Genomic DNA, 288,358 nt, shown 5'->3' with positions numbered 1-288,358 from the left:
CTAGACCTCTCTAGATCTTTCCTAGAGAAGGTAGCACAAATAAAAAGGCTTTACATTATTTGGTGACCATAAAATTCTAAGTTGGGGGGCATCTGATTGGCTTAATCAGTAGAGCACCTAACTCTCAGTTTTGGGGTCATGAGGTCGAGCCCCATGTGACGTAAAAAATGTGTAAGTTGTACATAAATATCTATCGATGGCTAAGTGTCTATGGTAATCTATTCAGTAGCTATGAAAAAGAATGAGGTAGGTATATGTGTACTGATAAATAGTAATCTATTAGATACATTATTAAAGAATAAAATCAAGACAGAATAGTGTGCAATATGCTACCATTTATGTGGAAAAATATATTTATATCTGCACACACACAAATGTTTGTATATGCAAAAAAATACTATAGTTGAAACAGGGTTTTCTGATTTAAAATCACAGGATGCCTAGTTAAATTTTGATTTCAAATAAACGATGGGTATTTTTTATGTCCATGCAACATCTGAGACAAACAATTATTTACTGTTCATCTGAAATTCACACTCAACCGGGCAATCTGAATTTATATTTGCTAAATATGGTAATCCTAATTGAAAGTGACGAAGTATATGCACTTTAATAATCTGCTGTCAAATATTTAACATGATGGGATGAGCACACACAGAAAAGCAAAACAAGAGCCCTTTTCAAACACACATTCCTGCGTGGAATCTAATTTTTACCGCGTCCCCCGGGTCGTGCGATGTAGCACCCTGGGCCCAGCACGGGAAGTGGAATTGCTACAGGCAGTCCTGCTGGTGAAGGCAACTCGTGGCCAGGAAATCACTGGCCCTCGCTATAAAGCAGACTGCATCTGTTCTCCAGGCACCAGTATTGCTGGGGGTGATTCCAGACCTTGTGTGCAGTTCAGACGCTTCAATATTTTTCTCCTGATCTGACTTGAAGAAGAGCCACCCCAAGTAGCCGTAATCATCCAGTGCCTCCCAGTACCACATTCTCCCCCTCCTGCAGCCCAAGTCACCATTGTTTCAGATGCCCACATGAATTAGTGCTTATCTGTTGTTGGCAATTAGATCCAAATACATGACGGTGTTTTCGCTTGAGAGATTTTTAACAATATTAGATTCCTTCTGCAGCCGGTTGTAATTATTTATTTTGTAACTTTTGTTCAGATTCATTCCAACGGTGACTGCTGACTGCTGCTGCGTGGGTGTGAGTAGCAAATTTCTCAGAGGACAAAGACATCATTGAAGCCGGCTCCCCTTCCTCTCCTTCCGGGTGAAAGTAATACTTCCCCTTGGGTACAAAGGCAATGAATGCTCCCTCCATCCCTTTTTCAAAATCTCTGCTTAAACCAAGAGAATTCTTTCCCTGCCAGCAGCTTGACTGCTGAAAGCCTGGCTTTCCAGTATCATTTCTAAGCACCCCCAGAAACACGGCAGTCAGAACAAGGCTCATTTCTGCAGAGGCAGACAATCCCAGCTGAAGGGACCCATGAGACGATCTAACCCCGCCTATCCCTTGTGGTTGAGGATCCTAATGGAGATGCCAGGTGACTTGGCCACGGTCACAAGACTGGTTCTTAGCTAAGCCAGGACTGGCCTGCCTGCCATATGGGACGGGTACCCTGTGTACCTTTCCAGCTTCTTTCTCTTCTTGGTCCACATGACCCACATGCCCCTCCCCCCAGCTCACTTCCTTTTCCTCTTCTAGGCTTTAATAAAATGCCACACCATAAGGATCTAATGTCCTGCATCAGCAGTGGGGAGCAGATGATGCCTCCTGAACTCAGGGAAGCAGCTCCCCATGGAGTGTATCTTGATCTGCTGGAAACAGAAGTAGAAGAGAAGTAGACAGAGAACCTCACCATCCTCTTCCACCTTCTCCCACCAGACTGCTCCGAATACCATCCCCCTTTGCAGACACTCAGAGATGTCCCCCCTCTCTCTTCCTCCCTCTCTTCTCTGAAATCCAGGGGATGACTACTGGATCCTCTACTGTCCTACCTACTCTCCCACCAACACATTCCTCACATCTGCCCCGTCATTTCTGCCTGTGCCTGACGCTCCCCATCATTTCTCACCTAGACCCCTGCAAGAGCACCCTAACAAGGGCCACAAACACCACCATTCTAAGACAGAGGAGATCTAGCCTCATTGCACCAGGAGTCTCTGAGGGCATGGAAGGAAACTAGCGAGTAAGCCCATCCCATGGCCCTCAGACCCTTCCATGCTGTCTCATCTCAGGAACTCCTTCCCTCCTTCCCAACTTACTAGCCTCCCTCACTGGGCTCCTGGCTGTCTCCAAAATGCCCTGCTTGTTCACCACCACTCAGTGGATAATTCCTGAGCTCCGTAATCCCAGGCCCTATTTTCAGGAGCTTCTGGTCTGCACAGTTCACTGTTCTTGTGAGGGAGCAAGTAAAGGAGGAGTATAGGCTACTGTGAGAACTCTGACCTCGTCAGGGCTGCAAGAAGTGAGATGCAACCTCGCAATAGGTGCGATTAGCTAGGGTGAGTGTGTCCACTGCAACACAATCTATGTTTTGGCTTGTAATGAGGCTGTCTTGTGCATTGCGGGATACTTAGCAGCATCCCCAGCCTCTGCTGGCTAGATACCAGTAGGAGCCCCCAGGTCATGATGGCTAAAACATCTCTAGAGACTGCCACACGTCCCTTGGAGGAAAGAGCAAAAATCAGCCCCATTTGAGATCCACTGAGCCAGAAAGGAGGGGTGAGGTGGGCAGAGGGGACACAGAGGGCCTCCCCAGAAGAGGCAACAGCCCTTGTGATCATTTGCTTGACTTTTCCATACTGGGCCCCCTGCCTAAACAGCCTCGCCATGCCTTTTCCACCTGGACAGTCCCTACAGGTCCTTAAAGATCTGAATGTCTCCTCTCATTGGCTTTTCTAGGCTTGCTTCTTCAGGACCCAGGATACTCTGGGTATCAAAGGGAGATATTCTGGGCTCTAGGAGAGAATCTGGTTCTTGCCTCTTTCACCTGCTGGTGGAATCCAGCTTCTACGGGCAGGTCCTTGGTCTGTGGCCATGTTGCTCCAACCCTTCCCCATCTTCACTTTCTCTTGTCTTTTGGGAGCAACAAATCTCCCTCTGCCTCACTCATATAAGGATACGTGTGACTGTATTTAGAGCCCACCTGGATAATCCAGGACAATCTCCCATCTCGAGGGCTTTAATTTCATCACACCTGCAAAGACTGTTCCAAATAAGGTAATGTTCAACTCACGGGTTCTAGGGATTGGGGCAAAGATATCTTAGAGCAATTGGGGAAAGGGGAGAGGGCATTTTTCAGCATATGATGGAAGACTTAAAGTTAAGAGAGGATGTTCAGGGGAGCCCGGGTGATTCCATTGGTTGGTGTATCATTCTTGATTTCAGCTCAGGTCATGATCTCACAGTTCATGAGATCAAGCCCCATATCAGGTTCTGCGCTGACAGCGTGGAGCCTGCTTGGGATCCTCTCTGTGCCCATCCCCTGCTTGTGTTCTCTCTCTCTCTCTCAAAATAAACTTTAAAAAAAGAGTTGGGGGGGGGTGCCCAGGTGACTCCATCAGTTAAGTATCTGACTCAATCTCGGTTCAGGTCATGATCTCAGTTTGTGAGGTTGAGCCCCTCATCAGGCTCTGTGCCCTGCTTGGGATTGTTTCTCTCCTTCTCCCTGCCCCTCCTCTGCTTGTTCTCTCTCTCTCTCTCTCTCTCTCTCTCTCTCTCCCTCTCTAAAAATAAATAAGTAAACTTAAAAAAAATAGTGGGGGAGGTGCACAGCTTCCCCATCAGCTCCCTGAAGCCATTATTTACGTTGCCTGTGTTCTGGTACTTTCTGTAGAGCTACTGGGAGATGGCATCAGGTTACCATATCCCCAGCACATCGGAAGTACTCAACAAAATTGGTTAACTGAAATACTAATGTCACCTGATAAACATAAAAGAAACCTTTGAACCTCACACATCTCTAGATACTTCAAGATGTTCATAATGCAGATTTTTGCTTCTAAAAAAATATTCAGCCTATTTTTCAAGTAGGAACAAATCATCTGTCTGAAATGATTCCCTGTAATAGGACACAATTTACTTGGCCCGACATAGTCATTGTTGTTCATAATTCACAGTGTGTAATGCTTCATGTGCTGGCTCTTTATATTTTTCTAATGGTTTACGGTAATTTGCTTCACAGCTCCTCCTCAGATGGGCCGGCAAATGGTCCCAACCTCAGTGAATGGAGGAGAGCGAGGCCAAGAAGACCCTGTGACTGACTCACAGTCCAGGGTGTGACACAAGATGTGTCGTTAATACAAAGCCAGTGCAAGTAACACAGATGAAGAGTGTGACTTGTTCCAGCCTATGGAGACAGGACGACGTGCTGAATCATAGTTCTATCAAAGCAGAAAGCCTGGCCTGGTGGGGGCAGGAGGCAAGAGCTGTGTACCAGCAACTGGTTTGCAAAGGAGTCTCCCTCAGAGAACACCTGAGTTCCCAGTGCTCCATGAACTTGTCTGCTTTTGTCTTTAGAAGATGTGTGAGCCCTTGGGGTGCCTGGGTGGCTCAGTCAGTTGAGCATCTGACCGGTTCAGGTCATGATCTCACGGTTTGTGAGTTCGAGCCCAGCATGGGGCTCAGTGCTGACAGCTCGGAGCTTGGAGCCTGCTTCGGATCCTGTGTCTCCCTCTCTCTCTGCCCTCCCCTGCCCACACTGTCCCTCTCTCTGTCAACATTAAAAAAAATTAGAAACGCGAGCGCCCCCTACACTTCCTTTCTCCTCCCCAGTCTTCTGATGACATCGGGCCCTGCCATGGCTCCTATGAAACCCTGTCTGGCATCGGGCAAGTGTCTTCCTGACTGGTGCTGATGTTGCTATGCTCACTTCCGCAAACTCTGCCGGTTTTCAGCTCTCCGAACCCTGCCCACCTGCTCTGCTCCTGCTTCCTGTGGCTGCTGCTCTGTCACATGGCCACTTTGCTCGGCCACAATTGGTAGCAATGACCTGCAATGGTCAAAGGGAGGATTTTTGTGCTGTGTGAGTGAGAGGCAACTAAAATATAACATTTAGAAGCTCAAATGTTGGCATTTCAGAAGTGGGGTTTAAAGCTGAACTATTTCAAAAACTCTGGAACATTTGCCTGTTATAAGTCGTGGCAGATGGGAAAGAAATGGGCTTTGTTAAGTGGTACAAGGGATACATATCCCATAGCTTGTTTTCTTCCCTCTGGATGCCATCATCTTGACTCTAATGTTCAGGTAATAGCCAAGTGTTCCCGATGCCTTATATCTAACAATATGTGACCAGTTTCTTTAATTCCATTTGCAGGGAACATTGTCAGTGACCCACAAATAATCACCTAAACTAACAGAAGTGCTGGAAGGGGTGATGGTCATAGATATATGCTCTTGTGACCCCTCCAGCAGCAGGATATACTCTGCTCCAAGCTATGGAAACTATGACCAAGCGCCAGAATGAAGAAACCAGGAGAAGTCAGAGGACATAATGTGAGACAAGGTGGATCCTGGCAGCACAAGGGGTGGACTGTGGTGGGCACTGTCCTCAAGACATGTCTCCTCAGAGCCCCCCTTCACTGGCTTCAGGATTGCCCAAGCCTATGACTCTTCCTTAGAGGACTTCCCCTCACTACTCAAGTTGGAGGTGTTGGGACTTCGCATCCTGCTAGGCGGCTCCTAGCCAATAACTGAAGTCCCAGGGCACATACGCCCGGCTCCCTTGCCCTGCACACATAGCCAAAGCTTTCCTGTGAGACTTGCTGCAATCATACCCCTGCTTGGTTTCCACCACACTTCTGCCCATTTTACCCCTGTCCCAGTGTCTCCTCAGAGCACATCCTCAGTAAATCACACAGCTAGAAATTCTCATCTCAGTGACTGCTTGTGGGAACCCAAACCTGAAACATCGTTAAGTTTAAAATCATTTTTTTAAGACATTGAGCCTTATAATCTCCTCCTCTCAGTCACCAGGAGTCCACATGGGGAGCAAACAGGACATGCAGGGATGGTCATAGGCAAATTTAGGGACAGGCTTCAATTTAAAAAGACCAGGGAAGAAGGAAATGTCTGTCACATGAGTAAAAACAGTGATGCATGTGAACCCCTTTTCCTGCCTAATTTTCTAGGCTGTGCTATTTTAGGACCAGAACACAGACTCTAATGTCCTATTTTTAAACAAGGGGTTAAGGTGAAAGAAATTTAGTTTGTCCCTAAGGTAATTGGCTTATTCTTTTTTCTGAATTAGCTCAATCAACCAGCTGTTAGGTACCATATACATAACCTTGAAATTTACAAAATGAGTCCTATGAAATAAAAGTGGCCAAATTCTCTACTGAATAATCACAGAAATCACCCTCAAAGACAGACGCTTGTTCATGAAGTTATGTCAATGTGTCATTCCAGGATGGTGGTTTTTGAAAATTCGTATTTAATGCCTTTATTAGATATAACTCTATTAGAGAAAGAAATAAGAGAGGGAAATGCCTCTTCTGTTCTTGCCCATTAGGCTAATTTAATCCTCTGGTCAATCATGAAATTTTGTGGCTATTTGAATGAAATGGAAAAATGAAGTTGATCCAGCTGTGTCAATCTAAGTAGAATTGTAATATTATGTTTCAAATGTAACATGTCAAGAAATTATGCACCTGATACCAGAGTAAAGGCTTATTATAACAAAAACAATTAACCATGCTTCGGTGGCTGTTGGAGGCAGCTGGAATGTCTTGGAGGTACTGTTTATTTGCATCAGTTCCTAAATGGAATTAATATCCACTGCCCTTCATATCTTGCTATGGGAGCACCATGCTGTCTAATTTGTAGCTTCTTCATTGAGATCAATTCTCTTCCTTTGCACAGGGCAGGGTAATCTATCTCCAAGAGAGGGCCAAGGTCAAAGGTGGTGCAAACCCACACGAATCACCACACCCTCCCGCTTCCCAACACTATCATACAATTTGCTGACATAAATTAAGATGTCTTTTTCAAAAGAAGAGGACAAATATTTTATATGTTCAGAAAAAACATCTATTTTCCTACTTTTCTGTTTACTTCTCTGGCAGAATTTTGCATTAATATTTGTAACTTATTTCTAGAACTCATTCCATCTGCTTGTAGATCATTATTTGAGCCCTGAAGTCTTTTAAAAGCAATGAATATCTAAAGAATAGTGTTAGAAATATGATGAATATACAGGTCATGATCTCATGGATGGTGATATCGAGCCCTGCTTCTGGCTCTGCTCTCTCAGTGGGAAGATTCTCAGCTGCTTGGGATTCTCTCTTACCCCCTCTCTCTCAGTCTCTCTCCTGTTCGCAATCTCTCTCTGTCTCTGTCTCTCTCTCCCTCTCAAATTAAGTAAATAAACATTAAAAAAAGAAATACAAGCGGCGCGTGGGTGGCTCAGTCGGTTAAGTGTCCCACTTTGGTTTAGGTCATGATCTCTCAGTTTGTGAGTTCAAGCCCTTCATCAGGCTGTGTGCTGACAGCTCAGAGCGTGGAGCCTGCTTCCAATTCCGTGGCTCCCTCTCTCTCTGCCCCTCCTCCACTCTCTCTCTGTTTCTTTCTCTAAAAAATCAATAAACATTAAAATTTTTTGTAAATAAAAACTTTTAAAATATATTGTTAGAAATAAAATTATGAATTATTAGAATCAACTAACTTTTCCCCCTGTTGTTGATTTCTTTCCAAGTTGCACTTAGGATTTAAAAGTTCTATAGATACTTGGGCGCCTGAGTGGCTCAGTCAGTTAAACATCCGACTTCAGCTCAGGTCACAACCTCGTGGTTCATGAGTTGGAGCCCCGCATCGGGCTCTGTGCTGACAGCTCAGAGCCTGGAGCCTGCTTCGGATTCTGTGTCTCCTTCTCCCTCTGCCCCTCCCTCCCTCCCTCTCAAAAATAAATAAACATTTAAAAAAAGTTCTATAGATGTTAAGTTTAATATAAAGGTAAATTTTTGAAGAAATTTTTCGACATATAATGAAAATAAAGTAGCAGTCCATTGGGGATGTATGTAACTGGTTTATGGTCATACTTATCAAATTGGAAGTCCGGCTTAGTGCACAATACAGTGGCTTTAGCTAAAGCTGGGTTCCTGATTCCAGCACTGATTGTAATGGGTGCCCACCCATCTTCAGGCTCATCACTTTCCAAAAGAAACTAAACCTGACTTTATCTTTGTGGAGTATGTCCCTGCCATGTGCCACACAGCCCTCTTGTGGGTATCACCTGAGATAGTTGGAGAAACTCGAAACAGATCCTCCAAATGTTTTTTATTCAATCTGGATTAAAAAGGTAGCTGACCCAAGAGGTCCCAAGTTTTTGTCTGCTTTTTTGTTTTCTCTTTGTTTTAAGCAGGAACCTTAGCTGTAGATACAAGCGATTCTGAGAAGGCAAAGCCCCACGTTACCCATTGTCTCTCATTTTGAAAGACAGAGAAGAGGGTTAGGAAGGATTCACATGCAAGTTACCATAAAGTCTAAATGAAGTCTATATGGATTTTGTATCTTCTCATCACAGAGTTGAGTTTACCTAAAAGAGCAAAGAGCATTCTTGTTTCATTGAAAGATTTGTGAAAGAAAGTTACAAGGTATATTGACATATGACCTTGAGATTATAGGCATTTGTTATAGGAAACTATGTTTGTTGCGAGCTTTTGCTTACATTAAGTCGAGTATGATTAGTACCCTTAGAGCCACCCTGTAGGCGACAGATTTTGTTATGATTAATACAAGCATCAATGATTGTGCACATTGTCTTCAACTCTGGATATATATAATGCGTGGTCCCTCCAATCCCCCAAAAATTATTTTGCAAGTGAAATAAATGATTGGTTGTTTTAACTTTAAAAGGTAATATAGAAATTCAACTTTCCATGCATACTAAACTCTTCATAAAGTTTAGTATAGACTCTTCATAAAGATATAAGTGCAAGCTGTTATCACAACTTAAAAAAAATTTTTTTTAATGTTTATTTATTTTTGAGAGGGACAGACAGAGTGCGAGCAGGGGAGGGCAGAGAGAGAGGGAGAGACAGAATGTGAAGCAGGCTCCAGGCTCTGAGCTGTCATCACAGAGCCCAACTCAGGGCCCAAACGCCGAACCACGAGATCATGACCTGAGCCAAAGTCGGATGCTTAATAAATTGAGCCACCCTGTTATCACAACTTTTTTAAAAAAAGAGCCAGGAGAGAATTTTTAAGTAATAATGGCATATAATACATTCATGAATGCAGAAAGGCAAATCTTTTATTTATTTCATTTTTTAATATTTTTAATTTTTTAATGTTTATCTATTTTTGAAAGAGAGACAGAGCACGAGCAGGGAAAAGGCAGAGGGAGAGGGAGACACAGAATCCAAAGCAGGCTCCAGGTTCCGAGCTGTCAGCACAGAGCCCGACACGGGACCTGAACCCAAGAACTGTGAGGTCATGACCTGAACCGAGGTCAGACACTCGGTTGACTGAGCCACCCAGACACCCCGAAAGGGAGATATTCTAAAGATGATTTTGATGATTTGTACTCATCACCTACACCATATAGGTATTAAAAGGGTTGTTGTTATTTGATGAACATCCTTGTCTTTAAATTCTATTGGTTGATTTTCTTACGTCTACCCAGTACCACCCTTCCTCTCTCCTGACCCTTCCTCATTTCTCTCCCCGCACACCAGGGTCCCCAAACTCCACCTGCCAGGAGGAAATTGAAATGTTCTCGTTCTGAATTGTGCTGGGTAATCGAAGTCTCCCTTAACTCTCCTATCCTCTCCCAAGCAAGACGCACACACGTACGAAGAGCGGCCTGCTGTCAACGGACCCATCTCCCCACGACCAGCACTGCTATGACCTGTCTGGCACAAACGAGAGGGCCCTGAGAAACGTGGGTTTCCTCTAAGCAAACCTTAGTGACTCATGCTAATAAATAAGCTACTATAGCTTCTTATATTTTGGCCACCCAAATAGCCGCACTTTGGGAGCCCTCCCTGATAACGGTGCATAGAGGATCTGGTTGCAAGCAGGTCGCTTCGAACCCCACAGAAGTGGAGGCCGACAAAGTGCAGCCGGGTCTGAGTGCTATTATCAGTTATTGCCACTTAACCGGAGCCCCTTCGAGGAAAGAGACGACCCTCTTAGAGTGCTTCTCGGTATTGGAGTAGCGACCCTAACAACAGGTGTCTCCCTGACAGATCTGACAACAGGTCATCAGAGCAGACACCTGGGAACATGTTAGAATGGCCCCTGATGGAAGGAGTACCAGGGAGGTTACATAAGAAACGCATACACACACGCACACGCGCGCACACACCCATGTGCACACGGGCGCCTACCGCATGCAAGGGCCAGGACTATCTGTAATATTTGATGGACCTTGAGCAGGAATAACAATGTAGACGCATGTGCCATATGGTCTAAATATGCCAGTGTTACAAATAAACCTAACAGCTGGAAAATAAAATATATCCTATCCCCTTACTTTGACAAATATTCCGTCCCAAACACGTGGAAGGCCAGTTTCACATTTAGAGTGCGTTGGCTTCTCAGAACTTTGCCCTGAAACATGGCCACACATGCTCCGTCCTTCCTCTTTCTACCCTCAGCTTCACTCTACACCAAAAGGGGCCTCGTGGATGCCCAGTCTAGAGATGTCAGCCCACACACCCAGCTTCTATCTACCCTTTCCAAACAGCCACCCCTTGGCTACTGTCTAACTCCTGGGTGCATGCAGTTAAGATGCTATTCACTTTGGCCTGGAAAAGAAGCCGGTACAGGCCCCACAAGCAGGCTCAAGGGCTATGTGGGTGGGAAAATCCAGGGTCCCAGGTACTCAGAACAGAGCTGAGGAGAAGGAAGCACGGGCCCCAAGTGGGCACTTGCCTTTGGCCCCACGACTCCACCCCGTGTGGCAGCAGAGGGAGATGGAGGTGATGGCTAGGAGGAGGTGAGGGTGAGACTCTGAAGCTCCAGGGAAGGGAAGGAGCCCTACTGCCTGAAGCTGAGGGCAGTGCTGACAAATGTTGCCAGGACAAAGTTGTAACAAGAGGAGTCGATTATTTACAATACTTTGAGGCACAAGTGGCTTCTGTTTCTTCCAGGTGACAGAGGCCATTTTAATTGGTCAGAATTTTACCCTTAATCCTCCAGAGTGTATATAATGCAAAAGCAATGGAATTTGTCCTCCAGACCGTGTGACCAAGAGTCAAGAAAGTTGGCATTTTGTGCAGGTGGACGCTACAACTAAATACACGCGGGGGCTCTTTCTCTTCTTCTCTTCTTTCTCTCTCTGAACAGTAAAGTCCAAAGCATGTTAGGTTGAACCAAGCAAAGTGGGTGTCTGCCTGAGGTAGGGGGAGTGCCTAAAATGTGTTTCCCTTAGAGCCAGAGTCCCAAGAAGGGCGAACATGTCTCCCACAGAGGCTGACCTGGCTCAGGGTATCAAAGCGGAGTAGAATGAGAAGGCCCTGTGCTTGGGGGGGCCAGCCTGGTGTAGGGTGAGAAGGGTATCTGCATGGGCATGCAGGTGGGAGAGGCAGCAGCAACGCAAAGTTGGGCACAGCTTGGGAAACTGACCAAATAAGCAGCTGTGCTGAGGGTAATGGGAACCAGATTTCTTGCCATCGGAGAAGTGAAAAGGGAGAAGCCCAGCAGGAGCATTGTTTCTTGATTGGAATTAGAGGTTTTCAAGACATAAAGATATGTACCAAAATAAATATAGATGTAAGTGTACATGTGGGTTTGTGCAGGTGCACGTGAACATACATACATACGTGCCTTAGCCCTGTGCACAGACAGGGCTGGGAACATCAAATATCCCAATAACAATGAGCACATTTAGTGCCCACATCTTGGTTTCTGAATACCATTTTCCACTCAAAAGAACCAGGGCACCTTGGAGAAGTGGCTGATTCTAGCACTGCAGCAGGAAAAGTCCAAGATGACCCTGAAATCTTTTCTTGTGCCAGAAAGTATGGCGGTACTCAAAGAATGAAAAGAACTATCAAACGGACACAGATGCCAGCCTCAAGGGGTTTCCACCTACCAGATCTGGTACATTTCTGAGCATACAAATAGATAATAATAATAATAAAATAATAATAATAATAATAATAATAATAATGACAGATTATAAACCATTGAATAAAAGTGGGATCCGCAGGTCCATGTCAATATAAATAACAAAATAAGTAACTTGAAAATTTCATGAGGAATAGGATATTTATATAGAATCAGAGAACTTTCCTCCAAAATACTTGGTATTTACTACGAGAAACAAAGAGTAACTTTAGAGCGGGAAACTGACAAATACCATCTGAGTACGTGATCCAAGTAAACACCACCAGTAATGAGAGAAACTGAAATGAGCCACATGGAAGGATGTAATGAGACAAGAACATCACCTCTATGATATTCCTGCAAAGATGCACAATCTGAGTTTAATCATGAGAGAACATCAGACCAATCCAAATTGAAGGACATTCTACTAAATAACTCACCTATAATCCTCAAGGTCATAAAATCAAGGAAAGACCGAAATTATGCGAGATTGAAGGAAACTGAAGAGATAAAGAACTACATGTAATGCAAGACTTAGATTGGATCCTTTTGTTTTATAGAACATTATTAGGATAACTGGCAAAATGTAAAGAAGGTTTGAGGATTAGATGGTAATGATGCATCACATTAATTTCCTGATTTGAATGGCCATAGTTACATAGGAGATATACTGGTTATAGCAAATACATCTGGGTGAGATGGGCCATCATAGGGGCAAAGTATTCTCAAATGGTTTAGGAAAAAATAGTTCTGTTCTGTACTTACAACTTTCCTCTAAGTTTGAAATTGTTTTAAATTTTTAAAAATATAGAAGAAATATATTAGGAAAAATAAGAATCTGGCCCCCTTTAGAACCACGGGATAAAAAAGTAGTTAAAGTTATCAATGATGGTCAAAAGATAATCTTTCCAGATGCATCATGCATGCATGCTTAGCATGGTTAAAAGGATGTCTCCTTTTGGAAAAAGGGATCAGGACAGTTAATATTTTACATCACTTCAAATGGGGAATTATAATAGTTGGTATCATATTTTTTTATGCTATGGAATAATACAAGGGGAAGTCAAACAATTATACAAAAGAAGTGAAACAAGATGGATAGACAAGGGAAAAGTTAAAAGTCTGTTGCTTTTTATAGGGGTAAAACTATCTAGAAAGACATACGAAGTGGAGTCGATGTTAATGGGCAATATTGATCAGAGGGACAATCTACTGCACAGAGAAAGGAAAAGTCCTCAGCAGTGATGAGCAGAAACAAAAGGGTCGTCTGTATACTCAGGGAAGATTACACAGATCCACCTGAGTTTGGGTTTGGGGGATAAAGTGGTGCGAGCGGGAGCAAAGGCAGGGAGAGTCACCTGGCAGAACTGGGGACTGGTTTGCAGTCTACAGAAGAGAGGTAAACCAAGGGCAGACACAACTGGAGTTTGAGCCAATGAAACACAGTGAGTCAGAGTCTAAACTGAACCTGTTCCATCCCCAGTTGCCTGGCTACGGGACCCTCTCATTATGTTAATGGACTGAAAGGAGACAGAGCCAAAGAAATGGAAGTAAACAATAATTATAGGCAGGCCCACGCGGGGTCTGGTTGCTCCACGAGCAGGGCATGGGGGATGTCTGGGAAAGAGCTCAGTGGTAATTTGTCCCTTAGTCCAAGGAAGAAGGGGGAGGGTTTTGATTTACTGCAACCGTGTGCTTGAGAGGCCACTGGTTCTGCTGATCTGCTTTCTGCAGCCTCTGATGAGTTACAGGGTGTAATGCATATGTCCACCGTGCACCCCCCCCCCCACCCCCAGCCCCGACCCCGTTCTAATCCCTGGCCTCACCATCTCAAGGGAAGCTTAGTTCGGGATAACACCAAAGTGCACACTCCTGGGGCCTAGATGAGGTCGTTCTGGGTCCAGAGCAACACAGGCAACCGTTGCTTACCTTGTTCCCCTCCTTTCCGCCACCCCAAGGGCTGGCCCAACAGAGGGGAGTTGGTCCCATCCCCCTAAACGGTGGAAGCAGCTGCAAGCTATTTCCCTCTTTAAATCATATCCTTTTCCTTTCAGCTATATGTATCGCCCAGTACACACAGCCTCCATTTGTAGCTCTAATTTGACACTGCAGAAATTCTCTGAACTCTGCGTTCTCGGATTATCATGTTTTCAGGCAGGCGTTCCAATTACTTGGAAAGTAGGTAAAACTTCCATTCCCAAGGAGGAAAGTCTTTTCACTGTTTTTCCTAAACTAGAAAACTATTTACACCTCATTTATGGTGTGGCAGGAGATCCCACAAAGCAAAGCAATTTTCTGCTAAACATTATTTACCATTTTCTGTGAAATTACTGACATGTTGGGATAAGCACAATTGAAATTTATTCAGAGATCACGTTTTAACGCTAAGCAAATTGAAAACATCTAAAAAGATCTCTCGAATATTCCGCTCTTCTGTCAACATTTTCAACCTGGAATATCAGCCATTTACACTTGGTTTTGTGTAACTGACAGATTCAAAGCACACTTGGCAATCATGTGATATGCTTTTTCTATGACACCATCATGGAGTGGTCAGGATTCTCTACACATCCGCATTTGTTAGATGTGAGAGCATTCATGCACAGCTTTTTTTTTTTTTATTATTTTTAACGTTTATTTATTTTTGAGACAGAGAGAGAGAGACAGAGCATGAACGGGGGAGGGGCAGAGAGAGAGGGAGACACAGAATCAGAAGCAGGCTCCAGGCTCTGAGCCATCAGCCCAGAGCCCGACGCCGGGCTTGAACTCACTGACCGAGAGATCATGACCTGAGCTGAAGTCGGACGCTCAACCGACTGAGCCACCCAGGCACCCCTTTGCACAGCCTTTTAATAGATAGGGAGAAGATGGTTTTAAAATCATTCAAGAAGTTATATTCTTTACACGCACACATGCACACACACACACACACACACACACACTACACTCTGTTAGAACTATTAAATTCATCAAAGTTGCACGATATGAAATCAACATGCAAAAATCAGTTGTGTCTCTACACACTATGAGCAATCTGAAAAGGAAATTAAAAAACAAGTCCATTTACAACAGAATCAAATAATAATGTACTACTTCGGAATTAATTTAACCAAGGAAGCGAAAGACTTGTACACTGAAAACTACAAAACATTTCTGAAGGAAATTGAATAAGACATAAATAAATGGAAAGACAGCCTGTGCTCATGCGTTGGAAGACTTGATATTGTTAGGATGATGATACTACGCAAAGTGACCTATAGATCCACCACGATCCTATCAAAATCCCAGTGATGTTCTTGGCAGACACAGAAAAATCCATCCTGAAATTCATATGGAATCCCAAAGGATCCCAAATAGCCAAGAACTATCTTTTAAAAAGGGAAGAACAAAGCTGAGGTCCCAGGCTCTCTGATCTCAAAACTTAATACAAAGCTACAGCAATCAAAAGAGTGTGGTACTAGAATAAAGTGGATATGTAGACCAAAGGAATACCACAGAGAGCCCAGAAATAAACTGTCACACATAGGATCAAATGATTTTTGACAAGGATACCAAGACCATTTAATGGGGAAAAGGCAGAATTCTCAACAACAGGGTATCTTGTACACTGTTGATGGGAAAGAAAATCGGTGCAGCCATTATGGGGACAGTACGGAGTTTCCTCAAGTAACTAAAAACAGAACTACCATATGATCTAGCCATTCCACTTCTGGGTATGTATCCAAAGGAAATGAAATCATTATCTCAAAGAGATATCTGTATTCCTGTGTTCACTGAAGCATTATGCACTATAGCCAAAGTATGGAGACAACCGATGTGTCCATCAATGGATGAATGAATATAAAAAAATATAGTATATATACAGTGGAATATTATTCCATTTAAAAAGAAGGAAATTTGGGGGGAGGGGGCGCCTGGGTGGCTCAGTCAGTTAAGCATCTGACTTCAGCTTGTCATGAGCTTATGGTTCCTGAGTTAAAGCCCCACGTCAGGATTCTGCTGTCAGTGTGGAGCCCGCTTTGGATCCTCTGTTTCCTTCTACCCCCCCCCCCACCTCTCCCTTGCTCATGATCTCTCTCTCTCTCTCTGTCTCTCTCTCAAAAGTAAACATTTTTTAAAAAGAAGGAAATTTTTATTTCCCTTAAAAAATGGAGGAAATCCTGTCATTTGTGACAACATGGATGAATCTGGAGGGCATCATGCTGAGTGAAATCAGCCAGAAAGAGAAAGACAAATACTAGGTGATATCCCTTATATGGGACTCTTAAAAAAAAAAAAAGTCAAACTCTAGAAAAAAACTAGAATGGTGGCTTCCAGGAGCTGAGGAGGTGGGGAAATAGGGAGAGGTAGTAAAAGGTACAAACTTTCAGTTGTAAGATGAATCAGTTCTGAGAATCTAGTGCATAACGTGATGACTATACATGATAAAACTGTATTGTATAAGTAAGATTTGCTAATAAAAGAGTAGAACTTAAGAGTTCTCACCTAAAAAAAAAAAAAAAAGTAAATATGAGAGGTGATGGACGTGTCCGCTAACTCAATGACTGGACTCTTTTCGTAATGTCTACATTTATCAAATCATCCCATTGTACACTTGAAAGATCTTACAATTTTATTTGCCAATTATACCTCAATAAAGTTTTAAAAAATTAAAAAGGGAAAGGAAAGTCATTCTGACACAGGCTACCACACGGATGAACCTGAAGTCCATTCTGCTATGTGAAATAAGCGAGTCGCAAAAGGACACTGTATGGTTCCAATGATATGAGGGGCCTAGAGTTGGTCATAGTCATAGAGAAACAAAGTAGAGTGCTGATGCCAGGGGCTGGGGGAGGAGGGAATGGGGAGTTGTTGTTTAATGGGGACAGGGTTTCAGTTTTGCAACATGAAAGAGTTCTGGAGATGGACGGTGGCTGTGGCTGCACAGCAGTGCAAATGTGTTTAATGCCACTGAACTATACAATCAAGTATGGTTGTAGCGTATAGAGTAAATATATGTAGTATATATACTATATTAAGTAGTATATATAGTATAGTAAGTAGTTCAGATAATTTTTATGTTGTGTGCATTTCATCACAATTAAAAATAAAGTCTAAAAAGATATATTCCTTCTAAACTAGCGCTTCTTAATATGATTTTATCTAAGGCCGTGTTAATAATACATCCAATAAACAATAACGCAACACAAAATGTTGTCGTAACCCTTAGATTGAGGATACCAAGGCCAACCAACCGCTATTTCTATATTTCTGCACATTGGAAGCTACAGAAAAGCCGATTTTGACTCAATGAGGTGAGTGATATAAGAGCGGCAACAAAAAGTCAAGATCACATGCTAAAAGATTAATGGTTCAAAGGATAAGATGCACCAAAACAAGGCAAATTAATGCAAGTCACTTTGCAAGTCTTAGAATTGTAAAAGTGCAATGGAGGGGTGCCAGGGGCAGGGGATAAACCGGGTGCAGGGATGTTGCCAATGTTTCCATAGCACCTGGCCTGAGTCTCCAGGAATGAGAGACACCCCGAGGGATTCCTGTCCAGGAGCATGTGTCTTTGTTGCCCTTGATATGAGACCCAGAGCTGCTTCTTCCATCGGACCGGGACGCTAACTGAATAATCATTAAGATAATAGCCACGGACACCATTTCTTGAACTCTGCTGCATTAGGAACATGCTGGACTCTCCCGTGCATCCCTTATCCAGCCCTCATTACAGCTCAGCACCTCACAGTGTGGCTGGCACAGAGCAGCTGCTCAAAAAGTAGTTGTTAAGAACAGTGCTATGAGGTGAATGGTACCATTATCGGCACCAATTAGGGATACAACTCCAGGACTCAGAGAGGTTAAGCTACATGTCAAGGTCATCCGATTGTAGAGCCACCACTGTTCTAGTTCCCAGATCCAGCTCTGCCTTTCTAAGGCTCCCCCAAATCTTCTATTTCCCATACGACAATCAGGGGGATTCCGTAAGGATGTAAATCAGATCGAGTAACTCCCCTGCCCTCAATCTGCCGAGTTTTCCCATCCTGCTGGCCCTAAATCAAATGCAAAGTTCTCTCCCTGGCTAGGAGGCCCTGCATGTGATACACAGGCTCCTGGCTTCCACCCCAGGCCCCCGCCCAAGACCATCCCTATCCCCTGGAATCCACCCTTCAGCCCCGCCCACGGTGCCCTCTTGAGGCCAATGCACCTCAATCTCGGCCTGAGTGCTCCTCCAGAAGTCCCTGCGGGTGGAAACTCCACTCAGGATCCTGTTCAAACTTCACTTCCTCAGAGAGCCCTTTCCTGCCCACCTTATCTAAAGAGGTATCACAAACACTCTCCAGCTCCTCATTCTGCTTTATGCCCCCAAATCATGTTGCATAGTAACTTTTTCATCGACTATGGTCCCTTCCAGAATAGAAGCTCCAAGAGTTCAGATAGTTCTCATATTTTGGTCACTGAATCCCCAGAACCTGGAATTCAGTAAATGTTTGCTGAATGAATGAATGAATGAATGAATGAAAAAAAAGCCCACTCATTCCACTGTTTGATTTTGAGGACGGTACTTGATTCCACGCCAGGTCAACTAACTTCCTGTAGCCATAAACCTTGTACAATTTGTCCTCCGAGCACAGAAAATCATGTCATATCACAGACTTGCTGAGTATGAGGGCCCCTCCTCTGCTCACATATACACCATAACATACTATATACCATACCCCATATCATGCCATATACCATATCACACCATATACGATATGCCATATTTGTCTCATCTTGTATACACAGCCCAGATTCCCAGACTTTCCACCCTTGGCGAGGTGCTAGCTGAATCACTGCAGACCAGCTAACCGAGACATCCCAAGGAAAGATGCTTTCACAGTTTGGGAACCAAGCAGATGTTCTCGGGGCAGAGGACAAGGAAGAGGTAGGTCAAAGGAATGTGGGCCTCCCTCCTTCACTTTACATTTTCTGTGGACTCAGGATTACTCTAAAAATAAAATAAGTTCCTCATTTTCACCATTGTTGCTTTTAGCTAAACATAAGAGAGGGCATGTCACTAATCAGAGCTCTCTAAATGTAATGGGCTACAATAGAGCTGGGGATCTCTGCCACGGGGAGCCAGCAGGCAGAACAGGACCAGCTGGGCCTGGTGGCAGAGACAGGTTGGAGTAGATAGCTCTAGGGGCACTAACATTGCTAAAGTTCTCCAGTGTTTTCTCCCTTTAACTGACTATCCCTGCTATTTCTGACTATTACAGGCTACTAGCTGGTAAGCACATCTATGCACCAGGCAGACATCACCGTCTCAAAACATCCTTACGAAGTGCTGAACCTTCTTGTTCTTGCCTGTCTCAGTTAGCTTCTGCTGCATAACAAATCATTCCAAAACTTAGTAGCTTAAAACCACCATCATTAATTTGTTCACAATTCTGAGGCTTAACATTTTGAGGTAAGCTCAGCTGGGACAGCTGGTCCCCGCTCCATGCAATGGGGGCTGTGCCTACAAACATGTTTGCAAAATTATGCAGTAAACTGGTTTTAACATAAATGGGAAGAATTTGGGGCAATGTTTACAACCTGCCATGCTTCCTGTTTCAGCACAATGTTACATCTATGAGAAACGTGAGTCCCACTTCCAAAGAGGAAAATGAAATTGCACAACACCCAGCAGCAACATGTTCTAGAATTCCTTACCCATCCAAAGATCCCAAGTCCCAAACTTCAAGGCAAACTTCAGAACCTTGTTTCTATCTTACAGCCAGAATTCCGGCCCATGCTGACACTTCAATTCTCTGTGTCTCTGCCCCACCTCCCACTTTCCATCGACTTCCAGATCGTATGTGTATCTTTTCTCTTCTGCCCTGTTGATAGTTGCCCTCCACTGACGAGCCTAGTCAGCACCATAAATAACCATGGCAGAGAAGTGCAAACACAAAATCCCTAAGAGGAGTCAGGAAGGATGAACATACATATGGTTTGTCACATACAGATGGGGACACTAAATCCTAGCAAGACCATCCAATGGGTAGTGGGGCATCTGGTATCAACTTTGCCAAAGAAAAGTATGCAACCCCTGAAGCTGTCACATCATTTTTAAGACTGTGATCCCTTTGGTAGAACTTAATGAGTTCTCCTGGAAAAAGCTTAACATAATGATTTCCGGTTAAAAAAATTTTTTTGTTGTTGTTGTTTCTCTAGCACAAAAAAAGATTAAAACAAAAACAAAACCAAAAAAGTTGCATTCCCCATAGCAAAAGCAGGTGTGAACCGTGGGATTCCTGAGAAGACTGGGGGAAAAATAGTGCTAAAGTTAATGACAAATGTTATGCCCTTGAGTTGCCTGGCTGTTGAAAAAAAGGAATGAGGTATTTAAAAATTTTTCTTTGGGGCACCTGGGTGGCTCAGTTGGTTAAGCGGCCGACCTCAGCTCAGGTCATGATCTCCCGGTCCGTGAGTTCGAGCCCCGCGTCGGGCTGTGTGCTGACCACTCAGAGCCTGGAGCCTGTTTCAGATTCTGTGTCTCCCTCTCTCTGACCCTCCCCGTTCATGCTCTGTCTCTCTCTGTCTCAAAAATAAATAAACGTTAAAAATAAAAAAAAATAAATAAAAATTTTTCTTCATGAACTGATAATACCGACGAGGCCAGGTGTGTGATTTCAAGCAATTTACTCAGGTGATACAACTCAGCAATATAGACTGAAGCTTAAACAGTCTGAACTTTCCACTTTAGAGCTGGATCGTACAATTTCTAATGTGGAGGGTAAAAAAGAAGGTTAAGATTAAAGTTTAGTATCTTTATATACTTGGTCAGAGACGATGTCGATATGCTGATATATAACATTGTTCTTTGATTGCAGGAGAAATAATTGAAGGTTTATGCCTGTGTGGATTTAACAACCCCATCCAGGGGTGCCCGAGTGGCTCAGCCACTTAAGCGTCTAACTTCAGCTCAGGTCATGATCCCATGGTTGGTGAGTTCGAATCCTGCATCAGGCTCTGCACGGACAGCGCAGAGCCTCCTTCAGATTCTCTGTCTCCCTCTCCCACTCACACTCCCTTTCTTTCAAGAAGGAATACATAAACTGTTTTAAAAGTAAAAATAAATAAAATAAAAATTACCCATCGAAATAGTGTCACAGTACATGAAGAAATAGTTCCCAGAATGTCCACTGAATATTAGTAAGATAAATACAAAAAGACTCCCAACCGTGAAGAGTTCGAAGACTTGAGGGCTTGATCAGAGGGCTTAAAGACTTGAGGGCTTGATCAGAGGGCTTCAAGACTTGAGGGCTGATCAAGGAAAAGACAGGACCAATGGAGGCAGGGATACCGAAAACAGTAGGATAATTTAACCAAATTTGGTTATGATTAGTATAATTTAACCCAAGAAGGTATAGGATAATGAGAGAGAAAGGAAAGCAGGGAGAGTGTTTGAACACTAAACCTTGTTTCCATGACTGACAGTTAATAGATCGTGTCTATGGCAGATAAATCCAGAAACACTATTAAATAATCTCTCTCTCTCTCTCTCTCTCTCCCCCTCTCACCTCCCCTTCCCTGCCTCCACTTCTACCTTTCTATTTGTCACTTTGAATATTTTTTCCATTAATGGGGAATAATAAAAAATATATTGTATTTGCTACAATGACCATATGTTACGTTGATTAAAAATAATAAAAGCTACCTAAGTGAGAAAGGAAATGAAGGGAGAAACGGAGAGTGGAAACCATTCACCTGTAGAGCCTGACATACACATGAAGCTTCCTGAGACCTCGAGACCTGGGGGACCAGCTTTGATCCTGAGGCCATTCGTGCAACAAATTTACCTCCCCTCTTCAAAGGCTGGTTCATTTTTCTATTTGTTTGCTCGTTGATGTAGCCTGAAAATGTGCTCCTTAGAGGAAGTGTGTGTCTTTCCCTTTTACCTTTGTGCTTCTGATTTACTGGGCACACTTTGGCCAAAGCCGGGTGCTGGGATCTCTTTGGCTGCTATGTGACCTGCAGGTTCCCAGTCTTCGTGAGATTTCATTCTTTCCAGTCTTGGAGCTGCACCAGCTCTGCGGGTGGTCTGTGTCCACACGTCTTGAAATCACGTGTCCGTAAACGTGTGTAGGTCAGGAGCACAGTTGTCCAGCCAGCCGTGTATTTATGAAGGACCTCCGACCTTCCCACCCAGAAGGGCCTTGCGCTGGCGTTCAAGGTACCATGAGGCTCCCTCCCCCAAAGAGTTAGACCGCCTCAAAGGGCGGGACACTGATAGATTTAAATCAACCAGCACAAACCTCCCGATCTTCTTTTAAATAGAATTGCTCTTAGAATCTGGCATCAATTCTGAAAATATTAGAGATCTCAGCAGTTCATCCTGGCCTATAAATCAATCTAAAAAATAAAACCTTCAGATCACACTGTCAGTAAGCTGCAAAGTTTTCAGGGGCACTGTCCAGGTCAGTAATGGGTTGGTGAAGGGTTGGGGGACGGCTTGGGCTTCAGCCAAAAAGGAGGGGCCATAGTTAATGCCTGAGTTCTGGTTCAGGAGGGAGTTCATAATTGGATTGTAATCATTGTTTTTACTTTCCCAGAGCGCGGCTTCCTCTGGCCTAATTTCCTCTGGGCCTGGAGCCCACTGCCCTCTGGTAATCACGGCTGTATTTGGGCCTTTTGATGTCAGAGGGTTTCAATCTGTCCTGCTATATACCGTTTCGTGTTTTGAAATTCTGTCCACTCAATACAGATTTTTTTTTAATTAAAAAAAAATTATTCTTGAGACAGAGAGAGAGAGCACACAAATAGGAGAGAGGGGCAGAGGGGACAGAGAGAGAATCTTAAGCAGACTCCACACTCAGTGCAGAGCCCAATGCAGGGCTCGATCCAATGACCCTGGGATCGTGACCTGAGCTGAAATCAAGAGACACTTAAGTGAGTGGCTTAAGTGGAGCCAGGTGCCCCCAGTACAAATTTCAATAGATTTTTCTCTATTTCAGAATTGCCATGCATGCTGCCAAAAGTTTCCTTTGTTGGATTTCCAAAATGTTTTTGGGTTGCCAAAACCCATTCACTACAGAAATTGTTGGATGCGAGAATTGTTTGTTCACAATTTATAAGATAAGAATGTATTTATCTTACTTCTAATATAGGACTAAAAACACTTAGGGATTTAGGACAGCTTATGTCTGTGCTTTAAAAATTAAAGACCTTGAAGTTGCAGGGCAAGGGGGAAAGGGAAAGAATTTTCCAAGCAAAGGGATCAGCATGTGTGAAGGCTCGGGAGCAAGAGTACAAAGAAGAAAGATGAACTTGAGCAGTAGGTAGGGACTCAGTGCTAAAGGGCTTGAAAACTAAGGACATTAACCTGTGAAGCCACAGCAGAAATTGAACAAGTCAATATACATGTAGAACAGCCCAGGATGAGGCTGGGGACAGGTCAGATGAACAGATGCATTTCCAATGAGAAGAGTCAGCAGTGTCCTGCCTACTCACATTTCTTCCTGAGACTCCGACTTTCTTCCTCAGAGTCACACTTTTAACAAAGAAGGCGTTCAGAAAAACCCATGTGACTGGACCCAGAAGGTAACTAAGAACGAGATGGACAGTTGTTCACGCTGTGCACTACACAGGATACCACGTTCAAGAAGGAACTGTTCACATGAGAAACATCTTTATTATCGTGGATTGTTTATGTCTGTATTATATCTTGTACACTTCAAAGATGGGCAATTTGTATAATTATTATGACAATTTTCCAGGAGATGGCAGTAATGTGTCTTGTTTTAACAAAATCAGTATATGCCCATCATTTTTGATAGAAGAAAAGTGGCTTGTAGACTTTAGAATATATATGATTCTTCATTAACTTCTACAGAGGAAATGAGTCAATAATCAAAGACCTGATCATCTAGCCCATCTAAACAAACCTGTGCTTTTAAAAAAGGAGCTTTTTTCCAGTCTGATGTGCTAATCCGGGAGGATCTTTCAAAATATTTTAAAATCCTGTATTGGTAATAGTGCCGTGACTAAATTTTGCATTTCATGTTGCAATTTCAATCATCTGGTGATTGTTTACTATTCCAAAATGGTAGGACTGAGTTCTCAATTTAAATCTACAATACTTCTATTAAGATGTATATGTCTAAGGAAAAAATTTTTATTTACCATTAATCATCCACAAATGATCTGTTTTAATATTGCAATTGTGTAATTTGCTAGTACAAAAATTTTGTCAGTAAAAAATTAATTGCTGTTAAAATTGAGACTCTTGTTAAATACATGTTATTCTTAAAAGTTACAACTTCTAAGATAAAATGCTAAACTATTATGTTGTTTCCTTCTGAGATGGCAGGAAAAATTTTTATTCATCATTAGGACCACTAAACAAAAACATAAATCATTAAATTATTTTGATTGTTAAGTAAATCTTTAAGAAAGTAAGTAAAAAATGTTCGGATAAAATAAAGCAACTCCAAAGGAAATTATAACACAGCTGTGTCACTGATAGGCAGGGTGTGGTCAAATACATTAATTCCATATTAACCATTACTGATGCATTTCAAGAAAAACAGCAAGAGGGTTTTTTTTTTGGTTTTTTTTTTTTTAGAAAATGCACTAAACCGAATATATTTTCCATCTATCCAAGTACATGCTCGCAGGATTTGAACTTTACACACCAGAACTTCTTGTTGAAAATTACCCACCTTGGGGCACCTGGGTGGCTCAGTCGGTTAAGCATCCGACTTCAGCTCAGGTCAAGATCTCGCTGTCCGTGAGTCCGTGAGTTCAAGCCCCCGCGTCGGGCTCTGGGCTGATGGCTCGGAGCCTGGAGCCTGCCTCCGATTCTGTGTCTCCCTCTCTCTCTCTGCCCCTCCCCCGTTCATGCTCTGTCTCTCTCTGTCTCAAAAATGAATAAACGTTAAAAAAAGAAAAAAAGAAAAAGGAAAATTGCCCACCTCAAGAGAGTTTACCCAACTAAAGTCAGTGCAAGAAGCAAGATTAGAAACCCATTACATGCAAATTCTTCCCAAATGGAGGAAAGAAATCACTGTATCCTCGTTACTTTTTCTATCTCAAAAATTCAGTATATTGTCTATATTGCTAACTCTTTAGGGATGAAAACAATCAGCTGAAGAATGATAATGGTTGCAAACGTGGTCAGCAATTGTCACGGGTTCTTGCCAAACGTGAAATAAGTGAAATGCACATCTTCAACATCTTCCACAGTAAGTATTTAAAAATAAAAACTCGTTTGGAAAAAAATGTACCTGTGTCCACGCAACGGGATGGAAACTATATGAAAATGGAAAAAATTATGGGCACACTGAATGAATAATATATATGATATGATACGGCTTTTTTATTTTTTTTTTTATTTATTTATTTTTTATTTATTTATTTTTTTTATTTTTGGGATAGAGAGAGAGCATGAACGGAGGAGGGGCAGAGAGAGAGGGAGACACAGAATCAGAAACAGGCTCCAGGTTCTGAGCCATCAGCCCAGAGCCTGACGCGGGGCTCGGACTCACGGACCGCGAGATCGTGACCCGGCTGAAGTCGGACGCTTAACCGACTGCGCCACCCAGGCGCCCCTGATACAGTTTTTTTAATGTTCAAAGGGTGATCTAAGAACATTTATGAATGTGATGGGGGAATTTTCTCCATTTGGCAAAAACCACGACTAAAATTGAAACATTATAACAGAACATTTACGCAGAATACAAGGATCAATGCAAAATATTACACATTATTTAGGGACTAAAACACAGAACCCCATAGAAGTACAATAGGTGTGGTAAGTAAAATCATTTTGAGTAAGGTAAGAAATGCAAAATATTACCCAGTTGTTTTAGATAAAAGCCCATTTGGAGAACAGATAATTATTGATTTCTGGATTTCCAAGATGCAAATATTCTGTGTGCAGAGATTTTGTGGGCTTTTACCCAACAGATGATATGGTTGATGAGGATTTATGCATATTCTAATACCAAATTCAAATTTAGAGAGAAATATTTGCAATCCATAAATATGCCTAGAAAATAGAATGGGAGGCAACAGCAGAGTCATGCACAAAAATTCTAGGGCATTCGATATTCCTTGTTTTGCACATTTTCAAATATGTCAGTGAACGTTGCAGCAAAAACTTTTGACAACACTGAATTCTTGTTAATATCTGAGAACTGTACAACTTCTTTGCTGCTTCAGTAAATATTGGATGTATTAAGAACACATTTGCCAAGCATAAATTTGAAACCATTAAATCTTCAGTGAGAAGGCAGGTGGATGCCATCAGGCTTCAGATTAACCCACTTAGAAATTGTTGAAAACATAAAGAAAGGTACACATTTTAGAATGCAAGCCTGAGTTATGATATTTTAAATGGCTATTTTCAACTGTATTTACCCAGTATTCCTTTGAAATCATAGTTAAAGTGAAATTGGCATTATAAGCAAAGTGATGCAGTAACAAAAATGTAATACACTCATGCCCATGAAAGAATCAGAGGGATTAGGAAATTCTTTGAAGAAAAATGCAGTAATATTTACTCCTTTTAATGTTATTTAGGCGGAACAAATTGCAGTCTTCTGACATGAAATCAACTTCTCAAATATGAAATATTCTAGAAAAAAGAATACTCATTTAGACTACAGACCCCATCATTTAAGACCCCAAACTCAATTTCAAAATTAATTTTTCTTTTTCCCATATTAGATACAACAATAGCCTTAAAAGAAAGTTTTATAATATCGAAAATATATCATAACCTTTTCATTGTTGGGAAGGCATATGTAATTTGAAGAATACAATAAACATGCATTCTTATAACTATGTTCAGTTTACAGTTGAAATTGGCTGAGGAAGATGGTAAGGAATGTTAAATTAATGGGATATTGACATGAGGAGCTAAAGAACTTGGATGGTTTTCTAATATTTAATGTGACCCTCTTGAAGAATTGCAATGTATTTGCAACATCAATTTACCAGACACATTTGAGTATTTCTGAAGCTCCTAACATATATCTAACTTTGCCATTTTCAGTTGCCTGTGGGGAATATAGATTCTCAAAATTAATCTTTAAAAAAAATTACTCAGGATCTACAGTGTCACTAGAAAATCTAATGATCATTTCTGGAAAACAGTATCTTGGAACAATTATGCATTGGAATTTCATACAGGGATTTTCATATCCATGAAAATCTTCATTATAGCCTAATGATTTGATGTTTCTAATTATTGTTATAGATCATTTAAATTTTTTGTGCTTTATGTTCCTTTATTTGACTTGTGTGATTTTGAAATCATTGCCTGTTGTATTTTTTAAATTAAAAAAATTTTATTTGAGAGAGAGAGAGCATGAGTGGGGGAGAGAAGCGCAGAGAAAGAGAGAGAGAGAGAGAGAGAGAGAGAGAGAATCGTAAGCAGGCTCCACGTTCAGCAAGGAGCTATTCACAAGGCTCAGTCCCACAACCCTGGGATCATGACATGAGCTGAATCAAGAGTCAGACACCCAACCAACTGAGCCACCCAGGCACCTTGCTTGTTGTATTTTTATGAGAAGTATGTAAAATAGTAAGATTTTCCTTGAGGAAAAGGTTATCTTTTCCGTGGGCAAGTGGGTTAGCATGGCCTGGACTCAGCTACCTGAACATTGTGTTTATCAGCCTTGTCTTTGATCTGAGAGTTTCGTTAACCAGTGAGAGGCAGGATAGGGCCTGGCCAGCCAAAAGGAGGTAGTTGATGCTTCCTGGAAGAATCACCGAAGCCAAAAGAATCAATGGGCCAGAGTTCTTTGCCATGAATTTCTGCCTCAGAGACCTCAGGAGCCCCAAGGCCCTGTTCTGTGAAGAAGCCCCCGTAAGCCCTTCCACTAACCCAAACACCAGAGAAGAAGGAAAGGATGCAGGGGCTGGGGAGGTCCACTGAGACTGGGCATATTACAAAAAACAGTCAAACATTTCCAAAGTGGACTGGGCCAAACTGAATAAAGTTTTGGCTGCGTCCCCTATGCGGGAAGGCCAGATCAGTACAAATAAACTATATTTTTATTATAAACATCCAAATTATAGTTCAAACAAGTGTGTGACCTCTCTATACTTCCAGAAAAAGAGAAACTTCACTTCCTCTGAATCACTCCAGAGGGAGGGTCCTCCTAAGACTGACCGGAGTCCACCCTGAACACCAGGAGTTGTTTTCCAAACGACAGGTGGAATGGCATTACTTCAGATCTGGCTGATTCTGGTGCGGTTTTTCAGGCACGCAGCTCAAGGCCCTCATTAAAGCTTTCCTTTATGAGAAAGTAAGAAAAGAGTAATGACAGAAAATTTGATTACAAATGGATAAAATCATTTGTTCTTGTGCAGCGCTTTATTCTTCTGTTGACCATGAGCAACTGAGTCAGAGGTACTGTATTTTGATTCTTTCCTAACTTATTTTATTTCTTTAACTTTTTAAAGTTTATTTATTTATTTTGATAGGGGGAGAGGCAGAGAGAGAGAGAGAGAGAGAGAGAGGGAGAGAGCGAATCCCAGGCAGGCTCCATGCTGTCAGTGCAGAGCCCCAAGCAGGCTCCATCCCACGGACCTCGAGATCATGACCTGAACCAAAGTCAAGAGTCAGCCACTTAATCGACTGAGCTACCCAGGCACCCCTTTCCTAACTTATTTTATTTTTTATTTTTATTTAAAAAAAATTTTTTTTAATGTTTATTTATTTTTGAGACAGAGAGAGACAGAGCATGAACGGGGGAGGGGCAGAGAGAGAGGGAGACACAGAATCGGAGACAGGCTCCAGGCTCTGAGCCATCAGCCCAGAGCCCGACGCGGGGCTCGAACTCATGGACTGTGAGATGGTGACCTGAGCTGAAGTCGGACGCTTAACCGACTGAGCCACCCAGGCGCCCCCTAACTTATTTTACAAACAACTGTCTAAAACATTGATTCAGAGATAGGGAATTAATTTATATCCAATTGTAGACATTCTTTTCCTCCCCAAATCCCACTAAAATGACAAGAAAGGTTTAGGTTTTTCTTTGTTGTTGTTGTTTTTTTTTTAAGTAATAATCCCTCAAGGACAAAAAAGACACAACAAAATTTAGTCTCTAGAAGCAGATGAAAGAGTGATAAATTACTCAGTAGACCCAGGGAAATTGGATCTTAAACCAGCAGCAGGGAAAGCTGAGAAGAAACATGATACACTGCGATGATTCCTCCAAAGGACTCAGGAATTAAAGCATAGGTGAGGACAATTGGTTGTATGTTTAATTAAAAAACAAAAGGCCCGGCGTCTTTTGTAATTCTATGCAGTGGAAACCTCCCTCTCCCATCTGACAGAAGACAGATTTATTCTCTGCACAGCTAAAACAGAGGGTCTCTGGAATAGGGTAGTCTCCAGAAAAAGAGAATTTGACAGAGTATTGCGGTACAAGTTCACTTTTGTCCATCTGGTTGCTGGGTGGTTTGAATTTGCATTTCACCAATTGTTAAAAGGATCGAACATCTTTGCACAAGATCATTGACATCTGCAGGGCACCTGGGTGGCTCGGTCGGTTAAGCGTCCGACTTTGGCTCAGGTTATGATCTCGCAGTTTGCGAGTTCAAGCCTCACATCAGGCTCGCTGCTGTCAGTGCAGAACCTGCTTTGGATCCTCTGTCCCGCTCTCTCTGCCCCTGCCCTGCCTGTGCTCATTCTCTCTCAAACATAAATAAATATTAAAAAAAAAAGGGGGGGGGGGTTTAAAGGTCATTGACATTTGCAGTACCTCTTTGTAAAATGTTTAAATATTTTACCCATTTTTTCTGTTGGGCAGTCCATCTTTTTCTTACCTACAATGGTTCTTTACGTACTCCAAATGTGCAGAAATCCTTCCTTTCAAATGCAAAGTATCAATTTTTTTCTGTATGCATAGAGCTCTTTGTGTTTTGCACAAGAAATCTCCCCTCTCTAAGGTCATGCAGATTTGCTCCCAAGTGAACTTATAAAGCCACATATAGTTTTGTCTTACCATTTAAGTCCCTGATCTACCTGGAATTTGTTTTGAAGGATCGTGTGAGGTAGGGTCTAATTTCATTCCGTGGCCATCTGGATGCCCGACTGTCCTAGGTCTGGGGTGCAGACACAGGGTGCACCTGTGTCATAAATCAAATATCCATATGTATGTTTCCAGGATCTTTGTTCTGTCCTCGTTGTTTGTCTATCCCTATACCAGCACTATACTGTTTTCATTACTCTTATTTTATGACAACAAATTGGGTATTTGTATAGATGTTGACTACTTTTAACGAACCCCAGTTTTACTGGCTACTTTGGATTCATCAAGTTTCTCTGGCAGCCCCACCATTTCTCTCTTTGGCCGTTTCAAGCCCAGGACCCTAATCCTTGCCAGTTACTTGTGTGGCAAACTTCCTAAGCTAATGCGGTCACACAGGACCCTCGGCTGCTTGTTAGTAAATGGTGGCAGCCACCAAAATGGTTGAGGCGGGTGAAGGTCACCCACAACATTGCCGCTAGAGTATAATGAAAGCATGTCTCAAAAGAGACATATAAATAAACACATGTAAATATCGAATAAACAAATACTTCTTCGTAAGAAGGCACAAAGCAGGGCGCCTAGATGGCTTGGTCGGTTAAGCGTCCGACTTCAGCTCAGGTCATGATCTCTCGGTCCATGAGTTCGAGCCCCGCGTCGGGCTCTGTGCTGACCGCTCAGAGCCTGGAGCCCGTTTCCGATTCTGTGTCTCCCTCTCTCTCTGCCCCTCCCCCGTTCATGCTCTGTCTCTCTCTGTCCCAAAAATAAATAAAAAACGTTGAAAATAAATAAATAAATAAATAAACGTTAAAAAAAATTAAAAAAAAAAAATAAGAAGGCACAAAGCAGTTTTGAAACCTCTTCTATAAGTTCTATGAAATCCCAAGTCAATTTCCACCCTACAGGAATAAAGTTCACTCAAGGCAGATGCAACAATTTTTCAGCAGTCTGAAACTGTTACCCTGATAGTAGGTTTTAGGCAACCGCTTTTCCTGCTAACGGGAGGTTATGACACAGGACTATTTACGGATCATGCTCTGGGTCTCATGTCTAAGTAGATAGGTCATAGACCTTCTAGTTCTTACACCCTGTTCATGAGAGAACAGCGTCTCTACTGTATTTTAGCCCATCTGTACACCTTGAAGACCTTGCATTTTGCTAGTTCACCTGAAGTTCGAGTCTTACTCCGCCCTGGCCCCCAGTCAACGAGCCCTTTGTCACTGCCTGGAAATCCATGCTTACCCATCCCTCCGACGGCATCTCCACACAAGGGAACAAAGAATGTCACTGGCAGCTCTGCCCCTGGCCGGATTTTCTTTCAGCACTATCCTTAAGGCCACTCGTGAACAGAGCCGTTGTGTAGCGACATGCCCAGTTCCAAAATATCGTAATAACCCATCCATAAGCCACACCTGAATCTTTGCTTCCTCTGCCAGCTAGCGAGGGGAAGCCTTCTTCCTACCCCCACCCCTGTGAAGCCCCAGGTTTCAGTTGGGGCACAGGCATTACCGTCACAAGGCTGTTATTTTGAGATTCCGGGCCACCCGTTTAGGTAACACTTGCGTCTTCTGAGCCCGCCAGGACCGATCTCGAATGTAGCATTGCCTTCTAAGCTTGTGACATGGTGGGTCTGACATACCAGCTCATGATGGTCAGCTCTGGTCACACGGGCACTGGGTATACCTCTGGTTAGCGAGCAAGTCAGTGTCCACGAGAACCCGAGAGCGCCCCAGGAGCTGTTTTCCAAATGGCAGGTGGAATGGCATTGCTTCAGAAGTGGGGGAACTTGCCATCCAGCCTCCTTATCCGCCACGGACACCGCTAATGCCATCAGTTCTGCTGGGTGAAATGGCCTGGGAGAAGGCTGGCCTGGACCTTCTCCAGAACTCTCTCCTGCTCTGAGCCCCCACTTAAAACTGGTAGCCTTGTGGGACGCCTGAGTGGCTCAGTCGTTTAAGCGTCTGACTACGGCTCAGGTCATGATCTCACGGTTTGTGAGTTCGAGCTCCGCGTCCCGCTCCACAGTGCGGAGCCTGCTTGGGATGCTCGCTCTTTCCTCTCTCTCTGCCCCTCCCCACTCTCACTTTCTCTCTCTCAAAATAGATAAGTAAACTTAAAAACCTGGTAGCCTTCTGAGTCATACAATAAACAGGTCAGAGCAGTGTGGCATGTGCTGTATCCAAAATCCAGAAAGTCTCACCGAGGGCCCTGTCTTTCAGGGGGTTTTCTGGTGGTTTTTTTTTAACTGGTAGAGGATGCAAGGGGCAACCACTTCCCCTTTTCCTTAGACGGAACTTCCCTTCTTTCCCCAAACCATGAGATCCCTAAAATCTTTACCAAAGAGGCAGATTCTTGCCCCTTCGTGGCATGCATCTCTAATCAGAGACACCCGTATTTTAAAAAGGCAGCTAGAATTTTTCCCATTTGTACTCACCAGGTGCAGCTGGCATAATATCATCGGTAGAGCGGACCAGCATGGTGGCTTGGGGAAGGTCAAGATAATCGATGTTCCTATAGATTGTATTACGCCAAAGAATAGGAGAGCTCAGCAAAGTTTTGGTAAGCTTCCTGATAAAAAGTAAACTGCTTTTGATCTTTTGAGAAAGGTTCATTTGCCAGATCAATAGCTGCATGTCAAGTGCAAAAAAAAAAAAAAAAAAAAAAAGCGCTAATGTGCTCCAATAAAGGTTTTATTTATTTATTTATTTATTTATTTATTTATTTCAGCCCCTGCATTTGGCTGCCATTTGTTTAATTTGCAGGAACCCACTGGCATCTGCCGTGATACCGCTGGATTGTACGGGAACCAAACGGGGAATTAAACAGCATATGATGGAGCTCAAACCCCTACATCTTTTGCCCTCGGTGGTTGTGCCAACTGCTGCAGCGTCTTCCAAGGTACGGTATTGCCTCTGGACTACTACCTTGGCCAAGCAATGAGGGGAAGAAGCTGCTGTCACCCATTGGTCAAGGGTGTCCCACTGGGGTTAACGCCTGAAGGTACCAGGTGCTCGTGGAGGGACCCACGCTGGCATCCAAGAAGCCTTGCGGTAAGAAGTGAGGGACTGTTGACATGAGCCTGCCAGACCGAAGACACTGTCAGTCGCTCCTGCGCAAAGCTGTCCAGAGCCTGTCCCACGCAGGTGGCTGCAGGGCTAGCTGGGACACCATGTGTTTGGGAGGGATCGAAGCGGCTCCCAAGGCATTCAATACACTGGGTGTTGGGAGTGGTAGGCAGATACAGAGGAGACCCGTGTTTTCTCCTGAACTGTGAATTCTCAAAAGGCGGGGATCCTTTTCTAAACCTCCTTTAATCAGCTAACACAGGAGTGTCCCGTAGACTTACTCAGTAACATTTGTTTGTTGCATAAACTGATACATTCATTAGATGATAAAGCAACATTGCATGGGAAGACCCAGGTCACATTCAAAGGTGCAGCAGCCCTGAAAGGAAAAAATGTTGCCATAATGTCCGGCTGGCTGGATCGTGCCTGGGTGCGGATTCTGGGAGGTCATAGCAATGCGGCATCCGTCCTGACATGAGCTAAAGAATACAGGGGCGCCTGGGTGGCTCAGTCGGTTAAGTGTCCGACTTCAGCTCAGGTCACGATCTCGCGGTGCGTGAATTCGAGCCCCGCGTCAGGCTCTGGGCTGATGGCTCAGAGCCTGGAGCCTGTTTCCGATTCTGTGTCTCCCTCTCTCTCTGCCCCTCCCCCGTTCATGCTCTGTCTCTCTCTGTCTCAAAAATAAAAAAAACGTTTAAAAAAAAAAAAAAAAAAAGAATACAGCGCAGCCCCCTGACCCCTGACTCCAGGACTAAGAGTTTTTATAGGCGCCATATTACTGCTAGAGAAACCCATGTTCTCTCAGTGTATTTCTTAGCTATGTAGTCAGAGATATGAAATTGAAGAAGTCATCAGAAGAAAAAGACCAAGGTTAGCCCACTTCCTCAAAGAGGCCGGGTGGCTTTCTGCGGTGAGGACCACGGCTGGACGTGTGGGTGGGGCTGCAGGGGATTTTCTGTGCCTCCCATCTAGGCACCAGGAGGAAGGACCATAGGAAGAAGAGGCAGACCTTAATTTCTGACCGCTAGTGCTTTTAGGCCCCTCTCTCCCCAGCGGAGGAAAAATAGAGGCTCAGTCACCAAGCAAATGCTAAGATGCACATCTTCAGTTGGACTAAAGTTGGAGTGGGTGGTTTATGCAGAGAACAAAATAGACAGGGGGAAGGAGAGGGAAGAGGGGGAGGAAGAAAGGGAAAAAGAGAAGAAGGTGAGATTTTTTTTTTTTTTAATTCGCACTTTTTTTTTTGAGGCAGAAAGCCACAGCTCCACCATTAAGAAGACATTATTCCAAATAAAATGATTAGTCCCAGTAAGGAGCAGTGACTTCAGACTTTGGAAGTACAATTAAGGTGGCAGTGAAAGAAACATGTATTGTCTGTGAAATGGAGCGGCCTGGCCCCTGACCTCCTCGCAAACACCCTGCACAGGACAGCCTCACTTGGTCTCATGACCACACGTATGAAACACTCCTTGAGAGACAGCGTCGCCCGGAGAGCAACCCTATGACACGCCATTAATACCTTCGAATGTGTTCGGTTATTAAAATACAGCATCATTGAGATTAATCTTCAAATTGGAATGCCTCCTTTCAGGGAAAAACAAGAAAGATCTAGTTTTTTTTTTTTAATAGTATGACCATCAGTGAGTAAATCTGGAAGAATTTCTGAACCACACAAAAAACTGTAATCTCAGGGCACCCGGCTGGCTTAGTCTATGGAGCGTGCAACTCTTCTTTTTTTTTTTTTTTTTTATGTTTATTTATTTTTGAGAGAAGAGAGAGACAGAGTGTGAGTGGGGGAAGGGCAGAGAAAGAGGGAGACACAGACTCCAAAGCAGGCTCCAGGCTCTGAACTGTCAGCACAGAGCCTGATGCAGGGCTCGAACTTGCAAACTGTGAGATCATGACCTGAACCGAAGTCGGGCGTTCAACCGACTGAGCCACCCAGGCGCCCCTAGATTGTGCAACTCTTGATCTTGAGGTTATGAGTTCAAGTCCCATGCTGATTGTAGAAATTGCTTAAAAATAAAATCTCTGTAGGGGCGCCCGGGTGGCTCACTCAACTGAACGTCCGACTCTTGATTTCAGCTCAGGTCTTAATCTCACAGTCATGAAACTGAGCCCCAAGTGGGGCTTTGTGTTGGGCATGGAGCTTGCTCCGGATTCTCTCTCTCTCCCTCTTCCTCTGCCCCTCTCCCCCAGCTCACGCGCTCTTTCTCTCTCTCAAAAAAAAAAAAAAAAAAAGAAAGAAAGAAAGAAAAGAAAAGAAAGGAAAACAAAAACTGTAATTTCGATTGAGGTGCAAATCTTCCAAAGTTTTAAAATCCTTCGTGCACTTTCTTGCTTACTTACAGGCTTGAGGCAGACACAAAGGGACACATTATTCACGGCTCTGTCTTTTTTCTGATGGTTCTTTTATGTCTCCTAATTCTGAGAAGTTGAGTACAGAAACAAGCAATTTGGAAGCACTCTTTTTTTTCCAGCTCTGAAGTGCTACATAAATGAAAGGTATTATCATTTCCAGTGTTAATTCTAAAGCAGAGTACTGCATAACCCCTCAGATGCGTGATGTTTAAGAATGGATGCCGGGTGAGCAAAGCATTGTTGCATTTTAAAATTTTCAAAAAAAAAAAAAAAGGCTTTCAAGGATGAATCGATATTTATTTATTTATTCACCCATTCATTTATCCATCCATTCCCTTAAAATTAAAGAGGAGGGGGCATTCTGTAGTGTATTAGAGGATATAAAAATGCAAGTTTGAGCTGAGACCCTGACATCAGGAAGATCATAGGCCAAACTGAGCTTCCAGATAAAGATGCCTGCTTTTAAGGTAAGTGGTGAGAAACTGTAATCCTGGCCTACACTGAAGATCAGAATGTGGGGAGATTGGGGGGATTTGTCTAGAGGACTTTTAGAGAGAGCTGTTGATGTGCTTTAAGTCCCAGCCCCTGGGGGAGTGGTGGGGGACACCTGACCTCAACTCGATTGCTGAGAAAGGCATTACGGGAGAGCCTAGTTTGTGTCCCATGCAGTGGCACCCAGAAATGGGTGTCTGATTGCCACTTGTAGAAATATAGAAGAATGAGGGATGCTGTGCTCCACCAATGGCCCAGGGGAGGGACAGTGGCTGTTTGGGGGTGGGGGGGGTGCTGCACTCCAAGATGCTGTAGCAAATGGGCATGAACGCCTCCTACCTATGAGAAAGCCATTGCTGGTCAGGTCTTGTCCAAGAGAGCCCCCCGCAGGGGCAAAGAGTGGCAGGTATAGCTCTGGGCAAAACACAAACAATGAACCAGAAGAAAATCATCACCCCCAACTAGGGAACTGCAAACGGGAGGTGCCCCCTTGGGTGGGTGGCTGGAGGAAGACGCCTGAGGTACTCATACGATGGCTCATGAAACGGCATCTGCCAACACCAGAGAGCAAGAAGCCAGCTCATGACAGTATCAGCTTAATACAGACCATTTCTTCTCTTGTCTCCCCATTATCCCCAGGTAACCCCCAATCCTGCAGGTGTCAGAAACCACGGCTAGCAAAGGGACGAGGTTTGGAAAAAAAAAAAAATAGGACAGAACATTGGAGGTCTCTCAGCTGTAGGCTTCCTACCTGGTAAGGGACAGACACCTCAATCGAATCAAGTTTGAGTTACGAAAACTGCCAGCGACTGGAAATCCTCATTTCTGTACTGAGACAATTTGTATTACTTAGGAGTGAACCCAAAGCCATCAGGCTGCCTGCGTTTTTATCCAGGGATGGAGAAAAACTAGTCCCACTGAACAAATTTTAAAGAACAGGGACAGATAAGATAAAATTATTTCATGATGGCACCCCATGAATCAAGTCTGTTCAGTGCACAGGTGATAAAGTGTTCAGAAGACAGAAATAAAACTTCAAAAAATGTGATGTCTCCTGAAATACTTCTCTTATTACTTTTTAAATACAGTGATTTTTGACAAATGATAAAAGTGGACTCACATGAGAACTTAGAAAATACACAAAAATATTAAAAGAAAACCTAGAGGGGCGCCTGGGTGGCTCAGTCGGTTGAGCGTCTGACTTCGGCTCAGGTCATGATCTCACGGTCTGTGAGTTCAGGCCCTGCATCGGGCTCTGTGTTGACAGCTCAGAGCCTGGAGCCTGCTTCAGATTCTGTGTCCCCCTCTCTCTCTGCCCCTCCCCTGCTCATGCTCTGTCTCAAAAATAAATAAACATTAAAAATTAAAAAAAAAAAGAAAACTTAGAAACACCCACACGATCCTACCACTGTTTCTATCTTAAAGTGTGGATAGAAAATGTCCTTTCTCAGTGAAAAGAAGAAAAAAGTATTCAAATGTTCCAACTGTTATCTCTACGTGGTATGATTATAAGTCTTCTCCCCATTTCTGCCTGTTTGTGGAAGCAGACGGCTGTAATTTTGTCTCCCCAGCTCACAGACCACATCATCTCCACCATCCCTCTGCACTTTTCTGGAATTGGCCTCCCCTGCCCATGAATCTGTTTACATCAAGCTGTCCTGTTCTTAGGCGAGGGCCGCCTTCTTTGCTGCTCTTTGCTGGTCTAAAGGTGGAGCACAGACCCAAGCCAGGACCACCAGAGGCTTTCCCTATGACTTTGGAAATCGAAAAAGAGATGAGAGTTTATATGTTTTCTTTCTGGGAGCTGCAGATACCTTTTCCTCTTCTTGGAACTGGGAAGCAGAGACAGATAACAAGAGAGATCCCATGGAACTGACACCCAACGGAGGCATTGGATAAGAGGTGAGAGAAAATCCTGATGGTGCTGGAGTCTGGCTCCCGTTCAGTCCCGGGCTCCACTTGCGTTACTCTGTGGTTTCCATGAGCCGTGCCCAGAGCCTAAAAGTCAATTTCCTTTTCTTGCTAAAGCTTGTCCCTGTTCAATTTCTGGAACCTGAAACCGAATACATCAATTGATATCTTTACATCTTCTAAATTTCCTTTTTTTTTTTTTTGAGAAAAAGCATGTATACTTGCTTAGGTAAAATGTTCCAGGGACATGAGACCATCCTTATTTTAGAGGTAGGATCTTCATCTACCCTTACAAGACACTCACAAAAGCACACTGGATGTTTCCTTTCCATTCTGCCCCCATGTGTGTGCATTTGACTGTGTTTGAAACGCAAGGACAGTATTAAAGCAGAGAAACATCACAAAATGACAGCTGAGGACTGTGTGCGTGTGCGCGTGTATGCGGATGTAGGTGCGTGTGTGTGTGCGTGAACGAGAGAGAGAAGCTCAGTCCTGCTCTTTCCCTGCTCATGATTAAAGTCCTCACAGACTTATATGTCCAATGGCATCCAGGCTTTTTGGAATAAGCTGCTGGAGTCATGTCTTCCCACCATTACGTTCCATTGTCCATATACCAGTTTAGACTAAGAGGATATAAGAAATTTGGGCCAGGGCTGCCTCAGTGGCTCAGTCGGTTGAGCGTCCGACTTCGGCTCAGGTCATGATCTCACAGCTCGTGAGTTTGAGTCCCGTGTTGGACTCTGTGCTGACAGCTCGGAGCCTGGAGCCTGCTTCAGATTCGGTGCCTCCCTCTCTCTCTGCCCCAACCCACTTGCATTCTGTCTCTGTCTCTCTCAAAAATAAATAAACATTAAAAAAAATTTTTTTTTTTAAAGAAGTTTGGGCCACTCCAATGGACCATATTGTGTTGGCTTTGTCTGATGATTCCACTTTCATCTCTAAGATTTGCTTAGAACAACTACAGTAGCTCACTCCTTGGGACACCTGCCTCAGCCCAGCCCCTGTACCTGAGGGTTACTCATTGGGGACATCTCAAGCAGATTGGGATGGCCAGGTTTCCACCCTTCTACCCCAACAGCCATAGCTCTTGTCATACCTGGATGGACATTTGACCCAACGGGGTTAGTCAGGTTCTCTCTTTGGGAGACTGAAAATGGTTTGAGGCTGGAGCTGAGAGTAATCATCTGGAACCAAGGGTGGCAAGACCATCTTTGTTGTATGTGCACTACATCCAAGAAAGACGTCTGTAGATACAGATAAACGGGGCAACAGAACTGAGGTGAGCATATAAGAGAGGTTATGGATACCACAGATGTGGGACTCATAATCTAGTGACCTGTGTGAGTTTGCTAGGGTTGCTGTAGCAAAGTCCCAGGGACTTTGGGGGGTTGGTGCTTAAAGAACAGAAATATATTTCTCACCACTCTGGAGGCTACAAGTTCAAGAGCAAGGTGTCGGTGGGGTTGGTTCCTCCTGAGACCTCTCTCCCTGGCCTATAATGTAGATGGCTGCCTCTTCCCCGTGTCCTTACATGGTCTTACCTCTGTGTGTCTGTGTCCTAACCTCTTCTTATGAGGACAGCAGTCATATTGAACTAGAGCCTACCCATATAACCCTATTTTACCTTAATCACCTCCTTAAAGGCCTCATCTCCAAACACAGTCACAATCTGAGATCCTGGGGGGCAGGACTTCAACCTCTGTATTGGGGGAATCTAGAGAGGGACACAAATCAGCCCATGACACTCTGTTTCTGACTTTCCAATTCCTAAATGTGTCTCATCATGGGGCCTGTTTGTACTTCCCATTTTGGGGTATAAGACAACAAATTCTACTTTTGACTTGTGATAATTTGAGTAGATTTCTACATCAAATAATTCCTGATAAAGGTAATTACTCTTCTAAAGCAAAACTTGCTCTGTGATTTTCCAGATTGTGAGGGCCAGAAATATTTCTACTGCCTTTATGTAGGAATTTTTTAATGTTTATTTATTTATTTTGAGAGAGAGAGAGAACATGAACAGGAAAGGGGCGGAGAGAGAATCCCAAGCATGTTCCACGCTGTCAGCCCGGAGGCCAACGTGGGGCTTGGTCCCATCAACCAGGAAATTGTGACCCGAGCCGAAACCTAGGGTGGAACACCCAACCAACTAAGCCACCCAGATGCCCCTATGCATGAATTTTAAACAAGAAACAATTTCTAGGTAACTGTCCATGTTTTCATCTGAGCTCAGCCTTTTTTCAGTTTCTTCTTCTTCTTCCAGTTGAAATCTACATTCAGGCTTCCACATATTGTGCCAAGATCAAAATGCAGTCATTAGCTTTCCTGCCATCACTAAAGCCATCTACGCAGACATTTGGGAGCCACCCTGTAGTTCCCACTTTCTGAGTTTTGTGATGTTAGGTGTACTGTCCTGATTAGATACTTGACATTCTCAAGAAAAAATAGAGGACCGTTTTTGGATAGAAGTGTAGGGGATTCAAGGAATTTCAGAGGTGATCAAGGAAAAAGACATGACCACCAGATGACAGTAGCACATGCAAGTGTCATCGGGCTTTTGCATTGCATGTGAGGAAGTGTCTGATGGCAGGAGACTGTCCAGAGACCCCAGCTCAGCAAGGGAGCTCCTGGGCAATAAGAGGATCAGAAAGGGGTCTTCCATGGCTAGACAGAGTCTCTGGACAGAGTCCTTGGATCAGAGAGCTCCAAAGAGCAGCTTGGGGTCTTCATAGTCCTGGTTTACCTGATCCATGGCTAGCAGAAATTAGGCACATTTTCTTGGGCTATACAAAGCAAGCAGGATATAAATGGCTAAAAATCCACTCATTGAGGCTATGGTTAAAACAGCTGGATATAGAAAAGTTTATTTGGCACCTTCAGGCTTTTGAGTTAATGGGTCTCTGCTGATGTGAACACATAAACAACCGAGGGACCATAGTACCAAGGCCACCTTCGGCTCATTTACATACGAGGAGGCAGGAGAGGTTGGAAAGAAGAAAGAAAAGAAGGGTCCATCACACGCATCTCATTCTGTCAAAAAGAAAAGCCACTAATTGATGGAAAACAATAGACTGTTGCAGAACTTCTGATTAATAATGGAACGATTCAGGGGTGCCCGGGTGGCTCAGTTGGTTAAGCCTCCGACTTCAGTTCCGGTCATGATCTCGCAGTTTGTGAGTTCGAGCCCCGCGTCGGGCTGTGTACTGACAGCTCAGAGCCTGAAGCCTGCTTCAGATTCTGTGCCTCCCTCTCTCTCTGCCCCTCCTCCACTTATACTCTGTCTCTCTCAAAAATAAATAATAAAAACATTAAAAATATAAGAATTGTGGTAAAATAACAAATTAAAAAACATAAAATAATGGAATGATTCCGATTCAGTAAACTCTCTAGGGAGAATGAGCATATCATCCGTATTTGTTTCCTTTGAAGAAAAAAGCTCACATCTAAAACATCTTGACAGGGCGCCTGGGTGGCTCAGTCGGTTAAGCATCTGCCTCTTCATTTCGGCTCAGGCCATGATCTCAGGGTTTGTGAGATGGAGACTCTCATTGGGCTCTGCACTGACAGTGAGGAGCCTGCTTGGGATTCTCTCTCTCTCCCTCTCTCTCTCTCTCTCTCCCCCCCCCCTTTCTATTCCCCTTCTCTGCACTGTCTCTCAAAATAAATAAATAAGCTTAAAAAATAAAATAAAATAAAATAAAATAAAATAAAATAAAATAAAATAAAACATCTTGATGGGGACCTGGGTGACTCAGTTGGTTAAGTGTTAGACTCTTGAGCTCAGCTCAGATCTTGATCTCATGGTTGCTGGTTCAAGCCCCTACCTGGGCTCCACACTGGGTGTGAAGCCTACTTAAAACAAACAAACAAACAAATAAATAATAAAACATCTTGACCAAAAGGTGGTTGCCTTTAAAAGTACCCACTTGCGTTTTTTGAAGCACCGTGTATATGTGTGTGTATAACTTTCTTTCACAATCCAGAGTGCAAGGTGTTAAGGTAGACTCCATTGTATGTAACTACCAGAATGTTTAGATTCCCCATTTTTGACACCACACCCCCCACACACATATTCTAAGGATCACTTTATTAGGCAGCATAAACTGCAATAGTATGTTATGTTATTAAATAATAAAATGGAGACAAGTGTATTATTCCAGTTGAGCCATTTCAAGCAGGTAAAAATATTCAGGTCAAATGAAAGGCAGTATCTAAAAATTTCAACTGGAAATATTTTCGTGTGGGAAAAACTAACATAGTGATAAAGCAAAATAAAAGGAGCAGATGGCATGTCATTAAGAGAGATGTAGGTGACCCGTAGTAATCCAACAGGGTTGGAACTTGAAGAATAAGAACTCACCCTCGCTCTCTCCCCACTTCTGATCTCCTCCTGTTGCTTCAAATGGGCCAAACCCCACCTGGAAGCCGGAGGGTGAGAGGCCTGTCCTGGCATCCCGACAGGTCACCTCCTGGGCTCAGAACAGACTGGGAAAGGTCGGAGAGTGACCCTGGGAATGTCCATCACAGAGACTGCATCCTCTTGTCCAGGATTATGCCCCCAGGCCCAAGCACTTAAGAGGTGATCGATTTAAGCATGTTGAATAAATGAGTTATTTAATCTTCTCTGATTGTGTGTCTCTTCTTCCAAAATTCCTGACCCCTACTGGTCCCAAAACATGTGGTGAGCATTTGTTATCTCTCTATCTTTGTCTGCGTCCTATTATCCAGCTCAGGCTGTTATTTGCCTTTCCTTACCTTACAAGTAGGGCTGTGTCAGCCAGAAACCTAGGACTGGGAGAGTGGATGCCAGAGCAGAAGGAAGACAGGACAGTCATGCAGGAAGGGCCTTCTTGCTAGGACCGGATGGCTGGGGTGAAGTCACAGACAGGTGGGTTCACAAGCATAGAAGGAGAGTAGCCAATATGCTGCCATGTTTGAGGTTGGCACTGACAGTAGGAACTGTTGGATGCCTACCCAACATCCATTCCCACCTTCTTCCTTGCTAGCCAAGCCCTGATTTCACTCGGGTGTCCAGCCCTCCCCCAGTAATTCATGGAGACTGACAATATACCCAGGACAAGAGGTAACCTTTGATGATGGACCTATTTCCTTTGCTGGCAATTGGTTTCAAAGCATGTGACCTCATTCTGGCCAGACGATCTTCCGAAATTCTAAAAGTTCTTTCTAGAGGAAATGCAGGATTTTGACATGGAAAGGCCATGAATTAGAAGAGGCCACTAGAGGACTTGTCTCTCAGCTGCTTTTGCACAGCACTTGACATAACATTGAGAAAATGTCAAATAACTATTTGTCAAAACTGTACAGAGGTGATAGGCAATAGAGTATGGGGTGGGGTAGACACCGATCCTCACAAGTCACCTTGACCGTGCCTTTAGCTCTATTTTTGGTCACTTTCCCCGGACCTACTATGTCCAGCAGTGAAGGCTTCCTGGTGTTGAGGGCACTTCTATCATCTAGGGGCAACACGGGTTCAGCCAGATTGGTTCTTGGGATTCCAAGGCAGTATCTGGCTTTACCCCAGAACTGAGTCCTAAAGGTAGAACATGGACTAGTGTCTTGGTGACAACAGTCCATCACTGAAAATCTTACGGGATCAGAGAGAAAAGAACTTCAGTTCTGACAAATCCAAGGGCATACCGAGGTTGTACCTAGAGCATCAGGAAATCAGAGGCACCCAAAAAGATGGACAAGGGGCAGAGTTTTAGGGAAGAATTTCATATCTTCTGAAAGAAACAAAACAGGCATTGAAATAATTAATCATGACTAAAAATCAGAATCCCTTGGTCCTTCACATCACAGTTGATCGTTGGACAACATAAGTTTGAACTGAGCAGGTGTGTGTGTGCATGTATATATATGTATATATACACATACGTATACATATACATATATATACATGTATAACATGGGTTTTTTCCAATAAAGACAGTACAGTACTATAAATATATTTTCTCTTCCTTATGATTTTCTTTTAACGTTTTCTTTTCTCCAGCCTATTTTATTGTAAGAATGCCGTAGATATATATAACATGCAAGATGTGTGTTAGTTGGCTGTTCATGTTATCAGTAAGGCTTCCAGTCAATAGTGGGCTATTTGTAGCTAAGATTTGGGCGGGTCAAAAGTCATACACAGATTTTCAACTGTGTGGGAAGGGGGGAGCATCAGCACCTCTAACCCCCACACTGTTCAAGGATCAACTATAGTTTGCTAGGGCACCTGCAGCAAAGGACCCTGGGCTGGGCAGTTTAGAACAACAGAAATTGATTCTCTCCCAGTTCTGGTGGTCAGAAGTGGGAAATCAGGCAGGGCCATGCTGGCTCTGAAACCTGCAGGGGTGAACCCTTCCCCGCCTCTTCCAGCAGGTGTCCTGCCAGCAATCTTTTCTTTCCCTTGACTTACAGCTTTAGCACATCAATCTCCGCCTCTGTCATCACACGACCTTCCCCCCTTCGTGTGTCTGTGCCTCTTCTCTTCTTCACATGAAGTCATGCTGGATCTGAGCCCACCCGACTCCAGTATGACCTCATCTTAATTTAACTGATTACATCTGCAACGACCCTATTTTCAAATGAGGTCACATTCTGAGGTGCAGGGGTTAGAATTTCAACATAACTTTTTGGAACACACATTTCAACCCCTAACACCTTTCTTAAATTTGTATTAAATTTCCTCTGCTTTGTCTTTTGCGTTACATACAGAGAAGGCACTGGAAGACGACATACTCTCCAGAGCTTAGGGCTTCCAAAGGTCTTGATCTGGACTTGGATTTAACCATAGTGATGGTTAAGAGGTCCTGGGCATCCTTGAGATGCTTTTCTTCTCTCTTCCTTGTAAACACGTTTATCATTACCCATTACCCCCCTTCCCTGAGGAAAGGAACAGGGCTCGGTCTCCCATTTCTTCCAGGGTTTGGCTCTATTGATTATTCCTTCAGTAAATTTCAACCTCTTTCTTGTCAATAAACTCTTATACAGAATCCTCAGATATGAAACAGTTTCCTTTTTTAAGTGTAAATATATTTTACACGTTCATATTTGAGACATTTATTCATCTTAATTGAGTGATGACAAGGAAAAGATTATTTCGACTTGGGTTAGTATATAAGTGTGGAGTTGGGATTTATGCAGCTGCAGACTTATCGTTAAGTAGTGAAGCTTAAGCTTCAGGACCCTTCATTTGCAGAGGCCTGGGAAGGATCCCAGCACTGTGTTCTCATAAGCAAGCGTCTATAACGTTTGGAGGAGAATAACTTTACTGTAATTGGTTAAGGCTGTTGCCTCTTCCTATGCCTTCTCTGCTTCCATCACACTTCCCCATGTGTCAGTCATATTGCAATGAGAACATGTCCTACAAGCTGGCACCAAAAATATGTGGACAGGGGTGCCTGGGTAGCTCAGCCATTTCAGTCATGTCATGACCTCATGGGTTTGTGAGTTCAAGCCTCACATTGGGTTCTGAGCTGACAGCACAGAGCTTCAGATCCTCTGTGCCCTCTCTCCTGTGCCTCTGCCCCTCCCCTGCTCACGCTCTCTCAAACATAAATAAAAACATTAAAAAAAAAACCAACATATAAGACAATGGAGGGGAAGTGACAGGTGCAGTCAGAAGCTCACCTGAGGAGCATTCTTCCAATAATCAGAAACACAAAACCATAAGGAGAAAATTCAGTCCTCGTCAGTGCCCGAGCAAAGTGGAATCCTCTCCAGTAAGGGATGCACTTAATAGTGAAGTGTAGACAGTTATAAACACACGATACATTTTGTTTCCTTTTTTAATGAAACTGGCGTCGATTAGGATTCCTGTGTTTGCAGGACATAAGCCTATAGCAGAACCACAAAGAGAATATTTCTGGATATGAAGCCACATGTTTTTTACGCATTCCAGCTACCAATAACAAAAATTTAAAAATTCAAATCAACCATGCCAGAGGAAAGACTGCCTTTCAATTCTCTCTGTAAGCGATATTACAAAAGTATTATAATATTAATCAAATGTATGCAGTCAATAAATGTAAAAAAATTACAGACGTGTTTCAGGCAATTAATGAATGAAAATACCAAGTTTTGAAATTTTGTTCAGAGCACTTGTCAGCTCTTTTAAATTTGTGAACTATCATTTATTTTATCATCCAGAAAAAAACGTTTACTTTTTACCTAATTTTTGTTGGAAGGTCATTTTCCATGGGTCTCTTGTGCTTCTGCAGATCTTGGAAGCAGGGGCACTGACTTTTGTTCCTGACCATCTTTTCAGGGATGTTTGTAGAGCAGATGACCTTGGAAGAATGAGATCCTGGCTCCCTTCAGGACAGAAGGAGAACCTGTCTGCTGACCAGTGTAATCGACACAAGGACTCCCTCCTGGCAGGCTTGCTCGCAGCCCCGTTAACGTCTGGGAGTCCCGCTGCGGTGCAAACCCGATTCGGCACAGCATCCACCTGGACCCAGCCCCACAGCGCCTGTGGGGCTTGGGGACAGAAGAAACTGATGTGAATACGACATTCATGCTGCCCACTGTGCTGGGAATAATAAAGTGATAAGGGAAACTAATAAAATGCGTTCCGCGGTTGGTGGGAATATAAATGGGTTCCGCCACTATGGAAAGCAGTATGGAAGTTCCTCAAAATTGTTTATAATAGCCAAGACATGGAAACAAGCCCCGTGTTTATGGACAGATGAATGGATAAGAAAATGTGCTACATGCACATACACAATGGAATATAATTCGGCCTTTAAAAAGAAGGAAATCCTGACATTTGCAATAACAAACATGGACCTTGAGGGTATCAGGCTAAGTGAAATGAGTCAGAGAAAGATAAATACTGCATGATCTCATTTATATGTGGAATCTAAAAAAACAAAAGTCAAAGACACAAAAAACAGATTGGTGGTTGCCAGAGGTGGGGCTTAAGGTGAAATAGGGGAAGGGGGTCAAAGGGTACAAAGTTCCAACTATAAAACAAGTAAGTCATGGGATGTAATGTACAGCATGGAGACTGTAGTTAACAATACTGTGTTGTACATAAGAGACTCTTAAATCTGGAGAACAAACAGAGGGTTCCTGGAGGGGTTGTGGGAGGGGGGACGGGCTAAATGGGTAAGGGGCCCTAAGGAATCTACTCCTGAAATCATTGTTGCACTATATGCTAACTAATTTGGATATAAATCAAAAAAATAAAATAAAACAATAATGTGTTGTATATTTGAAAGTTGCTAGAAGAGTTAAAAAACTATCACAAGAAAAAATATTATAACCATGTGAGGTGATAGAAGTTAACTCAATTTGTTGTGATCATTTCACAATACATACAAGTAGCCAAGCATTATGTTTCACACCTTGGACTAAAACAAGGTTATATATCAATTATATCTCAACAGAAATGGAGGGGGGAAAAGTGCGTCTTGGCAGGAACAAGACTGAGACCTGCTTGCTTCTCTACGTGTCCATGACTTTGACCCAGGAACCTCCTGTCTTCTGCCAGCATCCATAAAACTTAAAAAGGGACCCTAAAATTGTCAAGCCCCACAAAACCTGGGTCTACTCTCAGTTTTTAGATGAGGCTTGTTTTGTATCAGTCTCCATGTCCAACAGAATGTTACTTTGGCTTCCAATTTGGGGAAATACATTGCATTTGGTAATCTTCTCTAGCTAGTCTCCCCATTGCCTTCCCTTCATAGCTTCCCTCACACAGCCCAATTCTGAACAGCAGGAACATGAAATACTTGTATGTCATGAGCAGTTGCCAGGCACATTACAGGTAATTTGTTACGGATAAAGTACGTTCTTTTAAAAAGATTAGGGCTGATTCAAGCTTACCTCTATAATGTCATATTTGTAAGCGTTCATTCCTATATTTGTTAAGATTCCTTCAGCTCCCAAATATGAAAAAACCTAACTCAAAAGTCTTAAACAACAACGGGATTCATTGCATCGTGGGGTAAGATGTTCCTAGATGGGGTGGGGGCAGGTTGTCTCCGTGGTTGGTTAATTCGGTGCCTTCCCAACCACATCGCTCCACTCGGCCATCTACAACCTGTCAGCCAGCTGTCTTCAAGACAGCAAGATGGCAGAAACTCCTGTAAGGATTATAGCCTTCGCACAAAGGGTCTAAGGCAGAAGAGGAACGATCCCTTCCTTGCGTCTTTTTTTGAAGAGCTACAAACCTTTCACCAGAAGCCCTTTCCTCCCAAAGATTTCTGTGAATTTCTCATTGACCAGCCTTTGGTCATATGCCCTTTCCCGAGCCACTTACTGGCAAGGAGGGTTGAATATGAGTGATTGACTGAGATAAAGCAACATTCTCCCCCTGTTCCTGATGCTTGGGCAAGCTTTACCTGAAGCACATGATTTCACAGACCAGTGTGAGTGTCTGGACAAAACGCAGAGCTCTGCCAGCAGGGAAGAATAACGCAATCTGATTCCCACCCTCTTTATAATGAATGCTTTCTGGTACAGACCGTACTCTTTTTGCAGGCTCTGATAAGCAGAAATTCCAGTTACCACAATTTAGTTAAATGACACCATTTCCCCAACAGTTCAAAATTCCCTTGCCATAGTATATTAACTATGAGTAATCGCATAGAGCACAAAGTTCCCAGTTAGCTCTTGAGCCCACAGATGCCAGCTGTGCATCGGAATCAGTGACCAACAACATGCCTGTCAGGACATACTAAAGAACAGGATGGACTCCCACCAACGTATGGTATGGATGTCAAGACTGACGACACCATGCATTTGCCAAGAGGGATGCACTTGCTTCTCAACACTGCTAAATGGTAAAAGGGGGGGGGGGGTCACTACTCTCATTCCTAAAACAGAGGAGAGAAGTCCACAGTTCAAAGTGGTCACTTGACTGTGAATGATGGAGCTGTGTTTAAAATTATAGAGATGTGGGGTCCTTGGGTGGCTCAGTTGGTTAAGCATCCAGTTTCGGCTCAGGTTATGATCTCATGGTTCATGAGTTTGAGCCCACGTTGGGCTGGTTGCTGTCAGCACTGAGTCTGCTTCAGATCCTCTCTCTCTCTCTCTCTCTCTCTCTCTCTCTCTCTCTCTCAAAAATAAATAGAAAATAGGGGTACTTGGGTAGCTCAGTCAGTTAAGTGTCTGACTTCAGCTCAGGTCATGATCTCCCAGTTTGTGGGTTCGAGCCCCACGTCAGGCTCTGTGCTGACAGCTCAGAGCCTGGAGCCTGCTTCGGATTCTGTCTCCCTCTCTCTGACCCTCCCCCCGCTCATGCTCTGTCTCTCTCCGTCTCTCAAAAGTAAATAAATGTTGAAAAAAAATTTTTTTTAAATAAATAAAGTTTTTAAAGAATAAAAAATAAAATAAAATTATAGATACAATCATATTTTAAGTGTCCTAAGAACTAGTATAAAAAAAAAAGAAAAAATAGTGATTGCTTTTGGAAAGCTAAGGACTCTTGTATAAATGTAAACTTCCAATTAATTTGTGGGCAATGTAAGATTTTTACAAATCAGGTTTGTAGGGTAACATCCACACGTACTATACATTACCAAACCCAGTTCTAAATAAAGCTGAAATTGGGTGGGTTACCTGATCAGTCTCAGCAAATGCGCCAGGTCCTATCATATTTAGAACCCTGTGTTCTGAGGCGCTCAAGTTCACGCTAAGGAATTTACTAAACAAATCCCTGGCAAGGGATCCCTCGCAGCGATTTTCTGGATCCTTAAATCCTTTCAAATAGAAATGGCAAAATACCCTGCCTGAGTCCATAATTCCTGAAGTTTTGTAGTGTCAATCTTGGAGTTTCTGACTACTGTTTGAGGTCTCACTCTCTCCCCCAAAGAAGCATGCCATTTATTTATATCAAAAGTTAAATGGAATAAAAACTTCCGGACTCTGAGTGAGGCAGCAAAGCTGGGCTAAAAATACCTGATTTCGTGTGTTTTTTGTGGAAAAGACACGACATTTCTTCCTATGAAAGACAGACATGACAAGGAAAGACGAAGAAGTTTACCTACCATGGGGAGAAAGGGGGGTTGGCTTGTGATTGGGCCCAGGCCCAGGAGCCTCCAGGTGGCAAGGTGTGACAGACAAGGCCTGGCTGAGGGGACTTGCGAGAGTCCCGGCAACATTTGAGTTTGCAGCAGTAATTTGGGAGACGTTATACTGAGAATGTAACAGGTTTGGGGGAGAGATGGCCAATAAACGGCCATGGTGTTTGGGGACTGGATTTAGTGAAAGAAGAAAAAGGAGGAGTGATAAAGGGAAAGAAGGGAGGACGAAGAAGTAAGAGAAGAAAACAGAGTCGACAGAAAGAAAAGGGGGAGGAGAGCAGTGAAAACAGAACAGCAGGGATACAAGACAGCAAAGACAGGTGCATGCAAGGAGAAACCGGCAACGGCAGACCCGGCTCGCAGGGCGCGCGGTCCTCCCGCCGACAGGAGGCGAGCGAGCGCCGGACCGCCCGCCCCTCGCAGGCCCCACGCCCCGCCCCGCCCCGCCCCGCGCCTGCGCTTCCTGCCCCTCCTCGTCCGGGATGCTGCTGCCGCTGCTGCGGAGTAGCTGCTTCCCTTCCTCCTCTCCCGGCGGCGGCAGCGGCGGCGGCAGCGGCGGCGGCTTGGACGCGGGCGCAGGGGACCGGCCGGAGGCACAGCTGCAGCGCGGAATCCGCGGGCTGCCGGGGCCGCTAGAGCGGGCGGACGTCGAGCCCGGGGTCGACCCCCGGCGCGCGGCGGAGGCCGAGGGGGCGCCGGGGCCCGGGGCGCGCGGCCCGGGAGCGGGCGGCGGCGGGCGGCGGGCCGAGCGGGAGCCGTATGCGTGCATGGATCCGGCCGCCGCGCTGCAGAGGCGGGCCGGGGGCGGCGGCGGCCTGGGCGCGGGCTCCCCGGCGCTGTCGGGCGGCCAGGCTCGCCGGAGGAAGCAGCCCCCCAGGCCGGCCGACTTCAAGCTGCAGGTCATCATCATCGGCTCCCGTGGCGTGGGCAAGACCAGCCTGATGGAGCGCTTCACCGACGACACCTTCTGCGAAGCCTGCAAGTCCACCGTGGGTAAGGGCTCCGGGGCTGGGCCAGACCCCAGCTGGGCCCCTCCGCCGCAGACTCTGCCCTCCCGCGGTCCCCAGGGCTAGTGCCCTGCGCCCTGCCGGCCTCATTTCTCTTCGCGTCCGTGAGCCTTTATCTCTCCAGTTGGGTGGCCTTGCATTTGGAGGATGGGCTTCTCGGTGAAATCTAGGGGGAGGGGCGGTCCCAGTGGAAGCCCCTCCATCCTGTTCCCAAAGCCAGGCCGAGATTTTCGTGTAGTCTCCACGCACACTTGCCCTTGGGGCCTCGAGGCCCTCCATCCTCGCCTGGCACAGACCCCTCACGCCCCTCCCACGTCCCTGATCCGAGCTGGTTATTGAACCAGCGTCCCCTCTCGCACCCCCCAAGAGCCGGTCATGAGACCAGGGTGATACATTGGTCCTGTTCCGCTCTCAGGGACTGTGAGAATCTCTTCACGGAAACTCCTGCCCCTTACATTACTCACCCAAGAAAAAAGGTAATGCGATGTGGGAAGCAGGCAGGCAGTGCAGAAGCTGTGCCCCTGGCCAGATAGCCAAAGTGGGTCATCTATAGCCAATTCTGGTGCCTTAGCAGTGCCTTGTGAGAACCAGGGCTTATTTTCTAATTTTGAACTCCCATTTTCTGATGCGCTGAAATAATGAAGCTTGAAATTCCCTGTGGAGGATCTGGGGAGAATATTAAGACTAAAACTACACTAAATTTCTTGTAGTAACTGTGAATGCGGGACAGAGGGACTTCAGCTGTACTTGTTCATGACCTCACGTAACCCTAGGTCTTGCAGAAATGGGGAGGAGTGTGCCAGGGTCCTCCCGGTGGGTGAAGTACAACGGTGATGTAAATACAGTAACTCTCCAGGTCAGAAAGTATTTTGTCCTCGGGATCTAAAATCGAAACTGCAGGGGAGTTTTTTTTTGTTTGTTTGTTTTTTTAAACGAAGTTGGATTTACAGGAGTTGGCATTGAGGTTGGTCAGGTTGGTGTGGGTAGAAGTTGTTTCTATGGCAAACCCCTTAAAGCTGTCAAAGCTAGGGAACTCCATAGATGAGGTAATTCTTCAAAGTAAAGGGCAGTCATCTTCAGTGATAGGCAATACAGGATTTCCCCAAGAAGGTCCAGAGGTCCAAGAAACATTGACAGGTGTTAAAATGTGAAATACAGAATTGAAAGTATCTTCCCACATACTTATACACATATTTAGCTTTGTAACTAGTGGTAGCCACCACGGTAGAATTTGGGGATGAATTGGTTTTTAAATGTCCTATAACAAGACATTACTACATTTTCAGTGTCTTATTGGACAATTAACCCCCCCAAATTTCATGTTGTCTTTTTTGTTCTGCCTTTGAGAAGTGTTTCCCTTTCTGCTTTTTTGGAATAGATTATTTGAGAAATATTTGTGCTCTCTGTACCGTTTGTTTTTAAAATGACGCCCTTGGGACCAGGATATTAAAATTCAGTAACATAACTATACCTGTTTTAAATATCCAGTCTTGGATCACGTAGAAGAATTGAACAAACGAATGAGGTTTCACATTGTTATTTTAGTATCTGATGTCGATAGAGTTAAAAGCAATTCAGAAGTATCAGTGTTTCATGGCTGCACACTTCAAAATATATAAAAATGAGGGATGATCGGGTTGTACCGTGTGATAAAGAGAAATCAGCACAGGCATTATGGGTGGTTAGATGAGGGCTTGCGTGGGTGGAGGGGGTGTTTAGGAAATGGACAAAGGTGTACTTTAGAGTGGGAAAGAGAAGGGGTGAATAAGGGTTTTCTAAGCAGGGGCCACAGTGGAACCCACTCCCACAGGTTAAGAGATCAGTTGTGCAGAACTGCCCCCTTCTTCACAGCCAGTCACAAGTGCAGGTTTTCACTTGTGTTTCTGACTGACCAGCTGTAGAGCAGAGACTCCGAACAACCACCTTCTTAGGTTTGATTAATTTGCTAGAGCAGCTCACAGAACTCAGAGAAACTTTCTGTGTACTGGATTACCAGTGAGTCATAAAAGTACGTGATTCAGAAAGGGACCCGGTGTTTATGTGGTCTCGGAGCATGACACTCTCCCCAAATATCCACGTGTTCACCAGCCCCAAGCTGGAACCTGCGCTTTTGGGTTTTATGGAGGCTTCATTATGTAGGCATGGTTAAATCATTGGCCAGTGGTGATTGGGCTCAGTCTCCAGCCCCTTTTCCCTCCTTGGGGTGGGGGACAAAAGTTCCAACCTTCTAATCACTTAGTTCTTCTGTTGACCAGCCCCCATCTTTTGGTGAGGAACATTCTGAAAGTCACCTCTGGGAGCATTCTAAAAGTAACCTCATTAACATACCAAAAGATACTTTTATGATTTTCTCCTTAGAAAATCCCAAGGGTTCTAGGAGCTCTGTGACTGGAATGGGGACAAAGACCAAATATATATTTCTTAGTATAAATCATCATCTCACAGACACATTCTGGAAAAGACTCATTAGTGGACCCTGGGAATAATGCTTGAAGATTCCAGACCTTGACTGCCATGCTAAAGAGCATGGGCCTTATCCCATAGCAACTAGAGCTGGAAAGGCCTCTGAATACAGCATTGGCATGGAGACAGCGAAACTAATTTGGCAGGATTACATAGGATATTTATTGGGGAATGATGAAGAAACAGGAGGCAAGGAAACCAGGCAGTTTGGTTCTCTGTCCCCTTAACAAACAAATATACACACTTCACATGTCTCCCACGCTGCTACCACCACAGGGTTCCTTGTGCAGTTGGGTTTTTGTTTCTTCCAAACATAGCCTATAGTACTTGACTCGATAAGTTTTTAATAATTGTGGGAAGTTCACAGAAAGTTGATAACCTGTGGTCTGATCCAGAGTATGAAGACAGCTGAAGAATGCTAACTAGCTGCCCCCTCCCCCTGCAATCCCTGCCTGTGTTTTTTTCCTTCCAGCTATCAGATCATTTACTGAGCTCCTACTGGGTGTGAGGTACTGTGCTACCCAGTGGTAAGCAGGACACGGTCTCTGTCCAGAAGCGGCTCAGAGCCTGTGGGGAGCAAGATGCCCCTGTTAGTAAGAGCAGTGGTGGAAATGTGTATGAAATACTCCAGGAGCACAGTGGAAGCCCCTCCAGTGGGGGAACCTAAGAAGAGGGCTGTGTCTGGGAGGCTTCCTCCTAATCGGAGTGCTTCATTCTGCAAGTTGCCTTAGAAAAATGGTATTTTGGGGTTCCTGGGTGGCTCAGTCCATTAAGCATCTGGCTCTGGAATTTGGTTCAGGTCATGATCTCATAGTTAGTGGGATCGAGCCCCACATCGGGCTCTGCACTGACACAAGGGGCTCTGCCCCCTCCTCCACTAGTGCACTGTCTCTCTCTCTCTCTCTCTCTCTCTCACTCTCACTTTCTCTCTCTCTCTTTCTCTCCCAAAGTAAATAAATAAACTTAAAACAGAAACACACACAAAGAAAAGTGATGTTTAAATGTCGTGTTGGGTGTGGTGTGGAATTGTGGTCACCTGACCTGAAGGCCTACGTCTGAGCGGTGAGCTCATAGCTAATTGTGCTTCTGAGGCCAGTTTTCCAAGTTTCAGTAGTAACATTGGATCCACGTAGAGAAAGAGCCTCTTCCACCGAGGACTTTCCCTTACCCTGTCTGGGCTTGCAGATGTGTGCTCCTCATGACTCCGTACCCCACAGCATGGCAGGGAAGAGTCTCTGAGCATGCGCCAGCCCAGGTGGGTCACTAAAGTGAAGGACTCATGTAATTCAGAATCTACAGGAGTGGCTCCGTGCGTGGCATTTTACAGAGAATCAGGTTCACTTGAACTTTTTATAGAAGATTGTAGTGGAGGGGTGCCTATGTGGCTCAGTTAGTTGAGCATCCAACTCTTGGCTTTCAGCTCATGTCATGATGCTGAAGTCGTGGGATCAAGCCTTGTGTAGGGCTCTGAGCTCAAGGTTCTCTCTCTCCCTCTGCCCCTCTCCTCCCTCTCTCTCTCTCTCTCTCTCTCTCTCTCTCTCTCTCTCTCTCCCCCTCTCTCTCTCTGTCAAATAAAGAAAAAAAATTTAAAGAAATAAATAAGATTGTAGCTGAAATCCCAAGGGAGTTCATAAAATTATAAATGAGCAAATGTTGATTTTTTTGTTCTGGTTTAAAAAACACAAAGTTCACCAGGGTATAAAAAGCTAGAAAGACTATTTACTAATTGACTTACTTAATGCAAATTGTCTAGGATGGAGTATTATTTTCAAGTGGGATTTTGTACTCATGGAATTGAATTAATCTGATATAACTAGCATAATTTGACAGGTCCCTTAAAAAGTGCAGTAGAGTTTTTTTGACGTTTAAGGAAATAGAAACAAGTTAGTTCTGCTATAGAAATTTATAACTATCTGACATATAGGAAACAAATCAATTAAATTTTATATATCTCAGCACTTGTTTTATTTCTGTATAACTGTTGGAAACTGTTAACTTTGAATTGAAATGATTTCACCCACCTTCACCCCCACACCGGCAACAGTGCATTCTAGAGAAGACACTGGCATATGAATGAGGAACCTGGGCTTTTGAGTTAGGCTGTCAGTAACTAGCTTGTGCCTTTGGATAAGTAATTTAGTTGTCTGTGCTTATAAAATGTAAAATTCTATTAGTAGTAGCTACTATTTGTTGAGCACTTACTATGTGCCAGCAAAAGGGACACTGTCTAATCCTCACAGCAATCCTGAAATGTATCCCCATTTTACAGATACGGAGGCAAAGGCCCAGAGAGGTAAGCAACTTACCCACATGTCACAGCTGGTCAGCAAGTGATCAGGGCCAGGGTTGCTACAAGTGAGTTCTTTCTAACTGTTCCTTAGCTTATTTGGAAATTTAAAGTTACTTTGCTTGGTGAAAATTCTGTGACTCCAAATCAAACACCATGAAGTCCTTCACAACTTAATCGAGGCCCCCTGCAGGCCTGTGAAGATAGTGCTGTCATTGATATATGGTATCAATGAAATTGACTTTTCTGAAACTATGCCACTATCATCACTTGTCACTTGCCTTCTGGATTTTAACATATGCTCTAAGAATTGTATTTCTTACCTAAATATTCGATCATTCGAGCATCTTCAGCCTTTTGCATATCTATTAAAATGTTCCAACATTTTATACGTATATATATGTATAAAATATATTCATATATATTCAAATATATTCATACATATGAATATAGGAGGAGAAGTAGGAGTAAGGCAGTCTAGAACAGAATTCTGATTTTCCTGGGCAGTAAAACTTCCCCTAGAGTGCTGGAAGCCAACCTAGGATTGCCAGTTCTTTTACTTTGCCAGGTAAAGACATTTTTTAAATTGCTGTCAGCAACTTTTCAGTAGGAAGAAAGAAAGAAAGAAAGAAAGAAAGAAAGAAAGAAAGAAAGAAAGAAAGAAAGAAAGAAAGAAAGAAAAAGAAAGAAAAAAGGAAAGACAGACTATCAGGATTAAAAAGTTCTTTGAATTTAGTTCCGAGAACCTCACCACTCTTCATTTTTCTCATTGCGCATCAACACATCAGACTTCACAGGCTGGCCCCTGAGAGTGACTGGTCATAGATGATGGTGCTTTACTGGAGCCTGTTTTCCCTCAGCTACTGGCCATGGTCCCTGTGTTCTCTTTGCCAGACTCCTCCCTTTTGTCCAGAGTTAAGATGAAGGTGCACTGAGGATGCTTGTTCCATGGGCAGGGAAGCTCAGTGGTACAGGTAGGTGGCTGCATTTTATCAGGAAACAGGTGGGCATAAGTCCCCTGCAGAAGCGGCTCTTGTGGGTCTGTCCTTGAATGTTAGGGGACGTGATGGGGGAAATGCAGCCCACAGGGGTCTGGTCGGCTTTACCTGGAAGCAGTGGAACCGCTGCTTCCATTGCCTGGAAGCTGCTTGTACTTCATTCTGGAAACAGGTCAGACATCTTTGCTGGAAATCCCAGAATGAGCATCTAATACTGGATTAAAATTCCAAATAGTGTATTTTATTTTGCTCTTGTGTGCTCATATGCAGTCTTCCATGCCATGGCTGATCTGCCTAATTGCTTCACTTAGAAGAGAATTAGGAGAGTTGTCCAGAATTCCCACCCCAAGAGCCCAACACCGAGCCTCTCCAGTGCTGTCTCACTCCTCTGCCAAAATGATGTAACACGATGACTCAGGGAGATGTCAGTGTGAGAGGAACAGATGCGAATGGTTAACATTTCGTTTTTATACCAGCAGATGCTATGCATTGTCATTAGCTTGATTTATTTAATGAACTCAGTGCAAACGGATAGGCTTGTGCAGAGCACCACGTACGTCCCTTTTTGTGGAATAGTTAGCTTTCAAAGAAAATATGGAAATTTAGTTGTTGTCTGCTTGTTCAGGTTGAATAAAAATCTATTTAGAGACCTGGCTTAAGTGCGTTCAGCCTTTCTTTCACTGTTCTGCACTGAAGAAGAAAGGTTTTATTATGCATGATAGAGATCCAGATTCTTAGAGATTGCCTCTCTCCCTCCAGCCGCGTGGAATCTGCCAGGAGCAATCTGTTAGCAGATCTTAGAACTGGCTTCAGAAGGCAGAGTAGGTTCCTTTGAGAACTGCTAAGTCCAAATTATTCTCCAGCCTTGGGTGCCAGATACATTGTTCTAATGAAGCATTTGTTGGAATTTATAAAGAAAATGTAGCTTCGTATAGCCTAGTCACTCAGTAGGTGTTATCCAGGAGGCTGTTTGTTTTTCTGTAAGACACCATTCTGCTAGCTGTTCTAAAGGGCACAAAGCTAACACCTCCTTACCTGCCTTGTCCTTTTTCAGAAGGGCAGGTGAGTCATGGAAAGAGCCACAATAAAACCTCAGAAAAGAGGTAAAGTGCTATATGCTGTTGTACTTCAACAGAGGAAGAAATTGATTATGCTCCTTTTGTCCTTTTATCGCACATCTTTGACATTTGGAAAACCAAACTACGGACCTCAAATAGTGCCCTTAATTGAATGTGATTATGTTTGTCGAAACCCCTTATCCTTTAAAACCAGAAAACACACCGGCTGAATAGAACACTCGATTCCATTGAAAACCTTTTCCCCTCCAAATCTGACAGCCTCCAATGTTTGGTTTGTGGTGCTTATGTAATGCCTTCTTCGTTTTAAAACCAAACAGATTCTATTTCCACCTCAAGCGGGCTTCTGGCGGAAGTAGCTGATGAATCAAATTCTCCTGGTTTGCCCACCTTAATTTAGGATCCAGGACCCTCTAAGCGGAGACCCGGTGATGGAACAGGCCTCTGTAAACCAGGAGCTCTGTCATTCACGTGCTTCCTCTCCCTCTTCAGGCATGCCGCACCAGAGCCCCCCTTCTGGCTGACTGCTAACCCATCACACCTACCATCAAATTTTCACTTTTAATTTTCACTTCTAAAGGAAAGCACTCCACCTTCTCCTTGGCCACTCCTCCTTCTAGACACCGTTCTCTGCCTCCCACCCCAATGGTGTGATTTCAAGAGGTCGATACGGGGTCCCGGATGTGAGTCCTGCCTCTACCACAAGCTGTCTGTGTGTCTTTAGTGAGCTACTGAATCTCCGTCTCCGCACTCATGAAAAGAAATAAGAAGGACTTACACGCTTTTCTCGTCTCACGTGCGGGAATAAATGGAGATGAAATATCTTAGGTACCTGGCTTGGAAGGGACAATTATAAATGTCAGTTATGTTCCCATCTCCTCCTAATCTATACCATAGATGCAAAAAAAAGTGTCTCATAGATGAAACAGTCCCAAGAAAGAATCTTTATCCTTTAGAGATACATACCGAAATGTATACAGGTGAATATGAAAATCAAAATGTAAACACATGACCTGGCTAAAGGGCAAAATGCATCTGACAGTGCCTGCATTTTTATGGACCCAATCTGAATAGTAGTCAAGTTAATGTTTTTTTGCATATGAAGAAAATATTCCTGATCCACTTTTTATCATCTAAGGTTTTGGTTGTTTTTTGTTTGTTTTCAGATTCTCCTCCCCTCCCTCAATATTCTCTTCCTGTCGTGACTCAAGGCACGTTGTCCCCACCTTTTGAGAGAGGGGTATGTGTGTCCGTAACCAGGGAGCACAGGAAGGCTTCCTGGTGCAGGAACAGCAGGTCCAAGGCCACCAGGAGACCTCACTTAGTTTTTAAAAATATTTCCTTAGCAATGCAGAACTTTTTTACCGTGAAAGATAGCTTTATATCTTGCAGCCTTTCCCTCCTTTTCTTATCAGATGAGGCTGCCCCAGTGAGGTAAGAGTGTAGCCTGGAGCCACCCGCCGGGCTCAAATCGGTGCTCTAATACGCATCTGCTCAGTGGCCCTGGGCAGCTCCTAGCCCCTCTGACTGCAGTGTTTTCATCTGTAGAATGGGGACAATAATATCTGCCTCATAAAACTGGCAAGTGCATACACTGCGGTGAATTAATGGACATAAAGCCCTTAGAATAGTACCTGAGGCGTAGGAAGCAGCATAGAAGAGTTCTTCATCTTTTTATCACGAAGGGAACAGACCCTTTCTGTCAAGTGCTTTCCTAAATGTATATACTTCGTGAAAATGCAGCCGCCTGCCGGTTCTGACGGGCTCTGTGGGGCACACGCTCTGTTCCCTCCCGCCTCTCCTTTGAAGCGATCGCCTCGGACTCCTCCCTGTCTCGTGGAGTTCGTGGTGCAGGTGTCCAGCCAAGTGCCATCTCTTCGTGCTGCGTGTGTCAGGGATGGCGAGATGCAGTGTAGTCTTTTCTTTGCGGGAGGAAGAAGCAGATCTTACTCCTAGGATGGATGCTTGATGTCCTCAGGCCTGATAAGCATTTTTTTAATGTCCTACCATCACTTTCCTGTGTTCCTAACAGTACCTACTGCTGAGCCGATCAGAGTGTTTTATAGTCATAGCACTCAGTCTCTATGTTATTGAATCCTTTTCTTTGTGTGGTGCTTTCCCGTGGGGACTTAGGTTGTACTCTTCCCTGGCCGGTGGTGTTTAGGCAGGAGACTGGCCCCACATGCATTCAAGTGACTTGTTTTCCAGCGTTAAATTTACCTCCCTCTGTGTGACTTTGACTCCTTTCTTAATTTACTTTCTCACTCAGCGCCATGAAAACACTGGAAATCCTCCCCCTTAGTAGAAAGACCATGTCCCAAATTGGATGACCCTGTATAGAATCTATGTCCTTGGAAGAAACGCCACTGTATGAACTTAAGATAGTTATTATGAAGTGTCCGTAACATGACAGCCACCGTTTGAATTGAGACTTATTCCAAAGTCTGTGAAATCTTTCAACATCCTAAAAGTGTTAGGTAAAGGAAAATCAGATCTTTGAGGAGGGGGAGGGAAGCAGGGCAGAGAAGAAAAAGAGCAGTCCATTCGGCTGTAATCACAGGTGTGGACCACGGTGTTATTTTTGCTTTTATTTATTTAGCTTTTTTCTGGAAAGGAATGTGAAGAAAGACGCTTCTGTTTATTTTTGCCATTTTCACTTTTGTAACCTCTTGTGGCCCAGCAGGAAGAAATACGGTCCTGTTTTAGAACTGTTTTGCCTTAAGGGGATCTTAGAAGTCATATCAGCAGTACTTATGCCAGCCCTTTATGCTATTTGCTAAGATTTATGGGAAACAAATGCAGAGAAGACCAAGTGTAAAGTTAGGCTTTGTTCTTTAAACATCTCCATCAGTGTGGTTCTGGGTCATTCACAGAACATTTCACACCTTTACTTTTGTTTTCATGCATCTGACTCTCAGCATAACAACTTTTCATTGCGGGCAATGTTACAAATTTGAACCTAAGGTCTGCCACTCGGCTAGCTAGCATGGGATATGACCTTAACAGCCAAATACCGTATCCTGTCTCCACTCTGGTGTCTCCTTCTGTAAAAGGAGGACACTAGTGCTCACTTGACTGGGCTGCTGTAGGATCCCATGTCAGCACAGAGCGTTTGACAGACGTCCACTATCATTGTTATTAAAGGAAAACAAGACTCAAGGGGCGCCTGGGTGGCTCAGCCGGTTGAGCATACGACTTCAGCTCAGGTCATGATCTCGTGGCTCATGAGTTCAAGCCCCGCATGGGGATCTGTGCAGATAGCTCAGAGCCTGGAGCCTGCTTCAGATTCGGTTCCCCTCTTTCCCTCCCTCCCCTACTTGCGTGCGCGCTCTTTCTCTCTCTCTCTCAAAAATAAACGTTAAAAAAAAATTAAAAAAGAAAACAAGATCAAGGAGACGTGGTGACTCAAATAGAGCCATCTGTGCCCATTGTTATAGGAATTATAGCCCCTATAACCTGTGTTCTTTATGATTAAAATACTAAAAAAAATTTTTTTTTTAATGTTTATTTTTGAGAGTGAGAGAGACAGAGCATGAGCAGGGGAAGGGCAGAGAGAGAGAGGGAGACCCAGAATCCGAAGCAGGCTCCCGGCACTGGGCTGTCAGTACAGAGCCCGACACGGGACTTGAACCCATGAACTTCGAGATCATGACCTGAGCCAAAGTCGGATGCTTCACCAACTGAGCCACCCAGGCACCCCTGATTAAAATATTTTTTGAAAGACTCTCATAGCATTAGCAAGCTTCAAGAAAAGTAAGCTGCTTTTGCTAGAGTAATTCACTTAGTGGACCACTTCCTGTCTAAGTGACTGAATCCAGTATTACCATAATAACCCCCTGGTGTATGGAGGGAGAAGTTATAAGCATATTAAGACTGCCCTGGGGCGCCTGGGTGGCTCGGTTGAGCGTCTGACTTCCGCTCAGGTCATGATCTCAGGGTTTGTGAGTTTGAGCCCCGCGTTGGGCTCTGTGCTCACAACTCGGAGCCTGGAGCCTGCTTCCAATTCTCTGTCTCCTCACTCTGCCCCTTCCCCACTCATGCTCTGTCTCTCTCTGTCTCTCAAAAATGAATAAATGTTAAAAAAAAAATTTTTTTTTTAAAAAGACTGCCCCGTCTTTTAAGGATTTACCGTCAACAATAAGAATTGTAGGAGAAATGAAATACTCTGTTTCTGGAATGACCTATGGGTACTGGGCACCAGACACTCAGAACATCTGCCTCTCCTTTCTTCTAAAGTGTTTTGTGTGAGTTTTATTGTTTGTTTTTGCTAAACAGTCATAAATTTCCTTAATTTTTCCCCAAAATAGTCAGCATTTCTTCTTACGTATCTAGTATTTGATGGAGAAGAGAGGGTGGCTTTCATACATCAGATTTACCCAGTTGCTGTTGTGTGCCAGGCAGTGTCCTAGGCTGTAGGGAGTCAGGCATGACTGTGCCCTCAGGGAGACACCAAACAGCAAAGAAGGAATGTTGTGATAAGGGCCAGGAGAAAGTTCAGGTCCAAGAACACCGTACACAGATGGGACTGTGGGGCAGGCAGCCGGGTTCAGATTGGGAATCAACTGGGCTGTCAGAGGTTTCTGGGCAGACAAGGAGGTTCTCTAAGAAGAGAGAACAGCAGAGAAAGGCACTTCTTTGCCAACTGCATGGGGTGTCGATTTAGCCCAGTATGACTAAGCCCTTTGAGGGCAGAGACTGTCCCCATCAACCGATGGTAGGGCTGATTGCTTCCCCTGGTAGTCAAGTTACCTGTAGGAAACTGGGTTTTCAGCAAGGGCCGGAAATGGGCATGCCATTCTTTTTGTCCCTTACCTGTTTATAAACCTCGGTCCCTGGAGCTCCTTCTCAAGGCCAGCTCTGTGCTGACTTTTCCTAAAATGAATCACTGAATATCTGAGGCTACAGATGACCTAATATCTTCTATTAAGGATCATTATAATTTCTGTGGCATGCAAATTTTTAAGATAGACAACCTAAAGAGATTTTTGACTTGATGTAATGTTCTTAGAAATGGTTGTATACTCTGATACAAGTATGTGTTTCCAAGCCATAAGTTAGAGTAAGTTTCCAGTTGTTACAAGCTACTGAGTGGCTGTTAAATGTGGTAAAGGATATTGCATTTAAGAGAGAGGGCTATTTTAATGGGATTTTAGATTTAGACTATTTTTCTGTTGTTAGTGAAGTTGTCATTAAGCAACTCACTAGAACTAGATAGTCTTTTTTTTGTATTTTGTTTTTTACATTATTTTTATTTTTGAGAGACCGAGCATGAGCAAGGGAGGGGCAGAGAGGGAGGGAGACACAGAATCCGAAGCAGGCTCCAGGCTCCGAGCTGTCAGCACAGAGCCTGACACAGGGCTGGCACCCACTAACCATGAGATCATGAGCTGAACTGAAGTTGGACGCTCAACCAGCCAATCCACCCATGTGCCCGAAACTAGATAGATGTCTTCTTGGCTCAACAGACTCTTAATCCTGTTCGCTGTGGGTTCATCTTTGTTTTGTTGTCCTATTAAAATTAGTAACCTGTTTATAATCACGTGATGATAACATTACCACTTATTTCCTGATTTTGAACACTAACAGCCTTAGCTTTTACTCTTATTCATTAGACTTGGTGGTTACAAAAGAGTCCTGGTGTAGGATTGTGAAAGTTGTATAAATCGTTCAAGTAGGTAGAAAGTGTCTGACATGTTCGGGTTCAGAATAATCCTTAAGCAAAAACAGCCTAATCAAAACAAAAATTATTGACTCTGGCTGTTTCAAGGGATTCTTTTAGTTGATGTGAAGCAGAGCTCACAAAAGAAGTTTCATCTGCCAATTCTTTTTAATAAAGTAGCAGCCACTGTGACACGTTTTACTAAAGTTACAGTCCCCTTAGCTGAAACTTAAAAAAACAACAACAACAAAACCTCAAACTGGAAACAAGTAAAGTAGAATACTAGTCATGACAAAAATATGAATTTGACTTGTAGTTTGCCATCACAGAGCAACGTGGGGAGGCCCTAACTTTAGCTAATATCAGGAGGACCAGTGTTTTGTCTTTAAGCTGTGCCTGTTTAAAATCAGAATTTATTAGCAAATATCTCTAGGCTGTTTTTTGTGCCTTGTAGAGTATCACTTTCAGTTACATTCTTCCCTGTGGTTGCGTCATTCAGGAACTCCGAAGATATTGGTAATGCACAAACATGCTTTCTGTTTCTAGGCTGGTTTAGAGTGTCATTTGACTTTGAAGAGCAAATCGGTTCCAGAACTGAAAGTGAAATTGAATTAACCAGTTTTTTCTCTGTGACATTTGAAATTATGTCTGGTATAAGAGATTAAGAATTGAAATGCAGAGTATTTCTCTAGCTTTGTTCTCTTGTGACTGTTTATATTCCTGCAACTTCTCTTTGTTGTACAGACCAAGGGCTGGTGCCCCGCCCCCCTCCCCAGGTTGTAAACATGTCTTTCGTATTGCACTGGTGTCTGCAGTGTGTTGCTAATTATAAAACACAGTCACATGTCTTTCACTTCACCTTGAGAACATCATCTGACTTTGCAGTGTTGCATCAAATCCGTGAGCTGGAGAGCCTGGGAGTAGGGTCCTTACCCCCATGCTGTCCTGTAGCACTCACTGGAGGACATTGGCCCCTGCCCATTAAAGGCCTGACAGCACTGTGATGCCGGATCCTGAGACAGGCAGGAAGTGGTTCCCGTAGGGAGTAATTCTGACTCTCCAATTTAGTGAGCATCCCTTTGATTTGTTTTTTCAGTTACAAAAAGTGTGTAAAAAAAATATTGTTTGGAAATGTACAAGTTTTCTATAACTGAGACCTGTATAAGGTTACATATACAAATGAAAATTTGGTTTAAAAAAATCAGCTGAAGCTTTAAGGGCTGAATTAGGAAAGGATAGTGAGTGATACATGACGGTTTGCTCAGAATTAAAATGAATCGAAATTAAAATTGAGAATGTTAACCTTTATGAGTAAGTTTTTTAAAAATAATTCCTGTTCCATGCTATTCACAATGTGATAAAGAAGTAATGTTTACATATTAACTGACTTCTTTGTGAATGCTACAGAGCTCAATGCAGTGATTTCTAAATCCAGACTAAGGCTATTCGAACTCAAGATTCAGTTTCCAGCACTTCCTGTAAGAATTCTCCCCAATATATCATTCTTTAAAGCCATTCAGTTGTTAACATAATTGCTAATTTCTAAATGGCTTTTATGCTAAACCGTGGTAGCAATAAATCATACTACGATCAGCAAATGCTATGTAGGTACTTCGTTGTAAAACACAAGTTGACTTTGTACACTTGTATGTGGAAATATAGACTGAGCATCATAGACATTGGTGGACTTCTGCTTTTCCTTTTGGGATTTAGTACACCAGGTTTTTTGTCTTACTGATAATGATACAAAATATAAACATAGGATTCTTTTTTATGGCAAACTGTATTTTATTCTTTCTTTCTTTCTTTCTTTCTTTCTTTCTTTCTTTCTTTCTTTCTTTCTTTCTTTCTTTCTTTCTTTCTTTCTTTCTATTTACAGGTGTTGACTTTAAAATCAAAACCGTAGAGCTAAGAGGAAAGAAAATCAGATTACAGATCTGGTAAGTGGGGATGTGCACCCAGTAACACCATGTGTGTTCACAGTCTGTTCGCCTGTCTAATACAATTAACTGTTCAAGCTGGCTTGCCTCTCCTACTTTTCCTCTCCTTTGCTCATCTTTAAATAAAATGAACAATGAGGAAATTTAGAAATGTCTGCCCATTTCATATTTCATTTGCACATGGGGAGCGGTGAAAGAACACTGTTAACTTTAATGATTGGAGCCTCGATGCCTCTTTTCAAAGCATTTGACATAATAGCAAAACTGTCATCGCTTAGATGATTGCTCAAATGCGCGTTTTCACATTTTTCCAGTTACTATTTGATCGCCCGCAAGGAAAGTCCAGCACGCCCCTAACCGGGTGCGCGCAGTTTCAAGGCAGATCCCCCCTAGACGGCTGGGGGGCTGCCCAGGGCAGGCAGAGTGTGAGCACCGCCGTGCGACACGCATGCTCCCACTGGACGCGTGGCTGGTGGCACGTGACGTAAGCCCCACGGGTGCCAGCTGGGTGTGAATCCGCGGCCACTTTCCGGAGAGAAGACCCTTTGTCGCGGCACCACGCCTGGGCGACCGAGCCAGCCGTGTCGCAGCTGTGCGGCGCCGGGAGCTGTCCGCCCCCCCCCACCCCCTCCCCCTTCCCCCGGGAGACCGACCTGCGGGGTGCAGCGCGGATCTGGTGGCGGTTTAAACGGGGCACCGCTGAGGGGTTCGAGACCGCCCTCTTGTGTTTAACATCACAGCTGCTGTGTACTCAGCCTACTAACTCCTCTGCAGGTCCGCTCAGCTCTGAGTGTTTGTCCACCATGTGTGTGTTTGCTTTTCATCCGCGTTACTTGCTGCCTCATCTGTGGCATCATCGGTCACCTAATGCTTGAGTGTTAGTGCCATGCCTTCATCCTTCACCCGTGCCCTGGGTGGGGCCCGGCTGCAGCCGAGCGCACTGCCGCCTCCTGGAGGCTCCCAGGTAATGTCTTCGTTTGGTCTCCTGCGACTCTCCCCCACTTCAAGGCCGGTTTGGGTTTGGGGGTTATTGGCTTGATTTCGACACATGAACAGACTTGTCTAAATACTTGATGACAAAAAACGTGGATATATTTTATTAGCCCTTGATTGGAAAGTCCGCAAACTTTGTACGTTGCTGCCCATTTTTTGAACTCTGGAGCTAACAGGATCTTTCACACGTGCTGTTGTTTCTGATTGTAAGCTCTCTAAGGTAAAGACCATTTTTTTTGTTTTTTGGGGGGTTTTTTTGCAATCCCTATTTTTTTAATACAAAATTTATTGTCAAATTGGTTTCCATACAGCACCCAGTGCTCATCCCAACAGGTGCCCTCCTCAATGCCCATCACCTACCCTCCTCTCCCTCCCACCCCCCATCAACCTCAGTTTATTTTCAGTTTTTAAGAGTCTCTTAGGGTTTGGCTCTCTCCCTCTCTAACTTTTTTTCCTTCCCCTCCCCCATGGTCTTCTGTTAAGTTTCTCAAGGTAAAAGACCGTTATTAAAAGGATCATCTAGGGGCGCCTGGGTGGCGCAGTCGGTTAAGCGTCCGACTTCAGCCAGGTCACGATCTCGCGGTCCGTGAGTTCGAGCCCCGCGTCAGGCTCTGGGCTGATGGCTCGGAGCCTGGAGCCTGTTTCCGATTCTGTGTCTCCCTCTCTCTCTGCCCCTCCCCCGTTCATGCTCTGTCTCTCTCTGTCCCAAAAAAAATAAATTAAAAAAAAAAAAAAAAAAAAAAAAAAAAGGATCATCCAGGGAGCGCCTGGGTGGCTAAGTCGGTTAAGCTCCGAATCTTAACTTCAGTTCAGGTCTTGATCTCAGGGTGGTGAGTTCAAGCCAGTGCTGGGCATGAAGCCTAGTTAAAAAAAAAAAAAAAAAAAAAAAAATCATCCAGAATATGTTTACCTCTGTACCTAGCACGTGTGGGGGAGATACTTTTTGAAGGATACTTTATCCTGAATAAAGGCTTATGTGGCTAATATTAGAATGTCTGAAGCTTGCTTACTGAATGACAGCAGTGTCTAAGGGATGACCTCAGGGCCTATCTAAAAAGACATACCTTAATTACTGTATTAATATTTCAGTTTTCATCTCAGGCAGTAGTAATCTGACCTGTGAAAAGTATGTCCAGATGTCCTGTGCCTCCCTGGAACTCAGCCCACTAAGACTCTGTGCTTGCTGACATTGGGTACTTGTGGAATTTCACCACGGCGCCTTTGAATCTGATCTGAGAGGGCTTCGCCTTACCCCACCCTGCGGGGAAAAGCGAGAGGGTGCGGTTCGGGAAATGTACAGGACACCCAGGAACCACGTTTCTTTTGGATGTGACCACGTTTCCCAGAGCCACTCCTCTGCTTCTCCTTGACTCTTTCGAAGAATATTAACTGAGGGAGAAAAATGAGGTTCAGTGAGTGTATTTAAAGGTTGATTACAGGTTTCACACAGGGAATATCCCAATGAGTCAGTGAGGAAGGAAGGACTTCTCTTTTCCCAAAGGGGTTTTCAACAGGGAATAACGTATCCACAAAACGCCTGCCACTTGTTGGGGCTCCTGGGTGGCTCAGTCGGTTGGGCGTCCGACTTCGGCTCAGGTCATGATCTCACGGTTCGTGAGTTCGAGCCCCGCATCAGGCTCTGTGCTGACAGCTCAGAGCCTGGAGCCCACTTCCGATTCTGTGTCTCCCTCTCTCTCTGACCCTCCCCCGTTCATGCTCTGTCTCTCTCTGTCTCAAAAATAAATAAACATTAAAAAAAAAAATTAAAAAAAAAATGCCTGCCACTTGTTAATCACACAACATTCAAAGTAAGATTGTTGTCTTCTGAAGCTTTTTACGTAAAGGATTAAACATTTTCTTCGTTGTTAGGCAGTAGATAGAGAGGAAGTATTGGAGTCGTGGTTCACGATTTAAAGTAATAACACGAGTTACTTCAGAGTTAGAAGCGGTGCTTGTACTCTTGCTGTCATGTCTGCTTTGTCGCGGGCATGCTGTCACCACTTTACTGTCACAGTTGAGGGCCCGGGAGGAGCCAGTGTAGTTGGAGAGGGCTCTTCAAAGAGCCTCAGTAGCCTGTGCTCTGCTAATAATAGCTGTGCTCTGATTTTCTAGAATGTCAGTCCATGGACATTCCCAGTCGCTTTTCATAGAGGTCTGATTGGAAGAAGTGCATTTTTTCGTGACGATTTCCATCTGAGAAAATATTAACCGTAGGTTCCTAAAAGTGTAAGTTACCAAAATCTACGGATGGCATCGTCACACTTTCATGCCACGTTTTTATGTCATGGCCACATTTTTCAGTTCCTTGATTATCCGTGGTCAGAAAAAGGACCCATTTTCTCATCTCTGCATCTAAAATGTTTCTTCATGTGTGTGTAAAAGACCTTTATGTAAGTGTAGCTAAAATGTGTCGACTAGAATATAGGTTCATGAATTTACATTTGAATGCCGAATGCCATCCTGAAGATCATACACAGGGACTTAGAGTTCTTGTGTCGAAATGGACTTTGGAACTATGACGTTTGTCTCCTACCTTTAGGCAAGCAGAATTAAAATGAATCATCCCTGTCTATCTTGCCAGCATTCTTATGTCAACATCAGGCTCGTTTTTCATCCTCTGCTTGGAAGAGATGGGACATTTCATGCACATTGCAGGACCTTGCCCTGCAAATTCCTAATTACATCTTTAAGTGGATATATTAAATACAATAAGTAAGAATCTTTGAATTTTCAAAGCACAGTTGTATTACGAAACTGGGGAAACAGAATTGCAGGAATCTTTCAGTTTGCACCAAAAGCAGAGAGGGAAATGATCACCTCATATTCCCACTGCAGCAGGTGACAATTTTCCCTGCAATAATACACTGTAAATGTCGAGAAATCAGCTCTTTATCATTGTAATGAAAACTCGGGTTTATGGAGATAAAGAGGGGAAATAGTAGGATTCTGCATCTTCACAGAAAGATAAAAGCATGATCAGTGCATTGGTGTCTTATTAGCATGTGCGGTTTTGAGAAGCAGGAACTTGTGTGGGATTTTTATGGTACTGGTACAGAGTGGGTATGTAATAAATTCTTGTTGAACTGCATTGGCATTTCATTTCCCTATTCTGTGACCATATGTGGTGCAGATAATTTAGCAGGGGAAATAAGCAAAGGAACTTGAGAGGAAAAGAAAACAAATTTGTACAAGCCACATATTTTGGAAATACGGAACAGTCTCTCAAAGGAAGGTGCTTTTCTACCTCAAGCATTCAGAGCCAGGCAAAAGATGGAATTTAAAGAATGACATTAAATGGGAGTGGTGAACTGATGAATGTTTCCTCATTGGGGTTTTTGTAAATGAACTTACTGGTTCGTTTACTTGTGTTGGAATGATTGCCTCAGATTTTGCATTTTGAGGTCTGCCCTCTTTTTTGTGTCTGACTTAAAGCCAGCAGAGACTGCTAATTTCTTAATGTTTTGAACATTGCTAACTGCGTTCAGGCAACAAGTGTTTTTAACTATGAAAAATGCCCTTTAGGGACGGCCAAGTGGCTCGGTTGGTTAAGCGTCCAACTCTTAGTTTCATCTCAGGTCATGATCTCACCACTGTGAGATGGAGCCCCATGTTGGGCCCACACTGGGCTTGGAGCCTGCTTAGGATTCTTGCTTCCGCTCCCTCTCCTTCCGTCCCTCTTCCTCCCTCTCCCCCACATGTGTGCATCTTCTCTCTCTCCCTCGCTCCCTCCCTCCCTGTGTCTCTCTGTCTCTCTCTCTCAAAAGGTGAAAAACAAAAATGCCCTTTACTCTTCCTATTCTTCAACTGTTAGTTTTTTTATTAAAACCTCTAGAAACTTCTGTACAACATTGTGCCTGTAGATAACAATACTATATTTTATACCCAAAACTCTTTAAAAAGAGAGATTTCATGCCAAGTCTTCTTACCACCTTAAATAAAAGTAATTTTTTATTGTTGTCTGTTATCTCTAATTTCACTGGTTTTGAGCCCCCACTGTCTAGACTGTAATTCATTGAATGTCTATAGAAATTAATGTCAGCTGAGTTACACTCAATAGCCAGATTAAAGTTGCTTAGAGTAAAGGCTTATTAAACTACATAATTCCCAAAATGTTCCTTGAAGGTCTTAAATCTAATTGCTAAATTTGTGGTGTAGCTATATTGTTTTAACAATTCTACTTTTCAAAGTAGAAAAATGTGTTTTTTAAAACACAAAAAGGCCTAATTTGATCAAGTCATAACTGTGATAGACTGGGAAAACCATGCCGTGAAAGACTGAACTCTTTGTTGATTCATAAGTATTAATTATACCCCTATATACGTAGGATTCCAGAAAAGAATTGTATTCATTGATTCCTCATGTAAATGAAATGGTATCTGAACCCATTCCTTCTCACTTCCCTTCAAGGTGCAGTGCCTATTAGTGTGGTCTTCAGGGTTTCTTAGGAATCTTGAAGAATTCAGTCCCCATCTATCCTATTCAATTTTCCAGTTTTGTTTGGCATTTCTCGGTCAAAAAATAAAGTTTATTTTGCCTTGAAGTGGCGTCAGCGTCGACACTTTAAATCGGTAACCTTTTGTTCAGCATAGGCTTACTGATGGCCCGCTGTGGACCAGGCATTCTGCCGGACCCTGCTGGACAGAAACAGACCAGCCTTGGCCCTCTTGGGCCTTCCAGTCAGAAGCAGCAGGGGATTCTTATATCCTCTGGAACAAAGCAAACGGCTTTGCTTCATGCGAAGATGAATTTGCCAACAAGCTCTTTTGTTTATTTGGCATGATAACGCCATCGCTAATGGGAACTAATTTGGTGGCAAAGCCAGTCTGAACAAAGCCATAAATTACAACCCCATTGCCAAAGAGTATTTTAGGGATACAGCCCCACAAAGCGCACCTGAAGGGAAGTAGTCTTTGATCAGTTGCATTTGGGAAAATCTGCACGTTCTCACCACCTCTCAAAGTCACGTGGAGGCCTTGAATGGCCCTGCAGTGAAGAACCTTGTTTGTTTGCTGCATTGCCCCCGTCTTAGTACACCATGACCCGCCTGTCTCACGTGACCCCCAGGAGTATGCTGTGAGTTCAGGTTCTTTGGGAAAAGCTAAATTATGGATTGTCTTTAAAGACATTCGTCTCCCCATCAGAAGCCCTGCTGTGTCGGGCTCATTCATAAATACATGATGGTTTTTAGCAGTTTCTTGGCTTATTAGATGGAGAAAATATGTCTCAGCCAGCTGCTATACGCTATTAGTAAGCTTACATCATCCTTTATGTTGAAATGATCGACTTCAGCCTGGAGAATAAATACAACTTTTAGCTTTAGTAGCAGACAATAATGAGCTTTATTGTATTACAAACCTATTTGATGTCTCCTCCCTTCCCCTTTGACCCCTTGTTCTGTTTTAGAAGGATTAAGAAAATAACTACCCTGAGTTTATGATATTTTTCACTAGTGATGGACTCTCGGTCAGCTTCTCTACAAAATCAGATACAACCATTGATGCCGGTTAGAAGAGTTTGCAGGGGCACCTGGTTGGCTCAGTTGGTAAAGCACGCAACTCTTGATCTTAGGGTTGTGAGTTCGAGCCCCACACAGGGCACAGAGATCACTTTTAAAAAGCAAAAGGGTTTGAAGAGGATGTAGCTCTTTCTGTCATTTTACACATTGTTTTTCTTATTTTTAAAACCTCGGTTTGAGAGAAGTTGGGACTTCTGTTTTTGTCTGAATGTAACTAACTCAGAAAAACTTCCTCTCCTCACCACTAATAATGATGCATGTGCATGGATGGGACTAGAAGCAGCCTGCAGAGGGGTGGGGAAGAGCCTCCCTTTTGCTTTGGAAGGTGGAGTTGCTCCCTCTGGTTATTGTTTGGGAGCTGATTTTTGCTGTTTCTTAGGGACACAGCAGGGCAGGAGAGATTCAACAGCATTACCTCAGCTTATTACAGAAGTGCCAAGGGGATCATACTAGTATATGATATCACTAAGAAGGAGACTTTTGACGATTTGCCAAAATGGATGAAGATGATTGATAAGGTAGGTGTTTTGTTTTCCTCTGAGAACCTAGGTGAATCCCATAGACTGAAAGGCAATGACCTCAAGCCTCAGGGCCCCATTAGGTACTCAGTTTGTGAGTCTGCTGGGGTCTTGAGATCTAATGCTCTCCCCTCTTTCATACTTGACTCTTGCTGCGTACCTCTTTATGAGTAAGTGCTGTTGTTTCTTGAGTATTTCCCACGCTCACTCCGCACCAGCCTCGTCAGGTGGGCACTGTTCCCCTACCCATACATCACTGTCTGATAAGGAGATGGAGACCCTGGAGTAACTAGGCCAACGTCACACCATTCAGGTGCCTTTGCTGCAAACCTGTCTCAAGTAATTGTGTAGAATATGCAAAATTAAATGAGTTGTTCAAGAGACTTTAGTCTTTTTTGAAGAGAGGTCCTACCGTACCTATATTTTTTGAAAACTTAGAACTGTAGCTTAACTTTTTTTTTTCCTGATTGTGGGATTAATGATACCTGTCACAATAGGAACTTCGGGGAATCAAACATGAAAGTAAATTTAAAAATGTATAGTTTGGGAGCGCCTAGGTGGCTCAGTCAGTTGAGCATCTGGCTCTTGATTTCGGCTCAGGCCGTGATCCCAGGTCATGAGCCCCACGTTGGGCTCCACACTGAGCATGGAGCCTGCTTAAGTTTCTCTCTCCCCCTCTGCTCCTCTCCCCTGCTTACTCCCTCTCTCTTAAAAAAAAAAAAAGTTTCACCATTCTGAAAAACCAAATTGAATCCATATTCCATGTAGTTTTACAGCCTGCTTATTTCCCTGAATATTCTGTCAGGCCAGCCTTCCTGTCCTATTAATGTTCTTCTAAGGCATGGGTAGTTTTGTTTTGTTTTGTTTTTTTAATGGCTGCATTCTTTTTATGTACCTTGACTTATTTCATTCCCCATCTGTTTTGTCGGACTCTCTTCAGTTGATGACCATCTTAAGCATAGAGCTGTGCCTATTTTGTGAGCCATTTCCTTAGAAGAGATTCTTAGAAATTACTGGTCAAAGGCTCAGAAGGTTGTGGTTCCTAATGCCTGTTACCCCATCGCTTTCTAAAGCCCTGAGCCCTGTGAGGACGTCTTAGACCCCACCTGAACCAGTCCTGCCTGGGACAGGGTAGCTGCTCAGAGATTTGGGGAGGGGATGAACAGATAATGGTGGCAACAGAGCAGGTTGGCTTACGTTTCCTGTCAGTGTATGACTGCCCATCGTTGAAATGGAGCTTCTTTTAAAATTCCACAGTATGCCTCAGAGGATGCAGAACTTCTCCTAGTTGGAAATAAGCTGGACTGTGAAACTGACCGAGAAATCACCAGGCAGCAGGGAGAGAAGGTGAGAGATGTGGGGAGCAGAAGGGACGTCACTGTCCACGCTGCACTTAGCAGTGGATAGACTTTTTGTCTTTAAATAATTTCTTTAAATTATGAAACAACACAGTCACATTCTTCTCAGTTGTTTGGATTAGAAGGAGCAGGAGGCTTTAGAAAGCATTTCGAAGTGGGGAGAGGATTGTCCGCATCAGTATACACTGCATTATTATCTGTTCTGACATTTGCTACAGAGAAACGTTTCCTAAGCCGTAAAATTGCTTTCATGATTTACTCTCATGTATTATATAACCTTCCTTAGGGAATCAGTGACACTCACATTTTGAATGTCAGATGCATCGCAGTTTTAGAAACTTGGGCAAGTAATTCGACTTGAAGGTCCCAGCATCACGTCATCACGTCATCACGTCAGGGATTTTGTTTTGTGTTGTTAACTTATCATGTAGGGGTTTGGGGCACAGTGAACTATGAGCTTAAACGGGGCTTCACAAACCTTCTGGCCCGCCCCTCCCTGAAAGAGGGAGCCCAAAAAGCTGTGATTCCCCCAGTCCCAGGCCACCTGGCCACACGAGACCACACTGCACCCCACACAGGAAAAAATGAATCTGTATTCTTAGTTCGCACAGCAGATAACTGGGATGCGGTTCTGTGAAGCAAGTGCCAAGGACAACTTCAACGTGGACGAAATATTTCTGAAGCTTGTTGATGACATTCTGAAAAAGGTAAAATATCCGGAAAATATTTCATCTGAAATTCTTTGTTCCCTCTGTGATGTTTTAGAGAGGGCAGTTAGGGTAGTTATTCGGGGCTGAAGAACCAGGTGAGGTGGTTAACTCGGCTGGAGGCATCCAGCTGTGGTGACAGCCGTGTCCTGCCCAGGGCCTCTCCGTGTCCAGTGTGGTGCGCAGGTTGGCTGAACCCTAAACGTGGTTTGGTGAAGTGACTGGAGCAGGTGTAACGGTGTTTCGTGTTTATGTGACATTTGCTTTCCTTTTTTTCCCATTTTCCCACAAGAATTGGATAAAGACAGTGGGGACCTCCTGGAGCTTGTGGGTGTCTCGGGGAGGAGAAAGCCCTGGGCCCTGCCTCCCCCTCAGTGCTATGCTCCCCAGCATAATGATTCCATTAATCAGGCCTTCCGTGATGCTCAGTTGCAGAAAAATTGCTAGATAGCTTCATTGAACACCAATTTCTTCAAGCATTTGTAGGCTTACATTCAAAGATTTGTTTAGTAAGAAACTTTCCGTAAGTGTATATGCTATTACTACATATAATCTGCTAGTTCAAGCATAATTCAGAAGCTTCTAATAAAATGATTGTTTAGGGGCACCTAGGTGGCTCAGTTGGTTGAGCGTCTGACTTTGGCTCAGGTCGTGATCTTGCAGTTGACGATTTGGGCTCCGCATCGGGCTCTGTGCTGACAGCTCGGAGCCTGGAGCCTGCTTCGGATTCTGTGTGTGTGTGTCTCTCTCTCTCTGCCCATCCCCCGCTCATGCTCTGTCTCTCTCTGTCTCAAAAATAAATATAACCATTTTAATTAATTAAATAAATAAAATCATTGTTTATGTAATTGCCAAGAGAAGTTTTTTCTTTAGTGAAAGAAACCATAGTCAAATGCAGAACATTTTTTTTTTTCTGTTTTAATGCATTAAGTTTCCATTATTACTAGGTTCTGGGAAAATATGTTTATGAGATCCATCTGGTTTCTTTTACCATAGGGTATGATGTAAGCTGGGGAGTGTTAGTGCCGTGACACGAAGTATCCTGAACCTGGTTTTCACTTTTTGCCTTTATATTTGAACATCTAATTAAACTTGGATGATTGGAGATCTTTATATAAAAATACTTTGTTCTGGGGCGCCTGGATGGCTCAGTCGGTTGAGCATCTGCTTCTTGATTTTGGCTCAGGTCATGATCTCACAGTTCCGGAGATCGAGCCCCACACCAGGCTCTGCCCATTCCCAGCTCATTTGCACGCGCGCGCGCGCTCTCTCTCTCTCTCTCAAAATACATAAATTAAAAAAAAATACAAATAAAAATACTTTGTTTTCTTATATAATTTGCAGAGCACTTACATACACACTGCATGGTTAAATACATTTGTCTTTTTTCTTTATCCTTAAGATGCCTCTGGATATTTTAAGGAACGAGTTGTCCAATAGTATCCTCTCATTACAACCAGAACCCGAGATTCCACCAGAACTGCCTCCACCTCGACCACACGTTCGATGCTGTTGATTTGCTCCTTTGGAGACAAAGTGGAAGTGATTCCTGGAAAGGGGAAAATGTTCTCTTCTGCACTACAATCATCTTGACAATTTCCTTTCGCACTTTGTAATCCAAGTCAGAGCTACACACTAACTTGTAAATATGCAGATATGCAATCCTGGGTAAGTTTTGGTTAATCGATTCCACATTTCCCTCCAAATTATTACATTTCATCCATTATCCCAGCCTCTAGTGTACATATACTGGGAAACGTAGTACTTCTAATATGAAGAATGGGAGAAATGAAAGGTATAATGTTTCTTGAAATAAATAATATAATTGTCCTCGTTAATTATATTAGGAGGACAGAAGATATTCTGATAAGAAGAAAGAAAGTGGTGCTTCGCTTACTGTTTTAAAGAAAATTTGTAAAACTAAAGACTTTTTGGGAAAAAAAAAAAAAAAGCTATCATAAGTGCTTTTTCTTTATGCACAAGACCTTTCCCCCCAGCCGTAGCATCTCTGAAGTATGGGAGTATTTCTGCCGCAGGCAGAGTTGCGTTCCTAGCCGTCATCGAGGGTTATTTATTGATGTTATGTCACGGTAGAGTGTCGCTGGTTAGAGGGTAGGGGTCGACTTGGTCCTGCAGCTGCAGAATCCCTCTCATGGTATCCTAACGGACATACCCTGTGCTTTTAAGAACTACAAAGATTCAATAAAGAAAGAAGTGTTTTTGAAACTATAGAAGAAGATTTTAAAACAACGCTGCTGTCCTAAACAAATCCTGTTTAAAGGAATTTTAAAGAGATACATTTTACTATATCAAAGAACATACATGTATTTACCTGAACATTCTATACCTTTGTAATGGTAAAACTTCTCCCCTTTATGGTGAAGCTTATTCCCATTAAGCCTAGACTGTGTTTCTTTTTTCTTTTTTCCTCTTTTTTTTTTTTTTTTTTTTTTTGGTCTGATAATGGATTTGTGAACTCTACCTTTGGTATATCTTTTATTAAAACTGCACTGTTTTGTTTAGTCAAGGTAAATAAGTAATTATGTATTTGAATAACTTGGCGTGTCTTGAGTGTTGTGATATGAAAAGCATTGTGGTATTTCTACACTAATGAAGTGCAAATAAAATTTTGTATTTATGAATGAGAGGTGAGTTGCCACATTTATTTGTGTTATTACAAATTGTGCATCTGACAGTGTTTTTAAAAAACTCCACATCTTAGTCTTTTGAGGGTTTTAGATAAGAAAAATATGGGACCCTCTGCTGTGGAAAATGGCTAGGCAGCTTCTCAAAAAGTTAAAACATAGATCTACAGTTTGACCCTACCTCTAGGTACATGCCAAAATAACAATTGAAAGCAGGGACCCAAACAGATACTTAAATACCAGTGTTCATAATATTACTCATAGTAGCCAAAGCGGGGGGAACACTGTTCACCAGACGTCCATCAACAGATGAATGGATAAACCTAAGTCGTCTGTATGTAGAACGGAATATTACTCAGTCTTAAAAACTAAGGAAATTCTGACCCCCAATATGGGTGAACCTTGACATTCTGCCAAGTGCAATAAGCCAGGCACAAAAGGACCGGATTCCATCTATATGAGAAACCTAGAGTAGTCCTATTCAGAGAGAAGGTAGAATGGTAGGGCTCCTGGGTGTCTCGGTTGAGCGTCTGACTCTGGATTTTGGCTCAGGTCACGATCCCAGGGTCGTGGGATAGAGCCCCACATTGGGCTCCGTGCTGACCGTGAAGCCTGCTTGAGATTCTTTCTCCCTCTGCCCCTCAATAAAGTAGGATGGTTGTTGCCAGGGGAGGGGGGGGAATGAGGAGTAGTGTTTAATGGGGACGGTTTTAGTTTGGGAAGATGAAAAGTTTCTGCTGATAGTGGTAGTGGTTATATACAATATGAATGTGCTTAATGCCATTGAACTGTACCCTTTAAAACATATATATATATATATATATATATATGTATATATGTGTGTGTATATATATGTATATATACGTATATATATACATATATGTATATACTTATATGTGTATATTATATGTATATATACATATATGTCTATATGTATGTATATGTATATATACGTATATATTATATGTATTATATTACGTATATGTATATACTTATGTATATGTATATTATATACTTCCCCCAAGAAAATACTCTTGTTAACGTTTGTACCTTTTACCATCCAACAGTCAGTCCTGGATTGTGCGGATTAGTTACCTGTTACTGCACCGCCTTCCCTGTGTCTCTGCTCCGTGATGTGGGGCTGGGGCTCTAAAGGACCGTTCGCCAGACCCTCCTCTTCCTCCAGTGTCCCCTCTCCTGTGAGTTCCAGCTGTCCCTTGCGACTAGTGTGTCCCCTGGACGTAATTAGCTCAGATCTCCCCCATTGGGAAAGCTCTCCTGTGTCCCACTGGCTGATGGGAGAGACCTGAGGGGACTGGGGAGGAGAAAAGAGGGATTTGCTTGCCATTTTCCCATCCCGTCAGCCCCCGGCTAGAATAGCCCACGCTGCGCCTTCTGGTTGCCCTCTCCCTGTACCACACGGCAGCTTTCTGGCATCTTGTTTGCGGAGCCCCAGTCCCAACCATCCCAGCACCTGCTCACTCCCTCCTCAGATGTCTGGCCAGCGGGTCCTGCCCCAGTTCTGCATCCGCACCTGCCGGGCAGGCAGCGCCCTCCTCAGAAGCTCAGGCCAGGCTTGTGGGGTCCCTTCCTCTGATCTTCAGAGTTGAAGCGACATCCCCTCTTCCTTCCCGCTGCCCCCATCCCTGGCAGCAGTGGCTGCTTCCTTCAGTTGTGTGTCACGGGGTTACCAGAGAGCTCCTTTGCTGAATTAGCATCTTAACAACCACGTGGCTAGTTCCCTGTATTGAATCCCTCGGTTTAAAAATGCCTGGTTCCCATGTCTTCCTGGCCACTAGAGGAGGACACAGTACTTGGGAGGGGTCTCAGAAACGTGCTCAAAGATGAGTTTAAGAGAAAAAAAATGTGTTTGCCACGGGCATTTGTGGCTTCTTCAGTGATCTGTGGCCTATTATGTTTACAACTAAATCTTAGCTCCCGCATCCGTGCCTGTCCGCTGTTACATATCCACAAAAGTGCCTTTCTTGTTCACTAAGATAGTTTGGAGGTTAAAGGCAGGACTTTGCAAGGTGTCTCAGTGTGGTTGGTAGCTCTTGCCTTTCATTAAATTTTCTCTAGTTTTTCAGTATGCTTTTAAGGCTTTTCTCTAATAAGTAGGATTTTAGACTAGGACTTCTAGAAGTGTCCTATACTATAATGCTCCACAATTTTTTAAGGGTTGGTTATTCAATGTCAATTTTGTGAGCAGATCTCTTAACTAGGGGCCAGTCTTGCCCACATGATGGTCCATCATATGAGAAACTGAAACTCAGTATCTCTCGATGTTTTTTAAACTTTTTTTAATGTTTATTTATTTTTGAGAGAGAGATAGAGCGTGAGTGGGAGAGGGGCAGAGAGGGAGGGAGACACAGAATATGAAGCAGGCTCCAGGCTCCGAGCTGTCAGCACAGAGCCTGACATGGGGCTCGAACCCACGAACCGCGAGATCATGACCTCAGCCGAAGTCAGACGCTTAACCGACTGAGCCACCCAGGCACCCCTTTCGTGATTTTTAAAGGGAACTTTCCTTTTAAAAGACATCTATAAATAATGCATTATGTTTTTATAGCTCATTGTCCTAGGTGAGCGCTCCTTTGAGTCTCAGAACCCGAGATGAATAGAGAGACTGGTGTAAAATGAATTTTCAGTGGTCCATGTAGACGGAAAAGAATAAAGTCACAAAAGGCCAAATAAAAATCACCTACAGCCCAAGATTTGTAGATTTTGGTAAGGCCACGAAATCCTGCTTCTAGTCTGCGGACTAGGTATTAAACAGGGTCAGATTTTGCCTGCTTCGTGGAGAATTGACAGTGAGTGAATTACTTCGAATGCAGCGGGGGAACGACGCGGTTATTCTGTGTGTGAAAATCCTCATCACTTCCTTTTTTCTGCCTCCTCCCTCGTTGTGCTTCTTTCACATTGGCAGGTGGGTTTTGTTTAATGGTTTAAATTTGACTATTAAAATTGAGGGGTAGTATTAGTTGATGACTTAACAAGAGCTAGCCCAGCTTGCCTCTAGCTATAAAACAGAATACCTCACGTTAGTTTGTTTGGGTTTTTTTCCCCCAAGAGTGACTTGCATTATGGGGGAGAGAGAAAGCAAAAGTACTTGAATGGATTATTTACCATCTGAGTGTTGTAACTGGACCCACAAATTGCAGTGCAGGGTGGTCAGGATATGATACGTGGCCTGTTACTTAGTTGCAATGGTGTCACCAGCAGAGTTGAAATGCATTGCGTGGTCGCAACATGTGTGGCCCTGTGCTTGGGTGGTCTGGAGGATGGGACAGTCCTCACCTTTGAGTTCAAGTACAAGAGACAGACGACTAGCTGGAGTTCAGGGCAGAGCCTCCACCGTTAAACAAAGAACAGACTCCTAGGGAAGCAGAGGAAAGAGAAGCCGGGGTCAGTGTGGAGGAAGGTGGGGGAGGTAAGGGCGTATTCCTCCCCGGCCCTCGAGAATGAGCCGATGGTGGCCTGGTGGCCAGGCAGTATATTCAGAAATCCCGGGGAAGCTCTGGAAAAAGACGACATAGCCCTGCTGGCGATTCCAATAGCTCCTTGGCCGCTCCTTGTAAATGTTTCATCAAGCCTGTTCTCATGATAGAAGGTAATTACTGGAAATGTAGTGGAACTGTCTGCACGCATATAAAGCATGTCTCATTCCAATAAGTTTACAGTTGCTACTGACAAGAGTTCTGAAAAGCTGCCTTCGTGTTTTTAGCGAGGGTAAGCTGATGACTCGGATCCATTTGTAGAGCAGCCAGCTCTGTTGCTTTGGCTTAAATCAACCGTTTGACAAACCGAGAGGGTAGACGGCCCCGGTTCATCTGCCATTGGCGAAAACCACTCAACGCCCATGTCCAGGGGGGTGGAAGGTTCCTCACGGTGCATACCGAGCAAAGACAGCAGGTGCTCCCAAAAGCCGTGAGAGCTGCATCCCGCCCCTGACGGAGTGCAGGCCCTGGGTGTTTAAATCTTAGTGGGCAAGAGTTAGCAGCAGAATCCCTAGATTTGACCAGATTTCTTTAAGAAAAAAAAAAGAAAAATCACATCTTTCCGATGCTGGTCCAAATACAGTTCAATAAATGCTTATGACTCAAGTACATTTCATTGTATCAGAGGAGAATGTGGGTTTTGGTTTTGGTTTTGGTTTTTGAAGACCGATAAGGATGCTAGTTCTGAAGCTCCCCTGGGAAGACTGGTCTCCGTGCGTCTCAGCCCTCCAGCCTCCTCAGTTTTCCCCTTCCGGTCAGCTCGTTAAGCCCACCGTTAGGTCAGGGGCCCTCAACCCATTAAGGATCTCTACCCTAAATTGTTGGGATGCCCTTTAACTCCGAGAAACAGCTGTTCATTCCATAATTCAAAGCACAGTTTTAATACACGAAACTTGCTAGTTTGGATTTCCCTCCAAACTAGTGTAGTCTGTCATTCGACAAGTACAACGAACTGGGTATTAGATCTTGCCTTGAACTAAGCTGCGAGCAGGAAGGCACTTGGGTATCTGGAGGGGCGTCGTGAAAGTAAGGCCGGAAAAGGTTTAGAAAGAAAACGAGAGCAGAGACAAACCGGGCCCAGTTGGCACTGGGCTGACTTCAGCCAGGCTGCGACAGAGGTGCCTCTCGGCCACCTCGGGCAGTCCTCCCCCTCGGAGGGCTTCCTCCTTCCACACAGAACCCCAGGCTCTAGGGAGATGTGTTTCCCGGGTGTGCACAGAAGGCGAGTCCCATCCACCACCCAGTGTCCTCTTTTCCTGTGGGTTCCAGCCTTCCCTTGCGGCTAGTGTGTCCCCTGGACCTAAGTCAGTTCAGATCTGCCTGTTGGGACAGCGCTCCCCTGTCCCCAGCCAGAGCCCTCACCTCTCCAGCTCCTCTTGTGGGACCCTGTCACCTTCGCTCTCTCTGCTCTGACGTCTCGGGTTCACCTCACAGGTCACTACCACACGGCTCTCCAGCAAACGTCACCAACAACCCGCTTGTACTAAACCCAGTGGACAGCCCTCAACATGGCGGATGTCTCTACAGCACTGAGCACTGAGAGCCTCTTGGGTTGGGACCCCGTGATGTAACACAGTTCCTAGGTCGCTCTGACAGTGGGACTGCCTCCCGAGCAACAGTGTGGCATGGTGGTGAGGAACATGTCTCCAAAACTGGGTTGGGTGGGTTTGAATTTTGGCCAGACTGCCTGCCAGCTGGCAATCTTTTAGCAGATCGCTTAGCTTCTGTGTGCCTCAGTTTCCTCATCTGAGAAATGGGGATTTATGAGGTACTAGCGACCTCAGAGGGTTGTTATGAGGAGTACGTGAGTGCGTATCCGTAAATTTCCTATAATAATCCTGGCCCTATTACTGTTGTAACTTTTTTTTTTTTTGAGTTTATTTATTTTGAGAGAGGCAGAGACAGTGCTAGTGGGGATAGGACGGAGAGAGAGGGAGACAGAGAATCCCGACACAAGGCTTGAACTCACAAAACTGTGAGATCATGACCTGAGCAAAACCAAGCGTAGGGTACTTAACAAGACTGAGCCACCCAGGCACCCCTGTGACAGCTTTATTTAAAAAAAAAAAAAAAAAAATTTTTTTAAACGTTTTATTTATTTTTGAGAGCAAGAGAGGCCGAGCATGAGCGGGGGAGGGGCAGAGAGAGAGGGAGACACAGAATCCGAACCCCTGTTGTAGCTTTTTAAAACCTTTTATTTGGGGGCCACCTGGGTGACTCAGTGGGTTGAGCGTCAGACTCTTAGTTTTGGCTCAGGTCACGAGCTCACAGTTTCGTGAGTTCGAGCCTGGCATCGAACTCTTGGGATTCTCTGGGAATTCTCTGCTTGGGATTCTCTGTCTCGCTCTCTCTCTGTCCTGCCCCCACTCACACTGTCTCTGCCTATCTCAAAATAAATAAACTTAAAAAAAATTAAAATAAAAATAAAGCCTTTATTTTTTAATAATTTTAGACAGAAAATTGCAAAAATAGCACTGAGTCTTTATGTACCCTTTCCCTGGTTTCCCCTGATGATAGCATCTTCTGTAACTATAGCACAATTATCAAAACCGGGACTTTGACATTAGCACGACACCATTAACTAAACTACACATCGTATTCCAATTTCACCGGTTAATTTTTAATCATTATTATTATCCTGTTACCTTTCCAGAATCTCTTCTTTCTTGGCTTCTGTGGCCCTTAACATCAGTGTCCTCAGAATACTTCTGAGCATATTCCTCGGCTAGAGGTGTTCTACTCCCAGGGAGTGGCAGGTTTGGGGCCTCTATCCAAAAGTCATTTCTTCACTTCTTTCATTTTGTCCAGGCATCAAATGACCACGTGCTACCAGGAGCAGCCATGGGGGTGAATCTTAACTGGTGCACACCCACCGTAACTCCATCCCTTTGCCTAGTGAGTGGGATGGGCATGGGACTAAGGCCAACAAACGAGTTCAAATCCATGAAGTTCAAGTCTAGAAAGGCTTTTATTCTCAAAAAGAGACCCACACACTGATGTTCTGGTGCCTCTGCAATTGGTCGTCCTCAGGGATGCTGGGAACTGGTGGCGGCCATCTTGGACCCGTAACGAAATTCTCCCTAAAGGCCAGTCAAGATATCGGCGAAAGAAGGCAGATGAGACAAATGGAAAGCATCCATGATTTTTTAATTTTTTATTTATATATATATATTTTTTTAACGTTTATTTATTTTTGAGACAGAGAGAGACCGAGCATGAACGGGGGAGGGTCAGAGAGAGAGGGAGACACAGAATCTGAAGCAGGCTCCAGGCTCTGAGCTGTCACCACAGAGCCCGACGCGGGGCTCGAACTCCCAGACCGTGAGATCATGACCTGAGCCGAAGTCGGATGCTTAACCGACTGAGCCACCCAGGCGCCCCGAGAATCCATGTTTTAGAGCCACTGAGTTAACTGTGTCATCTTGCCATGTAAGATGATAGTGCTTTATACCGCTTTGAGTTGGGATTTCACTAACAGCTGAAAGCACCCGCACAAATATCCCAGGGTTCCGTCCTCAGCCCGCTTTTCAGTGTATACGCTCACCTGTGCCAATGGCTCCAACCCCCACGTGGCTTCCAAGTCTGTAGGTCTGGGCTAGACCAGCCGCAGATGCGTGAACCAGGCTACCTACTGACATCTCCACCCTGGTCTGCCACAGACCCCTCGAATTCAACTGACGCTAATTTAAAACTGGTATCACCTTCTATTTGCGAGCCAGCACCTCTAACCTGTCCTCCTGTATTCTGTATCTCAAAGAACCACTGTCTCCCGAATTTCTCGAATCTGAAACTTGAAAGTGACCCTAGACCTCTCCCTTTTCCATCCTCTGTATCCAATTGATATTCAAGTCCCATTGAACTGACTCTTCTCTCCAGCCTGCATTATTTGAAGCCTCATAGTTTCTCATTTGCATTCCTATAACAGTCACTGATTTGTGTGTATATTCTAATTATTCTCGGTCTTAAAAAATGTATTCTCAACTTGACTACGATTATTTATTAAATTCCCTTTCATCATCCAAACACATTCAGAAATCCCATCTGAGTATTTTCCCCAAGTAGAGAGATTTGTTTTTCCCAACTCTACCCAGGATTCAGAGAAAGCTCTGATCACTGGTAGTATTATTTCATCCATTTGAGCATCGAGGAGATGAGGAACTTGTCCAGACCTGCACAACTAACAAGGGGGTAGAGCTGAGACCAAGCCCTAAGTCTTTAGACTCCTTGCTGTCTTCTCTCACAGTCTTTGAAAAGATTTAGTAACCCTTTGGGTTAAATATATAGTAACATGTTCCTTATCTATTTGTATTAACTATTCAATGAGCAATTGACTTCCTTCCAAGGGGAAGATGGCCCAAAAAGTTTGTGTTCTTATAGTCATAGTTTCCTAAAAATCACTAGTGTGATTACATCACAAACACGGCTTTTAAATATCTTTTAATTTTTTATTTTTTAAAAACTTGTTTTAACATTTATTTAGTTTTGAGAAACAGAGAGAGAAGAGAACGAGCAGGGGAGGGGCAGAGAGAGAGGGAGACACAGAATCCGAAGCAGGCTCCAGGCTCTGAGCTGTCAACACAGAGCCCAATGTGGGGCTCAAGCTCATAAACCTTGAGATCATGACCTGAGCCAAAGTTGGACGCTCAACCGACTGAGCCATCCACGCACCCCTAAATATCTTTTATTTATTTATTTTTATTTATTTATTTTTATAACGTTTTTATTTATTTTTGAGACAGAGAGAGACAGAGCATGAACGGGGGAGGGGCGGAGAGAGAGGGAGACACAGAATCGGAAGCAGGCTCCAGGCTCCGAGCCATCAGCCCAGAGCCCGACGTGGGGCTCGAACTCACGGACCGCGAGATCGTGACCTGGCTGAAGTCGGACGCTTAACCGACTGCGCCACCCAGGCACCCCCCTAAAAAAAAAAAATTAAAAAAAATAAATAAATAAAAGCAAACATAGGGGCACCTGTGTGGCTCAATTGGTTCAGCTTCCAACTCTTGATTTTGGCTCAGGTCATGATCTCATGGTTTTTGCGTTTGAGCTCCATGTCTGGCTCTGTGCTGGTGGCTCAGAGTCTGCTTAGGATTCTGTCTCCCTCGCTTTCTGCCCCTCCACCCCAAAATAAATAAATAAAAATTTTAAAAAGCAAACATAAACAGAACACAACTAGCAAGATTGTGAATTTATTCCAACCATATTCATAGTTGCATTAACTACAAACAGTTTAAACCTACACACTAAAAGATAAAAATTGTTATATAAAAAAGCAAGATCTAACTATATGCTGCCTACAGCAAATCCACTTTAAATAATTCAGAAGTCAAGATGGTAAGAAAAAAAAAAAGGTATGTCATGAAAACACTAATCAAAAGAAAGCTGGATTGGTTATATTAATATCAGAAAAAGTAGATTTCAGAACAAGAAATATCACCAGGAAAAAAGAGGAGCGTTATGTAATGATGAAGGAATTAATTCACCAGAAGACAACAACCTTCAATCTGTATGCACCCAACAGCAGAGCTTCAAAATACATGACCCCAAAATTGATCAAACCGAAAGGAGAAAGGGGGGGGGGGAGGAGCCAAGATGGCGGAACAGCATGGAAGTTTTTTGTGGGTCTTGTGTCCATTGCATACAGCCAGACCAACACTAAACCATCCTGCACACCTAGAAAACTGATCTGAGGATTAGCACAACAATCTACACAGCCTGAACCACAGAATTCAGCAGGTACCTGGCGTGGAGAGGTGAACCTGGGGAGAGAGAAGCCATGGAGGGCAGGGAGCCGCTTTTGCGTGTGGGGAGAGGATGGGGGTGGGGGGAGAATACAGGAAAAGCACCCCTCCCCAAAAGCAGCTGGAGAGAAAGTGGAAAATTGGAAACTGAAAGGAGAAAACAAAACAAAACAAAAACAGATCCACAACTGTAGTTGGAGATGTCAATGCTCCTTTCTCTGTAATCAAGAGAACAAGCAGACAGAAAATCAGGGAGGCTACCAAAGACCTCAACAACAACTTGACCTACTTGAACTCCATCCAAGAACAGAATATATATTCTTTTCAAAAACACATCTTTCAAATAAAACAAACTTTAGCAAGTTTAAAAGAAAGGAAATCAGGGATGCCTGGCTGGCTGTCAGAAGAGAATGCAACTCCTGATTTCTTGAGGTCGTGAGTTCAAGCCCCACATTGGGTGTAGAGATTACTTAAATAATCGAATAAATAAACTTAAAAAATGTTTTTTAAAGGAAATCATATACTGGGGTTCCTGGATGTCTCACTCAGTGAAGTGTCCAACTTTGGCTCAGGTCATGGTCTCACGTTTGTGAGTTCGAGCCCCGCGTCGGGCTCTGTGCTGACAGCTCAGAGCCTGGAGCCTGCTTTGGATTCTGTGTCCCTTTCTTGTTCTGTCCCACCCCTGCTCATGTTCTGTCTCCTGTCTCTCTCTCAAGAATAAATTTTTAAAAAAACATTAAAAAAATAAAATAAAGGAAATCATATGCAATATGTTCTCTGACCATAACTGAATTAAACTAGAACAATAACAGAAAATATCTGTAAAATCTCTAGTTAGAACAATACACTTTTAAACAACTCACGTGTCACAAAGGAGTCAAAAGGGAAGTTTAAAAACATTTTAAATTGAACAAAAATGCAAATACAGCATATCAAAATTCGCAGAAGGTAGCTAAGGTAGTACACAGAAGAAAATTTAAATCATTAAGGGCTTATATTAGAAAAGAAAAGGTCTTGGATAGCTGATCTAAGTTTTTAAGAAACTAGGAGTGAGGGGGAAAGCAAATTAAACTCAAGGCAAGAAGAGTAAGCAAATGAAGCATAAATCAATGAAATCACAATCATAAAAATAATAGGAAAAAGGTCAATCAACCAAAAACTGTATCCATACAACTCAACAACAAAAAATAAACAATCCAAGTTAAAAATGGACCAAAAAAAAAGTTATTAGGCAAGTGCAACACAAACCGACAATCAGATATCACTTCCACCCACTAAAATGGCGATCATCAAAAAACCCAAATAACAAATGTTGGCAAGGATGTGGAGAAACCGCCAGTTTTACGCACTGCTACTGGGAATGTAAATTGGTGCAGCCTCTGGGAAGTGGTATGGTGATTCCTCAAAATGTGAAATATGGAATTACCATACGATCCAACAATTCTACTTCTGGATTTATGCCCAAAGAGGCGAAAGCAGATATTTGCACATCCATGTTTCTAGCAGTATTATAGAAAATAGTCAAAAGATAGAAGTAACCCACCCAGTGCCCACTGATGGAAGAAGGAATAATCAAAACTTGGTCTGTAGTATATATGTAAAATGGAATGTTAATTCAACCTTAAAAAGGAAGGAAATTCTGACATGTGTTACAACATAGATGAACTTTGAAAATGTTGTGCCAAGTGAAATAAGCTAGTAACAAGGGACAAATATTATATGATTCCATTTATATGAAGTACCTAGAGTAGTCAAATTCATAGAGACAGAAATTAGAATGACAGCTACCAGGTTCTGGGGTAAGGGGAGAGTTAGTGTTTAATGGGTACAGGGTTTCATTTGGGGAGGGTGAAAATGTTCCGGAATTGGATGGTGGTTATGACTGCCGAGCAATGTGAATGTACTTGAGGCCACTGAACTGTACACTTAAAAGTGGTTAAAAAAGGTAAATTTATATATATTTTATCATGGTAAAACCTTTAAAGAAATGGGAGGGGGGAACCTATCTTTGAAAAGATCAACAAAATTGATAAACCTCCAGCCAAACTCATCAAGAAATACAGAGAGAAGAAACAAGTTATCCATACTGAAAAAGGAGACATCATTACAGACACTAAAGTCATTAAAAGAAGAATAATGAAACACCATAAACTATTCTATGCCTATAAATGTAACAAATAAAATGAACAAATCTCTTGAAAACACAAACTGCCAAATCTCATTCAGAGGAAATAGGGAACTTTCTCAACTTGCTAAAGGTCACGTATAAAAAACCAACAGAGTTTGGTTTTTTTCATCATACTTCACGGTGAAGCATTGACTGCTTTTCCTCTAAAATTAGGGACAAGGCAAGGATGTTTGTTCTTTAATGAGTATCATATTTGAGGTACTAGCCTGCAATAAAGCAAGAAAAAGTAACAAAAGGAAATAAAATTGTCTCTAGTCACAGACGGCATGGTTGTTTACATAAAAATTCAGAGAGAATCTACAACAAAGTTTTTAGAACTAATAATAGACTTTAGCTAGGTCACAAGATACAAGGTCAATATATAAAAATCACCTGTATTTTTATATGCTAGCAATAAACATTTTGAGATTGAATTTTATAATACCACTTACAGAGCACCCCTCCTGAAAAAAAGCCAAGAAATTCTTAGGCACAATTCTAACAAAATATGTACAAGATCTGTAAAGTGAAAACTGCAAAATCTTGACTGAAGAAAAAAGATCTAAATAAATGGGGAGATTACTGTTTTTATGGATTAGAAGTCTCAATACTGTTAAGATGTCCACTCTCCCCAAACTTATCTATAGATTGGACACCAATCTAATTAAAATCCTTACAGGAGTTTTTTCTTCATAGGTAAAATCAAATGAACTGGACTAATCAAAGTGATTTTGGAGAAAAACAAAGTTAGAAAACGCACACTCTGATTTCAAGACTTAACTATACATTTACAGTAATCAAGACATGGCCGAGAAGAAAGGATAGGCATAGAGATGAATGGAACAGAATTAAGTCAAGAAATAGACCCACATATACGGTGAACTGATTCTCAACAAACGTAGAGGCAATTCAATGGAAAGGCTAGGGCGTTTTTAATTAATGGTGCTGGAATAGATATCCACATGCAAAAAATGAACCTCAATCTATTCCTCTCGCCCTATACAAAAATTAACTCAAAATAGATCACAGCCCTAAATGTGACATTTGAAACTACAAATATTCTAGAAGAAAACGTAAGAGGAAAAGTCGCTTCCTTCCCATCTACCCCATGACTGATCCGAAAATACCTTACCACGGCCTATTCAGAAAAGTCAACAGAAGTATTTAGTGATTGCGCATAAATCGAATACCAAGAATGATGTTGGATGGCCATCCATTCAGTCTAGCGTTTTCATTAGGCTTTTGATTTTGCACCAAAAAATGAAGGCAGCCCTACCATCTGTTGGTGCTTTTAAAACATATGGATTGCTCTTAACCAGCTCCACAAATTACCCACACTCCAAGCTGCTGAGATTGAACACAAGCCTCAAATATCTGCTGCTCAACTTTATCAAAAATCTGTGACACATAGTTCTAAAGTCACCCTCTCTATTCCTTTCTTTCGTATTACTCCCCAGGTCAAAACAGCTCATAGGAGAGCTGCGTAAAGAAACCCATTGTCTTGACTCCCAGAACTATCTTCCCTGTGCTTGAGTCATATCTTCGACTAACGTTGGAACAACGTTAGGAAATCTCTTGTGGAATCCATTATTACCTTTAGTGAAGGGATGTTGTTGAATACATTGTAAGCCAGAATTTCTCTTTTTTTGTTTTGACTGTATTAGAGTGTGCAATTAATTAAGCCACCTCAAACCCCTAGGGAAACTACTTGGACTATAAAACAATGAAATATCTTAGGGGTCCTGGATAATCTCTGAAGTGCTTCTGCAATAATGAAAACTGTCCATTAGGAGGAGCCAGAGGACTAATGATAAAAAACAAAACAAAAAAACCACCCTGCTGGTTACCATTTCCAAATAGTACCATTATTTCTAAATTAGAGTCTTTGTTACTTTGATGCTTTCTACCATATATAAAAGGCATAATGTGAATATATGGAATAATTTAGAAAGGGAAAGTATATCTTTAAAATTATGCCCTATATTTTAACAGTAATTTGAACAGACCTAATGAATTCAATTTGAATTCAGGGGAATTTTCCTAAATCCAAAGCTGAACATTTTTATGCATAAAGAGGTGTTAGAGATAGAGTATAATATAGTTTTAAAGATAATTCTTTCGGTAAACTTTCTTGTATTCTTTCTATCTAGGTCATTTAAGGAAGACAAAACAAAAAAACACGATTTTATTCTCCAAACTGACTTGGCGTTTGCTTTGTAAATTGGGGCCCCGGACCACACTCAGACTGTGACTCCTGGCTGTGGGCATATACTGCAGAAGCAGTGGAGGAAAAGGGAGGGTTACAGCAAGGGGGTGATGGGTAAGGAATTCAAGAAGCATGCAAGGGATAGCCAGGGGGCCTGTTGCCACAAGGTGGCATAGCCCCTGCAGACGGGGAAAGGATTTTAAAGAGGACACAACAATGTCAGGTACAGCATGAGTAACGAAGAGGCTGGAAGTATATAAACTTTTCCGAGAAGAAGAAAAAAAAGAGGGAGATTTTGAGTATGTAACCTTGGCAAGAATACCTTGGAGAGATATGCTCTAACTTAGGCCATTTGGAAATACAGCATGATTTCTCTTGCTATGTGATGGCACTAGGTAATAATTAGGTTTAGGATGTGAGGATAGTAACTCTCCTCTGTTTTTTTTCTTGGCAATTGGGGTCAGGCAGGGACAGTGCTTGGCGAGGCCATTGCGAGGTAAACAAGAGAAAGAGGAAACAGGAGGTGAGGAGAGAAAGGTAGTTCTCTCCTGGCCTCTTAGAAGTTGGGGGATTGTCCAGGCGCCTGGATGGCTCAGTCGTTAAGTGTCTGACTCTCGATTTCAGCTCAGGTCATGATCTCACAGTTCATGAGTTTGAGCCCCGTGTCAGGCTTTACGGTGACAGCTCAGAGCCTGCTTGGGATTCTCCGTCTCCCTCCTTCTACCTCTCTCTCTCTCTCTCTCTCTCAAAAATAAATAAATAAATAAATTAAAAAAAAAAAATAAGTGAGCCCAACCTGGTACTAAATAGAGTCTAAGCATTGTTTCACTGTTTTGGAAACAATAACACTTAGGTTCATTCAGATGAATTTATATTTTTTAATATTTTTAAGTTTATTTATTTTGAGAGAGACCACAAGTGAGGAAGGGGCATGGGGTGGGGGGGGGGGCGCGGGGTAAAATCCCAGGCTCCACACCTCCAGCACAGAGCCTAATGTGGGGCTCAAACTTATGAACCTCGAGATCATGACCTGAGCCGAAGTCAGATGCTTAACGGACTGAGACACCCGGCGCCCCAGACAAATTTATAAAGCAAATACTGGCCATTGTTGACCAAGAGTTAGGACTTTTCCAGGTTAGCCTGTTGAGATAGTCAGGAAGACGATCTCAGGGGTGACCCCGATTCAGGCTTTAATCCCATGTCTGCAACTCCTGGCAGGCTGTTCTTTGAGTCCTCTTACTTCAACACTGAGAGCCAACTACTCACCCCCACTGCCCCCCATCCCCTGTCCCGGAATGGTTTAGGTCTCACCCGTGGATAAGAGTGGTCACCGGGAGATCAGATTTGACAAAAGCCATGAGCATCTGCTGGTTTGGCTAACCTAACAATAGAGCGTTCCTGCTCAAAACCATCCTGACACTCTTTTTGCATTTTGTGCCTGGTATAATTTGTGATGACTGCTTGAAACAGCCACTTAAATTAAATCCATTTTCGCATTACAAGGGAGGTCTGATTTCATACGAAGAAATACTTTAAAATTCAAGGCAGTGCAAAATCTCTAGCCATCTGCCGGCGCTGATATAAAACTCTCGGTGTGCTCCCGGCTGAGGGCGGTGGCCGCTATTCGGTCTCTAACACAAGCCGTGCTTTGTCATTGCCAAGGTCGCTCCCAGCCCCTCCCTCACTGCCCCAGGCCGCGGGCTGAGGGAGCTGCCTCAGCCTCTTTCCTGTACTTTCTCCCTTGGTTCAAAAGATGCAGGTTGTTGCTTTTTTTCTTGGCCTATTCTCCTTGGGTAGGATTTTAATCTCCACCCTGATACTGTCTTCTCACTATTCTACGCCTTCGCTTTTAATGCCCAGCAGCTGGCCCCTTACAGGTGTCATGGTGCTTCTCTCCGCCGTTTGTAGGATCTCCTTCGCCACCGTTTTATGATTTTTTCTGTTCATGAGGGGGAAAACATGCCGTCAGTCCCACATACACTTGAAGCTCTTTCTGGAACGGCGGAGCCCAGGGCGCCACCCCCACCCCGCCCTGCGCGAGCTTAGCAGCTGCCGGGCAGAACCCCACCCTGCCGGTCTCCGGGAGGCTGTCGGGTTGCCATGGCAACTAGCAACCTGCCGAGTCAGCTAGTTCGGGGTGTGCTCCGCCGAGGCCGTGCGCGCAGGCCCAGCCAGCAGACCCTCGCTCAGCACTACGGGGAAACAACCCCATTCGGTCCCTACAAGTCCCGGCAGGATCCTGCCCGCTCTCTGTGCTCGCTTGTCCTGGCGGTTACTTGTGAGGGTGAAGCTCCTGCCCGGGTGAGCCCCCCTCCCTCCCCGAACGTTCTTGGCATTTCCCCCGCAGGGAAACCAGCCTTCGCTCTGTCCTCAGAGTAGATACATTCAAAAGTCCGGAACAGAAGCTGAAATGACGGTGTCCACTTGGCCTGGGTGTCTTCTTACGGGATTTGGCAGGCAGGGGGATGGTTGGGGGGCTGCAGGGGGGCAGGGAGAGGAGAAGCACTCTGAGACACTGGAGGGGTGAAATCTGGTCAGATGTTGTCTCATTTGCAGAGACAGTTTTTACTGCGTGTTCAACATCTTGCCGCCCTGACACTGTAGACATAGGGAAGGGTTCCTAGCAGCGTGGAATTTCTCTCTCAAATGCTTCTTTGTAAACTAGCTGGAACACAGCAGGGACGGATCCACAATCATTTATAAACCACTTTGTAACAAAAGATGTCAATATCACCAGGCCCGACAACGCCCAGGGACAGGGAGCTGGGGGAGGAGGCAGCCACACTGGGCTGGTCCTGTGTGGCCTCAGCCGCCAGCAGCCGCCAGTCTGACCTTAAGATAAAAATCCCTATTGATCCGACGGGTTGTCTGGGCACTTACAGATCGCGAAGCAAAAAAGGGCTTATTCTTCGCCTCCTGTGACTGAGCTAGAATGATGCCGATATTAATAACCATGCTTAAACAGAGATGCCGTTTCCTCACAGGCTGTAAACGAAAGAAGTAGCGGCTGGAGACAGGATGGCCGGTGACGTAGCTTGCCTGTCTGGGGACCAAAAAGCCAGCTCAGCTCACAACGTCTACTGACTGTAACTAAGAAAAGGCCTTGCCTGAACTCGAACAGATTTTGATTTTAGCTTTAAGCTTGCCCGCCTGACTAACCATGAATCTGGAAAAGTCAGTGGGCTTCCTGCAGCCTCTATCTCCTCCCATCTGTAAGATTGTGAGGAGGGTAAAGCGTCTGTGTAGAGGTCGTGAGATGAATCCTGGCTGGGACTGTTCACACTTCCCCCATTTGGTGCCACAGGGAAGGGCCGGTGCCCTGAGAGGCAGCCAAGCCTGCAGAACAGGCTGGATCCGTTCTTGCCGTCCAGCTGCCCTCACAAATCCTCCTTGGCTCCCCCTCACCTTCCTCTGCATCTGCCCCCCCCCCCCCACCACCTTGCAGGCCCAGCGGCCTCTCCTCACAGGAGCCCGGGGTAGGTCCTTGGCTTCCAAGGATTTATTATTGGCCATTTGGAGGCTCTTCAAAGATGACTGTAAAGCATCAAAAGAGGAATAACAGTGATTTTGCCGGGGCTGGAACAAGAGCCCCAAGCTGGGCTGTGAATACTCCTAAGCGTCCCTCCTACCCCCTGTGCTGCACAGGCTGGACCAGCTTCTGGAAAGAGGAGCCTTGACAGGGATCTGTGGCACACCCAAGTGGGGCTCTCTGACCTTGGCTCTTGCCTGGCTCAGATTCTACATGGCTTCCTGGAGGATTCTGGTGGGTACCATGCGAACGGTGTACTCGAAGAAAAAGGCGTATGTGAAAATCCGAACGAAATAAAGTTGGTTAATCGGAGTCATTACAAAATGATGGTAATTTCCTTGCTTTGCAAAATGGCTCACTATCAGATTGCTTTAAATAGTAAGCTCCCTCTCTGTATTTTAAAACATGTGATCTCAAATGAATCGAGCGAGCACCTTCACACTTATAGCAAGACCTATGCGGCTGGACCATATTTATGTTTTATTCATTCGTTTATTTGTTCCTTTAGCCTGCTTCAGCTGTCAGCCACACGGGAGCGGAGGGGAGGAAACACCGTGGGGAGCCCCAGCTGGGCTCTGGGTGGAGGTGGGGGCAAGAACAGGAATTGGGAATTGTGATTTTCTTGACTCCACAGGCTGGTGAAAGCTGCTTGACATGGGTCGTAATGACTTCTGGTGCCTGTGTCCCCAGCTGGACTGTTGAGTACTTGAGGGCAGGGCACATCTATTCTTTGCAAAATGCGTGTCTGATGCACAGCAAACATTCATTAATGTTTGCTGATGATAAATATATCTGGCAAGAAAAAGAGAGAGACAGGGAAAGTGGGAGAGAGGAGGAAGAAAGGGAAAGAAGGAAGGAAGGCAGGTAGGAAGGAGGAAAGAAGGAAGGGAGGGAGGAAGGAAGGAAGGAAAGCAGGCAAGCCATATAATTGTATTTGGCTGTGGTATTTCTGTGTAGGTGCACGGATGGATACATAGATGCATTTAAGCCAGAACCTTCCAGGGCTATGGAAGAATCGTTACTTCTTTATAATTCTGAGACAGAGAAAGAGAAGTCTTGACGCTCATACCAGCCTCATCGTCCTATTGTAACTTGGCCGTTTAGCATTAATCACTACACAGAAAGCGAATGTAACTCATTTGTGAAAACACAAATTGCAGTCGTGCTTTTTTTTTTTAACCTATTAATACAAAGCGAATAATAAATCGGTGAACAGCCATCACTGCAATGGATGGTATTGACTGGAAGAAGGACCAGGGGAGGTAGAAAGTGTTAAAATAGGGTCCACAATTCCTAGTGATTGCTGGAGGTCAGGCTTTATTAGTTAAAAGGGTTAATTCCTTGGTCAAGTTCATTTTTACCAATTTTTACTTCCTTCCCCTCCCTGAGAACTTACCCTGGAAAACAGCAGCGCCTGTCACCTAGGAAACTGGCACACACGGGCTGATGGAGACTGAAGACTGCACCCTTTCTCATTACACATTTGCATTTGCAGCTGGGCTCCGGGTGACCTCGCCCCTGGGGACAGAGAGTTAATCCAATGGGGGTGAACGAGGAGATGCTGGGGCCCTGTACCGCCCACCTGACATCCCGAGGACGGAGCCCACGGAGCCCACGGAGCCCACGGGAGCCGACAGATCTGCCCCTGCTGCCTCTGTGGGGAGCCTGGTTAAGCTGTGTAAACACGTGCCCATTTCTTTAAAAAAAAAAAAAGGTAAAGGGTTTTTGTTTTGAAAATGATTTAAAAGTAATAATAATGTGCTCTGAATTGTAACCGTGCGGGGCCGGGTGGTTTCTAACTTCGACCACCTTTCTTTGCACCAAGGTCCCCAAGAGCCTGCAGGTTAGCATTGAGCTCAAGAGGGATTGAGAGGAGGACAAAGGCCTCAGATACCCCATTTATTCATGTTCATTTGAAAGGGGGCGGGGGAGAGTGTGCCTGGACAAAAGGAATCCCTCGGCACTTGACAGCAGGCTAAGTCTTTATTCTGTGGCTTTGGCAACAGCGGCTCCTTTCTCTGCCCTGTTGTGTGCCAGTTGGCTCCGGGGCTTCTGTGGAGAGAGTCTGTGCGCCAGCTGTATGCAAAGTGCGGGGTCCCAGGGTGGGCGCAGCAGAGCAGGGAAGCTGCGCGCATTCTCTCTCTACCCCTAGTTCCCCGCCCAGCCTTCCTCCCGCTTGGCTTTGTGTGATAACAACAGCTAACTAACACCTTTAGCTACTAGGTGCTATGCTAAGCACATCCTGTGTATGAAATGACTTAATTCTTGCAACAGCCTGAGAGATGGGCACTTTTTTTTTTGTATTCTGATTTTAGACATGGGGACCCACAGACACACAGGTCTTGTGGTTTGTTCCGCCCCAGAGCCAGTGGTTACTGGGCAAGGGTGGGGCCTGGCTCCAAGACCCTCAGCGCCCTGCCACCAGACTCCATGCACTTGCCGCCGGTGTGAGAGGTTCTGCCCCAGAACACTGGGGGCATGCGAGGCACAAACTCTGGACGGCAGGTGCTGGATTCCAGGCTTGGTCTGCCAGTCTGGCCCTTACCCAATACCAGTTCCCACTCTGTCCCCTGGAGGAACAACTGCTGCCCCCTTCCACCTCTGAATGTCCCCTCGTGAGCACCGCCTGGTTTCAAGGCCAAGGGCAGCGCGAATGCATAGTGCTCCCTGTGGGACAGTTAGAATCCAAGGGAGAAGATGTTTCATACTGGTCCAAAGGGAGGCTAATATGTATGTCTCATGCCCAGGACAACAACTAACGAGTTAAGGATTGCAAGAGCCCAGTGCCCAGCTGAGCTCCGATGTGGGTGGTGCTCTGTGGAGGCAGCCGGGGGTCCATGCCTCATGGGCTGAGCTTCCGGAAGCGAGAGCAAACCCAAGAGGTACCAAGAAGCATGAGGAAAAGCCAAGGTGGTTGGGCATAGGAAAAACAGTGAGGGCAAAGTGAAGGAGGTGTCTCACTCTTGCTGCTTCAGTGGGTGCCACTATGAGGTCATTGAGATCAACTCTTCCTCAAGGGCCAGGCATTGCTGAGGGGAATAAAGCAAACGTGAGTGATTTGGAGACTACAATATTTGAATCTGCAGTGAATTTATAAAATCATTCTTATCTATGTGATGGATCTTATGCAGTTCTCCCTTTTATACAAAGGGTGTGTGTGTGTGTGTGTGTGTGTGTGTGTTCCTTAATATTTGAACGTGCTTATAATATTACAACACAATAAAGGAGTGGGAAAGAAAGGGGAAAAAGAAAAGGAAAGGATTTGGAGAGAGAAAGAGAGAACTAAAGACGGAAAAATAGAAAATAATTAGTAAATGGAGAGATGAGGGTTTTATTTTGTTTTTCCTATGAACAGCAGTAATTTATTTTTTATTACCTGTCTCAGAGATAATGAGCCCGAGTTCTCGCACTGAAATCTAAGTACAGTGGTCAAAAATCTACAGCATTTTTCATTAAGATTTTTTTTTAAATTTTACTTTTGAGAGAGAGAGAGCGTGAGCAGGGGAGGAGCAGAGAGAGGGGGAGACACAGAATTCCAGGCTCTGAGTTGTCAGCCCAGAGCCTGATGCGGGGCTCAAACTCACAAACCGTGAAATCATGACCCGTGAGTTCATGACCTGAGCCAAAGTCAGATGCTTAACTGACTGAGCCACCCAGGCGCCCGCATTTTTCATTTAGCAATAAATACTCAAGTCCTTGATTTTTGATGGGATATCCAGAATTTTCCGGACCCCCTACCTTACACCAGGCACAAAAATTAACTCAGAATGGATCACAGACCTAAATCTAAGAGCTAAAACCACAAACTCTTAGAATAGGACTTAGGAGTAAAATTTTCATGACCTTTAGTAATGGCTTCAGATATGACACCAAAAGCATAAACAACAAGATAAAAAAAAATAGGTAATTTTAGACATCATCAAAATTTAAGAAATTGTGCTATAAACAATGCCATCAAGGCATTGAGGAGGGTACCTGTTGGGATGAGCACTAGGTGTTGTATGGAAACCAATCTGACAATAAATTGTATTAATATAAAAAAAACAGTGCCATCAGGGAAGTGAAAAAATCCATAAAATGAAGTCTATCTGTATCAAAATATTTGCAAATCATATCTGAAAAAATATTTATATCCAGTATATGTAAAGAACCCTTAGAATTCAACAATGAAAAGACAAATAACCCAATTTATAATGGGCGGAGGGGTTGAATAGACATTTATCCAAAGAAAACATACAAATGACCAACAAACAGATGAAAAAGTGCTCAGCATCATTAGTCATGAAGGAAATGCAAATGAAAACCACAATGAAAAGCCATTTCACACCGATATGGATGGCTGTTATCAAAAAGACACACAATACCCAAGTGTTAACAAGGATGTGGAGAGATTGGAACCCTCACAAAAGGATGGTGGCTGTGAGTTAAATGGTAGTTCAATGGTGCTGTGGCTTGGAAAAAAGTTGGGCAGCTCCTCAAAGGGTTAAACACAGAGTTACCCTTTGACCCAGCGATTCTACTCTCTTGGATATATACCCAAGAGAAATGAAAACACGTCCACATAAAAACTGTACATGGATGTTCACAGCAGTGTTATTCATAACAGCCCCCAACCGGAAACAACCCAAATGTCCATCAACTGAGGAACAGATAAACAAAATATTATCTGCTCTTCCAAAGGAATATTATTCGGCCATAAAAGAAATACAGGCAGTATCCATGGATAAGCCTTGAAAACATTCCACCAAGTGAAAGAAGAAAGAAGCCAGCCACAAAAGACCTATATGCTGTGTGATCCCTTTCATAGGAAACGTCCACAGTAGGCAAATCCGTAGAGACAGAAGGTAGATTAGTGGCTCCCGGAGGCTGGGAGGGAGGGTGGAGACTAGGGAAATAGTGCGGATAGTATGAGGCTCCCTTTGGGGACGATGAAAGTGTTCTCAGTGTAAGGTTGTGGCATTGGGTGCACAACTCTGTAATGTGCTTGAAGACGCTTAAATGATATACTTTAGATGGCTGAATTCTTCGCATGTGGGTTATATTTCTACAAAGCTCTTTTGTTTTTGTTTTTGTTTTTTTTATTTTTATTTTTTAACGTTTATTTATTTTTGAGACAGAGAGAGACAGAGCATGAACGGGGGAGGGTCAGAGAAGGGGAGACACAGAACCCAAAACAGGCTCCAGGCTCTGAGCTGTCAGCACAGAGCCCGACGCGGGGCTCGAACTCACGGACCGCGAGATCATGACCTGAGCCGAAGTCAGCCGCTTAACCGACTGAGCCACCCAGGCGCCCCTATTTTTTGTTTTTAAAAAGAAATGTCCTAGATAAAGGAAGCTTGATTGGAACCCGAGATTCTCCTTGGCCATCAGAGGCCAGCTTCCAGTCTCTGTAAACTTTCCCATTCCCGCAAGTATGCTCATCTCTGATCTCATCTCCTGGAGTCTCCATCACACTGGCTTCCTCACCACTCCTGAAACTTGGGGCCATGCCGCCTCCTGCAATCCTGCCTTCTCTTCCTGTTGCCTTAGATGGAAAACTCCTCCACATCCTTCAAAGCTTCTGCTCAACCAGGAGGCTGGCTTGTCTCCCTCTGCTTTCCCCTAGCAGGGATACTTCTTCTTTCTTTCTTTTTTTTTTTTTAAATCTTTATTTATTTTGAAAGAGAGACAGAGTGTGAGCAAGGGAGGGGCAGAGAGGGATGGAGACACAGGATCCGAAGCAGGCTCTAGGCCCTGAGCTGTCAGCACAGAGCCCGATGCGGGGCTCGAACTCACGAGCCATGAGATCATGACCTGAGCTGAAGTCGGCCGCCCAACCGACTGAGCCACTCAGGCGCCCCTCTAGCAGATACTTCTAAAATGAACAAAAATCCAGAGGAAAGAAATGGATGAGCAGACAGAGGATACTGATGCTCTTGGCTGCATGTGCTACGCTGTGACTTTATTCGTATAATCTTCACAACCCTGTTATTTAATGTGTTAGTATTTGTAAAGTGTCTACAACAGTATCTGGCTTATCCTGCATGCGAAATACTTGCTTGTTAAAGCAAAGAAACACATAAATGGCGAAGAGGTAAGTACCACTGTTATCCTCATTTACTTTGTTAAGTTTATTTATTTAGTTTGAGAGAGAGCAAGCATGCATGGGGTAGGAGCAGAGAAAGAGGGAGAGAGGGAGAATTCCAAGTAGGCTCCGAGCTGTCAGTGCAGAGCCCAAAACAGGGCTCGAACTCACGGACTGTGCGATCGTGATCTGAGCCACGATCAAGAGTCACTTAACTGACTGAGCCACCCGGGTGCCCCGGGTATGATGGCACCGACAGGGTTAGTACATTGTCCAAAGGTACAAGCCAATGAGAAGCAGGTGCCCTACTGCAGCCCAGTCCTATAACTTAAGAAAATGGGGGGAAAGAGAGAAAATAAAAAAGTGAGATACTGAGAAAGTAAGAGAGCAAAAGCTTTTCAGATTCAAATCAACCCCATAGTCTTGTTATCTGTGGTTCCGAACAGAGACTTCATACATGAAGGGAAAGGGTCTCCTCTGTGGCTTCCTAGTAAAGAAAGAATGCTTTGGTGGGTTCGAGCCCCACGTCGGGCTCTGCGCTGACAGCTCGGAGCCTGGAGCCTGCTTCAGGTCTGTGTCTCCCTCTCTCTCTGCGCCTCCCCTGCTTGTGTTCTGTCTCTCTCTGTCTCTCAAACATGAATAAATGTTGAAAAAATTAAAAAAAAATTTGTTTTATTTTATCGTATTGGTTTCTTTTTAATTTTGGGTTTTTTGAGAGAATATTTTTAAATAATGCTAAAAAATAAATGCGAGATTATATATTTTCAAGTTACATTATATAATAGCCAGAAAAGCCACTTACGTTAGAATTTAAGGAAAAAGGCAGAAAGTTCAGTTAATATAGTGTAATAATGACGACGCTTGACCAAAAATGCAGGAATCACATGAACAGAGAAAAAGTCGAAGGGACTACATTTAACAATAGCATTTCTTTCAGCAACTCTTTTAATTTGTTATTATCAATTTATTTAAGTAGGCTTCACTCCAATACGGGGCTTGAATTCAAGACCCCGAGATGAAGACCTAAGCTGAGATCAAGAGTCCGTGGCTCAACTGACTGAGCTGCCCTGGGCAACCCCCTATTTTAAATTATGTGAGTAATGCGTACTCAAAAAGTTGCTCTTTGTTGAGTATGCGTTATTTTAACAACAAAAACGTTAACGCTAAGAATTTAATTTTTGAAAAGACAGAACAATAGGGGTGCCTAAGTGTCCAACTTCAGTTCAGGTCATGATCTCGCAGTTTGTGAGTTCGAGCCCCACATCGGGCTCTGTGCTGACAGCTCAGAGCCTGGAGCCCGCTTTGGACTCTGTGTCTTGCTCTCTCTCTGCCCCGCCCCTGTTGGTGCTCTGTCTGTCTCTCTCTCTCAAAGATAAACATTAAAAAAAATAATAATTAAAAAAAAACAACCCAGTAAGCCAGTGGGAGGGTGAAGACCTCAGTTTTTGTCTCTGTTCTTGGCCAAAGGGGAGCCTGGACAGCATGTGGAAAGCTCATCGCTCCAAGTGCTCCGAATTTAATGGACTGCTGCAGACAAATCTTCTCTAGGTTTCTCAGGAGCATTTTCATTCCCTCATACTTTGCACATCAAAATGGTTCTTCTATACATTTGGGTGAAACATTTCTTATATCGTTTGTCCACAGCCCTTAGCCTCTACAACTGGTTCTCAACCTTCTCTGAACATCAGGATTACCCAAAGAAACCTGGAAGATACACTGATGCCTGGCCTCTGTCCCAAGACCTTGATATAACTTGACTGGGATGGGGCCAGGCATCAGAGTTCCGGGTGGCTCTAATGATCGGGGATGCATGGGGCTTGGCACCACTTGACAGATTGGATCTATTTTCCCCCCGGAAATGTGGAAATTGGGGAAGAATGTTTCCTTCTTGGAGACTGGAGATGAGAAAGAGAGACAGCCAGCAGCAGGGTGTGGAGTCGGACTCGGGCACGGTGGATGTGTGTGAGTTGACGCCACCCGAGGGAGCCACAGGCAGCAGGTTGGTGAAGAGGAGAGAATAATAAAGAGATTGTTGGCAAGAGGCCTTCCCACTCCCCAGGCCAGTGAGCATGCATGAGGCGGTCCCTGGTCTCTTTGAAATGAGGTGTGACGCCTTCAAAGTAGGAAGTTGGAACTTTGCTCCACTGGAAGAAAAGGAGGGAAATGAAAAGGCAGGAAGTAAGAAGCAGAAGATCTCTTGAGAGCAGTTACTCGGCTAATGTCAGTGCTTTATAAGGGAATCCTTGATCTGGAGGTCAGGAACTGAAGGGCTTCTGAGGGTGTGAGTCTCTTCAGAAGTTCAGGTAGAAGTTTCTGGGCATTTGTGCATAAATACATTTTAGAGAGGAGAAGGACTTAAGGTTTATTCTCAAAGGAGTCCACGACCTAATCATTTGAAACAACGACCCTATAGAATGGGACATGTCAATGACATCTATCCTTCCAAACCTAGGAATTTAAATATTTTTAGACGTTTATTTATTTTTGAGAGACAGGGACAGAGCACAAATGGGGGAGAGACAGAACGAGAGCGAGGCTCTCTGAAGCAGGCTCCTGGCTGCGAGCTGTCAGCACAGAGCTGGTTGTGGGGCTCAAACCCATGAACTGAGAGATCATGACCTGAATTGAAGTCAGAAGCTCAATCAACTGAGCCACCCAGGTGCCCCAGAATTTAAGTATTTTAAAACAAATACTGATTACACTGATCCTACAGAGATGGAGACAGAGAGCAGTAAGTTCCATGCGAAGTTTAAATGATGCATGTACTCTATGTGGACCTGTGTGTGATTATTGGAACTTAGGCTGGTTTTGAAGTTGAAACGGAAGAACCGTGCCGTGTGTGGGAGGGACAGAAACACTCATACGCTCTGGTAGCAATATAATCTGGTACAGCCATTGTAGAACCTATTCTGCATTATCTCCTAAAATTACAGCCAACAGAACTGCATGTAACATGTGCATCAAAGAACGTTCACAGCAGTGTTGTTCTGTATAGTCCCAAATGTAAACAATGGAAGTGACCACAAACAGTGGAATAAATAATTAAGTGGTGGCAGTCCTAAAATGGAATTCCATGTAGCAATGAGAGTGAATGAAATAGAACCACATAGAACAGTGTGTTATAGGAAACTTACAAACAATAACATGAACAAAATGAACAAGATACAAAAGGAAACACACTGACTGGCTCCATGTATATAAAGTTCAGAACAGGTCCACCTAACCTGTGGCATTAGGAGTCAGGAGAGGGGCCGCCTGTAGGTTGTGGGGGCTTGAGCAGGCCTCTGAGGCGCTACTAATGGTCTATTTCTTGGACAGTACTTGGACATATTCACTTTGTGATATTTGTCAAGATGTACACTTAAGGGGGTGTTTGGGTGGCTCAGTTGGTTAAGGGTCCAACTCTTGATTTCGGCTCAGGTCATGATCTCACAGTTTGTGGGTTCAAGCCCCACAATGGGCTCTGTGCCAGCAGCAGGGAGCCTGCTTGGGATTCTCTCTCTCTCTCTGAAAATAAATAAACTTAAAAAAAAAAGATGTACACTTATGATCTGTGTCCTTTTGTCTCTAAATACCATACTCTAAAACAATATTTCTGCTTGTGTACCTCCAAACACGACCATATGGCATCACATTTAAATGGCAGAGGTCTTGTATACACAGTGTATAAAGAATTGCTACAAACATAAAATATAGAAAGTTGGCGAAATAAATCAAAAGGGGCTTCACGATGGAGTCATGAGCAGGCATACAGTTCCTAAACAGTGGCACAGAAGGGGTGTGGGGACTTGCCACCCTTCCGTCGTCTTGGCCAAAAAGACGGCACCCATTTCATGGACTTAGTGTATTTCTCCAGACCCAGCATACAGCGGGAGCTTCTTGTTGGAATCGGTTCCCTCACCCCCCAAGTCCCATGAGGGCTACAGGTGGGGATCCGGGATGCAGAACACATAGGGCACCCACATCACAGTTGAAGAACCGCGACCTTAGCTGGACCCCAGTGTCAGTAGCTGTTGGCAAACCGCCATTCTTCCCTCTAGAGAAAGAGATGTTTTCTTTGTTATGCTGAAATGGAAACAAATCTCTGTGGAGAATTGGTGTTCTCCGTTTTTAATTTAAAAACAAATTAAGATTTTTTTTTGTCTAATCAAACTAAATAAAGCCATTTTCCTTACATATTCTTCAACTTTCATTCTGTATGTTTGTAATTCATGGTAGAAAAAGATTACCTCGTTCACACTGTTGTCTCCTATTTCTGGTCTAAATATTCTCTGGTTACTTAATTGTCCTGTGTTTGGATGGTTACAGTTTTTTTTTTTTTTAATGTTTATTTATTTTTGAGAGAGACAGAGACAGAATGCGAGGGGGTTAGGGGCAGAGAGAGAGGCAGACACAGAATCCAAAGCAGGCTCCAGGCTCTGAGCTGTCAGCACAGAGCCCGACGCGGGTCTCGAACTCACAAGCTGTGAGATCATGACCTGAGCCGAAGTCGGACGCTCAACCGACTGAGCCATCCAGGTGCCCCTGGATGGTTACAGTTTTAATCCAGAAGGTGTTAGTGATAAAGTTATCAAGTTTAATAAGTTTGAGAAAACAGGGCTGCATTTTTGCATTTATAAATGAAAATTATGGGTGCTATCAGTTTTTCTAGCTGATATACAAGAGGATGTGAAATGTTGCCTTAAATTAGTAGTTGACTAAACTTCATTTGGTGAAGAAAATATTTCACTTAGGAGATTTTGTTTATCCTTCATTTGTACAATTGCCGTTTTCCCAGTACAAAAGTATTTCAATTACAAGAAGTATTTCAAGTCTGGAAAGCTATAGTTTTCATTATCCCTTGAAATTTGCACCCAGAGTTACATGGCCCTAAATGGCAAAGTCAGTGGGACACAGTAGCTAATTCTTCCCCTTTTCTTCAGGAATTTCTATGTTTGGAAAAGAGGACTCCTTACCTGGAGGCTGAGCTTGTATTTATAAGTAAGTGGGGGGTGGGGGTGCCTAGGTGGCTCATTTGGTTAAGCGTCTGACTCTCGGTTTCAGCTCAGGTCATGATCTCGCAGTTGGTGGGATCGAGACCCACATCAGGCTCTGTGCTGATAGCGTGGAGCCGGCTTGGGTTTCTCTCTCCTCTCTCTCTGTCCCTCTCCCTGCTCGCGCACTCTCTCTGTCTCTCAAAATAAATAAACACTTAAATAAATAAATAAAAAATAAATAAGTGGGAAGTATAAATAAATAGACATTTAAATAAATAAATAAAAATAAATAAGTGGAATATAGCAAGACATGAAAAGTAAATTGCATAGGGATGAGGGGGCTTGTAGAAAGGTTTAGGGGTAATTAAACCTCTCTTTCATCTTTAAAAGGTAGGGAGGTCGGGGTGCCTGAGTGGCTCAGTAGATTGGGCATCCGACTTCGGCTCAGGTCATGATCTTGCGGTCCGTGAGTTCGAACCCCGTGTCGGGCTCTGCGCTGTCAGTTCGAATCTGATGTCTTCATCAGAAGACTCCAATCTGATGTCTTCAATGGGAAATAAGTCTTATATATAAATCCACCTTTCAATAGTCTACAAACACTCTTGTTGAACTGTAGAAAAAAAGTGACAAAGATTTTGAATATAATATTGACTTCCCTAATTTTTATTATTTAAAAAAAATTTTTTTATGTTTATTCATTTTTTTATAGAGAGAGAGACAGAGCATGAGTGGGGGAGGGGCAGAGAGAGAAGGAGACATAGAATCTGAAGCAGGCTCCAGGCTCTGAGCTGTCAGCAGAGAGCCTGACACAGGGCTCGAACTCACGGACTGCAGGATCATGACCTGAGTCCAAGTCGGATACTCTACTGACTGAGCCACCCAGGCGCCCCCAAGCCCTCTGGGTGATTCTGATGCACATTAAGCTTTGAGAACCTCGGCTGTGTAGTTCCAAAGAAAAGATTATTTTCAAATTAAGAAGACGTTTTCAGATCCAGTTCAAAGCAGGAAAACCAAACAAAACACGGAAGGGAAGAATGCTGGATAAAAGCTTTTCTTCCTAAAATATATGAGAAGATAAATGAAGAGATTGCTGCGGGAGCACAGAGGTTCATTATAACTACTGGATAAAATATGATTTTCCATAATTTGGCTGAGCAATCTGAAAAATTATAGCCAACCTGAAGAAGAAAGGGCTACTTTTTATTTTGAACTTTTCATTTGGTGGTTTCTGTGTCTAAGTTCTTTGAGGAATTACTGGTTGTGAATATGGGAAACCCTCTAATAAGGGTAAATACAATGAAATATGCTTTCAATATTTTCTTTCCCACCAACACGAAAATGATCGAAAACGACAGAATTCCCAAAGGAAATAATGTCAATATGTTCTTATGGTGCCTGGTCAGTCAATGGTCGATTTGACATGTGGCAAGAAAGAGTAGTTTGCTCGGAAGTGACAAAATCTGAGAAAAAAGAATTTTTTGTACCTTCAGGAAATGATCCTTGCTAAACTGATATACAGTTTACTGCAATACAGAAAGAAATGCAACTACTTTGAAATTAAAATAGACCTGGGTGACTCTTCCCACAGAGCCTGCCCCCTGCCTTGGTGAACAGACCAGAGGTCCACTGTGAACACAGGAGCTCCCAGGGTGCTGTCCGTGCCCCTGGCCGCTGTCTTACGGCAGTGAGGGCTGCAAGCACCACAGTGGGACAAGGATGTCCCGAGGGACCTTTTACTGTGGCACTGGATTGCCGCCTTGCCTTTTGGTGTTAAGGTCGTGACGGGTCAAAACTCTACCAGGAAAAATACGGCTTCTACCGACAGGAAGTCCTAGAGATACTGGTAAAAGTTAAATTTAAAATAAAACAAAAGGGGAGCCTGGGTGACTCAGTTGACTGTCCGACTCTTGATTTCAGCTCAAGTCATGATCCCAGGGTCATGGGATGGAGCCCCGTGTCAGGTTCCTCATTGAGCATGAAGCCTACTTGGGGTTCTCTCTTTCTCTCTCTCTCTCTCTCTCTGCCCTCTCCCCCCACTTGTGCTCTCTCACTCTTTCTCTCTCTCAAATAATAAATAAATAAATAAATAAATAAATAACAAAAGAAAGAAGGAGCGGAGGGGACTAGAGAAAAGGTAAGAAATCTCCTTGAATTGAACATGCCCAAACAGGGACTTGAATTAAATGTTACATTTTTTATAAACCCTTAATGCTAATATTAAGAGCCATGGTCTCTGTTGGGATTATGAAAGGGTTCCCCCCCCCATAAATTAGCAAAAAATAATATATGCTATTAAATCCACATATTTATTCAAACCTTTGGATAATGGTTAAGCATATGGTTTAGACACTTCAGATTAAGGTACAATCTCACACATTGTTAAGAAAAGAAACAAGAGGTCCAAAATGGAGTCACTTGTGCTGAGCCCCATGCCAGTGAAGCCAGACATAACACCTATCCTAATTACATTTTCAGCCTCTCCCAGGAGTGGAATTTAAACCAATAAGCCTGGAATTACTTGACCAGTACTAGTGAGGTCATCTGCCCGATAGACCTTAAAGGAAGGAGACCTGGCCTGAAACAATCCTTTCCTTTGCTTATGACTTGCTTGTCCCTGCCCCCTCCTACCTCTAAAAGGTTCCATTTTGTTTAACTCCTCAGCTCTCCTTCCTACTTGCGAAGATGGGATGCTGCCGATTCGTGAATCATCGAATAAAGCAAACTATATCCTCACATTTATTCAGTTGAATTTTGTTTTTTAACAACGCCCATAATTTTTCTGTCACCTTTGCTGCGAAAAGAAAGCCTCTGACAAATGGTCACACTTTCCTGAAGTGTGAAGAAAGAGAGGTGTGTGACTATTCCCTGGTGTCCTGAGCTAGCAGACCTGAAGATTTTGCCTCTCCTGTGGAGCCCCGGGACTGAGAACATGACCGAGCCCTGAGATAACACTAGTTGTGTAGCCAGTAAGGGGGTGGGGGGTGGGGGGAGCAAGGGTTCAGAAGACCATCCCCCCTATGCTTTCCTGCTAGACGTGGTACAGCTAACCAGAATCTTCTACCTCATTCCCTGAACTCCTGATGAATTTTCCAGAAGAACAATGAGGTAGAAAAGAAACTACTCTTTACTGAGTGTCTAGCCGGATGCTTTATGCGTGGAGTGCCACGTATGCAAAGCTTCGAGGTAGGATGTATATGGTTCACTTGCACGCACCCATCGTTGCCTCCCTACCCAGACTCCCCTTCCCGTCGAGGACGCTGGGCCATTGGCCCTGGAGCTGGCAGCATTTCCCCAACCCCCACTGGGTCTGGTGAGATCCCTGGCTCAAGCTGGGTTAGTCAGTTCTTTCTCTCAGGGGAGTTCTGGAACACAAGGAGGAGCAAAAGGAGTCGGTTAGCTATGGGAACAGAGCTGCAATGCCATATGTGGTCGTAGTTCAAGCTATGACAGACTAAAGCCAGACGCAGAGAAAACTACAAGTGAGCCAAGACAGATGGCTTGCAGAGAGAAGGGCAGACAAGGAACTCTACTGCTGTGTAGATGGCAGGAACTCTGATTTTCTAGTGCAATGTGGTGTGATGCCATTTCCTTTCTTAGAGACCTGAGGGAGGAGATTGAAATCTCAGTAAAGCTACCTTCTATTTATGTAAGGAGGTTTTGCCTTGTGTTCCTGGTGTAAAAGAATATATGGGCTTAACCCAGTCTGGGAATCTAAGTCTGTATGATATAATTCCCAATCTTCTTCTGGAAAGAAATTAGCATTCTTGATTAAAAAACAAAATTAAGGGCCCCTGGGTGGTTTAGCTGGTTAAGCATCCGACCCTTGATTTAGGCTAAGGTCATGATCTCATGGTCCAGGGGATCAAGCCCTACATCGGCTCTGTGCCGACAGCATGGAGCCTACTTGGGATTCTCTCTCTCCCTCTCTCTCTGTCCCTTCCCTGCTTGTGCACTCTTTCTCTCAAAATAAATAAATAAACATTTAAAAAAATAAAACAATTTCATGATAAACTTTAATGAAGAATGCTTCTGGGAAACCTGTCACCCACCCACTCAGCCGAGTGAGACAAAGGTGATCTTTTTTCTTTAAGTTTAGTTATTTGTTTTGAGAGAGAGAGAGAGGGAGGAGGGGAGAGGCAGACAGAGAAGCCCAAGCAGGCTCTACACTGTCAGAGCAGAGCCTGATTCCGGGCTTGAACTCATGAACCACGAGCTCATGACCAGAACCAAAGACGGTTGCTTAACTGACTGGGCCACCCAGACGCCCCAAGACAAAGGTGATCTTTAATCAAACATCTTTTTCTTTTTTTTTGAATCTTTTAAAATGTTTATTTGTTTTTGGGAATGAGACAGAACGTAAGCAGGGGAAAGGCAGAGAGAGAGGGGGACACAGAATCCAAAGCAGGCTCCAGGCTCTGAGCTGTCAGCACAGAGCCTGATGCGGGGCTCAGACCCACGAACTGTGAGATCATGACCTGAGCCGAAGTCAAATGCTCAACTGACTGAGCCACCCAGGCACCTCAACAGACACCCTTTTCTTATTACATCTGGTCTAATCTTATCTAACCATGCAAGATTGCACTAAATCTTATACTTAAATTGTCTGAAAAGCTTGCTTTAGCAGGAAACAATCAATCATTATTCTGAGGCAGTGGTGGTCAAAATGTGGTCTCACCTGGGAACTTGCTAGAAATTCAAGTTCTCAAGTTCAACCCAGACCTACTGAATAGGAAACTCTTGGGGGTAGGGGCCAGGTGATGCTGACACATGGGAAATTGAAGAACGACTGCCCCGGGGACTCTGAAGCTCATAAAGATGGTTGTTGGATACTTTCAAGAACCACTTCTGGGTTGGGTTGTATGGGAATGGAGAGACTCTAAGCAGAAACCACCTTTCCATATTCTTCTTGGCACACAGTGGCCTCATTCCAATGAATAAATTATCCTAAAGACAAGGGCTTTGAAATTTTACTGGGTGGACCCCGTGAAAAGTCCACCCACTGTTTATACCATAAACTGGGGTGGGGGGGGCTTCGGGAATATGACCCATAGGAACCCCAAGCTGCTGGTGAGCCCTGGCTTCCCCACTCAGGAGGAGGTTGACAAATAGGCCCTGCTGAGTCTCCCCTTCCAGGGAACATGCCCAAACAAGTCAGCAAAACTCTGCTTTGCTTGCAGTTATTAGCCATGCGGCTCTCCCACTGACACATTTAGTTTGGGGACAATGTCATGTCCCCAAACAGGAGGCCTTAGACTTGACAGATGGCAAGAGCTAGCATCTTTCTTTAGAAGGAGGAGCAGAGAAGAAACCTTAATAATTGGGGGAACACAAAGTTGGAAAAGACAAAAATGGTCGCCTCCTCTCTAGACTATTCCTCACCAGCCCCCTCCCACCTTCATCAGTGGGAAGTTGTTTATTCTTTCCTTTGCGCCCCATGGCAGCACCCATCTTCCCTAACATCCTAATACATCATCCTTGCTTGTATATTGGCTCCTTAATGAGACTCTTTGAGGCCCAAAGCAATGATTACTCATTTTTGTGTTCTCTGTGTTTGGCAAAATTTATGTGCTAAATGAATGAGCCTTAACTAGGGCTGACTCAGATGTTTGGGTGGGAAATGGAGTCAACCAGCAGATTCTAAGACTCATTCAGTCAAACCTTCCGACTATACAGATTTCTGTTGGACGCATGCTTGTGTTCTCCATCCTACCCCCCCGCCCCACCCCACACACACATAAACACACATCTTGATGTGATTTCGGGCAGTTAAAATTTCCTCTCAGTTTAAAAATGCTTCAAAAAAATTTAAAAAAAATTTAAAAATTAAAAAAAAATGCTTCAAGTGGCTGTCAGAGCTAATTGCAACAGTCCATCCAAACAGAATTAGCGTCGAGATAACACCTTTAAAGGAAGGTGGGTACTATGCATGTGTAGGGTCATTTCTGTTCCCATCACTCAACCAAAGAAAAAATCTCGAGAATTCATACTGCAGTTTTTTCAACCTTGTCAGTTCCTTGGGGCTGCTCAGAAGTGTACCTTTGAGTTCCCAGAGAACAAAGATTTGCTAAGGAAAGGAGGCGTGTCAATAAGATTAGACACTGTTTTCTTAGCTAAGTGCACTGGCACCATTCAGGGACTTGAGGTGCCATTTACATATAAACAGTATAATTGCAGTGATAGCGGGAGCTGGCACAAATTAGGCGGGTGCCGGATATGCTAATTACAATTCTCTACAATCCAAGGAGGCTGTTTGGAAAGAGAATTTAGAATTGGAGAGAATTGAAACCGGTGAGGTTAAGTGACTTCCCAGAAGGTCACACGGCTAATTAATTGGAACTTGTCTGTGTGTTTGGAATGTACAAAAGGTTTGGCGTACAATATCTCATTTAACCCTCCCAACAGCCCTTGGGGGAGTATTTTATCGCTATGATTGTCCTGCTGTTGGCGGACAATGGAAGCTACATAGAGAGAAGTTCAGTCACAATTTGCCCGGATTCGCTCAGCTAGCAAGATCCCCTGTGGTCTGCTGAGATCTCAGCCGAGGTCAGTCTGGTCCCAAAGCGGGACATTTGCAGGTCATTCTTTGCTTACCAGGGGCAGAGCAAGGTTGGGTGTCCTGATTCTTTCAGTAAAAATAACTGTAAGTTCTCTACAATTTGAATTAGCCTTCGGGGCGCCTGGCTGGCTCAGTCACTGGTACATGTGACTCTTAATCTGAGGGTAGTAAGTTCAAGCCCAGCATTGGGTGTTTAGCCTACTGAATAAATGAATAAATAGATAGATAGATAGATAGATAGATAGATAAAGTCTTCTATTTAGTTCCCAACCAAATTCACTCTTATCAAGATTTTTATATTTCATTCCATTCCCAGGCTGTCTAAATAGCAACAAAGCTTTTATTAATATTGTGAATCAGGAGCAAATATTTTTACGATTTTCTTTTCCATGTTCCCCCCCATGGGAGATTTACAGCGTATCTAGCAGCAATCGATGTGGGATATTCTCCGTCCTTACTTTTCCAAAATCAAAAAAGGAAACATTCACGTTTACATGTTTGGAGAGGAGTACTTATACTTTAGTACAGCAAAAGTATTGGATGAATGAATGAATGAATGAATGAATAGATTCATTCCTCCTTTATTCAAGAAATTTCTTAGTGATTAGCAGGGCATCTCTCAGACTTACCCTGAAATGTGTATACAATCTGGTCCCGGCTGTTTGTGCAGGAAAAATATGGAAATGTTGCAATTCATATGCCACAAGCCCTGGTTCAGCATTCCGCTCCTGTGCTGTGTCCTGAAGCCGGCTGAGCCTGCAATGACAGGAAATGAGGATCGTCATGACCTAGAGGACCTCAGACAGCTTGGACAGTGTGCAGGGTGGAGGTCAGGGCTGAACTAGCGGCACCATGAAGGAGATGGGTGGCGGCTGTGCCTGGCATATTGAACTTGTTCAAGGAGCACATACTCTGAATTGATTGGCTTCTGCTTTGGGGAAGCAGAAAGAGAAGAAGACAAACATTCTGGAGCCCAGAACCAATTTAAAGGATCAGGAAAGCGGCACGGACGAGGGGCTTCTCTTCTTGCAAGCATCTGCTCGCTCCTCTGTCTTCTGAAGGTGCCTTCCAAGCAGAGTTTCAGGGACACGCTCCTGGCCATTCTTTCTCATTCATTTTATTTTCCAGTGAAAATCAATGTCCTCCAAAGCAGACAAACAGGGGGATGGGATTGTGGCAACTGTCTCCCTAGTCATTAATGTGGGAAAAATGCTATGGGAGACAAGGAGCTAAAAACATCCAAATCTGTGACCCAAGAAGCTAAGTCAATTCCACACACGCATGGAAAATCATCGAAAACCTCATGCACCCCGAAGATGTGATTTTCACATCTCGGATGCTATTATTAGTATTAAGGGCTCTCGCAAGGCATTTCGTTAAGTCAGGATTGGATCTGACCACATTGTCTCTGTGCTCAAATAAACGTTTGAGACTGAGATATTTACAGGTTTTGAAGGCATGGACCAAATGCATGCTTCTTATTCATCCTATAGCAAGCACATGCAACCCAAGAGCATTCTTGGTGGACTGGCGCTTGTCCGTTGTTTCTTCCACCGTGTAGCACGACGGGCAACAACTCCAAACCCAGCGGTGTTGTCAAATGGACACTGGAAAATCACAAGTCATTTCCCTCGTGCCTTAATGGGCTCTGTTTGCCCAAGTCTCAAAGAATCTAATTGCTTCTTCCTTTGCTCCTCTCAAATGACATTCTCACGGGGCCACATTTAAGTTTCTGAAGGGACCTAAAGACAGCCAATTTGGGGGTGGGGGGCGCCTCGTTGGCTCAGTCAGTTAAGTGTCTGACCTCGGCTCAGGTCATGATCTTGCGGTTCGTGGGTTCAAGCCCCGCGTTGGGCTCTTTGCTGATAGCTCAGAGTCTGGAGCCTGCAGCCTGCAGCCTGCTTCGGATTCTGTGTCTCCCTCTCTCTCTGCTCCTTCCCCGCTCTCTCTCTCTCTCTCTCTCTCTCTCTCTCTCTCTGTGTCTCGAAAGTAAATCAACATAAAAGAAGAAAAAGAGCCAATTTTTTTCAGGTTCTTAAGGTCAGCCCTTCCTTAGATCACCATACAGGGATAGGCTGTTTCCCCACCTTTTCAATTTCTAACTTCTACAGAATTCATTTGAGCAGAACTCATCTCTCCTGTATGCACTCCACGCGCTCCCAAAGGCCTCTGATTCCTGCTACATATAAAACTCTCCCTCCACCATCATCTCACTCATGAATGGAAATTCCAGAAATGCTCCTGGCTTTCTAAACCCAGAAAGCAGACGCGATATCGTATCATCGGCCTGACGACCCTTAGTTCTTCCCTTCCAGTTGTCTCTCTAGCAGATCTGTCCTCCGTGCATCTTGCGAAGTCAGCTCCCTGTCACCCCTCGGAAAGGTCCACAGCAGCTCCAATGGATGCCTGACACGCCCGGGTCACCCCACCTGCAGGGAAGGCAGCTGTTTATGCCTCGAGGGAGCTCAAGGCGTGGCCGTGACTGTGCACTGACAGAGCACTTCTGAGTGCAAAGCCTGCCTCCGCCCCTAAACAGTGTGGTGGCATTTGCTGAAGTACCCCTTTCCCTGGCTGCTCGGTTTCTCCATCTGTAAAACCAAGAGAACACGCATACCAAGGGCCCATTGATCCATGCCAGAAGCCTCATTTTCTACCTCCACCATCAAGCCTTGCCAGACGTAATTACTTCCCTCTGCATGTTTTTTTTTTCTTGTATATATATATATATATATATATATATATATATATTTTTTTTTTTTTTTTGCAAACTGGAATACCTGTTTATATTTTTCAAGCACATTCTTAGCGGATTTATACAGGAAGCTAAATTACCAACACAAAGCTGGTTGGAGGGCATGCACTCAGAGGTGCTGGTATCTTGAATTCATGATACATTGCTTCAAACCTTCATCCCCCCCCCCCCCCTCCCTCCTAGCAATAGCTGATCTTGATTCAGGTCTTGCGGGGGTGCTGAATAATATGATTCTGTCTGTATGTATTAACAGTATTTAATACTCGCCGTACTACTTGTTTTGTTACTGGTTGTAATCCTCCCAACAGCCCTATGAGTTAGGCACCATTATTACCACCATTTTATAAGAAAACAGGGGCATGGAGAGAACGGGTAACTTACCCAAGGATACAAGTTGGCCACGCTGGGGTCTAGCACCAGAGCCCCAGCTCCCAGCTACTGCATCGTGCCTTCTCATAGAAGTAATGCGGCAAGACCTCGCCGCGGATGTTCACCGCGCTTTGAATCATGTACGCCGCCCCAAATGAACTTGGCTGTTTTGATTTTGCTCCTTGATATTTGCACGTTTTCCCCACGCTCGCTTCCCTCAGCTTAGGAGGAGCAGGGAAGGAACTAGGGATTGCGGATCTCCTCTTCGCCTTTGATGTCACGCGTCAACATTTTCTGCGGAAGTGCCGACACCAGGAAGTAATAAGATAAATAATAGGATAGAGGTCCTTGGCCATCCGTGCTTCTGCGAACACTATACCACGCAAGTCCTGGTCAAAGCAGCTCCTGATTCAAAAGGAAAGCTTCTGGGGATGCCACAGTCCTTGCTTCCTTGGTCATAGATCCACACCTCTCAAATTTTGCAGAAATACTCACCTGCTCCCAGCCGTTTCTGAATTTACAAATTCTTTAAAGGGTGTGAATCTGCTCTGTAATTCACTTTGAAAAGTTCCAGGCATCTAGGAGGTAGTAAATGCTGATGCTTTGATTTTGATTTCTCCATGCTTCATTAACTGAGATTGTAATGAGTTTCTGTTTGAAAAGCTATAAGATAACCATTGTTCTCATCCATTTTCTTGCCCTGGAGGTATATATAGAAGCAGTATAAACGAAAGCTTTGGACTCCATAATTTTCAGTGAATAAGGCCAAAATGAAATCCAGATGGTTCTACTCGATAGAATGTTGTCTAAGATTCTAGAATCTTGCAGAATGAGTAGATGGGAGGGTATCATCCCTGAAGAGGGATTTAAACAGACGACAATGCTATGTTGTTCTAAGTTACAAGTAGCAACTCCCTTGACCTTGATGATGCATCTGTAGAGCCTTTGAAGAGTGGGAGCAAGGAAAGAAAAAGAAAGGCAACATTTATGATTAAATAAAATCATGATCCGTGCAGAATGTTTCTCAGCATGTGGAATATTCAAGATACCAGACAACAACAAAGATGCTATTTTTGTCTTCTTGAAGAATAAAGACCAGAAGGAAAGCCGTAGTAATGATGGGAGCTCCTGCACTTCTCCAGTTCTGTAAGTTCTTAGCTGTCTTCCTTCTTGACACCTACTTGCTCCAGTGGTGAGTTCTATTAGTTAGGTAATAGGCAGAGATACACTACCTGCCCACTGTGTGCGGATTTCTGTATTGCCCTATGGCTCTGTACTTGAGAAGGTTACACTCCGTGGATGACAGCCAAGAATACATCTATAGAGCTGAAAGAGAACCCTTTGCCCAGATCAGAATCTGTTCTGTGGCATTTTTGGATACACGGCCTTCAGCATAGGCAACGCTCTCCCAAAGAACTTGCCGTTGTACTTTTAAAGATAGCCCATTCCATTCTATCTCGCTTATCTTTTTCAGGACAAAGACAATGAAAACCTTCAAATACTGTGTTTCATTCCTTTGAAATACTGACTAGGCAATGAATTTTTATTTTATTTATCTCCTCATTCTATGCTTCTATGATTATTTCATTTTTCATTACTTGGTAAATTTCCAAACTCCTTGATTATACTTGAGAAGCACCCTACAGAGAAAACAGAAATAAGTAAACAAATTAAGCTGCATGGCAGAAAAGAATGGGTTCATGAAATCACTGAATGCTGCATCGTAGATTATGAAATGACATTATGTTGGTGGAAAAATTAAGATACTCATGTCACTGTAGAACAAAAGTAATTTGGGTGCCTGGGTGGCTCAGTTGTTAAGCATCTGACTTTGGCTCAGGTCATGATCTCACAGTTTGTGAATTTGAGTCCCACATCAGGTGAGCTCGAGCCCCGTTTCTGGTAAGCCCTGCTTCTTTCTCTCTCTCTGTCTCTGTCTCTGCCCCTTGCTCACTTGCGTCCTCTCTCTCTTTCAAAAAAAAAAGGTGGGGGGTTCCCTGGGTGGTTCAGTTGGTTAAGCATCCAGCTTCAGCCCAGGTCATGATATCATGGCATGTGGGTTCGAGCCCCGCATCAGGCTCTGTGCTGACAGCTCGAAGCCTGAATCCTGCTTCGGACTCTGTGTCTCCCTCTCTCTCTGCCCCTCCTCTGCTTGCACTCTGTCTCTCTCAAAATAAATACACATTAAAAAAAAAAAAAAGAACAAAAGCAATTTTTGGAGTTAAAGATGGTCTATTCAGCATCATCTCCACCGTAGGTTTTGATCTGGGCAGCTATTAAGGAGGTTGAGGTGCTCAGAGACTTGTCTTTAAATAGATAATGATTTTTCAATATTTATATAGTCCTTTTCAAGGACAAACAAGACACATTAAAGCATGAAGGTTATGTTTCACATAGTCATAGATTTGTGAAACACAGAGTGAATACTATATACCATTTCAGCTTGATTCTTTGCCTTATGCTGGCCATCATAATTATCCGTTCACCAGGGGCAACACCTTGTGGCTGAGTAAGTCCGGTTCATTGCTCATGGCAGTGAGGGAGAAAGGACAACCCAGGAGCCTTCAGTAGGAGGGTGTGAAAGAAAACCCAGATTTGGTCTCGGGTGATTTGGGGGAGGGTGTAGTGAAGTGGGACTTTGCTGTTGATTGGATGATGTCGGGAAGTGGGCTATTTCTGAATGGGTATCTTAATAAATCTTATAGAAGGAGGGACAATGGAGCAAGGCTGAAGCTACAATTGGTAAGAAGCAGCAGTCATTCAAATTAGGGATCAGAGAGGGATATTTGAGCATTTGAGTGGTTTAGAAAGTGGTCGTGTTTTGTCTTTGTTCACACGGGACTACTGGGGGAGTGCTCTTGTTTTGGTCTTGACCCATACGATCCCAGAGTGGCCTTGTCTGATGCTGAGCCTCTGTGACACTGTTTATGTTTAATGGGAGAATACCATGGCCTGGTTTTGAGATCTGGGCCAGATCCCAGGGAACAGGGAGGCCTGGGTGATAGTGGAAGCCAGGTCCAGATGTCAGGGACAGCTTTTCTCTTCTAATAATCTCCATATGAGATTATGAGCCCCATCATGGTAGATGCCATTCTTTTCATCACTGCTATTCCCAATACCTATATATAGCCTGGCATTTTCGAAGGTGTTCAATGAATAATCTTTGAATGGATGTGTGTATAAATGACTGAGTGTATGAGCAGGCTATGGAGATTCTTCAACAGTCTTCTAGCCGATTATATTTAAAAGAGTTAAAGAAAACAAAAAGAGTTCATGTCTTCTTAGCGTAGGTGGACATGAATGAGTCAGTCTGCTCCAATCAGGAGACATTCTTACCTTGAGGAATGTGCATTAGTCATAGAGTGACCTTATGGCCTGAGCTGCCTGTTCAGGTCCAGTGCATGCTTGTTGTCTCATGTAATTATTAACGGTGCCCCTTCATTCTCAAATATTCTATGGTCTGATTACGATCTTCCTAATTACGGACTGGAGGACTGCTTCAGAATAACAACCAGTGGTCCCTGTCCTGGGGGTTCCTAACTAGGGACTAACAAAAGGACAGGATGGCGATGCTCTCCAATGCCTCTTACCTGTTTTTCAAATTCTCAGATCCCGTGAGCAGTATTTAAAGAGGCAAGTGTGAAACGGACTTACTCGAAGCAATACCGAAGGCCACTTAAAAAACATGATTAACTCTCAATAGTCTGCCCCGATAGGGTAATCAAGAATATGCATGACTAACATTTGTCATATTTATTCCATCATATGAACCTTTTTCATTATACTGTTCTCCTATTAAAATTGGTTTATATTGGGTGGTACATTTTGTTTGAGAATGAACAGAGGTGGCCTACAATTTGCTATAGATAATCCCATGTTGATAATTAAAATAGCATGGGCAAATTCACCTCAACCTCCAGATTCATGAAGCTGGGACATTCATTAAAGCTTATTTAAGTTCAACTCTCTAATTTTACAGATAAGGCCTCAAAGGTCCAGGAAGACTGAACTATTTTGTCCAAGGTAAAAGAACAAATCATTGTGATCAGGTACAGAGCTTACATTGTTATATCGCCTCATGGGTAAAATTCTCTTGACAGTAAGTTTACATAGAAATAGTAATCAAAATGTATTCATACGTGTGAACTTTCGTAGTGTTGTATTTCCTGAATTAATCAGGAAACTTCTAAGTACGATGTGCTATGGAGCCCTCTATAAATCCATTGTGCTATTTTTGCTTTCCATGTAAACAACTCTTATTTTATATGGAAAGAAGAGCACTGTGGTTGGGAAAGCCAATCAGTGAGATAAAGTGGTTTCTGGCATCTTCTATTTCACATCCCCATTTCTGTTTTGAAAGGTAGTAACTGTGTAAGTAGAGATGTAAATAATAGTGAATTACTATAAAAGCAAACACACACATGCTGTACATTTCAGAAGCTGCATAGTGAAATCTGGAATGTTCTAAATCAAGGGAGACAAACATAACATATTAATTTCCCTGAGTTTCTCAGAGTATACATGCTGCTAATGAGGAGAGGTAGAGAATTTTGATTAGTTTCCCTTATTTAACAGTGTATTTTCCATGTGTGTGAAGCTTAGAATCTCAAAATAATTTTAAACAATAATTAAAAATATTTTGGGGGGCGCCTGGGTGGCTCAGTCGGTTGAGCATCTGACTTCGGCTCAGGTCATGATCTCACTGCTTGTGAGTTCGAGTCCCGCGTCAGGCTCTGTGTTGACAGCTCAGAGCCTGGAGCCTGCTTCAGATTCTGTGTCTCTGTCTCTCTCTGCCCCACCCCCACTAGCATCTCTCTCTCTCTCTCTCTCTCTCTCTCTCTCAAAAATAAATAAACATTAAAAAAATTTTTAAAAATATTTTAGCAGTTATGTTGCCAGAAGAAGGAAGCACAAATTTCTAATTGTAAGTTTAACAAACATGTCAAAAGCTTTTATAAGGGAACACTGCCTCATTTAATGAAAGGAAGTCTTAGAATTACCAACGTTTCCAGACTCTCATTTTCTCCTTGCTGGGGGAGGGATGCCGTCACAACACCGACCACTAGGGGGCACCCCCCAACACATCTTACCTGTTTCCGTATAGGAACAGTGGATCTCAACTCTGTCAGTGCACAACCCCCCCCCCCCCATGAGAATCATTATATGCGTATCACTCCACTAAACATATTTTAATTTTAAATGTTTATTTGTTTTTGAGAGAGAGAGAGAGAGAGGCAGAGAGAGGGAGACAGAACTCCAAGCAGGCTCCACAAAATAATATGTATTTCAACATATATATAAGTCTTAGGTACAAATACTAGAAAATACATATAATGAGGTAGTTAGATTCTACACGTAGAAGCAATTTGCTAAAACACAAATACAGGTGGGTTATGGTGATGACTCATGTACCTTGAGTGGTGCTGCCATCAATGACAGAATGACTGAAGACGAAGAAGTCATTGTAAATCTAAAAGTTAAGTCAGTCATGACTTCTATTGTAGCTTCATTCCTTTTTTAAAAATCCAGCATAGGGGTGCCTGGGTGGCTCAGTTGGTTGGGCGTCCGACTTTGGCTCAGGTCACGATCTCCCGGTTTGTGAGTTCGAGCCTTGCGTCAGGCTCTGTGCTGAGAGCTTGGAGCCTGGAGCCTGCTTCTCATTCTGTGTCTCCCTCTCTTTCTCTAACCCTCCCCTGCTTGTGCTCTGTCTCTCTCTCAAAAATAAATAATAAACATTTAAAATTTGAAAAAAAAAATCCAGTACATATGGGAACGCTAAAAATTCTGCTTTATATGTGGAAGCATTGCATTTATGTGTAAAACTGTGCTATCGACCAATGTTTGTGTCTCTCTCAGCCCCAAATTCATGTGAAGGTCTCAGGAGGTGGGACATTCAGGAGTGGTTAGCTCAGTTCAGTAGAGGCTTCATGAATGGAATTAGTACTATTACAAAAGAGACCCCAGACGGGTTGGCCTTGTGAGAACACCAGACACGTGACCCCATGTGAGGACACGAGAAGATGGCCGTCTGCAGTCAGGGAGAGCTTGCACCCGAACTTGGCCACACAGGCACCCTGAGCTCAGTCTTCCAGCCTCCAGGACTGTGAGCAATAAATTCCTGTTGTTTACAAGCCACCCAATCAATGGTATTCATGTGTGTCCTTCCTCTAGCTCTCAGAGGAGAGGGAGATTTGCCTCCTTCCCCACAAGACTGGCCCCTGGACAGCACTTTGGTGGGACGTTGTCTCCAGTTCAGATTTAGAGTACATCTCTATCTTGGTCTTTCCACGTCTGTCATCTGGAACTTCACACTCAGCATTGGAAGGAGTTTCAAAAAGGAACAGGAGGAAATGCAAATGATGAGCATATGACACCCAGAGCTGTGCTAGAAATACCAACACAGGGTTTCTAGGATGTGGTCAGACAGTTACCTGCATCAAATGTATTTGTTAAACATACAGATTCCAGGGCTCCACTCCACACCTTTGAAATCACATCTCCGGAGCATGTGGCCATAGAATCTGCATTTTTAAAAATGTCTATTTATTTATTTTGAGAGAGAGAGAGAGCTCACACATGAGTGAGAGAGAGACAGAGAGAGAGAGAGAGAGAGAGGGAGAGAGAGAATCCCAAGCTGTGTCTGTGCTGTCAGAGGCTGACATAGGGCTCGAACTCAAAAAGTGCGAGATCTTGACCTGAGCTGAAATCAAGAGTCGGCTTTTCCACTGTTTTCAAAGAGGATTGTTTCTGATGATTTAAGCAAAGAATGATTTCATATTCTAAATGCACTTTTGTATTAAAATAAGGGGGAAAACACTGGAAAAGGATGTCCCTAGGTTTGGACAAGGTTTTGAGGGTACAGAAATTCTGCATATAATTCTGCCTGTGCATCCAGAGCAGTAAAGGAAGCGTAGTCCCACGTCATTTTATTCCCACTATGAGTCAAACAAGGTTTAAAAATATTCGTATCTCTTTATATAACTGTGGCGATACTAGATTTTCTAAGTTTTGCTCCAAGTTTGGTTTGCTCACATTTTAAAGAGTATTGATTATTCCACTGGTATTAAATGATAATGGTGATGATGAGAGTGATAATAATACCTTCCTTACCCAAGGGCACAGAGAGTGCTAATGCCTTAGGCAGCATCTGGACCCAGATTTCCCTGGTGTGGAAGCCTCAGCTCTTGTCACTATCCCACACTGCTCCTTGACAATGGATACAGTCATACCAAATTACGTACCACACCAACGATGCTGCATGCAGTAGGCCTCTGCAAAAGAATGAGAAAATCAGAACCTTGGTAGAGAGTGCAAGTATCTAGAGAGTGCAAGTATTTATAACACAGGGTTTATAATGCAGGGAACTGATTACAGAAAGGGGGAGGAGTCGAGAGCCCAACCGGGAACAGTGAAGGAACCCAGAGATCTGCAACCACAGGAAACCACCAGCACCCTTGACTGAGAGGCAACAGGCGGTGGCGAAGTTACCAGAAGCCATGGGGCATCCAGTGAAAGCTGAGAGAAACCCAGTCAGCCAGTGCACAAAGGAGACCAGGCCACTCTGAAGAAGCCACTGGAGGCAGAGAGAGAAGGTGATAACCCTGGTTTCTTGCTGTTACACTCCAGTCTCTGCGGGCCACGCCCAGTCGGCAACCCCAGGAACCTGGAAAACCAACCTCATCAGTTTTTCCCTCCCCTGTACAGAGCAGGCAGGGAAGGGCGAGGACTGGGTCTGAGAGCTGACGGATCCAAACAGACATCCCCACGTGGGATTTTGTTGTTGTTTTCCAGAATACAGCACCTTATGGCTTCTTTAAATAGTAACCCCCTAACACCTTTAGACTTACTTGATGGAACAAAAAATTTTTCTTTTTAAATCACATGACTTTAAAAACATCTATTCATGCAAGAGGATATCTTTTTTATACCTGTAACGTACTGAATATTGGCAAAAGAAAGCATTATTGAATGCCTTCTTGCCAAGGGCCAGCAGAAACAATTGCCAGGCTAATAATTCAGGGTATGAATTTTGCTTGACTTCTTATCTGAGGAAAAGGGAAGCTGGTACAAAATAGTACGGTCATCTGGCTAAAACTTTTGGAACACTAACTTACTGGAACATTTTACGGTGGCCTTTTGCGTGATTACATACGGTATGAGGAGCTTGGGCTAGGGGTCCTGGGCACAATTCTTCGGAAATGTAGGGTATTGGAGACTTCTGGGTCTCTGGAGGAAGTTCTAAGTGAAGGTCCTGGCCCCTTAATTACACAGTAGGTTGTGCTCCCGGACCGACAGCCAGTTTCTGATTAAAGGCCAGTCACCCGAAGGGGAGAGTTAGAGCGCCCTCTAGGGGAGAGCTGGCTATCCCTGGGTGCCGGGCCTGGACACCTCCCGCTGCTTTCTGCAGTCCCTTTTTTTCTTCAAATACTCCGTGAAATACGGCTGTGGTCTTAGCAGACATTGCGTCAAAGGAGATTCAGTACAGATTATACTCTGTGTGTGCTGTCACACATTCAGAGGACTTGCCAGGTAAATGGCTCAAAAAACATGAAGAGCAGCAGAGAGGTCAGCATTTCGGTGCCCTCAGAGCTCGGCCACAGAACGTGGCCCAGCATCACTGCCGGCATCTAAGGAGAAGCCGACAGGCTGTCTTCTGGGCGTATGACTCTCCTGACTTACAGTGATTTTTTAAAAAAGCACTTTCTCCTGCCTTTTTTGAAGGAGGCGGCTAAGTAGGGTAATTTGTGGTTAAGACCATAGACTTTGGAGCCTAGTTTTCCTTGTATCCTCCCAAGTCTATCCCCGTTTCTCTACCCCTACCACTACTGTGTTTGTTGCCACAGCCACTGACTGTTCCCGCTCGCGGGCTCTCCGTCTCCTCCCTGCTGCCACCGCTGGGATCTTTCCAGGCAAATAAGATCAGCCATATTCACCATCCTCCAAAGGCTGCCCCAGCCTTTAGGATATTATCCACAGGGTATATGGTCCCACCAGCCCTCCACTGATATCTCACCTACAGCCCCTGCTCTGCAAATCCCCGGCACCCACCCAACGACAGCCCATCCTTGTGGGAAAACTCTAATCTTCCCAGGCAGGGTTGGGGAAGGGGTGGGGGGCAAATGCTCTCCGCAGCAACTTGTAATTCTTGACTATTCCTTTGCCTCCTGGCAAAGCCAAGTCTAGACAAGGGGCTGGGCCTTACTCCTTTGAGTAGCACTCAACACCCAACGCCTGGGACAAAAACTGGACTCAAGGATATTTGAAAAGCACTTTACAGTTTGCACAGCGTTTCTCACATCTGCTGATTTAATCCTCACCACGCTTATGTAGCAGTATTTTCTAATTATACAGGCAAGGGGACTGAGGCTCGAAAAGGTGGGTGGCCCACGTTAGACTCCCAAGGGACAGAACCGGTACTCAACCCGTGGTAGGACTGAGAATTCTACAGACTTTGTGTGAATCCCGACCCGGCCATGGACTGGCTAAAGCACCGACTTCACCTCCCTGCTCCCGTGACCTCATCCTTAAAGAAGACAGTAATTCCAATTCGGGCTTGTTGTGAGGATTAAATAAAACAATGCCTATGGAGTGTCTAACAGCGCCTGGCTCGCGGCCGGAACTATAAATGTGAGTTCCCTTTCTGACCCCAAGCTTGGCGAGCTGCTTCTCCTATTTCTATGGCAGCTCCTCCTTCTCCGAGCTCCGGAGGCCACAGGGGGTGCCAACTGTAGAGCACGGTGCCCGCTTTGACGCGATAGCTGCATAGGGTACCAGCAGTCCTTAGAGGAGTGTGGGGACTACGCGCACAGATGTGAGAAGACAGCGGGGACGGAACTAGGAGAACCTAGGAGGCAAGGGTTGGATGGAGGGGCCCGTGGGGGCCGTTGGTCAACAACAGGGGGGGGCTGGGACCCCACTGCACACACCACCCAGGGGGCCACTCACGTCTCCCGGACATCCAGTCTCCCGCAAGTGGCCAGTGTCCGCCTCTCTGCCACCCCACTTCACCCTTGCTACTTCCTTCCCTCCCCAGCTCTCGGCACTGTCCTCGGAGCCTCAAAAAGCAAGGAGGGTCCCAGGGCGAAGAACGCTGGGGGCCGCGTCGGGCGCGCGAGCCCGCGGAGCTCAGGCCCCGCCCCCCTGCCCTCCAGCCCCCACCCCCGCCGCCGGCTGGCGGGAGGAGGGACATGCGCACGCGGTGGCTGGGCGCAGGGCGCCGGGAGGCGGGGGAGCGCGCGTGCAGTTCCTCCCCACCCGAGCTGGCGGGCGCTGCGGGGAGCTGGGCGGCCGTGGGCGGGGAACCCGACGCGGGAGCGGGGAGCGCGCCGCCAGCGGACTAGTGCCGGTGTGCGGACCCGCGAGCCCGGAGCGCAGCGACTAGGGATGCGAGCGGCGGGGAGCCGCCGCGCCGTTGTGCCGGGTGAACTCGAGCGGCAGTGACCTCAGCGAGGGGAGAGCGGGACGACGGCGGCCGCCAGCCCCGCTGGGATCCTGGGGGCCAGGGGTGCGCGGGGAACGGCGGAGGCGCGAGAGCGCGGGGCGCAGACCGGGCGGGGCTGGGGACAGTGATGAGCGGGCGCGCGGGGAGGCTGCACGCCGCCGCCGCCGCCCGGAGCATTTGCCGCCCGAGCTGCTGCTCGCGGCCCGGGACCCGGCCATGGAGACGCTGAACGGCCTCGCGGGCGGCGGCACCCCGGAGGCGAAGCCGCTGCCGCCCGGCCAGCACCACCGCCACCATCACCTCCACCCGCTGGCCGAGCGTAGGCGGTTGCACCGCGCGCCCTCGCCTGCCAGACCCTTCCTCAAGGATCTGCACGGCCGGACCCCGGCGTCCAGCCCGGCCCTGGCCGCCCCCTCCTCGGGCCGAGCCCAGGCGCCCGCCGCCCCACGCTCGCCCAGCCTCGCGGGCAAAGCGCCGCCCTCGCCAGGAACCCTGGCCGCGCCCGGCCGCCTCTCTCGGCGCAGCGGCGGCGCCCCTGGCGCGAAGGACAAGCCGCCGCCGGGAGCCGGGGCCAGGGCAGCGGGCGGCGCCAAGGCCGCTCTGGGCCCCAGGAGGGTGGCGCGCACGGCGCCCGGGGAGCTGCTGCCCCGGGCAGGGAGGCCGCCGCCGCCGCCCGGGACCGAGCCGCTGTCCGCCGCTGCCAAGGGCCGCAAAGCCAAACGCGGCTCCGGGGCGCCCCCCGCCCGTGCCGCCGGGCCGCCGGTCCCCGCCGCCCCGATCCCCGCCGTGATCCTCGCCGTGACCTCCGCGGCCGGCTCCCCGGCTCCAGGCTCGCGCATCAGCCACACGGACAGCAGCTCCGACCTCTCCGACTGCCCCTCCGAACCCCTGTCCGACGAGCAGCGCCTGCTCCCCGCCGCCAGCAGCGACGCCGAGTCTGGCACGGGCTCCAGCGACCGGGAACCGCTGCGAGGAGCCCCTACGACGAGCCCCGCGGCTCGGGGGGCGCCTCCCGGCAGCCCCGAGCCCCCCGCGCTCCTTGCCGCGCCTCCCGCCGCCGGCGCCTGCCTCGGGGGTCGGAGCAGCCCGGGCGGAGTCCCCGCGGGGTCCCTGGGAACTGCTGTGGCGGAGGATGCCGGGGGACGCGCGCCGTTCGAGCGAACGGTCCCCGGGATCCCCAAGGACCCCGGTCTTGGCGAGCAGACCCGACTGATCCCGGCGGCCGCGGTGGAGGAGGAGCTGCTGCGGGAGATCGAGGAGCTGCGCTCGGAGAACGACTATCTCAAGGTGAGCAGCCGGCTCCGCCGCGGGTGTCCCGGAGGCCACCCCGAAAGGTCTGGGTGCGGGCGGGGACCCGCGAGCCCTGCCTGCCCGGTCCTGACAAGCCCGTTCTCTCTTCTGCCCTTCACTTTCCCGCCCCCGCACACACTGGGCATTGGAAACTTAAGCTAAAACTTCTGGAAGGAGCAGCAAGACCTGTGGGTCCGGGCGGGTTCCCACCCCACTTAGGTTCCCACCCCACTTAGCTTTTCTTGTTTCTTGAAGTCTTGCTTCTTCCTGCTGACGTCTTTGCCTCTGTTGATGTGCCGGGAGAGAGGTGGCCAGAATCACATTTTGGATACACAGCCGACCCTCCGTGGGGCCCAAACATGCACACCCTCACCTGTGGGATCTGGCTACTCCTAGCCAAGGAGCTCTGGTCCCAGCCTAGGGCAGGTGCGTGTAGGTTCTGGAGCCTGCCGTGGGCCAGGCTGCGGATGTGCCAGATGCTTTTCCTGCGTTTACAGAACGTGAGACCCCCTCTATTTTCTCGGAGGGGGATGCTCCCAGTGTTTCGGTGATACACCTTAAGTTCAGGGACCCCATGAAGGTGGCCTGTGTCAAGGGACAAGGAGTTGGCAGGTTTGGCCTGCCTGTCCTTTGTAGGCGTCCACAAGCTGGTGTTTTGTGTCAGGAGAGACTGCTTGATTTCCCCCAGCACTCCAGCACTTTTGAGGGAATTGCCAACCTCTGCCCCCCTACCTCTGAGGATTTTTCCTAAGGGCCTGCTATCTAGCAATGGCCTTTTGGTCTTGTTAGCTTTGGGGCACTCGATCTGACTTCCATCTTTTCTCCCAAGAGGAGGTCAGGTTGGTCCTGCAGAACAGAGGACTTACAGTGTTGGGGGAAGGGGGTTCAAGACAGTTGAAGTGACTTGAGAGAAAATAAGGGGGGTAGTACGGGGGGCAACTGTTTTAATTTACTGTAGTGCTCAAGTTAGTGAATAACTACAGCGGTACCAATCTTTTCACGTTTCTGTTAAGATGATAACATATATCTCCCAAACCAGTGGATGTCCCTCCTTCATCTGGGTGATGTGACTTGTACTTTTTCTCAGCAAACACTGAATGTATCCAGATGAGGCCCAGGCTTTGGCCAGTGGGACCAAGGGCATGCCCTTTTAAGGTGGTTAAGTGTGAAGTTCAGACTGCTGACAGAATAGTATTCTGAACCTAAACTTCTTATCAGGAGCTGCTCTCCCCAAAAGAGCCCAGCCGTTGTTTTGTCTGCAAAGATGTGGCAGTGAGGCAGAGGAGAGGTGAGACCAGATTGGGAGTTGGGAGTAAGATGTTTCAAGTAGTACATTTGCCTGTGTCACCCACTCTTACATAATAGACAACAGAACGATTTTCAAAGGTGCTGAAGAGAAAGGGCAGTGATAGCGTATGTGACTCCATTTTGAAATCGCCGCTTTTGTAAACCTTCAGCAAATGTAAACTCCCTAAGGGCCAGAAAGATTACCTTGTTCGGTTATAGCTCCAGCTCTCAGCATGATCCCAGACCCCCAGTGTTTCTGATTAAATGGTGTTTATCCAAATCACGACCTGCTAAGCGACAGAAAATTGAGGGTTTCGTAAAACATGTTTCTCATCGCATCTTTGATCTTCAGGTAGGCAACAGTCATTTTAGAGTTCATTCTGAGGTGACTGTTTATTTGCTTTATCTTTTCACGTGGGTAGAGCCTCTGTGAATGAAATAGGTGTCTGACCCTGGAGTCTGATGTGGTATATTTGATATTTCAGTGATTCTTCACAACAACATAGGGTATAATTGTTGTTATATTTGTCATAACCCCAGTTTCACAGACAAGGATGCTGAGAACCCGGAAAACTTAAATGACCAGCCCAAGGCCATCCAGCTAGGAGGTACAGCTTCTATTTCCCCCGCCCCCGGAGCCTTTGCTGTTTTCACTGCACCAGGCTGCATCCCTGTTCCCAGCAAGCCTGCTTTTCTCAGCGTATACTGCTTGCTTTTGAGTTGTTTTATTAGCTTGAAATGTTCCCAATGTTTAGCTTTCCTAGGGGGCCTCTTTTCATTTTAGGCGAAAGGGCCATAATGAACCCCTCTCCACTAGCCAGTGTACAGATGGTCATATAAATCCCACTGACAGTGTTTAATTTGTGGGAAATGTTCAGTTGCTGTTTCCTGTGGAGAAAGTGTCACGGCCAACCGTTTACTCTGCCTGAGTGCATCTCCCAGCCTTTCCCCTGTCGGCAGGAGAGGGCAGGAGGTAGAGGAGCTCTGAAAGAGGCTGGGAAACCAGAAGTATGCTCACAAATATACGTGTGAGTTATGTGTTTCGTTATCCAGAAGCTAAGTTACAATTGTTCAATTTGGGAGAAAACACAGCAATCCTGGCAGACTTCTCTAGAGGTCAGTGAGCGTGCCCACTTGTGCACAATGGGGCTGTGAGCACAAGTGACCTCAGGAGGCAGAGGCAGGAGGCTTGCCTTGGCACAGGGCAAGTTTCTAAATTGAAACTTACCTTTGGTTGCTTTGGTTGCTTTTTTTCTCACAGTAGATCAATGTGCATCCTTGATCTGCTTTCTTAGAGAATGTGGTACAGAGCTCTTGTGATTAGACAGAGCATTCTTCTATTCAAATGTTACCTACCAAGAAGAGACTTGGCCCGGGCACTTTACGTTGGTATATCCTGGAGGACTGTGACCATGATAAGTGCCACATTCTTTCCCAAGTCAGTTCTGTCACCATTACTGCACAAGACTGTCACACTTCCTGAGCTAGCATGACCAAAGGGTAATCAAGCAGAATCATCAGGCCTGCGAAACCATAGGCGGATGTCTTACTGATGGAGACCTTCAAGTGGAATTCTCTTGGTTTTTAGCCACTCTGCTGTATCTTTTTAAATAGATGTCAACAGAGAAGTACATACCTTCGGTTGTGCAGTGTGGAGCTGCTTGGGGCGTCCCTGGCCCTGCTATCTCTTCTTCATCAGAGGGCACCAAGTTGACTAAATGAAAAATGCACAACTACTCAATCCAGGTGGCTGGCTTTTTGCGTGAAAACACAGGCAGGAAAGCAGTCTTGTCCCTTTACTCCCGATGAACTTAGATATATTTGGAAGTCTTCAGAAATTCAGGTGAGAGGTTGAATTCGGTTGTCCAAAGGCCTTTGCTCCTTTTTCAGACTGAACCCAGGCATGTTTCTCGGTGCTGAGAGCATCCACAAAACGCGGCTGGTGTGTTCCTGCCTGCCCACCTGCCTGCCACCGCCGTGTTTTGCCCAAGTGCTCTGAGATAATCGGACCAGCCTTAGTGCTCATTGTGAACATACTAATTATGTTCTCTGTTTCCACAGGGTTTTCAGGAGAATTTAATCAGTTGAATTTATTGACCTATTTTGAAAATGTTTTTCTTTTTTTTTAAATTTTTTAAAAGTTTATTTTTGAGAGAGAGAGAGAGACAGACAGACAGACAGACTGCGAGCGGGGGAGGGGCAGAGAGAAAGGGAGACACAGAATCTGAAACAGGCTCTAGGCTCTGAGCTGTCAGCACAGAGCCGGAGGCAGGACTTGAACCCAGGAACCGTGAGATCAGGACCTGAGCCAGAGTTGGACCGTTAACCGACTGAGCCACCCAGGTGCCCCCCAAAACGCTTTTGGAATTACTGGTGATGGGCTCACAATGTCCCTTCCGCATGTGCCCAAATAGTGTTCTCCAAAAGTGCCAGTTCCCTGCAGGATGGATGCAGGTGGGGCTGGGGGGAAGGGTTGCTTATTTTTGCCCTGCTTTCTCTGTTATTCCCTAAGAATTATTTCTGGTTAAAACAGAAGTCACTGCTAGCTACCAGGGCAAGCAACATCCGATCCTTTGAAAGGAGTGATTCCCTAAAGGAGATGATTGGTAAGGTCATTTTTTATTTTATAGGTTGCAGTGTATCACCCCTGATCCAGACTTACCAGCCTGTTTCTTACCGGAAGTAGTCTTTTGAGTTCCAAGCTCTGAAATGGTTTTGTTAAATTGGGCTGCTTGGATTCCAGGTGCTCGGCATGGCCCAGAAGGGAGACACTCACAGGCAAGAATAACACAGTTCTGAACAGCTAAAGTGTTGAGCTCCTCCTCTCCCTTTCTTTTGGAAGGGTTAAAGTGGACAGTGTTCCTATTCTTTCCTGACATTCCCCTTTCCACGCCCATTCTTTATTCAGCCTGCGAAAGAGCGGCTGTAATAATCTTAGGTGGCAAGATAATGTAGACCAGGACAAACAGAGCCCATCAGCTGCTGGGTGAACTGTCACTTGGTAAACAATGGTAGCGGCCCCTGTGCCTTCTTAGCTACAGCTGGGACTGTGCAGAGAACATTTTCATTGTCCAGAGGGAAATGAGGTGGATTATTTGTATATTACAACAGACAATAGTTTCTGTCTGCAACTCCCAGAAGATGGAATTATTTCAACAGTAGCCAGACGACTGCTCCCCCTTGCCAAATTGGGTCTGTTTAAAGAAACGTTATTAAAATATTAATGTAGAACTAGTTATTGATTTCGGGTTGCTTAAAGGAGGTTATTATTTGAATAAAACTATCAGTATGATCAAGAGTTTGCATCCCTTAAGTTCAGATACGGTGCATTCAGTATCCACTGTGTTTTTAGTTTTTATTTGTGGGTAAAACTGTTTTCATTGGTGCATTCAGTATCCACTGTGTTTTTAGTTTTTATTTGTGGGTAAAACTGTTTTCATTGAAATGTGTGTCATTTAATCTTGGTTTACTCTAGTGCACACATGGTGCCTCATTATTTCTCTAATTTGATGTATATAATAAGGCTCGATCTGTTATCTGCAGGCAAAGGGGAGTAGTTGGGGAGCTTTGCTTGACTTCAAGATTCCATTTTATATATGAAATTTGAAAAATAGATTTAATTAAAAGTAAATTAGCTTTTTAGTGAGGTATGCAACAGACCTGATGTTAATTCAATATAAAACTTGATTAAGGGCAAGTTTTTTCTTAGTTTCTGTATATAAAAAAACAACAGCAATTTTCTACTTTTACTTACTCTGTCTAAATTATATTTGCCAGAAACATTATATGTTCTGCTTGATTTGGTTTTCTTAAACATTTAAATGGCAGACATTTTTAAGGTTCTGTAATACAATGTATTCTAAATTAGGGCATGCTGTCAGAAAATTAATGTAATGGTAGCTTGAAAATCACTATCCATCATGACCCTAATCTGAATAATCACAGTTTTTGCTTTTCAAATGTCTGCTGCCAGCTTACATGGTTTATAATTTGCTTTTCTTGTAACTTCTTTTCACTGAACCTGAAAACTGCTTTTTTTTCAAGGCGCTGTGAAAAGAGTTGAAACACTGGCCTTGGTCCCATCTCTGCAATAGACTAGTGTTGAAAAGCCATTTAAATGTTTAGAATCTCAATTTCCTCATTTTTAAAATGGGAGTATTAATATCTTTGCTGCACATTGCAGTGTTTTTTTCTTTCTTTTTTTTTTTTTTGAGGACCAATTGAGATAATGGATATACTCACACATTGACAATTGTTAAGATCTAAAAATGTTAGTTTGCTTTATTATTTCACATCTATGGCAGGTTTTTTAAAGTATGACTTAAAGCGTATTATTGTTCCATTTGTCCCGGTTGTTGCAAATAATTTATAGTATTTACTGGAAAGAGCATGTGGGCTTGCAGTATAGCTTCTATTTGTTAGCTATGAGGCTTTGGACAGATTTACCAGCATGAGTTTGCTCTCCTTGTCTATGAAATGGGGTAATATGTTCCTGGCAGGTTTAGTAATGAAGGGAAAATACTGAAAAAAGGATGTCTTATGTTCTACGAATATTTATTTAGATAACATATGAGTTATAAAAGCAATGATTCAAATACATGCAATTATGGTCTCTCCCTAATTTTCTTTTCAGTGCAACTAATGTTGGTGATTATTTATGCCAAAAAATGTTAGCTGTTTACATCTGGAGTAATGAATGATTTGGAGGTGTGGGTTCATCTAGCCCCTAAATACTGTTTGTTTGTTTGTTTGTTTTAGCTTGTAGTGGTTGTTTACACATCTATGTGACATCCAGCATTTGATATTAGGGTCGATGAGGGTCCTCTCCGGTACAAAATTTGAAGACTAGAGAACATTTTTATCCCTGGAAGTTGTATCTTATGTTTTCTTATGGCTGTATCACACTTTGAACACTTTTGTTTGAGTAACAGGTAATTCCAGGCATTAATGACTTTGGCTTTTATACATAAGCTTTCTAGAAGGAAACATGATCACAGACACTTCCTTCCATGAACAGAATGGCCACAGTTACTGAATATTTGTATGCATGCATGTACATGTTGTGATTATTGCTTATCTTGAACTGTTTTTTTACTAGTTACCCAAAAGGAAAAAACAATTTCCTTTTAACTGTACTCAGACACAAGTGTGGAGAATAGGCTCTTTCTGAAAGTCAGATTTATCATATACATGGTGAAACCTGAGGAAAACTTGACCTTGATTTTGAAGATTCAGGACCAGTCACCTAATCTTTACTAGAAGATTGACATCCATAAGGCCTGTTTTAAAGCTTGCAGTCTGCAGTTGGTCTCCCCTAGCATGGGTCGGGTCAAGGGCAAGGCTCCCACACAGCGGCATCACAGCCTCAGCGTAGGGATTGGGCGTCAGTCTGCCAACTTCTTTGCTAGAGGTTGGCAAGGACCTTCCCTAAAGACCTGTGTTCTCCAGTTCCCCGAGGAGCCCAGCCTGTCCATTCCATTCATATATGTAGATCAACTGACTGGCTTCCATGCTTGGTCCATGAGCTCCTAGTCCCAGCAAATTTTCTGACGAGGAACGAGACTTACGGGAAGAGATCTCCATGAAGGAAAAAAGAACATAAAAAAAAAAAAAAAAACTTGCTTATACTTCACAACATTTTCAATGTTAATATTTACCTTTTTTAAGGCACACTAGAGCATCCTATGTTTTTAGTGGGGTTGTGACTGTTGCTATAGAAATTTTGTAAGAACACTCAGAAGCAGAGAAGAAAAGACATTTTATTCATGTGACCACTGGGAAGTGGCAAAGCTTTCTTCTTTAACATCCGTTCTTCTTGGTAGCCCATTCAGACAAGCTCCATTTGGAGTCATAGTCAGTTGAGTAAGTCATTGTCTTAGTTAGGGTAGTGTGGGCAGATTAGGGAGAATCTACAGACTGAGGTTTGCGGGTATGAGATACCACACCTGTGCTCCTTCCAGTAGACGGCTTCGTATGATCGAGGTTGCCTGGACAGCTGTCTTTACCCCGTCTGTGCCAATTTGTGTTTTTCCATACAGATTCCCAATTTATTTGTTACACTTACACTTAATCTTTTCCAGGATAAATTACTCTTCAGGAGATTCCCTTCTGGTCAATTTCTTGTCTACCTGAGGCTTTGATGTTGGGAAACTCTTGTTCTTTATTATAAGTAAATCTGTGCTTTTAAGAACAAATGCAGGATTAGCGAGGGTAGAGAGAATCCAGAAACAAACTGAATAGTAGGACAAGACCTGACAACTTAAGGTGTCTGTGTCACGGAGAGTTTTTTTCCTTGACCCTCAGTGTTAATTGAACAAAACAAATGGGAAGGACTGAGTGTATCCTAGTCTGGAGGCATTTAAACCATCAGTTACCAAACTAATCAAGAAAATTCCTAGAATGTTTTTCTTAATCTCCCACCCTCCAAATTACTCCTCGTTAAAATCTTTTGTAATATTTCAATAGAATTTCTGTCTCGCATATTGCAGCTACATCTGTGGGTCTGGGAAAAATTTTTCGTGATTCAGTTACAAGACTGGAACGACACAAGGGTGCATTTAAGTTAGATTTTGGTCATCTTTACAATTTGGTCTTTGTAGGTATTGACCGATGTTTATGTGTGTTCTTCCCACAAATACTTATTGAAGGCCTGCTGCGTGGCTCACACTACTCTGGGCGCTGTGAATGCAGAGGAACAGACACACAAGGGGTCTGCCCTCCCAGAGCTTACATTTCAGTATGGGCGACAGACAGGAATAGGAAGAAGCACAAATAACTTTTAGCCAGTGGTGGTAAGAGATGGAGAGAAAATAGGGAAGGCAAGGGATTAGAGACCTGGTGGGGATGGGTGGTCAGGGAAGGCACTGTGTGTGCACCTTCTGGCTTATGTGATGGTGAGCTCTGTAAAAGCTGGGGAGGAACAGAGAGGGCCAGGAGTCCTGGCCCTATGAGACCAGCAGTGTGGCAGGGAAGAAGGAGGCAGCTCAGAGGCCTTGGGGAGGACATTTCTCAGCGCAGCGGGAATCCCCCTGGGGGCTTTGAGGGGTATGGTCTGAGTTCCGTAGTAGAGGAAACTCCGGGTGGAGAATGGGCTAAAGGGGAGGCAGGGAGCCCCGCACAACTTGTCTATGTGTGCAGCTGCTCCCTTGGGAGGGATGAAGGCAGGGACTAGCAGCGGTATGCAGCCATCACAGGTAAGAGAGCGCCCTGCAGGTTTGTGGCTGTGTTGGACTGAGAGCACGGGAATGACTGTGGAATGGGAGGGAAAGAGGAGGGCCAGAAACCACTCCTGGGTTTCTCCTGAACCTTCATGCTGAAGGTCCTGAACGTCCTGGCGTCTTCATGCTGGTGCCAGAATCAAGTGGAGATAGGAAATAAAGCCCAGGTGGATGGAAAAACACCACCCCAGCGTGTATTTGACATCATGCAAAAGGTTGTATCTTTGAAATTGAGTCACATAGTCAGTGCTGAGATTTGTATGGTGGTACAGAGTTTTTAGAGACATTTGCAGGTATGTTATAATTCCAGGGCATTTCCGTTTTACGACCCCACTAAAGTTTATGTCCTTTGAAGGCGGGCTCTGTCCAACTCCTCTTGACACCTAGATTGTGTCTTAAACATACAAGTTTAGGTCAATGTTTGGTGTGAATCTAAAGGTTTAGTTATCTGCAGAGCCGATTTCATTTATGATTCTGATTATGTAAGAAAATATGAGGAGGGGAATAAAGGCTGGCAGGCTGCAGTGAATAATCCATCCTGGTTTTTAGCTTCTGGATCCATGAGATTTGAATAGACATCTGAGGATATTGTCTTGTGTGACCATTTCCAGAGGTCCTGTCACACAGGTGTGGCCATAAGCCGGTGGGTGAGTGTACAGGTGGTTAATATTTAGTATTGCTGAGCAGGGGGACGCAGGAGACACCATCCTTTTTCTGGTGGCTTATGAGTCAACTCCATCTGGCTTGTGTAGGATGAATTGGACGAACTCCGTGCTGAGATGGAAGAGATGAGAGACAGTTACCTAGAGGAAGATGTTTACCAGCTGCAGGAGCTTCGGCGAGAGCTGGACCGTGCTAATAAAAACTGCCGAATCCTGCAGTACCGCCTCAGGAAAGCAGAGCAGAAGAGTCTGAAAGTGGCTGAGACTGGTCAGGTGGATGGCGAGCTCATCCGGAGTCTGGAGCAGGATTTAAAGGTGAGTGAGCTGATCAGGGTTGAAGGGCGGCTTATTCCCAGAAAGGGCTGCAGGGGTAGGGGAGGGGCAGGATCACAGATCTGAGACTGCAGCCCTCGGCCCCACTCACACAGGGTCCTGATGTTCCGGTGGTGTTGCTCTCTCAACAGATTCCAGCATAAACATTCTTCCTTCCCCTTATGGCTTATAGGGTATGTGTAGTCATATGGCTTTGACAGGCCAAGATTTAAACCTGCCATATGGACTGGAATCTCAAAACGTAAGGGAAAGAAGTCATAGTAAGGGATCTACGATTAAAAAAAAAAAATGAAAGAATTGATATCTGCCACTTAGCCTGACAGTTGTGTAGAATTATTCAGAAACGCCTTCTTAAAATTTGGAATATTTAAAAAATCTATTGGTTATCAATTCAGTGATGGTCAAAGGCCACTCATAAAGGTTGACTATAATCACTTAACATTTTTATTGTTACTTAAGTTTCTAGAATGCAGAAACCTGAAATGACCATAACCCAGGTGTAGAGGTTTGATTTCACCGAAGGAGAGAGAGGATCATAACTAATCGTCTAAAGCTAATTGTCTAAGGTGTTTTTGAGAAGCACTGGCAGAAGTGGGAATGAGGTGAAGAAATTCCAGACTTTCTACCATTTGCTCTCTCCATGGGTAGCGTGGCTTCTCCTGTGCCGTGATTATCAAATCATTTATCAAGAGGTGAATAATGCATAATGTCCTCCTCATTATGGGAGCACTTATGAAATCTCATTTCGCCTTTCATTATGATAACAGGAAAAGAATCTTTGTAATTCTATCAAATCTATAAACCCCTAGCAAAATGTCATTCAGTGGGATGTAAGGGTGATTTATATTTCTTTTGCAAAATCTTTCCTTGTTTCCTTTTAGAAGGTTAAAAATGTTTAACTGCTTCTAACATTCAGATATTTTACTACTGTAGACAATTTAAAACTTGACCATATCATTTTACAGGATTATTTTGATTTTTTTTTTTTAAAGCAGGTGGGTTTAGTATTATCTTAGGGAACAGAACTATTGATTGGTTGGTTGGTTGGTTGATTATTGTTATTGTTATTATTGTTTCTAATTTATCATTAAAGCATGTGTGCCTGGGCAGAACTGGCATTCTTGGTGATACTCTGTAAGGAGGTAGGGCTATTCACAGTAGCCTTTTAATCCAGATAAAAAGGTTGTATCCTTGCTCATAATGTGGATTTCATGTTTGAAACTAATACCTCCTCCTTTAAAGAGAGGCTTGTTAATATTGCCAGGGTCTTTGCCCTTTACTGTGATATCATATCACGTAATGATTCTGCCTCAAAAGTTGTTCGAATGTGCCTGTAGCACGCAGAAAGCTTCCCGTTCTGATGACTATCTCTGTTGGTTGATACAGGTAGCCAAAGATGTATCTGTTAGATTGCACCACGAACTTGAAACCGTGGAGGAAAAGCGTGCGAAAGCTGAAGATGAAAACGAAAGTCTCCGACAGCAGATGATTGAAGTGGAAATATCCAAGCAGGCCCTCCAAAATGAGCTGGAGAGACTGAAAGAGGTAATCCCAAAATGTATGGGGATTTCTTTCTTGGGTTTAACTGTTGGGGGTTTTGGGACTCCAGGTGTCCCATTTGGTGAACTATGGTTTATTAGTATGGCCCAGAAACTAAGAATGGTTTTTACATTTTTCATAGCCTTATAAAACAACAACAACCACACAAAAATAAACCCAACAAAGCAGGGAAGACTGTGACAAAGACAATATGTTGTTTGCAAAGCCTGAAATATTTGCTGTCTGGCCCGCTACAGAAAAGACTTGGTGAACCGTGGTCTAAAGCTATTTTTTTTTTTTTATAATTTCCATTCAGATGAGCTGGCCATTAATTCCTCTTATGGGCCCAAATGGAGTATATTATTACTAGAATACAAAATTAAGCAGTAGCTTTTTTCTTGAGTCTTCTTTTCCAATGAGCTGGAAAATATGTTATGGTTCTCTACTAAACCTATGTAAACAGATAATAGGTGTATGCCCCCTATAGCTATTATTCAGCCAATATGATTTAAGTATAGGTTTTTCTTTTCTTTTTATTTTAGGGAGTGAATGTATTCTCGCACAGCGATCTAGAAAATGAGTGTGTGTGTGTGTGTGTGTGTGTGTGTGTGTATTTCCTTTGCATACAGTACTGCAAATCCTGTTTTGTTGTTGGCTTCCATTATAAGGAAGTCCACAAAATCATTCCTCATCCATCCAGGCATGCGTCTGCCCACACTTAATTCAGTCTCTGTACCAGGCCCTGGGGATGCAGCTAGGATTATGGCAGCACAGCCTCTGTTACCGAGATGTTTACGGTTCAACTTGACATGTGGATATTTCTACTTCCCCGCCCCCATCCCCTCACAGCCAGTCAGGTGCCCTGCTGTTCCTTGAGTCTGGGAGTGAGGGATGGTAGCCAACATTCTTTTTCCAGGGATCCATACCCCTGGGACTCAGTCCCTCACCTTGAGGTCTCTGCTGACATCTCACCTCAGCCACCTTCCCCTCCACACTTGCATATTCAAGTTGCCCCTGCCTCCGCCCTGGCCGTCCTGATCCGTCTTCCCATCTGACACATTATGGATTTTGGTCAATTACTTGTATGTTGTCAGCACTTGTCTGAAAATGCCACGGGTTTTATTTCTTTGTTGCCTTCACTAATGTGCCTCCAGAACTTAAGCTGTGTGGGAAGAGGATTTGTCTGGGTAGTTCACTGTGGGGTCCCTGTGCCTAGAACAGTGCCTGGCACTTAGGCGGTGGTGGCATCAGGGAATCACAGGGTGGGGGAGTGAATGAAGGGCAAAAACGTGGAGCTGTGGTGACCACAGCTTGCCTAGGGACACAGTGAGCTTCACAGCGGAGGAGGTAGAGTCTGAGAATGTTCTTTCTTCATGGGTAACCCTTGCTCCTTAACTTTCACATACACTTACCCCTGTGACTGGGGGAATTTCTCCTCTCCTTGTGGGTCTTTTTACCTCTACTAGTAATTTACTTCTTTCTTTCTACTTTTTCTTTTTTTTCAAGTTTATTTATTTTTTTTTTCAACGTTTTTTATTTATTTTTGGGACAGAGAGAGACAGAGCATGAACGGGGGAGGGGCAGAGAGAGAGGGAGACACAGAATCGGAAACAGGCTCCAGGCTCCGAGCCATCAGCCCAGAGCCTGACGCGGGGCTCGAACTCACGGACTGCGAGATCGTGACCTGGCTGAAGTCGGACGCTTAACCAACTGCGCCACCCAGGCGCCCCACAAGTTTATTTATTTTTGAGAGAGAGTGCACATGTGAGCAGCGGAGGGGTAGAAGGGGACAGAGAGAGAGAGAGAGAGAGAGAGAGAGAATCCCAAGCAAACTCCACGCTGTCGGTGCAGAGCCTGATGACGGACTTGATCCCACAAACCATGAGATAATGACCTGAGCTGAAATCGAGAGTCCAAGAGGCAGATGCTCAGCTGACTGAGTCACCCAGGCACCCCCTTTCTTTCTCCTTTGACCTAAGTTTGCCGGAAGGTTTGCCATAATGGTTTCTTTTCCCAAAATTTCCAGTTTGAGCCTTACCTTGAGGGTATAGAAAATATCTTAGGAATATATTTTATAAATTTTACATGTGTGTCTGCTTACCTATAAGTATATAAGTTACATATACCCATAAATGAGGAAATAAATATATTTAAAGCAAACAAAGCTGCTCTTGCACACGTCAGTGGATTTGCCCAGGACTTGGCATCAGGTCACAAATAGCTCCTGAGGGAGAAGAAATGATTGCTGACGTTCAAAGCCAGGCAAGGGTGAGGCAAGGATCTTCAGAGACCGTGATGTTGGCTCAGGCTGGATGTATGCAGAGGAGGTGACAGGGCCAGCCTGTCCCTTCCACTGTGGGTTAAAATTACTCACAGAGATTGCTCGATTGGAATGCCATCGGTATTTTACCTCCAAGGTGCAGTCAGCCTGGTACGACTGCATATTTCCACCAGGCTTCTAAACGAACTGTAAGAACTGACAGGAGTCTGAGGAGGGTAGGTGCGGAAGACTGTACTGGAGGTGGTGAACGATGGGACCAGGCGATCCAAGGTTCAGAGGTGGTAGAGGAGGTATGTACTGCAAAGTGCCAGCTGTGGTCTCCAGGAATGGGTTCTTTTTACCGATGCCAGAAAAGAATACGCCATGAGCTTTGCTCCCCGGCGAGGATACTATTTTACTCATCGGAGGTGAGTAAATCTCACCTCCGAAATTTCATAAATGGATAAATCACATTCTGGAAAAAGCAAGGAGAGTTCGTGCGTTTCACGCATCCCTACGTGACAGAAGTAGTTGCAGAGGACTGTGTCCTCCCCCCGCCCCCGCCTCCCTCAACCTCAGAGAACAATGAAATAGCTCATCTCTGTGCCCCTTCTGCTCTGGGGCTGCTGCTGAGGCTTCTCTCTAAAGCTTCAGACTGCCTTTTCAGCTGCCTGGGGGACTTCCCCATGATGGATTGCTCCTCGCACTTCAAACTCAGAGTATCCAGAAACAGACTTGCCACCCTCATCCCCACGTGAATCTCCTCCATCTTTCCCATTTGTACTAACGGTGCCACCGTCCTGTTAGTCACTCGGGCTTAAGCAATGGCACTTCTCCTTAAACCTCTCTTACTGCGCACATTGAGATCACCTGTTTTGTGCTTCAGGCTCTGCTGTTCTGCTTTTGCTGTCTTAGGGAAATTTTTAGACCCTCTGTTCTATCCATGCTTTGGTCTTCTCTCAAGTGACTGTTTGAGGGCTGACCCTATGCAATCAACACATTAAAGGCAGGTACTTCAGTTTCTCCCTTCTCTGTTTTATCTTCTACATTCCCTTAAATCTGACAGTGTGACTCTTTAGCGTGACACAGAGGACCCTTCCTGCTGGGGACCATCCCTGTCTCTCAGCTGGTTTTCCCACTCCACTGCTGTAAACCCTGGAGTGAAATAAAAGGCAGCAGAGCATGGTGAGAAGAATCTGTGCCCTTTGGTCCCTTTTGAACTAACAGAGTGGGTCCTAGAAAAGTCACTCTCTCCATTGATAGATAAGATGATTAAAGAGGGTTGGCAAAACTGAGAACAAACTGAGGGTTGATGGGGGGTGGGAGGGAGGGTGGGTGATGGGTATTGAGGAGGGCACCTTTTGGGATGAGCACTGGGTGTTGTATGGAAACCAATTTGACAATAAATTTCATATATTGAAAAAAAAAGAGGGTTGGCAATGTGAAACCATGAGGAATTGCCCCTTCTGGTTAGCTAGTTTGCTCTCCTGCTTCCTTGTGCTTATTCACATCATGGTCTGTGCACCCAACACCCATATACTCCTCCACTTGTGCAAGCCCGAAACATTTTTGCCTTTTTGGAGAGTATATTTCTTCTAGTACTCAACTCTATGGTGGAACATCTCAACAGGCTGAAAGTAGTTAATCTTAGCTTGGTTTCAGCTTCTTAAAGATTGCCCAAGTGCTTCCTCTGAACAGTATTTCATTCTACCAAAAATTTTTGAATACTTGTTATATGTTATTATATGTTAGACACAGTAATAACTGGCCAAGTTAGTTGGCACTTGCAAGGGACAGGGACATGTTCTAGATCATTCCAGGCAATGAGGATTTTTTTTTTCTTATTGAGGTATAAGTTTATTGGGTATAAGGTATAAGGTATACCCAAGGTATAAGGTATAAGGTATACCTGAGGTATAAGGTATAGGTTTATTGACCTAAAACATGACATTAGTTTCAGGTATATAACATGATGGTTCAATATTTGTGTATATTACAAAGTGATCACCAAAATAACTGGTGATAACATTCATTACTAAACACATGTATAAAATTTTTTTTCCTGTGATGAGAACTTCCAAGATCTACTCTCTTAGCAATTTTCAAATATGCAGTATTGTTAACTATGGTCATTCTGCAGGACAATACATCCCATAACTTATTTATTTTATAACTGGAAGTTTGTATCTTTGGACTGCCTTTGCCTCTTTTAGTCTTCCACCCTAGGGATTGTTGAATGAAGCCACAGAGAACTAACTAGCAGTCAGATTGCTCTCATGGGACATCTTTCAGTACCATTCAGGATATGATATTGATTCTCTGGGTTTGGTTGCGATTTCTTTTGTGCCTAGTAAACGGTTCAGATTTTGTGAATAGGTCTCGAGTGCTTGAGAGGAAAGGGTAAGCTCCAATTTTGGGGCAAAGACTTTAAATCCATTAGCTTGAAGACTCAAACTTTATAACTCACAGCAAGTAGTACATTTTGTATCATCATCCAAAAACACAAACATAAAGGTTTCACAAAATAATGCTTATCTTTGCCATATGGGATCCATTTTGATACTTTCAATTCTATTCAGTTCTGTTTTTTAAATGGTGGTTACAAGTTTAATTTACAGTCCATTAGTGGATTGCTGCAATTTGGAAAAATTTTATTAGATGGTTTGTTAATTGCGTTGTTCAAAAATTTTATATCCTTTACAGTTTTGTCTGCTAAATATATCTATTTAGGATAAAAAGTATGTTAAAATCACCTGTTATAATTTTGTATTTAAGTTTTCTTCTTGTAATCTGTCAAATTTTGCTTGCATATTTTGAATATAAATGCATAAGTTTAGAACTGTTTTTGATGATGAATTGTTCCCTTTATCATTTGATAATGATCTCTTTATTCTAATGTATTCCTTTATTTTTTTATTATAAAGACTACTTTGCTTTTATCATGTATACCATATTTTTTTTGGTCAGTATTTGCCTAGTACAGCTTTTTGGTGATTTCCATTAGTTTCTATTTTTCTATGGCATTATGATTTAGATGTATTTCTTGTGAATGGTCTATAGCTGTCTTTTTAAAAATGTAATCTGATAATATCTTCTTTAAAAATGTGAATTTAATCCATTTACATTTATTGTGGTCACTGATGTGTTTGAATTTATTTTTATCACTGTATCTTATGCTCTTAAACTCCATGCCTTTTTTTGTTTTTTCTGTTTTTTTAATGTTGATTTTGATTGATTGATTTTTTTTTTAATTCTCATGTCTCTTGCTTAAGAATTTGTACATTGTATTATTTGAATAATTACTCTTACATATTTAACATGCATGTTTGACTTAACATCTAAAACTAATCATTACCTCCATTCTTCTCCTGAATAATGTAGGCATCTTAGAAAAGCTTCAACTCGGGGCACCTGGGTGGCTCAGTCGGTTAAGCGTCCGACTTCCGCTCAGGTCACGATCTCGCGGTCCATGAGTTTGAGCCCCGCATCGGGCTCTGGGCTGATGGCTCAGAGCCTGGAGCCTGCTTCCGATTCTGTGTCTCCCTCTCTCTCTGCCCCTCCTCCATTCATGCTCTGTCTCTCTCTGTCTCAAAAATAAATAAAACGTTAAAAAAAATTTTTTTTTTAAATAAAAGCTTCAACTCAATCAACTCCTATATTTCATACTATTATTATAGTATCATTATAGTTTCATCTTTTTGAAACCATTTCCCCATAAGTTGGCTAATGTAATAGTTAATCCTTATTTAGATTTATTTACACATTTTCCACTGTGTCATCATTGCTTTTTGAGTGTTACTCCTTCCTTCCTTCCTTCCTTCCTTCCTTCCTTCCTTCCTTCCTTCCTTCCTTCCTTCTGAGTTCACTTTTCTTCTTATTGATCTATTAACATATCCTTGAGTAGTTTTCTTTCGGTTAATGGTATCTTCTAAAAATTTTTTTATGTCATCCCCAGCCTTGAAAGATATTTAGTCAGGCATAGGATTTTAACACTTTGAAGATAGTATTTTCATTATCTTCTGGCTCTATTTTGCTATCAAGAGGGGTGCTGTCAGATAATTCTCATTTTTGTAGATGGTCTGTCTTTACTTCCTGGTTACTTTTATGCTTTTCTTTTTATGTTTGGTGTTCTGTAGTTTCAATCAGATGTATCTAGATTTATTTTTATATTTTATGAAATACTCATTATCAGTCTGTTTATGTCTTTAATGAAATCTGGAAAGTTCTGTCTTTGAATAATTTTCAATAGTGTTTCTTCTTTGTTCTCTATATTACTTCCAGAATTCCTGTTAGTCTCATGTGGGAACTTCTGTTGATCATTCTTATTCTATATTCCATCTTGCCTAACTGTCCTTGTTTGTTTTTTTAGATCTTACTTCTCTGTGCTATATTTTGAATAATTTTTTCATTTCTTGTCAAGTTACAAATTATCTTCTTTACAAAATAATTTGTTTTATTAATCCACTAAGTTTTTAAAAAATTTTTTAATGTTTTTTATTCATTTATGAGAGACAGAGACAGAGCACGAGTGGGGAAGGGGCAGAGAGAGAGGGAGACACAGAATCTGAAGCAGGCTCCAGGCTCCAAGCTGTCACCACAGAGCCCAACACTGGGCTGGAACTCACCAACAGTGAAATCATGACTTGAGCCAAAGTCGGATGCTTAACCGACTGAGCCACCTAGGTGACCCATCATCTACTAAGTTTTCATTTCAGTGAGTCTCCTTTTCATTATTAGTATTTTTAAAATTTAGCTTGTTCTGTTTCATAAATTTCTTTTTTCCTCATCTTCTCTTATTTCTTCTTTAAATTTTGAAACATTTTAAAGTCATAGCCTCTTTCAGTTTGTTCCATTGTCTTAAATTCTTGATGTTTGTCAGATCTACTTCTCTCTTTAAAGTGGATTTTTTTTTTAACGTTTTATTTTGTTATTGAGAGACAGAGAGAGAGACAGAGCATGAGCATGGGAGGAGCAGAGAGAGAGGGAGACACAGAATCAGAAGCAGGCTCCAGGCTCTGAGCTGTCAGCACAGAGCCCAACGCAGGGCTCAAACCCACAAACTGTGAGATCATGTCCTGCACTGAAGTCAGAGGCTTAACCAACTAAGCCACCCAGGCACCCCTAAAGTGGATTTTTTTTTTTTTATGAGCTCTACTTAGTGGGAATTCCCTGAAGTTTGTTGACATGCTTTCCAATGAGATTTTGCATCAGTCTTTTCCAGATGCCTCAGTAGTATTATTGGTCCAAATATAATTGTTAATTTGGGACTTGTGGACTTGTGTGCCAAATGCGTTGTGTCAAATGGATATCAGACTTGTATGTGGCAGACATCTAAAGATTTTTATACTTAAAAGGAGATTATTTTTTTCACCACCCAGTGTCCTAAGCAGAATCTTATTGCTCTCACCCTCACTGAGTGATTTTTAGTTTACTTCAGTGGGTTGTCTGGGCGCATTAATTGAAGAATCTTCTTACACCCTTGGCTTTGAGGGCTTATTTCTGGGTGTGATAACTTCCATCAGTCCCTCCTGCCCTCCACCCCCTAATCCCTTATGCATTTCTGACACTAGGGAATTTTCCTTTTGTGTATATGTGAGTCAACTGTCTATAAATTTCTGCTTTTTATGTTTTCTTTAGCATTTCTAGCTGTTTTGGGGGGGAAGGGCTCGTGATAGTTCAGTGTGCTGTGTTGCCAAAACAGGATGTGATCCTTCAGGGTTCAGCGGAAGCTTTCCAGTAGCAGCTCTCAAGTGCCACAAGTAACCCCAGTGGTCTTCCAGTTCATGACTCAATGACTCAGCACTTTTGTCCCCGCCTCTTGGTTCATTTCCTTCCACCTTGCTACTCATCAGTTCCCATTTGCCCTGGTTTTCTTTTTTTTTTTTTTTTTTCTCATGGATTCAGCTACATCATGGCTTCTACTTACTGTATTCTCTGTAGGTATCTGACAGGGACTGAATGTTTTTGTCCCCACCCCCCTGCCAATTTATATGTTAAATCCTAATTCCCAATAAGATGGAATGAGGAGGTGAATCCTTTGGGAGGTGACTGATTTATGAAGGTTGGAGCCCTTGTAGATGAGATCAGTACCCTTATCTAAGATATCCCAGAGTTCCCTTGCCTCTTCTACACATGAGGACACAGTGAGAAGATGGCTGGCTGTGAACCAGGAAGTGGGTTCTCACTAGACCCCAATCTGCCAGCGTTGTAGGATTTTTTACCTCAATACCTAGGGTTCGTTGTCTCACCACTTCGAAGAATGAAGAGGTGGACACAAAATGAGCAGCAGGCAAAAGTTTATTAGAGTAGAAGATTAGAAAGGAAGAATAGTAGGAGAGCTCTCTTTACAGAGAGGGGACATTCGAAAGTGAATGCCAGCAGACTACAGGCAAGGGACTTTGTTTTATAAGATTCTGGTCCCCACCCCGCTTCCCCCTTGTTCCTTCTCAAGTTCCACCCTTTTTGGCTTGATGGCTCCAGGTGCAGGGTTATCCATTCCTGATTGGCTCATTTCCATTGTTAGGAGGGGTGGTCTATGGCCATGCCTGCCTTTCCTTGTGGGTCATACACTTTATGGTCTACTTCTTATTTTTAGTTAGGTCTTTAGTCAAATTACTGAGGGGAACCTGAGGGGAGGGAGGTAGGTGATTTCAGTCTTTTTTTTTTTTTTTTTTCTCCAACGTTTTTTATTTATTTTTGGGACAGAGAGAGACAGAGCATGAACGGGGGAGGGGCAGAGAGAGGGAGACACAGAATCGGAAACAGGCTCCAGGCTCTGAGCCATCAGCCCAGACAGAGCCTGACGCGGGGCTCGAACTCACGGACCGCGAGATCGTGACCTGGCTGAAGTCGGACGCTTAACCGACTGCACCACCCAGGCGCCCCGTGATTACAGTCTTAAGAGTAACCTTACACCCAAGGGACTTTGCTGTGGTCAGAAGTTCCCAGCATTGTTCCAAAATACGTGTTTTTCCCCACCCAGGGACCTCGGATCCTAACCTTTCCCTCTCTATTTTATCCTATCCTTTCCTATCATACCAGCACCATAGTCTTAGGTTACCCAGCCATCAGAATTGGATCAGAGATAAGGATTTGTTCTTTAAGCCACCCAGTCCGTAATATTTGTGTTACAGCAGCCTGAAAAGACTCAGTCAGTCTTTCTGCTTTCTTCTCAACCAGTGGGCGAGGAGTTTTCTCTGTGTGTCATCACATTCAAACTATCAGGCAGCTGAAAAGTCTGGAAACATTGGTGTACAAACATAATAAATGGTTTATTGCTATTACACTATAGTTTAATAAAACATTATCTGTGTTTCCAGACTTTATGGTCCTCCTTATAAGAAAAAGATATGCTTAAGTGAGCCAGTGTAAAGCATCTTTGGGCAGAGTCCCCATGCCAGGGCCTCTCCTTGGACACTGACCAAGTTGTTGGCAGCTGCTGTGCAGTCAGTCAGGGCCTCGCTCCCGGCCCCGTCAGCAGTGGACGGCAGGGCCGGCAGGGCGTGGGATACAGGCAGGCATTCTGTGTGTTAGCTTGGCAGGCTCTCCAAGACACCTCAGAAGGAAAAAAGTAGCATCTGGTTCCATTTGCTGGTTTCATGAGTTAAGGGGGCAGGGTGACTCTAACTGGAGAATAGGAGGCGGGGAGAACTGCAGTGCCCTGAATGATATCCCAGTTAGCTGGCCTGTTAAGTTAATAATGAGGTGAGATGGGATGATGGCGGGAGCGGGAAGAATCAGGGTGTCTGGTTAAGTCTTCTTCCCAAACACTAAAGCATGAGTAGAGTCTGGTGTGTGTGTGTGTGTGTGCATATGCACATGTGCAAATGTATGTACCTGTGTGTGTGCGTGTACTCATACATGCAATGTCTGCACAGGAGTCTGGAGGGAAATGGTCGTTTGCACGTTCTGATGAGACCAGGAGGCAGGGATGGGATTAGGATAGAGCCATGTCAACCAAGGGAGTAAACACCGGGCCGGGAAATCCAGAGTTCAGAGGCTGGGGAGGATTAGGAACAGGGCAGCAGCTGCAGGAAGATTTGGCATAAATAATTGTGAGTGCTTAAGCTGTAAATGGAACAGTTTTGGTGTCTGGGAAGAAAGAGGGTGTGTGTGTTCCGTTCAACAACCACAAATCGTGCTAATGGCTGATTTCGCACACTTGCTGGAAAGGCAGAGGGAGAGCCCGTTACAGTCTCTTCTGGCCACTCATGGTCACTTGGAGCCATTTCTTGTCCACATCAAGAAGGGCTCATCTTAAGATCTTCTAGAAGGACCCACTTGACAGCGGTCCTTACGCTCTCTTCCTTGGGCGTGGTCTCGTTTGGGCCTTGGCAGGCCTCAGGACGTGCACGGGGCAGGCTCGTTTGCTGCCTCTTGCTGGTGCGCTGTGCTGGAGGGGCCGGCAGGGAGGTGGGGCTTGCCCAGGTTTGAGTTTTCGAAATGCTTTCATTTCTTAGGTTAAGTTAGTTTGTTAAGTTTTATGGCAGAGGACTGTGTTACTTCCACGTGGTGTGGCTGTTACGTTGGAGGAAAAGAAAATGGTGGTGAGGACAAAGGAAGGGCGGTGGAAGGAGTGACTGAATTTGACGGCTCTCTTGTGATCAGGTGTGAAGGCACGCGTGGCCAGAGCCAGGCCTGGGGACCTCAGGCCTACTGAATGTCGGAGCCAGAAGAATCCCGGAGATGAGTGGGCCAGCCTTCCTATCACCTACACGAGGAAACCGAGGTCTGGGTGGGTTATGAATGGCGGCTACCCCAGGTCTCCCCGACTCACAGCAACTCTTTCCCGCTCCCTCTTTCCTCAGCTCTAGACCCGCCTCCTCCCTTCTCTACAGCCCCAGAAGGAAGAGGCGGCTCCCCAGGTCGGAGTGGGAGGCGAGCGCTTGTGGGGCCAGCTTGACCGGGGTCTTCAGGGGAAGCTGCTGGAGGAAAGCTGCTCTGGTGGGTTGGTGAAGGAAGGGCACCCGTGTCTTTCTTTGACCCATTAAGGCTTCTGTATAAAATTAATTTCTACTTTTAGAAGTATTTATGAAGCTGCTTCTTTCATCTCTGCTGAGAAAATTATAGGAAGAAGGAGAGCAGAACTTGTCTTTGAAGAGAGTGAGCACAGGCCTCCCAACCTGCCCTACCACTTGCTCCCATGGGAGCCCCCCAGGCCCCTCCCCCTCCCATCCAGCTTGGAGGTGCCTGCCATTCTTCCCCCAGGACTGTGCCAGGATGCCTCTTCTCCCTGTTGAAATGCTGCCCGATCTTTAAGAGTCCCCCAGAAATGCCATCTCCTCCTTGAAGCCTCCTGCAACACTCCTGACCTCTGAACATTCTCATGTGATCAAACCATCACACGGTTGCTAGAGAAAGTTTGAAAAGCAGAGGGAGAAAGTTTCTGTCATGCTAACTCCCAGAGGTAGAGCTCATTTTTCATATGGAATTGGAAACATAGTTCATATAGGTCTTAGTATAGTATTTAAAAAAATTTTTTAATACTTGTTTATTTTTGAGAGAGAGGGAGAAACAGACAGAGTGTGAGCGGGGGAGAGGCAGAGAGTGAAGGAGAGACAGAATCCGAATCAGGCTCGAAGGCTCTGAGCTGTCAGTACATAACCCGCCATGGGGCTTGAAACCACATGATGAGACCATGACCTGAGCCAAAGTTGGATGCTTAACCAACTGAGCCACTCAGGCACCCCCAGTATGGTATTTTTTTTTAATGTTTATTTATTTTTGAGAGAGAGAGACAGACAGACCGAGCATGAGTGGGGGAGGGGCAGAGAGAGAGGGAGACACAGAATCTGAAGCAGGCTCCAGACTCCAAGCTGTCAGCACAGAGCCCATCGAGGGGCTCGAACTCATGAACCGTGAGATCATGACCTGAGCTGAAGTCGGACGCTTAACTGACTGAGCCACCCAGGCTCCCCTAGTATAGTATTTTTTTTTTTAATTGAAGTTTTAGTTTGGAGACTTGTAGGTTCGCAGGCAGTTATAAGAAATAATGCAGAGGGGTCCCGTGTATCCTTTACCCAGTTTTCTCCAGTGGTAAAGTCTAGTCTAGTATCATAACCAGGATGGCGATACTGATTCAGTCAAGCTGTGGAACAGTTCCATCACAAGGATCCCTCACCTTGACCATTTAGGGCCATGCCCACTTCTCTCCTGTCCCCACCCCCATCTGTCATCCCTGGCAGCTGCTGTGTTCTCCCTTTCCAAAATTTTGTCATTTCAAGACTGTTACATACATGGAATCGTTTGGTGATTAACCTCTTGGGACTGGCTTTTCTCACTCTGCAGTGTTCTCCAAAGGTTCATCCGGGTTGTTGCACATGGCCTTTGTTGGTGCCCTTTCACTGCCTGGTAGTATATGAAGGTGTTCTGGCATTTACCCGTTTGCTAGATGCAGGACACCCAGGTTGTTTCTCGTTTGGGGCTTTTGTGAATCAAATTATCGTGAACATTTGTGTGCAGGTTTTTGTGGGAACATAAGTCTTCATTTCTCTGGAATAATTGCCTGAGGGGGCTCATTTCCTGGGTTGTACAGTATTTGCATATTTCCTTTGCTTTTTTTTAATGTTTATTTTTCAGAGAGAGAGTGTGTAAGAGTGGGAGAGAGGCAGAGAGGAGGGAGGCAGAGGATCTGAAGTGGGTTCTGTGCTGACAGCAGAGAACTTGATTTCAGGGCTCGAACACATGAACTGTGAGATCATGAGCTGAGAAGTCAGAGGCTTAATTGACTGAGCCCCCCAGGTGTCCCACATATTTCGTTTTCTTAAGAAAGTGCCAAACTGTTTTCCGGAGGGGCTGTCCCATCTAACATTGCCACCAGCAATGAATGAGTTCTCCAGTTTCTTGTCATCCCCACCCGCGTTTGGTGTTGTCACTGTTTTTTTACTTTAGTCATTCTGATAGGTGATCTCTCATGGTGGTTTTATTTTATTATTATTATTTTTAAGATTTTATTTTTAAGTCTTCTGTACACCCAATGTGGGGCTCAAACTTAGAATCCCAAGATCAAGATTCCCACAGTCTTCCTACTGAGCCTGCCAGGCACGCCCCTCGTTGTGGTTTTAATGTGCATTTCCCTAATGGCTGATGATGTTGGACATAGTTTTACGTGACCTTTGCCATCTGTATTTCCTCTTTGGTGAAAAGTCTCTTTATGTTTTTTTGCCCATTTTCTAATTGGATTGCTTGTTTATTTTACTGTTCCTTTTTTAGACTGGTGTTGAGTTTTCAGAGTTTGTTCTGTATTTTAGATATGGTCTGCAAATATTCTCTCACTCTGAGCCTTTTATCCATTCAGTGGGGTCTTTCTCCCTCCTGGCATACGTTTTTAATTTTGATGAAGTTCAATTTATAAATATTTCCTTTTATGGTATCAATTCTAAATGCTCTTTGCCTAGCCCTAGGTTTTGAATATTTTCTCCTAGCTTTTGGAATGTTTTATGGTTTTATGTTTTACATTTAAATTTAAATCCATAGCCCCATTTTGAATTCACTTGGGATATGGCATGAAACTTAGGTGAAGCTCATTTTTGTGCCTATGATGTCTAATTGCCCAGCACCATTTGTTGAAAAGGTTATTTTTCCTCCACTGAATTACTTTGCACCTTGTCAAAACTCAGTTGGACATATCTGTGTAGGTCTGTTTCTGGGTTCTCTGTTCTGTCCCACTGATCTCTGCTAATAAAGCCTTGATTACATAGCGGTATAGATCTTGAAAGTGCTTTCCCTGTACAATGTCTGCCCCAGTTTGAGAGTCTCGTTGAGAGTCTCGTTGGGTCCCTCAGTGGCACTTCAGAACACCTACATCTCTGCCTTATGGGATACATATGTGTGTCTGCACATCCCGACCCTTATCAAGCATTCAGTAAATATTTGTTGAATGAGTGAAAGTTTCATCATCTCTATTTCTTCTTGAGAAAGAGCCACACCATATTTGCAGATCTCCTGGTGAGGAATTTCTGAGTCTGTAAATGATTACTTCAGGATAGTTAATACAAACCAGTAATTGCACTCTAGGTCAAGTATTTTGACAGTGACTGTGTGTGGGTCATGATATCACCCTGTCTGGTTAGTGATGAGGAAAGCTTCTGTTGGTTAGCTTCCTGTGTATTCAGACAGGCTCAGGGTGTCCACCACTGGGGTCCTGCCACACCCAGCTGTCCCCTGTGAGCTGGGTGGGCTCTTCTGTAGCTGTTACTGCAGCATTGTCACTCACAGGCACTGTGGGCAATGCTCAGATGGTCTTTCAAGCAGAGGATGGCCCCTTTGGGATGGCCACATCAGAAGCAGCGATGCTGTCTGCGTGACCAGCCTTTGGTCTGCAGGCCACAGTCACTTCCCCCAGAGATCTGAGACCCAGCTATTTCTCCCCTACCCTCAATAGAACCTTTCTTGGCATACGGGACTCTTTTATAATGCGGGGTGTGCCGCTGAAACACGCTGCCCGCTGCTGTGTGAACAGTAGGCTGGAACTTGTGAATTGCAGTGAAAGAGACACTGTGTTCACATTGCTTGTCTTCAAAAGTAATCAAAATATAGACAGAGCACATATTTCTGTTTTAGACTTCACTAGAATGTTAAATGCATCAAGTGTGCTTTGGGAGTAAATAAAAAAATACTTCTCTTTTCAAAATTTACATTTGATACTTCAGTCTGTCAGACATATGCTAGAAGCCATGTCACTGATGCGATACAATTTAGGTAACTTGTCTTCAAATGCAGAGTCAAAGTCAGAGAAATAGGAGTGCTTAGAAATCCTGCATGGTATTATCTATTTCCTGAGTGTACTTTCTGGGTGTTTCTCTGACTCAAGTGAGAGTCATCATATGTTGAGTGCTATGATTATGAGCCAGATAAGCAGTTTTCATTCTTCCCCCTAGGAATCAAAAATTACTCAGCATTGAAGAGACACCAAGGTATACTTCTGTATCGTTACACAAGCATACAGGATGTCTTGCTATTGAGCAATTGATCAAGCGGTGAATTTCTGAATTCATTTTGAATTTCAGAATTTTGAATTTTGAATTCATTTTGAATTTTCAGAATTCAATTTGAATTTCTGACCTCATCGTCTGACCTCTGATGAGCCTCAGAGAAAGGAGAGACCCTAACCATTCCCAGGGCACTTTTCCTCATGGTTTATTTGTGCAGGTTGGTTCATCCTTTTACTGAAAGAACATTCATTTGGGATGGTTGGGTTCTCATTTTTTCCCCAACGTCGCAGGTGCTCTTTCCCATGACCCACAGTAATTGTACTAGAAGGAGGGCATGGAGAAAACGGGGGTGCGTTCATCAGGTGGTTGGCAGTTGAGTTTGGTTGCTGTTCACTTTTGGATGCTGATGGGAGCTGATTGCCCAGGCAAAGCAATGTTTATTTATATCAAGCATATTTGTGTTTATTCCTTTTCTCTCTTTCTCTCTGAGAGAGAACGACTGGGGGAGAGGGACAGAGGGAGAGAGAGAGAAAATCCTCAGCAGGCTTCATGCCCAGTGAGTAGCCTGATGTGAGGCTCGATCCCATGACCGTGAGATCATGACCTGAGCTGAAATCAAGAGTCAGGGACTTTAACAGACTGAGCCACCCAGGCGCCCCCATGTACTTGATTCTGAAGAGTTGGAGTAGACCCTTGTCCCATCACACACGGATTCGTCTCTCTGGCCAGAGGTGTGGAGTGAGCAGGAGGGCAGTTCGGGGAAGCCAGTGGTGGGGCGTCAGGGCACCGGGCATTTCTCTGTGGTTGGTTCAGTGACCACACAGTAGGGATGTGAAGAGGCTCCCAAATGCTTGATGGCCTGTGTTTATTCATGGGCCTTAATAACAACTTTTCTCACAAATGAGTGAAACAAAATAATTTTTGAGAATCTTCCATTTATTATATTTGTAAATCATAAGAAAAGTAGGATTTAAAGATGATGTCATTGTATGCAACAGTCGCCTTTCTGTTTTGGTCTAATGTGTGTGTTTAAAACACTTTTGACGATCAAGAGCTTTAAATACTCCTATTTGCAGAAGGTTCTCTTTTGTCAACTGAAGACAGTTTTCCCACTGGCTAACCCATCCCATGTAGGGGCTGGGCCAGGCCACTCTTTTGCTTTTCAATTTTGAAGCAATGCTGGGAGTTTTATGTTTGTTTCCCAGGGTTTCCTTGTGTTAAGATTTTTGGTTTGGGTTTGGATTTATTTTTAAGCGAGATTACTCATGGGGTCACCTAAGTGATGCGACCCAGATGTCAAACAACCATCGTAGAAGGCCCACACATTGAAATCACTCGGGTTTCTTAAGCCTCAGTACTATGGACATTCTGGGTCGGGTAATTCTTTGTAGTGGGGCACTGGCCTGTGCATTGCAAGATGATTCACAGCATTCCTGGCCTCTCTCTACTAGATGCAAGGAACAGCCCCTCTCCCATTTGTGACAATGTCTATGGGCATTGCCAAATGCCCTTAGGAGGGGGGCCAAAATCTCCCCCAGTGGAGCACTACCTAGAGAGATAAGCAAATGAAAAACTAAGCAGGACACCTCTCCCTCCAACTCCCCCCTCCCGCCTCCTCCCCGGGAGCTTCAGAGGAAGAGTCGTGATTGACCCCGGTGAGTAATCATGATGTGGATACATTTGGCCATTACCACAGTATCAGGTGCTTTCCCCTAAAAGAAGGATTTGTTTGGCAGGATTGGGAGGGGGCTGTACAAGTTTTGTTCTAGCACCTTAGGAAAGCTCTCTTGTCTCTCTTCTTCCTCTATCTGGCTTCAAGTCCTAGAAGTCCAGAGCTCGGTGAACTCCTCTGTTTTCTGGAGGGCGGGCTGGCCTGTGTTTTCTAACTCTGTGAAGAGAAGGGTCGGAGGTGGGCATTGCGTATCTGCCTTTGCTCTCTACTGCTTGCAAGACCTCTTCAGAGGTGCCCTTTGAAATGATCATGTAGACATGTGGGTCTTTTCTTTGCAGGAGGATTAGAGAGCAGCAGTGCTCAGGGCAGGTTCTGACAAGGTACGTCTTGCACCACTGCTTTTATTAGGTAGTGAAAGGTCCCTTTCACCAGTGTGTGCAGAGGCCGAACTCTTTATCCCCGTGACGCCCCACCCTGGCTGCACAGCAGAATCCCTGGGGGGCTTTTAAGAATCCTGATGCCCAGGCGACACCCAGGCCAGTTACATCACCACCTCTGGGAGTGAGACCCAGGCATCCGTGTTTTTTAAAATTTCCCGGGTGATTTTGAGATCCGCCGTGGTCATTACCATGGTGTGTCTGAAGCATCTCCGTAATCACGGCTAATTATTTCCCACAGAGGAGAGGTGCTGCGGGTTGGAAGGTTAAGAAGGGTAAAGTAAGAGCTTTCCAGAAGAGGCATTTTGAGAAGATGAGGCCTTGCAGCGACCTCTTTCCATCAAACCTGGGGCCTCGGACAGTTGAGCTACAGCGTGTAATTGCTCTAGTGAGGTAGCCAACTCACAGCCTCACGCTGTATGTTTGTGACCGCAGAAGTTGTAAAGGGCAGTGACCGTGTGGCTTCCTGTCCATTAATTACAGTTTTCCTAAAACAGGTCGGAGGCCAGATTCTAGCGCGTGTGTGACCGTGGCCTTAGTCTGTCTGCGGTTTGTTTTAACCTGCCCCTCTCGCCACCCCCGGTGTGGCTTTTTCCCCTCTTCTATCGTGTTCCCCTTTCACTCACCCAGAGAGCACCCCTTTCGAGTGCCTCAGGTTGTGTTGATTGCGTGTGGCTCTGTTACTCCAGGGCGGCGCTGGGACTGCAGCCCTCATTAGAATGCGGCTGTGTTCCTGTCTCAGTTTCTCTCTCCCTTCCTCCTGCCGGCCTCCCATCAGCCTCTGAGCCTCGCCTGGGCCTCTGAAACCAAGCCACTTCAGTGCTGGGATTTTGTTTTATTCACCTGCCCTGGCGGGTGTTAGAACGTGTTGGCAGGAGATGGCAGGAAGAGGTGAAGGGGGGTTTGCTAGCCCCGGGGAGCTCACTCTGCTTCAGGCAGTGGGGAGAAGCTGGCGTATAGAGCCACTGCAACAGGACAGATGAGAGGACCTCTCCCAGCCCTGGGTTGCCTGGGTGCCAGACAGAGCGCTCGGTGCTCCGAGAACCTTACCTCCTTCTGACCTTAACCGGTGAACTGTGCGAACTGTGCGTGGGCGGGGCAGACCCATTTTCACTGGGGAAAATGGAGCCTCAGTGATGTTAAGTAACTTGTGATGTTTTAAGTAAATTACTTGTTAAGTAATTTACAAGGTCACACAACTTGTAAATGGCAGACCCAACCTCACACCAAAGGGTAACATTGACTTTATAAGAGACAGAGCAAATACTTTTTTTTTTTTAATCAAAACGCCTTTCCCTTTCCAGAAGAGAAGTGGGGGCTTGTGTGGGAAACGCAGAAACATGCCCACTGTTACATCTTAAGGCTCTGTACATGCAAAATAAAGAAAGAAGATAAAGGATGGAATCCACCTCACTTTTTAACCCTGTGTCACAGAATCAGTCTGGGAATAGCCATTTCCATTGACAAACCACATGCCACCGTCATTGATGAAAACGTGTAACATTAAAAGCAAATAAAACATGCTGCCACTTAAATTAAGACATTGCATGCCATAGATCAAAGCATGAAACCTGAGTTCAGAGATGTTAAAATGCTAAAATGTGTATCTTAAAATCAGTAGAATATGGAAGGTACATATTTTTTAAAATTTTTTTATCTTTATTAATTTTGAGAGAGGAAGAGAGTGCAAGTAGGAGAGGAACAGAGAGAGAGAGACACAGAATCCGAAGCAGGCTCCAGGCTCTGAGCTGTCAGCACAGAGCCGACGCGGGGCTTGAACTCACGAACCGTGAGTTCATGACCTGAGCTGAAGTCAGACGCTTAACCGACTGAGCCACCCAGGCGCCCCCACATATATATTTTTTAATTCCCTTGGATAAGCACTATTATGTCTCGTGCCCAAATTACTTTCCACTTGAGTTAGGTACCTAAAGAAACATGAAGGGGGATTTAAAAACATTCCTGTAAGACTAAGGAAGACTTTCTTTCTTTAAAAAAATTTTTTTTCTTTTTTTCTTTTTGGAGGACAGAGAGAGACACAGAGGATGAGCGGGGGAGGAGCAGAGAGAGAGGGAGACACAGAATTTGAGGTAGGCTCCAGGCTCTAAGCTGTCAGCAGAGAGCCCGATGCGGGGCTTGAACCCACAAACGGTGAGATCATGACCTGAGCCAAAGTTGGACGCTTAACCGACTGAGCCGCCCAGGTGCCCCAAGGAAGACTTTCTTTTAGCACCTTTTTAGAATAGTCCTATGACCTGTACTGAATACTGCCCTTCATATTCTCTCCAGCAAGGCAGAAAAGTCTTGGGAGGCCAGACGTTCACACACAAGTTTCTCCTTTACTTTCTTAAAAACAACAAAGAGATGAAACTAAACTTAGTAAGGTAGTTGGCATTCATTATAAAGAGTTTTGTTTAGTTCTTGCACTAGGCTCTGTTTTGACATTCAGTAGTAAAGAGTTTAAACAGACAGGGAAGTTTAAAGTTAATGAGTTTTAAGGTTATGTTTCAAGAAAGCAGTAAGAAGTGGCCTATAGTAATGTCATTTCTGCCTGTATTTAAAGACTGCGGCAGGTTTAGGGGGCACCTGGATGGCTCGGTTGGTTAAGCATCTGACTTTGGCTCAGATCATGATCTCACGGTTCATGGGTTTGAGCCCCATGTCAGGCTCTGCACTGACAGCAAAACGCCTGCTTGGGATTCTCTCTCTCTCTCTCTCTCTCTCTCTCTCTCTCTGCCCCTCCCCCCTCAAAATAAATAAATAAACTTAAAAAAAAAAAAGACTGCGGCTGATTTAGACGGCTTCTGGAGCATGGACAAAGAAAGGTGCCCAGCAGCGTGAGGCAGATGCGATGGCCCTGGTGGCCTGAGCTGGCTGACAGGGGAGCTGTCTTCAGAACTTAATTGACAGCAGGTGAATTGAGCAGAAGTCATTGAAGACACCACCCAGGTGCCTAACTCAGGGCAGCTGGCCTTGGGGGTGTCTCCCTGAATTTGAATCCCCTTCGTCATCCTCTAAGCTCTGAAGAAATTGATTGGATTTGAGTCCCGTAACACACTGAGGAGGAAAACGGCCCTTGATGCCTTGAGAACTGCCCGAGAATCGGGACCACTCAGGGCTCCATCACCACCTGCAGGTTAGAAACTGCTGCTAAATCCGGGACATGGCCCATCCGACCAGTGGGGCCCTCTGACCAGTGGGCTGGCTTTCTTGTCTGTTGCTTTTGGGGGCCATTTAAGTAAAATAAAGAAGGTGACTTTGTTTGGGGGAAGTGGTCTCTGCTTTATTATTAGCTGCATAAAAATTCATGACTATTATGACTTGGTAGATTGTTCTTTTCCTATTATGAAATATATTATTCATCCCTGCTCATGCCTTTGCTTTATATTCCAATTTGTGTGATATCAGTATTGCTACATCAGCTTTCTTTTAGGTATTTTTCGCTGGTGTAATTTTCTCTCGTTTTCAGCTTTTCCAAGTCATGTTTTCAACAACTGTGTCTGTTGTTTTAATGAGGTGCATTTATTCCATTTAGAGTATTGTGATTGTACTTATAGCTGGACTTAATTCTACTGTCCTGTTTCACATTTCCTGCTACCATGTTTTTACTTTTTTTTTTTTTAACACCTTCCTGCTTTCTGTCAAAAACCTTGGACTTGTTTTTCATTCCCTCTGTGGGTTTGGAAGTTACATCTTTTCTCTGTTCCTTTACTGATTGCCTTGGAAATTGTAATGAACGTTTTTAATTTGTTAATGTTTATTTATTTTTGAGACAGAGAGACAGAGCATGAGTGGTGGAGGGGCAGAGAGAGAGGGAGACACAGAATCTGAAGCAGACTCTAGGCTCCGAGCTATCAGCACAGAACCCGACGCGGGGCTTGAACTCACGAACTGTGAGATCGTGACTTGAGCTGAAGTTGGACGCTCAACTGACTGAGCCACCCAGGCACCCCTAAACGTTCTTAAAGTGTATTTACCGTTCTCCTAAAGGAGAGAAGTTCCTTCTGACATCGTGACTTGCTGACATTTAGGGTCACTCTCCCCACCCTCCCACCCCCAGTCTTAAATTTCCATTTGTTTTTCTTTTAAGTACTGATATTGATTCACCATTTAGATCTACATTTACCAACTTGAGTTGCTTTCTGGGTTCTGTTTCCCTCTTGCTAGAATGCATCTTTTAGTGTTATTTCACCAAGCATAAGTAGATCATTTCTAAGAGAAACCTTTGTATTTCTAAAAAAAAAGGGGGGGTGCCTGGGTGGCTCAGCTGGTTAAGTGTCCAACAACAGCTCAGGTCATGGTTCGTGAGTTCAAGCCCCGAATCGGGCTCCGTGCTGACAGCTCAGAGCCTGGAGCCTGCTTTGGATTCTGTGTCTCCCTCTCTCTCTGCCCCTCCCTCGTTCGCGCTCTGTCTTGCTCTCTCAACAATAAATAAACGTTAAAAAAAATTTTTTTAATAGCATTATTTTGCCTCTATTCTGAAATAATAATTTATTTTGGTAGAGAATCTCAGGTTAATAGTTGATCTTGTCTCAGTACTTCTATAGGTAAAATTCCATTATTTTTTGGTATCTATTTTTGGGTGTCTATTGGTAACTGTTAGCCTATTGTTATTCCCTGTCAGTAATATGACTTCTCCCTCTGGTTCCTTTTAAGATTTTCTTGTTACTGCTGCAGTGTTACTATGAGGAGTCTCAATGTAAATCCCTCTTGGGACATTAGTGCACTTTCCTCATTTCTTATGGTTAGGATCACTCGAGTGTAATGGCACAGCCTGCCTGGTTCAAGGTGTATTTGCCTGATGTCCGGGTCCAGTAGCTTGGCATTGTCTGTCCGGCCCCTATGATGGTGCACAGACCTATAGCACAAGACTTCAGTCAGAGCTTTTAGAAGTTAAAATCTGTATCCACTAAACACAGGCTCTCTGAGACAGCCATCATGTAACTCTTACTGAAGTGCATCCAGTCTAAAAAACACATTTCTCACTTTTCTCATTTCTGTCTCAGTATTATTCAAGAAGTAACAGTTTAGTCAATGATGTCATGGCTTAATGGCATTTCCCTCCAAATATGTCTTGCCTGGTCTCTCATTTCCATACTAGAGGACTCCTTTCTGGCAGCCATCTGATTGAGAAGCTTGGGGGCCCATATTCTGCCTCTGCTCTGAGTTGATTAGTTTAGTTTCTTTCTTTCTTTTTTTGTTTAATGTTTATTTTTGAGAGAGAGACAGATAGAGCGCGAGCCAGGAGGAGAGAGAGAGGGAGACACAGAATCGGAAACAGGCTCCAGGCTCTGAGCTGTCAGCACAGAGCCTGATGCAGGGCTCGAACTCACAAACCACGAGATCATGACCTGAGCCGCAGTTGGACCCTTAACTAACTGAGCCACCCAGGCACCCCTGGTTTAGGTTCTAAAAGATAGTTTTATGCACTACCTGCTGTAAGGCAGTATTGTCACTCTAGTTAAGTTATTCTAGTTAAGTTATAGGTATCACAGATGTGTTTTTGTCCCCATTTACATATAGTAGGAAACTCACAGAAAGAGCAAGGAAGGGAATATTTTGTCTTCTCCTGCAAAATTTTTTTTTTATAGTCTTTTTGTACTCTTATGTGGATCCTTTTGGGTTTATAGCATGGTTTTTTTGAGGTGGTGGTCTTTAATATTTTGAGAAATGTTGGCCAATGAACACAAATAATTAGAAAACGACCTTGGGGAAGACTGTGAAGGTCTAGTTGACCTCATAGGATTTGCAGAGAACAAAGACATGGCATTTCTTTTGCTTTCAGAATAGGAAGCAGAGCTCTTTCTTTTGAGATTGCCCTCCTATCCTTCCACACAATACACAGTTTTGCCCAAGAACTGCCTTTTAAAGTCTGGTTAGACAGACCTGTTCCGTGTACAAGGTAGAAACACAATGCTTTGGCAGTCGGAAGGGGGACTCGCAGAGTCCTTTTGGGCTAACTTCTACCCGGAATGGCTCTATAACACATCAGCAAACCACGCCCGATGGAGTGAGAAACCACACATAGAACCTTTAGCAGCAGACGCTAGATTAAAGTGAGAGCCTACTCAGCTCCAAGAAGACATCCTTGAAGTCTGGAATGGTGTGTTTCAGTGTATGTTATGTGTTCATCCAAAAAACATACCCTGGGGGCACCTGGGTGGCTCAGTCGGTTGAGTGCCCGGCTTGGTTCCGGTCACGGTCTCATGGATGGTGAGTTCAAGACCCGCCTCCAGCTCACTGCTATCAGCTCAGAGCCCATTTCGGATCCTCTGTCCCCTCCCCCCCTCTCTGCCCCTCCCCTGCTCACGTGAGCTCTTTCAGAAATAAATAAACATTAAAAAAAAAGTACTGAAATGTGGGAGCTAAAGCGTTGGGACAACAGTAAGGGGCAAGCGGGGTCTGCTCCAGCCGGAAGCACGTCCTCCAGCAAGATTGGGGTGTGCGCATGCGCTTGTGCGCGTCGGGGGAGAGGCAGCGGCAGAAAGGTATTGAGCCGGAGTCATGAATGACTTTCCCTTAGAAATCCCTGTGTGTATCTATGGTGATTATAAGACATCTTATCCTAGACGGGATGTTTTCTCCATGTTATTAAGATACATTTTCCAGAGACCAACATCAGCATCTGTCTTCTATTCAGAGAGGTCAGAGTAATTCAGGAACTGACCGGGTCAGGGAGAGCATCACAGCACCGTCTGACCCCAAGTCTCCCGTCAGAGGGAGGGAGGTCTGTGTGCACGTTCAAGGGCCGTACATAGGGTTGCTGCAAATATCTATGATTGTAAAGAGATGAGCGTCACATTTCCTTTCTCCCAGTTGTAAAACCGTTGGAAACAACTTGGGAAACATGTTAATGTCTCCTAGAGCCCATTCTGCTGAGTGAGTTTGGAAGCAAAACTGTCTTAGCAGTTGGTTAGGAAAGAAATAGTTGTACGTTGGTCTTTTTACTCACTTCTCTTTATGGAGGTGGTTCTTCCACAAACCACAGCCCAATCTTTAGAGTTCTCTTACACATCTGCATTCTGGGAAGCAGGAACTGGCTCAGGTATGAGAAATCCTTGAGAAATAAGGTAACGGCCATTTCGGGCTGGTACTTCATTCATACTTTCGTTTTATTTATTTATTTAACTTTCTTTTTTTTAACATTTATTCATTTTTGAAAGTGAGAGAGACAGAGCATGAGCGGGGGAGGGGCAGAGAGAGAGGGAGACAGAGAATCCGAAGCAGGCTCCAGGCTCCGAGCTGTCAGCACAGAGCCCGACTCGGGGCTGGAACTCACGGACCGCGAGATCATGACCTGAGTCTAAGTGGGACGCTCAACCAACTGAGCCACCCAGGCGCCCCTCATGCTTTGGTTTTATTTGCACTTGATAGCTCTTGCAGCAAGCTGTTTGATTGTTTTATCCCCCGTTGGACAGATGCCCCCAAGCCCAAGGAGATTAAAGAACTTCATTTTAGATCATTTATTTGAAAAGCCACATAGCTGCTGGGCCCTAAGCTTCATCAGGCAGGGACTGTGGTCTTCGTTGTTGTATCCATAGCACCAGGGTGACACCTGGGACAGTTGTTTCCCTTATAGTTGGTGAGTGGAGTTAAAACCTGAGCATCAAGACGGATCTTGTGCCTCTGTTTCTTCTCCCCACAGATGCAGTGTTCTCTTCACTAAGCACCCTAGATTATCTCCTTCTGCATAGGACAGTGCCAAGGCCCAGAATGATTAAATGACATGGTCAGGACTTTTCTTGAGTCCCAGTCAACTGCTCTGGCCTTATGCATGAAGATACTCGGTTTTGTGAACCTTTTGAAGTGGGACGAGTGGATGGTTTGTGGGTCGGAAGATTTTTGCCTTGAAATGTTGATCAGGGCTGTGACCAGTATATGGACGTGATAGCAACAGGCATAACTAAAAAAAGATTATGGAAAAAAAAATCAGGGGATGGGAAAAATAAATAGAATAACAGCTAAATAGAAATGCACACACAAAGCAGGGTGGACGTGAGGGGAAATCAGAAAACAGCAATGATTTGCTTTCGTGCCAAGCAGTACAGACTCACATATCAGTTAATGGATGCGGTAAATTTTGATGTGCTTGCTGTTCGGGAGTTTATTTCTCAGTGCACTTGGTGGCCTTCCAGGAGCTCATCAAATCAAGTTAATGGAGAGTTAAATGGCCCTTGGAACAAGCTGGCTTGAGGCAGCTGGAAGCCTGGGCCCAAGTTCCCGTGGCCCAGCCACACCGTGTCGGGAAGGCTTAGGACTCAGTGAAAGCTGGTGGACACCAGTAAAGCTGTGTCTTTAAGAAGGGCCTCCTTCCCTTGACCCTCGTCCCCATTCCAGCTGCTTTCATTTCTCCCAGTTCAGCCTGGCCCCCCAGAGCTGCAGCCTGTCTTCTCAGGGGCTCTCCTAGCAGGAAAGTGCCCTGTTACGGGACCACACCTGGGCTGCTAGAGCAGCAAAAAGCCACTTCTCACGGGACACACAGCCCCAGTTTTGTGGGAGTATGTTGGCAGGTAGGAAGCATACCTGATTTAAATTGTCTTTAATTATAGAGAGTTTCAAACATAGAAAGCATTTGAGAGAAAGGTGTAACGAACCTCCAAATAGTCCTCACCCAGTTTCAACCATTATCAACATGTTGCCTTATTTTATCTATTCCTCCTTTTGTTTTATCCTCCCTTCCTTTATATTGAGTAGTTTATTTTTTTTTTTTAATTTTTTTAAATGTTTGTTTATTTTTGACATAGAGAGACAGAGTGTGCGTGGGGGAGGGGCAGAGAAAGAGGGAGACACAGAATCCGAAGCAGGCTCCAGGCTCTGAGCTGTCAGCACAGAGCCCAACGAGGGGCTCAAGCCCACGAACCACGGGATCATGACCTGAGCTGAAGTCGGATGCTTGACCAACTGAGCCACCCAGGCGCCCCCTTTATATTGAGTATTTTAAAGCAAAGTCTGAATATCTACACATACTCACATTTAGTATTTCTGAATTCCTTATTTTTCAAACAGAAAACGTGGAGCATATAATAACACACTCAAGAAGCCCATAATTTATGCAGTTTCCCTTAGCAAAGCTCACAAAACCTTGACTTTGCAGGGAGCAAGTATAGCAGTGATAATGCTGTGGATTTTCAAGATGCATGTGCAACTCATTCCCCTGTGTGCCTCAGACATTTCCTTTGTGGTTGGTAATAAAAATTATTCGTATTATTTTTGTACTTATCACAATCAAGAGCACATCATCTTGTGAACTTAAAACCACCTGGGAGATTTGAATGAGTTACTTTGAACTGCTTTGGGTAGAGCCTGGAGCTGGAAAAGCCCAGGGTGGAGAAGCTGGAGGAGATCCTCTAACCTTGATGCAGTGATATCTTCCTGTTTTTCAGGACAGAACACCATTCTAGCAGTTTAGTAAAATTTAAACAGATTTTTAAAAATATATCCAGGGGTGCCCGGGTGGCTCAGTCGGTTGAGCATCCGACTCTTGATGTCGGCTCAGGTCATGGTCCCAGGGTTGTGGGATTGAGCCCCGAGTCGGGCTCTATGCTGAGTGTAAAGCCTGCTTAAGATTCTCTGTCTCTGTCTCTCTCTCTCTCTCTCTCTACCCCCTTCCCCCTTCTCCCCGCTCGCATTCTTTCTCTGTCAATAAATAAATAAATAAATCTCCACATATATGTATATATTCACATGCAAATTTTATAACGCATATAAATGGGTCGATAAATGTAATCACGTATTACATTACTAGTGTGTTAGTGTTTTAGAGTGCTTTCCTTTTCCTTTTCCTGCATGGCTCTCTCCTGCTCAGCACCATATAGGTCCAGTCCCAAGCACAGGTCAGACAGTATCACAGACAGGTGTTATCAGTTTCCTATGGCTGAGGTAGCAAATTACCCCAAACTGAGTGACTTAAAAACAATGCAAATTCATTACCTCCCAGCACTGTAGTTCATAAGTCAGAAGTTTAGCCTGGCTGGCTAAAAGTGAAGATTTTGCAGGGCTACACTGCTTCCTAGAGGCGTGAAGAGAGAATCCGTTTCCTTGCCTTTCTTAGCTTCTGGGCGCATCCGCCTTGCTTGGCCTAAACCCTCTTCTTCCATCTTCAAATCCAGCAATGGCGGGATGAGATCATCTCTGATTCTCTCTCCTGCCTCCCTTTTCCATTTTTAAGGTCCCTCTGATTACACTGGGCCCACCTGGATAATTCAGGATAATCTTCCTATTTTAAAGTCAGCTGATTAGCAACCTTAATTACCTTCTGCCATACGGCATCAGACAGTCACAGATCCCCTGGAGTAAGGAAGTGGATGTTTGGGGGGAGGAGGAGAATTATTCTGCCTACCACAGTAGAGAAACAAAATTATAGAGCCCATGAGATTAGAGCTCATTTCTTCTTTCTTGTAGTTGCATACTTGGGAAACTGAGGCTTGGGGCATAGCATTTATTCTGTACCCCTGGGTATTAAATGCTCCCAAGTTCTTGTCTAATCTTAGATGACATAGGCATCGAAGTGGGCATTTTTGTGTTCCCACTATAATAAGAAAACTGAAGTTCAGAGTGGTTACCAGACCTGCCCTACACCACATAGCTAGCAAGTGGCAGAGCTGGGACTCATACCCAGAGTTGTTAGATTAGTACTTTTTCTGCCATGTTCTGGGTGTGGGTAGTTGCCTATCAGATCTCCGGTTTCCTGTCTGGTATTCTTTTTCCATTATACCATTCTGCTAGCTCACATTTTCCTCCAGTGACACAGGCAATAATACTTTTTCCAGAAGTTCCTTTTTGACTGAAGTATCGTTGGTATTTGCAAGCTCTTTTAACTTTGGTAGCTCCTGATTTTCTTCTCTCAGGGACACTATACATATATTTTTTTTCATCCTCTTAGAGCCTGATTTTTATTGCGAATTAACCCAGTTCAAACACACCAGAAGATTTATGTGGAAATTCCGAGATAAATAGTTCTCCTGGTTTCCATTCCTTGTTCTGGCTCCTGCCGCTCGCTGCTTAGGGCTGAATCCCATATTTCTGTATCTTTTAGTCTTTGACACATTCCTTCTTTCTGGTTTATTTTTTCCTATAACAAGTCTGGACACTTTGGTTGGAGAGTATGAATTCTAATATGTCTATGTCCCATTTGAACCATGGCGTGATATCTGTCAGGTTTTGTGAATAGCTCCAGGCCCCCTTTGTTAAAGGCCGGGGCACCCCCGTGTTGTTTTCTGTTCCTTCCATCTGTTGCGAGGATCCATCGGTAAGAGTTCCTCATCCCCCAACCCAGCCCCATGATTTCTTGTTCTGATGGCAATGAGAAGCCTGTGCATGGGAAGTCTGGGGGCACTGAGATTGCCCAGCAGTTGTCTCTGGGGGTCTCCGCTGATATTGTGACCTGTGGGCACCGGCCCGGGCTGCACATGAAGGATAAGAGGAATGAATCCTTCCTGCCTCCTAATATTTGAGAGGGTTTGAGACTTGGAGCCTCTCAGTTATAAACATTGATCTTAATTTTTTAGATGATTTTTGAAACAATTATGAACTACGTTATATATAAACATAACGTATTTGAAGCATGTACATTATATATAAACACAATGTATTTTTATGGATATGTACATAAGTGTATTTATACGTTCTAACCTTTTTATATGTAAATTTGAAACATATGTCCAATTTAAAGCAGAATGGCAAGAAGAATGCCCATCTTAGGCAATAGAACATTACCAGTGGGTTTGAAAATCCACGTACGACTATCTCCCACCGTTGCCTCAACATCATCATGAATTGTGTTGATTTTTTCCTTGCTTTTCTTTGTATTTTGCCGACTGCGTATGTGTCCCAAACATGTGTGTCATGTAATTTTGCTTATTTTGAATAAGCAAAGGAGTGAAGTAGCCCTGTAGATCTTCTTCTGTGACATACGATGTCACTTGAGATACTCTTTTGATAGTCAGCTGTGCTCCTGTGTGTAGCCGGAGTGCACGCATTGTTACTGCTTTCCGTCATTCCATTGTGAGGATCTCTTCTCTTTGCCTTTTTGGTTGTTTGGTTGCTTCCAGGTTGTTTTTATTACAAAGCCATGTTTCTGTGCACATGCCTCTCTGTGCCCTGGTTCCCACGCACTGTAACTTCTCTACTAAGTATTCTTAGGAGTAGGTGTGCTGGGCTATAAGGTGTGCACGTGTTCAATTTGCTGTTTTTTAATTTTTTAACATTTATTGGTTTTTGAGAGACAGAGAGAGACAGAGCATGAGCGGGGAGGGGCAGAGAGAAAGAGATACAGAATCTGAAGCAGGATCCAGGCTCCGAGCTGTCAGCACAGAGCCTGATGCCGGGCTCGAACTCGTGAACGGCGAGATCGTGACCTGAGCCGAAGTCTGCGCTTAACTGACTGAGCTACCCAGGCGCCCCCAGTTTGGTTTTTTCATTTTAAAAACTTTTGGTAACATATACACAAAATTTGTCACTGAAACTGTTTTTAGGTGCACAGTTCAGTGGCATTAAATTCACTCACATTGCACAGCCATCACCACCATCCATCTTCAAAACATTTTTCATCTTGCGAAACTGAAACTCTGTGTCCGTCAAACGGTGACTCCCCATTTTGCCCCCCCCCAGCCCCTGGTAACCACCATTCTTCTGTCTGTCTTTATGAATTTGACTACTCTAGGTCTCTCATACATGTGGGATCATACGGAATTTGTCCTTTCATACCTGGCTTATTTCACTTAGCATGATGTCCTCAAGGTTCATCCATGTTCTATCATGTATCAGAATTTTATTCCTTGTTAAGGCTGAAAAACATCCCACTGTATGTATATGTTACATTCTGTTTATCCATTCATCCATCAGACACTCGGATTGCTTCCACTTCTTGGCTGTTGTGAATAATGCTGTGAACATGGGTGTACAGGTGTCTATTCAAGGCCCACTTTCACTTCTGTGGATTTCTGGATCACATGGCAATTCTATTTTTAATGTTGTGAGGATCTACTGTTCTTTTCTCCACAGTGGCTGCACCATTTTACCCATCAGCAATGCACAAGGGTTCCAATTTCTAGGCGTCCTTACCAACACTTGTTATTGTGTGATTTTTGTATAGCGTCCATCCTAACGGGTGTGAAGAGGTGTCTCCTTGTGGTTTTGACTTGCATTTCCCTAGTGGCGGGTGATGTTGAGCATCTTTCCATGTGCCTATTGGCCATTTGCATCTCTTCTTGGGACAAATGTCTGTTCAGGTCCTCTGCATGAGTTTAGTTTTACCAGGTTATGCCAAATGGTTTAGCAAAGTGATTGTAACAACTTATGTGTAACTAGCAGCTTACGAGAATTTTGTTTGTTCTATATCCGTGCCAACTCTTTTACGGTCAGACTTAAAATTTTTGCCAGTCTTCTGAATGAGGTGATAAATTGTTGGGGCTTTAGTTTGCAGATGCTGCAAGATGTCTTCTTCTGGTTTGTGGTGCATCTTTTTCAATTTTTTTTCATCTTTTTTTTTAATTGAAGTATATATAGCTACCATACAACATTATTTTCATTTCAGGCATACAACATGTCAATTCAACAATTCTATACATTACACAATGCTCACCACATTGTGTAGTTAATGTCTCTTGAACAGACGTTTACATTTTAATGTGGCTAAACTTATCAGTCTTTTTGTTCATGGTACCAGGTAGGTCATGGTCATGAACATATTTTCACATAATTTTATAGGTTTGCCAATGTTCGCAATTAAGCTTTTGACCCAAATGGGATTTATCTTGTATGGTGGGGTGTGAATGAGGGAGCCTTTTCATCCTCCCCACACACAGCCCCCCCCCCACCTCCCCTTACCCCTCATGAGTAACACATTGTTCCAGCATCTTTTGTTGGGTTGTTTCTTAGGGTAGTCAGTCTAGACTTAGAGTGGGACGTGTCCCAGAGTCATCAGGGAGTTTAGCAAACTGCACACATTCCCATTCTGATCAATGAATCCTGAACAGGTGTGGATGCGTGTGGATGCTTGTGAACAAACAGTTCGGCAGACTCGGACTTTTCTGCTCCTCCCTGAGAACCGCTGCCATGGTGGGGGGAGCATTTCACACATTTACAGGTTGCAAAAGACTAGTGTCCCCTATGGCCCTGTTAGTCAGAAGAGTTCTGTCTGGAGGAAACCGGTCGCTCTCTCAGGATCAGATCTGGCAGCACTATCTTGTATTAAATACTTCTATGTGTCTGTGTTCTGAAAAAATAAAGACAGGGGGTCAGCAAGTGTGTCACAAGTAATGGAACAACACACTGTGTGGAACTTAGGGGGTCACAGCATTGGTTTTCCCACCTGACAGGTGTTTTTTTGTTTTTTGTTTTTTAATTGAGGTACAATTAACATAGGGTATTGTATTAGTTCCGAATGTACAATATAGTGATTCAGCAGTTCTACACGTTACTCAGTACTCCTCATGATCGGTCTACTCTCCCTTTTACCTGTTTCACCCATTGGCAGGTGTTTTCTTGACCTCTTCCTCCCCATGTCCCCAGTGGAGATGATGTTTTTCTGGGAGGTTGACATTTTCTTCTCTAATTGGGGTCATTCACACCAGGTGAATGACCAGGCCATACCTAGCCACGTTATGGTGAGGACTGGAGGTGACATGTGTGGACTGCCTTGGATATATAGACGGAGTTGTTATTTGGGGGTGGGGGGTGGGAAGGGGGATCACACTCAATTTCAATCCAGAAAAACCTGGACATCTTAAAGCAGGTGCCTTCCCACACGATTCCTTGTCCTGATTGGAGGGAAAATAAGGTTGGGAATAAATTCGTTGGTTTTCCTTCTCATGAAAGAAGCTTTTTCTCAAGGTGTCCACACCTTAGGGATCTGCAGACCCAGTGGGAAGTTTCCCTGCACTTGCTCACTCGCCGAAGAGTGGAATCTTCCCTGTGGCCAAACCCAGAGCCCCTGAAGTGATAAGTGCAGGTTATTGACGTGGGATGAGTACACAGATAATTATCTCATTGTATCCAATAGTAATGAATAAAGACCTGGGAATGCAATGTACCTTCAATGGGATTTTTTTTTTTAATTGGGCTGACTTCTTTGGGCTTCCCATGGGAAAAGTCTGTCCTAATGAGACTTACTGTAAATGCAAACAAGGATATTTTTCTGCTTTCAGAGAAAGGAGACAAAAGCTGAATGAACAGGGGAGCCTGTTTAAGATTTAGCTTTGGGATGTGGACTTGCTTGTTTCTTTCTTTCCACTAACACTGGGCCTTGTGACTCGGGGCGCATTTGCAATCACGAAGCCCATTGTTCCCGAGCATCCATAATGGCCTGGCTCTTTCCAGTGGGAGTCTGGGAGGACGGCCAGCCTTCTGGAGTGACGAGGCCCAGAGCCCCAGACCTTCCCCAGCAGGTCTCCGGTGCCGGCCAGTCCACCCAGGTACTTCCAGGTTTCCCTGGGCTGCCATCACCAAGCGCCATAAATTGGACAGCTTAAAAACCAGAAATGGATTCTCTCACAGACCTGGAGTCTAGAAGTGTTACATCAAGGTGTTGGCAGGACCACACTCTCTCTTCAGGCTCTAGAGGAGAATCCATTCCCTGTCTCCCTCTTCACTTCTCGTATTCCTGGGCATTTCTGAGCTTACGGCTACCACACCGCAATCTCTGCCTCTGACGTTACCAGGGACCCTTCCCTCTGTGCGTCTGTCTCTGTCTCTTCTCTTCTGACGAGGACAGCAGTGTTGTACTAAGGCCCACCCTTTTCCAGATGAATACATCTTAGCTTGATGGTACCTATAAAGACCCTATTTCTAAATAAGGACACACTCACCGGCAGTAGGGATTAGGGCTTCAACATATCTTCTTGGGAGACACCGTTCAATTCACAACATTGGAACAGGCACAGAAATTGAGAGCAAGCCCTTAGAAATCCTTGTAGGAATTCCACACTGCCATGACATCTAGGCACGGAACCACAGGGCTTGCATTTTCTGTTTCTTTTTTTTTAATAATTCATTTTATTGTATTTTTCCCGTAAATTGCTCCTGGAGAGAGCAGCACTGTCCTGGGCCTCTGCTCCTCACCGCCTCTCCCTCATGTTCCTCTCCCAAGGTTCTGCTGAGAGAGAGAGGGGCCTCCCTCAGGTTGCCGGGAGAGCTGGTTGGACATCATCCACACGCCAGCCCCCCTTTCCTCACTTCCGTATCGTGCCGGTGGTACCCCTGGTCTACAGTTCCCAAAGCAAAACCCTCAGAACCCCAGCGTCCCCGGTTCTGCCCCTTTTGCTCCATTGTCTGAGCCTCACGCCCAAACTGTTAAATTGTCCCGTGATGGGCCCTGCCTTCCTCCCGCCCCTCCACTCGGTTCTGCACAAAGCTGCTGTGTGGGTCTTCCTAAACGGTTCCCACAGTAGTCACCTCCAAGCTCCCAAGTCACTGAGGACTTGCTTTCTGGCAAGTGAAGTAAACTTCTTAGCCTGGCATTAGGCCCCCTTGGCCCAAGATTTTTCCACCCTTGTCTCCCACCCTCTTCCCAAGAGCCCTTGTGACCACACTCCATCACGTGTGTCACACACCCCCTGCACGCGTCTCCTCCAGGACTGCAGCTCGTGTATTCGGCTACCTCTGTGGGGCCTTCTCCCCTCCAGTCCCTACCGGAGGAGGCTCCTGGATCCCAGCTGGAAGCGAGTGCTCTCAGAATGTGAGCACTCATCACATTCTGCCCTGTTTTGTTCTTCTTTGGGCATTGGTCTCAACATCTCTGCTGGACCCTAAGCTCCTTGAAGGCAGGTGCTGTCTTATTCATTTTTGCCTCTATCACACTGGGTGTTATTTAACACATAGTGAAACTCTAATGAGTATTTGCTATGCACGCATGCATGAATTCCTAGCTTCGTGCAAACGAAAGCAGAGCGGCCGAGACCAGCCAGTCGAGGGTGAGGACCTGTGGAGGGCGAGGTCCCTTGGCATGGCACCCCCAAGCAGGCAGGTCACAGCTTCTCTTCCTCCCAGCTGAGAGCGCAGGACCTTCTTGGCATCACCAGCAGATTAGCTGTTGGCTCAGACACAGTAAGTTGATAGAACATAATTTTTTTGGAACTATAAACATTTCTACTCAAGTCCCTTAAGATTCCCCATGGTTTCCGGTTGCTTTTTATTGACAGTTAGTGACATATTTTATGACTTGGGTACAATACGTATAATGAATAAACTAAACCCCCAAATGGAGAAAATATTAAACAAAAATCTTAACAAGCTTGATGAAACCAAACATAAGCAAGAGAAAGAAGACGAAAATCGCTGATGGAAACTTACTTTATAACTGAGGATGAATAAAAATTCAGAGCTACAGAACGACAGCGCTAGTTCACATTTTCAGATGCTAACGCATGAGATCTATGCCTTTCATACATGTGTTTTGATAAACATATAAGATATATGAAAATATATAATATATATAACATATATTTCTGTTAGAACTAGGGAAGTTTACTGATATACTGGTATAGATTCTTCAGATTAAAAAAAATTTTTTTTAAATTTATTTTGAGAGAGAGCACGAGCAGAGGTTGGACACAGGGAGAGGGAGACAGAGAATCCCAAGCAGGCTCCACACTGTCAGCACGGAGCCCGATGTGGGGCTTGATTCCCTGAACCATGAGATCACGACCTGCGCTGAAACCAAGAGTCGGACGCTTAACTGACTGAGCCCCCCAGGAACCTCCAGAATTTTATTCTTTTTACATCAGTTCAGGGTCAGTCACTTCTGTCTTTGGGATGGAATCACTGTACTCAGTGCAAGACTTTTGGTGACGAGGGAAGCCAAATGGTTCGTAAACCGGGATCGACATAGATCCTTGCATCTTACGGCCAGACGTCATAGGTGATCATAGCTCCTTCTCAGGGGCTGTTTAGTTCCTTCAAAGCACTTTCTCACACGCAAGGACAAGCAGAGTGTCCTCTGTTAGCCCCAGTAGCATGTGATGCCACCCTCACAATGTCATGCTTCATCTCTACTTTTAGTCCTGTTATAAATGGCGACCCTGGACTTGCCTCAGATGACCTTCTGAGATATTTGGCCACTTACCTTATTTATTTGGCAGCGGCAAAAGGTGGAGCTTTTGATCATCCAGCAGCGTTTTCCATTTCTGGGACGTTCTTTCCCGTGCCGCATCTCCAAACTTACTTCATAAAGGCATTGAAGAGCCATGAGAAGATAGCTGATGTGCCATAGCACAAAGAGCTGATGTGCCAAATGCAGTGGTCCAGGCTGCAGCCCCTACCAGTAATTAAGTCACATCACAGTAAGGAAGCACTGGAAGGAGAAGTGGAGAGTCAGACCACGTGAGACCACAAAGGGGTGTGGCATACAGAGTGGCCAGAGGTGAGACTGGACAGGACAAGCTGGCCAAGGACAGACCACATGAATCTATTGTCTGGGCTCAGAGTGTAGGATGTTATTCTGAAGGTAGTGGGGCGCCACAGGAGGACTTCCTAAGGGGCATGATACTATCAGAACCATATCTTTGGAAGATAACTGGCAGCGGAGTGACACAGGAAGAGAGAGGGTGGTCCGGATACTGTTTGCAGTGATCTAAATGGGCAGGGCAGCCTGGGCCAAGGCAGGTGCCATGGCGACAGGTCTGTGAGCCAGTAAAGGCTTTTGCCACCTGCTAAATACCCATGGGAACGATGTCTTCCGCTAGAACTCAGCATGTGGTGCTGTGGAGCCCGAGTCGAGCGCCATTCAGACATGGGATCCTCCTCTGTCACTTCATAACTATGTGACTTGGGCAGGTTGCTTGACTGTTTGAAATTCAGCGTTGGCAGCTATAAAATAGAGACAATGGTCCCTACCTCTTCAGCCTGGTCTGATGTTTGAATGAAGTAAAGATTTGCTGACACAAAAATACATTTTGAATCTGTTTCTGGTAATCTATAGGGAATATTAAAGCTGTTGTCAGCTGTTTGGCTGTGCATCTGACTGCCAAAGCCAGACCGGCCTGGAGCAAGCCCAGACCTGGAGCATGCCCTCCTCCCAGGCGGGGTCCCACCTGCCGCTCTTTGTGGCCCTGGCGAGGGGCTGGGCACCCAGTGCCGGGGGCCGCATGTACTCATCTTCCGGCTGGCTGGCTGGGTGAGGAAGGGAGTGTCTGTCCTCTAATCACATGGAGGACAGGGGGGAGCTCTACAGTGCCACCAGCTCTTCCATGGGGTTACGAACTTGGACCCCAAATGAATGAATCCAGAGGACACTGCTCTGCGAAAGGTTTGACAACATTTTTTCTAGGCGTGGGAGGAGTCGGTAAGAGATTATTAACGTGCCTTCGGAATGCATTGCAGCTATAATCAGATTACCCGTCTGCCTTGAGAGGTTCTTGGCTAATTAAAGTCCTTTATCTTCATTACAGTGAAGCGACTTGCCTGTAAAACTTCACTTATTTTGGGGAGCCACAAGGTAGTCACCTGTGGCTTTGCTGGGGTTGAGGCCTGCAACCTTCTCTTTGTATGTTGACATATGAAACGTGGAGCGGGAGAAAGTCGTGGGAAACAGCTGTCGGGGGAGGAGGGGTGCCGCATCACTGCACAGCGGGCGCCCTGGCCAGGTCTGCCCTGAGGGTCCCCACACCGTCCCTCCGGGCTCTGGGAGGGCTGGCTATGCAGATGCTCCGTGCACCAGACCCAGAGCAGGTCAAGCGGGTGTGGACGTGTGATTGAGCGTTTTCATGCTCCAAGTGCCTGTTTCTCAGCTCATGGGTTGTGTGTGTCTGGATTCTCTGGAGAAGAGAATATTTGGGCAACAAAAAGGTTGTAAGGCTCAAGCTGCTGCTGACTCTGCACTTGGACTTGAATGTTTGTAAGGAATTTTTGACATGTTTGGCCATAGCTTGTGTGTGTTTTGTCAAAAGGAGGCTCCAGAGGGGTGTTCTACCGGCTGCTTGCTTCTCTGTTTTGAGTTTTGTGTGCAGAGACGTTAAACATGCCTCTTTCAGTGGCCACCCAAGAGTGTCACGTGATATTTTATCTGTGCTTCTGGGGATACTGGTAATGCTGTTGCTGCTGTTCTGGGCTGTCTCAAAAGTTGGCCATCCCAGTCCTTCCAGAATAGGTTGATGTTGGTTTGTAGCGAGGTAGCTTAAATTTTGCATCATGTTTTCTCACCGCGATGCTGTTTTTGATGCTTCCTTCCGATAAATGAACAGTAAAAAAACAATTGCTTTTTGTTCTTGGGGGTTTTGCTACATGCCCCTAAGCAGTCAAGGACAAAGTTTCTCATTGTTCTGAATCCCATAGATCCACAGCAGGCTGGGGTAGGTGTTGGGGTGAGATACGGGGGAGGCGCAGCACAAGTGAGGTTGGCTGCTGGCTCAAGAGAGCCATCAGCTTTTCTAGAAGAGGGAGACGTCACAATGAAAAGTAACCTTTTTTTTTTTTTTTTGGTCGTTGTCATGTTGAGACTGTATTAGATTAGAAATGCTTTGAGTTGGGACAGACGGACTCAGTGGGATTCTCTTTGGAAAATCGTTTCACTGACCTGGGTCAATTGGCTGTGAGGGTGGTGAAGCTGAAGATGAGGAGGAATGATAAAAGTGGAGGTGTCTTCACAGGAGGCTTGTGAATGAACCTGTAAGACCAAAAGGAAGGGAAGGGGAGAGCTTGAGAGGATTCCGGTGCTTTGAATCTCTGGGACATCTTGTCGACAGAGAGGAGGGGGCTGCTTTGGGAAAAGACGCCGAGGTCAGGGTTGAGTTGGAGAGCGAGATAAAATTAAACATCCTCCAGTATTTTCTACACGTACGATGTGCTGTGTCCTAATAAACCCATCATAAGGTGAAAATATCATAAATTGCGAATGCATTTAATACACCCAACCTACTAAATGCCACAATGTAGCCCAGCCCACCTTGTATGCGCTCAGGACACTTATACGAGTCTACCATTGGGCAAAATCATCTAACACAAAGCCAATTTTATAGCAAGTATTGAGCATGCCATGTAATTGGTTGAATACTATGCTGGAAGTGACCAACAATGGCTGCGTGCTGGTCATTCACTCTCATGACCGCGTGGCTGACCAGGCACTGTGTTACTGCCACCGCCCAGCACACAGGAGAGGATCATCCCACATCGTTAGCCCAGGAAAAGGCACACATTGCAAATTCAAAGTACAGTTCCTACCAAAGGCATAGCGCTTCCTCACCATCATGAAGTTGAAAAGTCGTTAAGTCAAGCCATCATAAGTCGGGGACTGTCTGTACTTTTATTCTGAGCAAGATGTGTAAATATCATGGCTTCATAAAGATCACTTGCGTATGAGAAGTACTGAATGGTAGCTTTGTAGAGTTGGTTAAACTTTTCTAACATTTAAGCTTTCATGTTCTAGTTGCAGAATAACTGAAAGAGAGCTGATAGTTGATAGCTTTGAAATAGAAAATCAGTTTTTAAGTTTTATGGCTTGCTTTAGCAACTGGTACTTATTTTCCCACCTTTGATTCGGAGGAAATTTTCAGATCTGGCTCTCTGTCTCCGAGGAAAGCACCCAGAGTAGCAAATTGAGCAAAGAGTGGGGATGTTTCCAGTCTCAGATGTGCTGTCGTTTTTATGTCACACACAGTGCACTTCTGAGTTTCTTGGGCTAACTGTTTAAAAATCTTACTTGCTGCTTTCCCACTTTTTAAACCCAACGGCATATTGAAGAACAGTGTCGTCAATGTAGAGATGTAGAAAGGATGACAAGTTGATCCACTCACCGATCAAGTGTTGTGAAAGTGCTGCTGGGGTGCAGGCACCCTCTTGCTGGGCATGTAGGCTATTTGAGGAAGCACATAGCCCCTGACCTCCAAGAGGGAGGAGGTGAGGAGGCGCTGGGCTTCGTGCAGTGCTCGGTAAACCATGAGTGAGGGATAAGCTGGGCCATAGACGACCAGGATGTGGGAGGTCTTAGAACACAGATGGCAAGCAGCCAAAGGTATGTAGCATCGCCATACCCAACATGGCCATCCTGACCTACTGCTACGGGGAGGAAGGGTGGTCCCAGGCCAGAGGCAGAGGCTGGTTGCACTTCAGTTTTTACTGTTGACCCAAACAGTAAAATGGTTACAAAACCATTTGCCTTCAGCATTGCCGTGGGGGCGGGGGGTAGGGGGGCTCAAGAAGAGATGAAAGTCGAGTCAGATAAGCCAGATGCACCTGGTCAGGCAAGGATGCCTCGCTGGGTAGATGTGCATGTCCCAGACAGGAGTTTCTGTGCACACACAGAACCGGATGTAGCAGAACCCAAGGTAGGCCGGACAGTTTCTACAAAATGTTAAAATCACTTTAAAAAATATCGGATACTAGGGGCGCCTGGGTGGCGTAGTCCGTTTAGCGCCTGACTTCAGCTCGGGTCATGATCTCACAGTCCGTGGGTTCGAGCCCGGTGTCGGGCTCTGTGCTGACAGCTCAGAGCCTGGAGCCTGCCTCGGATTGTGTGTCTCCCTCTCTTTATGCTCTCCCCCCACTCAGGCTCTGTCTCTCTCTCTCTCTCTCTCTCTCTCTCTTTCTCAAAAATAAGTAAACATTAAAAAAAATACCTATGTGTATATGTATCACATACTAAATATCTGTATATGTATCAGATGCTAAATTCCATCGTTATAAACATGTGGCCTTCTAACCCAGTTTTCCTTTATTCAACTGTAAAGTCAACTGGAGACACTCCAACATTATTTGAAATAAGATACTGACAGATCTGCATTTTGCTTTTACCAAAGTTACAAGTAGCTAAGGTGGCCTGTTCCTGTTCCAGGGATACTGATGGAAGACACGAGACTCCTGTGTCAGAGAGGACTTTCTTAGTCAGGCTGCATCAGGCAGCATCAGCAGCCCGGCCCCCCCTTGCCCTCAAGTGCAAGGGGCAGGACCCAGAGGGCCCAGATAGATGCTGTGCACACAGTGGGCTTGTGTTGCAGCTGGGGAACACTGAGCGGGGTGCAGGGGGCACTTTCATAGCAGCGGTAAGCACACCTCTTTGTTGCAGAGAAAGATGCAACTTCATCCTTCGAGGTTGCTTCCTGCAAGCACAGTCCTGGGAAACGGTCCAGGTAAGGACTGGTCCAAGCCTTGCGTCCTTGGTACATCCAGCAAGACGTGTGGAAATGTGAGAGACCCGTGGAGACGGTCTCCTAATGATATAAACACCTAAGCATCGCGATGTTTGTTACAGGTGAAATCTGAGAGTTTTAAAATCTGCATCTGTTTAAGAAAGAACCATTTCACAGCCTTTGATCTGCCTATATATTTTTAAAACTTAAAATATATAGGAATTCTTCTTTCAAACTGTCTGAAAATTCTATTGCTTTCCCTAAGAACCACGAGAAGCAACTATTTGAAAAAAAAAAAGTCTCCCCCACTTCCTTTCTCTCTTATTTTTAAACAGTCACCTATAAAATGTCTCCTGCGTGTGTAGCATTCCACCAGGTGCTGTTGGGAATATGGAGGCAGTAGATGACTCAGGCCTTGCCCTTGGCTTCGTAACCTACGAGAATAATGAGACAGGCTTACCTGGAACAATCGAAGTAAATCTATCAAGTGCTCAATAATAAAATACCAATGATGTCAGAGGGAAAAGTAAACCAAATCATTTTGTAACATTTTTAATCGAGAATGGTTACATATTCCTTCCTTGGTATGTATTCCTGTAGCCGCAGCCACTACCCTTGCCAACTGCTATAACACAGGTGCGTGTAGTTCTGCAAGATGCCCGCTACTGGATATTGCCTCCCCTTCCCCGCCGGGTCTCTATATCTTCCATGCTCCCTTTTTCTTCATTTCTCTCTGCTTCCGTCCCTCTGATGTGCCAAGCGTAGGAGTATTTACGGAAACGGGGTTTCGTTTTTCGGGCTTTTTTGGTGGGAAGAAAAAAGCTTGCAGGGGGAGCTCATGTGAAAAATAAAAACCCAACTCTCCCTAATTCTGCCCCAGCTCTTTGGTCCTTTCCACATGACAGTATCAAAAAATCTCCCTCCCTTGGCTTTGAGTAACCAGTTCACCGTTTGCTCCTACTGGGGAGGGAAGCACTTCACTTGAAAGTCACTGAAAACATTACTTTAGAGGCCCTAGGACGCTTTACGTGGAGGTTGCTGGAGAAGGATACAGCACATTTGAGCAACACTAGATGCTCCCTATTTGTGCCATAGGCCACTCCTCACTCACCTTCGTGCTGTCTTAAAGCTAACTGGTCTACCCGCGGGAGGGCGTGGCTCGGGAATGCCAAGGGACTTGCCTGACGTCACACAAGGGCCAGGACTCAGGCCTCTGATCCTTCTGACCCCAACCCAGGATTGCAAGTGCTCCTGGGGCTTTGGTTTTTGTCATTATTGTTGTTTTGTAAACCAGGATTTATTTGAGATGAAAAGTATCACATGGGCCAGAAAAACTGGTCTACAGTCCTTGATTACCTTGCTTATCAAGCTCAAATTTAGGAAGCGGTGGGTGGTGGCCAAGAAATTTCTGCAGCCCTGATGCTTGCAGCGCATGCGATTGTTACCCTTGATGGAAGAGTTGCAGCTGAGCAAGGCTTTGTTTCCACCAAGGACGTTTGATGGGCACGTCCTGCCCTTCTCCTCACTTTTCCTGGGACCAGCTCTGTCCCAGAAAATCCTCCTGACGCCAACATGGCTGCTTAGAATTCCAGGACATCTCTCTGGGGCCCCCAGGATGACCTGACCTATTTTGTGATGGGTCATGACTATTTTTAATGCCTAAGACACCTTTGAAAGACACACTACCACTTCTGCAGAGAAGACAGTCCTCTAAAGTCCACAGAAAGTGCGCTCACAGGGAGTTGTGCGTGGAACAGGGCTTGAGGTAGAGGTCATACAGCAACTCATAAAACCTCACACAAATATGACTCTTTTCATCTGTTCTGTTAGACTTGTATTCAGAATTAGAAATGAGCAGGCAAGGAGCGAGAGCAGACAGCTCTGTCCCGGGGGGTGGGATGCTCAGGCTTTAGCACCTGAGTGCTGTGGTCCCTTTTGTAGGGTCACCAGGCTTTTGGGAGGTCGTAAGGCAGTTTGGTGACTTCTGGCCCTTGTCACAGTTCCATTAGGGAACACTGAGATTTCAGCTGTAACTCGCCATGAAAAAGAATTCTATGTATCAACGGCAAGAGATTGAGGTTCTCATTCTGTAGACTGTCAGCAATACAGAAGGACAAAGGCAAACTTTTTGGAGAAAAGAAACATTCAGAGACAACATGAGAGGGAGAAAAGATAAACTGTGAATGATGAGAATTTCTTTATCAGAAATTCAGATGCTGTCAGCTTTACACATCTGGAACATGGTCACAAATCCCAGAGTGCTTTAAAAAAAAAAAAGAAAGAAAGAAAAGGAAAGGCCCTGAAGCCCCAAAGGAGCTGTTGGAATGCCAAGGGATACATTTAGTGGCAAGGTCTCCTCTTGGAGCCCTTCGTCCTGATATTAGCTGGATTTCCCACTGCTTAAAATGGCTGAGGTCAGTACCCCAGCCCCCAGCTGATTTGACACCTGCAGGGACAGGCTGGAGCGGGGTGAAGGAAAGGCTCCACTGATGCCCTAATAATTGAGGAGATGGTGTTGGCCTTAGGGTATAGTCAGCCAGAGAACCCATGGCAGGGTCCCCACAAAAGTTGGTAACGGAGCCCCAGATAGGAGGACAAGGTTGACCTGTATTCTGTAAGTTTCATTTAAGAAGGCAGGACAAGTACGATATGTTTTCTAAAAGAGTAACTGCGAATTAGAAATGCTAGCTTTCCCACTCCTGAGGCCTGTGGGCCCTCTCCGTGCTCTCCTACTAGACTCCAAACTTCCGGGAGTCTAGAACCTCATGATCACCCATAATGGTTAACTCCACTTATTTATTGTTTGAAGTTTTCCCTTCTACAGGGAAAGTTTTATGTCCCTGGAAACTTTCATGTCCCCAGGACTCTCTCCCTGAGGATGCCCAAATAGCCAACGGGCACCGTAAGAGTAAAGATGTGTGTCCAGTGACCAGTAAAACCCCCAGTAGACTTTGTAGCAAGTGATTCACAGGAAATACAGGTCAGTAACAAACCTAGAGAAGGCCAGGGAACAGGGACACCTGGAAACAGGTGAAGTGCGGTACTGCCCATGGAGGATCTTCGAAGTCCCGAGGATGTGTGACAGGAAACAGTTAAGCCTTCAGGTTCCAACCCAGGAAACATTGCAGAACACAGAGGTATGTTTGGAGATGCACATCGAGTAAAAAGAGGTTGTTGGCATTTTTGAAGCGGTTTGTGAGGCTCTGATTCTGATACCAGTTCGGACATGTGGGTTTTTTTTTCCCATACCACCAAGCAACTGACTCAGCTCCGACTGTCTACCTGGAGAACACATCCGGTCCTACGGTCCCACGAGACTGCCCTCTGCCCCCTTTAGACGCCAGTTGCGAGTCCAAGTTGCCACCTGTGCTTGTGACCATCCCTCAATAGAGCAGAGCTTCCACCGACGACCTCCTTAGGTGTGATTAGTTTGCCAGAGCGGCTCACAGAACTCAGGGAAATCTCTTACTTACTAGATCACACATACTTTATGAATGGCAAGGTACATGGGGGGACGAGGAGCATCCATGCTCTGTCCGCATGTTCACCCACGTGGAAGCCTTCCAAACCCCATCCTTTTGTGTTTTGACAGAGGCTTCATTATGTAGGCGTGGTTGATTCCATCACTGGCCGTCTCCAGCCCTCTCTCCTTCCTGGAGGGCTGGGGATGGGACCAAAAGTTCTCCGATTATCTAGGTGGTTCTTCTAGTGATCGGCCCCCATCCTTAGGTGATCTAGGAGCTTTCCAAAAGTCACCTCATTAACACCAACTCAGGTTGACAGGGGTTTATTATGAATGTCAAGACCATCTTCATTGCTCTAATCATTTAGGAAATTCCAAGAAAGACCAAATACCAATGAAGATCAAATATAGACTTATATATCACAATAGCTCAGTGGAATACTGTCTTCTAATACAGGCAGTCTGATAAAGTGCCATAGTTCTTTAAAAGGAATGTGTTTTTGTTGTATTAAATACTGTCATTTCCTACTTTTATGGTTTTAGTGTTATTAATAAAATGCACCTGTTTGTTTGATAGAGATGTTCTTTTTTTAACTGGTTTTATAACTATGGAATTGGCTAAACAAGGGTGTAAAGACTGGTTTGTCAGCTTTTCATCCAAGAAAGGTAAAAGGAAGTCTTTTCAATGGTGACTCATAATTTGCATGGTGGCACCCACTCTGCTAAGCCTTCCCTCAAGAGTGATGCCAGAAAACACCAGAGAGATTTTCCCAGTTACCTAACCGTGGCTCACTTCACATTTTCTAGGTGAAGATAATTTCACGTGACGTTTTCTTTTTTCTGCTGATTACAGCGGTGCCCATCACCTGGGTTTTTTCTTCATCTGTAGGATTTGGGCTAAAGACAGTGGATACGTTTTTCAGGTTGATTAATCTCATCTGTAATGAGTTTGGCACTCTGCCTTAAGATGCTAGTTAAACTCCTAAGACTTGCTAAATCTGTAGAAGTCTGGCCTTACTTGAGCTACGATTGGGTTACTTGGCGCAGTGGAAGTTTTTCTGCAAATTGTTGATGCCTATTTTGTATTGGGCACGCTTTCACCTCTCGGGAGCCAGGGACCTGCATGAATTGTAAATTCTTGGTTATTAGGTGTTTGTGATCACATAACAGGTAGATAATCTTAAGTGATGCAAAGGGACGAAACAATTATTGCAGATTGTGCTGATAGCCCGGGAAACCAGATGCAGGGTTTTCAAAACCGAGACGAAGAGGGCTGAATATACCAACATTGTAGATTCCTCTTTTTCTCCACTTACTGCAGGCAGTGAAATACAGTTGAAATGCCTCCTCCAGAATACCAGTCCAGGATAGTAATAACGGAGGAACAGAAGAATAAAAGGTCGAGAGGTCTGGAGAGTGTATTAAGGGGCGCTGTTACTGTTTTGTAATTCTGCATTTGTGATCCGTCTGGGAGGAGAATTGCCTTTGAGTGGAAAGACTTAAGTAGATCACACGCACATATTACGTCGAGTGCTTTTAAACTCCTGACAGGCTGCTGAGCGCCCGCTCTGTAAAGCTCATCTGTGTGGTAAAAGGGCCAAAAGACAATGCTGCTTCTCCTCCAGGCAGAAAAAAAATTGTGATGTTTTCGGGATCCTTCCTGGAGCTCGGTACTTGTCCCCATGCACAGGCCCTCTCTGGTCTCTGGCGGCACAGAGGAGGAATTCTGAAAGAATACTGTTGACCCCACGGATTGCTGGAACACACACTCCCTGAGGTTCACGAGTCGCTTATGATTTCTTCCATGCAGCCAAGAACGCACAGGAGGATGGGTTCTTTCTGTGCCCTTAGTGCATATGAGACCGCTTCCCCCACCCCCAGGACCCTCTGCGACCCTTCTGATGGGGGGGGGGGTCGAGAGGTTCTCATCTGTCACAATGTGGAAGCGGTTTCCTGGAAAGGCAGGAGGTTTAAAAAGCAGAACACCGTGGTGAGATCCTTAAAAGAAGGCTGTCCTCTCAAACCCAGGGTGTTTAGAGAAGCTGGTAACTGGCCTAAATTTCTAGAGGAGAGTAGTGTCCATAAATGACAAACTGTTATTCTAATAGGTTTTCTGTGCCCACCAGTAACCCAGAGAACCCTAGAGCCGGGTCTTGCGGGGTGCCCTGGCATGAGGAGGGCACAGTGGGAGACACAGTGGGGAGCTGTGGGTGTCCCGATTGACAGGAAGGTCTTTGGGGTTCCAGCTTCTGTAGGGGGCCCTGAAGGGCTTGAGCTTGTAGGGGCCCTGAGTCCTCAGAGGCCAGCTCGGCTCCCATGATGAAGAACAGATAAACGTGAAGCAACTCTGGTGGGGCAAGGGGTGCTTAGCCCCCACCTCGCCCCCTTTGGGGCCCCCAAACTATCACAGGCACAGCACTATTTTTTGTCACATTCTCTTCTGGGACGTGGGCCAACCTCACAAGTCCACCTGGAATGTGAGCACAGTCAGCAGGGAGGGGAGCTGCCTGCCAGGGGCTCCGACCCCTCCCCTCCCGAGCCCCCTCAGCAGAGAGGCAGCTCAGCTCTTTGGAGAGACTGGGTTCAAGTCCCACCTGTGGGGGCAGGTGAATTACTTTCTCTCCCTCACCTACAAAATGCACATAAGACCACCGACCCCACTGAGGTGTTGTGAGGAGGACAGGTCTCGAATAGAAGGTGTTTGGCTATCTTGGAACAAGTTGTTAGATACAGAATCAAGCAGCATGTCTGCTAACCTGATGCGGTGGTTGGCAATCCTTTGCAGGGTGTTTTGTCGCCCTGCTGACCCACCGGAAAGCAAGTGTCAGGGTCCTGACCTCTCAGTTGACACAGGGGCTGATGAGGAAACCGTTCAGCTAGAACTCTTATCTAGGAACAGAACATAATGCTTGCCCTTTTCCCTGGTCTCATCCCTCGGTCTTACCTCCAGTCTTTCCAACGGCTTTCTCCTTCCGTTCCTTTTTCCTCCCACGTTTCCACAAGAAGCAATGTTTTTCTGAGTGTATATGCAGAAAACAGACATAACGTATTGTGGAAGGTACTCCTGCGTCGCTTCCAACAAGTTTTAAGATTTTCTATCTCTATGAAAAAAAAAATCCAAATATTCTGGTAAATTTTAGATTTTTTTCCCCCACAAATAAGTTGTGATTGCAGAGAAATTAAGTCCTGTATTTCTTATGAAGCGAACATGGATGTAGTAGTTGGTTAAAACGTATGGACTTAAAATGCCAGTAGAGGAAAAATTACCTTTGGTGATATAATAAAGTTTTTAAATGTGCCATTGCTAAAAAAAAAAAAAAAAAAAAAAGCAAGGCCTCTTGAGAAAACAACTGGCTAAAGCTTTGGTCACTGTTTAAAAGCTCCCTTCAAAACATTTATAAACAGTTTGAATCCATCTGAATGTGTGTTTTACAGATTAAAAACAGTACTAGTGAATCTTAGCTTCTTGGCCATAAAAGGAGAGGGAGAATCTATAGTATTGTACACATGGGAAGTGAGATAAATCATGGGATCTTATAGTGACATCTGAAGTATAAGCTATAACAATCCATAGAGGTTTATTTGGAGTGCTTCGTTAATGGCTCTTAGACCATTTTAGGTACAGATACATATATGTTTACTGTGCTGAAATATACATAATGTAAAATTTACCATTTTTATTCTTATTAAGTGTATAATTGTGCCATTAGGGACATTCGCAATGTTATACAACTGTCACCATTATTTCCAGAACTTTCCATCATCCCAAACGGAAACTCTGCATCCATTAAGCCGTAACTCCTCGTTCCCTCCTCACCGAGCCCCTGGTAACCTTTATTCTGCTTTCTGTCTACGAATTTGCCTATAATCTAGGGATCCCATATAAGTGGAATCACGCAATATTTTTCCTTTTTCTTTCATCTGGCTTATTTCACCGACCCTGTTTCCAAGACTCATCCACGTATCACACAAATGTCCTTCCTTTTTGTGGCTGATTAATATTCCATGGTGGAATCATAGCATATTTTGTTTATCCATTCAGCTCCTGGATTGTTTGCATCTCTTGGCCGTTGGGAATAATGATGCAGTAAGCATTACTGTGCAAATATCCGTTTGCATCCGTGATAATTAGTGTTTTTAAAAGGTACCTGTCTGTAGGCTGAGATGTTCAAAGAGAAAGGGTAAGGCCACATCAGTGAATGACGCCCATTTGCTGCCTGAACAGCATCTCTGGTGCTGTGTTGTGTAATGTTGGTAGTTAGATCTGCCCTCGTGCCTGTGGTGGCTGCAGACACAAAGCATGTGGTCCCCTCCCCCGAGGCAGCCACCTGGCAAATGCACAAGTGTAAACAAGATGGAAATACTGCCGTGCCCCCCAGCCCAAGAAAACATTTCTAACTAGTTGAGCGTGGCTTAAGAGGGGGGCATCACCACCAAGGAGACTGCCTACAGAATGGCCAAGGTGATCTAGTCTTCTCTTAGCTGCAGGAGAGAAGGACAAATATCAGAGATTATGTGCAATGGATGGGATGTTACAGTTGTGGGGTAAGGAGAGAAGAGGGGTGGATGAAAACGCGCAGCTTCTGTTCTTGACAGATAAGGGGGCTGCCCGAACCCCCCGCAGGGACGAAGACTAGAGCAATACTGGCAGGCGAGATGGAGGAATGAGAAGGTATCAGCAGATGGGGTACAGGGTATGGCAGAAGGATACCACTTGGTATCACCACTTATGCATGAGTAACAGACACAAGGTCTGAGGCTCTCAAGACAGGTGAGAAGTGGAGATGACCATGCATAAAACAGATGACACAGGAGGTTAAGCGGGATGTGCACAGAAAGCCTGTCCCACCACAGGGCTTTACAGGCTGTGTCTACGCCCGCCTGTCACCGCTGTCACTGCTCCTGTGCTCCCTTAGAATTCAGTCTCCGTGTATACTTTCTCCTCCTTATCAGTGTTATTCTTAATTATTTTTTTGTAGCTAGGGCCTTCTACATTTTATGTAGCCTGAAATAACCTGCTAACTGCACGAAGAACATCTCTACCCTAGAATGTGAGTCCACAATTAGGCCTATTCAAAACGTCCCAATTTTTAACAACATGTACAATATCTGCCCAGAGTGAAGGAGATCTTGTGACCAGGCCTTGTGTCCGTTTTCAGTTTTGTGGAAGAAAACAGAGAACCGAAACCCAGACATTATCGGGGGGTTAGAAATAAGAAGGAGGGAGACAGCGTCCAAGAAAAGAAACACACCAGGGGGAGGGCCCCTCGCAGCACAGACAGGCGGCAGGCCAGCAGGACTCCCACATGGGGCCAGAGCAGGACACGGGGGTCCGACCTGCCCTAAGGGCCTGGAAAGTGCATAATCTCTCTTTTCTCATTTTTTCCCAACTGGATGTCTGTTTATATCCAGATGAGATTTCTGTATTTGCGCATCTATCTGGCTGATGCCATGACCAAGAAGGAGGTCTTTCCAGAACATTTTATTTCACACTCTAGGTGCTTCTCGGTTTCCGTCTGAAACCAAAGACAGAAGCTGTCATGTGGTAGAGCTTTCATAATCCTTTTTCTCTTTACTTCCCTGTCCCCTGCTTCGTGCTGTCACTTGTCCCTCGGCTCAGCTGATCTCCCTCAACCTTTTTATTCACTTTGTGTTAATATGTCAGTGAAAAACCTTGTCAGTCAACAAAAAGGAGGCCTCCCTTTGAGACGGAGTCTCTGATAGGATCTGACGGTGAGGGAGAGCAGGTGTCCTCATTTTTCTCCTCGTGGTTTGACTCATCCTATGTACCTTTGCCAGTGTCTCTTGGCGTGCGTAAGTGCATTGTGGAAAATCTGACCTACTCACCTCCCTGAAATGATAGAAGTAACGTCCACTCCATGGGAGAGAGAATTTCTTCCCTTCTTCTTCTTCTTCTTCCTCTTCCTCTTCCTCTTCATCTTCCTCTCCTTCTTCTTCTTCTTCTTCTCCTCCTTCTTCTTCTTCTTCTTCTTCTTCTCCTTCTCCTTCTCCTTCTTCTACTTTAGAGAGAGAGAGAATCTTAAGCAGGCACCATACTCAGTTCAGCACGGAGCCTGACATGGGGCTCGATCCCACACCCCTGGGATCATCACCTGAGCCTAAATCAAGAGTTGGATGCTGAACCACCTGAGCCACCGAGGCGCCCCCAGAGAGAATTTCGTTTTCAGTTAAAATTTCCTCTGTGACTTGGTAACAGACAATAGCAAGACATTTCACAACAGATTTTATGTGACCTGTGATAGAATTTAAAGTTCTAAGATATCCAATTTCCATTACACATGCAAAAAAAGAATATACAGAAAGCACACAGTTGAAAAAGTTCACACTTCAAGCACATTTCTCATGTAAAGTGAAAAAGACAGTTTTGCGAACATTGGCTTGCTCCTGCAGACAGAAGAAAGCTGGAGTGAGTAATAATGGCTTTTACTCTCTACTCTGGGGGAAAAAAAAGATGATTAGCAATTGAAAATATTGGTCAAGAAAAGAATCATAGGGGTTTAGCTAATGTTTGTTTTTCATGGTTGTTACTTATTAGGCATGTTGTTTCACGTAGTCCTTATGAGAAACCTTTATATAAAATAGGTATTAATATTAATACCGCTTTTAAATAGGGAAGTTGAGGTACCAAGAGCTCAAGAGACGAGTATAGGGTCACAGTCTATGAGTGATGCACCTAGATTTGTCCATGAATGCCCATGCTTAACTCACCTTTCCTTTTACACACATAACATATGTGTTTTCACATGCTTGCTGGAAAACTAAAAATTCACGAAGGTGTGGACCAGTTTTGGAACACAAAAGTCTTATTCGAATTTTCAAAGTTTCTCTTATTTTTTTAAAATGTTTTAATGTTTATTTATTTTTGAGAGAGAGAGCCCAAGCAGGGGAGGGGCAGAGAGAGAGGGAGACACAGAATCCGAAGCAGGCTCCAGGCTCTGAGCTGCCAGCACAGAACCCGATGAGGGGCTCAAACCCACAAGCTGTGAGATCATGACCTGAGCCAAAGTCCGTCGCTTAACCGACTGAGCTACCCAGGCACCCCTCGAAGTTTCTCTTAAAGCCAAACTATGAAAGCTTTTTAAAACCAATTGAAATTGCATACTCAACTCTGAGATCTCTCAGGTGCGAGTACTCCAGGCGATAAAAGGAAGACATAAAATCTCTACAAGGAGAGTCAGGGTGAAATGGTGGAGTAGGGAGATGTGTGACCAAAGCCCTGCAGAAGCGTGAGCTGTGTGGCACACAGAAAAAGTTAGTGGACGTCCGCTGGGATGAGAAAAGGCCTTTCCACCAGCATTTTCCCATTTGCAGGCTACTTGGTCTTCCTGTGGACGCCAGCTGGTTTTCTGAAGCGCCGTGGCGCCCCAGGTAGATGTGCAGCATTGGTCAAGCATGTGTCCCTGAGCCAAGGCAGAAGCACAGAAGGCGGGAGTAGAGGGGCCGGCGCTTCACCGCGGCTTTCCTTCTGGAAACCTGCAGAAGGTTTGGAGGCGTCAGGTGGATGGAAACTTGGTGCTGCGACACCAAGTGCACGAACCTGCTGTGGTGCCCCCAGAGGGCCAGAGACATCTGAACAGATGGCTTTGGGGCAAAGCCCCAAGTCGCTGAGCCGTCAGTGACCTCATCGGTGCGCTTCAGAGAGAACACCCCAAAGTGAGGCGTAGCCTCCTCGCCCTACAGCCTTGGACGCATCAGGTAGCCTTTGCCAGCATCACTTTCCTCTGGGAAGTGAGGTACCACCATTCCTGCTGTCCGTCCTGGAGAGTGTGAGCAGTAAGGTGGGCATGTGCTGTGGGCATGTGCTGTGGGCACATGTGGTGTCCCTTCCTCCTCCACGCTCTTCCCAGCCCAGGCTGCTGTCGGTGGGAGTGATTTTGCTGAACGGGAGAAATCAGAGGATCTGAAGGTTGGAGAGACCAGGGAGATCTGCTCTTATCCCGGGACAGGCGGGGGTCAGGAGCAGGCCCTCAGGCTTGTCAGAGATGAATGATGTCCCCAGCGGGCAGTGGCCCTGCAGCTGCCTCAGAGCAGGAGGCAGGACAAGCTTGCAGGCAGACGGTGCTTCCTGAGTAACCCTCTTGTCCTCTGTTGACTCAGAAGCCATTAGGATCTGGCTTGACTGTGCAAATGGATTTATATACGGCCCCGGGAGGAGCCATCTGAACAAATTGCTGTTACGAGTCCACATAAAGGACACTTCTGTCCTCGGGCTCTGTGACACGGCCACCGTCCCTGTCAGAGCCTGGGGCCCGGTGGACTGAAGCGGGGCCTTTGCAGGTGTTCTGTCTCATCCACGTGATATGCTAGCAGAAATACCCATGGTTTGGGCGTCAAGCTTCTTTCCCGTGTGTTTACAGATGACAGCACCACAGATGATGAAAGCGTGACTCACCTGAACCCAGGGCTGTGCTGCCCAGGGCCTGCCCTCTGCTCTGCTCTGTGCCAGTCCTTAGCCCAGGGCCAGTATTCCTGCTGACGTTCCTCCCAGATTACATTCTTTTGGAAGCGTGTTTCTTTCCGTGTGCTCACTGGCTGGCCCACCTCAGAAAGCAGGGCTGGCCTGCCCCTTCCAACAGTGTCCCCACAGCTCCTGGGGCCCTAGGGATTTCTCCTGCTGCAAGGGCAAGTGGCATCCTGCCCCCACCCTGCAGCTCACTTATTGTCGCCTGACTGAATCTTCTGCAGTCCCCTGAATCGTGGTGCAGGCTAACAGGGAACGGAGAGAGCTTCGGCTCCATAGAAGTCATGAAATTGTGGGGCAGGCATCTCCACTCTCCCCTTAAGTCACTCAAGACCGTGCCTTGGTGTTAGAGGTGGAAATCCAAATTGCTCTGGTTTGGAGATGAGAATTGCAGATGATTTAACCAACGGGACAGGATTGGCCTCGTGCAGAATGCCAGCCCAGGGATGCTTTTGAGATTTCAGAGCCTTTGGCGGATGATTAATGGAGCCGAGCTCCTCAGATAACAAGGCTCCAGGACAGACGTGGGTCAGCAGGTCAGCCTCCGCCTGGTCGGGGAGCCTCTCCAAGAGGAAGCCTTCAGCTGGGGAAGGTGATTAGAATCTCAGATCCATTTGCTGTCCCCAGATGTCCATTAGGCCCTCCTTTGTCCTCTGTGTGAAAATCTACTTGATGATCTCCAGCAGGACACAGCTAATCCTGCCTGGGAGCTAATCCCTTAGCTTAATTTCTTTTCTTTCTCACTTGAGGGCCAAAGGTACATCCGAAGGGGGAGCCCAGCCAAATCAACACAGGTTTAGTGGGTGTGTTTGTATTAGGGGTCAATTCTCTTATCCTTAAAATATAACTTTTCCGATTTGTGTTTGTATTATGGGTCAGTTCTCTTATCCTTAAAATATAACTTTTCTGATTTGAAAAACATATTATATATGAATTTTGAATGTTACAGGGAAATAAAAAAAATCTGTAAGGAAAAACACGAAGTCACCCATGATGCTGCTGCCCATTGCTAAGACCTATTAGCATTTTGGTGTATTTGCTTCTAAATATGTCAAAAACAAAAGTAATCGTGGTGAGATATTAAATTTATGTTTTTTTATCCTGCAGCTCCATTAGCATTTTATGAAACATTTCTCACGTCATGAAAAATTTTTAGTGACCATAATTTTTCATGGCTAGCCAATATCATATTAACTTGTTTTCAGTAAAATTGGAAATTTATGCGCAGAATGTTTTTTTCTTTCCAACACTACGAAAATTTTCAAACATATAGTAAAGCTTCAACAATTTTGTAGTGAACGCCTGTATACTCACCATGTAAATTCTGTATTAACATTTTACTATATTTGATTTATCCTATATCTGTTTACCCATCGATTTAATCTGTTAAGCCCTCTTATTTTTTTTTTTTACATATTTGAAAATGGAGGCACCAATTCACTTTCCTTAAATGTACATTGTTAACTAGAACTTAATTTTTACTTATACTTTGCAGTAATTTATGTGTATTGAAATGCACAGATCTTAAGTTTATAGTCACTGAATTTTGACAAATGTGTGCCTAAATTTTCATAGTATAATCGCACACTTTATTATTAGAACAATACTCAGAGTCCATTTAGAAGATCCAAAGGGTTTTATGGCTGATGATTAGGAAATAGTATCACAAGTAACTCAGAACTTTATTCATGTGCTCTTTTGTTTGAAAGATAAACAAAGTCCTAAATATTTTCTTATGTTACATGCTCCTGAAAAAAAATGAGTGATTAATTTTCTCCAAAAAGGGGCAACATTATCATTGATTTGTATATATGTATTTATTTTTTGGCCTTTTTTATTAAGTAAGCTCTACGAAAGCTTTATGAGCCTCAGTGTGGGGCTCACACTTAGGACCCCAAGATCAAGAGTCACATGCTCTACAGGCCAAACCAGCCAGGCACCCTGGCTTTGTTTTGTTTTTCAAAGTACTTCTCACTTTTTGTATTCTTTTGTTAAACTGGGAAATAATTTGCCTCTCTCAGTGGACTAAGTATATTTTTTCCAGACCAGTGGGAGCCGGGAACAGATTAGTATTTATAAGACGCAAACCTTATCTTCGGTTCTGATTGGCAAACAACATACATTTTTATAGATTTTCAACTGTTATGAGTGCCCAAGAGCCACTTATTGGTCACCTACTAAGTGAGTCGGTAGAAGCTTCTGAAATGTAGATTCCAATTCGGTATTTCATGTCTTGTTTGGTTGTGTTGCTGAGTGCCTAGGTGTATGTGCTCACTGTAAGTCAGGATTCCTATAATTTGGGGGAAGGACACTTTATTTCTTGTGCAGGCATCAATCTTGGTCTTACGCTGGCCATGATTTTCCATTTTTCGGTTTACATGTTAATGATAATGTACACTGTTGCATTATCTTCTTCCCTTTTTATTTTGTGGTGTTTGGCTGAGACTACTGTGTTGTATGTTTTAGCCACAATTTTCCAATTACCAGGACTCAAGATAAATGTCTCTAAGGTTTAAAATGCATCGTATTTGCAAAGCAAATGCGTGTCCCGTGTCCCAAACGTGCAACAGCAGCAGCCTGTCATTTGTGTTGCCACATTCTCTCCCCAGGAGAAAGTGCGTTTGGTAGCCTGGGTGTGCGGGCGGTCTCTGTCCCTCCCAGGTGGGCCTCGTAGCCTGGACGGTGTGGCCTGTGGCTGGGCTGTTGTCCCCTTGGCCTTCCTCCTCCTCCCCTTGGGTGCGGGGATCCCAACCAGCTCTGACTTTAATGGCTGGATTTCTCTTCGGCCAAAGCATCTCAATATATTTTCCTCTTCTCCTCATTTACTTTGTGGTATTTTGTCCTCTGATAATAGTTTCTGCCTTTTCCATATAAGGACCCGTGCCGTCTGCAGCCTCAGATCCTCAGAAATTACCAGTGCCAACACATATTTCATGGCCATGAAGTACCTCGTGAGCATAGCAATTTGCAACCATTCCGGTAATAGTTCTTTGTGCTCTTTTGCTAAAAAGGGAGAGACGCTTTGTGCGAGAAGAGTCAGCAGTTTGGGGCTCAAAAATCTCAAGAAAACAGAAAGGAAAGCAGCACAAATTGGGAGATTGAGCTGTCAGAGGCCCAGAAGGCAGCTCCTAGGGTCTCAGTGCTGTGACTGTGAACGAGGCGGGTGGACTCAGGGCCAGGTTGGAGCCCCATCTCTGAGTTTGGGGCACCTTGAAACATCACCTAACTTCTGACTGTGTTTTCTCCTCTGTTAATCAGTGATAACCGTGTATCCTCTCAAGGCTTTCGTGAGGATGAGCTTACATCAGATGCTGAAAGAAAAGAGTTTAGCGTTGCCTTTGACATGAGCATATGCCTAACAAACGGTAATTGTTAATATCACCATTATTCTTCCAAAGAGAGCCAAGGAGGAAGGGTTTCCTTCCAGTTGTGGCCAAGGGGGGTGTGAAGGCAGGGGAGCTGTGTTTCCAGGGCCCTGCAGTGTAAGGGTGGTGCCACAGACTTCGGCTGAGTACCGTGGTTCCATGGTGTGACAGGAGCCAGTCTCCCTGAGGTGGGAGTCGCGGGGTGGGGGGCCGTCTAAGGGGCAAGTGGAGAGTAGGAAAAGTAAAAAAGTATCCACCAGCGCGGACCTGGTGCTTCTGGCCAAAGGAGAAGCTAGTAACTCATCTTTCCCATCTCCTAACACTTAAATGAGGACTTTAATGTGGGTGAAAGAATCCTGGTAACTTCCTCCTGAAAAGAAATAAGGTGTATGCATCTTCATTTTCTTATTCTGATTTTTTTTTAATTTTTTTTAACGTTTATTTATTTTTGAGACAGAGACAGACAGAGCATGAACGGGGGAGGGGCAGAGAGAGGGAGACACAGAATCTGAAACAGGCTCCAGGCTCTGAGCTGTCAGCACAGAGCCCGACGCGGGGCTCGAACTCACTGACCGCGAGATCATGACCTGAGCTGAAGTCGGCCGCTCAACCGACTGAGCCCCCCAGGCGCCCCATCTTATTCTGATTTTAAAACCATGTGTGCTGTAAATCAGCCCAAAAAACCCAGACAACCTTCTAAATAATGAAGGATCTGTAAGAATTCTTAAAGTCAGCTGCCTTCATCTGTCCCCTCTTTCCCATCCTCGGTCAAAATTCACAGCATCCGAATTTTTGTCTCCTTTTGTTACCAATCTAAATTTTAAGCCCAAAGTCTGTCTCTGAAACATTTTAGCAATTGAGAGCTTGTTCTTTTTTTCCAAAATTGCCTGGAAGAAACTGGCTAACTTAAAATAGGAAGCATTAAGCAGTTGCCTAACTTCATATTTTATTTAATCATTTTCAATACTCAGCAAATGCATCAGGCTTAGATGGATTTCAATTTGGAGTTAGAAACTCAGATTTTTTTCCTTTTCAGTAGGAATTGAGAGTTGATTTGCTGGCAGTTGGCCAGACTAAAAGGAAAGAGTAGAATGAATCAGCAGGCAAGTCCCCCATTCTGGGCTCAGTTTATTTGATGGGCAACATTTTCCTCTTTTCCTTATGGTTTCTTGGAAGAGATTTTCCACTGGATCTCTGAGTCATCTAGAGGAATGCACTGGCCATGAATAATGTCCACAGATATCATTCTATACCTAGGGTCTCTTGGCCAATATACAAAGCACTTAGCTCTTAGCCCTGGTTGAGACTCACAGCAGTGAGCCCAGGAGGACACTGTACCCCAGGCCGGGGGCCTGGTGACTGCATGACAGTTTGTGAGGGAGCCATATGCCAGTAACCTGCAGTGCAGTGGGGTGCCTGACCAGTTCCCTGACTCCTCAGGAGGTTTCCTGGTCTTTTTAGCCAATGTACACACAGGTTATACACGTGTGTGTGTGTGTGTGTGTGTGTGTGTGTGTGTGTGTTATACCTGAAACATCAGGCTAATAAAAAAAAAATGTCAGCATACAAAAAGAGATCCAGGAAGCTGGCAAATAACCTCTGATGAGGCACCACTGTAATCCTACATAAGAGATCGGTGACAGCCTCTTTTCTCTGACCTCTTTAATAATTTCCTGGGTTTTTCTTGTTAATTATGAAGGAAATAATACTCACCATAAGTAATTTGGAGACTATAAAAAGCCACAAGAAAAGAAAATTAGTATCCCTCAGAATTCTGTCACCTGACGATGAATGCTGTTAACATGAGATATATGCTTCTCCGGTCTACTTTTCTAACATACATATGTAATACATACGTATATTTATATTTTATTAGATGTAAATTGAAATCACAAAATGCATGCTGTTTGTAACCTGCATTTTTTCTTTTTATGTATCGTGTTTCCTCTTTTTCTTCAAAAACATCATTGTAATACCCTCCGCAGCATTCATTTGCTGTTTTCAAAGGTAGTGCGATAAGCGTTCTTACCCATAAACCTTCCCACGTATCTCTGCATGTTTCCTTAGACCAATTTCCTTAGAAATTGTTTTGTTCTTGTTTACTTTCTTATCGTCTGACTCCTCACACTCTCATGTAAGCTCCTTAAAAACAAACACTTGTGGGGCACCTGGGTGGCTCAGTCGGTTAAGCGTCCAACTCTTGATTTAGGCTCAGGTCATGATCTCATGGTTTGTGGGTTCAAGCCCTGCGTCAGGCTCTGCACTGTTTGTGCAGAGCCTGCTTGGGATTCTCTCTCTCTCTGCTCCTCCCTCGAGCTCTCTCCCTGTCTCTCTCCCTCTCTCAAAATAAATAAACTTAAGGAAAAAAAAAAAGTCTTGTTACCCTGCTGCCCAGACAAGGCAACATAGTAGGTACTGGATTCATGCTGGGTGAGTGAGGGACTTAGTCATCAGGACTTAGTCACTTAGTCACTTTCAGAGGTGGAATCCCTGGGTCACAGTGTGTCCATTTACCAGGCTGAGTTGCCCACCTGACATGCTGGGGAGTCCCCACTCTCATCGATCTGGATGAAGTGCCTTCCTCTGTGGACCCTTGCTAACACTCGGGGGGTCATACGTCTTTTGGTCTGTAAGCCTCTACGTGAAAAAAAATGGTACTTTATTTCAGTTGCTAGTAATCATGTGTTTGTTGGCCACTTATTTTTTAATTAAAGTGGTTTTCCATTCTTACAAAATATTGTCTTTTGTCTGCCTTGTGCTAGAAACATCTTTTTCCCCCCATTTTGCCACTTGCTTTTTAATACTGTAAATGGCTTCTTTTGATATATAAACATTTTATATCTTACCAATCCACTCAGTCTTTCCCTTGGATGTTTTGGCTTTTGTGTATAAAGGATATACTCCCAAAACAAACAGAAATTCATCTCTTTTCTTCCTAGTTCCTTTATGAATTCGTACATCTAGATATTTAACTCATCTGGAATTTTTTTTGATACATGGTGTTGATTTTTTCCCCCTGTGTTAGCCAGTTGTTCCTCCAACATATACTAAATAGCCTGTTCTTTCTCCCACTTTTAAAATGCTACCCATATCTGGGCGCCTGGGTGGCTCAGTCGGTTGAGCGGTTGAGCATCCGACTTTGGCTCAGGTCACGATCCCATGGTTCATGGGTTCAAGGCCTGCATGGGGCTCTGTGCTGACAGCTCACCGCCTGGAGCCTGCTTCGGATTCTGGGTCTCCCTCTCCCTCTGCTCCTCCCCCACTTGTGCCCTGTCTCTCTCTCAAAAGATAAAATAAACATTAATAAAATGCTACTTGTATCAACTTCCAAAATCTCATATACTCTCAACTTTATTTCTGAGCTGTTTTGCTCTGAGCTGTTTTGTTTTGTTCATCTGACTTTTGGCACCAGCTCCAAACCGTTATATTGTATTTCTACATCTGAGGGTGCAAAGTTACTGTCGTTATTCTTCCTTTTCGGTGTTCTTGGCTGTTTTCACCAATGTATTTTTCTAGGTCAGAGGTCAGCAAACTCTCTGAAAAGGGCCAGATAGTAAATGTTGCAGGTTCTGCAGGCCATATGGTTTGTCACTGCTACTCAGCTCTGCTTTTGTAGCGCAAAGCAGGAGAAGAGGTAATAAGCAAGGCTGTGCTCCAGTGAAACCCATTTACAAAACACACTGTGGGTTGATTTATCCCGAGGGCTTTAGATTGCCAACCCCTGTTCTAGATGAATTTTTGAGTCATTTTACCAAGTCTTTTCCCACTCTTACCTCCTTCACGTATACACAGTAGTGTTTGTGTGTGTGAATATGTGTGTGTGTGCATATGCGTGTGTATATACACACACACTCATACTTTTCGTGTATATATGTTTGTATATTTTATTTTCATACACATTACAGTATATATATGGAAAGAGAGGAATTTGGTTAAAATGCCATCGTACTAAACAATGATGTGGGAGAAATGTGACATCTCTATAAAATAGGGTCTTCTCATCAGCATCAAGCATTCCTTTACATCTGTCACCAAAATTGTATGGTTTCTTTCATCTGGGTCCTGCCAATTTCTGGTTAATTTTAATCTTTGCATTGTTTTTCATTGTAGTTCTCCCTTTAACTGGGATCTGTGTTGGGGATCCCATGCCCCCCCAACTGTTCCATGATTCTCTAGAAGGATCACGGGACTCGGGTAGTTGTACTCAGGGCTCAGCGAGGGGAAAGACCCATCAGGCTGGCAGGAGGAATCTGTGTCCAGACTCCCCACTGGCTGCCTCCCAGCGGAAGTACTCACACAGAAGGTGCTCCTTCCTCCCCCGCCGAAATGCAACACCATAATTATTCTGTCTCCACTTCTAGCTTTCATCTCACCTCCAGATACTTTTCTTTCATTGTGTGCAGAATGTGCTTTGCACTCATAGGGAGAAGGTGATGTGGTACAGGGTGACTCGAAGAGCCACGGGCTCACCGCGCTGACCTCGGTCCTGGAATTAGATCCCAGAAATTGAACCTTTGGGAATGGTTTCTCTCCCTGCTTCTTTATTGGAACTCTCCTCTGTAGTAAATCACCAGAAGTGTTCATCTCGCTCAGCTCATTCAAATCAAAGAAACTCTTCACTTCAGCATGAAGAATCTCGGAAAGCCTACATACTATGGGTGGTAAATCTCAAGCCCTAAGATGGGCTTCACATAGCCTGTTGGAGAAAGCTGGTTCTCTTTGTAGTTTGACCCTGCCTTTACCAAAAAGGCTAAAGGAAGTAAAGCTGCTTCTGCAGCAGGGATTTAGAAATAAGCTTCCACACATCCACCTTGGTTGACCAGGGAGTGCCCACACTCCCTGCTGATTCTGTAACTTTCTCACCCTTCTCTCAATTACCTTTTTTTTTTCCCCCCCGCTTTAGGCCTCTGGCCTCCGGCCTCCTAAGAGGCTAAGGGGCTGGAATTTTAATTGTTTGATAAATTTCATCCAGTGAAGGGCACTGCCTGGCCATCTGTGAGTGAGGGCACTTTGAATGCAAACAGAACTGAGTTCATTACCGTAGGTCTGACTGTGATGTAAGTGACTTGTGTGAGAGCCTCCTTCCTAGGCTATTTTGGCAGGTGGGTTGCAGCAAAGGAATGAAGCAAAGAGGCTCTGAGCACCCTTGAGATGAACTCCCAGATGACCCCAGCATCCAGGTCCACGCCTCAAGGAGGGCAGGGAGACTCCTTCCCAGTCTCAGGCTTACCAGGGTCTGAATTAAAGCCCCCAAGTCTTTAGCTTTCCAAACTGCCTTCTCCTGGCTTGTCTCAGGATTCCATTAATCTTTTCAGGTTTCACATCCCTCTATCTCCCCCTAGGATGTTTCTGGCTCTTCCCGCCAGTCCTTGCGGTATTCATACTTTATTTTAGCATACTTTATTTTAGTATTTCAGACACATTTCTTGCCGAAAGCAGGCATAGGTATACTGCATTGTATGTGAAACTAGGCAGGGACCCAGCCCACTGAAGGACACGGCCAAGGCCACTTCACATGAATGAGTTATGGCCTTACAAGACCTTAAAGATGTAGGGTTAGTCATGAATTGGAGGGGGCTGTGGCTGAAGACTGTTGCATCCTAGATTAGGTGTTCTCCATAAACCTGCACCACCCTTCTCTTCCTTCCTACCACTTTGTTATCTGGCCATTTACCCTTAGGCACTCAGGAAACAGCGTTTGACTTTGATATTAGCCCCAACAAAGCCTAATTAGGAAGGCAGGGCAGCTCCAGAAATACCTTGTGTCTATTTCCCAAACTACCTACCTCTCTCCTCTCTTCTTCCCACTGTTACAAATCGTCCAAACCACCCTTCCTTTTCATTAAACTGAATAATTGAAGAATATTCCAAACACAATCATTAGGGTTCAGAGACCTTGCCAGGCTTCTTCTACAGCATTTAAACAGTGACTCTGAGGGGCGCCTGGGCGGATCCGTCGGTTAAGCCTCCGACTTCGGCTCAGGTCATGAGTTCACTGTCTGTGAGTTCGAGCCCCACGTAGGGCTCTGTGCTGTCAGCTCAGAGCCTGGAGCCTGCTTCGGATTCTGTCTCCCTCTCTCTCTGCCCCTCTCCTGCTTGCACTTTCTCTTTGCCTCACACTCTCTCTCTCTCTGTCTCTCAAAAATAAATAAAGATTTACAAAAATAAATAAAGCCTGGAGCCTGCTTCAGATTCTGTCTCCCTCTCTCTCTGCCCTTCCCCTGCTTGCACTCTCTCTCAAAAATAAATAAAGATTTAAAAAACAAATAAATAAACATTGACTCTGAGTGGTTCCTTGATTCCCGTGGGAAAAAAAGGACCTCCATCCATTGTGTGTGTCCCCTACCAGTGGGGACGGCGTGTGCCTAGTCCAGCTCCTGCACGTGACCTCCCCGTAACAGAATGTCCCTTGGATCTATTTCAGAGTTCCCTGAAAAGAAGAGGCAGCCGGGAAACGTACAAAGAAAAGAAAACCTTGAACCAGGTAAGCAGAAGTATCATTCTAATGTTACACCTCCTCGAGGGGCTGTCACCTCATTTTGAATGGTCTCAAAAGCGTGAGAACACTGCCTTTAAAATATTCAAAGAAACGTTACCTGCCAACAAATTTGGACTTGCTCAAAACCTCCATGGGGTAAAAATGTTCTTTCTAAACCACCAACTCCTCCTTTTTTGTTTCTCACACTGATAAGCTGGTGACTTCTTCAAGAAAGACAAGAACAGACTGGCTCTGTGCAAAACATAATTTTGTGTAATTCAGGGCTCTCTGGCAGCATCCACAACTGGTAAAACGTATTTTGGCCGTCAGTCATTCACACAGTAAAATAGGTCAGCTAGTGAGGTGTTGGCTCGTTCATTCATAAGGCATTGTTTTGAACATTGGCTTTTTTGTTTGTTTGTTGTTGTTTAACGGGTAAGCTGAACAGTATCTTAAACTGTCCTTACTGAAAGTGAGATGTTCTCGCCAGAAGATGGTAAAAACGTAGCCCTTTCTTTGTACACGGTTTGTGTTCTGCAGAATTTTCTGAGCGCTTCCCAACACAGGCTTTACTGGATTCCTCCCTTCTTTTTTTGAAAAAAAGAAATGCCTCTAGTATGAGGTGTTGGAGAGAACAAAGGCATTCGTGGGGCATCAGCTCCCCGAGTGATCGGAGCAAGTAGTAATTAGAGAGACTCAAGAAGTCCGGGTAACTGAGAGCTCCGTTGACCTGCCCCGTGAACTCCACTCTTGATCCCCTTTGGTTTTGCCATTATCCAAACTCACTGATGCCCAGAATGTCCTTCACAGAGGACTGGGCCGTGTGAACAGCAGGAATGCCGAAGATTAACCTTTCTCTCCTGCCCTCTCTCCTCCCCTGACCTCACTTTGGCATCCACTAGTAACAGGGAAAGTAAAATCTGCAGTCCCTGTGCTGGGGGCTTGGAGTGTCCCGGGCCTTGAGTGTGCTTCAGCTCCCTGGCTCTTGAGCAGGGAAGATCTCCCTTCAAAGGGTAACAGCTTCCCTGCTACGGAACATAGCACGGCCTTCACCTGTGGGTAACCCAGGCTGTGAACGGCCGTCACTGCCTCTCAGGAGTGTCTCAGAAATATTCCGGGCACCGGGAATGCGTCACGTTCCCCCTCCGCCCGCGGTACCATTGAGAAAGGAGTTTCTGTCCAGCAGAGCGGTGGAACCGAGCGCCTTGGAAACTGCAGGTCTGCAGCCAAAACTCAAAGGAAACCGGCACCCCGGCGCAAGGTAGGAACGTGAGTAGTCAGCGCTTGGGGTGCTGGCTAGACGTCAGACTTGCAAGCCAAAGAATATATACCCAGAGCGATATATTTTTGTTGCTTGACAAGGCCTTTCCAGCTGCTGCTGCTGCTGGTGGTGGTGGTGGTCCCGTGTGTGTCTTCCCCTCCGTCCCGTGCTTGCCTTCTCTGCCTGCCACAGGACCTGTGTCGTGTGGAAAGCGTGACTGGAACTTCTGCTCTCATACTGCGTTCCTGGAGCTATCTGATGATCTCTTGAAACCAGAGCTTGATATCCTTCAGCTTAGGATTCAGCCTAGACCCCTCCCCCAGAATGCTGGCAGAGTCTTAGAAAGTGTATGGTTACAAGATAAGATGGGGGGACCCAGCCTCCTGCTGCTCTAGCTGAGGCTGTGATTCCCCATCTTATGAGAAGGAGTGTCTCCGTGCCCCCAGAAGAGGTGAAGCCCGGCTCCCTGCTCCCCCCTCCCCCGCTCAATGGGAACCGGCAGGCGCAGCGCCTAGCTCCAGCCGCCTGGACCCGAGGGAGCAAGTCTGACCCTTTTGCTAAATACACACACTCCCTTGGCTTCAGAGATTGTCTTTCTTTGGAAAACTGCTTTGGCATCGGTCGCAGGCCTGGTAGTGCATGGGCGTTGGGTAGAAATGGCAGCATGCTTTAATCGTGTTAGAATTCCTGGGGTGTGTGTGTCTGTGTGTGTGTGTGTGTGTGTGTGTGTGTGTGTGTGTGTGTAGTTTCTGTCTTTAAGGAACAAGAAGATTTTTTTTGGATACTTTATCAATCAGGTAATCTACCAGTCAGACCCTCCTTAGGGTATGTCATAGAATCTTCTTCTTTAACTGACTGGGGTCTAGGTTCAAGAAGAAGGAGGGGAATGGTTTTGGTTTCAGTCAGATTTGTGGGTCATGGTGGGCAGGGGAAAGGAGGTGTGAGGTTTAAGGTTTCCAGAAATCGAGGTGATGAGAAGGCTCTTTGGGACTTTCTACACTAAGCATTTAGAGTTGAGCATTTCCGAACCCTTGGGGAAGACCCGGGTTGTGTGCGCCTCTCAGAGATCCTACCCCTTTCCTCAGTTTCTCAGTTCAACTTTTGGGGGAAGACCCTCAGGGAAGATCACGTGAGACTTTTAGATTTTGGTCTGAGACAAAAACTTCCTGAGCTGTGCAGGTCACCTTGCCCCTTATCCCCACGTTTCAGGCCTGGCCTCCACCGTACCGAGGCCTCACCAGCTGCAGGTTTCCACGGAAGTGGCGTCAGGGCATGGGTCACAGCAGGGGGTCTTGCCCCTGCTTGGGTCTGCCCAGGCTCAAGGTGGGCAGATGGTGGGGTTCCCTTGAGGCTGGTGACACTCTCTTCCATGATATCAGCTGCCGCTTTCAGGCACAAAAGGTGAATTTCTCTGGTTCAAGGTGGAGACGGGATCATTTAAGGACAAAGGACACACACTGGCTACCAAGTTAATGCTGGGGCTGAGGGCACTGCGATACCTTCCTATCCTAGGCTTTCACTCCCAAACTAAGCCATTTACAAAGCGTTGACCATCTGTCTCCACTGGTATGTGCGTTTGCATATTAAAACTCCATTCCTTCATGTGAACAGCAGAGACCTCTCTGTGTATTTGGATGCATAGATTTCTTGCAAATCTATGTTTATCAAATAATGGAAAGGGTGCTTTTGATCTGCTTTCAAAAGTTTTAAGAAGCTGGGGTCATTTAAAAGTAACATGCCCGTTTCTGGTGCAGGGTAGATTCTCAATATTCACTGAAAGAATGAATGAATCCACAAATAAGCATGCTTTTATCCTTAGTATTAGAATTAAAAACAATGTCTTTTACAGCCTATGTGTTCTATGTAGGCCCTTTAAAATAGATCTCTTGTTACCCCAGCAGTGATGATAATCCATTTTGCTCAGTATGAGTGGGCAGACAGCTTTATTACCAGTTGGTCACAAAAACCCTTTTTATGTCTGCTTGACCAAAACCAAACCAAATCCTTAGAGTATTGGGTTCTTAGAGCACAAATACCGTACTCTCCTGTCAGTGACATTTGTATTATTCTCCTAATGCACAAAGAAGACAAAAGCCAGAGTTACTGACCCCTTTTTCCAATATTAATTACTCTTCAGACAAAGAGGAGAGGTAATTTCAGGGTGCTACTGTGGAGATTTACCATGTACAATTTGTGCAGTACGTTATCCCGTTTGACCTTCACAGTGACCTTGTCATTGAGTGAGGATCTTGCTTTAGGCATAAGGAGACAGATTTCACCAGGGCTCTGTGATCAGCCCATGGTGTCATGGACAGAAGGGGCAGAAGCGGAACCCACTTCTGGCAGGACTGTTTTACCCTTTGCTCAAAGGGTGGCAGTGAGAGCCTGTCCCTCCAAAGGCACCCAGGTAGCACCAGGGCCTGCTCTCCATATGGCACTGGCTCACAGATTGGCCTTAGATTTTTCCTGAGTCTTCCCTGTCTCATCAGGGTTTTTTTTTTTTTCCTTCCATGATCTTGGGGTGCAGGAGGAGGGATCTAGGCAGGGTAAAAGGAAGACAGGAGGCACCAATGTGGCTATTTCTGTATCTTACTGCCGAAGGGTGAGCGTGTGGCAAGAACATGGCAGAGAAGGAGTGTGAAAGCTGCATCTAACTCCACTATACGATTTGAGCACAAAACAATGATCTAAGAGTTCGTTCTCCCCAAGAGGGTTGACGTGTTCTAGAGATTGGTTTGATGACTCTCCCTCCCCTGGGGCGGATGGAGTATGGCTACCATGGAGCATGTTGTTGAGACTCTCAGGGTGATGGGGAAGCCTTTGCTGAAGTCTTTGCCCCCACGGCAGTCTTTTGAAACTTCTGGTAGCCAAACGGGAATGATTCATGAAATTGGTCATTTTTCCCATTCGCTGGACGTGCCTAGTAAAACATTTGTGCAGGCCTGTATCAGAGCTCATGTAGTTCCGAGGCATTGAGATCTGCATTGAGAAGGCACAATCAACTTTCCAAATGGTTCAAAACGTGCCTTCTGGACCTCAACCACACAGTGAGGGCTTTCAGCAGCAGAGAGTCTGCTTCAGGGACCCTCCAGAATCTTCTACCAGTGAGAACCACTTCTCCAGTTTTGGAACACTTAACTCCACCCTTGGGTTTCTGAGTTTAATTTCCTGCTGTGCTACAGCAAGTGAAGGGAGCAGAACAGAACAAAAGTTCTGACGTTGCCCTTGCCTGGTGAAAGGTTGTGAGTAACCCAGGTGTTAGGTCTGCAACCACAATTCATCCTAACCACGTGGTACTTGCTCCACACCTCGACTTCCAAAACCGCCTCCTGCCTATCATCCTGTGTTGTCATCCTTCTGTCATCCTTGTGATATGCTGGGGGTGGGGAGACGAGGGCAGGAGTAGAGCTGAATTGCCACGTCTCAGGGTCTCAGCAAATCCATAGAATGCGGGGCTCTGACTAGGACCTCTCTGTCCTGGTAATACCTGTGGATTGCTGGCCACCGTAGATGAGGGAGGTCCACACTGTGGAGGAAGTGAGTGGCGACACGTGGAAGTAGCTACCGAAGCCTGTCTGCTACACCGGGCTTAGCGAGGGGTTCTGGCCTCTCTCACCGGTGCTCGCGATTAGTCGGATTGGACCCACAAAATAAGGACGAACCTTTGTGCTGCTAACAGACACTGGGTTTCATTCCGTTTTCTGCCCTCTTCACTCATCACCTGTGTGATGGATTCCATGTGCATGTTTCCCCCCAAACGAATCGTTTGGTTTCTTTGGTTTCTGTGAGAAAGCAACAGACCGAAGGCCTTTGCGGTGTCCCCTACGTGAAGGCCTGGGCTCACCTCGGCTTTGTCGGCTCCTTCTACCTGTAACTCGACGCACTGACAGAAAGATGGTTGTTTTGTGTTTGTGTGCGCGTCGGGGGCGAGGTGCAAGGGAAATCATCAAAAACACGAACATTTGGTATTTTCAAATAACCCTTCTCTCGGGCTGTTCTCTCCTGGCAGGATGACAGTGCCGATTTGAAGTGCCAGCTTCAGTTTGCCAAAGAGGAAGGCTCCCTGATGCGTAAAAAGATGGCCAAGCTGGGGAGGGAGAAGGACGAGCTGGAACAGGAGCTCCAGAAGTACAAGGCCGTCTACGGTGACGTGGACAGCCCTCTCCCCACGGGGGAAGCGGGCGGGCCGCCCAGCACCAGGGAGGCCGAGCTGAAGCTGCGACTCAAGTTGGTTGAGGAAGAAGCCAACATCTTAGGCCGCAAGATCGTGGAGCTGGAGGTGGAGAACCGAGGCCTCAAAGCAGAAATGGAGGACCTGCGGGTCCAGTATGAGCGAGAGGGTGCGGGCCGGGACCACGCCCCAAGCATTCCTACCTCACCCTTCGGCGACTCCCTGGAGTCCTCGACGGAGCTCCGCCGGCACCTGCAGTTTGTGCAGGAGGAAGCGGAGCTGCTCCGGAGGTCCATATCCGAGATCGAAGACCACAACCGGCAGCTGACCCATGAGCTGAGCAAGGTCAAGTTTGAGCCCCGGCCGGAGCCCGGGTGGCTGGCGGACGGCACGGGCACAGGCAAGGGCGTGGGCAGCGGGGCACCTCTGCAGGAGGAGCTGAAGTCAGCCCGGCTGCAGATCAACGAGCTGAGCGGGAAGGTGCTGAAACTGCAGTATGAGAACCGGGTGCTCCTGTCCAACGTGCAGCGCTACGACCTGGCCGCCCACCTGGGCCTGCGTGCCCCAAGCCCCCGGGACAGTGACGCGGACAGCGACCAGGGCAAGAAGGAGAGCGACGGGGAGGAAGGCCGCCAGCCCCAGCCCAAACGGGAAGGCCCTATCGGCGGCGAGAGCGACTCAGAGGACATGTGCGAGAAGACGTCGGGCTTTGGCAGCGGGAAGCCGTCGGAGGCGAGCGATCCGTGTCCAGCCGAGCTCCTGAGGGCCAGGGAGGACACCGAGTGCCTGGCGAGCATAAAGCACGAGGCCGAGCGCCTCGAGCGGACCGTGGAGCGCCTCATCACAGACACCGCCGGCTTCGGGGACGACGTGGGGCCGCAGGGCGGTGGCGAGGCCTCGCCGGGGTCTGGCGTCCAGGGGGCAGGGGAGACGGGCGAGGGGGGCAAGAAGGAGCCCCCGCTGCTGGGGACCATCAACTCGAGGATGAAGGCTTTCAGGAAGGAGCTGCAGGCCTTCCTGGAGCAGGTGAACCGGATCGGGGACGGCCTGAGGGAGCGCCTGGAGGGCCTGTCCCCGCTGCCCCACCTCACGGAGTCTTCCAGCTTTCTCTCCACTGTGACCTCTGTATCCCGGGACTCCCCCGTCGGGAACCTGGGCAAGGAGCTGGTCCCGGACCTGCAGGTAAGGGGGCTCCTGGCTCTGCCTCCCTGCTCCGTTTTGCTCTTCCTCCTTCTCGCTGGCATTGCTGCACTTGAACTCATTCTGCTCACGGCTGCTTGGTTATGATTTCAAACCTGCATTGTACTAAAGCCTCAAGTGTCAACCAAATCCTTTCTATTGGCTGGGTTTCTTTTCTTTTCTTTTTTTTTTTTTTTTTTGAGTTTTCTTTGATTTCCTTGTTTCTTTTACCTTTTTCCGCTCTTTTTTTTTTTCTTTTTTAAACTGCGCCGCTGCTCTTGGCTTAGAGGCCCTCCCTCATGACACAAGGCTCACCCCAATGGAAGCGATAGGGATCGACGCAGTCCGTCCTTTCTCCTTTTTTTTTGGTGTCTCAAACGACCGGCTGTCCCGATGAAGAAGCAGAGGAGTTTAAAAACAAAGTACAAACTCATTTCACAGTCAGGATACTTAGCAGACTCGCTCAGGAGCGTTTGCATCCCTGCTTGGGTTGATTGCTGGAGGGACACAGTACAGTTCTGCAAAGCCCTAGGCAGCCAGGCCCAGTGGCTCCTGCTGGAAGATGAGCCAGAGTGGGGAGAGGAGTCGGCCCCCGGGAGAAGGATGGCTCTGATGGAGAAAGTCGCTGCCCTCCGTGAGCCGAGGGTATGGCGGAGTGGAGTGGCCTTCCAAGGACTGCTTTCCTATGCGTCGCCCTTGGGTGCATGACCCAGCTGCCTCCTGGATTATGGCTTTTGCTGCTCGACCACAAGCGAGGAAGGAGGAGCCTTGTTTCCGTATCCTTCGTGGGTGTGTGCTTGCAGTTCAGTCTGATTCACGCATCCCCATTGCATGCGCCTCATAACCAGTGTTCTGCCTTCTTCCCCCCTCTGTTTCTCTTTTTGCTTTCCAGATCTCTCACCCATCGTCTTGCGCATCCCCATTTTGGCTCTGTCCTCGTCACTCTTGTACGGCGCTGTGTCTGTTCATGCTTTTCCTCGTCTGGTGGTGGTTTCAGTTGTCTGCCTTGCCCACTTTCGTTTTCTCGAGCCCCAGTCCCTACCCCCCCCCACCACCACGCCCTTCCCCTTTGTTGTTTATTTAAAATTCAAAACCAAACCAAAGCAAACCAAATCCCTCCCATGCACCTAACAGTCCAAACTGAGAGGTCAGCCGGAGTGGCAGCCGGGTCAGGAACGCGGGGAAGAGCCGGAACAGCTGCACCGCCGGGCTGATGGGGACGCTGGGAGCTGCCAGCAGGCAGGCCAGAGCTACTTCAGTCTAGAGGTCAGCACCCCCTGCCCTCCCGCCCCTCCTTTTGCTGTGTGGCTGGCTGTGTGATGTTTCCTCCCTGGGTCCAAGGCCCTTAGGGGATGTGGTGGGCTGAGATGGAACGAGGCAGGACTCCCGGGTACTCAAACCATTGCATGCAAATGGAAGACAAGGGTCTGCACAGGGTGAATGCCAGCGGACTGCCAGCACCCGGGTCCGACGGCCATCGTCCCGCCCACGGGCGCCGGGAGCTTTAGCAAAACATAGGAGACTGATTGGTGAGTGTTCCATAGCTTTGTGTCAAACACTAGAAAAAGCAGGCATGAAAACCAAGCACTGTGTTTGCTGGTGTGGAGGAAACTGTCCTTCCCTGTGTCTCATGTGGCCTGTCCTGTAGTTTCTGGTGACAGTGCTCCAGCCGGTGAGCAGAAGCAGGGAGTGTGCTCCCGGCCTGGGGGCTCTTCAGCAGGCTCTGTTGCCCTGGTAACCTCTTGTCAACAAAGCTCCCAGACACCCTAGAAGCTCCATCGCGCGAAACAGTTGTCAGCCGTCCTGTTGGTGAAAGCTCTTCCTGCCAAGTAATTCCACCCAGGACAGAGAGACAGGTGTCCCCGAGGAATGACTCGCTGGCTCCGGTACTGCTGGTCAAGGGTGGGTGATTGCAGGAATAGAGCATCCTGCTCCACGTTAGGAAAGGTCTAGCTGAAGAGGCTTCATTTCCCAGCCCCAGCAGGGATGTTACTGCTCAGCTCTAAGACATCCCGGTGGCTCCCAAACAGCAGAGGTGACAAAGACAGGGGACTCACTCCTGGAAGCACACTGAAGCTCACTCAGCAAAAGAGTCAGGCATTTGACTACGAAGGGATGCTCACAGAGGCACTTGGGGTAGAGCAGCACCTGTGCCCTTGAGCTCAGCTTGCAGCCAGCGCCTTGGGTAGCTGCGGGTCCTGACATCACAGGTCGGCACACGGGGCTGCTGGCTTACCCAGAGCTGAGCTCACGTATCTCTGGTCTGGGCTTTTCCCCTGTCCTGTAAGAGTATGTCACATCCCTACCCTCATTGATTTGGGCGTACGGTAACACATTTAAACTGCCCTTGAAAGGCTTCCATGAAAACAAAAACAGTTTTCGGAACTATCCTGTGTAGTCCCACCATCCTTATATTATTTGGCAGAGGCCCAGCTTGTCCGAGAAGGTAGCATCCAGGTCCTTGCCCCAAAGGGAAGAATGTAACGATGAGTCACACAGAGCCGTGACAAGGAGGCAGCCCGCATGCTGAGGGCCGAGCACACGTCAGGGCCAAACTCCCAGAAAGCAAGCAGGAGCCCAGTGTGCTGTGCGGAGCCTCCACAGACGATCACAGGTACCCCGGGCCTTCCCGGCTGGAAGAACGAGCATCTGTAATTTAGAAAACGTTTTCTGGACACTGTCCTTGGGCCTGGAGTTGGGCATATATCGCAGCATATCATTTCTAGTGTGTTTCATTCCAAACTTGCAGGTAAGATGTCCCTAGGTTTTATACCAAAAGTGAAAGCAAACACCACCTAGTTGGGGGTTTCCCCAAATACAGATTTAGTGATTGTTGTGTCTTATAACTCTGCAACTTTCGCGGTAAGCCCCTTTGATCGGCCTGTGCCCCACACAGGGTCTTTATCTGAGAATGCTGCTTTGCTTGGGCAGTAGCAACCTCACAATTGTGTACATTTCAAAAGAACTGAATGATTCCTCTCCAGGATGGAACGAACCCTCAGGAAGACACATTTCCTAGTCCGCAGCTAACGCTGTACCACTAGCTCTTTCTAACAGGGAGGTCACGCTGTGCTGGAATCCAGTCTGGCACGGGCGTCAGGATCCCTGGGCTCAAGCCCAGCTTTGTCCGTTACTAGCTCTTTCTCAAGCAAGTCTCAGCCTCTTGTTTTCTCATCTGTGAAATGGGAGGAGAAATACTGTTCCCCCTGACTCACGTGATTACTCGTAGATTCTCAGAGCCGATGAGCTATTGAGAAAGTACCCCGAAAAGCGCTGGACGCTCTGGAAATGTAAAGTGTGGCTATGGATAAAGAGGGAAATATGCCCTGCCACTGAAGATGGCCAGGTGGGAAGCAGTGTCACAGCTGCCCTAGCTGTGGTTCCAGTGTCCTCTGCCCCCCCAGAGCGCAGATTTTTTACTGGCTGCTTCCTGATGCTGTACCAGCATAGCTCCGGCTAAACAAGGCAGCCCCGCGCTCTCTGATCGCTGTTTGAGGATAACTGCAGCTTCCTCCTCGTTTAACATTCAAGGCACGTCACATGCCGCCTTGCTTAGTTAAACTCTGAGGAAATGTTGCTTAATGCCGGGGCGTCGAGAAGCTTCCCCATTGCCTGCCATACACACACACGGCATTGTGTAGCTTTGGAAACCAGCAACTTCGGGGAGAGGAAAATACTGTGTTGAATCAAACTGAGTGTTGTGCGAAAATAAACCTCCGTGAGCGATAGATTAGCAGAGTTAGCTGGTGCCACGTGGTGACTTAGGATCCCTGCACGATAGAGCTCGGGAGGGAATGTCGGATCTTCAGGCTAAGGGCCTCATTCTGAGCGTGAGAAAATCGAGGTCTGAGAGTGAGGTGGCTTGCCAGGAAGTCCCCGGGTATTTGGTGCTCGAGGCGGGGCGGGTCCCGAAGGGACTCCTCAGGCCTGGTTCAGCCCTTTCCCCACCCTGACGTGGGGGGTGGGGGGTGCTGCTCAGAAGAGCTCCATCTCCTGTGGAGGATGTTCTGAAACCCAGATCGCTGGGGTGAGTGACGGCACACCTAGTTCTCTTGCCATGCATGGTATGTTGCCTCCTTTACACATCTGTCCAGTTTCCTTTCATTTTATAAATTTTGATGACAAAGGGAAAAAGCTCATCGTGAAAGGCAAGGCCCAGGCAGCATCATTTCCTAGAAGGGGGAATAGTATTAATCGGGACTTGAGCATCCTTTGTTCTGACTATTCCCTAAGGCATTTCAGATGGAAGGTTCAGTTATATATGTGCAAACACATTATATTTTAAAGTATTTTTTTAAAAGATAAAACCTATTCTATGACCACTTTGATAGCTCTGTCATTTTTCCTTTTATGAGAGGAACCCAACATAGACTGTCTGTAGAGTCGGGGTCTTGAGAGAGCTGCTGTGTCCCTGGGGTGGATGTCACCCCAACAGACTGCTTAGTTTGGTCTTCGAATATGACACTGGGCTAAAGAATTGTACAGTGGACAATGCTAGACGTAGAACTCTTAAAAGCCTTCTAATGAAAACATTCCCCGATCTGTGGCCCGCAACCTCTTTCCCGTGAGGCTGTCGTGAAACGGTACACAGAGCTCCTGTCCGTGAGCAGGGCAGCCCGACCCACCCAGAAGCATCTCCCGGTGAAGACTCATGCAGGCCGTCAGTGTGACAGTGCACAATGCCCCCATAAGTGCAGAAAAGGCGAACCCAGACACTTCTGTCTAGAACGAGGCCGAGACTGAAGCCGGCGTGCCTCGAGGAGTTGTCTCACTTCCTCTTACGTCGCCTTTGAAATTACCGTCTGTGCAAGCCGATTACTACTATACTTGCATGAATTTCCTTTAGCTCTTTGGGGGTGGGGAGCTGATCGGATACCTGCTATCAATAGCTTAAAAAAGGCAGGGGGTGGGGGGCAGAAACTTTCTGTGTTTAAGCAGAAGTTTTTTTAAAAATGGATCCATTCCTCAAGCTCCATTTGTGAAATGCCTTCCATGTTATTTGCCTTGTAGATTTTCATATTTGGGGTTAGAGAAGAGAAGATGCATTCTTATTTTGGCAGATGTGGGTATTTGGGCCGGGTTGAACCACCTACTACCAGAACTACCACCGGCAGCAGCAGTAACCCCAAGAAGGAGAAAAAGAAAAGCTATATTCTCACACTGTTGCATTTTGGGACATGACGAGTCTGTCACTAGGTGACAACAAATAGAAGGCCTGCCTCGCAGATGGTGCACACTCTAATCTTAGGAGGGGACGGGAACATCCACACCCAGCACTCTTAAAACGATCACAGGCAGAGAAAGCTGAAGCCAGAACCCACTAATACCCACTAACCCATTCATGAGGCACACCAAAATTCACAGCTCAGAAGGACAGATATTCCTCGTACCTATTCATCTCAGTACATGTTAGCTCTGTTCTCCCACTGCGCACCAGATTTGTCCCCTGACTTTGCTCCCTGTGGCTCCCGACAACCCTGCTGCGAGAGTCCCACTTGTTAAGAGAGAACAACGTATAGGATATGCAGCTCGGAATGTGTGGGGCGCCTTAAAAATAGTTCTGAATGAGAAGTGGCCGAGCATGGGCACTGGTCACATTTCAGATATAAATGAAACCAGAGGATTGAGTTTCTAGAGCAGGAATCTCAAAGGGCTCTCTTCCCCAACTCCTCCTTTGATCCCTTAGTCAACGACACACATGAAGCATTTGTGACCCCTTATGCCCCAGCTGTGAAATACCAGCCACAATGGATAAAATGACATGGGGTCTTATGCCAAGTATATGCACACATGTGCTGACTTCATCTATGGCTTCTGGAAGAAGCAGTAACAAAACTGGCCAGAACAAAATGGAACTCACCAGAAAATGAAGTCCTCGTGGTAGAGGTGGAATAGAGTCTGTCTAGAGGTCTAGGTGTTATGTGAACACTTCCTCCAAATGTATGTGGCTGGATGCAGTCGTGTGACGGTAGAATAATTCTGGACCGAAACTTTGACCAGAGCATGTTTGTACTTTGTTTTTTGTAATTTGGAGTGACAGCATCCCAGCTAGGAACAGTTAGCTGTCAGGAGGAGTTTTAAGATTCCACGCGCAAAAACGGACAGTAAAGAAAAATAAAACTTCTAATAGACGAAGAGGACTGAGTTTCCGTTGTTGACCATACTCCACAGATGACACAGAGCCACTGTAGGTAAATCAGATGCCCCAGAGAAACAATGTCGTAGGACATCACGGGTCCTTTTCTGTGACGCTTCAAAGATGTGGCTCCAACAGAGGGACACATTTTTAGTCAAACAATGCTGAAGTATGAGGCTCATATATTTGTTTGAAATAAAAACAGTGTAGGGGCAACTGGGTGGCTCAGTTGGTTAAGCGTCTGACTCTTGATTTCGGCTCAGGTCATAAGTGTTCATGAGTTCGAACCCCACATCGGACTCTGTGCTGACAGTGTAGAACTTGCTTGGGATTCTCTCTCTGCCCCTCCCCTACTCTCTCTCTCTCTCTCTCTCTAAAAAATAAATAAATAAACAAACAAAAAAAAGTTTATGTACATTATTTATTAAAATTTGTTTTAATGTTTATTTATTTTTGAGACAGAGAGACAGAGCACGAGTGGGGAGGGGCAGAGACAGAGAGGGAGACACAGAATCCAAAACAGGCTCCAGGCTCTGAGCGGTCAGCACAGAGACCAACGCAGGGCTCAAACTCGGGAATGGTGAGATCATGACTTGAGCTCCAGTCGGACACTTAACCAACTGAGCCACCCAGGCGCCCCTGTACATGACTTATTAAGATTAAAACCAAACTAACTAGTTTGGTTTAATACTATAGAAACTAAATTAACAGCTACTTGATTTTCTTAAAAGGGTTGATTAGGATGCCTGTTTCAACATCTAATAATATTGAGCTTCGGGCTAGTATTAGATGTATCAAAACATGAAGGATTTTTACATTTTAAATGTATAGACTAATGAGTAACTGAAAAGTAAAGCTGGGAGGAGAGTAGCCTGGGTCACCTGAAAGCACTCCTGTGCAAAATCCCTAAACCGTCAGAAGGGATACCCCATGAGGGCAGAGATTTGGGGCAGCTTTATTTACTCCTAAATCCCCAGTACACTGCCAAGCACTGTAGGTGCTCAGTAAATATTTGTTGAATAAAGTGCTGCATAAAGTAGGGGCGCCTGGGTGGCTCAGTCAGTTAAGCGTCCAACTTCGGCTCAGGTCATGGTCTCACGGTTTGTGAGTTTGAGCCCCACGTCAGGCTCTGTGCTGACAGCTCAGAGCCTGGAGCCTGCTCAGATTCTGTGTCTCCCTCTCTCTCTGCTCCTCACTCACTCGTGCTCTGCCTCTCTCTCTTTGTCTCTCAAGAGAGTTTTAAATAAACATTAAAAGAAAATTTTTTAAGTGCTGCATAAAGAATAAAATGCCGTTTTAAATATGTAGCTGAATTCCCGAGAAATTTGGGGAAATCTTCAAGGGGTGGAACTGATTTCGGAAGAGAACATTAGAGCAGTCTCTGGCTTTTGGGTGAGCTTGTTAGGGGGATAGTTGCCAGAATTGATTGGTAAGCCAGAGCCGTGGGTTTTAATAGCTGCATGGGGACAGGACACAGGGCCTTGGGTCCAACACAGGCAGAGAAAGCAATGAACCAGGGCTCCAAAGGGCTGCACATTGTGTAGGGCTCAACTGGACAGACATCTGCCTGCTGGTAGAGGGAAGCTTATCGACCAGCATGAAGTCTTCCTCACATAACCATAATGAGAGCCAGCCTCACCAAGATTAGGCTTTGAACTGATTGTCACCCGGTGGCCTAGGAATCCCCAAGGAAAGGAAAGTTTATGTTCTGTTGCTGGCTTCCGCACACACACACACCATCTGGAGGCACATGGTCAACCCAGGTTAATACAAGATCATAGCTACCCCCCCCCCACTGATTTTAATGTAACTGTTTCCATCTCTAAAAAAAAAAAAAAAATACCGTTTCTTTCAAAAATAGTAGCTTTGATTTCTCTATCGTTGCCATTTGGACACAAAAGATAGGCTGTACCAGTAGGTAGACATTACCAATGAGAAGCATGAAAAAAAAAAAGATTCCTTTGACTATTTTTAACCTAAAATGTAATAAGCAGAACTTTGTGCAGCTCCTTGTAGGCACTGTGTGCAACTGAAAAGGCTGAGACAGTGTTTCTGGGCACCCCCACCCCAGTTATCCTGAGCATCCAGCCTACCGCTGCCCAGGAAAGAAAAAGGCATTCTGGACTGAGCACGAAAATCTCTACTAAGAAAGCGTATGAGCAAATTAATTATGCAGCTTAGAACGAACCCGGGCAGTGAATCTCAGAGACCGACTCGTGTGAGGTGGTCACGTTTGACTCGATCAGAGTTGCCAGCTCTGACCGCCCCGGCATTTTGAAAACCTGCTGTGGTAGCAGAGACTAATTGGGTCTCAGCCTGGTTGGTGGGTACCATGGTGGTCGAAGTTCGGGTCACAGGCACCGCGACGCACCTGTCTCCCAGGAGAGAGATGAGGGCGTCCAGGCTTCCGTCACAGACGACACAAGAGCCCAGGGCAGGATCTTGGGGGAGCTGCCCCAGACTCACTCCCCTGCTGCAGCGCCCGCACGTGCTGTGTCGCTCCGTGTGTGTCCCCGGTTTGTGCAGATGTCTGTCCTGCGTCTTCACGTCAGGCAGAGTCCTCGCGTCCACTAAACCCCTTCCTTTATCCCACCGATCAGCTCAGGGGCCCCCCTGTTTTACCTGAACAGAGTGTATCGCTAGAAGAGCTGCAGGGTCAGCTTGCACAGGCGGCCAGACTGCATCAAGAGGAGACAGAGAAATTTACAGACAGGATTCGTAAGGTAAATATGTAACGCGATTTCAGCACAACCAGGTCTCTGACTGCACAGCCCCTGGAGGCAGATGGCAGGATGTATTTGAGAGAAAGCTGTCGTGCACAGGCTCCTGGACTCACGGGGCTGGAGGATCCTCCACTGAGCGGCCCCTCAGACGTCTCCTAAAGAGAACTGTCTGCCTTTCTCTTCTAGAACGTGCTTTGACTGTATTTACGCTGTGGTCTGCGGGAAGTTCTTCCGAACATCGAATCTACCTTTTCCTGCAGCCATGGCCAGCAAAGAAAAATCAAATAAGGGCCTTCATGCATCTGGACATGAAAAGTGTGTCCATAACTTTTGTTGTCCCGCAGATTTGTAAGCTTTCTCGATGTGGTAAGCTTTCTGGTAGAAACTTTAGCAGCTCACCCTAAACGGTTGTCTTCAAAAACCTGCCATTAATTGAGCTGCGGCCTCATTAACTCTTCTATTTTAGAATAACCTGGCTAATCATCCTTTATCTGTTAAATCTGTTACCAGAGTTGCTAAGAGAAAGGATTAGCAGACACGGGCACTTATTTCCTAAATAACTTACTTTCCCTTTTTTTTTTTTTTTTTTTTAACTGCACCAAAAATCATGTTTGAGAAGTGAGTCCATCCTGGAGATGCAAAATGGCAGGGCCCCGGGTGTGCCTCGTGGTTGGATTCAGGGTAGAGGAGTGTGTTGCAGCTTGGAGGGGGTGAGAGGTCATCCAGGCTTGTTCAGAGGGAAAGGGACAGTTTTTCCTAACGTGTCCTGAGGGCAGAGGACCGACCCTGAGACTTGAGAAGTGCTTGGCGTCATGGGACAGGCGGAGGCAGCCAGGACGTTTGGGGAAGTCAGAGTCTGGGAAGGAACGTTGGCAGGAGGCTGCAGAATAGCAGACAGAACAGCCCCACCCCCAGTCGCCCACCTCCCGCCCTCCCTGGCCTCCATTGACTAACACTCTAGAACCTCTGGCATACCTGCCCTGAGCTAGGTGCTCTGCACATCCCAAGTTAGCTTCGCTTTGCGGCCTAGGGTGCTGAAGCCTCCCCAGTTGGTCGATGGCCTGAGATAACACTGCAAACGGTGAATGTCCAGTGTGGGAGGCTGCCCCTCTCCCCGCTCTGTCCTGCTCTTGTGCCCACGGGGCAGAGAACCCCTGGAAGGACTCTGAGGCTGCCAAGGTGGTGAATTAAATCACCACTATTTTGTGTTATCGCAGCTTGAAGTGCAAAAAAGATCCGGTACAACGACTGGCCACGCAAGTCTGTGCGCAGACCCAGGACCTTCCCAGAGCTGCTTCTCTTCAGTGGCTTTAAGCACATGGGACACATAGGCGTGGACCTCAGGCAGCCATTGTCGCATCCCCATGGTTTCTGCGCACGAATCTAGCACTTTAGGAAAGTGAGACAAAACAAAACTCACTGCCTTGATCTTTGGCCCAGGGGGCGTGTTAAAGCGGGAGAGGACAGCTCAAAACAAGGCTGGCATCCTAACGCTTGTTTTTCGGACTGTGGAACAGAAAGTTTTCATCCCGTCTATCACTTTAGCTACTATTGATATTATTCTTGTGCCCTAATCTGTGCAATAAGATTTTATTCACACCCCTTGGCTTAGTCATTATCGACATAATGATGGTTTATTGCTTGTAAGGTGCCTGTACCCATGCTGAAAAGCAGGAACTTAGCATAGCAAAGGGAAACACTTCCTTTTCAGCAATGCTTTCTTTCCCTAAGGGTCACTCATAACTGATAGGAACGTGAAGTCCTAAGTGTGGCAGCAGGTTGTCAGATTCTTGTTTGCCCACCACTGTATGCAGCAGAGGACCTCACATCTAGAGAAATCCCTGCTCCCCGACCTGCCTCGCCCGCCTGCTCTCTGCGGGCCTCTCCGTCAGCTTGGCGATCTCCACCTTCTGCTGGGGGTGTGCACACCAGAAGGCTCAGGAAGCCAAGGAGAAGGATCTCCACCTACTCCCCCTTTACAATCCCAGCGTGCCTTTGTGTGCAAGCCCACATCCAGAGGGCACATGGAATCTGCATGGAAATCAGCTGCAGGTAGTGCATCCAAAAAACCATTTTCCTGAAGTTTAGAGACCACTAAAAACACCCCGAGAGACTTGACAATGAAAATCGATTATAACCCCTTACTTTGAAATAGGGTTTGCTTCTGAATCGGAAAACCCTTGAGGTTTTTATAACTAGTACATGTCTCAGGGAGTTTCCGTGTTTCACGTCCCAGGTGCAACATGGTAAGGATTGAACGGCAGTTTGCAAAGACTTTTGGTTTGGCTTGGGTGGCAGGTGGGAAGAGCCACTGTCACACTCTCTCCTTTTTTCCATTCAAGATGGAGGAGGAGCACCTCTACGCCTTGAGGTGGAAAGAGCTAGAAATGCACAGCCTGGCTTTGCAAAACACCCTCCATGAGCGAACCTGGAGTGATGAGAGAAATCTGATGCAGCAGGAGCTCCGTTCCTTGAAGCAGAACATTTTCCTTTTCTACGTCAAACTCAGGTGGCTGCTGAAGCTCTGGCGGCAAGGGAAACAGATGGAGGAAGAAGGCGAGGATTTCACGGAGGTACCTCTGCCCAGAGCGTTTGTTTTATTTGCGTCCGTTTTGTTCTTGCCCCCCAGGCACTGCTGTCCCTCTGCCTTCTACATACAGAGTCACACTCTGCCATTTCACGTTATTTTATCAAGTCCAGCGCAGGCCATGGAAATGCAACAGGTTGCTGAGTTATACGTTAGACCAAGAATCCCGTGCTGTCCTTTGACCTCGTTTTTGTTTTTTTGTTTTTTTAAATAAAATAGAGACAGCATGAGTGGGGAAGGGCAGAGAGAGGGAGACACAGAATCCAAAGGCGGCTCCAGGCTCTGAGCTGTCAGCATAGAGCCTGATGCGGGGCTCAAACTCACAAACCGCGAGATCATGACCTGAGTGGAAGTCGGACGCTTAACCAACTGAGCCACCCAGGCACCCCTTGACCTTGTTTTCAGAGTCCTGGTCTATGACTCCATCGTGCAGCACAGTTTTGCTGCCATTTCTTTTGCCGCTCATCTATGGATTCATGGACATTGTCACCTGGAGTCCCTTCCCATCTCTCGTTCCGCCTTGCTGGTTTGTCCAACCTGGCTCTAAATCTTTCTCTCTTCTTTCCGTTTGGTTTTTGTTCCTAAATGCTAGAGCCCGTTCTGCCAATGCCGTTTTATAAGCTCCAGATGGGCCAGATTTTTGCTGCCCTCAGAATCTGTGCACGTGCCTGTTCCCTCCTGTGCCTCCATATTCCCAGATTCATCCCAGAACAAGGACAAAGCCACTTCCTTTCTGATTGATCTTATTGATTAAGCCAGTGTGACCTCGAGCTCTGCAGGCTCCTTCCAGCCTTGCCTTCTGATGCGTGCAGGGCTGGGACCACTGAGGTTCTGAGCATCCGCACCCGTGACTCCTGTGTCAGGGGCTTCAAGGCATCATAAGTGTCAGTTTCCTTTAGACTCCCAGGAACTTTTTGTCTGCTTTTACTTTAGTGAGCAGTGTATATAGTTTGCAGTCATCCTAGGAAGGGGAAGATACTTGGATTCTCTCTCCTCCAGGAGGGAAGAAAGTCTTCCAAAATCAATTCAACCTGCTTCCAAAGAGCCATGACTGAGAAAACCATCATTAAGCAAAACCTAGAAGTAGTTGTAAAGTCTCCTTCTCATCAGTCCTTTGGAGTTTCTCCTCTAGTTTGTAAAACCATAACTTTAATGAATAATCATTTATAAATCATAGAATTTGTCATTGCCAAAATAACTTACAGTAAAATTTCCAATCTTTGCTGACCAACTGGGCACCCGTTATGTGCTGTTCAAAGGAAGAGGGTTGGGGCACCCGGGTGGCTCAGTTGAGCATCCAGCCCAGGTCATGATCTCATGGTTTGTGTGTTTGAGCCCTGCATCTGGCTCTGTGCTGACAGCCTATTAGGGATTCTCTGTCTCCCTCTCTCTCTGCCCCACCCACCCCCCTCAAAAATAAATACATAAACATTTAAAAAATAAGTAAATAAATGAAGAAGGTGGCCAGTGAGTTCATGAAATGGGCTAAATGAGCACATTTGGGAAAAGGCTAAGAAGTCAAGATTTGATAAGCCATAAAGTGGAGAATTATCCTCAAACAATAAAAACCAGGCTGCACAGCAAAGGATTTGGGTGGAGCTGTGATTATTGTCTCCTGCTGTTTTCAGAGTGAGCATCCAGAGACCCTCCCCAGGCTCGGTGAGCTTGGAGAGCAAGGGGACCCGAAGGGGGACAGCCCAGACCGGGACGACAATGGTCCAGGCTGCGGCTTTTCGATGGGAGAGCATTCTCCACACTCCCCTGTGCAGATTGGTGACCACGGATCGCGGCTGCAGCCTGCGCATGGGGGGCAGCTCCACAAGCAGGTGGGTGCCGAGGTCCCAGCCCCTCATTCTACCCACATGTGGGAGAGGAGACTGTCAGTCTATGTCTGTGTCATCTTTTTTTATGTGCTGGTGTTCCAGGGAGCAGGAAACTCCTCTGGCTGCCTGTGATTGCCTGGTAGCTGCATTTGTGCTAGAAATTGTATCATTAAGTCTTTTATTTCAGGGTCAGCCCATTAGTTTGTTAGGCTTACATGTATACACAAGGACATAGTAGGATCAGATCAGTTGCAGAGGTCAGCAAACATCCCTGAGAAAGAGAAAGGGGGAAATGTTGAGCTGTGTGTAGAGTGATCTGTGGCTTTACAGAGGTTGACCATTCTTCCCAGGAAGAGACAGTACTTCCTGGGAAGACGGTACTGGCCACAGGAGTGCAGCGCCCTCCTCGTGGCCAGAATGTACAGGGCTTTTTTTGTTGAGGTTTAGCTGAATAGGCATCAGAAACATCACTCATATGGCAACATGATGCATAAGGAGGAAAGAGAAAGTATTTTTTTTAATCCTAAACATGTATAAAGTGTTTTAAGTTCCTTTTGGGCCACTTGAAATAAAAATATTTGATGAGACTTAAAAAAATGAAAGCATGGGGACGGACGCCTGGGTGGCTCAGTCGTTGAAGCATCTGACTCTTGATTTCAGCTCAGGTCATGATCTCGCAGTTTGTGAGATAAAGCCCCACATCAGGCTCTGCACTGACAATGGGGAGCCTGCTTGGGATTCTCTCTCTCTCTCCCTCTCTCTCTGCCCTCCCCTGCTCATGCTTTCTCTTTCTCTCTGTCAAAATAAATAAATGAGTTAAAAAAAAAAAATGAAAGCACATTAAAGTGAGGTGGGATTTCAGTGTATAATGTGAAATAATTATTAACTATTGCCAAATGCCACGTCTGTTAATTATTAAGCAGGTAGCCCCTGCTTAATAAACCAAAAGGTAGTGTTCCTGCCACCCAGATTTTTCACGCTTCTGTACAAAACAGCATGTGTGTTGGGTTTAGAGTGTTGAGACCCTAGGAGGCATCCAGCGTTAAAGGCTTTCTGGACTGAGTCCTTTCTGACCCTGTGTTGCTTCTTTGACAGTTCTGCAGGGCAGAACCCAAAGCCCCACGCCCTAGACCCCTGGCTCTGGGGTGAGGGGCAGGGACGGGTGGACCCAGAGCACAGCAGTTACCCCGGGTGTGGCTGTCACCACTCAGCCGCTGACATTTGTGGGCACTCCCTGTGCACTGGACTCCACAGCTGCGGCTCCTCCCTCAGCCCAGAGCCACAGAGGGGTCAAGTGGGAGAGGGCTGGCATCAGATCTTTGGCTCAAATCCAAATGAGGAAAAGGAATGATGTCTAAGCACAGTCCTGAGGGATATGTGTGTTTCCCTGCGTCGGCTTTCTCTCCACGGTCAAATCAGATTTTCACAACTGAAGAGCTGTTTTCAGCTCTTCACCCATCCGTCCTTCATTTTCCCTGAACACTATGACTCGAGAAAGAGATTATACTTTCAGATGAACGTTTAATTACAATTATTAGGAAGTTTGTCGTTATGCCAGTGTCCCTGGGGAGATTTTAGCTCATGGAGTGAGTTTTTCCAGCAATTGATTTGGTTAGAAAATAAAATACTCCTTTGCGAATAATCCTTTAAAACCTACCACTTGTATTATTTTTAAAAGAGATGTTGTCAGTCCGTTCTACAAAGTATCTGTGATTAGCCCAAATACATCTGTTGATTACTACTTCGCCATAAACCTGCCGCATCTGAGATCGCGCGTTGGGTGTTTCCCACGCGTGCATCCAAATGCTTAGGAAAAGGGAAAAAAATGTAACACATCTGGTTTTCGAAACAATTCTCATGGAAAATTTTACCCTTGGGGTGGGAAATAATGCAGAGTCACTCAGCTGGAACCTCACGTTCAGTGTACTTCAGTGTCATCTCGCTTTGCCTCGTCCTTCCCAAGCTGATTTCCTAGCTCTTCCCCTTGCAAGAGCTAATCACTTTGTACAGTTTGCGCTAGAAGCACACGGGGGGCCTGCGGGGTAGGGTGCCGACGGGCAGAATCAGGACTGCCTTTAATGGACCCGTCTGTCCATAGCAGTTAAGTGCACAATGCCGTCCATCCGAGGACAGAAGATTAATGAGCTCTACTGTACGACAGCTGATTGCCTGGGAGTGAACATTCTCAGTTAGCGGGTCTGCCTCCCTTTCGTGGCATGGGTATTAGCTGGACAGCCTGCCTGCAAGAAAAAGAACACGTGTCTCAGAGAGCCGCGCCCTTTGCAGAAACCCTGAGATCCTGCCAAGGTGATAATCAGAACGGGGAGCGTGGCCTGACTCCTTTCCCAAGGCTATATTCCCAAGGAAGGCAATTTCCCAGGCCTCGGTCTTCGCTCTGGGTCGTAGTGAATATTCTCACAGCTGCACGCAGTAAATGGCAAAATGCATCATGTCCAAAGAGGTAAAATGTATCGAGTCAACTTTGGGAATAATTCATAAAAAATTACCAGGTTGGGGTGCCTGGGTGGCTCAGTCGGTTAAGCGGCTGACTTCAGCTCGGGTCATGATCTCAGTGTTCATGAGTTTGAGCCCCGTGTCAGGCTCTTTGCTGACAGCTTAGAGCCTGGAGCCTGCTTCAGATTCTGTGTCTCCCTCTCTCTGTGCCCATCTCCCTCTCGCACTCTGTGTCTGTCTCTCAAAAATAAAATAAATAAACGTTAAAAAAATGTTTTTAATTATCATGTTGGAAAATACTCAGCTGTGTGAATGTTCCCTGTTAACTGATCTTTAGTCACACGACTAGTGATCTAGTGGCAGGAACCCGACTGTCCTCGACAACAGAAAGCACTTTTAGCTCACCTGGTCTTCTGGAAGAACTGGAAAACATGCAAGAGCTTATTGGATAGCTCTCACCTAGTTCCAGGAAGCTTGCCACTATGTTAAGCTTTAGAGACCCAAGGCTTCATATGTGTTGTCTATCTACTAGTAATTCCCAAAATCAAGATTTTTAATGCAAGGGGATTAACAGTGCCAGAATTGTGTGGTTCTAATAGGTAATCGCCTGTGAATCGGATTAATTTATTCAAAGAGAAGTCACTTTTTCTTCCAGGGATGTGGCATAATATTCTTTATTAAAACATCTAAGTATAGGGGCATCTGGGTAGCTCAGTTGGTTGACCATCCGACTCTTGATTTCGGCTCGGGTCATGATCTCGCGCACGGTTCATGAGTTCATGTGCTGACAGTGCAGAGCCTGCTTGGGATTCTCTCTCTCTGCCCTTCCTTGCCTCTCTCTCTCTCTCTCTCAAAATAAACAAACTTAAAAAAAAAAAAAAAAGCATCGGGGCACCTGGGTGGCTCAGTCAGTTAAGACTCCAACTTCAGCTCAGGTCACGATCTCGCGGTCTGTGAGTTTGAGCCCCGCGTCAGGCTCTGGGCTGATGGCTCAGAGCCTGGAGCCTGCTTCCGATTCTGTGTCTCCCTCTCTCTCTGCCCCTCCCCCGTTCGTGCTCTGTCTCTGTCTCAAAAATAAATAAACGTTAAAAAAAAAATTAAAAAAAAAAAGCATCTGAGTATAAATATAGAGAACCTGATTTAAAACTCAGAGCAAGATCTGATGAAATTATGTTTCATGTTAGTCTCCAACCACAGCTGGTCACTTAAGAGCCTCCCTTGGGACCCAGCTTTAGGACCAAGTAGAATCTGTTCCCCTGGACCTTTGTCACTCACTAGTCCAGGACTCATTTGGAGCTTAGGGCCTTCAAGAGCCATCCTAGGTAAAAGTCAGTGCCTTTGGCTCCCCGGGCCTCCCAGACTTCGACTCACGTGGGTACCCACTTTTCTGTTTTGCCCAAGATGCAGGAACTTTCCGAAAGAGCACCTTTGCCAGACAGGGCCTGTATGTCAGAACTGTGATCTGCTCTTTTTTTTTTTTTTCACATTTATTCATTTTTGAGATACAGAGAGAGACAGAGCACAAGCGGGGGAGGGGCAGAGAGAGAGGGAGACACAGAATCTGAAGCAGGCTCCAGGCTCCAAGCTGTCAGCACAGAGCCCAACGCGGGACTTGAACTCACAAACTGCAAGATCATGACCTGAGCCGAAGTCGGACGCACAACCAATTGAGCCACCCAGACGCCCCCCCCACCCCTTTTTTTTTTAATAAGGAAGCTCTCCTCTTGAGCCTAATTTTGTATGTTGTACCATGGTTTATTCTGTGGACTTTGCAACTATATAACCTCACCTAGGAGATAAGCAACTCTATAAAAAGAACCAGACTAGGGGCGCCTGGGTGGCTCCGTGGGTTAAACATCTGCCTTCAGCTCAGGTCATGATCTCATGGTTCGTGGGTTCGAGCCCCATGTTGGGCTCTCTGCTGTCTGTGCAGGGCCTGCTTCGGATCCTCTGTCCCCCTCTCTCTCTGCCCCTCCCCCTACTTGCTTGCTCTCTCTCAAGAGTAAATACATTAAAAAAAAAAAAAAAGAACCAGACCAGAGCTTATAATTATGAAACATAATTCATGTTTGCTGTGTGTTTTTGTTTGTTTCTGTTACTGTGCAAATAGCACAGATGCAGGAGGGGAAGAGCCACAAATGCTGAAGGATACTCAGGAAAGGACTCTCTCAGTCCCCATCCACCCCCCCCTCCCAGTGTTAGCCATCCATGGTCAGCAGTTTATGACATACTCTTCTACGTGTGCAACAAACCCTAAACCTCGCTACTAAGTGATTTCTTCCCATCTGGCCACTTGATGTCCATCAGACCTGCCCCGGTTTCTTTGAAGCCTTTGGCTGGTAACTCTGGGTTTATAACTTACTGATTACATGTCCATCAATTCCTTCACAAACCCACGTTTATTCTTGGGAACCTCTCTGAAAATTACAGTGACCTGCAGCACAGAGCCCACGTGGCCCGGATCAGCTGCATATTCTCAACCAAAGGACAAACGACTTTTTTGTACAAACATGAATTTCTCATCTCTGTAACCCTCCATCAGAGATTATGTTTTCGTGGCCGGTCGTCAGTGACGCCTTCTCTTTCATCTGTGGGAGGATGGTAGTTTTAGAAAAGAATCTTAAAAATAATCCAAATGGAACAACGGAAGTAAGAACGACAAATGGCTTATTAATAGTAAAATGTTGTTGGATGTGTAAATGTATCCTTTCTGTCTGATCGCACAGTAAAGGACTTGTCTTGGGACTCTTGCCGGTAGAGGGGTTACTTTATTGAATAGTGTATGAGGTGTCCCTCTTTGTAATTACGAAATAGGACCTATGCCTCCCTGTGTTGGGGGTCAAGGGCAGCTACCACAGCATTCTAGAACTCCCTGCCTGTGTCTACTAGCCTAAATGAATAGGAAGTAGAGGCCATCTGGCATTCTGTGGGTGGGCCCTTAGCAGCAGGTCAACAGAACAGAACAATGTATCTGTTCCAGTGTTAGATTACACTCATCTCCAGCATTAATGGCTCTGATACAGGCAAAGTGGTTGATGGTAGCTTAGCTCTTTCACAGAATTATGAAACACGTATCTTAGAAATCTTACGCAGGAACGATTTTATCAAATAGCTGGCATTGCATCACAAATATCTTGGTGTGTTACCTTTCTCAGAAACTTCCTCTTCACTTTCCATTAATGCTTATTGTATATTTGGGTGGCAGCCTTAATTAGCTGAAGCCCAACCTTGAACCTGGTATAAAGTTTAACACTTTATAGCACAGTCCAGCTCCTGATCCCAATTTTGGAATTATTGTAAGGCTTGCCCAAAAGAGATGAACTTGGAAGGGTTCAAATGCCCTTAGCCTAAGGAAAAGGAAATGGTGGAGCCATTTTATTCCTGCTTTTTTGTAAGAAAGCCAACAAGCTGATCTTGAAGAGATTGAAACGTTGGCCTTTTTCATTGAAATTGACCTATGCTTAACAGATATATAAGCTAAAAGGTTGCATAATTGGGCCCCTGGCACAGAAGTTTCCGAAAAGTCTGTATCCAGGAAGACTTTCACCCAAAGACCTCTAAACGAACCAGAGAATCTTGATTCCATTCTTAACCTGATTAGGATCATCTTTTTACCCAAAACATTGCCCAGCAAGGGCCACCGCGGGAAGAAAAAGTAACACAAGTAACTTTAAAGCATTCTTTCAGGATGGCTCACTAATATTATTACCTTTGATATGGAGGATGGAAATCGCTCCTAGAGATTAAGTGGCTCTCTTAGGCAACGTTTCAAAACAAAACAAAACAACAACAAAAACCTGGGTAGAATATAATGTCAGAATTTAAATATCTTGGCTCGGTTTGTCCAGCCTTGGGTGGGACAGACCTGGATTGCAGTCTGTGTTCTGCACTTCCTAGCAGAGAGAGCCTGGCAGTTCCTTAGTTGCTGCGTGTTCTGGTTCCTCGTCTGTAACAGGGAACGTGACGGTATGCACCCAGCACTGATGCAAGAAGCAGGTAACAACATCATGCAGGTGAATGATCAGCATACCTGATCTTAGCACACCCTCTGACCCATTAGAAGCAATTAGAATTACTCTTCATTACTGGGTTTGGGGCTTGGGGTTTTTGTTTGTTTTTGTTGTGAAAAGTTGATAAGCATCAGGCCCATCTGGGTCTTGAGAAGTTTTTTCTTGGACATCAATCGTTGGCGTTGTGCACCAATGGCCGAGAGCTAGTCTGGCTTCTTGCCATATCACATGCTGCTCCTGGGTGATTATAATAACGAGTATCAATGACATTGATTCTGTGGACTCTCCTGCTCCCTTTGGCCACCTTCATCCCAAAGCAGTTTTTGAACTCCTGCCATGATGATTAATATTCTACTGGTATAACAGCACATTATGTTGATCACTCTGACCCAAATGTGCATGAAAACATTAAGGCTTAATTTTATTTAATCTGATATTTGCTAATGGCAGCAAGTACTTATTTCTAGAGGAACCAAAATTTCAGTCTGCAAAAGGACTATTAATGTGACCTGCTTTCGAGGACCACAAAGTTCCGGTCCTAATGTTGTCAGAGGCATTTAGTGCGGGGCTAAGAACCCTACAGGCTGGCTACATTCACAAAGTGGGGTTTGTAGGGAGCTATCCATTACATACAAGAATTGATTATATAGTTTTCTGCTTTTTCTTCCACGAGCATGAGATGACTACTCAGACTGGATCAAACCTCTTACCATTAGGTTATGCTTAAAATGCTTAGACTTAAAAAATAGTGATTGTTTTTTTTGAGAGAGAGTGAGCAAGCCATGAGTAAAGGAGAGGGGCAGAAGGAAAGCAAGAAAGAGACAGAGAGAGAATCCCAAGCAGGCCCCACGCTGAGTGTGGAGTTCCATGTGGAGCTCAATCCCATGACCCTGGGATCATGACCTGAGCTAAAATCAAGAGTCAGACACTCAACTGACTGAGCCACCCAGGACCCCAAAAGTAGTAATGTATATATTTTTTAAATTTAAAATCCAAAGATGAAAATCCCAAACGAATCTACCATAAAATATAAATACATTTTTTCAAACAAATTCTGTACTCAGAAGGATGTGTATTTCTGAAACAAAAAAATCGCAATACCTCTTCTCACTCACCTGTGCTTACATAATTTTTAAGTACTTTTGGTGTCAGGTTGATTTATTATAGTTATTTATTATAGTTGTACATATATCCTGAGCAGCTCGCTGAGTATAGTGGTAATTTTCTTACCTTCAGGTGGTTGGAAGGAATGTGTAGGATTTTTAGAAGGTTCTCTAGTGGCTGAATCTTGAAAATGTTAACTGAACTGTACCCTTCATGGCTTCAGTCTCAGGGCTACTAAAGTAAAAACTGGTGTTCAAAGAAAGAAAAATGAAAGACCAATAAACGGTAACAAATAGGCCTTTTTCCACCCAATTGAAAGTCTACCACATATAACTTCAGACAACTTACAGGGAAAACTGGGGAGTTTTCAGCAATAAATTTGCTAATGTTAAGGAGTTTCTCTTTTCTTTTTTTTAAATGTTTTTATTTTACTTTTGAGAGAGAGTGAGGGGGGGGGAGGGGCAGAGAGAGAGGGAGACAATCCAAAGAAGGCTCCAGGCTCTGAGCTGTCAGCACAGAGCCCGATGCGGGGCTCAAACTCACAACCCGCGAGATCATGACCTGAGCCCAAGTCAGAGACATAACCGACTGAGCCACCCAGGAACCCCAGGAGTTTCTCTTTTCTAACTCAACTTCATTTAAATCCAAACATATAGCCAAAGTATCTTAAATTCTTCCCAAATGTGGCTGACCATTTTTATCTATGTGCACATGTGTTTAGGGGATTAACTAGTTTTAGAATCACGACCAACTCTCCACGTGATGCAGGAGAGCTGGGAGTAGTGAGCGTCCTGCTGCCCTTGGCATGAGAGGTTTATCAAGCAGGGGGGATTTGCTCTGAGAATAAGGGGTCCTGTGTTCCCAAAGTCGAGATGGTCTGCATCCAGACAGAACTGAGAGAGCTTTAATTCTACCTGCCTCATAAATGCACCAAACAAGATTCCCCGGAGACAGTCTGGAAGCTCATGATGCACTTAGTGTTTTCTGCCCAACTGGAAGAGAGGAGCTCATGGGGCTTTTATTATCCAGGTACCATAATTGATTCAGGATTTAATGCACTTAGACAAACCTTTCTGGTATAGTGTCCATGCCAAAATGTACTAAGATAGCCAGCATGGTTTTGAAATGTGCCTTCAAAGGGCAGGGTGGATTTTAGAAAATATAAAATCTCTAAGTTAGGTGTAAGCAGATTAGGGATAAAAATCCCATTTTCACTTATGAGACCTGTTTGCGTACTTCCCACAGGCTGAGCACTGTGTGAAACACTGGAAATCAGGAGTGGGTAAGGTTTTGTCTCCCGCCCGCCACCCCTGTACTTTACCGTGGCAGTGGAGTGAGTAGGAGCGGCAGGAGAAAACCAGTAGGTGCCATGGTTATTCATGCTGTTGGTGCAGCAGAAAGGAGGGGCACAGTGATTCTATCTCAGAGGACCATGAGGAAGCCTTCACGAACAAGTTAAGCGTTCACTTTTGGCTTTGTTTATGAAAGCTCAGCATGCCCTTCCCCACATGGCCATACTGATCCATACAAGCCACACAGTATGACCACGCTGTGCTTATAAGAGACACAGAGCCTATTTTTTAATTCCCTTCTGGTTCAGTGGCTGGTATTAAAATGACAGAATATGTTGGTGAGTGTTCAGATCTTGCTAGATCTGCATCCCCAGTCACAGCTTTGGACGTCTGAAGTCACATGTAGCGTCCTCGCAGCCCCGGGTTCCCCGTGGCCTCCTGCAGCTTCCTCCCTTCTGCTTCTGGGCCTGGAGGACCAGCCTGAGTGCCAGCCTCCCTCCTATTCCGACAGGCCCTTAGGAGTCTTAGCCCCAGGAGCCTGACAGCCGGCAGCAGGGGGACCCCCTGGCTGCGTCCCACTAACCGTGCAGACTTCGCACCTGCTCTGCATACGCCCACCGCAACAGCCCCTTGGACACAGCCCGGCACCCCGTTGATGCTAGGCTCCCCTCCTCTTCGGACCTAAAGAAAACCCTGGCACGAACTGGCAGACCCGACTCCATGTTCCCCCTGCAGGTGGTGGAAAACCAGCAGCTGTTTGGTGCGCTCAAGACCCTGCTGGAGGACCTGCACGCGGAGCTGCGGGAGGACGAGCATGCGCGGCGGCGGCTGCAGCAGCAGTACGCCAGCGACAAGGCCGCCTGGGACGTGCAGTGGGCGGCGCTCAAGTGCCGCCTGGAACAGGTACCTGCCCGCGGGGTCTCCCCTGCCCCAACTGTGGGGCCTCCGTTGTCTGGGCCAGGTGGGGAGAAGGCACAGTACCTCGGATCCAGGGTGGTCCTTGTCCAAAGAGATCATCGACCCCGAGGTGAAAGCCTGGAACAGCTGCAAGCTCGCTCGGTCGCTCACTCTCTCTCCTTAAAATTCCCAGCCTTGGGGCGCCTGGGTGGTTCAATCCGTTAAGCGTACAACTTCAACTCAGGTCATGATCTTGCAGTTTGTGGGTTCTGTGCTGACAGCTGGTAGCCTGGAGCCTGCTTCAGATTCTGTGTCTCCCCCTCTTGCTGCCCTTGCCTGCTCACGCTCTGTCTCTCAAAAATAAACATTAAAAAAAGTGTTTTTTTTTTAAATTCCCAGCCTTTCTGAGACACCTTTGTCCCCCTTCCCAGTCCCTCTCCCGAGAAGGAAACAGTCTCCACTGAACGCCTTTGGCCAGTAGCATTTATTTTCCCATTCTGCACTGAACGAGGCGGTACTTAGCCCCATCGAAGGATGGCCCAGCATGAAGTGGTGATCAGAACACGCTGACACAGTTCAGACAGGAACAAAGAAAATGCAGATTGTGGCTTAGTTATCTCTGGAAAAGGAAAACATGTGCATTCCTTTAGATTTCTCCAAATACTGAAAAGAGCTTGTAGACCTTCCACTACGTGCCCTGGAGGTCTGATCAGTTTCGTGTCCTTATCTCCCCTGGAGGAAATGGAGGCCCAGAGGAAGTGTCCGGTCTCAGATCATGGAGCCTTCAGTGCTCAGAGAACAGGGTCCTGCCTGCACCCTCCCAACAGAGCAGAGACTCTTTGGAGATTTTAGACCAGGGCCATGGTTGTTAAGGTCAGACTTCTCCAGAAACATTCTTTTCTTAAGTGTTTTCTCCCTGGAAATCCTTAAAAGCAATGTCACTTCCTGCCCAGGGTCTGCTCACTCAGGTTGTTTCTCCAGATCTCTTCCAGCCCCTTGATCATCATGGGAGGAAATCTGTGCATCTTTGATAATCTACTTTCTAGGCCCTATTTTGAGGCAAATCTTAAACTAATTAAAATTTTATATGAATTGGCCAAGTCATGAAAGACAAAGAAATTTTCCCAGAATGGAGACATCTTCCAAATGGCCTTGATAAGAGATGAAAGGGCCTGTCATGTCAAAAGCAAACAGCTTCCCTGGTACCCACAAGTTCAAATGCATTGCCAGCTGGCCCAAGGGAGCATCGCTATCAGGTTCATAGCCCTAGGTAGAGCAGAGACACAGCCTTCTCTGCAGAGGAAGCAGCAAAGCATAGCAAAACCAAAGCACCAGGCCAGGCTGGCAGAGCTGCTGACCCAGTTATGAATCCTGTCTACCTGCCCGGTAGGAGATTCTTACTAGATGCTCTGGTTTATCTGAGTGCACAGCCTGAAGCGTCCGCAGTGGAGGAAAAATGAGTAAGGATGCTCTTTAAGCCTATTTTAAAATATGTTTGTGGGGGAGAAAGCTAAATATTTTCAAAGATGTAAGTGTAGGTGTAGCTAAAGAAAGGAGGCCTAATCTTTGAGATGAGCCGATTTCAAAATATTTCATCTTTGTTTTAGAGAAACCTGGCATCCACCCACACATGTGCTACACATAAAGCCTCTGGAAAAGTCAATAACACTGAGAAATAAAAATAGGACTTCAAACCTAGAAGCAAGGCGGTACTAGGTAAAGATTCATCTTCCGCCCAAATCGTTGAAGAAGTTTCTGACACATTTGCAGCCCAGGAAGCAGTGAATGCAGGCCGAGTATGGTTCACTTATAATCCCCCCGTCTTTACTCTCTTCTACTTAAAAGCAAAACAAGTGAATTCTATCAAAAGTTAAGTATTTTCTCTCCGTGAAGGCCATGTGGTGTCAATGCCCATGTCTGTGATTCCTTCACTTAACTCCCAACTCACACCTTGTTCTAGATGCCATCAAATAAGATGTTTCTTGAAGGGGCTGTCAGTGCAGTGGGAGACCCAGACAAGGGCGGCAATTTGTAATAGTGTGATAAGTGTCCCATGAGGCCTATATGCAGGGCTGCCGGGGGGGTGGGGGGTGGGGAGGGGGATGCAGAGCCCACACCTCAGCCTGAGGTTTCAGGGAGGGGGTGTTCATGAAAGTGCTGCTGCTTAGCAGGAGTCTTGGAAGATGAATAAGAGTGGGTACATGGGAAAAGAGAGAAAGGATGTTTCAGACAAAAAAAGGCACAGTGAAGAAAGGAGCATAGTACATCTGAGGAGCCGCACCTAGTCAGGTTATGAGGGAGAGGAAGAATGTGCAAAAGATTGAAACAGAAATCCGGACTGTATCACGGAAGTAAAGCATTTTGGATTTACCTTTGCCAAAGATTGTCCCGACTTCAAGGAGGAGGATGGATTAGAAACCCAGTAGAATTGAATAGAGTAACATGGTTCCATCCATAAAATCCGGGGGTCTGCCGAACTGGAATGGGGAAAACATTCACTAATCTTTTGCTAAAATGTATCATATTCTGCAGCAACAGTAAACTTCCAGTTCCTTCCTCCTGTCCTCTGCTGTTGTTGCCCCAGTTTACTTCTACACTTTCTGTAAACACACATCACGTTGCAACTGTTTTTGCTTTAGGCACTCAGTAATACTTTAAAGCAATTAAGGGGCGCCTGGGTGGCTCAGTCGGTTAAGCGTCCGACTTCAGCTCAGGTCATGATCTCACAGTTTGTGAGTTCGAGCCCCGCGTTGGGCTCTGTGCTGACAGCTCGGAGCCTGGAGCCTGCTTGGAATTCTGTGTCTCATCCTCTCTCTGCCCCTACCCCACTTGTGCTCTGTCTCTCTCTCTCTCTGTCTCTCAAAAATAAATAAATAGATAGATAGATAGATAGATAGATAAATAAATAAATAAATAAATAAATAAATAAATAAATTTTTAAAAAGGGGAACATGAGTTTGGGAGCACCTGGGTGGCTCAGTCGGTTGAGCATCCGACTTCGGCTCGGGTCATGATCTCACGGTTCGTGGGCTTTGCACTGACAGCATGGAGCCTGCTTCAGATTCTGTCTCCCTCTCTTTCTGCCCCTCCTCCACTCGTGCTCTCTCTCTCTCTCTCTCTGTCTCTCTCTCTCTCAAAAATAAACATTTAAAAAATGTTTTTAAATAGGGGAAATGTGAGTTTTTATTTGTACTTCTGTCATTTCCAGTGTTCTTCATTTTTTGTGTGTATAAGTAAGAGTGTCTCTTAGTATCGTAATCCTTCTGCCTGAAAACTTCCTCCATCATTTCTTGAAATACAGGTCTGCTGGCAATGATTTTTTTTTATTTTAATTTGTTTAAAAAGCATCTTTGCCTTAGTTTTGAAAGATATTGTTGCTGAGCATTGAAGTCTGTCGAGGTTGACCCTTTCCCCCTTCAGTCCTTTAAAGATGTTGTTCCATCATCCTCTGACTCAAATAGTTTCAGAGGAGAGGTCAGCTGTCATTCGTGTCTGTGTACCTCTGGGTGTGGTATGTTTTTCTGTCTGCCTCCAAGGTTTCCTGTTTGGTGTTGAGCAGTCTGAATATGATATGTCTAGATGGAAGTTTGTTTTTTTTGTTTTTTTGTTGTTTTTTTTTTAATGTTCATTTAGTTTGAGGGAGTGAGATAGTGCGAGCAGGGGGAGGGGCAGAGAGGGAGGGAGACACAGAATCCGAAACAGGCTCCAGGCTCCGAGCTGTCAGCACAGAGCCCGACGCAGGGCTCAAACTCACGAACGGTGAGATTGTGACCCGAGCTGAAGCCGGATGCTCAACCGACTGAGCCACCCAGGCGCCCCTAGATGGAAGTTTCTTTGACTGTTTGTTTTTGGTATTTAATCTCATGGCTGTTTAACGGATATTTATTGTGAACTGGTAGGTCCCACTGCTACTCCATCACCAGTGTCCATACAGGGGCCGAGGACTTAGGGACACGTACCTGCCCTCCAGGAACTCTGCAGAAGGAAGACAAGATAGGGTGGTAACCGAGTCAGGAAGTGGAGCTGAGAAGCAGATGAGAGGAAGCTAAGCGGACTCACTGCTTTACATTCCGTGTGACTCTGTCCAATGCTCCTAACTAGGACTTTAAAACTGAAAATTGTTTTTTCCATGAGACTGGTCAGATCTGGGCTGAAACATGTCTCCAGGGACAATATGCAAACGTGCTGAGATGTTCTTCACCTGTTAATACAAGACTGGCCAGGGATTAAGGTCTAAGTCTTTTCTCCTTCCCAGCTGGAAGAGAAGACGGAGAAGAACTTGGGAGAACCAGGCTCTCCCGCCGACAGCAAAGGGGCCTTCAAGAAGGAGAGGGAGACGCACCAGAAGCTCCTCGCCGACAGTCACGGCCTGGTTATGGACCTGCGCTGGCAGATCCATCACAGCGAGAAGAACTGGAACCGGGAGAAGGTGGAGCTTCTCGACCGTCTAGACCGAGACCGGCAGGAGTGGGAGCGGCAGAAGAAGGAGCTCTTGTGGAGAATAGAACAGGTAAGGAGCACGAACAGGGAAGAGGGTACAGACAACTAAACTGACCTGGAAATCGGAGCACTTAGGGGAAAAAATAGATGAGCCTACTGCGAGGTCCTTACTACATCAGGATGTTCCACGGGCTTCCAAAGGAAGAGGAAAAAATAGCAGAATTTCTAGTGTGGGAGATCCAGACCGGGCCCTGCTAGTACACAGATCTCATCGCAAAGCTTGTAGGTAACTTCCTTGTGTGTATACGTGTGGGAGGTCTGTGGTCAGGGCTTGGGGGGGGGGGCATTTTAAAAGAAGTTAAAGACTGAACTTGAAAGATGAGGTTATTTCAGGTCTTATTAGGTGATTCCTGCAAGATGCAAACTACCTTTGAAGTTGGCCACTAAAGATGTGGTCACAGTCACTGCTCCAACTTGAATGGAATTGCTGTCCATTAGGAAAGAAATTGCTGAATCAAGTTGGAAATCAGGCTGTTTGCACCTGCTGTGGATCTTGCTGAGCTGTGATTAGGTAGGACCGTAGTCGGAGAGGGAGCTGGTAGTTCATTGCCTTCAGCTAAACAAATGATTCCAACACCCAGATGAATTCAGCGGGGGATGGGGAGTTGTTTTTCTACCTTCCAGATAATAGAAAATAAGTCTACATTGCGTCAGACTTAGGACGGTTTGCATAGTTGGGGTCATGCCTGAGTGATGCACAAATTAAATTTTCTCATTAAACTGATGAAGGCTTGGAATTCTTCCCTGGATGGAGTTTTACATAGCGTATGTGTATTTGTTTATTTATTCCAGCCAGGCACACTTATAAATTTATGAAGCCTCAAGGAAACGTATTAATCAATAGGAAACCAAGTTCAGGAAAAATAACATTACTCTATTACAAATACCCATACTGCTGGCATTTATGTGGGAGCCTTTTGAAAACTGTGCCCTATCATTCCAAGATGTGGTACCTGTGTTATGCAGGTGCAATGGCCAGGGTTAGTTTCTGTATACTGTCTGGGAGAGAGAGAAGGTGAACGAGCTAAAAAAAGAAAAAAAAAAAGCCAGGAGCCCTTGGCTCAGAAAGCGTTGAGAAGAGGGGCACCTTGGTGGCTCAGTCGGTTGAGCACCTGACTTCGGCTCAGGTCATTATCTCATGGTTTGTGGGTTCAGCCCCCGAGTCGGGCTCTGTGCTGATAGCTCAGGGCCTGGAGCCTGCTACGGATTCTTTGTCTCCCTCTCTCTCTGTCCCTCCCCCACTTGCACTCTGTCTCTCTCTATCTCAAAAATAAATAAAAATATTTTTAAAAAAATTTTTAAAAAGCGTTGAGAAGAAAGCACAGTGCAGATAAAAAGGAGCAACAGTTCCTCCCAGATCTGATTACTCACACAACCGAGCCACCATACTGATATCTGATGTGGCTCCTTTCAAAATTCCCCAAATTCTGTCAAAGGAAAGGTGACCACTTCCTGTTTGGCCTAGAAATGCATCGTTTGAGAAGAATCTTCTGCATTAAATCCCCTGTGCGCCTGTGCTCTGCTGAATGGATCAGCTGTTAGGTAGAAGTGGCAAGAGCAAAAATAGCATGTATTCTTGCAAAACGGTCATTGATTTATCACATCCAGCTTCAGCTAACCAGGATCTCCGTAACTCCAGGCACCTTGTTACCGGAGAGGTTCCCTCTTGGCCTTCCCTCCAGGAGCACTCACTGTGTCCCACCTGTACCACAGTAAGGCCGTCAGGATCCCTGCCATGGCCCCTCTGGGGTCCCCTTTGGCTGTGAGCTATGGGCTCCTTGGTCTTTGCATTGCTGCTTTTTAGAAGTCACACCCTGGCTATCATTTAAACAAGCTGTTAGGGTTTTACTTGGGGGAAGGAAGAATTCCTAGTGAGGGAAAATATAGTAAGACATCTGATGATATTGAGCTTTTGAAGAGTTCGTGACCAGAGAAGTGCAGGTGCCCCATGTTAAGAAACTGTATTTTGAAAGATAAAAGCGGGCATGTGCTTGCTGAACCCCGTTTCCGACTCATGTCCGTATTCCATGTCGGGACCGCAGCAGTCCTACCAAGCCGACAGCCTCAGAACTTCAGTCCTCAAGGTTAACGTCTCTGAACGTAATGGATTCAAGACACATGGGTTCCAGGCAGTCATCTGTTCCTGAAATCTGTGTGGTGGCTCCCACCGGCTTTGTACAATGATCTCACTGCTGTTTTTAGAAGAGGATTTGTTGCCAGTGAATGATGCTTCAGATATGCGGTTGTGGCTTTCAAAAATAAATCTGGCCTTTTCCCACAAATAGTCAGCATTTTAAAAGACAATTTTATAAACCTTGGTACCCAATCCTGAAAATTAGATAAAGCAGTTATAGGCGTTCTCCGTAAAAGAGGAAAGTGACTGAAGTGTGTGTATGTGTGGAAGCTTTGTTTATCATTCATTGAATTTTTAGCCCCGCATTCCATAGATAAACAAGAAATAGAAGTGAACATTCTTCATAACGTATGCTCTTGACATTTGACTACTTGGTGAGCCACGTAACCTTGACTGTGATCACCCTAACACAGTTGGTGAAGGAAGTGACACTAAATCCATTTTCCACTTTCAGAACACATGCTTCATACTCGTCCGGTGTCGTTAAATTCCGACATAATTTCTGTGCCACATGAGGCATTTTATATGATGGATGACTGTGGGAATGTGGTTAAGGTCATATAACACATATCATCTATCTTATCAACGTCTCTTGTCCCGGTCCAGATTTGACTGGGTGATAGTTAACTTTTATGGAGTCACACTACATTTCTCCTTAGAATTAAGTTCCCAGTTAACACGCAGATGATATAGGACCCGCCGCTGTACTAAAGACCTAAAAGAAGGACCCTGTGTCGTTCCGTTCTCCTTCCAGTAACTTCCTTAAATCAGCCGCTTCTACACCCTGAAAGGCCATTCTTTTAAAACCTGCTCACAAAGTGACCTTTTTTTTCCTTTGACCGTTTGGGTAAGGTGACACCTTTGAAGGTTTATTGTTTCCTGTATTACTTGAAATGCAAAGCTTTTCCGTTTTCTATTTGCACTAAAAGTTGTCCTGCTGCAGGATTCTAAGTACAGTAGGTGCTGATGGCTCGTTTGAAATGACTCTCCTAGGAAACCCGATCCTTTTAAGGACCCATTATTCTATTACAACACCCCAGAGGCATCTTACAGCAGATACCTCCAGCTAAACCCATTCCAGTTCATTTTTAGGAAACCTAACACTTCCCAGCTTTAGTATACATTGCTTCTGGCCGCCTGGGTTTATTTTTGAATTCCCACTTTGCTGAGTTAGAATGTGCTGGTTCAGAGCTCTCCTCCTTAGTCATTCTTTCCTCCCCTTCACACACACCCGCGGAGCACATTTACAGCTTCGAATGTGATTCTTGTGTTTTAATTCTCACCCAGAATAGCTTAGGGATGATCACGTGTTGAAACTCAATTGCGCTGACATGCGTTAGATGAATAAAAAAAAAAGCTTTCGTTTTTTGTTGTTTTGTTTGTTTGTTTGTTTGTTTGTTTGTTTTTTGGTTTTGGGGTTTTTTTTGTTTTTGGGTTTTGGGGTTTTTTTGTTTTTGTTTTTTGTTTTTAAAGAAAACGTTAGCATCTTTAAGAGAACTGAGAAGAATTGTGTCTTGGGGTTGAGAGCACAGGGGCGTAGCTGAAACCCAGAGCGATTGGCTTGTTCGCTAATTCAGCTGTGACCCGGCGTCAGACTCTTAACATTTAAGCTCTGGCTACTTGCATCTCCATCTTTCTCAGAAACTGAAGATAATCCACCGCCTCAGAAATTACTAAAAATGAGGAAGAGTCCCCTTGTCCCCATTCTCAAACGTTGACTTTGTTCCTGACGATGCAGAAGCCACACATACCTCCTGCTCATGGATGAAGGCTTCAGTGAGGACCCAGAGGTGTAGCTGGTGAAATGGGCTGTTAAAAAAAAAAAAAAAATTAATGCTTCCAAGGGAGTTTTGGAACTTCTTGGCACCCTACTTAAGGACTGGAAATCTTCCTTCTTTGGAAAATCCAAATGTCACTTTCGCCCTTCAGATAGTTTTCTTGTTCAGAACAGCAGCCAACGTGGTAAGAGCGTGTGAGCAGGTCACCCAGTAAAGACCCCGGTGGAGACACGTAGGTGGAAATATCCTCAGGCCTCAGTTACGCTTTCTCTACCTGTTTTGGAAGGAAGGCGGTGAGGAAAGCTCCAGAGGGTCCAGGGCGGAGCCGTCCATTAGGGCTTCTCCAGGGAGTGAGCACCATTTCTGCACACCATTTCTCTGCCTGTCACTGTGAGTTCACATTGACTCCCTTCCTAAATGGCTCCAGGTTGTTAGTTCTAATGCCGTAAATAGGCAAGACGTGTATCAGTGCACCCAGGCCCGAGCGAGGTCAGTGGTGGTCATCTTGCTGACAAGCATTGAGTTGCCCAATGGGCCTGGCCCCTGGTGGGCTCGCCTTTCTTGTGGCCCCTCCACAGCAGGAAGCCGTGCTGTCCCCATTTTACAGATGACGACACTGAGCTGAGGAAACCAGCAAGGCACAGGACAATGGCTCCAACTCAGACCTCCCTAACTCCAGGGGTTCCCGAGTTTCTCAAGTCAGGCAAAAAAAAAAAAAAAAAAAAGGATGGCTCTAAAGTATGTGGCATATTTTTCTTGTTTTCAGTCAGATCCAATCTTTAATCGACTTTATAGCTAAGCTTTAACCCTCTCAAGCAAAGTGGAAGTTACTTTTGACACCCAGTGGTTACAACCCAGTTCGATCACTTAGGTTACATAGGGGACCTAAATGACAGTATTATAATTAGGAAACCTGCTGGTTAGGAAAATCAAATTCACCCTCAGAAATTTGCTGCCACTGATGGTTTTCCATTGAGTGTGCCTTAAGTTCTGAAGGTATAAAGGGAGTTCTAAATATGTCACTTAACAGTGTTCAATTTTTTAAATAAATATATAATTTCCTGTGAGCAGTTCGCCAAGTTATATCCAGTACTCCAAGTTACACATAGGAATATATATATTCTCGTCAGAAGGAGTTGGCTTGTGTGTATAGTTAATGCAGATTTTCCAGTCCGGATAAAATTGTGATTTTTTTTTTAAATAAAAGCATCTGTAATGTCGTGTTACTTTTGGAATTAAGGTCAGACCTTTAAGAACATATACTTCTCATAGTCTTTCCAGTGGTCCCAAATGTAATTCCAAACTGGGGAGAAGCAATGGTCTTAGGGAGAGCAACAGAGGGAAAGGTGAGGCTAACTGCTTTCATTTTTAAAACGCTCAAGTTGCAGAAAGAAAACAGCCCCCGGAGAAGTGGCAGCTTCCTCTGTGATCCAAAAGATGGCAACATCCGCCCCTTTGCCCACCCGGGAAGCCCCCGTATGCCCCGCCCCTTGGGGATGTGGCCCTGCGCAGACACAGACTCTACCCCATTTGAAGACCGGCCGCTGTCCAAGCTGAAGGAATCGGACAGGTGTTCAGCACGGGAAAATCTCTACTTGGATGCCTTGTCCCTGGATGACGAGCCAGAGGAGCCTCCGGCCCGCGGGCCCCAGCGGGAGTTCAGGAACTGCCTCCCCCAGGTCGGCTTGGGATTTGGGGTCCGGTTAACTGCTGCAGGCCCCCGGGGGGTTGTCAGGAAACCTGGCCGTGGGGTCTGCAGGCTCCAGGGCTTTGCACATCGCAGCCTCTGGGTTGAGTACACAGGAAACGTTCACAATACCAAGAGCTTGGCTTGGTGATCCTGACCCCAGGCTCCTAGCATGTGCTGTGTTCAGGTGCACTCTGCCACCGCGTCTCGGGTTTGAATGTGCAGGACTGTGTCCTCTGTGAATGAACGGTCTCCCATGTGAGCAACTCCAGTGAAACACAGGAGGAGACAGTTCAATCTGGGAACTATAGGTCTTCAGCCTCTCTTTAAATCATAGCAGCCTTCTGATTCTAAACTTGCTGGTAGCAGTAAAATCTGTTCTAAAGAAAGCACTCGCGTTGGGAACTAGTGAGTGTCACTAAACAATGACAAACTATAAATTCTTGCTCTGTGCAAAGGGGAAGAAAAATCCAACACTTAAAAGCCATGCGTCAATTAGATCAGCAAATCTATGAGGTAAGCACTGGGCTGAAATTTCCCCGGTGCAGCATCAGGTTTTTCTGGTTACCCCTTTTCAAAACCTAGGTTTTAAAACCGGGTTTGATTTTAGGAATTAGTACACGTGGGTCAGTTTAAGAGTTGCTGTACCTGTCATTGAACCTGTCCCAAACACTTAACAGACTTCAAAGAGTTCTCGTCAAGTAGTGTTGAAATGTGGGTCAGTTACACTTGAGTCAGGTGTCTGTGAGGTCAAGTACCTTCTCAGCGGTATGTAGCCAGGTGGCATGACATCACCAATATGCCACCCTGTTTGATCTATCAGCAACCCCCACAGTGCAGCCGCACAGCAGAGAGAAAGCAGACCAGGGTCGGGAGCCTGCCCTGTCCTAGCTCCAGAGTGACCGTGGCCCCACATTGATGGGTACAAAGTGGGAGTCGTTGTAAGTTCACCTCTCATTCCGAATGGCCACGCTCACAATCAAGAAAGTGCTCACGCCTAAGGAGGTTGCATCAACTTCTACAGTGAGGCTTAGCCCAAGGGACATCAGTCTCCTAACTTCCTCTCTTGGGGCCCGATCTTCCCTTCGCCCACCTCCTCCGTTCTCTCTCTCTCTCTCTCTCTCTCTCTCTCTCTCTCTCACACACACACACACACACACACACACACATTCAGATGTATTCAGGTCATTACAAAAGCCAGCTTTGAAATTTACGTAGTTAGAAGTCCTTTGAGGAAGCGCAGAAGAGCCACTTCCTTCACGGTGAAGTTTAAAGCCAGTTTTTCTCACACACGCGGGCTCCTCCCTGGACTGCAGGAGCTCCAATCCCTCATCACCCTGTGGGTTCTGGTTTTATTGTCGTACCTCGAAGGGCTGGGGGGCAGTAGCTCTCCTGACCGAAATTTAGCACATCGAAGGTGCCTAGGCAGCCAGTATTAACTGATTCAGACGATCTTATTTCTTCTTTATAGGAAGAAGAAAATCACAAGGGAAATCTTCAAAGGTAAGTAAGCTTGATGAAAACAGTAGTTAGGCTACTGGAATGAAAACCTCTTGGTCTTAAAACTCTCTCTTGTCACTGCAGTCGTGATAACACGGTCTTCAAAATGACTTAAAGTAAGACTTCTGAATAACTAGTGGCTTTATTATTATTGATTTCATCAATATGGTTCTTTTCTATCATTCACCACGGAAAAGCCAGTGACATGCTGTACTTGTGTGGGCATTAGTGTCATGGTGAGAACGGTTACAGGTGTGTGTTGTGTATAGAAAGGAATGTTGTGTTCAGTGGGTTTGGAAAAGTCCACAGAAACCCCTCTCTTGTCATTTAGTCTGGAAAGCCTCCCTCTTGATGTGCTGTGAGACATTTTATATACCGTGCATTTAAAGCTCTCCCAGGAGGATTTATTAAGATACTTCCTGGCCGTTGGGGCGCCTGGGTGGCTCAGTTGGTTAAGCGTCCGACACTTGATCTCAGCTCAGGTCTTGATCTCAGGGTCATGAGTTCAGGCCCCTCATTATTGGGCTCTTTGCTGGGGGTGGAGCCTACTTAAAAAAAGAAAAAAGAAAAAAGATATTTCCCAACAGTGAACTTTGAAGTAAATACAAAGTAAGTGATGTTGGTGACGTTAGTTATGATATATTTTAGGTCATACAGGTGGTAGGATGTATCTGAAACAACACATCCAAGCAAAATTTGTTTATTTTTAAACATTAAAAATACACAACTGTGCGGAAAGTACAAAGATTTCCCGTACACAGCCCCCACCCCCAGCCCCACACACGCGCTTTTTCTTTATAGATGAATACATGCTATTTCCACCACAGGAAACTTCTCCCCAGGGCAGTTCGCAGTTTCCAGATATCCTCATCCCTGGTTTTCCTGTAAACTTCGAGTCCATGAATTATTGCCTCCTTCACATTTTGCCCTGTATCAGTTCATCCCAAACCATCCAAGACCACGGAGGTGCCTTTCTGTCCTTCAGGCTCTGTCTCGTCCGGTCGTTCTCGGACAGTCCAGGGCCGCATTCGAGAGTGAGAGCCTGGTTTCACATGCACTCCTGCCTCTCACTGGCTCTGTGCCTTGGGGTGCGTTAGGCAACTGCCTTGTGCCTCAGTTTCCTCATCTGTAAACAGGAGGTGTTTCAATTTCTTTACAGCTTAAATGTGTTACTACACGGAAAGCAATGCCTGGCACAGACTTAAGAGTCAACAAAGTTCAGCTACCTTCCCAGAGCTCCTCCCTGCCCAGGAGCTCTTAGATTTTATCTTATTTTTTAAGTGTTTTTTTAAAAAATTTTTTAAGGTTTATTCATTTTTCAGAGAGGGAGAGAGCATGGGGTGGGAGGTAGGGACGGGGTGCAGAGAGACAAGGAGACATGGAATCCCAAGCAGGCTCCAGGCTCCGAGCTGTCAGCACAGAGCCCAACACAGGGCTTGAACGCACAGACCGTGAGATCATGACCTGAGCTGAAGTCGGATGCTTAACCGACTGAGCCACGTAGGTGCCCCTAAAAGTTTATTTTTTTTTTAGTCATCTCTACACCCAACATGGGGCTTGAACTCGTGACCCCGAGATCAAGAGTCGCATGCTCTTCCTACTGAGCCAGCCAGGCTCCCCTCTTACTTTTTATCTCAATTGCTGTTGTTAATTTCAAAAGTCATGCATACTTGAAAAAGTTAACCTTAAAATTAAAACTTAAATAGCACAGCACCAGAAATATTATTAAAACTTACACATCAATATGTCCGAGGTAAGAAAGTCCATGTGTCCTCCCCGTCCTCCCCTTTTCCCTCTTGCTTCTAGCAGTTTCGTGTCTTCCTCCATACTTTGTTCTGTGTGCCTTCACACACTGGCGTGTATTCCAGATGTGTTCTGGCTTTATATCTGCTTCACCTTGCCCTCTGCTAAGGCTGGTGCGGCCCCTTTCTCCAGCCACATCACCTCTGTTCCACGATATCCATCCAAACCCTTGAGGCACAAAGTCCCCACACAAGTGCCACTGACTTAACTCTGAGAGTAGTTCCCTTATGGGCAGAAACTGGGGGCTAGACAAGCCATGTCCGAGAAACGCAGAAAGGATTGGGGTTTCAGTGCCTATAGAGTACTTCCGGCCGGCAGTGAGAAGCGTTCTAAAGCTCATTATTCAGCAGCTCCTTGACTTGGCCGGAGGCAAGAAGAGGGAAGTCACACTTACCGGAAAGCTTAATACCCCTAGTGATAAATCAACCCATCCCCTCTTGTTTCTTTTTAGTTTCAATGCTAGTTATAGCCAGCTTTCTGTTATTCACAGGGCCATGGGAGAGTTCATAGATGATTTCTCACACACACAAAAAATACCACCCACTTTTGTGTCTAGTGAGAAATAACAAGGTAGAAGACCTAGTGCTATCATTTGTAGCCTGCTCTTTTACCCCAGGGTGGCGACCCCAAGAGCATGTGACCCCAGGGTGAGGGCAAAGCCACCCAGAGCTTTACATGTTCTGTGGGCCAGTCCTTGTGGTACATAGACCCCAACTCTGGCCTCACCATCATGCATGGATTTTGCAGTGGGGTGGCCCACGTACTCTCCACCTGGGACCCGTTGGGCAGCACCTGTGCTGGTCTAGAACCCTAGGGATTTAAACTTCTGTTCGTGGTGTGCAGATATGAGTATGTCCCATGAGAAAGTGGTCTAGCTGCAGAGGCAGTGAGTCTGCACACTTCTTCCCTCCCCTCTACCCCATCAGGAGGGATTTCCGACCAGGGGGTCCAGGCCTGAGCTGGCAGGCACAGCGAGTCCCAAGCCTCCTTCCTGGCCACCACTTCTTTGCCCTGGGGGGTGGGGGTAGGAGGTTGACAAGCTGCCTGAGCACTCTAGCAACCTCCTGTCTTAGCATTTTGGAATCCCCAGCACCTCATACAGGGCCTGCCCGGGCATACAGGTGGCGGTCGGTAAATTCATACCAAATAGAAATATACAGAACGAAAGCACTGATATATTGAGGCATCTACATCCAAATCCACATCGATCAGGCCGCACTTATCCCAAACTGGCTGTTCCTTTAATTCACCTGTCTTTACCCTCCTGGCGTGTGTCTGTGTGTCCGAGGGAGTCTTCCTCTTGTTCAGGAATACGGGAGGGAGCAAGAACAAAAAGTAGGCTTGGCCCTAACGGAGGGAGCAGACAGGGAAGGGACAACTGAACCCTGTTGGTGGATTTGGACAGGACCAGATGGAATTTCTGTTTGAAGCGGTATTTGCAAATTATGTGCACATCTGTCCCACCTTCCACTTCCCTGCTTCCTTCCACATCTTCCGTTTGGCCTCTGCAGATTATGCTTGGTACAGTTGAGCCTTGAACAACACGGATGGAACTACACGGCTCCACTTAGTTGTGGATTTTTTCCAGTAAAGACAGTATACTACTGTAAATGTATTTTCTCTTCCACATGGTTTTCTTTTCTCTTTTTTTTAAAGTTTATTTACTTTTGAGAGAAAGAGAGAGAGAGAGAGACAGAGGCGTGAGCTGGGGTGGGTCAGAGAGAGGGAAACACAAAATCTGAAGCTCCAGGCTCGGAGCTGCCAGCACAGAGCCCGATGCGGGCTCGAACTCACAGATGGCGAGATCGTGACCTGAGCTGAAGTCAGACGCTTAACCGACTGAACCACCCAGGCGCCCCCTCATGGTTTTCTTAATACCATCTTCTCTTCTCTAGTTTCCTTTATTATAAGAATACAGCCTTTAATACATACACAAAATATGCGTTAATCGACTGTTTATCGAGAAGGCTTCCGTTCGACAGTAGGCTATCAGTACTTAGGTTTTGGGAAAGTCCAAAGTTATATGTGGGATGTTGACTGCGTGAGGGCCGGATCCCCTAACCTCCGTGTTGTTGCAGGGTCCCCCGTGCTTCCCAAGAAGCACATCCAGTAGAGGATGAGGCTGGTGGGTGAGCGGGACTTGGGATTATAGCTCTGATGTTGTGGTGTCCACCCCCTGCCCATATGCCATTAGCTGGTGTGGGATCAGGATGGGGCTGTGTTCCTGTCCTACCACGAGCACCTGCCACAATGCCTAGAATTCTGGAAACTCCTGGTAGGTTAGGAATTGAAGGCACTCATCAGCCAGGTTTCCCTCTTCCTGTGGAGCATCCACAGGCCAAAATGAAACCATTCCAAAGTGGCTTTGGAGCTTAGCTCTGACTTCCCCGGAGCCCAGCCTCCCACTTGTTCCCATAGTATTTGAGGGTCGCCTGTATTAAATTCTGACTAACACAAGGCTTCCGGAACAACTCCAGAGCCACGAAGAGTCCGTTAAACATCCGCAGGGGGCAGCTCAGGAGAGCAGCTAGAAGGTGTCCCAGTCGTTCGGGTGGTAGAGACTGACGCACAACAGGCACCTGTCTGGTGGACAGGACGCGCGTGTCGCCTGTCGCGCGGGGTCAGGGGATGGCGGGTCAGCTGACGCCCTCTTCTCTCCCACTTTTCCCAGGGCTGTGTCCGTGTCCTCCATGTCCGAATTCCAGCGTCTGATGGACGTCTCTCCCTTCCTGCCAGAGAAGGGCCTGCCGGCTGCTGGCAGCAAGGAGGACGTCACCCCGCCCCTGTCTCCTGACGACCTGAAGTACATCGAGGAGTTCAACAGCAAGAGCTGGGACGAGAGGCCCCCGGAGCCCTGGGCAGACAGGACCGAGGGGGGGCGGGCAGGGGACGAGGCCGGCGCCGAGTCTTTCCCCGACTCCTCCTGGTACCTCACCACAAGCGTCACCATGACCACGGACACCATGACCAGCCCCGAGCACTGCCGGAAGCAGCCTCTGAGGAGCCACGTGTGCACCGAGCAGGCCGGGCTGCGGGTGCTGCATAGCCCACCCGCGGTCCGGAGGATGGACAGCATCGCGGTGGCAGGCGGCGAGGGCAAGGGCCGCTCGGAGCCCGAGGGCCCGTTTCCCACAAGCAGAGCCAGGGGGGGCACTGGAGACTCAAAGGGAGGCCCCTCAGAACATGTGCTTAGCAGGTGGCCTTGCGCCCCCTCCAGACACCCCCGAGACTACGTGGAGGGAGGGCTGCGCCCCCTCGAGAGTGCCCTCTGCGCCCCCCTGGGTTTTGCGTCCCCCCTGCACGGCCTACAGATGTCCAAGAACATGAGTGATGACATGAAGGAGGTGGCCTTCTCCGTCAGGAACGCCATATGCTCTGGTCCCCCCAAGCCTCCTCTCAAGGACATGGCCTGCCAGACCAACGGGTCCCGGACGACAGGGACACAGACCGTCCAGACCATCAACATCGGCCTGCAGACCGAAGCCCTGCGTGGCAGCGCCATCACCAGCAGCCCCCACAAGTGTCTCACGCCAAAGGCGGGGGGTGGTGCCACGCCCGCGTCGTCTCCTTCCCGCGGCCTTAGGAGCAGGCAGGTGGCCCCTGCCATCGAGAAGGTGCAGGCTAAGTTCGAACGCACATGCTGTTCCCCCAAGTACGGGTCTCCCAAGCTGCAGAGGAAGCCCCTCCCCAAAGCTGAGCAGCCAAATAGCAGGACCTCCCTGGGGCTGGCCCAGAAAGGGTGCAGCGGGTCAGCCTGGGCCCGCTCCACCACTACAAGGGAGAGCCCCGTGCACACCGCCATCAACGATGGCCTCTCCAGCCTCTTCAACATCATCGACCACAGCCCCGTGGTGCAGGACCCCTTCCAGAAGGGGACGCGGGCCGGCAGTCGGTCTCGCTCAGCAGAACCTCGGCCAGAGCTGGGCCCAGGCCAGGACACCGGCCCCGATTCCCGGGGACGGTCCCCGAGCCCCATCGGGGCTGGCTCAGAGACGTGGAGGGAGGACGGGGGAGAGGGCACGCCCTTGAGGCAGGACTTATCCGCTCCCCCTGGCTACACACTCACCGAGAACGTAGCCCGGATCCTCCACAAGAAGCTGTTGGAGCATGCCTTAAAGGAGGAGAGGAGACAGGCCCCCCACGGGCCCCCAGGTCTTAACAGTGACAGCCACATGGGAGACACGGTCAAAGCTGAACCAGGGTCCATCGAGGTAATGAGGCTGAGTATTCCAACCCTCACCCTACTAGCTCTTCTGTTTAAATGTCAGGAAAACACATGTAAACCGGGGATTGTGCTAGGTCATCTGACTTCAAGAATCTTTGTCCATAACGGGCTCTTGTGAGCTCGCAAGATACAGAGTTTATGGGAGACTGGAATAGGCAGAAACACAGGCCCCGAGCCACTTCTAAAGAAAAGTTCTTATTATTGTCCTCAGCGATCTTCTGAGGACAGTAAAATGAACTTCTCTTAAAGACACAGCTCAGGGTTTGATTCAGGTTCTCTCGCCTGGTCTAAGTGATGGATGCTCATCTGTCCATCTGGGCTTTTCACGGGGTGGAGCGGGGGTGGGGGGGTTATAATTCGCCCTCTTTCTCTGTGAATTTGTGTCCTAGAAATGTGTGTGTGTGAAGTGTGTGCTCCATCCAGATCTTTAGCCACGGTAACACAAGAGGTGTGCCAGAGCGGGTGTGGTGGCGTGGATGCTAGAACGTCCTTCGGCAGGAACGTATGAGAATGTCTGGGTTCCAGTGCTGGCTTCAGTACAGAATAGCAGTCCTCTGTGCCCCCCCAAATTCCGTACCCTCTGCAACCATGAATCTCCCTAGCAGTAACCAGGTGAGACAGACAGATATGATCAAAATCCTGTCTTCAGACAATGTGATTGTTACTATTCCCCTTTGCCTCACTTATTATCGTCATGTTATATATGACCACGCATAATGTCAGCTGTTACTATTATGCGATTATTATTACATCTCCCTTAACACTCACCAGTCGACCTTGAATTTTGTTCTTTTTTAAAACATTTTTTTAATGTTTATTTATTTTTGAGAGAGACAGAGACAGAGCACAAGCATGGGAGGGGCAGAGAGAGGGGGAGACACAGAATCTGAAACAGGGTCCAGGCTCTGAGCTGTCGGCACAGAGCCCGACGCAGGGCTTGAACCCACAAACCGCGAGATCATGACCTGAGCTGAAGCCGGATACTTATCCTACTGAGCCACCCAGATGCCCCTGAGTTTTGTTCTTTTTTACTTAAGTTTATTTTATTTATTTTGAGAGAGAGAGTGTGTAGGGAGAGATGGCGGGAGAGGGGCAGAGGGAGAGAGAATCCCAAGCAGGCTTCACGCTCAGCGCAGAGCCCGACGTGGGGCGCAAACTCCCAAATTGTGAGATCATGACCTGAGCCAAAATCAAGAGTCAGACACTTACTGAGCCACCCAGGCACCCCTGAATTTTGTTCCAATGCGTGTCCACATATAGTACGTCCATACCAAACCACGTTAAAAAAAAAAAAAAACAATCCTCATTTCCGCCTCGTTTCCACTTCAAGAATGAGCAAAACAAAACAAAACCTGACGGTGATGTTGGGACTGGAAGGGTGAGGGTGCCAGCCTCATGCCGTGAGGAAGCACGTGCTCTTCACCCTCAGTGAGACACTGTTCGGCCAGTGAGCCCACGTGCAGACTTGAGGGTGAGGCTCACTCACCACCAGCCTGGATGGACGGACTCCACAGCGTGCAATCCAGATACCCATACCCATTCTCCAAGCAAGGCAGCCCCTGCAGACGGCATGGGTCCGAGGGGAGAGAAATACGCTCCCTGGGCTACCCCACTGCTCTGCTGCTATAGCCCAGGCAGCCCTGGCTTCCCAGGCGAGGAGAAGGGGCAGGTGTATCTCCTGTATCGCCTACCGCCCCCCATTTGCCTCTGGGGGAGAAGGATGGTTCCCAGTCTAACCCACCAAGGAGTATTCAACCCAGAATGCAGAGTTTAAATCTGAGGTAGGTCAAACCATGTCAAATGGCCAGCGACCTACAGAAATGGCAATGTCTTTCATTCAACTTAATATTGATAGCATATCGGCCATGTTTCAAACATATGAGGCTCTGTGATAGTTGTTGTATTGGTAGTTGATAGTATTGACAAGAACAAATACCATGGTTGAGTGTTCTCGGGTGACAAATTGTGTCTGCTGCGGGCTTCTGTTAACCCCCATCCCTCCAGGGCCCTCAGGTAAGTGACTCTGACTCACTACTGCAGAGAGTTTATTTGTGGGAATGTCCTACCTTCTTAGGGCTCTGGAGGAATCAGTTGAAATTAGGCTCTGTCCCAGAGCATTAACTGGATATGTCTGCAGTGCCCAGTAATATTAGTAACTAGAAATTAATTTTTAAGAACCAAAAAGGGCTCTGAGTTGCAGTGAATGCTCCAAGCCGTCTATGATAATAGAAGGACAACTGCTTCATGGGTAAATCACAGTTCTAAGGCATGAAAATGGTTTTATCAGCACAGAGCTATGCCCGCCCCTTGCCCCTCTGGTCGTATACAAAGTTCCCATTTAGATTTTCTTCTCCCTGGCTGAGCTTGCTGCAAACAGGTGATTGGCCAATTGGTAGGGAGCACAGCACATTTTTGGGGATTCAGAACCTGTGTGGAACACTCACTGGCAGAGATTAAATGTTTGCAGGCTCTTTTCCCTTTTCGGTTGGAATTTTGCGTGTTCTAGATTCCAGTGGAATTAGTCCTTGTCTGAATTGACTTACTGTATTCGGCCCATTGAAACCCCTTTATGTAGTAAGTAGTTCCGGGCTTTCATTTCCAAATCACCAGGACTAATGCTGATTGCCAGCCTGCCCTGAGCACCCCGCTCTGTGGACCCTTCCTTGAATGTTCCCTCAGACGCCTGCACAAGGGAGGGGGAGGATGTGGGCTTCCCGGCCGGAGGCATGATGGGAAATCTCCCTGTCTTTTCTTGCTTCCACCCCATGTCTCCGTTTTCCCTCTTTTTTTATTGATTTTTTAAACAGTTTTTTTTTAATGTTGATTTATCTTTTGGGAGAGAAGGAGAGACAGACAGAGCGTGAGCAGGGGAAGGGCAAAAAGAGAGGGAGACACAGAATCCAAAGCAGGCTCCAGGCTCTAAGCTATCAGCACAGAGTCTGACGTTAGAGCTGTTAGATCATGACCTGAGCCGAAGTCGGACGCCCGACCGACTGAGCCACCCAGGCGCCTCTATTTGTCCTCTTTTTCCCTTGAAGCCATGGCTCCAGTTCTACCTTGCAGAGAAGCATTCTCTGTGAAGGAAAAGAATAATCTGGAAATGCAGTGCTGTTCTTCCCTCCCGTGTCTAGTGGAACATACCAGAGGAAATCTTCAGTGTGAGCAGCGGTCACGTGATCATTGTGACTAAAACAAACAGCCGTTAATGCTCTGTTTCGAATACAGCAGTCGTGTGATTTCTCTCTCTCGGCACACCGACGGGTGTCTGAAATGCGGAAGGGCAAATCAGGGAAGAGCAGAAAGGAGGGAGAGGTCTGTTGCTGTTCCATGGTGAGGGTCCCTCTGCGCTCTGGACCGACTAGACCCATGCAGAGCGAGACGTGTGTAACCGGGCGTGCACCTGTCCGCTTCTGCAGCCCTCGCGTGTCTCCTCGTAGCCGTCCCTGGAACTGCCACTGGGCTTGTTGACTTGAAACCTTTACTGTTCTTCTTTTTTTAAAAAATACTTTCCAACCCACTTGCTTTTCTTTTCTTTTCTCTGTCTGTTCCGTCCAGAACCAAACTGTCTTACTAACTGCCCCCTGGGGACTCTAGCCCTGCCTGCCTCACGCCGTAAGTGCTTTCTACCTTCGCTGCACACCGTCTGGAAAGGTCACTTGTGTAACTCGGGGTTGGTATCTGACACTCAGAAGCAAGGCCAGATCATGCCAGGTAGATCTTCCCTGTCCGTAGAGCCCACCGCCTGCGCTGGCCTGGCGTTCATCTTCAGGGTCAGACTGGCAGGCGTAGACCTTCCCATTTGCTCACGAGTGCCGACTGCTCACTGTGCAGGACGGTTGCAGGGATGCTGCTGAGATTTCCGCTGTCCTATGCAGTTTGCAGCCAGTATGCTTCCAGGGGTACAGGGATCCTGGCTGGAGAGGGCACTGTCTCCGTCACAGAGGCCTAGCCTGCGGGGGTCTGTGAGCCACGTATTTTCCCAGTCGGCCTGCATCTGCTCGCTGGTATTTTGCAGGCACACATACACCACCAGATGCCAAAACGAGGGGTGACCATAACGCGATGGGGCGTTTCCCTGTTTTTCTACAACCACCTCAGAAGGAATAAATCCAAACGTATCTTGTCCTTCCAGGTGGTCACCGTAAGTGACATAGCAAGCGCTCAATTGATATTTGTCGGATGACTCAACAACAAAAGCATCGCTTGCTCCAAAGAACAGTCTCAAAGAGTTGCCTGCAGGGCCACTCGAGCGCTCGGACTGCTAAATCCAAAAGTGCAGCTGGCCCCCTCCAAGACTAAAAGCATGCTCCAAAGATAAAAGGTCACATCGCCCGTGGCAGGGGCCTCCCTGAGAAGGACAGGATCGTTTGCTTGCATGTGCTGGCGTGTTACGAAAGACAAAGTTCATTCCCCTGAACTCGTGGTCACACGTTTCTTCCTGTAGGGGCTTGCAACCAGATGCTAGTGAAGAAGTCGTTTCACGCCGTCTAATAAAAAGCCCTCCAGGCTGCAGGGGTGTTGGAAGAACCCTATAGCAGCAGCCACACCAGGATTCAACACGTGTAACACACCCAACGCTGCCCCCACGTGTAACACACCCAACACACTCCTACCCATACACAGCACACGACGCTCCTGTTTACAAGATGCCACACGACGCACATATACACAGCATACGTCCATACACGTACAACACACACATACACAATGTGCACGCGTATACAGCAGTACAACACAACACGCCTACACAACACGATGCCGCACATACAGCATACATACCCAATACGCTTAGACGCTAAACAACACACACAGTGCAAACAGTACGCAACACACACTCCCACACCCAACTCTTATAATGCGGGGAGCAGAGACACCAAAAGACAAATCAGTGGCAGATCTCCCAAGCCATGCATCCCCCCCACCCCCACCCCCGTGCACAGGGCTGAGGTGAGGTGAGGACAGCTCACCCTGCCTAGTTTGCATTTCAGCTATTTCAGGCCGTTTCGTGGGCGAGGTCTTTCTGGTTGTCATGGCTCCCATCAGCACAGTGCTTTGCTAATCAAGGCTTCCCCATCCTGTCCTATAACACGTGCGGTCACAAAGAGGCAGGAAACGTCTAGGAGTGGTCTCCAAGGTTAACGCCATTTTCTGCCGAGCCCACAGGGAGGCAGGGACCACCTCACGCCATCGCTCTTCCAGAAGCACCAGGCCGGTGCTCCCCCTCCTCCTCACGTCGCCCATCCACATCGCCCACCAGTCTCTTCCCCACTGTCACTCCCCTGCTCCACGGATTAACCTTCCTCATCCTGGCCTCTGCCCTTGCTTGTCGCATCTCTGTCACTCCTCCGACGCCTTTCCTGACCGGCTCTGAGAGTCTGTGTTCTCTGTCATTCTTCATCGCAGTGGTTTGCCATCTCAGCTTTTTCTTGTGTGAGTGTCACGGGGGCGGACGGGTTCCGCCCTGTGGGACTCACTGTCTCTGCACACCGCCACCGCCTTTCCGTGCGCCAGCATGTTCCAAGTTTGGGCACCCGTGTCTCCTGTCCTGCAGACTAGGGACAAGTAGCTCCACGTTCGTTAACACCAGAAAAGAAAGAGCAGCCCTGGAGAAGAAGTGGTATAGGGGGTTTGCACCATGGTTGGGCGTGTCCTGCAGGATCTGTTCTCCGAGGGCGTAGGATGCCTGTGACAGAAGCACAAGCACGCTCTGATGCCACTTTTTTAAGTGCTGCAGCAAGGAACAGCCATTAGAGACAACTAGACCGAAGTTAAAATTTCTGCCCGCAGCCTTTTTTGCCATGGGGGTTTGTTGAACCCACTGCCAGTCTATTGGGAATAAACACTAGCAGAGTTCACGTCGAGGTGAGTCTCGTCGTTAACATAGCTGGATAAATCATCTGTCTCTTCATGGGCCTCCAACAGACCAAAGCACAGGGAGGCTGGCCTCTTAGGGCCAGGTCACTGTGGCTAATAGATCATTCGGGGGGTCCAAAACGATGGGGTCAGCTGGGTCAGGATATGACCAGGTGGCCTATGGCTTTCCCCACCTTCCAGAGGCTCCAGCCCAATTCTGAAGATGCTGCATAAACATACCCATCTCATGGCGTCGCCATATTTTGATCATAATTTGGTATGTTCTCATTACTGTGTCATTGATCATCCGTGTTGAACTTTTCACTTGCCATTTAAAGTTATTCTCTCCCAGCACACTAGAACATTTTGAAGTTACCCCTGGTCCATTGCATTTAACCCGAGTCTGTTGAGAAGTGTGTGGGGAGAGTCGTCCCAGCAAGGCGTTGTCAGCCCGGGTAACCGTGTCTTTTTCTTTCTCGGCTTTGAAGGAACTACCTTGTTCCGCACTAGCTCCATCCCTAGAACCCTGCTTCTCCAGGCCCGAGAGACCAGCAAACCGTCGCCCTCCGTCCCGTTGGGCCTCACATTCCCCCACTGCCTCAGCGGCTCAGTCACCCGGAGACCCAGCCTCCTTGGAGGAGCTCGGAGAAGAGGAGCCGCCCGGGGAGAAGTCATACCTGTGACGAGAGTGCAAGTTTGCATGGGTTATTGGGGACTGATTCCCCGCGATTTGCATAACCACACCGTCGTCATCAACCAAGCTCCGCCCACAAGGAGAGATCCAGCTTTCCCAAGGTCAAAGAATGTTTCTTAAAACACACACAGCTGCTGAATGTCCAACCTGTGAACCTGAGATGTTTCTAGAACGAAACCGTAAACGTGCCTGTAATAACTTAATTTTTTTCATAGCTCAGAAAACTATTTTTGTCTCCATCTTTTTTACACACAGTATATTAAACAAACAAACAAAAAAAGCTAGGTAAGATATAAATAAATTTAAAAAATAAAAGTTTTAAAGGTGTACATTTTAAGAGATTCTGAACACCCTTGCTCTCAATACTGACTGCCTCTCTGTTAAATTTGCACTGTTACATTTCGGTTTGGTTTCTTTCCACGTTGAATTAGAGTGTTTTAAGTTAATATTGTTTTGTCAGTGTTCTTGTTTTTTAAGAATTTTTGAAATGCTTCAGACTGTGTGATTCAGTGAACTTTTTGTAGTGAAAAAGCCATGAAGCCAGTCGACGAGACAGATATCCTCTCTACAGGAGGGGGTACACGTCAGCATTTTTGCAAAGGTACAGAGTCCTCAGCTGGGCTTACCGAATTCGCTGTATAATCCACATACTCTACTCGACTTGCACGTCTTCGGGTTCGAAGCACTGGGGTGCATGTACATACACTGCTGTGTGGTCTCAACCATCGCGTAAGTGTGAGTCCTCTGTCCCACCGTAACACGTTGTGAATCCCTCATACTGTACTTTTATCGTTGTCCTCTTGCATTGAGACACAACGGCAGTGGCATTTTTAAATTATTGTTAAAGATGAACTGGCAGTATACGGTGTTTGCCCCAAATTTTCTTGTTTAAGGAAAAGCACTACGAAAAGGGTGCCAAACTGGATCAAAGGATCGTGCCTCGGAGTCTGTGTGAGACAATGATGAAGTGCAAATAAAGCCTTTACAAGATGGCAGCCTGTTCCGGGACCTCGTGTTTCACATGCCCTCCATCCCTTCCTAAGGGCTCAAGCTGACAGCTTTCCGGAGCCAGGGGAAGGAGGGGGAGGGGAGGTCATGTAAAAAAGGCAACAGCGGCCAGCACATCTCCCTGGGGACACACGGCACGTGCGTGACACGCCGCATCTTCCCTGTTCCCCATAAGAGTGCCCTGAGGTTGATGAAAGGCACCTTCGTTCTTGTTGAAAATATGGTGGCGGGTGTGAGGAAACTTACCCACAAGCCGGAAGGTGCCCGGCCTCTCTGCCTCTCCCCAGCTTGAGAAAGCGGGCGTGGCGAATCACCAGGACGATGTTGCCTCATGAGATGTAGCCCAGCCTGTCAGTGTGCGACCCACTAGGGGTCTGCAAGGTGGTGATGCGATGCTTCCAAAGAGGGTAAGAACTACGTCAGGCCGAAGCTTCTGGCCTCGGTGTTCCGTTGACCCGGCAGTGCTGTTCTCTAGACTGGCCAACAGAGTAAGTTGTGTTCCCATGTGACCAAAGTTCCATCTTTAAGCTAAATATTTTCCCCCCGAATGGAAAATACCAACTGTTGGTGAGGACATGGGGACGCTGGAACCCTGGTGCAGTATTGCTGGGGATACAGAATGGTGCAGCCACTGTGGAAAACGGCGGTTCCTGAAGTTCAGCAAGATGATCTACGATCCCGCAGTTGTGGCCGTAGGCCCAGAAGAACTGAAAGCTGGGACCTGAACGGATATCTGTCCTCCCCTGTCATAGCAGCATTATCCACAAAGCCAAACGGTGGAAAACAGCCGGAATGCCAAATCGGTGAATGAATGGTAAACAAGATGTGGTCTGCACATACACTGGGCTACTGTTCAGCCTTAGAAAGGAAGGAAACTGTGGCACATGCCTCCTGCCACATGCGCAAATCTCAAGGCCGTGAAGGGAAATAAGCCAGTCACAAAAGTAATAAATAGTGTATGACTCCCCTTATATGAAATACCTGAAGTAATCACATTACATAGTAACATTACCAAAAGTAAAATAAAGGTTACCAGGGGCTGGGGAGAGGAAAGAACAGGGACTTAGTGTTTCATGGGTACAGTTTCTGTTTGGGAAGATGAAGTTCCAGAAACAGATCGTGGTGATGGTTGCACAACAATATGAATGTCCTTAGTGCCACTGAGTTCTACACTTCAAGGGATCAAAATGGCGAATGTTATGTGTATTTTACCACAATAACCATTTCAATGCAAAAAATATTCTGCTGCAAACAAACATGACTTTCGTGCCTACCCTGTGCCCACAGTAAATGCTGGAAGGTGCATTAGCGTTTCTCCAGTTGGAAGCAACCGCCCAGCAGGAAGAGGGGGAGTTGTCGGTACTCATAGCTGGGAAAGTGCTAGCTAGCATCGGGTGCAGTCACAAGCCAGAGCCTCCAATGGTGCCATCAGGGATCTGCTCTGTCTCCTGGCTCTGCTCTCCTCTGTACGGCTTTACCCCAAGAGCCATCTGCAAGGGTCCCCGGCGACTTCCCCGGAAGAGTTTCCCAACTCCTGGAGAAAGAAGATCTCTTCCCAGTAGCTCCAGCAAAAAGCCCCAGGAGTGATAAATCTATGTCTCCTGAAACTCACACATGTTGCCCTGAGCCAATCGGTGACACATTTACCCAGCAAAGGAGAACCAGGGGGTTAGCAGGATAGAGGGGAAGGTGCCTGGCAGACAGTGAAGGCTGTATACGACCGCAGGGCAGCCCAGAGTTAAAAGGAGAGGTCTGGTCATCAGAGAATGTGCTATCTGGTTGGAGGAGATAAAATTTCAAAGCATTGCACCAAAATGCTAAAATGTTGTGGTATAGGGGCGCCTGGGTGGCTCAGTTGGTTGAGCTTCCGACTTCAACCCAAGTCACGATCTCACAGTTCATGAGTTCGAGATCCGCATCTGGCTCTCTGCTGTCAGTGTAGAGCCCACTTGAGATCCTCTATCCCCTTCTCTTTCTACCCCTCCCTCACTCTCTCTCTCTCTTTTTCTCAAAAATAAATAAACATAAAAAAAAGAAAAAAAATTTAAATGCTATGGTGTAAATCCTAAGTAAAGTAGGGCTTGAGTTGGACCTCGAGGAAGGGCAGGATTTCAGCGTGAAGGCAGGAGAGGTTGTTGGGTGGATGAACAGTGGGAGCAGAGCTGTGAAGTGGTGTAATAACTACATCTGACTAGGGCAATGACACGCTTAAGGGGCTGGAGGCCGACCCCGGAGTAAGCAAAGCGTCAAGTGCAGTCACAATCCAGAGCCTTGAGGGGCCAGTGCCTTGAAAGCCAGTTTGGAACTTCTCCGACCATCCGATTCTCTAATAGTTGCGCGTATGGATTCTTGAGTCCGTTTGTTGCGGAACCGCGCCAGCCCCTGCGAAGGCAAGACAGTAAGCAGATGAAATCCTGTTCTATGCTCCTGTCCAAATGATTGTGGAGGCAGCTAAGTGGGTAATGCTGGGCTCTGAAAGGAGAGCAGGTAGCATCAGGGGCCGGCCCGCAGGAAGTGTCCGTTTATGTCTCCAGGAGCTATCCTTAATGTGCCATTTGCTTTTATGTCCTGAGGAAAGAGCCAGAAGCAGATTCCTGGAGCCCAGCGAGCAGCCCTCACACACTGAGCATGCCCCGCCCACGGGGTCACGACCAGCCTAGCTACTTCTCATCAAGTTGCCCTCGACCTGGGCTTTTAACAGGAAGACCTGTGCTTTCCACAATGCTAATTTTTATTTAGTACATTTGTGTTTCGGCCTCTTTTGAATTAAACTTGCCAGAGTTCAGCATATTTCTTTTGCTCAAAAAGTAGTTGGGAAGTACAGCTTATTACTTTCTAACTCATGGATTATTTTTAAATTGTAAAATACACCTAACACAAAATCTACCATTTTAACCGTTCTGGAGTATACGATTCGGTGACATTCAGTACACAGTGTTGTGCAGCCACCCGCATGGTCTAATCCCAGAACATTTGGAGCCCCCCAGAAAGGAAATAGGCATTTGGCAGTCAGGGCCCCCAGCCCTTGGCACCCACGAATCTGTTCTCAGTCTCTCTGGACTTGCCTGTCGAGGATCTTTCATGTAAATGGAATCACGCAACATGTGGCCCTTTCTGTCCTGCTCCTTTCACTCAGCATAGTGTTCCTGAGCTGCATACACACTGTAGGGTGTTATCAGGCCTTTCATTCGTTTCACACTTGGACACTGTTCCATTGTATTGCACATTGTATGGATGGACCACATGTTGTTTATTCACTCCTATCAGCTGATGCTAACATGCCTATTTCTAAAAGGAAACGGTTTGGTCATTCGAAGCAACCTGAAGCATTCCCCGGTTGCCAACAGGACAGAGTCCGTGAATAATTAAGACTCGAATCAGTCAACTTACATAATGGAGGCACGTGGGCGCCTTTAACTTTCAAGCGTAATTGTTGCACGAGGCCACCCGTACACATTCTGCTCATCTTGCTTTCCTTCGATCTGCATTTGGTCCTTTCCACGTCTTTCCTTGAATGCCATGGGCACTGGAAACCAGTTTAGCAAGAAGTCAGGCTGAGTGTCATAAGCGAGCCGGTTGGCTGTTTGAGTGAATCTGAGGGCGCTGAGTCTTTGCTACATCCTGGGTCACTAGAATCAGGATGGCCCTGGGAGTGAAAAAAGCCTGGGTTTGAATTTTGGTTTGAACACTTAAAGCAGCGCAACCTTGGGCCGTCTCTCGAAGACTCATTTGAAGAAGAGCAACAATAACACCTACTTCCCAGGCCTGTAAGGATCAAGGTGCTCCGTGTGCAAGATATTCTGCTCGGAGTTGCGAACGCCAGATGTGAGCAGAAGAAGACAGGTGTCTCCTTGTGCAGAGCTGCTGTTCCAGTGATGTGAACCCGCAGGTGTGAGTGTGATGGAACGTAATGGAAAGTTCCATTCCTTTACATCCGTAAAGGGGTGATACCATTTGAGCAGAGGCCCGAGCAAGAAGCAGCTGTCGGGCTGTCGGCCGGGCAGAGGGGCCGGTGCAAAGTTGGGATGAGGAGTGGGCATGGACCCGGTGTGTTGCAGGAAGCGAAAGGCAGCCCTTGTGGCCAAAACAAGAGGGAGAGACCAGGGAGCCTGGGAGAGGCCCTGTGGTCCACCGGAAAGGGTTAAGATTTTCCACTAGGTGGGGGAAAAAAATCCATTGGAAGATATTAAAGCAGAAGAGTTACTTTTTAGAAGGTTACTGTGACGTAAGGATAAAAACAGGGCAAGGCTGGAAGGCTTCCTGGTAAAAGGCAGTTGTGTTGACCCAGAGAGGCCTAGATAGTGGTTTGGCCGGTTATTCTGCTTCTGTTATTATTAGCGATTCCACCACGGCGATCACCATATGCTGCTCGTCAAGAACTGGGCCTTAGAATCTGCTGCTGAGGATTCTGCAGGGCCCCACTGCCAGACTCCAGGATATACCCCAGTTGTTCAGATAAAAACCGAAGGAGGCCCATGTGTATTCTGCTGCCTCTCGGGCTGGGCCAGCAGGCCTGCCAATGGCCTTGGGCCAGGGAGAACCAGAAGAACCGGTCTTCCCTCTCGGTTCCCATCCCTTCAGGGCGCAGAATCACACAGCAAGGTTCATATTCCCATTTGGTTGCATTGGTTTTGTTTTTAAGTTCTGATCCTTCAGAAGGAAGTTGGCACTTCTGAGCTATTATCGATCATTTGTCAATGAATAAAAGTGGCTCGGCTCGGTAGAGAGACAACTGAGGACCCCAGACATGGGGATGGGAGGGGAGGGCTGGGGAGGCAGTTACAGGTGCTGAACAACCTAATCTAAGAGAATGGGCTAGAGGGTGGCTGGGTGGCTCAGTCTGTGGAGCCTCCGACTTTGGATTTTGGCTCAGGTCATGATCCCAGGGCAGTGGGATTGAGCCCTGCTTTGGGCTCTACACTGAGCATGGATCCTGCTTAAGATTCTCTCTCTCCCTCCCTCCACCCCTCTCCCCTACTTACACGCTCTCTTTCTAAAATACAAGGAAGGGATAGGAACACAAAGCGAGCCAACTTTGTTTTTCCTAGGCCAAATTCCATCCATTAGATTGAAAGAAGCCACTCCATTCCAATGACAGAAGCTTCTGTAACTTCCCAGAGAGCTAATACACTTCAGCATGGCTCCAGGAGTCCAAGCTCCATAATCCCTATGGTAATCCTGGAACAATTCATCACTCATCAACCACGGCCCACATTGGTCCCCTATAAATACACTTTGAAACGATTAAAATAAAAACAAAGTTCTGATTTCCTCCGATATGCTGATGAAATAGGCGCACCTAAAAACAGCTGGTGGAATTATAAATTCTAGTTTCCAAATTTCTGGAGAATGATTAAGCAATAAACAATTACCTATAAAACTGTTTATACTTCCTGAGTCATTTCACCTCGGTGCATTGACCCCCCAGATAACCTCAATGAAATCAATGTAATTTGTAAAATACATTTCATGGCAGCACAAATTATACAGTGAAATTTGGAAACAGGCTAATAAGTTATGGTCCATCAACAAGTTTGAATATTATGCTCGTTCATTTAAAAAACAGTCTTGGGGCGCTTGGGTGGCTCAGTCGGTTAAGCATCCGACTTCACCTCAGGTCATGATCTCACGGTCCGTGAGTTCGAGCCCCGTGTTGGGCTCTGTGCTGACAGCTCAGAGTCTGGAGCCTGCTTCAGATTCAATGTCTCCCTCTCTCTCTGCCCCTCTCCCGCTCATGCTCTGTCTCTCTCTGTCTCGAAAATAAAAACATCTTTTAAAGTTAAAAAATAATAATAAAAAACAGTCTTAAGGGGGCACCTGGGGGGCTCAGTCGGTTTAACATCCAATTTTGGCACAGGTCATGATCTCGCAGTTGGTGAGTTCAAGCCCTGCATCAGGCTCGCTGCTGTCAGCACGGAGCCTGCTTCAGATCCTCTGCCCCCCATCTCTCTGCCGCCTGCTTGCACACTCTCTCAAAAATAAAGTAAACATTAAAAAATACAACAACAGTCTTAATGACCCAGGACTGGGCTAGGCCTGCTGGAATACAAGCATAAATGTGACATACATGCTCCCAAGAGGTTCATGACCAGGTCAAGGGCATCCAGTTTCCTTGGCTCAAATCCTCCTCCATTACCTTCTAACCAGACACCCTCGGGAAAGTTACCTGTGCCCTCTGAGCCTGTTTCTTCCTATGAGAAAAAAAAAGAATAGCAGTAATCACCTACTAGGTAAGTTATGAGGAGTAAACAAGATAATGATTGTTCAGCACTTGGAATAGTGCCTGGCACTAGGTTTTGTGAAATAAGATGACTGTATAAACGTCACATTCTAACACAATATAAGGGTTGTAATAGCATGTGTACGTGTAGAATGAGCACCTAAAAGGAATTAATTCTGCCTGGGGGGGATGGGGGGGGGGGATGGCCTAGGAGGACCACCTCCCCATCCCTTCGCTAAGAGTCTTCAAATATCCATAAGGTTTCTCCAGGTAGAAAAGGTGAGGAAAGGGAAGAGAGTGAGAAGAACTTTAAGTACTGTCAAGGTTACGCGTGCATGTTCCTTTGGGGTTTTCCAAGATAGATTCAAAATTATTTTCAATGACTCTTGCGTATTGAACTGGTGTTTTTATCTAATGCGATACCATGCTAAACTTCACTGGAAAGAAAACCAAAGGGAGAAAAGGAGTTCATCCATCCCGACCCTCAGGACGCGGCCGTCCACCCCATGTGGTGCTCTCAGAATAAGGGCTCCCCCAGCCTTCCGTCTTCTATGGCGTCTTGTAGAAGGAGTCGCTTTAACTCCGGTTCACTAGAAGACTCTCAGGGCATTCGAGCGATGGCAGCAGCCTCATCTACCCTGTCTTGTCTTGGGTCCGTGCCTGTTGACTTGTGAGCTAGACGCCCGGGCAGTGCCCGCAAGGTATTGCTACTAAAAACTGAGGTAGATGTGAGTGTGGTTGTGTTAGTCATGAGAGCTCTTCATGAATATTCCGTGTCCTCCTGAGCACATAATAAAAATCACTCTTCCCACCCCCGTCAAAGTTGGGTGTGGTCTCTGCCAGTGAATTGTGAATAAAAAGCAATAGGGGTCACTTCCTGCTGGGAGTTTGAAGAGCCAGTACACCACTCACCTTGGTCCTTGGCAGTTGCGAAAGCACGTGATCATCCATCTGGGCCCCTGAGTCACACACAAGCCCACCTTTAATATGTAGCATGAGGGACAACTAAGTCCTCGTGGTGTTAAGCCATTGAGATTTGGGAGTTGTTCGTTAATGCAGCATCCCTTAGCCCTTCCTGGCTGGAATAACTGTCCGAGAAAACGTAAATGCGTGTACAAATAATACGAAGAGATCCAAACAGAAGATGAAATTTTCACAGCACATAGAAGGGCTACTTCCATGTTAAGAAAGACATAAGAGAATTTAAAGTCATGGAAACGGTTCTTTTTCTTTTTCTTTTTCTTTTTTTCTTTTTTAATGTTTATTTATTTTTGAGAGAGAGTGCACGCAGGGGAGGGACAGAGAGAGAGGGAGACACAGAATCCAAAGCAGGCTCCAGGCTCTGAGCTGCGAGCACAGAGCCCGACGCGGGGCTCGAACGCACGAACTGTAAGATCATGACTCGAGCCGACGTCAGACGCTTGACCGACTGAGCCACCCAGGCGCCCCACCAGTTATTATTTTTCTTCTTGAATTCTTGGACTTGAGGATGAAAGCTATGTCCCGTGCCTTTAGCTGAGAGGGTAGATAAAGGCAGAACTGTGCTTATTACTGAATGAATTGAGTACATGTATGAAGGGCTAAATAGTCCAGCGATGCCTTTTCCTGCTCCTTGGCTCCTTCCTAGCTGGACTTGCTGTTGGGGAAATAGAGTTGGAGTTCGTCCCTTGAGCCAGCAGGCTGAGACAGAGGTGAATAGTGATTTTCCTAGGGAATTACAAGTACAGGTTGGAAGAGAACTTAAGAGCATCCTTAGGAAACCTTCATGTGATAAAGAATTGAAGAACGCAACCATTTTCTGAGGGTGCTTTCCCTATAACTTAGCATACAGTCTCTACCCAGCTGCATTTGAGAATCACCCAGAGTAACTTACAGCCCTTCTCCAGACCAAATAAATCAGACTCCCGTGGGTGTCTGTCCCGTGACTCCTGTCAGTATTTTAGATATTTCCCTCGTGGTTCTGTGCAGCCAGGATTGAGAACGACCAGTAGAGAATTTCTTAACCTAGTGGCTCCCAAAAGTTATTGCACACTAGAATCCTCTGGGGCTTAAAAACAAACAAAAAGCAAAACAACGCCGCCTTCTCACCCGAGACTTTCTGATTACTTTCTGACGTAGTCTAGGATTTTAAAGAATTAATCCCCATCAGAATTAATTCTATTTTACTGCACAGTTTGGGAGCCACGGTATTAACCAAATTTAAGAGCCTGAGGTGTAGTCAGCCAGATGTGGCATAAGTCCTGTCTCTACCACACCGTGCAGCTATGGGCATGATCCTTACCCTCTCTGGAGTTCCGTGTTTCCATTCGGTAAAGCGGGAATAACCACAGTTACCTCATAAAGTGACTGTGAGGATCGAGACAGTGAGTTGGCACTGTGTCTGTCCTACAGTAACTGCTTGAGAAATGCAAGTGAGTATCGTCTCATTTAATTCTCTCGATAATCCTGTAAATCAGGTTATCGTCCTAATCTGATAGTTGAAGGACACCAAGGATCAGAAAGTCACTGGTTGCCTCAAGATCACACAGTAATAATTGGCAAAGCTTGGCCCACCCCAAGGCTTTAGTGTCCAGCTGCTTGCAGCTGCCTCAGGCCACTCCATTCACCACCCGGCCCTGGCCGAGCACATGGGGCCGGCCGCCATGTTGAAGCGGCCCTGCTATGCGACACATTTAGGTTGTCCAGCGGACCTGGGCCCAACTCACCGGCTTCTGCCCTGGAGCGTAAGAGACTAAATCATATCTTGAATTTCACTGACTTCATGTCTTTTCAAGATTGTAACACAGGGGCGCCTGGGGGCTCAGTCAGTTGAGCGTCCAACTCTTGGTTTCGGCTCAGGTCATGATCTCATGGTTTCGTGAATTCGAGCCCCACATCCGGCTCTGTACTGGCAGCTCAGAGCCTGCTTGGGCGTCTCTCCCTCCCTCTCTCTGCCCCTCCTCCACTTACACTATCTCTGTCTCTCTCAAATAAATAAAACTTTAAAAGTGAACAAGTAAAATAAAATTTAAAAAGATTGCAACAGAGCCTCAGTTGACCCATTTGGCCAGAGTCCTTTTCTCAGTGTGATCACAAAAAATAATGGTTAGTTACTCACGACTGTTTCTTTTATTAATATGGTACCCTTTCTACAGGGATCATGGCCTGTTAAACCCTCACATAACTCCTTACACAGGAGGATGAACTCGGGCACTGGGGACACATTATTTATTATATTCGCTTCATGGATTATGGAGAAGGCAGGGAAATTGCCCAGGGCAATTCCACATCTTGGAATGTAATACTTTGAAGGGAAAGTATAGAACCGTAAACCAGACGGGGCACCCAGGACCCTCAGATATGACCACGGATTTACTTTGTTTACTTAAAATGTGTTCATCCCTAGGGAGGGACCAGTGCACTGCCCCAGGTGCCCTCCCACCTCACACCTGCCGTGCGAGCAAGAGCCAAAACCATGACTTGGGTCAGGGCAGCACCAGGGTTGTCGGGGGGTGTGCCTGGGAGGGGGAGATAGGGGTGTTTAGCCCACCTCCTCTCATCTCTATTATCCCCATGCCCCTTTATTTAGATACGAACACTTGACTTTTCATTGCTGTGTGGCAGGAAAACAGTTTCAAGAATCTACCTAGTCCCATTCAGCTCGAACGAAGCCCCAAAGTCGCTCCTCTACAGTTTTGCGAAAGCAGAATTCACCCTTATGGGCTATGGGGCTGCAGGGCTGTAGGGCCATTTGTCCTGGCAATTTTGTTGCCCTGAGAAAGCGGAAAGGATTTCTGGGTACGAAAAGCCACCTTTGCCTCCGCCACAAAAGGGGATCTCTCCAGTCACCTCTTGCCTTGTTGGCTACACCTCCATTCTGAAGGAAGTCATTCCCAGGCCACGCTGGTTAAAAGCAAAACCCCAAAATAACAAGGCAGGAACATCTTCCCGCTGAGAACACTGTGTCCTCAAAGGTCAAGTTCAAATTGAATTGAATTCTCAGAGCCACTAAAGATCTTATCTAAATTTACCCTGACCCACTTAGGGGAGGAGCCAGAACTGAGTGACCCTTTTTTTTTTTTTTTAATGAAATTTGGGACACTATACTCAAGGTGCTGATGTCCTATAAAGCAGCCAGTGGCCACTTTGGAGGCTGGATCCAACATTAACTCGCCGCCTCAGAGACAGATGGGCAGCAAAGTGCTTCCTCCTCTGCGGTCAAGGCGACACCTGTGGGCTGTGGCGCCAGCAGGGGCTGCAGGAAGGAGGGTGACGCTGGTGAGCCGCTGGGGGATGCACAGGGCGCCGCCTAGTTGCCTAGCAACACCTCACAGACGTCACTGGGGAGCATCAGTAGCGGCATCTGGTGAGCACATGACTCTGGCATTTCAACTAAATGTAAAATGGGTTCTAAGTCACTGCTCCAGGTGAGAGATAGAGCGGATGGGGCATGTGCCTTGGAGGCTGGAACCCTACCTCTTCTGCATTTAGAATGAGCTGCTGTGCTTCCCCCCGGGGCAGGAGCGCACCCCACGTGTTTCCCGGGCAGGTGGCGCAGGCCAACAGGTGGCCGTGCACTGGCCAAGGAAAGCTGGTTTATACTTCCAGCTTCCTGCAGCCTAATTTTGCTCTACTGCTTGCAGTGAGATGAAAGCCAGAGGGACCTGTTTCTGGGAATCCTGCATTAAGGCAACGTGGCTTCACGAGCCCGCTGGTTTGTGAGCCCAAGAAGTCAGGGGAGCTCTTCCTTGTCACAGGGCGTCACAGTGCCCTGCACAAATCGGCAGACCTTCCAATGCTTGTTGGATCCAACACTCTCATTTCCAATTTTTTTTTGGGGGGGTTGGGGGTGGAGGGGGGAGACATGTAAAGAATAATAAATACAAATAAATGCATTGACATTTAAGGTATATGGCCAAACCCATGTAACCGGAAAGACCCGCTGCCTAGCGGAAACGCACACGCGGCCCAATAATAAGCACGTTGTAATGCTAATAGCTGTGGTTTGCAGACAGATTCATGGTGTCACAAAGTGCTTTGCGACATGTCGTTCCGGTAATACATTTATGATTTCGGCGCCTTGAGTATAGTGCCTGTTTCCCACTGGTCATTCTTTCTCAGACCTTTCTACAACACTCCCTCATGCAAGTCTTGTGATCACTTGGCTGTTATCTGGTCCCTGGGCGCCTCTTAGAGGTCCCTGCGCACCATGGGCCGAGCAGATCCTGAGCCATGGCAGGGGAAGCAGGCAGGGGTGAGTGGAATGGGGAGGTCGCAGACCCCTCACGTCTCCCCCTTGCCTCCAATAAACTGGCCAGTTTGTGTTCCTCTCCACCTAAGCCCCTACAATTATTGGCTGGGCCTGATATGTCCATGAATTATAATTAATACAAACACGGTAGCAATCTTTTACTGAGCACTCAATCAGGGATTGTCTCATTTAATACAACAATCCTCAGATAGATGAGGAAACTGAGTCTCACTTACAGCCGATAGTTGTGGAACCAGCGGCCAGATCCTGGATCATCTGACCCAGAGCCCCTGCTCGCAGCCAGCAGCCCACGCGTGCTCCTTCTGCACGATTCACCCTCTGCCCCCTGCTCAGTGCAGAAGCCTTCCGGTAGCATTTCCAAATATCTGCAGAAGCACATCATTAGTAATCCCTGTCCTACCAGGCACCATTTGGGGGCCATCTGTGAAGTGCAGCAGTGAGGTTTGGGTCCATTTGCCCATTCACTCAGCAAACACATAGTGAGTACCCACCCCTAAAAGCTACTCTGATAAACTCTGTACAAGAGTCGAAAAAAACCTGATTCCTGCCTCAAGGGAAGGAGCCTATAGACAAGCACATACATTCAGGATAGCATATTAGGACAGGAACAGGCTCGAGTGTCCTGAGGCACAAGGGACGCCCTGCTGGTGGCTCAGCAATGACATCACAGAGGACATGAGAACATCGACCCTCTGTGGTCACCTTCAAATGAGACTGATTAAGCCCCACGGGTGGTATATGAGGAATCCGCACCCAGAGACCTTATGAACAGATCCCTTTAGTCCTGAAAAGACGAGTCTCACCCCAGACGCCCCACAGTGGTGCCTTTCGTTCAGTCACTCAGCAAACATCTGATCTCTACCAAGTGTTGGGCACTCTGCAGGGGCTGGGCACATGGTAGGAGACGGACCAGACTGGGTTCCTGCCCTCACGGAGCCGACAGCTTTGTCACCAGACCTATCACATAGAGAAACTGCCCAGCCAAGCATTTGCTACAGTTTCAACACATATTGAGATTCATTGCTGTGCCATTTGAAAATGCTGGCAAACGCACAGTTGCAAACAAGGCTGGTTTCAACCCGAGCCCTTGCACCAGACACCGAGGGTGATTGAGGACAGAGGCACACCGGTGTCGGAGGTGGCCTGAGGCCAAGGGCTGACATTTGTCGAGAAGTGTGCTTCTTAAGATGGCATTTTGTCAAAAATAGGTGACCCACGCGAATAAGCCATTTCTCAAAATCTTCCAGGAAATATACACACTGATCCTTACTCTCCAATGTCTATTGTTGTCTTAATTGTACCAGTTATGCCCTCACGAAGCGTTTACAGGCTCTGGGTAACAAATGAGCAGGACTCAGACCAGGGTGTGCTTTACATCCCGACTGTGTTTTAAGCTACGGTTGGATTTTGATAATTAGGTGCCTATCCGCCAGCCAGACCAGATGATACAGGGATGTTCTACGCCTCTGCCTCAAATCCTGGTTTAACTCCGTTATTATCACCATCAATTCCTTCCTGTTTGTTCAGTCGTCTCCCTGTCCCCCTGCCCATCTGTCCCTCCTCTAATCACTCTATGCTCTTGTTCATGCTCAGGCACTGGTTATTCAGAGGTCCCCAGTACATCCTCCCGGCTCAGAATAAGAGATGATTTTGCAGGAAAAAGAAGGGGAAAATGGTAGTGGGGAAGCTGTATGGGTAACAAAAGACCACTGGTAGAGCTCATGGGAAGATGTTTTCTGGAAAGGCCTGTCTGATAATAGATCCACACTCCGACAAGGAAGAGCCATTTGGTAACCCCCACCTAGGCATTAGCAGTTATCCCTGACCTATGAAGTCCCCCAAAGATCTTATCACCCTAAAGCCACAATTTCCTCCTGAGTGGGCCAGCCCATCTCTCGGCGGGGCACAGCTCTGGGCCAAATGGCTACCCTACACGAAGCAGCTAGGGCAAACCTTTCTCCTCCTTCCAGGGCATCTCCTGTCATGGGCTGTACAGCAGGATCTCCTGGAGGAGGAACCCCGCTATTTCATGCTACTCGTTCTTTCTCATATGCATGAAGTGCAGGAGAGAGAGCTGTGAATACGTGGCACGTGGGCCCAGCGCGCTGTTCTATTTGGCATAACACAATTCTACGTGGACCGCAAGGCCACCCATAGTCCAACCTCCCCTCCGACCTCTGATCACATGCTGCTACTAAACTGCCCCTGGAATTGTATTGTGCATTCACCTTACAGGCCCCGTGTACAGTCTTGCCTTCCAATAAATCCAGTCGACTGAGTTACTATTATGTGATTGTGTGTTCAAGGAGCCCCTGAGTCCAGTGGAAGACAAAGGCATAATTCCACGTCAATGCCTTGGAGGGTTCTACGGTACTGAGCGCACAGGAGGCTGGGTCTCTACCCTGGGAGTAGCAAATGCAAACAAAGGTGAACCCCATCAAGACATCGTGGTCTCGGTGTAGTCTGCTTTGGGGAAAAGACTCTCGACTCAGATAAGGCCCTTCGAATTCATTTTTTTCCATATAAAAAATATCTAGCTAGGTGCTTGAATTCAGAGCTCCAGGAAGATAGCAAAAGGATTTCTTGAGACTGACTGAACTCGCATCTAAATGAGGAAGTATTCCAACATAGCATCCATATTGGAGTCATAAATTGTGGCTGCGGATCACAGCCTCCCTCTCGTTAAGGTGGTGGTGGCATCTTCTAACCAGTGTGACCGGGGCAGGGTCTGGCCCAACTCATTCTCTGCAGCACCTCCCTGTCTGGACTGCTGCTCCCAGACTCCGGAGTCTTCTGAGTTCACAGCTCCATAAATCATCTGCCTCCACTGGTCTCCTGGAACGGGCATGCGTCCTTCTGCGGGCTCTGTTCAATGCCGTCTACAAAGCAGCACACAGCCTGGTGTTCTGCTTGTGCCTTTGCTCCCCCTGCAGGATCAGTGGTCTTGGTAACATGGTCGTCCTCTGGGCTGTAGCTGCCGCTGTGAAAGGAGCAGTGCTTTCCTCTGGAATCTGATCTACGAACAGATCCTTCATTGCACAGCCACAAGAAGAGGGGATCAATTTCTTTATATCCGGAGGATTGATAGGTCACCACACCACTCTGAGCCATTTCATGGAGTATCTTGCATGGGCTGGAGACAGAGCATGGAAAGCGAGGGCGCTAAGATCAGGAGAGAATCTAGAATAAACAGGACTGAGGTCTCGATGAGATTGAGATGCAAACATAATGGGGAAAAGAGAGCTATAAATATTAGGACTGAGATTTGCCTGTGAGGGACAGAAGACCAAAAAGGGCAGCGCCTTAAAAAGACTGAGACTTATTTCTCTCCCTTGGAAACATAGGCAATGCAGGGCTGGTGTCCACAGTCATAAGGAAACCAAGTTGCCGCGATAACATAGCTCTGTCACCCTCAACCTCAATGATAGCTTCTAACTCATGGTCCAAAATGGCTGCTCAGGCCCTAGTTATCACAGCCTTGTTCCACCCAGCCAGAAGGAAGAAGGAATAAAGAATGGACTGCCCCCTTCCTATGTGGACAGTTTGCAAGAATTGCAAATACAGCTTCTGCTTACATCCCATCAGACTAGTACTACTTATATTGCCATACCTAGTTGGAAGGGAGACTAGAAAATCAAGGCTTTAGGGGAGACTGGGTGTGGCTCAGTCGGTTAAGGATCTGACTTTGGCTCAGGTCATAATCTCACGGTTGGTGAGTTTGAGCCCCGCATCGGGCTCTGTGCTGACAGCTCAGAGCCTGGAGCCGGCTTCGGATTCTGTGTCCCTCTTTCTGCCCCTCCCCCGCTCATGCTCTGTCTCTCTCTCTCAAAAATAAACAAACATTCTTTAAGAAGAATATTAATATAAACTCTATTCTGAACAGCTTGCGCCCTTTAGTGGCAATGAAGGCTTTGTAGCAGTCTCTGCAAATGGCCTAAGCAAAACATTGAAGCTTAAGATCTCAGAGATGGAACGCTTTCGGGCAATAACGCAATGAAGAACATGACCCCAGGAATAAGTGGTGGAAAAGCAGTCAAAGCGAAGGCCATTGACCTACTGAAGGAAGGGAGCATGAAGCTTATCTATTGGATGGACCATTAACAATGTAGAAGATAAGGACACGCCGGCTGGATGAAGGAGTTAGGTGGAAAGGAAGATTCTGAGTCCACTGGCGAAGTCTTAGCTGCATGGCAGACCTTGCAGACACATGCACGATTGGCTTCGGTTTATTCTATAATTATTTCATCTAACTATCTCACCAGATGAGCATGCACATTAAGGAATCAGGAACCTTTTCTGCTAGCTCCCTCTTGATCCCCTGTAGTACTGGAGACATGGAAAACGACAAATAGAAGTGGAGTGAGCAAATCCCAAACACTCACTGGATCCCAGCAGATAACCAAATACGTCCTCTTTCCCGCAAAGCCCTCCCTGACGCAGCATTAGGAAAACGACAAACACTCGTTCTGTCTTGGAGCAGCATTTTGGTAAACTGCCCAGCTTAACAGGCCGCTCACTTATTCTTTGAAGATTGGAAAGAGTCTAGGGAAAAATATAGAAAACAAGAAAAAAAAATAAGGAAGTTTTATGTCTGCTGTGTTGCTTTAATAGACTGAAAATAGGCTCAAGAGTTAACAGTGCATATCCGTTGCCAAAATAGCCAAATGGACCAGGACTCACACCCTATATTCTTTACCAAATAGAAAGAATCGCTGATGTGGAAAGAGAAAGACAGAACCACTTTCTCCTTCCTATGAAGATGAAAAGCAAGCCTCCTGGCTTCCGTATAAAACAGATACTTAAAATGCAACCATCGGAGGTGTGCAGGGACTGCTTCTGTGTCCGGCTGCCCTGTGGACTCCAAAGGCCAGGCCTTGGATGCTGCTCTAGGCGGGAGCCTCACTCTGACTGGCTTCTCTCTTCCTCCAGCTGGGCCTTCGCCCCCCTCTCACCACGCGGCTCTTGTCGGTTCAGTGTTGGGGTTAAAAAGACCAACAGGTGAGGTTTGGCCAACTGAGATGGATCAGAATGCTCAAATGGCCTCATGCAAATCGAAACAGATTCGAAAGTGAGTGAAGTCCAGGTGCAACTGAGACTAATGCAGAGGTCGAGAAAAAGCCTTGCGATGTTTTTGTTTTAATTTTTTTTTTTTAACGTTTATTTATTTTTGAGACAGAGACAGAGCATGAACGGGGGAAGGGCAGAGAGAGAGGGAGACACAGAATCTGAAACAGGCTCCAGGCTCTGAGCGGTCAGCACAGAGCCCGATGCGGGGCTCGAACTCGCATACCGCGAGATCGTGACCTGAGCCGAAGTCGGATGCTTAACCGACTGAGCCACCCAGGCGCCCCAAGCCTTGCGATGTTTATGTGGTGCTAAAGGTTACCTTAGCGATCTTCTCCCTTGAAAACCTTGGTTAGGAAGTCCCCGCCCCTTCCTTTTTATTTTTTTAATGCTAGAATTAGACGTGCGTATTATCAAGCTAACATCGTAACAGGGAAGAAAGATTCTTAAATTTCCCTGGGTTTACACTACAAATTGTTTCTTCTCTTTTTGAGCAAAGTATAGGCAATAACCAAGAATAACAGAACAATACTCATGTATACAGTATCCAAAATGGATGGTTAACATTTGTTAACATTTACCTATTACACAAATTACATTGATTCTCATTATTGGTAGTAGTTATGCTCTACAAAGTTGCCATGAACCCTTAATTAGCCAATATAGAATCACTGCTCCTTGGGGAAATATGGTTAGAGTCCTGAGAGCCTCTCGTGTGTGCATCCATAAACAGAATGCCGTGTGGTTCTGTAGGATTTAAGCATTTTTTACATAAATGATAACATACGGTTCCAATGTTCTGCACCTTGCTTTATCCACTTCATTGTATGATTTCAGGATCTATTCATATGAAAACAGGTAGCTCTAATTTGTTCATTGAAACCTTAGTATCATAATTCCAGACTCAGTAACTACATGATCCCAAAAGCATCAAAGGTTTTAAGCACTTCCAGTGATAAGCTATTTTTGTCTGAAAAAACAGATATGGTCATATTATTCTTTCAGGTAAAATTCTGTTAAGTGTATGATACAGGGTATAATCAAAACTCCTCAGTACATCAGGGTCGTCTTCCATCTGACCCCAGTGCGATTTCTTGGATGTCATTCCCCATTCACTCCACCCTATGTAATCAATGCTGTGATAAACATCATTTTCACGTCTTTGGCCCTTGCAAATACTAATCGCTTTGCCAGGTGGGTTACTGCCTTCTTTCTTTATCTGGCAAACTCCTAGACAACCTTCAAAACCCAACTCAAACATCAACTCCATTAGCAGATTTATTGTGAAGCCGATGAGATTTAAGCTTCAGGACTGGCATTCACATGGTCCTCTACTAAGACCATGGGAGGGGTTCTAGCAATGTGCTCACATGGGCATTTCTTGTTTCTGTAAAAGTATCGAATTAAAATATTTTTGGTTAGGGGCACCTCGGTGGCTCAGTTAGTTAAGCATCCAACTCTTGGTTTTGGCTCAGGTCATGATCTCATGGTTTGTGAATTTAAGCCCCACATCAGGCTCAGCACTGACAACATGGAGCTTGCTTGGGATTCTCTCTCTCTCTCTCTCTCTCTCTCTCTCTCTCTCTCTCCTTCTCTCTCCTTCTGTCTCTGCCCCTTTCCTGCTCGCTTGCTTGCTCTCTCGCTCGCTCGCTCTCTCTCTGTCAAAATAAATAAATTAACTTAAAAAAATTATTTTTGGTTAAAGGGCTATCCAAATTGGATGACCTTCAGACCCCTCCAAGCCTGAGACCCCCTCCTTATCTGCCCCAGATCACCATTCTTATTAAGCGTTCCATGAGCTCCCTAAATGGGGGAAGGCCCTCTGGGGCCATATAGTGCTTTCTGTCTTATCTAATAGTTCATATCACCTATGATTTGACAAGACATATGAGGATTTCTGTTCATACGTCTGCCTCAATAGTAGGTATTCAACAAACATTTGTTAAATGGATAGTAGTGATGAAAATATAAGCAGAGCTTTGTGCAATTATTTGCTGATTACTCCAGACTTAGCCACGTCCATCTTTAGAAGGAGACTGCCAATCATTGGCTCGCTGCACACCTGCAGACAGGAGGGGACAGGAGGGGTGGCCGTAGGACCCAAGAGGGGAAAGAGGACTTCAGGTGGACTATGGGAAGGGATGTGAAGCCAAATCACAAAAGGAATAAGAATGAAATAGAAATGAGATGGAGAGACTAAATAGAGAAGGGACAAGAACATGAACTTATCATCTGGAAAGAACTCAGCTTATAGGTGGTAGGGTAGTTTCATTTTAAAACACAAGGAAAAATACAGCGTACCTAAAATGGGAGATATGAAGAAAATAGGTATTTAGTGACTATTGCTGGGATCGAACCTGAGACTGTAGGTAACACAGTGCCCTGGCATGTGCTGGTTTTCCGCTGGGAGGCCTTCCCCGAGCAGCTTTGACTCAGCCTTCAAGAACCAGCTTCACCCTGACTTCCCAGAAGCCACTTCTCAGCTTTCCCTTCCTACTGCCCAGATTTCATTTCTGCCTCAGCTGCATCACCAAAGCTATGAATGTAAGTCCGACTACAGTTCGGGGCGGTTTTACTTATCTTAAACTTCTGAGTAATTACTGAATGGCTCATGTATGGAAACTATTCTTTACTTTTCCCCCCGAGTACCCTAACTCTTCCAAAATCCACTACGAGCTAGAAAATCTTTCGTGTTGTATGTTTCAAAGCATCCTTTCACCCCACGTGCCCAAGACTGAGCTGTGTTCTGGGGAAATACGACATGGTCCTGCTGGGAAGAGGGAAGGAGACAGTCGAAAGCAAAAGGCAGGAATGAAACACGCTGGCAAACATGTCCCATGGGAAAGAATGTCACATTTGAAAACAGATGCCTTCCTTGTTTCCTGGGTTTAAGCGGAACTTAACTTGCTCTGTCGAATTACGGTTGGAGCCGGTGTTGCAGGGCAAGCGATTCCTTCCCTTCCTCTTGCCGTTCTCACTATGCCGAGACGGGCGCAAATAGAATCTGAGATCATTCAAAATTTAAACAGGGAATGCAGCAATCAAAATGTCAGTGGCTTAGAGGCATGGATGAATAATTTAGCTCCCTAAAAGTTAACATTTAGAAAAGACCAGACTTGCAAATTCCAGGAGGGAGTGACAGCCTGAAACAAGATGGTCCCCTCTCTTCAATTGGAAATAAATAAACAGACTCCAGAATCTGTATGTTCATCTCCCAGACATGTTTTGGCAAGAGTACAGTTCAGACCCGGGAGCCAGAGGGTGGTCTGACCGCTGCCGGGGCAAACAGGAACACTACTTGATTTTAGCTCATCTAGCACTTTTTGAGCTCAACCCAAGCCAGGCACGACTGGATGCCAGGAACACAGAGATGTGAAAACCGTCACTACCCTTGAAGGACTCCTGGTCTGGTGGGGTTTATGAGGAAGGCACGGGGACCGCATAGCCCATGAGTGTGTTTATAAAGGTGCTGGGACAGGACAGTGGGAGCCCACTTGCCTAGGCTTATGATTGCACCAGGTGGTTGTCTGGTAGAAAATCGAGATCACTGGGTTATCAGCAGCAAATTTGGAAATCGGGGTCAGGACCCATGAGGACAGCCATGGTCGGACCTCCCACCATGACTATAGGTGTGGTGATTCTCTGCCCAAGATGTCCCCATCTTCTCTGTCCACCAGAAAATCACTGCTCTTCTGTGCGACGAGACTTTGGCACCAGCTTAACTTTCCAGGGCTGCCCTGACAGGCCAGGGTGCTGGCTCCTCTCCGTTTCCGCGACTTCTGTGCATACCGGCAATGAACACGTCCTGTTGCGCGTCCTGTCATGGCTGCGGCTGATCACTAGACTGATGCGCTAGACGTGAAGCTAGCTGATGGCCAAGACCGTGTTTTACCTCCTCTGCATGTGCAGAGCCCGGCAAGCAAGGCACCCAACAAATGTTTGTTAAAATGAATGAGGCAGAGCACCTCTTCGCTTATCGAGAGAGGGTGACTTCCACCCTAACGACAAGAAAAAGCCGAATACTCTAAAACCCGTTGAAGAGCTGGAGCCACCAGACAAGGAAGTGAACATCATTTTGAAGGGTGACAAGCTGAGAAAAGATGGGACACACAGCTGATTCGCCTTTGGTAGAGATTAAGGGGCACATGGCTGCCATGAGAAGCGAGTAGGAAGAAAATGACTCACATGTTAACAACAACAACAAAAAATTTTCTTAAGTAGGCTTCCTGCCTAGCGTGGAGCCCAGCACAGGACTTGAACTCACGACCCTGAGATCAAGACCTGAGGTAAAATCAAGAGTCACCGAGCCACTCAACTGAGCCACCCAGGTGCCCCAAATGTTAACAAATTCTTAAATGCGGTCCAAACATCACAGTTTAGAGTAACCAGAAGCCCCAGACCCAAGGGAGAGTGGTCTGTATTCTCATGCAAGCTCTTTCTATTGTATTGCTTTGGAATCTTTGTAGAAAATCAAATGAACTTTTGCTTCTGGCCAAGATGGTGTAACAGGGACTAGATTTACCATTGGGCCATAAACCACTAGAAACCTGGACAAAAATCTGTGAAATAATGGTTTTGACGTTGGACAACAGGCAGCACAAGAAAGCCAAGGCATCATGAGGAGGGTTGGGGCCAGGGAAGAGACCCTGCCTAACACCGAGGAAGGACCCGAAGGACTGAGAACCCCCATCTAGTCTAACACAGAGGAACAAGCCACAGCCATCTTCTGGAAGGGGGCACAAGCGTGGAGAGAGGTTCCCTCTGTGGCGGACATGTGGGAACCAATGAAGTAGGTGGAGGAAACCCTCTGACCCCACAGGGCCCGCATGAGACACAAGGTAACAGCAACCCACTGAGGCAGAGAGTGAGAATGCACGATGGTGTCCCAAAGGTAATCAGAGAAACAACCTACTGACTGTGCCCACCGGCTCCCACCCCTCACTCACAGCTGGACAGAAGTGGATCTCCTCCTTCCCCTCTCTGGCATTCTGCCTTGGCAATTTTAGCTGTCTTCATCTCCCTGAACCCCCTTGTATGACTCTCACCGAGACAGACCACAAGGCCCAGTGGGGGGGGGGGTCCCCCTCCCCCTCTCCAGCTTGGAAACTCTCTGGTCAGTCAGCCGCAGCCATGGCAGGATGCACTTCACTAGTCTCCCCTCTCCCAGGGATGACCTTCCTTCCTCTCACAGGGCTGCCTGTGGTCCAGTGTCAAAGCCATTATTTCATAGATTTTGTCCAGGCTTCTAGTGTTTTATGGCCCAATGATAAACATCATCCCCATTACACCATCTTGGCCAGAAGCAAAAGTTTATTTGATTTTCCACAAAGCTTCCAAAACAATACAATAGAGAAGGGAGACCCATTTCAATAAACGATGCAGAAGTAAATGGAAAAAATAAACCTCAATACCTGCCCCCCATTATACAGAAAATGTTACTCAGAAGGGGCCATAATCTTAAATGTAAAAGTTAATGCAAACGTAATAAATCTTTTAAGGGAAAGCATACATCTTTATGACTTTGAGAGTAGGGAAACATTCCTTAGGCAGGAAACAGAAAACACTTTAAAAAAAAATAAGAGAAAAAAAATCAAGAAATTTGACTTCACCAAAATTAAAAACTTTTGTTTATTAAGTAACTGTTCAGAAAATGAGTAGGGAAGTCACAGGCTCAGATAAAATTGTCATAAACCTAAAGACTAGTATCTGGGATATGTAAAGAACTCTTACCACTCAATAATAAAGAGACAACCCAATTTTTAAAAGGTCAAAGGATGCGATTAGATATTTTACAAAAAAGTTTCACAAATGGCCAGTAAACACATGAAAACAGTCTCTCAAGACCATTAATCATCGGGGAGACACGAATAATGAAAACCACAAGATATCACTACTCAGTCACTGGCTAAAATTAAAAAATGCCAGCCCCAACGGTATAGCAACTAGAGCTCGTGTATTGTTGGGGAGGGGGGTGTAATTGTGATATCTGGCAGATTCATGTGACACAAAAACATACACCTACCCTATGGCTCAGCAATTCTATTCTAGGCATTTATCCAAGTGAAATGAAACATACGTCCACAAAAAGACTTCCAAAAGAATGCTCGTATTTGTAATAACTAACACCGGGGACTCCCAGGTGTCCGTCAATATGGAGATATATACGCAAATTGCAATATGGTCACATAGTGTGATACTCCTCAGTGACAAAAATGAACAAATGACCGATAGACAAAACAAAGCAGATGAAGCTCAAAAACATCGTTCTAAGTGAGAGAAGCCAGACCAAAAAAGAGCATGCACTCGTGCACATATTGTATGATTCTATTTATTGGATATTCCACAATAGACAAAAAAAAAAAAAAACCATAAACATAAAAAAGAAAAGTATCTGTCAGAAATAAAAGTACCTTATGATAGAAAAAGATCAGATCAATGGTGCCTCTGGTGAGGGAGGAGCTGGAAACCAACCGGGAAAGGGCAAAAGTTCTGGTCCCTTGGTAGGTAGGAGCTTAGCTTACACAGATTTAGGCAATCACCAAAACTCAAGAAGTGAAAACCTTCAAGATTTGAACACGGTTTAACTTTAGCTCAAAAGAAAAAACAACAACAACAACAAACAGAAATGCATCCAAAAAGGTAAATGTGTTCATGGATGGAAAGGGGGATGGGTAAGTAGATAAATACGGAATAAAACAAAGGTAGCAAATATTCATAGCAAAGTCTAGGTGGTCTGGTGGATGAGTGGTTACTTTAAAATCCCTTCAACTTGTCTTTGTTTCCAAATATTTCATGATATAAACCGATGGGGAAATTGTTAAATGAGCCAGGCAAGATACAAGTCTTGGGTAGGCCAGGGGACAAGGACAGGGACTAAAGCACATGAGCCATAGGACAGGATGAGTTTAGATAAACACAGGAGATGACAGCAACAGTAGCCTTCATTTACCAGATACTCACTGTGCTCAGACCCAAACAGAGCCCTTCTCAAAAGTCAGCTCTTTTAAACAGAAAAAATTCACCATGGACAAAGTAGCTATTAAAAAAAACCCCAAAAAACAAAAAAACTAGAATCATCCTGACAAAGTCTGGCAAAGCATACGGAGGGCTAGCCTGAAAGGGCAGGAAGAAAAGGATGGAAAGGGACCGTGACCTTTTAAAGAACTTGGTAGTTGGCAAGTCTGCAACTCCTAATGCTAGGGGGTAATAAATTATTCAAATGGAGTAATCCCGGCTTCCACTCTCTGCAGTCGAGAATATTGATTCCACCATTTCTAACCCACAGAGGCCTTTGCTGTAAGATGCCAGTGTGAACTGGAGAAGCAAGGGCACTTCTGGTCTGGATTTTTTCCCCCTGCCTTACCCCGAATTCGCTTTGCTCTCCCTCAGGCTCCAGAAATCAACGCCCTTCCAGTCCCCTCAGGCAACAGGGTAAAGATCCATCCTCTACGTACATTCCCCCTTTGTGCTCAGGACTTCAGGCAACAAAGGACCGATTCAGAACCCCCTGCCCCCACACAAGACCGCTATTCCATTATCTAATCTATAGACCAGTGTTTTTTAAATGTTGATGTGCATGCGAACCACCACCACCCCCCCCTCCCCACCCCCCGCCCTGGGGAACTTGTTAAAATGCAGATTCTGATTCCCTACGTGGAATCCACCCAGCCGTCTGCCCTTCTGACACACTCAGGATGGACAGCACCTGCCGGTGCTGCAGGTCACGGGTCAATCGTCGGGGAGCAGACACCAGATGGCTCTGGACCAGGTCTCACCCTGAAGACTCCCCTTTCCCCTCCCTGGGTCTAACCTGTATATTACACCAGTACCACGTTCCCGCTTGAAGCCCCTCAACTGCCTGCTAGTAAACCCAGACTCTTCCTCCTGACATTCAAGACCCTGTGGAGAGGGATCCCACCTGTTTCTAGCCTTTTCTTCCACTGCTCCCTTCTCACGATCTGCGCCTCAACCAAATTCTACCTGGAAGGTTCTTGTCCAACCCCTTCAAAGTCCAGCTCAAATGCTGCCTCCTCTATGAAGCCCGAAGCAGTTCTTCCAGCCAGAAGGCATCCTGTTCCCTCTAGCCTCTGGTGTCCCTTTGTACCTGCCCCTCTAAGGACATCATCACTGGGTTTCTTGTTCTCTGACTTTTGACTATGTCTTTTGTCTGATCTATACTACTATCTGCTCTGCTTCCTTAGGGCAGGTTCTCATTGGACTTACGTCTGTGGCCTACAGACCACCTAGCATAAGGCTTTGTACACTTGGACATAATTGTGTGTGTTTATTAGTTCATTTTATTGGGGTGTAATTTAAGTCAGTAAAATGCATAGATTTTAAGTGTACTGTTCACTGAGTTTTCTTTTTTAACCCGGTAACCACCACCCAATCCAGAGAGAAAACCGTCACCCCAGAATGTTCCCTGCTTCCCCTTCCAGCCACCCACCATCAGCAGCCCCTGTCCTTTGCCAGAATATAACTGCTCATTTTTCCACCGCCCGAGATGTGGTTGTCTCTTTGGACTTCAGGTAAATGGAATCATACCTTTTGTCCAGCTTCTTCCATTCAACATTATGTTTTTGAGATTCATGCGTGTCGCTGCATGTTGCAAATAGCATCTCAAAGAGTCCCCTGCGGGTGGGAATGGAAGTCCCCCTTGACTGCAGTCACACCCGCCTGGGGACCTCCCCACGCCAGGGCTGTTTTGGACTTTCTGTGCTTGTTTCCTGCCCCCTGCCAGGTTGTTCACAAAATCACTGAGCGCCCTTGAAGACCTGTCGCTCTTTCTCGCTAGCTCTCTGCCTCCTCCCATCCCCTCTGTGCCTTCCAGCTACTTCAACAAGGAGAGAGCTCCTGACTTCAACGAGGAGTCCAGCTCCGAGGTTCTGTGCTCTCAGGGAGGGTCTCCCTCCATCAGGAGAAGATGTCATCTACATTCTTTCTTTGCAAATCCGTTTTCCTTCTTTGAGACTTGGGAGGTGACTCATCTGTTGAGACTCCGTCAGGGTCACCTGTCCGGTAGCCTCTGGGCCCATATCCTGCTACAGTTTATGTCCATTCTTTGCCAGGAGGCAAGTGAGACCAGAGCCACTGGTGAGGGAGAGCCTGCTGGCCCTGAAGTGCTCTCTGCCGGCTGCCATATGCCAATCCACGTGGCCCAGTGATGGAAACTGGCTGACAGATTCTCTCAGTCTGGGTCTTTGGGCAGGCCCAGGCTGCTCCCCTGTCAAAGTGACCACAGAGGGATTCTTCTCATTCTTTGCATCAACTCTGCTATGGTCTACATCAGAACTCCCACTTTGGGCCTTCATGTGATAGGGTAAAGAACGAGGCCCAGACTCAGCGAGTCCCAAATCACTTCTCCAAAAGAGGAGGTCCAGGCCTGCACCCCCAACACCGTGACATTTGGCTAAAATGTGAGGGAAGGAGGGAAGGAGTCAGGTGTCACCCCCAGGGAATTATCTTAATCTGGGAAGAATGCAGAAAGGGCGCGAGTGGATCAGTGCCATGTCATTTTGTGCTCTTTAAAAATTATGGTTCGAATATACTGTCTTAGTCAGCTTGGGCTGCTATAACAAATACGCCACAGACTGGGTGGCTTACGCGATCCACGTTTATTTCTCACATTCTGGAGGCTGGGAAGTCTAAGGCCAAGGTCTGGAAGTGCCATTGTCTAGTGAGGCTCTCTGGCTGGTTTGCAGATGGCTGTCTTCTTGCTGTGTGTTTGTGTGGTAAAGAGCAGGGAGGGTGCAAGCTGTCTCCTGTCTCTTCTTCTAAGGGTACTAATCCCACCATGAGGTCAACACCCTCATGACCTAATTGCCTCCCAAAGGCCCCACCTCCAAATACCTTCACGCTGGGGATCAGTGAATTCTTTAAACATAAGAATTTGGGGGTCTCAACTGTTCAGTCCATAGCATATACATAACATAAAATATATCATCTTAACCCCTTTTAAGTGTACAATTCAGTGGTGTTTTGCACTTCTTAATTTTTTTAATTTTATTTTTTTGTTTTTAAGAGAAAGAGAGAGCCTGAGGGGAGGAAGGGGAGAGGGGGAGAGACAGAAAGAATCTCAAGCAGGCTCCACGCTCAGTGCTAAGCCCGACACAGGGCTTGATCCCACAACCTTGGCATCAGGACCTGAGTCGAAATCAAGAGTCGCTCAACCTACTGAGACTGCCAGGCGCCCCATGTTTTGCACTTCTTGAGATGTCATTTGCCGGCTGTTCTCCCAGGACGTACATAACTAATCATATGGAGCACTCCTTTAGTCCTTGCAGACCTCTGAGTTAAGTGTTGTTATCCCTGTCTTAGGAAACTAAGGCCCAGAGTGGGTAATGGGGCAAATGGCAGATCTTGGATTTAAACCCTCTCTGTCTGCTCCAGGCTGATCCCCTACTGCTTTATCGCCTGCCTTGCTGTCTGGTTCCTTGACGGTGATTTCAAAGTCTCTGACCTCATACATCCCATCAAAGTGCTTAGAGTGCTGGCCACAAAGCCCTTCCGTCTCATCACAGCACTTACGAAGAGGGAGTCAGGAAGGAGATGAAGTCTTTCCCCTCCCCACCAAGGGACAGTCAATGTTGTGGTCCCCTGTGTTCTTGGGCTTCTGTTGTGTTGAGATTTGCAGGATACCGACAAGGCTTATCCAAAAATGTTTTCCATTCCAGGGTTGTTGCAATGCCTCGAATTCCTACCAATGGTCCTCTGAGCTAGAGTTCTGTTAAAGTGCAAACATACGATGAACAGGAAGACAGATGGAGCCACTCTCCCCTATTAATATTGCAACCTTTTTGCATGATGAATTATCCAACACCATACCTACCGGGATGACCCCAGGGCCAATTATTTCAGAATGAGGAGAAAAATCAGGGAATGAACTGTAGTTCAGGATTCCACCTGAGACCCCAGGACCAAATGAGGGACTGTAGTGAATTGTGGCTTCACGATGGAGCATAGGAGGAGGAGGGAAAGCTGAAAAGGAACAAGATGAGATTTAGCTACTTCAGCATTTTGATGGTCACCTGTGTGGTGAAGTGTTAAAAATTAGAGGTTTGGAATCAGGCAGTACAGAGTTTACCAGTCACCGGTCATGTGCCTCTGGGCAAGCTGCTTGAGCCATCCAGATCTCCGTTTCGATCGACCACAAATCAGAGATTTTAATGCCTTCCCTCCAAGGGTTGTGAAAATGAGCCATTGTCTGTCCATTGTATAGTTAAAGCACAGAGAAGGTGCATGGAGGTGTTCAAGGAATGGCACTTATTGGGCTGCTCAAAAACTCTATCAGAAAGTCTATGGATGCTGGAGATGGGCAAGGACCATAGGTGTCCCAATTCTACTCACACCATGGTGAGTGGGAGCTTCTGGTTCAGTCTGCTATATCTTTGGCTTCCCCACCAGCTCTGGAAGTGGACATATCTGGGATGGAAGGTCCAGTTTCTTGGCATTGGTAGGAGTAGCCATGGCCCCTCAGTGTGGAAAATATTGTTAGGATTTGGTTTGTTCTGTTTGGTTTCCTACTATAAACCAGTGGTGAGAGCACCATGGAAGATGTCCCCCTCGGTGTGAGCAGAAGAATGAGGCAGTCAACCCAAAGAACCTCAAGACAGTGGCCAGCACTGGGAAGGCCAATCACATCCTAGGTGCAAGACCAGAGAGTCTACCCTAGTAAGCTAACAGTGACCGTTAACTAGTGAGCACATTGAGATAAGTCAAGAGTAAAAGGAGATTGGAATTGACAAGACATTTTTCAGAAACTCAGAGTGATAGAGTGTCCAGAGAAGAGTGACCCTGTGGCTCCAAGGTCCACAGCGACCACCTAGCTCCCAGATGATATTTCAGAAGTGGTACGAAAAGTTTCCTTCCTCCCTCAGCAAGGTCTAGGATGTCCCAGGGAAAGAAGAGCCCAGCCCCAGCCCAGAGATTCCAAGCTGCAGCCAGGGCCAGTCTGGGAAAGAGATTCCGGAAGACTGGGACCCCTCAATGTCTGATCTCTCTCTCTCTCTCTCTCCACTGGAGAGAAGGGGATGAGTAAAAAAGCCGTCATTGGGCAGTGGCCTAGGACACATAGGGATAGAAGAAGGGCAGGCCCTTCAGTTGTGAACCTGAACCCCGCAGTCTAGCAGTCCAAGTTGAGAAGTTGATTCGAAAGCCAACCAACCTTCAACAAACAACAACCCAAGAACCAAGGAGTTTCAGCCATCCAGAAGCCAAATCACAAGGAGACGTTTTAATCCAGGAGTGGAGCCAAGGCCAAAGCCACACTGAAGTCAGAAGGCCAAGGTACTCCCAGTCAATGAAGTGCAAAGAGGAGCAAGATGAAGGTAGACGAGGAGTGATTTTGGAACCCACAAACAAGCTAGATGCCCAGCTGTCTGTGGCCCATAGAGGAGCCATACAATATACCTTTTAACTTATGCAAGTTAAACCTTTTGCAATATGCAGAGAGTAAGAGAAAGCACAATGCATTAGTCCCAGCAGCACACCTCACCCAGGGGACATGTTCCTTGGAAGGAGCAGTGAGTGGGAAGTGAGGGCTTTGTGTGGACAAATCTCTGTGTTCCTGTTCCTGTGGATAATCTCTATGCTTGGGTGCCCCTTGTGAGCATCTAGATATTGTGGATGCGATTTTATTGGTATAGATTCATAATTTTCATTAAAAATGTCCCTAAATGCAGGCCAATCAACTGCATCTGATGCTCAAATCCCACCCACTGTCAAAAAGCAGCCCGTTCTAACACAGAAGGGGAAACCAGCTGTGATTGACTTACTGAGGTGTGTCATTCAATGTAATTTTAGGGCGATACAAAGATTTTCAAGGCTAGATTGGACTGCACGCTAATGTTACCATATGTACTAACCAGATAACCTAAATCTTGTTTAATTCCAGTCTACGTTTGATTCCTATGAATGCAAGGAGTGGACGGCAGATCCCAAAGGTTAAATGCACAGTCAGACTTGTGACAGGGACACTTAACTCTACCTAGACCTACATGGAATCTGAAAGGTTTGGGCGAGCAGAATCTCCCAAAGTCAGAAAAGAATGGGCACTGCCATTCAGTGGGGAAAAGACAGTCTTTTCAACAAATAGGGTTGGGAAAACTGGATATTTACATGCAAAGGAATGAAATCGGACCCTTTTCCTTATACTATATAAAAAAAGATAATTGAAAATGGATCAAAGACCTAAACAAAAGAGCTAAAAATATTAAACTTTCAGAGGAAAATATAGAGGAAACTTTCATTACATTGGACTTGGCAATGATTTCTTGGGTATGATACCAGAAGTACAGGCAACAAAAGAAATAATAGACAAGTTAGACCTCACCAAAATTTTAAAACTGTGTGCAACAAAGGACATTTTCAACAAAGTGGAAGGCGGCTTGCAGAATGGGAGAAAATATTTGTGAATCATCTGTCTCTTAAAGGACTAATATCCAGCATCTATAAAGAACTCCTGCAGCTCAAAGACAAAACAACAACAACAACAAAAACAAGAACGACAAAAACCCAATATAAAAAATGGGCAAAAGACTTACATAGACATAGGTCTCCAAAGAAGATACACACATGAAATGATGCTCAACATGATGAGTCATTAGGGAAACGCAAATCAAAACCACAATGAGATACCACTTCACACCCATTAGAAAGGCTACCATTAAGGGGAGAAAAACAGAAAATAACAAGTGTTAACAAGGATGTGGAGAAATTAGAAACCTGTTGCATTGCTGCTGTAGAAAACAGTATAACAAACCCTCAAAATATTTTTTTTTACCATTTATTAATTTTTTGATAGAGACAGAGAGTGAGTGGGGAAGGGGCAGAGAGAGAGGGAGACAGAATCCAAAGCAGGCTCCAGACTCTGAACTGACAGCACAGAGCCGGACACGGGGCTCGAACTCACGGGTCACGAGATCATGACCGGAGCTGTAGTCGGAACCTTAACCGACTGAGCCACCCAGGTGCCCCACAAACCCTCAAAATATTAAACATAGGATTCTCATACGATTCATGAATTCCACTTTTGGGTGTATACCCAAGGGAGTTGAAAACAGGGGCGCAAGATATTTGTGCATACATGTTCATAGCAGCATTATTCCCAATCCGTAAGGTGGAAACAACCTGAATGTCCATCAGTAGATGAACGGATAAACAAAATGTGGTGTAGACACACAATAGAATATTATTCAGCCTTCACGAGGTGGGAAATTCTGACAATGCTACAACACGATGAACCTTGATGCTAAGTGAAGCAAGCAAGTCATAAAAAGGTCAAATATTATATGACTCCATCTACATGAGGCACCCAGAGTAGTCATATTCATAGATACAGAAAGCAGAATGGTCCTTGCAAAGGCCTGGAGGGAGAAGGTAAGTGGGGAGTTATTGTTCCATGGGTTCAAAGTTTGGGAAGATGGAAAATTTGTAGAGAGGGATGTACAATAATGTGTGTGACCTTAATTCCACTGAGGGGCACCTGAGTGGCTCAATGAGTTAAGCCTCTGACTCTTGATTTCGACTCAGGTCATGATCTCACAGTTTGTGAGATCGAGCCCCACGTTGGCTTGGGGCTGGGCTGGAAATTGTCTCTCTCCCTCTCTCTTTCTGCCCCTCTAAATAAATAAATAAATAAATAAATAAATAAATAAAATTTTTTGAAATATCACTGAACTGCACACTTAAAAATGGTTAATAAAAACAGTAAACTTTATGTTAGGTATTGTCACCACAAGGATTTTTTAAAATGTTTTATTTATTTTTTGAGAGAGAGAGAGCACATGGGTAAGTGGCAGAGGGGGAAAGGGAGGGGGACAGAGGATCCAAAGTGGGCTCTGAGCTGACAGGCTGACAGTAGGGAACCCGATATGAGGCTCAAACTGAGAGATCATGTCCTGAGCCGAAGTCGGACACTCAACCGACTGAGCCAACCAGGCGCCCCACCACAAGGATTTTTTGAAAAAGAATTGGTACTGTGTAGTCAATAGCCCCCTGCCACCAGCACCCCAAGGAAATCTCTGATCCCCTAAATCCCCTGCAGGCAGGGTAAAGTTGCTGATACAGTGCTCTCTGTCCAGTTTGGTTCAGAAAGTCCACAGGGTTGACTGGAGGTGACTCAGCTGGAAGAAGTGGAGAAGGCAAAGGCCACAGAGAGGAGATGAGATTCACAGGGGCTTTAAACCTTTACTTGTGACGCTGTCTTTACCCAGAGCTGAGCCACTCAACCAAAACTTTGTTCTTCCAATGGCTCCCATCCCACCAGCCTTTTTCTCTTAACCCTTTCAGTTGCCTTTCCAAGTATGCAGCCTCAGACCATCACTGATGTCGAATTGTCAACCTCAAATTCTGCCCAACTTTTAATAATTCTTCAAACCGTGGGGGTCTATGCTCCTGATTAAAGGCTTGTGTTGAAAGAATTCTAGGGCAGAGTGGACCACATCTTGGGAAGACAGTCCATCAGTGCTCCTATCTCAGCACCGAGATCATAAATCACCCAGGGAGGGGCTAGAGCAGCATCCTGGCCACCGATCGATCTTGCTAATGGCTTCTGGTCCATTAGGGACGGAAGGGTTCCAGCCTCTGCAAAGCAGCAGCAAATGGCTTATCAGCCCCGCCAGGCAAAGATTCTGGGAATGTTGTTGGTAGGTCCCTGAGCACTCAGGGCAGGACACAGCAGAAAGAAACAACTTTTCTCTGGGCCCTCTGACCATGCCATCCAATGCCAGAGTCCTCTTCCTTCCTAGTCCTAAGGAGGCAGCTCTCAGAAAGTCAGCCCAGGAAGCAGCTTTCTTGCCTGTTCCTTTAGTAGAACTGTCTATTTAAGCTGTTGTCCTTCTTCCAAGACTGTAGTCTGCTCCTGTGAATTATCGTCACAAAGCCCTTTCAGTGGACTGGTCCGAGAACCAGGACCCCAGAGGCAGCGTCCTGGCACATATCATCTATGCCTAGCTGCATGTAAGCTCATCCCAGTGTGGCCCAGGATAGCAGCCGTTGGGAATCCCAGTAAGGATGTCTTACTCTGAGAAATAAACTCAGTGGTTAGCAAAAATGACTATTTTCTCCTTGCTGATGAGTACCACAAGAAAATAACTATCCCTGGACCTACTCAAGTGCATTGTTTTAGTAATGATGCTCCAATACCACATATTGTTATGTTAGCTTCCCTCCCAAGCACCTCATATTATCCAGGCATCAAGATCCTATTTACAATGTCTATTCACTTAAGTCAGCTTTTAGCAGCTGTGATTTATGCAAATCTTCATCTGTAGTGGTATTAAAACCCAAGATCCCCAAAGCAAATGAGGGCAATGGCTGGAATTTCTCTATCCTCTGGGGAAAAACTTTGAGGAACAATGGCAGAATAAAATAGGAAAGGGGCTGGATTCTATTTGCATCTTAAAACCAACAATTGAACAAAGCCCTGACTTCCCATTTTGATGTCCTACCAGGTCTGAATCATGCTGGCACATGCCCCATCTGTCAGGTATAATGATAGGGTTTTGAATGGTTTGATTGTAGCCCTAGGATTAAAGCCCAGCTGAGAAACGTGGTGTTGAGTTAAGACATGCCCACTATAAAGGGACTTTTCTTCTCCTTCAAAACCAAAGTATAGACAGAGCTCTTTCTGTTCGTGGCAAGTCCTGTCTTCAGATCTGTTGCTAAAAGGGAAACAAGCCCTTCTTCTGTTTGTTCTTTTCATCGCCTCGTCTCTAATATAAGTGACCTTCCCCCTTTCAGAAACTCAGCGTTAAAATGACATCCTGAAATTTGCCATAAATATTGCCAATAATTTTATTCAAAATGGTCATGATTATGAACAGGGTAATACAGCAGCAACAACATCCCTCCTAAAACCAACTAAAAATATTTTATTGTTTTTAAGTTTTATTTCATCTAAGTAATCTCTACACCCAACATGGGGCTGGAACTCATGACGTAAAGATCGAGATTCACATGCTCCTCCAACTGAGCCAGCCAGCCACCCCCAACTAAAAATATTTTAAATAGCTTTCCCGCTCTTCCATGCCAGGGTCTCTCACCCTTCCTATTTGAAATGTAAATCAGAATTTTTAAGACTTTGAACTCTCTGATTCAGACATTCCTGGAGTCACATCCCAGCTCTGGACATTACTATGGGGTGAGGCAGTTA

At 45.6% G+C, this 288,358-nt stretch overlaps 2 protein-coding genes and 1 long non-coding RNA gene across 6 annotated transcripts; 2 read left to right on the top strand and 1 right to left on the bottom strand.

The window, feature by feature from the left end:
* The first annotated feature begins 50,396 nt into the window (after positions 1-50,396).
* RAB12 (RAB12, member RAS oncogene family) lies at positions 50,397-77,077 on the top strand. Its single transcript, XM_007083540.2, has 6 exons — positions 50,397-50,907; positions 65,284-65,344; positions 72,232-72,370; positions 73,628-73,717; positions 74,331-74,435; positions 75,838-77,077. The coding sequence occupies exons 1-6, from the start codon at positions 50,397-50,399 to the stop codon at positions 75,949-75,951; spliced, it is 1,020 nt and encodes a 339-aa protein (XP_007083602.2). The 3' UTR covers positions 75,952-77,077.
* Positions 77,078-105,541: 28,464 nt separating this feature from the next.
* On the bottom strand, positions 105,542-115,745 carry LOC122232731. The gene is made up of 3 exons (XR_006210117.1): positions 114,950-115,745; positions 112,446-112,572; positions 105,542-105,870 (listed from the first exon to the last, which is right to left on the bottom strand). It is a non-coding gene; the product is annotated as an uncharacterized LOC122232731 (long non-coding RNA).
* A 9,420-nt stretch (positions 115,746-125,165) lies between these two features.
* MTCL1 (microtubule crosslinking factor 1) lies at positions 125,166-254,109 on the top strand. Of its 4 annotated transcripts, none has more exons than XM_042961513.1 (15): positions 125,166-126,665; positions 135,925-136,149; positions 137,554-137,712; positions 199,799-199,858; positions 205,123-206,466; positions 207,598-207,729; positions 215,230-215,322; positions 217,665-217,895; positions 219,538-219,735; positions 229,328-229,495; positions 233,745-233,999; positions 239,284-239,580; positions 241,060-241,091; positions 245,563-247,102; positions 253,458-254,109. In XM_042961513.1, exons 1-15 carry the CDS (start codon positions 125,595-125,597, stop codon positions 253,650-253,652), a joined length of 6,000 nt encoding a protein of 1,999 aa, XP_042817447.1. In that variant the 5' UTR covers positions 125,166-125,594; the 3' UTR covers positions 253,653-254,109. The 4 variants fall into 4 exon arrangements, with proteins under 4 accessions (XP_042817447.1, XP_042817451.1, XP_042817450.1 ...); XM_042961517.1 differs by having other exon boundaries at positions 250,155-253,543; XM_042961516.1 differs by lacking the exon at positions 207,598-207,729.
* Positions 254,110-288,358: the final 34,249 nt, after the last annotated feature.

Source organism: Panthera tigris, chromosome D3 (assembly GCF_018350195.1).
Source record: "Panthera tigris isolate Pti1 chromosome D3, P.tigris_Pti1_mat1.1, whole genome shotgun sequence".
NCBI classification, from domain to species: domain Eukaryota; kingdom Metazoa; phylum Chordata; class Mammalia; order Carnivora; family Felidae; genus Panthera; species Panthera tigris.
This window is presented reverse-complemented; position numbering and strand designations above follow the sequence as displayed.

Coding starts and splice junctions, on each gene's coding strand:
- RAB12 (XM_007083540.2), top strand. CDS start 50,397: ATGCTGCTGCCGCTGCTGCGGAGTAGCTGCTTCCCTTCCTCCTCTCCC. Junction 50,908..65,283: donor AGCCTGCAAGTCCACCGTGG/GTAAGGGCTCCG, acceptor TTCTATTTACAG/GTGTTGACTTTAAAATCAAA. Junction 73,718..74,330: donor CCAGGCAGCAGGGAGAGAAG/GTGAGAGATGTG, acceptor CTGTATTCTTAG/TTCGCACAGCAGATAACTGG.
- MTCL1 (XM_042961513.1), top strand. CDS start 125,595: ATGGAGACGCTGAACGGCCTCGCGGGCGGCGGCACCCCGGAGGCGAAG. Junction 207,730..215,229: donor AGAGCTACTTCAGTCTAGAG/GTCAGCACCCCC, acceptor TTACCTGAACAG/AGTGTATCGCTAGAAGAGCT. Junction 229,496..233,744: donor TCAAGTGCCGCCTGGAACAG/GTACCTGCCCGC, acceptor TCTCCTTCCCAG/CTGGAAGAGAAGACGGAGAA.